Source organism: Hibiscus syriacus, unplaced genomic scaffold (assembly GCF_006381635.1).
Source record: "Hibiscus syriacus cultivar Baekdansim isolate YM2019G1 unplaced genomic scaffold, ASM638163v2 tig00116962_pilon, whole genome shotgun sequence".
In the NCBI taxonomy this organism is placed as follows: domain Eukaryota; kingdom Viridiplantae; phylum Streptophyta; class Magnoliopsida; order Malvales; family Malvaceae; genus Hibiscus; species Hibiscus syriacus.
The window spans coordinates 3638398-3895561 of NW_024063488.1; the positions used below are offsets into that span (position 1 = coordinate 3638398).

The window sequence follows — 257164 nt, forward strand, 5'->3', positions numbered from 1 at the left end:
AAAAGAGGGTAATGAAGTTTTATCTCTAACAGTTGTTTTCATGAACATCATCAATGGAGGTTTTCCCTTTTTTGGTGGAGAAATGTTGCTTTACCCCCTTTTTCAGAAGCTACCAACAAAATAATGGATTCATAGAGTTCAGATATTGATGGTCAATTGTCAGTAGAAGAAAATGCCAGTAAATAGTACTTAGATATCACCTAATAGGCAAAAGATAACCCTTTTATTGATTATTGCATAACAACAACATTAAATTTATTCATGGACATAAGTTAGCTCCTCAATGGCTATGATGACCAGGCAATTTTTCCTTTATCTTCTCCGTCATACTCTTCTTCTGGTGTTGATCATGGTGGTGGTGGTGCTCAGGGGGCGACATTGCGTCGCTGGTGGTTGTTGTGACGCTGGTTTTGGCAACGTAGGTCACGGTTTGTGATTCCTTCCCGGCCTCCGCCGCCTTATGTTTACCACCCGTTAGCTTCTCCTTTATTTTCTCCTTTAACCCTTTCTTCTTCCTTCTACCACACATCACATCATCCTCTGACTACAACCAGAGAAGAAGGAAAAAAACACATTATTTACACATATATATACATAATTAAACAGAGATAAAAACCTAATGAGGTGGGTTTGTTTACCGAGCTAGAGCTGGAGGTGTTGGAACGCAGAATCTCTTCTCTGGTAGTGTTGGAAACCTCGTAATGTACCCGCTGTGCCTCTGGGAACGGCTGCTTATAGTAAAGTTGCTGCTGAGGCTGAGCATCATAAGCAGCGGAAATATCATATCCCATCTGAGTCTGCTGCTGCTCAGTGTGGGTGGTCGCGACACCAGAGACGTGGACGGGGTTACCATGTTCGTCAGTCAATTGAACAGGATTGCCATGCTCATCTGTGAGTTGAATGGGGTTGCCATGCACATCTCTTAAATCTGCCATTTCTTTTGAAGGAAGCCTCAGTTGAGTAGTTGAATGGAGTTGAATGAGGTACGCTATGTATAAAGACACTGACCGTTGGATTTTGCATGTAACTTTGGGTGGTTTTACAGATGGCGAGGCGTCTGCAGTTGCAGATGCTACATTCAGCTCTCGCCACGTTAAAAAATTCAGCCGCCACTTGTGGCTTAGGTGTGGGTCACTAATGGATTAGTAGAGGTTATAAAAATATAATATAATGTTCACGAACAAATTATTTTATAATATTTATTTATTAACTCGTTTATTAAAAAATTTATTATTTTTAAATATCGATAAAGATATAAATTAAATTGAATATAAGGTGAATTTTGAAGTTTGAATTGTGAAATCTAAGTAATTTAATGATTAGTAGCGTAATTTTACTATTTTCCTTTTAATTTCCATATAAAAGGGTAAAAGAGAATGGGTTGTCAAACATAATACTAAAAATTTAAACGAACATGAACTAAACGATGAACATGTAACAACCCGAATATTTACAAAATAGTATTTAATTGAAATTGGAGGTTAATTGTGAAAATTGGCGAAAATTTGGGGACTAAATTGAAAGATTTTAAAATTTGGAGTTTGTTTTAGAGTTAAAGAAAATTTAGGGACTAAGCCCTGAATTTATCCAAAAAAGTTAGGTAAGTTTGGGGTTATATGTTATATACGTGTGGTTTCTGTTTCAAAAAACAGAAACCACACTCCTAAATTCCCTTCCCCTACGCCGGTTTCCGACTTAGATCCCGACGTCATCCGAATTCTGATCGTCGTTTTGAAACCACTGTTGTGCTCATCATCGAGCGAGAAACAAACCCTTCAAATTAATTGAATCGAAACGCTGCCAAACGTCGGGAATTTCCAGTCAAAGTCTCGACGTTTTATTTAGCTCGATCGCCAGGAAAATCTCAAATTCATCACCGATCGTTGCTCCGTTTACGACACCTCTTGCACCATCGTGTTCCTTGTGTCGTTGCGAGTCCGCCGGTGTCAACCTTGTTCGCCGTCGACGACGACACATGAGGAAGTGGAGCAGTCAAAGATTCGGCCGAGTTAAAATTCGAGCTCTCCGCCGTTCAAAAATTTGAACCGATCATTGTAAGTATCTAGAAATCGCTCAAAATAATTTTTGAAAATTTTTTCGTAATTTTTAGACCCCCGGAGGTGGTCTCACGCGCCGTCGCAGGGAGAGTGAGCAACTGGAAAACCGGTTTGACCGGTTCGAACCGGTCTGACCAGTCTGAACCAGTTTGACCGGTCTGACCCGACCCGACCCGACCGTTGACCCGACAGTTGACCGTTGACCTCTTTTGACCAAAACTTAAAATGGCTTTGACCGACCATTAAACGACCGTTAATCTTTTCCGAGTATACCTATTCTGATAGTTTTCGACGTCCCAAATCCGTTTCCGAAGTCCGTTTCGTCAAATTCGAACCTGAAGGCCTCCAAATCGACGGTCAAAGTGGTTGACTTTGACCAAGAATTTAAATTTTCGAAAAGTCATACTTTATGTTTTTCGACGTCCTGATTCCGATTCCGCAATCCGTTTGACCAAATTCAGACTCAAAATCCTCCAAATTTATAGTCAAACCCTGAAAATACTTATATACTTAAGAATTTTAGCTTTGAACAATAAAGTAAGATTTAGGGCTGATAAATTATTATTGTTTGAAGGTACAAGAGATTCTCTGGATCGTTCGACAGCTCGAAACAGCTCTTCTAGATCAGTTAAACCACGTGTACCAGTATTCACCCGTAAGACCCGTAAATTTTATGATTTTAGAGATTTATTTATGTTATCCATAAGTAATATAGGGTTATTATAAAATAGGTTCGAAAACTGTAGCAGAGCGTGGTGAAACCAGCAATCAATAGATCTACTATTTGAACCTATTATCGAGGTGTGTTCCCTAATTATTACTGAACTATTTTATTGGTTTTAATATGAGGTACACTGAGTTCTTTGGTTACTGTTTTATTGATGCACCAATTTAATGTGATGATTTATGGAATTTGTGACACGGTGCAATTGAACTTTTGGATTGAATTACAATAGTATAACTCTGATCAAGCTAATAAATAGAATGGGCCTAATGTGACTCTTGGGGCCCCAAGATACATTAGGTTGGCTTCCCTTGCTGTGTGCTTAGGGTAAGCTATATGGACTTGGACTTACGGGCCTAATGATACAAGCTCTAAAGCTTATCCTTAGGTTGGCTTTCTTTTTGCTGTGTGCTTAAAGTAAGCTATATGGAAAATAGTTTTGGGAACTACTGATGGTGTACAAGAAAAGGGTTTAAACTATGATTTTCAAAAGTTAAACTCTTTTATGAATTTATGAGATTTACTGGACTATGATTTGTTTGATGTACCTATTGTGATTTTAAGGTAATATTGGGACACACTGAGCCTAGCTCACCTTTCGAAAATGTTTTCCCCTTTCAGATACTGTTGGTTAGATATCTCGGTTCGAGCACTTGGAGGATCAACATATCTCTTGAAGTATATCTGATTGTAATGTTTTATCTTGCTAGTTGAATTTATTTTGGTGACATGGACCTTATTTTAAAGTATCGTATTTTAGGATGATGACACTTTTACTATTACTATTCAGTTTATTGTGATTTTGATTTTGAAGACCTGTTTTAAATTAATTTATTACTTATTGGTATTATATTTACAAGTTGGGTTTTGATAGTATAATATCATGTCATTTATAATGTGATTTTACAATGATTGAATAACGGTTTTAGAAAATGTCTTTAAGAATCATGTATGTGATCCACTAGACTTAGTCAAAACGCATAGGCCGGGTCTAGGGGGTTACATTTATTGGTATCAGATTTTTGGTTTTTAACCCTCGGACCGTGTATGAGTCCATATTGAAAATACGGTTTTGAAATATTTTACAAAACAAGTTACAAAGGCCATCTCACAAAATTATTAAGATTTTTAAATTGTGTTCGAGACTCCAAGTGCTTATCTAACCCTAAGTTTTATCTTCTGTAGTAAACTTGAGATCCATCAAAATGAGTGCTAGACGTGGTCGTCGAACTAGCCGTGGACGAGGTCGAGTGGCTAGATTTACAGATCCGATTGATGAGATACGGGTAGATCCCATTGATGAGATACGGGTAGATCCCCTACCTCCGATAGGTGATCCTGCTCCTACGACCTCAACGAATCTGCCTCATACCGCTGGTATTGGCATGACTACACCGATCATAGGAGCGATCGATATTGAGTCAGAGTCTACCGGAGTTGCTTTGGATAAGAATTTTGGTAGACAATTTCTGCAGTTGATACAGGGAGCAGTCAGAGCTACTGGTGTTGTATCAGAGGTTCCTATTTCGCAGACTTTGATTGCCAATGGAGTTAGAACTTTTGGGGGACAGATTGGTGGAGCTCCTACTGAAGCTGAGGATTGGCTCCAGGATATAGAGAGACGCATGGATCAGTTGGGTTTAGACTCAACTAAGAGATATCAGGGTGTTGTGGCGATGTTAGATGGCAATGCCTACACTTGGTGGGAGTCAGTGACCAGTAGTGTTCCTACCGATCGTTTGACCTGGAATTTCTTTAAGGATCGCTTTCGGAGTCGTTTTCTGGGAGAGCGCTACTTAGCTCAGAGATGTCAGCAGTTTCAAGACCTGGTTCAGGGAGACATGGCTGTTTCTGAGTATGAGATCGAGTTCTTGAAGTTGCTGAAGTATGGATTCAGTATGGTACCTACTGAGAGAGATCGATGTCGTAAATTTGCCCTTGGACTCAGATACAAACTGCGTAGGCAAGTTGTAACCCATCAGGATGAGATATTTGATGTGCTGGTGGGCAGAGCCAAAGATGCTGAAGAAGTGGAGGTTTTAGCTTCTGGTAGAGAGCGTGTTGAACAGGAACGATCTAAGAAATTTTCAGGCCCGATGGAGTCATTAGCACAGTCCGGGAAAAGGACTCGTACTTCAGTCCCTCAGAGAAGCAATACACGTTTCAGGCCTGTAGCATCCTCACCGTTAGTTGGCAGTCGATGCGGTTCCTCGTCGTATTATCATGGGTTCCTCTGTGAGTTTTGTGGTAAACAACACAAATGAGAGTGTCGTAAGAAGATGTGTCTTTGCTATCAGTGTGGATCTAGTGGTCATTTTCGGAGGGATTGTCCTCAGCTAGCTTCGTTTGAGTAGACCGCTACTCAGACTCCTGTACGTTCTCAGACTACAGTACAGACTCCAATTAGAGATCGTAGCCAAGTAAAGGCTCGTGGTTCAGCGTCCAGGACTAACAGTAGAGCCCGACCTCAGCAAAATAGAGGGCCAATAGTTTCTGAGGTTAGACAGCCAGCTTTGGTTTATGCCACTAGACGTCGGGATGACAGAGATGAGCCTGAGGTTATTGCAGGTACATTTACTATTTATTATATCCCATACTTTGCATTACTGGATAATGGCTCCACTCACTCCTATGTATCAAGCTCGGTATCTCGAAACCTTCAGATTCTGATCGAGAACACTGAAAATACTGTTACAGTTACGAGTCCAGTAGGACAAGCGGTATTAGTGAATAAAGTATTTCGGCGTTGTCCTCTCGAGGTTCAGGGAAAAATTTTTCTCGCTGATCTTATGGAACTTCCTTTAGAGGAGTTCGATCTAATTCTTGGGATGGATTGGTTGAATAAACACAAGGTAAATCTGGATTGTGAATACAGGCGGGCTACTCTAAAGACTTCAGATGGTCGGACTGTTATGTTAATTGGTGAACGGCGTGGCTATCTCTCCAATATAGTTTCAGCGATGGAAATTGGTCGTATGATCCGGAAGGGGTATGAGACTTTCATTGCTTGTATTTTGAACAATAAAGGTTCATTGTCCACGATCGAAGAGATCCGTACAGTTAGCGAGTTTCCTGATGTCTTTCCAGAGGAGTTACCTGGTTTACCTCCTGATAGAGAGGTAGAGTTCGAGATAGAGACTTATCCGGGATCTGCACCTATTTCTATGGCACCTTATCGCATGGCTCCAAAAGAACTTAAGGAGTTCAAGGTCCAATTGCAAGAATTATTCGATCGAGGATTTATTCGGCATAGTACTTCACCATGGGGAGCTCCAGTTCTGTTCGTGAAAAAGAAGAATGGGTCGCTAAGATTATGTATTGACTATCGGAAGTTGAATCAGATGACGGTCAAGAATAAATATCCACTACCCAGGATTGATGATTTATTTGATCAGTTGCGAGGAGCTACTGTATTCTCTAAGATTGATCTTTGTTCAGGGTATTATCAATTGAAAGTTAAAGGATCTGATGTTGCAAAGACGGCCATTCGCACTAGATATGGTCATTATGAATTCTTAGTGATGCCTTTTGGTTTGATGAATGCTCCTGCAGCTTTCATGGATTTGATGAATCGGGTGTTCCGACCATATTTGGATCAATTTGTGGTGGTCTTTATTGATGATATTTTGATCTATTCTCGTACTGAGGCAGAGCATGACGAGCATTTGAAGATTGTTATGCGGACTTTGAGAGAGCATCGTCTATATGCCAAACTAAGCAAGTGTGAATTTTGGCTTCAAGAAGTGTCGTTTCTAGGGCATATTATTTTTGCGCGAGGTATTCAGGTCGATCCAAGCAAGATCGAGGCTATTGTGAATTGGAAACGACCCAAGAATATCTTTGAAATTTGCAGTTTCTTGGGCTTGGCTGGTTATTATCGATGTTTTGTTGAGGGCTTCTCGATCATTGCTTCTCCTTTGACAAAGTTGTTAAGGAAGAATGTGCCGTTTGACTGGGGTGAGGCACAAAAGGAGAGCTTTGAGAAATTAAAGGCGGTATTGACTCAAGCACCAGTATTGATTCAACCAGAGTCTGGGAAGGATTTTACAGTGTATAGTGATGCGTCACACTCAGGTCTCGGTTGTGTTCTAATGCAGGAAGGTAAGGTAGTGGCTTATGCATCCCGTCAGCTGCGACCGCATGAGTGTAATTATCCTACTCATGATTTGGAGTTAGCAGCAGTGATTTTTGCCTTGAAGATTTGGAGACACTATCTTTATGGAGAGAAGTGTTACATTTTCACGGATCATAAGAGTTTAAAGTATCTTCTGACCCAGAAGGAGCTTAATTTGAGACAGCGATGCTGGCTAGAGCTTCTAAAAGATTATGATTGCGTGATTGATTATCACCCTGGTAAAGCTAATATTGTAGCGGATGCTTTGAGTCGAAAGACGGTAACAGAGTTGAGATCTTTAATGGCCAGGATGAATTTATATGACGATGGCACTCTGTTAGCAGAATTACAAGTTAAGCCGACCTTGGTTGATGAGATCAAAGCTAAGCATCCCCTTGATAGCTCATTGCTTTCCATCTTTGAGCAAGTAGAGCAAGGGACAAGCTCAGATTACGCCCTTGATTAGGATAAAGTTTTATGCTTCAAAGGTCGGTATTGTGTGCCTGATGATGCTGAGTTGAGGCAGACTATCCTTACGGAGGCTCATAGTAGTCCATATGCTATGCACCCCGGTGGAGATAAGATGTATCGGAATTTGAGAGAGAGGTATCATTGGGTCGGCATGAAGAAAGACATCTCGAATTTTGTGGCGAGGTGTTTGACTTGTCAGCAAGTTAAGGCGGAACATCAATATCCATCAGGTTTGTTACAACCTATCAAGATTCCTGAATGGAAATGAGAGCGTATTACTATGGATTTTGTTACTGGTTTACCTATGACTCCTTCGAAAAAGGACTCAATTTGGGTGATTGTTGACAGACTTACAAAGTCAGCTCACTTCATTCCTATACGGGTAAATTATACGTTGGACAAGTTGGCGAGGTTGTATATTTCAGAGATTGTTAGATTGCATGGTGTTCCGTTATCTATCATTTCAGATCGAGATCCGAGATTTACTTCGAGATTTTGGAAGGCGCTTCATACGGCTTTGGGTATGAGATTGGATTATAGTACCTCCTTCCACCCACAAACTGATGGTCAATCTGAGAGAGTAATTCAGATTCTGGAGGATATGTTACGGGGTTGTGTAATTGATTTTCATGGTAGCTGGGAGAACTTTTTGCCTTTGGCTGAATTCGCTTATAATAACAGTTACCAGACCAGCATTCATATGGCACCCTATGAAGCACTCTATAGGCGTAGGTGTTGCACCCCTATTTGTTGGACTGAGTTGCGTGATAGGAAGACTTTGGGACCTGAGTTAGTACGGGAGACGGAAGACACAGTCAGATTGATCCATGACCGTCTGAAAGAGGCATTTGATAGGCAGAAATCTTATGCATATCAAAGGAGGAAAGATATACAGTTTGACGTTGAAGATCAGGTTTTTCTCAAGGTATCTCCATGGAAGAAAGTATTGAGATTTGGACGTAAGGGTAAACTGAGTCCGCGATTTATTGGGTCATATCGTATTCTGAAGAAAGTTGGACCTGTTGCTTATCAGCTTGAGTTGCCTTCCCATCTTAGTCGTATTCATGATGTTTTTCATGTGTCTATGTTAAGGCGATACCGTCCAGATCCAGATCACATCATTCAAGTTGATGAGGTAGAGCTGAGACTTGATTTGTCATATGAGGAGTAGCCCATCCAGATCTTAGAAAGTGATGAGCGAGTTCTTCGGAATAGGCGTATTCCAATGGTCAAAGTTCAATGGAGTAACTGAGGCCCCTCAGAAGCTACTTGGGAGACATTGGAGTCAATGGAGGCTCAGTTTCCTCAACTATTCTTATAAGGTAAATTTCGAGGACGAAATTTCTTGTAGAGGGGGAGAATTGTAACAACCCGAATATTTATAAAATAGTATTTAATTGAAATTGGAGGTTAATTGTGAAAATTGGCGAAAATTTGGGGACTAAATTGAAAGATTTTAAAACTTGGAACTTGTTTTAAAGTTAAAAAATTCAAGGACTAAGCCCTGAATTTACCCAAAAAAGCTAGGTAAGTTTGGGGTTATATGTTATATACGTGTGGTTTCTGTTTCAAAAACAAAAAACCACACTCCCAAATTCCCTTCCCACTACGCCGGTTTCCGACTTAGATCCCGACGCCGTCCGAATTTTGATTGTCGTTTTGAAACCACCGTTGTGTTCATCATCGATCGAGAAACAAACCCTTCAAATTAATTGAAGCGAAACGCTGCCAAACGTCGGGAATTTCCAGTCAAAGTCTCGACGCTTTATTTAGCTCGATCGCCGGGAAAATCTCAAATTCATCACCGATCGTTGCTCTGTTTATGACACCTCCTGCACCATCGTGTTCCTTGTGTCGTTGCGAGTCCGCCGATGTCAACCTTGTTCGCCGTCGACGGCGGCGCGTGAGGAGGTGGAGCAGTCAAAGATTCGGCCGAGTTGAAATTCGAGCTCTCCGCCGTTCAAAAATTTGAACCGATCGTTGTAAGTATCTCGAAATCGCTCAAAATAATTTATGGAAATTTTTCCGTAATTTTTAGACCCCCGGAGGAGGTCTCACGCGCCACACGCGCCGCCGTAGGGAGAGTGAGCAGCTGGAAAACTGGTTCGACCGGTTTTGAACCGGTTTCGACCGGTTCGAACCGGTCTGACTGATCTGAATCGGTCTGACTCGGTCTGAACCGGTTTGACCGGTCTGACCCGACCCGACCCGACCGTTGACCGTGACTGTTGACCTCCTTTGACCAAGACTTAAAATGGATTTGACCGACCATTAAGCGACCGTTAATCTTTTCCGAGTATACCTATTCTGATAGTTTTCGACGTCCCGAATCCGTTTCGTCAAATTCGAACCCGAATGCCTCCAAATCGACGGTCAAAGTGGTTGACTTTGACCAAGAATTTTAATTTCGAAAAGTCATACTTTATGTTTTTCGACGTCCTGATTCCGATTCCGCAATCCGTTTGACCAAATTCAGACTCGAAATCCTCCAAATTTATAGTCAAACCCTGAAAATACTTATATACTTAAGAATTTTAGCTTTGAACAATAAAGTAAGATTTGGGGCTGATAAATTATTATTGTTTGAAGGTACAAGAGATTCTCCGGATCGTTCGACACCTCGAAACAACTCTTCTAGATCAGTTAAACCACGTGTACCAGTATTCACCCATAAGACCCGTAAATTTTATGATTTTAGAGATTTATTTATGTTACCCATAAGTAATATAGGGTTATTATAAAATAGGTTCGAAAACTGTAGCAGAGCGTGGTGAAACCAACAATCAGTAGATCTACTATTTGAACCTATTATCGAGGTGTGTTCCCTAATTATTACTGAACTGTTTTATTGGTTTTAATATGAGGTACACTGAGTTCTTTGGTTACTGTTTTATTGATGCACCAATTTAATGTGATGATTTATGGAATTTGTGACACGGTGCAATTGAACTTTTGGATTGAATTACAATAGTATAGCTCTGATCAAGCTAATAAATAGAATGGGCCTAATGTGACTCTTGGGGCCCCAAGATACATTAGGTTGGCTTCCCTTGCTGTGTGCTTAGGGTAAGCTATATGGACTTGGACTTACAGGCCTAAGGATACAAGCTCTAAAGCTTATCCTTAGGTTGGCTTTCTTTTTGCTGTGTGCTTAAAGTAAGCTATATGGAAAATAGTTTTGGGAACTACTGATGGTGTACAAGAAAAGGGTTTAAACTATGATTTTCAAAAGTTAAACTCTTTTATGAATTTATGAGATTTACTGGACTATGATTTGTTTGATGTACATATTGTGATTTTAAGGTAATATTGGGACACACTGAGCCTAGCTCACCTTTCGAAAATGTTTTTCCCCTTTCAGATACTGTTGGTTAGATATCTCGGTTCGAGCACTTGGAGGATCAACATATCTCTTGAAGTATATCTGATTGTAATGTTTTATCTTGCTAGTTGACTTTATTTTGGTGACATTGACCTTATTTTAAAGTATCGTATTTTAGGATGATGACACTTTTACTATTACTGTTCGATTTATTGTAATTTTGATTTTGAAGACTTGTTTTAAATTAATTTATTACTTATTGGTATTATATTTACAAGTTGGGTTTTGATAGTATAATATCATGTCATTTATAATGTGATTTTACAATGATTGAATAACGGTTTCAGAAAATGTCTTTAAGAATCATGTATGTGATCCACTAGACTTAGTCGAAACGCATAGGCCGGGTCTAGGGGGTTACAGAACATGTTTAAAAATAAACAAAAAAATACAAGCACATTTTCATTTGTTTAAGCTCGATTAATTTACACGCTTAAATAAGGATAAAAATAAAAAATTAATTTACTATATGCGATGGAATAAACATGATTATAATTTCATATTCATTTTATTTCATTTCACTGTGGAGAGAAATAATAACACGAATGAAATGAAATAAAATGAATATGAAATTATAATCATGTTTATTCCATCGCATATAGTAAGTTAATTTTTTATTTGTGAAATATAAATTTCAATCATGTTTATTCCATTAAAATATATATTTTGAAACATATGAAATCTACGGAGACTCCGCTCGATATATATAATAAATATATTTTAAAATATATATTCCAAAAACAATAATTTTGATAGCACTTGTGTTGTATATATTGGTTGGCTTTTAAAATTTTCACACTTGTGTTGGATTTAAAGATATTTACGATGTATTTGTTTTTTTTATTTATATTTATATATTTATATAAGGATTCTATTTTTAAATTTTTTAAATTTGTATTAAAATTATATTTTAGTTTATTAATTAAAGGGCTGTGGCGACTCAGTGCACTAACTACAACTGCTTTTGGATTCTTGTTTGCCTCCTCATACAACCATAACAATTCATTTGTTGGGGTTTATTTCAAATGTTCATACTCCAACCTATTATGTATGTAGAAACGGCACATTCATAAGTCAGGTCCTTGTTACTATTTACGAACCTTTAGTTTCGTGGACCTCAGATATCCGAAATTTCAAGCATATGGATCGCATCCTACGAATAATCAGTAGTAATTATGTGTCAATCGTTTAATATCCACTCGAACATACCTTGCGCATAATCACCAGCGACTACGTGCTGATACACGTGGGTCTTTGAATCTAAGCCATCATTTCTTAGGACGTCCAATTAGTGCTAATACCACGAGAATTCCCGATTGACACTTGTTCAATACATTATAAATAGCCATGCAATATAGAGTAGAGGGACAGACATACTTCTTCACCAGAAAACCATATCAACATTACTAGAACTACCTGAATCACCACCTTCTATGATTGTTGATCACTTTACTAGTCAACAGTCATTAACTTCTAATGTAGCTCGACTAAAACGATGTGTGATCACTCTAATCAACTCATTCGGTTGCTGGCGATCTAGAAGTTAACTGGCATTGGTTTTATATGTTGTTCTTTTGGCAAGGAAATGACCAGTGAACTATCAAGATAGCTCTTCAAAGTTGCCAATGGATTGTGCGGGCAAGGATGATTATCAATTCTTCGCGTTATTGCGAGGAGTCATTGAGAAATGAAAATACCATACATACTCGTTAGCACATCTAAGGATATCAGGATCTCCCTGTATTTATTTTAGGATAAGTGATTCGTGGGAACCTTAATGCCATCTTAGGATTTTTTATTTTTCATAGCTTGAAATTGTTGGGGGAAACAGTGTCGGCTTGTATATTTGTTCTTTTCACAATTGCTTTACTTTATCCTTTGTTCCATATAATTATCGTACAGGGATAACTGATATGTGAAATCCAAGATGAACCAATGTGATGGAGGGGCCGCTCTCTTAAAATTTTATATTCTCATATAAATTAGGAATTTTTTGTATTTTATATTAATAATATATATTCATATCCTAAAATATTATAAATTCATCCCTTAATATAAAATTGTGTCTTGATGAGATCCTTAGTGTCATGAGCGTCTAGGGTCCAAACCATACTGTCTAGCCAAGTTGTTTGTTCTTTTCACAAGTCATCTACTTTATCCTGCAGTTTTGTGCTCTAACGAGGTATCGCTCGAGATACATGCTCGGGCTCCATGTACAAACGACCTTATTTTTTATAAATCTGGAGTGTATATATGAACGTTTATATCCCTAGCATATATAATGTTCGAACCTGAGACCCTCAAAGATAAGGGCCCAGAGATAACAAACGAGCCTTTTTATTTGTTGCTAAGGGGAATCATTGTTGTTTGTACTGTACTAATATTCATGATCTGTATTTGGATTAGTCTAGCCTTGCTCTTCCCGTTCTTGGCCATACACTAAAGATTCTCCCTCATTACCAACATTACGTCGACGTTTGGAAGTAGCATGTTGGACTGCTAACAACTCGTGTGTATTTCCTTGTAAGAGCTCATGTTATTCTGTATTCCGAACTGAAAATCAATAGAACATCCAATATTCAGAAATCTGACTGAACGAGTTTATGCTCAGGAAAACTTACTGAGATGCTACTGAACCGTTGGTTACAAGTCAGCTAATCAATTTATTAACAAGGCAGTGATGAATACACGGATTCCTAATATCAGTTCTCATCTAAAATTCGATGTCGCTATGTTAATTTCAAGAACTCGACAAATTGTACAAAAACTCTACTTCAAACACACTTCATATATCGACAACGAAGTGGCCATCCATCAGGAGTATCAAAGACGATTATGAAGAAGAGTCACCACCGATTGCTTGGTTGTTTTCATAGCGCAGACTGTTTTCTCTTTTGTAAGCAGCTTTTGCTCCCTGAGAAATTGAAAATGGAAGAATTCTATAAATCGAAAAAGACAACCGAAATTATACTATTGACTATAAGCCAACTGAATTAGGAGTCTTTCTAACACTCCAGCGTTCGTTAAATTGTGGAACGGAAAAGCCATACTTGAAATATTGCTCCAAGTTTTTTCAATCCTTTCGCCCGCAATACCAGGACCTCCTTGGATACACTGGGGTCTTTAAGTACCTGGATAACAAACTGATGTGAATTCTTTAATGAACATGAAGCGAGTTTAAATAAAATTAGTATGTCTATGCAATAAAGCTCAGGAAGTTTGGCATCTAATAGGAGATTATGGCTTGATAGTTGATTACAAGAAGAGATCATTTGCAATAAGTTGAACCTTTTTTCTTTCAAAGATCGAACTTCATATATATATGTGTATATATATATATATATATATATATACTGCAGATAAAAGGGTACCTGATGTTCTCCAGAAGACCATAAGAGCTGCAAAGCAACACAAACAATGTGTGCATGGCAGCTCCTCTAAAAGGATACAGAGGTTGGTCGGTCCATAAATAATTTAATGCTGTGCATATTATCAACTCCTTGTAAAACCATACAAATTAGCTAAATCTACTGATAGTTGCAATCTTGCTCATAATCCTAGGCTCATTGAGATGAAATTATAAAAATTCATCCCATAAAATTCATTGCTGACAATTTATCTTTCCTTACCTACACTATAACGCCCGTACCTTCACAAAGCAAATGTAAAAGGCGCCACAAATGCAATGCTTTTTTATACAAATCATACTTACAAAGTTAAGGAAATGTTCTTTTCTCACCGCTAAGCAGACGTGAGACAAAGTTGACTCGATGTCCACGACATTGATCTTCCAAAGGGATTGAAGCATGGCTTCCTTTTTATCTTCAAAGGCTTTCACTAAGTTCTCTTCTTTGTTTTCTCCTTGGGTCGCTTTCTTCAGATCATCTTGTATTTGAAGTAAACTAACAGCACCTACAAGGTGATGCATGCACTTGCTGGATTCATTTGAAAATTTCGAAGTTCAAATAAAATGGAAACATCTTGAACGTTAATAAACAATATCCAGATCTTTTATATAGGAATATTGTACCCGAAGCTGCCATTACTTGTGATTTTATACGGTGCCCTTTACCACGCACCCACTCTGCTAAAAAGGGGACCTTCATATAACGTTTGTCTTTTCCAAGTTTGCTCGCAGCTTTCCGCATGTAAATGTATCCAATAGTATGTAGCATAGCCTCACCAAAAGCTGAAAGTGATGCAAAATTGAACTAATAGCAATAATAATATCTCGTAAACAAACTGAAGATAGTAGTTATTTACCACCAATCAAATACAAGATTATATTTTGGCTTAGAGTAAATTGTGGTTAGGATTAAAACTTTATTTGTATCCCTAGTATAAAAAAGCTATAAAATATTAACTACAATAACACAAATTATTTTCTTTGAATAAAAATATAGAAACAAGAGGTTAATATAACCTTGTGTTTTTTAGTGTTCCATCTTTCTTATCATTTGTTCAAACCTAATTCTATTGATTTGCTTCAGTTTTCCCCTAAACCACATAAATTTTGGTAACAGAGTCTAATTAGATACAAGTGCATATATCCGGATTCGCTTTTAAGATCAAGATCAAGATACAAAATTGGCTTTGAGGTGACGTATGGTTGAAGAATTGTGTGCAATTTAATCTGGGCTGCAACATGAACAAGTGGAAACATTAATGGAGATTCCAAAAGGTGCCTACAACTAGCTTGCCATACAAAAGATAGTCCCGCTGATAAATTAGATTTTGGTGAGGAAGAGAAAAAGCTGGGACAACAAATCGTGCAGTACAAGGTAGATTGGAGGAGCAGTTGGTGCATGCCATTATACCAAAGGAGGGTGGATTAATTTTGAAGTTGCTTAGTTTCATGGCAGCATGTGGAAGAGTAAGTGTAGAAAATAGGTATTTTTGTAAAGAGAATTATGATATTATTCTCGTAATTTTCTCATTGTAATCGTACAGCAAGAAGCCTACTTATAGCTTGAGTATATAGAGACCTATTGGGAATAAAAATTATCTATTAGTCCTTATCTTTACCTTAGATGAGATAAGACGAAACTATTTACACTTTAGATGAGATAAGACTTGGAATACAATTTAAATACTAACTACTACTACTACTAACATATAGAAATTAAGTAAGATTATTACTATTTACACAACTCCAATCTACACACCTCCTCAAGTTGGTGAGTATACATTGTAGAGTCTCATCATAGATGTGAACTCATCAAAGGTGACTCTAGGAAGGGCCTTGGTGAGAACATCGACTAGTTGCTTCTATGTAGGAACAAAGTTGATTTTTACAGAACAATTGTTAATCTTTTCAGAGATGAAATGCTTGTCTATCTTGATGTGTTTGATTCTTTCATGGTGGACAGGGTTTTTAGCAATACTGATAGGTGATTGGCTGTCACTTTGCAATTCAAATTGCTCACTGCAATTTACCTCCAGTTCTGTTAGCAGCCTTGTATCCACATCCCCTCAAATATTTCAAGGGCTAGCGCTTTACATTTTGCCTCTGAACTGTTTCTGTACACAACCGACTGCTTTTTGCTTCATGCGATTAGACTCCCCCATACAAACGAACAATACCTACTTATAGACCTTATATCGGTCAACTCTCCAGCCCAACTAGCATCAGAAAAAACTTCAAACTTTCTATTTTTGTTTTTCCAAAAGATTAAACCATATTCGGGAGTCATTTTGAGGTATCTTAAAATTCTATTTATCGCTTCAAGGTGTTCTTCTCTTGGATCATTAATGTGTTGACTGACAACACTTACTGAAAAGCTATATCTGATCTGGTACGAGACAAGTAGATTAATTTCCCAACCATTCTTTGGTATCGTTCCTTGTTCATTGGAACTCCCATGTCATTTTTCCTAAATTTTATGTTAGAGTCCATTGGAGTCTCGGCTGGTTTGCATCATGTCATACTAATTTCAGAAAGTAGATATAGTATGTATTTTCTCTGATTGATTACAACTCTAGTCGGTGATCTTGCAACTACCTGTCCCAAGAAGTATTTAAGACAACCAAAGTCCTTAGTCTCAAATTTAGTTTCTAACAGTCCCAAGAAGTATCTAAGACAACAGAAGTCCTTAGTCTCAAATTTAGTTGCTAACAGTCCCTTTAATATGCTAATTTCTCCTGTATCATCTCTTTTGATGATTATATCATCCATATAAAATATGAGAAAATTATTCTTCTTTTCTAGAGGCATTTTTACAAACAATGTGATCAGATTAACAATGTTTGTATTCATGTTTGATAACAACCTCTGTGAATCTGTCGAACCAAGCCCTTGGTAACTGCTTCAAGGCATACAAGGATTTGCTTAACTTACATACCTTGTAATTAGTTGAGACTTGTTATACCTCCGGAGGTCACCTTCGGAGACTACCAGCTCTCACTCAGTCGAGGCCTCCAGATATACTCTTTTGCTTACTAGAGCCTCCAAGGAATTTATACCCTCCGGGCACAGGAATATCATTGCCTTTGAGCCAGCTACAATGCATGAACAAGACCTCTGACAGGCCCACGTGATCTACCAGAGCAAAATTCAAGATCTCACAAACATATATATTTAGCCTACCGACCTACGAGTAGTCATAATAACCCTATGCTTGACACCATCAACTATTACCACTATAAATACCTGTCAACCACGACTGAGATGAGGACTGGTCCTCTCTTTTCCTGCTCCCTCACTTACACTAACTTATCTTCCTCTACTTCATTTCCCTCTCTTCACCTAGATCAACCCTAATTAATAACGAAGTCTTTAGTAAGTTGATTCGTGCTTTGGAGAGATCCATCTGTTGTTTTTATACTGGAGTGAATGTTTATCTTTCTGAAGTCTTAAAACAATTTGATGTCACTTGTCATATGATCAGATGCCCTAGAGTCTACAATCTAAGTGATGAAGGTTTTTACAGCAATATTTACAAACAAAAAAAAAAACACTACCTTGGTGAACTGTAAATTGCAATTTTGATCATTTGATGTTTTCAGCTGACCAAACATCGTCTATTATGATTCTTCAACTTGTTCTCTGCTGAAGAGTTGTTTTCTATTTGGCTTCCAGTCTGCTGGTTTGCCATGTAATTTCCAACATTGCTCCTTCAAATGTCTAGGTTTTTTGCAATAATCACACCACGGTTTCCCTTGTTTTTGTTTATTGCATGGATTTGAGGAGTGTGTGTACAAGGCAAAACTATCAGTGGTTGCTGGAGTCGTCATCATCAATCTCCTTCTGCGAAACTTAGAAAAAGATTCTCTAATGGATGACAGGATCTTTGTGCTTAGAATTGTCCCCCTCACCTTGTCAAGTTTCTTGTTTAGACCAAACAAGAACAGAAATACTCTCTTATGGGCCGTGAGTTTCTTGTGTAAGGCTGCTTCATCAATACACTTTCAATCATTATTTTCAAACAAGTTCCTGCCAATACCTAATCATGGTGTCAAAGTACTAAGTTACACTCATGTCATCCAGCTGGAGATCATTGATTTTGCTCTCAATGGCGAATAGTTCGGCTATGTTGTCTATGCTAGAATATATTTCCTTGATTGTTGTCCATATTTCATATATTGTATCGTAAAGAAGGAAATTCTCTCCTATCTTCGGGATCATGGACTCGATCAACCATGACATAACCATGTTTTCCTCATTCCCAATAGAGACATATTGGGAATAAAACTTGTCTATTAGTCCTCTATCTTTACCCTAGATAAGATAAGATGAAACTATTTACACTTTAGGTGAGATATGACTTAGAGAACAATTTAACTACTGACTACTACTAACATACAGAAATTAACAATTTTTTTTAGTAACATTTACTAATCATACACATATTATTGGGTTAGAATTATAAGATATTTTTAGGGTTTAAATCTTAAGATAGGATTATTAGTTACCTCCAGGGTTTAAATCTAAGGCTGGGATTAATTTAGGATTGGCAGATTGCACAGCAAATAACCTTTTCCAATAGTATTAATTTAGGAGAACAAACAAAAATGCTTACCAGCTTTTGAAAGTCGCCTTGCTTCTGAATTTGCCCATTTAATGAACTCTAAAGTTTGACCTTCAACAAATGGCTCAAGGCGAATTTTCAGTAATGTGATGAGCTTTTCTTCCCTTTCTTTTTGAATTGTCTGCATCGTAAACGGAAAATGCCAATAAGACTAACTGAAAGACAAACATTTAAGAGGAGAAATAAAACTTCTGAAAATAATTACTTTCATCTTTTCCTGAAGTTTCTGCATACGAGCTTCCTTATCAAGTGAATCATCTCCGATTTCAATTTCAACAGATGCCAAAGAAGCTAGTGCTAGTTCACCAACATATTCTTCAAAAAAATCACTTCCGAAAACCATCCCAAACACAGCTGAAGGGTCTAACATGGAGCCCCTGTCACAGAAAAAAAAAGCAAACTCTGCTTGCTTGTAAATTAGAGAGTATCACTTTCTAGCATTTTTTTTTTGTCGAAAAACAAAACTTTGAGAATCTTACTTAAAAGAGAACTTACGGTTGTACACCTCCCTTTCCATGTTTGTCGTATGCTTCACGCTTTTCAGGATCACTTAGAACTTGATAAGCCTCACCAAGTGCCTTCACATATATCAAACAATAAGTAATAAAAAAATACATTATAGGTGGGAAACATGTTTTCATTACTATGGTTTTCAATTAGACCAGTTAAGCTAACTTGAGAAACACGAAAATACAAATTCAATACACATACTTCTTTAAAGTAGTTAAACGACAGCCGCAGAACCAAGGATACCATTTCTAATGGTGTCTGCTGACTTTGTTTTAGGAGATTTTTCAATTAAGTACAAAACTGAATTTTAAAAGCATAATTAAAAGGTGGAAAATCTTCAAAAGTGTTAAATCCGATAGCTTACCTGAAAATTTTCAGCAGCTTTTGGGTCTCCAGGATTTTTATCGGGGTGAACAAACCTTGCCTGAAAAAACAGCACATAAGAAACAGATGATGATAATGATAACAACAATAATAATAGCATATTTCATTAACTTCTCTTATTCTTGTTACAGTTTCAACCACACATCCACTGCAAAACTCATTCAAACAGGAAAGGCGGAAACTACTTTCCAAGAACAAATCCAACCCTAGTTCTTGTTAGGAAAAGGTAAAGTCTTTTCCCCTTAAATTACAGCAGCAATCTCATATGTGATTCTGAGATCATACATATTTCAAAAAATCTCAACATGGTGGGGATTAAATTAGAAGCTTACTTTGAGGTAATAAGCCTTCTTGATTTCAGCTGCGGATGCATCAACATCGACACCCAATACATCATAATAGGCTGTCTCTTTTACCATTGGTATTCTCTTGACACTGCTTTTGGCATTAGAATTAGGCAGCCGAATCCAACTAATTAGCTTCATGATAAAAGAAATAATAACAAAAACAAGATAAAAACTAATGACAAATTTCTCAAAAGTAAAAAAATATACAGTTATATGCAAGATGGGCATGTATCCACAAAAAATGACAATAAATGCCTCTATTTAGCGATTAAAAACCAAGAAAGGAATATACTGATTTGAAAAATTGATCTTTAACTGTGACCCTATCTGACATAAGAATCAATTCAGATCTTTAAATTGGAATGGTATGAGTTTTAGAACAAGCAAATATCAGGGGGAAATAAGCATATGATCAAATTAAACAAGAAAGAACAAAAACAAAAAAGGAAGAATCTTGAACTTACATGCTACGGAAAGTTAGGATGAACTGGGTAAAGAATGGCGTGAAGAAGCCGAAAGGTTAAATCCATAAACAGATGGGAAATCAGTCAGTAACCGACCCAAAATAAGGAAATTAAAACCCCAAGCGTAAGAGATATGAGAGATTCAGCTACGCGATGGGTCCATCAATGGCGCTTTGTTTATTACACGTGTATGAACGCTTTAGCCAATGAAATATAAGCACCCGGGTCCCATGTTGTCGGACGGAACCATATTACCTTTTGTTTTGATTTTGTTTAAATTTGACCATCGCCTGTTGTTGAGCTTCAATTCATCGAATCCAAATATCCAACCCTTCATTTTCCACTATTAATACCTTCGCCTTTTCAAATGCTTCCAAAGATTCAAAGAGCAACCGTTGAGTTTTCATGGGTGTTAGTCTTTAAACTACAACTTCAATAAAAATGAGTTTGTATCAGATTCAACCAAACATAATTTGTTAAAATTGTTTAATATTTTTAGAATTCGAATCTCGAAAATCGTCATATTCATCTCTTTATTGTTGATATTAACGAGAAACCCAGCTACCATCTTCACTGTTGCTTCTCTTACCAAACTTTCTAAGCTACCGCTGCTACCCTTACCTCTTCTTCTTAACTATCATCATCATGCCTCCAAATTTTTGTAACAAGGAGCTATAGGAAAAAAAAAATGAAAAGAGATTAGTATTACTAGTTCTGGTTTAGAAAAATAAGTAAAAGAGATATAATTAAAGTTTATTTTGTTTTATTAAAAGAGAAAATCGCCCAAAAATGCTTTATAATATATGATTTTAACCAATTTTTTTCGGATTTGTCAAAATAACCAACAAAATCGCAATGCGATCGCTAATTCGCAACGCGATCTCCATTGTCGCAAATTCGCATTGCATTTTCGCAATGCGATAGTTGGAAATCGCGTTGCGATGGTCTACAGTGTCGTTGCGATTTTACCAATTCGCAATGCGAATAAGTAAATCGCAACGCGAATTGGGAAAATCGCAATGCGATACTGACTATCGCAATGCGATACTTACTATCGCAATGCGATAATACAAAATCGCAACGAGATACTGACTTTCGCAACGCGATTTACATAGCGCCATTCGTATTAACGCGTATTTTTTTTTTCAAATTCCAAACACAAATTTTTTTCTTAATAAATCGGAAACTGAACCGTCCACAGTAATCGCAACTCATAACCTCAAACCCAAAATCACAACACTCAGTCCCATCTCCATCTCTCACTCTCTACGGCGAAATCCGTCCCCATCTCCGAAGATTTCCGTCCCCATCGCCGGCGAAATCCCTCACAACCATTCACAGTCAAAAATCCCTCACAATCATTCAGAAATGGAAAATCAACCTCTGATGGTTAGTTTTTTTTTATTTTTATTTTAAAATTTTTGCATTATTTTAGGTTTTTCATATTGAGATTGATGATAAGTTTACTGGTAATTTCAATAATAGATTAACCATTTCACTTATATTTCTTATTAAATTCATTCGATTGCTGCCAATACTGCTAAACTGTTTAGCATGTGAAGTTAGTATTTGTCTTTGTTTTGTCTTTTGGTTGAAGTAATGCAGAAGAAGAATAGTTTCGAGAATGAAAATCGCAACGCGGAAATAACTATCGCAACGCGGAATAAAAATCGCAACGCGAAACCAAAATCGCATTGCGATTTTCATTTCGCGTTGCGATTTTTATTTCGAGTTGCGATTTTCATTTCGCGTTGCGATTCTCTCGTTGCGATAGTCATTTCCGCGTTGCGATTCTTATTATCTCGTTGTAATTTTCATTTCAACCAAAAGACAAAACAGTGTTGCAAATTTTAGTTTCAAGACTAAACTACTATTTATGTTTATTGTTTTTGGTATATCTTGACAGTGTAGTTTTTGGTATATCTAACTTGGTATGTTTATTGTTTTTGTAGAAATTTTTTTCGGCTTCATTGACATTAAGGAATAAAGTTAGCCTAGCCACTACAATTGCTTCAAAGCTTTCACCTGTACAAAGAAAATTGTTTGAAGAAACCTGCTTCGGGCCATGGCTTAGAGTACAGCATCCGGGTGGAGATGCTAATTTGACCCATTTGTGGCTTCAGACCATGACTAGAGATCTACCCGACAGTATACAACATGGTGAGGAAGAGATATGGTTTCATTTTCCACCGGCGTATACTTGTTTTGGGCGGAAGGAGTTCTGCTTAATCACTGGTCTACGATTCGGACACGATGATGTAGGCCGGTACACTCGTCATATCACCCGCCCATCATGGTTATCCAGGGTTTTTCCTGATGAGTCAATAGAGAAGCCGAACTTACACGTCGACGACATGAAGAAATTGTTTAATAAGAAAGATGGTTTTACTCGGATGAATGACGTCGATGTTGTCCGAGTATGCCTTCTACTATTTTTGTATGCCGACTTTTTAGGCAGAGAGGCCAGACAACCTATTCCTCAGGAGCTAATATTATTGGTAGAGGACCTAAATGCATGGAATCTGTTTCCGTGGGGTTCGTATATATGGAAAGCTACCTGGACTAAGTTGTCGTCTGCCTTTGATGACCGCAAAAGTTTGCGGGGCGATGGGTCGAAATACACTTTGTCAGGCTTTGTTTGGGCCTTTAAGGTAAGAATTTCTATATAATGTTTTCAAAATTATAATTAATTATTTAACAATTACTAATGTTTGTTATTATATTATTTGTAGATTTGGATATTCGAGGCCTTTCCCGCCATGAAGACATATACAATAAAAACTTCAAATGATATTCCCAGGGCTATTTCCTGGAAGAGGAAACGTCTGTTGGATTGGGAAGACTTAATACCATATGCGAAAATAAATAATGTAAGTTAACACAAATACTATCATATATAAACAAGTTATTAATAGTAGACGTTTAAATTTGTTTGAGTTTTTATATTTTTAGGAGGCCAACATTCCATTAATTATACTGACACCCACGGAGGTTGAGCTTGCCACTGATTGGTGGCAAGCTAGTCAGCGTTTTCTTGATGGCACGAATGATGAGCAGCCTCCACTTCCTCCACTTCGAGAGCCATCACCTCACCCAGAGCCATCACATGATCGACCCGACTATACACCTCTACAACGAGAGCCATCACCTATCCCATCACATCTTCGAGCCTCTTCTCCACCATCACCTCATGATAGGCGACCGGTAAAGATGCCACGACTTCTATCTCCCTGTTCTCCACCTCCACAGGATGAGTCAAGGGAGTTACGTGATGAGGTCAATGCCTTGCGTGGGGAGATCGGTACTCTACTCGATAACGATGGTGCATGGCGTGTGGAGGTGTCTACTTTACATGGTGAGGTTGCCGCTCTACGTGAGATGGTAGTATCGTTGCAGAATGAGGTTCATACTCTACGCAATGAGGTAAGTTTAAGATTTTCCATATTTAACTTGATGATAAATTTACTCGTAATTTCACTTAAATTAACCATTTCACTTAGATTGCTTAGTAAATTTATTCGGTTGCTGCCAAAACTGCTAAACTGTTTATTAACACTGTGAAGTTAGTATTTGTCTTTTTGTTTTGTCTTTTGGTTGAAGTAAATTTATTCGGTTGCTGCCAATTCTGCTAAACTGTGTATTCTTTAACACTGTGAAGTTAGTATTTGTCTTTGTTTTGTCTTTTGGTTGAAAGTTTGAAATATATTTGTCTTTGTTTTCACTGTTTAAATATCATGTCTGTTTATTTACTGATATTTGTATTTAATTATTTAGCGGACCGATAAGGTGGATGCTTTACGTCGGGTTTTTCTTGCACGACAGAGTTCACGCATCAGACGGCGTGCACGTGCTATTAAGTCTCCGTATACCCCAATAGTGCGAAGACACCGCAAGAAGAAGCCTGACTCGCCTGTCATCCCTCAAGAGTCCACTCCTATCGTTGAAGAGGCCACTATCATTCCTCGAGAGTCCCCTCCCACCGTTCAAGAGGCCACTGTCATCGTTGAAGAGGTCTCTCCCACCATTCAAGAGCCCGATTCACATGGCGTCATATGTAGGATTCTTGAGAAACCCTCTGACGTGCCGGACATGATGGATTCAAGTTGGCTCTCGTATGAGTTACCGGTCAGTACCATACCGGTATCTGAAGTGGAGAGGAAACAACTACCGGACACAATTCTGGATAACACCCTTTGGGCTAAGACCGCAGTTGATTTTTATCTACATGAGCGAAGCCAGGGGTGTTTCACTGACATATGCAAGCTCAATGATGATATCTATTTGTTGCTTGATCGGTCTTGGTGGGGCGTATTATTAGGGGTCGAAGACAATGGCTATTTCGATAGAGGGGTAAGTCTTATATTTTTTCTTATATTTTAATTTGATTATTTTTTTGTAAATTTATGTAAGTTACTAATATATGTCTTTTTTTGTAAAACAGCATATCGATGCGTGGGTGTCACGTCTTCTAATAATTAGGAAACTTAAGGAAAATAAAAAGAAATACACGATATACAATTATGCCGACGTCTTTTAATGCCGTTCACTTGAAGAATCAACGAGATGAATCATTTGTGTTGGGCAATGGACAAGCTAAACTTTATCCTGCATGGTGGGAGGTCGATAAGGTTAGTGTTTATTTTAGATTGAGTTTAAAGGTATTCATAAATAAGTGTGCAAATGAATGAATTATTACTTATGATTGTAGGTGTTTATCCCTGTTTTGGAACGTAACCATTGGCTTCTCGTCGAGCTTCAGATCCCATCCCTTAAGGCAATAGTATATGACAGCATGATAAATTACATATTATTGGCTGATTTAAGAGATATTATTAAGGGATGGAGCTCTTATTTGGCTAAATTCTTGGATGCGATAAATTATTGGACTCGTTCTGGAAACAAGAAGCCAAAGAAGCTCAATATTACAGTTAGCAGAGATGAGACCGCACCACAACAAACGAAAAGACCCAGAGGGGATTGTGGTCCTCTCGTATGCTTGGCGTTGGACCGTTTGATCACAGGAAGTATAAAGTATCTACCTCCCACCGTTATAGATAGAGCTGCAGTAGGCTTGTGGTTTCGACATTATATGGCTAGATCGATATATACGAGATGCTGCCTACCTGCATCCGCGTTATAAAAATATCCATAAACAATTGGTATGTTTATAGGCTTGTGGTTTGAAAATGTTTGGTTAAGTACCTAGAATTCAATAATTTGCTGTTTGTAGGTTTTAGATGTGTAGAAAGTGTTGTTTGAGCAAATGTTTGGTTTATGCAGGTTAATCTCAGAAGTGAGCTGCGTGAAAATGATGTATGGCTGCAAAAGTTGATTCAATAGTAGAAGTGTTATTTTCTCTAATAATTATTGCTTATTTTTTGATTGTTTAATTGATTTGTAAAAGGTGATTTGTAAAAGTTGATTTGTTTAATTGATGTTAACATAATTCTTATTTGTGCTTGTTTAATTGATTGAAATGTAATGGTTGATTTTGTTGATTTCAATCTGCATTATGTTGAAGGCAAAAAGTACTATCGCAATGCGAAATGAAAATCGTAACGAGAGAATCGCAACGCGAAATGAAAATGGCAACGAGAGAATCACAACGCGAAATTAAATTCGCGTTGCGATTTTCATTTCGCATTGCGATTCCCTCGTTGCGATTTTCATTTCGCATTGCGAAATTAGTGTTGCGATTTTCATTTCGCATTGCGATTCTCTCGTTGCGATTTTTATTTCGCATTACGATAGTAATTTTCGCGTTGCGATAGACATTAAGATGATTGCCTATTAAGTGATAACAACTGAACAGATCATAACAATTTTCAAACTCAAGTTACTAATACATGCCTAACTGAAAATGTTAAAAGTTCACACATAAAATCTACATAATACAACGTTTGCATTTAAAAATCACCTAAGTTAACAGTCCCAAAAGGTGAAGCCAGTTGTGATTGGGATTTTAAAGATGATTGCGATTTTGATTGCCTTTTTCTTGACACCATATGAGCTTTGGATTTTGATGATGATCCATATTTTGGTAGAGGAAAAGATGATTGTGATGGCACTGGTGATCCACATGTCAACCTTGTATGACCACTTTCCTTGCACCGACTACATGTCGATCTCTTCTTCTCTTCACCCTTAGACGGTATACGATCGTGACTTTTTGGTCGGCCAGGTAGCCTTCTGTCCATGGCTGGTGGCAAAACTGTTTGTAAGTCATCTGGTATGTCCCACTCAGAAGGATGTGGAATAGGGTAGACAATCTCGGCATAAGTCTGTCGATATACTTCTGTAGTGTAGCAATCCATAGCGTATGTGCTTGAATCATCTTGGTTTAGATGAAGAGCAACTTTTATAACATGGCCACACGGATAACCAGATGTTTGCTATTTCATACAACTACACGTCCTTGCATTTAGATCGACAAGCCCATTTAAGTTATTATCCAGTACTTCAAACAAAGTGTTTGAACATGGTTCAACTCTCCATGACGTTGACTTCAAAACACGTTTCGTTATCTTTTTTTCAGTCCATGGTGTAACACGATGTTCCAATGTTCCTGTAAATTTAAATAAATAATACTTAGTAAAATATATGATAAGTTACGAATTCAAAGAAATAATACCTGCATGGTTTCTTTTCTTGTAGTACCACTGTTGAATAGATGCTCGAAAAAACTCCATTAACATAGTAATGGGTAATTTCCGGGAATGACGACTTAGAGCGTTGATTGATTTTGCACTATTAGACGTCATGAAACCATATCTTGCTCCAAGTTGATGTACTCTTGACCATCTTTCAAACCCGACATCTTCTAGTGTTTGAGCACACTGAGGCAAAACACGTCTTAAACAATTTATATGCTTATTGAAATCCACTTCCCGATAAGCCTTTACAGCCTTCCAGTATGTCCATTTGTGCTTTTTTATATCAGCAGACCTTGATTTTAGATTTCTATACAAATGAACACCACAAAGTCCATGAAAAGCATCTGGGAAACACCTTCTAACAGCGTTGTCAATTGAGTTTGCCCTATCGGATATGATTGTCAGATTGCTAATAGGACCTATGCAATCCCTAAGATGCCCCATAAACCATGTCCATGAATCAGAGGTTTCAGATTTGCCAACCCCGTAAGCTATTGGCAATATCCCATTGTTAGCATCCATGGCTACTGCTAATAAGTTTACTCCAAGGTATCGACCTTTCAAATATGCTCCGTCAACTATAATAACTGGGCGCATGCAAGTAATAAACTAACGAATCTACAAAATAATATACACAAGAAATATAATCATTTAAATGTGAAATGCATGTAACTAACAGAAATGAGTCAACAGAATTATATTGATTTACTAACCGCAACACCAATGGCGATAAACAGCAACTCAAAGCGTCCATCTCTATCTGTTTTGATATGAGTTACCGACCCAGGATTTTTCAGCTTTAAATTGTGACAATAAGCCGGCAGTTGGGCAAACGATGCTTCTGGCGACCCCCTCAACAATTCCAAGGCATAACATTTGGCTCTCCAAGCTTAAGAATATGATATACTAATCTTGAACCGAGCATTCATGTCAGTCATAATTTCATGTCCCCGATATACCCTACCATTCAAAAACATTAACTCAGCCAGAAAACCACCCAACACCTTTTTGTTTGCCTGTCTATGGTGAGGAAAAACTTGGGTCCTTGAACATGTATGTTTATCAATAAAAGTCCTAACTTGAAACATTGCGCAATCTTTTATCCTCTTTGCAATCATACGCCACGTACAGTTTTTGTCAATCGTACACCTTGTTTCGAAACGATCTTTGCTTGATTTGTTAACTTTTAGTTGATAGTCATCTTCCACACATTTCGTATACAAAGCTATCTTCAAGTCTTCCTTTGTATCAAAACAATCATCTTTCTTGATACGAAAAACTTTTGTGTAACAATCAACTGCTTTCTTTGCCAACTCTTCTTCCGGTAGCTGAAGTAATTCTGGCATATTCCAGTTATACTCCCGTGGCATTTTCTTTTCTTCGGGGACTTTTTCTTCTTCTTTTTCTTCTTCAGGATTATATGAATTACAGAATGGATGTTCAACATGTTCATTCACAGTCATAACTTCCTCCTCATTATCATCAACAACATCTTCCTCGGCAACGGGTGTTTCATCATCAAAATTCGGGTATTGACCAATATCAAAATCATTACACGCAGGGTCTGTTTCTTCTTCTGAAACATCATCAAAATCCGTGTATTGACCAATATCAAAGTCCGGGTATTGACCAAGATCAAATTTTGAATACTGACTAGTACTCACAATTTTTTCTCTTGGCTCATCATCGTCTAATTGGTCAATACAAAAACTGGAATTTGGTGCTGAAAGTTGATTTGGATTTGGATTAGAGAAAGGTTGTGGGTTTTGAGACCCACTTAGTTGATTACTACCCGCTACTGACCCAACAATACTACTTCTAGGTTCAACAACATACAATGTAACATCATCACTTGAAACATTAATGTAAGCAATGAATCATTCAACATCTTCATTGTCGGTTAACAAATAAACTTTACCATTTCTCTGATAAGATAGCCTAAATCCACTTAGGGGCTCTAAATTCAATTTCTTTGAAACACGTAATATTAGGGTTTCATAAGTTAACTTCTTTAATGACAGTTTTAGTTGAAGATTCATGGGTAAAGGCATATATTGTAAAACACCATGAACATTCTCCCATGACCCTCCAAAACACAAATCTATCCAAACATGATCAACATTAGATGATTTCATGGTTGTAACTAAACAAACGAGATGCGAAACTAAGACCTGTTGCCGGATGGGGAAGGATGTCGTTGGATATAGGAACGGATGTCGCCGGAGAGAGTGATAGATGGAGATTGAATGAGTTGCGATTTAGGGATTTAGGTTATGAGTTGTTGCTGCTGCGTAGATATATACACAAAAAATTTGGCTTGCGAAACTAAAACCTGTTGCGAACTTTGAAACTCGCATTGCGATTCTGTATTATCTCGTTGCGAAAGTCAGAATCGCGTTGCGAAAGGCAATCATTTGACCATCGCAATGCGAAATGCAAATCGCAATGATAGAATCGCAATGCGAAATGAAAAAGGCAACGAGGATTAACATGCATAAACTTTTAACAATTATTGAATTCTAGGTACTTAACCAAACATTTCAAACCAAAAGGAGTATATATGTTAACAAAATTTGCATTATGTGTATTTTATGTGTGCACTTTTAACATTTTCAGTTAGGAATGTATTAGTAACTTGAGTTTGAACATTGCTATGATCTGTTCAGTTGTTATCACTTATTAGACATTCATTTGACTATCGCAACGCGAAAATGGCTATCGCAATGCGAAAATGGCTATCGCAACGAGAAAATCGCAATGCGAAATGAAAATCGCATTGCGATTTTCTCGTTGCGATTTTCATTTCGCATTGCGATTTTCATTTCGCATTGCGATTTTCATTTCGCATTGCGATTTTCTCGTTGCGATAGCCATTTCGCGTTGCGATAGTCTGTTTTGCCTTAACATAATACAGATTGAAAATCAACAAATCAACTATTACATTTCAACAAAATTATGTACACATCAATTAAACAAATCAACATTTACAAATCATCTTTTACAAATCAATTAAACAATCAAAAATAATAATAATTCTTATTTCTTCATCAATTATTGAATCAATGAATCAACAACTTTGTGACCCCGTACATCCATTTCACGCAGCTCACTTAAGGATTAACCTGCAGAAACCAAAAATTTGCTCAAACAAGACTTCCTACACATCTAAAACCTACAACAGCAAATTATTGAATTCCAGGTACTTAACCAAACATTTTCAAACCAAAGGAGTATATATGTTAACAAAACTTGCATTTGACTTACCAATTAACAATGGACACTTTCATAACGCGGATGCAGGTAGGCAGCGTCTCGAATATATTGCTCTAGCCATATAATGCCGAAACCACAAGCCTACTGCAGCTCTATCTCTATCGGTGAGAGGTAAAAACTCTGTGCTTCCCGTCGTCAAACGCGCCAAGCAAAGGCATACGAGAGGACCACAATCCCCTCTGGCTCCCGGCGATTGCTGTGGCGCGGTCTCGTCTCTGAAAACTGTGACATTGAACTTCTTTGGCTTCTTGTGTCCAGAATGACTCCAATACTTAATCCCATCCAAGAATTTAGCCAAATGAGAGCTCCATCCCTTGAAAATATCTCTCAAATCAGACAGTGATATGTAATTGATCATGCTGTCATACACTATTATCTTCAGGGATGGGAGCTGAAGTTGGACGAGAAGCCAGTGACGACGTTCCAAAACAGGGATAAACACCTGCAATCATAAGTAATAATTCATTTATTTGCGCACTTATTTATGAACACCTTTAAAAAATTTAAAAAATAAACACTAACCTTATCGACCTCCCACCATGCAGGATAAAGTTTAGCTTGTCAATTGCCCAACAAAAATGATTCATCTCGTTGATTCTTCAAGTGAACTGCGTGAAAAGCCGTCGGCATTATTGTATATAGCGAATTTTTTTATTTTTCCTAAGCTTCCTTATTATTAGTAGACGTGACACCCACGCATCGATATGCTGTTTTACAAAAAATACATATATTAGTGAATTACATTAATTTTTAAACAAATTAATCAAAATCATATATAAGACAAATATAAGACTTACCTCCCCATCCAAATAGCCACTGTCTTCAACCCCTAATAGCACACCCCACCAAGACCAATCAAGCAACAAAAACATTTCATCGTTGAGTTTGCTGATGTCAGTGTAACGCCCTTGGCTCCGCTCATGTAGATAAAAATCAACTGCGGTCTTAGCCCAAAGGGTATTATCCACAATTGTTTCCGGTAGTTGTCTCATCTCCACTTCAGATACCGGAAGGGTACTAGCCGGTGGGGGTTTCTCAATACTTCGATATATTACCCCATGTGAATCGGGCTCTGGAATGGTGGGAGGGACCTCTTCAACGATGACAGTGGCCTCTTGAACGGTGGGGGGGAATCTTGAGGGAGAATAGGGGCCTCTTGAACGATTAGAGGGGACTCTTGAGGGATGACCGGTGAGTCGGGCTTCTTCTTGCGGAGTCTTCGCACCATTGGGGTGAATGGAGACGTAATAGCACGTCCACGCCGTCTGATGCGTGAACTCTGTCGTGCAAGGAAAACCCGACGTAAAGCATCCACCTTATCGGGCCGCTAAAAAAAATTAATACATAAATCAGTAATAAACAGACGTGATATTAAACAAAGACAAATATGTTTCAAACTAGCATTGTATTCACCCAAGTCATTATTCTATCATAGTTCACAAAATGCTCAGATAACATTCCAGAAGTAAGCACTTATATAAACATTTAAAAGGACAACATATAAAACATTCCAGAAGAAGAATAATTTACTTTCGCAACACGAAACTTAAAATCGCAACGCGAAAATGACTATCGCAACGCGGAAATGGCTATCGCAATGCAAAATGAAAATCGCAACGACAAAATCGCAACGCGAAATGAAATCGCAACGACAAAATCGCAACGCGAAACACAAATCGCATTGCGATTTTCATTTCGCGTTGCGATTTTGTCGTTGCGATTTCATTTCGCATTGCGATAGCCATTTCCGCGTTGCGATAGTCATTTTCGTGTTGCGAAAGTAAACTATTCTTCTTCTGCAAATTGAAACTTGAATGGATTGCATTACTTCAACCAAAAGACAAAAACAAAACCAAAAACAAATACTAACAAAAACAGTTTAGCAGTATTGGCAGCAACCGAATGAATTACGAGTATGAAAAATCTTAAACTTACCTCGTTACGTAGAGTATGAACCTCATTCTGCAACGATGCTACCATCTCACGTAGAGCGGCTACCTCACCGCGTAATGTAGACACCTCAACAAGCCATACACCATCGTCTTTGCGTAAAGTACCGACCTCCTCACGCAAGGCATTGACCTCATCACGTAACTCCCCTAACTCATCCCGTTGAGGTGGAGGTGGAGAACAGGGAGATAAACGTCGTGGCATCTTTGCCGGTCGCCTATCTTGCGGTGATGGTGGAGAAGAGGCTCGATGATGTGACAAAATAGGTGATGGCTGTCGTTGTGGAGGTGTATAGCCGGGTCGATCAGATGATGGCTCTGGGTGAGGTGATAGCTCTGGGCGAGGTGATGACTCCCGAAGTGGAGGCTGCTCATCAACCGTTCCATCAAAAAAACGCTTACTAGCTTGCCACTAAGGAGTGTTGGCCTCCTAACAATATAAAAGCTCAAACAAAGTTAACGTGTACTAGTAATAACTTGTTTATAAACATATGGTAGTATTTATGTTAACTTACATTATTTATTTTCATATACGTAGTAAATCTTCCCATTGCAAGGTCCGTTTCCTCTTCCAGGAAATAGCCCTGGGAATATCATTTGAAGTTTTTATTGCATATGTCTTCATGGCGGGAAAGGCCTCAAATATCCAAATCTACAAACAATATAATAACAAACATTAGTAATTGTTAAATAATTACTTATAATTTTGGAAACATCATATAAAATTCTTACCTTAAAGGCCCAAATAAAGCCTGTCAAAGTGTATTTGGAACCATCACCATGCAAACTTTTTCGATCATCCAAGGCAGACGATAACTTATTCCATGTAGCTTTCCATAAATACGAGCCCCACGGAAACAGGTTCCACGTATTTAGGTCTTCTACCAATTTGATTAGATCATTTGGAATAGGTTGTCTGGCCTCTCTGCCTAAAAAGTCGGCATGCAAAAGAATTAGAAGGCATACTCGGACAACGTCGACGTCATCCATCTGAGTAAAACCGTCTTTATTATTCAACAATCTTGTCAGGTCTTCTACGTGTAGACTCGGCCTCTCCAGCTCAGGAAAAACCTGGGATAACCATGATGGGCGGGTAATGTGTCTAGTGTACCGAACTACATCATCGTGTCCGAAGCGTAGACCGGTGATTAAGCAAAACTCCTCCCGCCCAAAACACGTATACGCGGTGGAAAATCAAACCATATCTCTTCATCACGACGTTGTATAGTCTCTGGTAGATCGCTAGTCATGGTTTGAAGAAACAGGTGTGTCAACATCGCTTCTCCACCGGGATGTTGTACTTTCAGCCATGGCCCGAAGCATGTATCCTCAAACATTTTTCTTTGTGCAGGTGAAAGCTTCGACGCAATTGTTTTGGCCAGGCTGACTTTATTTCTCAAGGTCAATTGAGCCGAATAAAAGTTCTACAAAACAATAAACATACTAAATTAGATATACCAAAAACTACACTGTGAAGATATACCAAAAACAATAATAAACATAAAGAGTAGTAGTTTTTCTTCAAACTTAAATTTGCAACACTGTGAATTTCGTATTTGTCTTTTGGTTGAAGTAATGCAATTCATTCAAGTTTCAATTTGCAGAAGAAGAATAGTTTCTGAAAATGAAAACCGCAACACGAAAATGACTATCGCAACGCGAATTTGACTATCGCAACGAGAGAATCACAACGCGAAACTAAAATCGCGTTGCGATTTGCATTTCACGTTGCGATTCTCGGTTGATTTAATAAGCAATCTAAGTGAAATGGTTAATCTATTATTGAAATTACCAGTAAACTTATCATCAATTTCAATATGAAAAACCTAATAATAATGCAAAAATTTCAAAAAGAAAATAATTAAAAAAACTAACCCTCGTTGGTTGATTTGGTTGATTTTCCATTTCTGATTGTGCGGGTGGCTCTGAGATATGGAGATAGACGGATTTCACCGGAGATGGGGACGGATTTCGTCGGAGATGGGTGAGAGAGTGAGAGATGGAGATGGGACTGAGTTGTGATTTTAGGTTTTAGGTTATGAGTTACGATTACGGGATATACTGTGGACGGTTCAGTGTTCCAATATATTATATTCGTGTTTGGAATTTAAAAATAAAATACTTGGCCAGGATACTAATGGCGCTTTGAAAATCGCATTGCGATTATGTATTATCGCGTTGCGAAAGTCAGAATCGCGTTGCGAAAGTCAGTATCGCGTTGCGAAAGTAAGTATCTCGTTGCGATTTTGTATTATCGCATTGCGATAGTCAGTATCGCATTGCGATTTTCCCAATTCGCGTTGCGATTTACTTATTCGCATTGCGAATTGGGAAAATCGCAACGACACTGTAGACTATCGCAACGCGATTTTCAACTATCGCATTGCGAAAATGCAACGCGAATTTGCGATAATGGAGATCGCGTTGCGAATTAGCGATCGCATTGCGATTTTGTTGGTTATTTTGGCAAATCCGGAAAAAGTTGGTTAAAATCGTATATTATATGGGATTTTTGGTCACTGAGGTTATTTTCTCTTATTAAAATCATATCAAATGTGATGTTAATATAAGGACGAGACTAAGAATAGCTTCATAAAAGGCGTTTTTCCCGAAAAATCATCTGTGATCGATATATTTATCGATTTAACACTGGTTAGATTATATTTCTTGATCTAACACCTATAGCAGTAAAGCGCGTCCTTGTCCCGCGTTATATGTTGATTTGGCGTCACGTGGGGTATAGCGTACCCATGTACCGCGCTATACGCTGACATGGCTTACGTGGGTATAGCGCGCCTCCTGATCCGCATTATAGTTGTTTATCTGACACGTGGGGTATAGCGCGGTACAGGGGGCACACTATACCTTTAATTACCACCAATCCTCCCTATAAATACTCCCATCCTCTGTTACTTTCATCACACCATATTATCCTTTGTTACTTTCATCACACCATATTCTTTTGAGTGTTGCTGACGGTTATTATGAGTGGTTCAACAGTAACGAGAAATCGTTTATGCTTTACCATCATAATAAACAATAGCCGAAAGTCGCGCCATTCTTTGAGTTTAAAAGTGCGATAATATTATATCTGCAAAAAAAATTAAAACAAACCTGATTAAATAAATTATATGAACGAAAATATAACACTAAATTTTTTACACATCAACGTAAATAATTTAAATAATATAATTTTATATTATTACATGCACCGCAAAACTATTTTGACGTATGATCATGCTTTTAATTTTACAAACACAAAATTAATTGAAAATAATTAATATAATATTTTTTCAAATAATCATAATAAACAATAAGTATAATAAAAAAAGATAACAAAATTTATAACAAAAAATCGCACGAACTTCTAAATCAAATAGAAAATTACCAGATTAATTACTCGTTGACGGAATTGTTGTATTAATTTATAAGTTAAGAGGAGAGATGTGAGAAACTTAACCGGGAGTGAAGGGTATTTATAACCATATAAGGTACGGTACCTGCACCGCGCTATATGTAATTATTCAGATAAAAGGTATAGCGCTGAGCAGGGGCGGCGCTAAATATAATTCTGTCAGATACCCAGGTATAGCGTTGAGTAGGGGTGGCGCTATACTCCTACATGGCGTATAGCACGGATCAGGGGGTGCGCTATACCCATGTGTACGACATGTCAGCGTATAGCGCGGTACAGGGGGTGTGCTATATCCCACGTGGCGCCAAATCAGCATATAGCGCGGGGCAAGGAGCGCGCTTTACTACTACGGGTGTTAGATCAGAAAATATAATCTGACCGATGTTAGATCGATAAATATACCGATCACCGATGATTTTTTGAGAAAAACGCCGATATAAAATATGATGAAATTTATAAATAATTATTAAATTATAATAAAATTATTTTTAGTCATTTAATTTTTAAAAATTATAAAATAAGTATTAAATTTTAGATTTTGTTAAAAATATAAGCAACGATTCTTAAGTATCATTAAGGGGAGCGATGTGTCATTTTAAATTGATAAAAAAATATCTTATTGGGTCTCTCAATTGTGACTAACATTTTATTTTGATATATTTTTAATATTTTTAAAAAATAATTTAAAAAAATAAAGGAATTATTCTTTTAAAAATATATTGATTTTCATAATTTATTTCCAAAATTATAAATATATTACTAAAATTATATTCAAACTTACTAAATAAAAATTGAATCACATTACTTAAAAAAATTGATTTTACTTTATGATAATTGAAACTGTTGGATTTCGAAAATTATAAATTTTACAAATTTAATTATAACTAAATAAAAAATATTATAAAATAATTTGATGAATAAAAAATTATGAATATATTCTAAAAAATATTTTTATAATTTTAAAAGTGAATTGTGAGTTCTATATATTTTAGAATTATTATTTAGAGATGTTGAAAAAATATAAAAATAAAATTTAGTTACAATTGAAGAGTTAAATGATATTTCTTTATTAATTTAATATCACTTCACCCCTTTAATGTTAATTAAAATGTAATATTTATTTGGGTAAACTACACAAGGACACCAAATTATTGTTAAAAATTATTTTGACCACCAACATTTCAATCTGATCAATCAGGCCATCCAACTATTTAAATACTTCAATCAAACCACCGGCCGTTAATTTTTAACGGATGTGGCGGCATGTTCGTTAATAAAATTGACATAATTATATATATGGTCCTTAATATTTACACATTCTATCAATTTAGTTATTATTTTAATTCAATTAAATAAATTTAACTATTCAATTAGGACGTGACACGTGCCAATACATGATTGGAATGTTTTATTTATAAATTTTAAATTATTTAATTAAATATTTTTTCTATCCTATCAGGTAGTGACACGTGTCACCACCCAATTGAAGTGAAAATAAAGAGACAAATTTACACTCTAAGATATTTGAACCACCATCAAGGGGAACATTTGAGCAACTAGGCGCCCTAACCACTAGGTCAAAGGTCCCTAATGGTTTAAAGTTACAACAATTTGCATTTGTCTTTTAAATGTTTGTTAATGATAAAAAAATAGAAATGATAAAGAATAAAATAATTAGAACCTACACAAATTATAAAATAAAATATCACATAAATAATTAAACAAATCTAATATGTAAATTGTAATTAATGAAATATTTACAATAAAAATAATTTTAAAATATAAAAATGAATTATAAATATATTAAATTATAAAAGTAAATATAAAAATACAATTTTTAAATCTTAAAAATATAAAGGAAGTAAATATTAAATTAAACTTTTATAATTTAATATTTTTATAATTTAATATTTTTATATTTTTAAATTATATTTTAAATTTAATATTAAATATAAAGATTTTAAAATTATTTTTATTGTAAATTTTTTATTAATTACAATTTTGTAAATATTGGATTTTTTAATTATTTATGTGATCTTTTATTTTATAATTTATTGTAAACTTTAAAAGACAAATAATTTGTTTAATTTTTTATCATTAACAAACTTTTAAAACACATATAAAATGTTGTAAACTTTAAGATTTTGGGACATTTAGCCCAGTGGTTTCGGCGTCTGGTTGCTCATATTCTTCCCTTGATGTTGGTTCTAATCCTATAGAGTGCAAATTTGTCCTTTTATTTTTTACTTCAATTATGTGGTGACAAGTGTCATCACCTGATTGGATAGAAAAATCATTTAATTAAAAAATAGTGACTAAATTGATAGAATGTGTAAATATTAAGGATCAAATATATAATTATATCAATTTTATTAACAGACACGTCACCACATCCGTTAAAAATTAACGACCGGTGGTTTGATCGAAGTATTTAAATAGTTAGATGGTCTGATTAATCAGATTGAAACGTTGGTGGTCAAAATGATTTTTGACTATAGTTGGTGGTCTCCCGTGTAGTTACCCTGTTTATTTTATAAAAAGTTTTAAAATTTAATGTCTATTATATAACTTTTGAAAACTTAATATTTAAAAATATTATTTTAACATAATTTAGTTATCAATTAAAAATTTAATTCTATAAAATTAATGATGTATATCAATCTACTACCTCTATTTTAAAATTTTGCTCCGTAAAAATAAAGCATTTCATAGCACAAATGCAATTCTTACTCATGCTTGTATAATGCAATTAAAAAGAAGAAAAAAGAATCTTATGATTTTTAAAAAATAAGATTTTATTTCTATTGAGTAAATATTAAAAGGTAAAATGTGGCATAATATTAAAATTGGTCTCTAACGTTTATTAAAATAGTCATTTTAGCCTTTATTCTTTTGAGTATATTGACCTCAATATTTTATTTTAGGACAACAAGGCCCTTAATGTTTGATCAAATTGTCACTTTGACTCTTATTATTTTGTTGAAGTGTTTTGACCCTCAATGTTTCATTTTAGGTTAAAAATACCTCTATTTCAAAGTGTTTATTGTTTGTTAACTAACGATTTTTATCAATTGAGGAGCCTTTTTGCCCAATAAATAAAACATTGATTGTCCAAATACTTAAAAAAAGAGTCAAAATGATTATTTAATCAAACGGTAGAGATATTTTTAACATTTACCTTAAATTTTTTTTATGAAAAATACTTCATTTTATTTATTGATATATCCTTACTTATCCTTATAGATATCAAGCTTTAACTAATTATTTACGCTCCTAAAACCATTTTTTTGTTTACAATTTTTCTCTCACGACATAATAATTATATTATTTTCTTCTATCATTATTTATGATAATTAATATTAATATTTTCATTTTACTAATAAACCTTATAGGCTATAGCAACTGCAATAGTCTAACAGTCTCCAAACAAGGTTAAATTGTCTCATTTAAAGACTTAAGTTTAATACCCAAATAAGTGATCAAATTATATTCTTTTTCTTGAACAGGAATGTATAGTATTTTTAATCATCCAGGTGCCTAACGTTATAACAGGCCCATCCATCGACAAGTGTAACATGTGATACGCCATAGGTCCCAAAATCTGGATGCCATACGCTTTAAAAATATCTAAATTTTACTTTTAAGGTGCTCGAATGATGATACTTTTTAAATAAAATGTCACGATTATAGAATTGTTTTGTGACAATTTCTTAGTTTCATATGTTTGGATTTTTTTTATTTATAAGAAATAATTGTAAAATTGTAAATTTTGATATTTTACAATTTCTTCTTAAATATTTTAGGGACATCATTTTAAAATGTAGCACAAGACCTCCAAATCAATTGGGACGGGCTTGCATTACAAACGTTACCACTTTAAGTGTTTAGGATGTCAACTGCGTTAATTTCCTTTGTTAAGTGTCACGTGTCACAATATGATAATTTTAATTTTTTATTAAATTAAAAAAAATAAAATTATATATATTTTAAAAAGAAAATGCATAAATTTTAAAATAACCTCAAAACTTTATAAACCTTCATTTCAACCCCTAAACCCACACCAACCGCCACCCTTTTCCTTCGACGAAGATCCACTTGACCTCACCTCCTCCGTGACCAAAAGCCTTATGAAATCGTGATTGATCGACGACCAATTGACGTTTTATACCTCGTGAACTGTAGGATGAAAATCGCAATTCCGACGGTCAATCGACGATAAATACAATGACATATAACTAGATGATGACAGAGACTACGTCGATGACGGTGATTGTGGTCGGAAGGACGATGGTGGCTAGTTAGTGTTAGGATTTAGGAATTTTGAGGAAATATTTTATAATTTAAAAGAAATTATGATCTTTTATAAATAATATATTTTTTAAAAATAAATTTTAAAGTTACCAAATTATGACATGTGTTATTTAACGGGAAAAACCAACTATCATTATATCGAGGGCACAAAAAATAGTCACGTTTGTAATGTTAGGTGAAGATATTAAATTTTTTTACCCATTTTTATTATTATAATTATAATTATTATTATTATTATTATTATTATTATTATTATTATTATTATTAATTATTTATTAATATTACAAAGCCCAAATCCAGGCCCAATTACAACCCATACTGGTCCAAGCCCAGTTAAACCGAAACCCTAAAACTGATTAGGGTTTCATCATCTTCAGCCGCCATCCTCAATGTCAGCCGTTGGATCTGGTTTGATCCAACGGTCCACAGTTTGCCAGAAGAAACCCTAGGGTATCAATACCCTAGGGACACGTCCCAGCAGCCGCCGTAGCTTCCAGAAGACCACGCGGCGCTGCTTCAGCCTCGCCGCCACTCCAGCCGCACACATGTCGTCCCAACGGTGAGTCACCACTGGGAGTCCGGTGACTCACCAGACTCCATTCTTTTACCCGGTCCGATGGCCACACCGGTGATGGCTATAAAGCCATCACCCCATCTGCGAACAAAAAAAAAAAAGAAGACAGACCGAAAGAGACAGAAACAGAGAGCAAAGATACAAAAACGAAGAACAACAACCCACAACTAGCAGTAAACCAAAATAGAAACGAAAAGAAAGGAAAGAAGCTTACCGAGGAAGCCACCGGACCTCTTCAAGCGTCACCAAAACCTTCGAAAACCGAAGGTACTTCTTTAGATTTGCTCCGATCGGGAGTTATTTAGGAGAAAAGAGCACCGGAACCGTCCTTAGGACGGTCCGATCTACATAGTGATGTAAAAATAAAATTTTCCGGCCACCGGATGCGGTGGCCGGTGGTGAGGGTCACGGCGGCAGACGGCTGCCGTCCGGTGACCGGCTTCCCTCCGATGAGGGAAGCTAGAGAGAAGGGAGAGCGTTTATTTCTCTCAGTTAGAGAGAGAAATAAAAAAAAAAAGAAATGAGATATGGCCCGAAGGGCCAGCCGGATTCGGCTTTAAATAGCCCTTCCCGAACGACGTCGTTTCGGGGAGGGCTATTCGTGTAATTAAATAATAGTTAAATCCTTTCCGCAGTCAGCCTAATTTGTAAACTTTACATTTTAGTCACTAAATCGAATTTATAATCCTTTTAATTCAGATCTTTAATTTTAATTTATTTTTAGTCCTTTATATTAAAATAATATATTTAGGGTAAATAACAGATTTAGTCCGTTAATTTTAATAATTAATATTTTAATCTGAATAGTATGTTTTAATTTATTTTAATATAATATCCGAATTTTATATAATTTTAATTTAGTCACTAATTTTAAATGTTTTCATTTATTTTACTGCTTTTAAATATATCGTTCTAATTGTATTTTTACTTGTTTATATTTAATATTTTTATTATTATGTAGTCATAAATATATATAATAAATAATAATTTATTTTTTTCAATAAATTATTTTAATATTTATTTTCAATATCGAAGAAAAGGGCAGTCTTAATACAACTGGATGTCCTATTCTGGTATTTTAAAATTAAATATTATAAAAAATTTATTTAATTTATTCAAATTAATATTTATTATATCAAAGAAAAGAGCTGTCTTAAGGCACCTAGAGTCATTTTCCGATATTTTTAAATAAATAAATATTTTTTATATAATTTTGAAATAATAAGATTATAAATTAAATATATTTTGAATTTTTAAATTTTAATAATAGAGACAATTTATAATTAAAAAGTACCAATTTTGGGCGTTGTAGGGGTGCTAATCCTTCCCTAAACATAACCGACCACGAATCCCTTTTTATTATTAAAAAGAACGAATTTTGGTTATAAACGCATATTTAAAAAATAATTTTTAGGTATTCGACCTACCTGACCCAAAAGGCCGATGGCGACTCCCAAATTATTTTCAAAACCATTTATTCACATTATTTTTCACGCCAAGTAAAAAATTTGTGCCCGGACGAAAACCGGTTACGACAGCTTGGCGACTCCACTGGGAACCGGTCAAACTTTAAAACAAATATTTAATTGTCTTTATCAATTAGAAAATTAAAAATTCATATATTTTATTTTAATTCTTTCTTTTCAAAATTTTTATATATATACTTATTATTTTATTTATATGTTATTTAATGCTTTATTTTCAAATATTAAATTTTATTATTTGTTTATTTAGAGGTTTGAACATTTCTCCTCACACACAACACTTGCATTGCATAACATAAAGCTCTATAATTGAGTTTGTCCCTTTTAAGTGGGAGTGAAAGCGACGTCTTCGTGAGAATTATTCTCCGTGTCAGACCTAGCAAGTAGCTTTCGGGGTTCATATGCTCTATGTCTTCGTGAGAATTTATTCTCCGTGTCAGGCATAGAGAAGTGTATCCCCTCGAATTGAACTCGATCCACTTTAGTCTGTGATGGACTAGGATAGAGAGTTAGCAGCCCAAGAGGGCACTAACAAGGACAATTCGGGTACCTTTATTCTTAGATCTAAAACCTTGCATATAAATAAACCCTAGAAACTCTTCCGATCTGAAGCCATGCCGAAATTTTATCCAAAATAGGTGTACACAGGAGAAATGAATTCTAACTTTCATGTTAATTTGTTTATTCTCTTACTAATAAATTACATGTAAATTTAAATTTAAATGAAAAAGCATGTGTAAATAAAAATATTTAGTATATGTTATTATTAAATTTCTTTATTATGTAAACTAATTCATTTCTTTTTGTGTGTTCTTTATTTTTTCTGTTTACATAGCATCATACAGGATAAAAGGCATTGATCCTTGTGTTAATTGTCTCATTGGAAAGCCTTCATCTATGGATAAAAAGTGTTCAAATCAAATAATTCTAAACTCAGAAGTAAGACAGTGGGCTGAGGACTTACAAAGACAAGGAGGAGACAGTCTGCAGGATGATATGTATCTGACTTGGCCAGTTATGCTCCAGTTTCGCTAAAAAAATGATAGCAAGATTTGCAAAACATTTGGGAAAGTTGGGACTCAAACAAAAAATTGCAGTTTTATCAGACTTACGGAGACATCCCATATTTGCTCTATGTCGAAGTTGATGATGAATTACTCAGAGCCCTAATTCAATTCTGGAATCCAGGGTACAATTGCTTCACTCTCAATAAGGAGGACTTGGTCCCTACTATTGAAGAGTACACAACTTTGCTACATATAGAAGGGGCTTTGGAGAATCGAATTTATTCAAAGTCAATTAAAACTCAACCCTTTCGAGTTAAATTAGCAAAGATTGCCGGGGTACGAGAAGAATGGGTGGCATCCCGTACAAAACAAAAAGGCGAAAGTGAAGGCATTGCTTGACCAACATTAAAGAACTTATTCAGAGTCATCCAGACGCTAAAGTACGATTCGATTTATTTGCTCTGGGTATGTATGGTATGGTTATCTTACCAAAAGTATTGGGATATGTTGAAGCTGCAGTGGTAGATTTGTTTGAACAGCTACCGAAAAAGATTAATCCTGCTTCTGCAATTCTAGCAGAGACTTTCAGATCGTTAAATGCTTGTAGAAAGCTAGGAGGTGGACGATTCTCAGGGTGTACCCAGTTGTTATATGTTTGGATCCGTATCCATTTCTGGAAGACAGAAAAGGTTTCATACCGATGTTTTAATACGGATTACTCACCATTAAAAGAATTTCTGGAGCAAGAATGGCCGAAAGAAATTAAGAAAGATATGTGGATTAATACCTTTCGAAATCTGCAAAGCAATGATATTGTTTGGCGAGCCCCGTGGCAAATCCAAAGGGAATTCTTTTACAAATGTGGTGATTACAATTGGATAATGCTGCTCGGATTACGGGGAGAAATTGGATATGCACCGCTTCTGGTCATAAGACAGTATGAAGGTCGTCAATTTGTACCTGTCACTGCTGGATTACATTCATCTGAGTTCGCATTCCACAGCAAAAATTATAAAAGAAATATCATGGAAGCCGTTACAGCTTAGAAAACAACTTTTTGTATCCGAGCTAAAGCATCAAAAGAAATGCTAACTCCTGATTATGAGGAATGAAGATCTGTCAGGAAAAATGAAAATATTCCTATACCATATCAAAATGAGGATGTCTCTATGGAAGATCGCATTAAGGTGGTTCCATCAGAGATTGAAATCCTGAGAGCTGAGTTTGAAGCAGAAAGAGAAGGTTGGTCAAGAGAATTAGAGCAAATGAGACGAGATAAGATATGTTGGGTGTTGATATTGACTTTCATTCATCACAATGTGCAATGTTGAGAGAAAACAAAGAAAAAGTTGATGGTGAATTTAGAGCATTAAAGAAAAATTACCAAGAGTTATATAAATCCCGGAAAGCATCAGGACCAAGCCAATCAACAGTACAAATGACCAGAGAATTGAACATCGAGAAAAGTCGAGTTGAAGATCTGAAAGGAAAGAATAGCCGTCTACTCAAAAGCCTTGAGAAAGGAAAGCAAAAAATGGAAGATTTTGAGGTTGACAGAAGAGAGCGAATTATAAAACACAAGGCTGAACACGCGAGATCATGAATGAAATACAAAGAGAAAGGGATCGAGCCAAATTTAGAAGAGATGAAGAATGACATCTTTGATAAATTTGAAGGTGAGAAAAATATCATGTTCAAGGGATTTGAATCTGAAATGAACCAGCTGATTGCTGAACTTGAAGTCAGGGGCAAAAGATTGAAGAGTTCAATATTGAAAAAGAAAAATGGGAGCTGGAAAGAAAGAATTTCAACACCAACTTGAGGTAGAGCAAGAAGTGGCTAGTAATTGGATGCAAAGATGCAGAAACAAGAATGTTCAAATCCAGAAGCTTAATCAAAGAACGCAAGAAGCACGAACAAAACTTGAAGAAGATCTGGATCAGTCTAGAAACAAAAACTCAGAGTTTAACGCTTACATTTTGCAACTTGAAATCATTATTTCAAGAAAGGTTCGTCTAGGACCTAATGATCTCAAAGAAAGTAATGAGGAAAGTGCTTCACTGCGAAGACGCATTAGAGATCTTGAAAAAATTCTGCACAATTGTCAAGTCAGAATCACTGAATTAGAGCAAACTCTTGAAGGAACTAATGAACAATGGCAAAAGTCAACTGATTTCTATGTTGAAAGAAGTGAAGAAAGAAGTAATATGGTGTTCGAGGCCATGGTACAAATGAGCGAAGTTGCTAGATATGTTGGGGAACTAGCTATTGAAGCTAAAATAATTGAGCATCACGTTGATCCAGTTTTAAGTTCGGAAAGAAGGTGTCATGGTTAATGAAAGAAATTATAGAGCTTAATAGGAAAGCTACGCCTTATCTGTAGTTATGAACTATTATAAAGAAACTTTTGTATGCCGATGAAAGTTGTTCTATGACAGTTAACTTTTTGGGATCAATATCTTTTTGCATACATGTATTTGCATACATTCATTATTCATTTCATGATTTCTTTATGAATATTTTTTTATTAAGATAAAATTCATTAATTAAAATTTGAAAAAAATAATATCAGAAGATTTTTCAATCGCAGTTATTCTGGCCAAAAGAGAAATACAACATCACTACGGTACTAGACAAGCTACTAAGAGAATTATAGAGGATAAAATACAACGTATTGAGGAACAGCATAATAAAGAACAAGCAGAAATGAGAATGAAGCTGGAAAAAATTGAAGCCAGTATTGCAAATTCACAAGACAACATGATGCAGAAAATAGAAGATATGTTTAAAAGGCAGGCTATCATTGGAAAAATGCATGAAAATCCTGTATCTTTCGACCAAGAACCTATGTATCCTCTAGGTTTTCCACCAGAACCAATTATCACTATGGTACTACACCTATACAAATTAATGCTCGCACTTCAGCATTTCAAGAAGCTAAACCACATGAAAATCACAAGTGGATCCTGTATCTTCAAGCAAAAATCCACTTATATCAGATGTGAAAATAGGGGATTTTAATACTGAGCATTTAATCCCAGATTTGAATGAGCTGAATGAAAAAGAAAAGTAAATGAAGAATTGACCAGACAGATCAAGAGCTTAGAAGAACGAATGAAATCCGTGGAAATAACTGAATCATTCTATGGGTTTGACGCTAGTGAGTTAAGTTTGGTTCCAGACTTAATTCTTCCCATCAAGTTCAAAGTTCCCGAATTTGATAGATATGATGGTACTACATGCCCTTCATCCCACATTACTATGTTTTGTCGCAGAATGGCAGGATATGTGAAAGATGAGAAATTGTTAATTCACTGCTTTCAAGATAGTTTGACACGACCAGCTTTAAAATGGTATACTCAATTGACCAAAGCCAACATTAGATCCTGGAAAGATCTGGCTAAAGCATTCTTAGAGCAGTACCGCCACGTAACAGACATGGTCCCTGATAGATGGACTCTCCAAAATTTGGAGAAAAAGAATAACGAAACATTCAGACAGTATGCTCAGAGATGGCGTGACACAGCAGCCCAACTTCAACCACCTTTGTCAGAAAAAGAGGCCACAGTAATATTTGTCCACATTGAAAGCTCCTTATTTAAATCATCTAATGGGGAATGCAACCAGAATTTTGCAGATTTGGTCATTTCTGGAGAACTCATTGAAAATGTCTTGAAAAGTGCAAAATTGAATCAAATGAGGGGTCTAGTTCCAAAAGACCTATGTACCGGAAAAAAGAATGAAGTCAACAATGCAAACTCTTACAACAAGGATTCATCGAAAAGTGTTACAATAACCCAGCCAAGGGTTAAGAAAGAGGAAACAAACACTAATCGAGCAGAGTCCAGAGGATCTCGAAAGGAAATGAAAGGTTGTCTTTTACACCTTTACCAGTACCATATGCTGAGATCTATGATTCGCTGTTAAAAGCAGATGTCATACGGCCCTATCCTTTGGTTCCCATGCAACCACCATTCCCTCCTTGGTATGATATAAAGGCACACTGTGTTTGCCATGAAGGAATTACGGGTCATTCTATTGAAAACTGTTTGTCATTCAAAAGGTGGTTCAAATTTGATCAACACTGGAAAGTTGGAATTCAATTCACCATCTACATCAAATCATCCATTGCCAAATCATGGAGATAAAAACGTGAATGCAATTCAGGAAGAGAACAGAAAGAAAGCAAAACTGACATTTCTGAAATTAAATCTCCTTTTGTTTGGGTATTTCAACAACTCTCTTTAGCCGGTATAATTCCACAACAATTCAGTCCAAAGCATAATGAAGGCAAGGATTATTGTGAATATCATCAAGAGAAGGGGCATGAAATTCAACTATGTTTTGAGTTTAGGGATTTGGTGCAAAAATTGATGAACAACAGAGAAATAGAATTCTTTGAAGAAGAACCAGGGAAAAAAGAAGATGATGTTTGCTCATCAGGATTCTAAACCTAGTCAAAGAACAAATGATCCTGTGATCATTAATGTGAAATCATCTACAGTAATTTATGTACCAATAAAGCTGAAAGTAGTTATCACCACTCCTCTACCATTTCCATACAAAGATACCCACAGGGTACCTTGGAATTATACTACCAATGTTTCAATGATAGGAGGGTCTGTTTCTCTAGAAAAAACGAAAGAGAAAATACAGAGTTTGGGTTCGATGTCTGAAGCAGTGAGTGAAGTCGGTTTCTTTACAAGAAGTGGGAGATGTTACTCTCCCGAAACATCCAATGCCTCGGAACAAGTGAAAACAAAAGGAAAAACCATGGTAATACCCCAGAAGGTATTGATGATGAATCCCTCCAGCATTCAATGAGCCTGTGACAGAAAAACAAGCTCAAGAATTTTGAAATTCCTGAAACATAGTGAGTATAGTGTGGTTGAACAACTACACAAACAACAAGCGAGAATTTCTATTCTTGATCTATTGATGAATTCAGAAGCACATATAAATGCTTTGATGAAATGCTCAATCAAACATTTATCCCTGAAGATATATCCCTCAATAAACTCGACAGAATTGTGGGGCATATAGCCGCTGACAATTACATAACGTTCACGGATGATGAAATACCTGAAGCGGAATGGGGTCAGTAAAAGCTTTAAATATCACGACACATTGTCATGGTCATGTTTTGCCAGGAGTATTGATTGACAATGGATCTGCTCTCAACTTGATGCCTCTAGTCACACTTCAAAGAATGCCTGTGGATAAATCACACATGAAGAGTTATCAGAATGTAGTACGAGCCTTTGATGGTACTAAAAAAAGAGTGCTTGGGAAAATGGAAATACCGTTGTTAATCGGTCCAGTCGTGTACAATATTGACTTTGTGGTGATGGACATCCACCCTACATATAATTGTTTATTATGGAGGCCATGGATTCATTCAGCAGGAGCCGTTCCTTCTTCATTACATCAGAAATTGAAATTTGTTGTTGATGGACAACTATGCGTAGGCTGAAGAAGATTGCTTCTATAACAAGTGATGTTCCATATATTGAAACCAATGATGATGCACTTGAATGCTCTTTCCGAGCTCTTGAATTTGTCAATGTAACTTTTATTGCGGAAGGAAGCAAATTCCATATCCCAGATTATCTGATTGTACCAAGATGATGGTACGACAAACTTTAGGCATCGGAGCTAAAGCTGGGAAAGGTTTAGGAAAGAATCTTCAAGGGATTTCAGTTCCTGTAAGTATAAAGATGAAGAAAGATCGTTTTGGGCTTGGATTTAAGCCCAATTTTCAGCAAAAGAACAAAGAGATGAAAAGAAGATGTGAAGACAGAAAGGCAAGGTTGAAAGGAAAGAAATCCTTTGGGAAAACATGTTTTTCCCACAGTTGAAGACCACATTCAGATCAGGGGGAACAATTAATGTAGAACAACAGCTTGTTGAGGCCTTTAAAGAAGAAAAGTTGATGAAAGATCAAGCATATTTGAAGAAGTTATGAATGGATTATTTATCAACATGATCATGAATGACAACAAGACTGGCAAATACTTGGATAGGATTCGCCCATGTTTTCCTGGAGAAACACTCAACAATTGGACCACTGAAGATCTTCCTATAGTTTTTAATATTAACGCAGAGTAATATTAAGAACTAATCTTTATGTTTAGCTCAAAAGTAGAAACTTTTGTTATCTTGTAAAGGAAATTAGGTTAAATATAAGAATTTTCTTTAAAATTTTCAGATGGCAATCATTCTTTACATTTTCTTACATTTTTACATTTATTTATTTCATAAATTTACTATATTCTTTCGGAAATGTGTCCGATTTAAATTTGCAGGTGTCACCATGTTAATAGCATGTTTATTCCTAAATTAATCAAGAGATAAATTTAGATAGCCCATATGTCTGGAAGAAATCAATGGGTATGAGGATGAACTGGAATGTGATGTTCCTACTGAATTATAAGATTGGTAGAAAAAGAAGACAAACAAATTCTACCCCACAAAGAAGAGATTGAAACTGTGAATCTGGGTACAGATGAAGAAAGTAAAGAGGTGAAAATTGGTACTACTCTGACAATCCAGATAAAAAAGAATTGATAAATCTCCTTCAAGAGTTCAAGGATATCTTCACCTGGTCTTATCAAGATATGCCTGGTTTGAGCACAGATATAGTGATGCACAAGCTTCCAATCAATCCAGATATAAACCGGTCCAACAAAAGCTCAGGTGAATGAGGCCAGAAATGTTGTTACAGATCAAAGAGGAAGTGATGAAATAGATCAATGCAGGTTTCCTACAGGCAGCCAAATACCAGAATGGGTAGCCAACATTGTTCCCGTACCAAAGAAAAATGGGAAAGTTCGAATGTGTGTGGATTACAGAGATCTCAACAAAGCTAGTCCAAAGATAGCTTTTCATTACCCCACATAGACACATTGGTAGACAATACGCATGACACGCATGGTTTTCATTCATAGATGGCTTTTCAGATATAATCAGATAAAAATGAATCTTGAAGACATGGAAAAAACAACATTTGTAACCATGTGGGGCACATCTGTTAAAAGTGATGCCATTTGGATTGAAAAATGCAGGGGCAACATATCAAAGAGCCATGGTAACTTGTTTCATGACATGATGCACAAAGAGATTGAAGTATTGTGAACATGATTGCCAAATCCCAAACTGAAGAAGAACATATTCAAAATCTGAGAAAGCTTTTCCAGAGATTGAGGAAATATCAATTAAAGCTTAACCCCGCAAAATGCACTTTTGGAGTAACTTTCCGGGAACTTTTGGGATTTGTGGTCAGCAAAAAAGGAATCGAGATTGATCCAGATAAAGTAAAAGCAATTCAAGATCTTCCACCACCCAATACAAAAAAAGAAGTTCGAGGCTTTTTGGGAAGATTAATTATATATCTCGGTTCATTTCTCAATTACTGACAAATGTGATCCAGTGTTCAAATTACTTCGAAAGAACAATCCTGAAGTCTGGAATGAAGAATGTCAAGAAACTTTGGATATTATTAAGAAATATTTATCCAATGCCCCATTTTAGTATCACCAATGCCTGATAGACCGTTAATTCTCTACTTGACGGTCTTCGAAATTCGATGGGATGTGTACTAGGACAGCATGATGAATCTGGAAGAAAAGAAAAAGCTATTTATTATCTGAGCAAGAAATTTACCGATTGTGAAATTCGATATCCACCAATACAAAAATATGTTGTGCTTTGGTATGGGCTACTCGAAGACTCAGACAATATATGTTATATCATACTACTTGGTTGATATCCAAACTTGATCCTTTGAAATTCTTAATGGAATCACCAGCTTTGACAGGCAGAATGGCTAGATGAGAGATGTTATTATTTGAGTTTGATATTGTATATGTCAACCAAAAGCGATAAAAGGAAGTGTCATAGCTGATTTTCTGGCCAGTCGTGTATCAAATGATTATCAACCTTTGAGTTTCAATTTTCCCGATGAGATTGTTGTGCATATCCATGAATGAAGAAGTCAGAACAAATGATACATCTGCATTTTGGAAGCTTTACTTTGACGGAGCATCCAACGCCTTGGGACGAGGAATCGGGGCATTGTTAATTTCTCCAGAAAATATTTATTATCCCTTTACAAGTAGACTGGAGTTCTTTTGCACCAATAACATGGCGGAATACGAAGCTTGTGTCATGGGATTGAAAGCAGCTATAGAAAAAAAATCAAATGTCTCAAGATATATGGAGATTCATCTTTAGTGGTGTATCAATTGCGAGGAGAATGGGAAACAAAAGATCACAAATTGTTGGAATACCGAAATTTTACCTCGAATTAGTGAAATAATTTGAAAAAGTCACATTCAATTATCTCCCCGAGAAGAAAATCAATGGCAGATGCTTTGGCTACATTAGCTGCTATGTTTCAGGCAACTAAGAAAGTTGATATGATGCCAAACAAAATGCAAGTATATGAAATTCCTGCACATTGTTATAGTATAGAAGAAGAGGCAGATGGTAAACCATGGTATCATGATATCCTGCAATATATCAAAAATCAAAGTTATCCACAAAATGCATCTAAAATTGATAAAAAAACCTTGAGAAGAATGGCTGCTGGATATTTTCTTGATGGCGAGATTATGTATAGAAGAAGCAATGATCAAATGCTATTGAGATGTTTAAATACCAGCGAAGCTAGAAGCACCATTAAAGAAGTACACAGTGGAATATGTGGAACACATGCAAATGGTCTTTCCATGGCCAGAAAAATAATGAGATATGGATACTATTGAGCTACCATGCACACAGATTGCATTGATTATGCAAGGAAATGTCATAAATGCCAGATATATGCAGATAAGATTCATGTACCCCCATCTCCTTTACATGTAATGACAACACCCTGGCCATTTCTATGTGGGGAATATGTCATTGGTGCATTCACACCAAAAGCATCGAATGTACATTGCTTCATCCTTGTGGCATTCGATTATTTACCAAATGGGTTGAAGCTGCTTCATATGCCAATATTAAGGTCCACAGTCTGCAAATTCATAAAGAAGGAAAATTTGTCGGTATGGCCTACCAGAAAGGATCATTACAGATAATGCTCTGAACCTGAACAATAAAATGATGACCGAACTTTGTGCACAGTTTACGATCAAACATGCAAACTCAGTGGCATATCGTCCAAAGATGAATGGGGCAGTTGAAGCAGCAAATAAGAACATCAAGAGAATCATTACAAAGACCACTGAAACTTATAAAGATTGGCACGAGAAGTTACCTTTTGCTCTATACGCATACCGAACTACTGTTCGAACATCTACTGGGGCAACGTCTTTTTCTTTAATCTATGGGATGGAAGCAGTCTTACCAATTGAAGTTGAGATTCCATCACTTCGAATTTTGAGAGAAACAAAATTGGATGAATCTGAATGTACCCAAGCTAGATTTGATCAATTGAACCTTATTGAGGAGAAAAGATACAGATGTATCAGAAACGGATGATGAAGTCTCATGACAAAAAAGTACATCCAAGAGAATTCCAAGAGGGTGATCTAATACTAAAAAAGATCTTGCATATACATAAAGATTTCCGCGGGAAATGGATTCCTAATTGGGAAGGGCCATACGTTGTAAAAAAGGCCTTTTCCGGAGGAGCGTTGATCTTGGCAGAAATGGATGGAAAAATTCTGAGAAATCCAATAAACTTGGATTCTGTCAAGAAATATTATGCTTAAAGAGAAAAAGAAAAGAAAGAAAAAAAAAAGAAAAAGAAAAGAAAAGAAAAAAAAAGAAAAAAAGAAAAAAGAAAAAAGGGGGTCAAGGTGAAAACCCGCAAAGGGCATCTTGTAACCAAAGGAAGGATTTGAGTTGAAAACCTGAAAGGCGGCTCAAATGCAGGTTGATATTAGGCATCTGGCAATTGAACTCTCTTAATATTTTGACAGTTGGGAGAAACTTCACATCTACAAGCATTTTGACAACGTTTGAGATCTTCCAGACAAAAGCTTACATCATTACTCTAAATTGTGTCAATTTGATTAATTTAGAAATACTTATGCTAATTTGTTGAGACATTTGAATTTTTATCAATATTATGCTTGTCATAACTTTAAATACAATTCTATCTATTTCAAGTTCAATTTATTTGAGATTCAATTTATTTTCGAAAATTCAATTTATTCTTCTATGAATTAACATAATTTTGAAATAAGTTAAAGATTTCTGAATATCACTTCATGTTAATACTTCTAAAAGCATGGAATACAAAGTAAGCAAATCATCACCATCTTAAATCCATGAACAATAATGTTGTTATGCTGGATACAGCCGACAACCAGGTCGAGACCGTTAAAAACTACTCATCTCTCCAACCGACATCATTCAGTTCTTGCACATCTGTTTTCAAAAGTATGCCAAGACAATAAAAGGCAACTTCTGCATCATGGATCCCAGAGAAAAAAGACAAGACATTGATACCACCATGGAACATGTCTCTATACAGATCCTCATGAATGGTTTTTAGGGAAACCTAGAAGCATTTCCACCTCATCAGGTTCAAGTGGAGCAACTTTATTCCTTCCAACCCATATCAGATTCCATTTTCAGCACTCATCAAGAACATACTTCTGGACACTCGAATGTGGCTCATTGTCATAAGCTTCAAGAGCCTTACAGATCCTTTCTGTCAATTTGGCACTTCCTGTACATGTTTATAAACAGTTCAACTTTGTTCTTGGATCCCAGGAAGGCCATCATTTCTTTGTCAATGGAAAAACATCAGCACATGGAGGAAGCAGAATAAAGAAAAAAATCTGTTCTTAATTTGCAGAATTATGAATATAGCCCTTTTCAGTGTAACAACATGAAAATGCTTCGAATCTACAAATTCTGGCTCTACATCGAATAAGTACTGTGATATCCCAGTCCAAACATTAACTGGAACAAGTGCCATGTGCTCATAGCATCTTCTGGAAGTGTTCTTTGAGTTATCTGATCTGGTTTGGTATGAACCACAGAACCAGTTATTGAATTTGGAAGATGAATATGCTCATAGCATCTTCTGGAAGTGTTCTTTGAGTATCTGATCTGGTTTGGTATGAACCACAGAACCAGTTATTGAATTTGGAAGATGAATATGCTCAGCATTCTGGAAGTGTTCTTTGAGTTATCTGATCTGGTTGGTATGAACCACAGAACCAATCATTGGAATAAAACCAATCATTGAATTTGAAAGATGAATGTGCTCAAAGCATCTTCTGGAAGTGTTCTTTGAGTTATTTGATCTGGTTTGGTAAAACCAATCATTGATTTTGAAAGATGAATGTGCTCATAGCATCTTCTAGAAGTGTTCTTTGAGTTATCTGATTTGGTTTGGTATGAACCACAGAACCAGTTATTGAATTTGGAAGAGGAATGTGCTAATAGCATCTTCTGGAAGTGTTCTTTGAGTTATCTGATTTGGTTTGATATAAAACCCAGAACCAATCATTGGAATTAAAAGGTGAATTGCATGATCGTCTTCATTAAGAAGTTTCTTTTCAAGCTTCTTTTGCTTATTCCTTTCCCAAAAATCATAGCCCAAGTTTCCCCTTTTCTTGTAATTGGGATCATCGCATAATGGCTTCCCATCTTTTACCGGAAGAAATGTGTCAGTAACTTTAGCTATTTGAGCAGCACATATAAAATTTGTCAATTCTACAATTGATGAATCTACCACATCTCTCTATGGCTATTGAAGCTTCAGCCTCTGAGAATCTCATTTTTGTCAAGTATAACAGTTTATTCTCCTCATCAGAATCAGAATTCAAGATTTCTCGGTATTAAAAGAACTATCGATATCTGTGAAATCATCTTGAAAGGTCATTTCATAATCAGATGAGTTGTTATCAGAATTAACAAGTTGCATGAATACAAGCTTTTCAAGAGCCTATACTATTGAGTTTTATTCTCAAGAGGTTTTGTGACATTATATCTACATTTGTCAAATATGATAGATTCTCTGATTTGAAGAAGAAAGATCTATTGGGTTTCTACAACTGAAGAAATACTCAGTTCACCAATCTGAAATCAAATAACTTAACATTCATGCATCATATTTAGGTGTTTGCAAAAATAGGTGCATTTTCATTCATTTTTATCAATGTTGAATTTTTAACAGGAATTTCAAAGATTTTAGCAAAGATTTAAATCCATCATTCAATGGATCAGCTTTTCAATTCAAGTTCATAATGAGAAGAACTCATCTGAAGAAGGAAGAAGAAGTTCATAATGAGAAGAATTTGTTTAACCTTTTTCTCAAATCCATCACTTGATGGATCAGCTTTTCCAGTTCGAGTTCTTAATGAGAAGAACTCATCTGAAGAAGGAAGAAGAAGTTCATAATGAGAAGAATTTGTTTAACCTTTTACTCAAATCCATCACTTGATGGATCAGCTTTTCCAGTTCGAGTTCATAATGAGAAGAACTCATCTGAAGAAGGAAGAAGAAGTTAATAATGAGAAGAATTTGTTTAACCTTTTGCTCAAATCCATCACTTGATGGATCAGCTTTTCCAGTTCGAGTTCATAATAAGAAGAACTCATCTGAAGAAGGAAGAAGAAGTTCATAATGAGAAGAATTTGTTCAACCTTTTGCTCAAATCCATCACTTGATGGATCAGCTTTTCCAGTTCGAGTTCATAATAAGAAGAACTCATCTGAAAAAGGAAGAAGAAGTTCATAATGAGAAGAATTTGTTTAACATTTTGCTCAAATCCATCACTTGATGGATCAGCTTTTCCAGTTCGAGTTCATAATAAGAAGAACTCATCTGAAGAAGGAAGAAGAAGTTCATAATGAGAAGAATTTGTTCAACCTTTTGCTCAAATCCATCACTTGATGGATCAGCTTTTCCAGTTCAAGTTCATAATAAGAAGAACTCATCTGAAGAAGGAAGAAGAAGTTCATAATGAGAAGAATTTGTTCAACCTTTTGCTCAAATCCATCACTTGATGGATTAGCTTTTCCAGTTCGAGTTCATAATAAGAAGAACTCATCTGAAGAAGGAAGAAGAAGTTCATAATGAGAAGAATTTGTTCAACCTTTTGCTCAAATCCATCACTTGATGGATCAGCTTTTCTAGTTCGAGTTCATAATAAGAAGAACTCATCTGAAGAAAGAAGAAGAAGTTCATAATGAGAAGAATTTGTTCAACCTTTTGCTCAAATCCATCACTTGATGGATCAGCTTTTCCAGTTCGAGTTCATAATAAGAAGAAATCATCTGAAGAAGGAAGAAGAAGTTCATAATGAGAAGAATTTGTTCAACCTTTTGCTCAAATCCATCACTTGATGGATCAGCTTTTCCAGTTCGAGTTCATAATAAGAAGAACTCATCTGAAGAAGGAAGAAGAAGTTCATAATGAGAAGAATTTGTTCAACCTTTTGCTCAAATCCATCACTTGATGGATCAGCTTTTCCAGTTCAAGTTCATAATAAGAAGAACTCATCTGAAAAAGGAAGAAGAAGTTCATAATGAGAAGAATTTGTTTAACCTTTTGCTCAAATCCATCACTTGATGGATCAGCTTTTCCAGTTCGAGTTCATAATAAGAAGAACTCATCTGAAGAAGGAAGAAGAAGTTCATAATGAGAAGAATTTGTTCAACATTTTGCTCAAATCCATCACTTGATGGATCAGCTTTTCCAGTTCGAGTTCATAATAAGAAGAACTCATCTGAAGAAGGAAGAAGAAGTTCATAATGAGAAGAATTTGTTCAACATTTTTCTCAAATCCATCACTTGATGGATCAGCTTTTCCAATTCGAGTTCATAATGAGAAGAACTCATCTGAAGAAGGAAGAAGAAGTTCATAATGAGAAGAATTTGTTCAACCTTTTGCTCAAATCCATCACTTGATGGATCAGCTTTTCCAGTTCAAGTTCATAATGAGAAGAACTCATCTGAAGAAGGAAGAAGAAGTTCGTAATGAGAAGAACTTGTTTAACCTTTTGTTCAAATTCATCACTTAATGGATCAACCTTTACGGAGAAAGTTCATAATGAGAAGAACTCATCTGAAGAATAATAAGTTCATAATAAGAAGAGCTTATTCAACCTTTTGAATGACTCTATCACAGAAGGAAATAGGTCAACATCATCCCCAGCGGAAATTTCATAATGAAAAGAACTCATCTGAAAGAAAGAGAAGAATTTATTCAACATCTCTATACTAATCAAGTGAAGTCAAATGAAAAAAACTTATTATCTTTTCGTCTTTGCACTATTCTTATTAAGAATAAGCAAAGAGGGGAAGCTGAAGATATTCATTTTTTTTCATTTAAATGTTATTTATATTATTATTATTATTATTATTATTATTATTATTATTATTAATATTATAATTATAATTATTATTATTATTATTAATATATATTATTTATTAATATTACAAAACCCAAATGGTGGCCCAGATCAATGAGCCCATAATAAACCCTAACAGATTAGGGTTTTCCTATTCCCCCAGCCGTCATCTTCAATTTCAGCCGTTGGATCTGGTTTGATCCAACGGTCCACAGTTTGCCAGAGGAAACCCTAGGGTATCAATACCCTAGTGACACGTCCCAGCGCCGCCGTAGATTCCAGAAGACCACGCGGCGTTGCTTCAGCCTCGCCGCCACTCCATCCGCACGCATGTCGTCCCAACGGTGAGTCACCACTGGGAGTCCGGTGACTCACCAGACTCCATTCTTTTACCCGGTCCGATGGCCACACCGGTGATGGCTATAAAGCCATCACCCCATCTGCGAAGACAAGGAGAACAACAGAGCCAAAGAGACAAAACCCGAAAGCAAAGATACCAAAAAAGAGACCAACTCACAATAACCAGCAACTAAAAACAAAAAAAAAGGGATGAGAAAAGCTTACCGAGGAAGCTACGACCACCGGACCTCTTCAAATGTCACCAAAACCTTCGAAAACCGAAGGTATTTTTCTTAGATTTGCTCTGATCGGGAGCTGTTTAGAAGAAAAAACCATCGGAACCGTCATTAGGACGGTCTGATCTATATTTTAGTATAAAAAAAATTTTCCGGCCACCGGCGGACGGCTGCCGGCTGGCTAGCTTATCTCTGTTTTAGAGAGAAGCGAGAGAAAATTTTCTCTCTCAGAGAAGAGAGAGAGAGGAAAAAAACGAGAAATGAAGCTGGCCCTTCGGGCCAGCCGGGTTTGGCTTTAAATAGCCCTTCCCGAACGACGTCGTTTCGGAGAGGGCTAATTGTGTAATTTTTTAATTGTTAAATCCCGTCCGCCATCCCTCAAATTTGTAAACTTTACATTTTAGTCACTAAATCAATTTATAATCCTTTTAATTCGGTTCTTTAATTTTAATTTTATTTATTTTAGTCCTTTATATTAAAATAATATATTTAGGGTAAATAACAGATTTAATCCCTTAATTTTAATAATTAATATTTTAATCCCGAGTTTATATTTTTAATTTATTTTAATCTGATATTCGAATTTTAGATAAGTTTTATTTTAGTCACTAAATTAATAAATAAGAAAATAGCATGTTTAATCCCTATAATTTTGATTAATTATGAATTAGATATTTAATTTTAATTTTACTATAATTTAGTCACCAATTTTAAATATTTTCATATAGTTCTAATTATATTTTTATTGTTTTAATTTTATTTGTTTATATATTTAAATATTTTTATTATTATTATGTAGTCATAAATATATATATAATAAATAATAATTTATTTTTTCAATAAATTATTTTAATATTTATTTTTCAATATCGAAGAAAAGGGCAGTCTTAATACAACTGGATGTCCTATTCTGGTATTTTAAAATTAAATATTATAAAAAATATTATTTAATTTTATTCAAATTAATATTTATTAATATCAAAGAAAAGAGCTGTCTTAAGGCACCTAGAAGTCCTTTTTCGATATTTTTAAATAAATAAATATTTTTTTATATAATTTTGAAATAATAGGATTATAAATTAAATATATTTTGAATTTTTAAATTTTTAATAATAGAGACAATTTATAATTAAAAAATACCAATTTTGGGCGTTGTTGGGGTGCTAATCCTTCCCTAAACGTAACCGACCACGAATCCTTTTTTATTATTAAAAAGAACGAATTTTTGGCTATAAACGCAAATTAGTTCATTTTTTAATTGATGTTTTCTTAAAACTCTTTTAAAAAATAATTTTTAGGTATTCGACCTACCTGACCCAAAAGGCCGATGGCGACTCCCAAATTATTTTCAAAACCATTTATTCACATAAATTTTTCAGCCAAATAAATATTTCGTGCCCGGGCGAAAACCGGTTACGACAGTACGTTTTTATCTATCTTTATTTCACGATTTTTATGTCTTTGTTGCACATTTTTCGTTTTATTTCTTGGTCGTTTGGTCGTTCTTTTTAGTTTATATTTTCTCAATGTTGGATTTAACGATATCACGACTAATCAAGATGGCGCTTATTTGTAATCTTGTTGCTCTTCCTTACTATGAATCCTCATATTAAATTTGGATATGCGATTTTACGTTCGTGAATTGTTTCTCACGATGCTCGGCTCTGATTTACGGTTCTTGGTGATCTTTCGATAGCTTAATCCTCTTTTGTAGTTCGTTGCCGATGCAGTTAAATTTGTTTGTATCTATTTTTTGTTCGAGTCTTTTGCTTGGGTTTTTAATTATTTTCAAATTTGGTTCTTATATGATTTTAAGTGACTAGTTTCAATTATAGAAAAATGTCCAAATTATGTATTTCCTTTACAATGATAGTTATTTACCCTTATTATAATTTTAGATATTTTTTATTTTTTTAATAAAATTAGCGACTTCTATTCAAATAAAAAAAACAAAAACAAATTGTCAATATAAAATATAAAAAATATAAAAAAAAGTATATAAAAATTTGAAATATTCAAAGAAGCAGCCTTTCTCTCTTGATCTATCAGTACTATTAACTTTTCAGATTACATGATAAACTTTGCAGTCCGATCAAATGAAATTTAATTCATAACTTTTAACAATATAAAATACCATTACTTTATGAGCTTTAATGTTTTCTTTAGGATCTTATTAAGAGGAGCTTAGCATTAAATCTTTAACGCGTTGAAGTTTAAATAAGAGTGAGTTTTACCATCATGTACATAAACACAAACATTGAAATCTATCTTGTCGAATGGAGTAAATTGGGTTGGGAGGGTCGCCCTCACCTCTGTAATATCCGATTTGGATTAATCGGTTAATAGATCGGATATTAGTGATTAATTCAAAAAAAAAACTACCTTGTAACATATATACAATGCATGAATTAATTTAAATATATAGAGCTGCAGCGTCCCCTAACTCGATTTTTATTTTGTAAAATTAACTTTTTAGACTATAACTATCGGGAATAAATATGTATTTCGAAGATCTTTGAAGGATCGTATCTTTATATTCATCGGGAATAAATATTGAATATAAATAAAGATAAATGAGCCATTATAAACAATTTAGCTGTACACATAAAATTGATGAAGTTCATTGATCGTAGTGGTTGGTGGCAAAGAACTCTTCAGCAGAAGAACCTAGCATGTTAGTTGGATCGGTCGAAGTAGAATCAGCACAGATTCATAAAAACAAGAGAAATTAATCACTGCGACTCATAATTAATTCGTCACATGAAAGGGAAGGTGATGTTTTTTTATTGACACATGATTTGTTCCCAGTTCATTATCCAGCTTAATCTGCTCATATGAAAAATCAAAATGGCATGCTTCTTAAATTATTTATGTTGAATTAAACGAAACTCGAATCACGGACTTTAAAAATATATATATGTTACGATGATTTTAGACGATTCAATATTTTTTTTAATTTAGACGGAAAAGTATGACTAGTGATTAGATGGCAGTTGATCAATGTTTAAATCATCTTTTTTTATGAGGAGGGAGAAGAGAAGATATTCCTACCCATCTCTCTGTCTTGAGAAGTTTGTAGTGATATTTAGTGTTGGTATGAGGCGTAGAATCATGGTACCTACTTGTATATTGGCAGACTCAATAGATACTATTGAGTAATAATAAATTTAGTTCTAATAGATCATGTGAGTTTATCAAAGATTATATCAAAGGATAGCGACTTCCTTAGAGGTGCAAGGCTTATGGGATCATTTAAATGTATGAGAAAAGATTTTACGGAAAAAATCCAAAAAAGTGTAACGAATTTGTAAACTATATATAAGAATCTCATTGACCGACTATTTTAAATAGGGTACTGTAGAGCAAGAACAATCATTTCAATTTAATTTGTTCTATTCGTAAATGATGGGATTTGAACCATTGACCTTATTTAAAATATTTAGTATCTCATCTAAGTAGATAATTAGGTTATTGGTCAAACAATATAGTTTTAACACTGTTATGTTCGTGTTTTCAGCTTGTTTTTTTAAAATATTTACAAGAGTAAATATTTTAAACTCTTTTTAAAGCAAACAATTCCTTTATTATATATATGTTCAATCAACGCTAGAAGAAGAATAAAAACAATATTTAACTGAATCAAGCCAGCAGTCATTCTTCACGACCGCTTCCAAGGGCAACGATTTACCACAGCCGCCGCCACAACGATGGCCGCAACTCCTCCTGCCACCACAATCGGCACATTCGCCCCTTTATCTTCGCAACCAATATCTCTAACCTTTCCGCTCATAGCAGTTTCGATTGTCTTCTCGTCCACCGTATCTTTAAATTCCAACATCATCTTCTCCAACCCCATCACCTTCTTCTCGCATTGTAGTTTTACTCGGTTCCTTCTTCTCAATTCATTTCTGGTTTCCGCCACCTCGTCTTCGAGGTATTGAATCTTCTTCCTGAACTCATTGATCCTCTGCTTCATTTCCTCTTGGACTCGAGTTTTCTTGCCCCACTCGTCCTTTGCCCTCACTTCTAGAATCCCTATCTTCGTTTCCAGTTCCCTCCCTTTCTTCTCCGCCTTAACTTTCTCTTTTCTGAACTCTGCGATTTCGGAGCGTAATCTTTCGATCATTAACACTTTCTCTTCCAATCCTCTCTTTAACTCGACCACCTCCTGCTTCGCTTCGCCTACTTCACGCGTCGACGTTATGAGATCGTGTTGAAGCCTCGTGACTTCGATCCCGAGATCGGCCGATCTCGAGGCGATCGAATCCAGTTAACTCGATTCTTCTTCATCCCATTCGTCCGTTTCTTCTTCCATGGCGTGCAAATGACCCACTTCTTGATCCAGTTTATTCACCTTCTCCTTCATTCCTTTGTTTTCGTCGCTCAATCGCAGCTTCTCGCTCTTTAGTGCTTCGATTTTCGTAAGCAGCTCCGATACGTCGCCTTTGTCAGTGTTGTGAAACTTCTCCGCCGCCTCCATGTCGCTGTTGAAGGTACTCGGATTTTCATTATCTTAAATCTCTGTTTGCCTGCCAAGAAAATCACAAACAAGAAAAAGTTAGAGCAGCAAGAGAGAGAAAAACCTAAAGAATTTTTTTTCATGATTGATTAATTCAAATCAAATAATAAGAGAACGATCTTCAAACTAATTTTCTTCATTAAACCTTTCTCACGAAGAATGAAATAAGAAAACTACAAGAAGCTGCACCTTGCTGTTCTCGGTTAGGGTTTCTGCATGTTTCCCTTCCTACATGTATTTCTAAAGTTTAGAAAGCATGTAAATTTTATAAAATAAAACATGAAACCAAGTTCATTTATATAAATATAAAATTCATATTAATACGTAGTAATTATTTTAAACATAACCAACTAAATAAATAATGATACAAAATCTATATATTGAAAATTATATTTTATTAGTTGGAGAAAGGATCTAATATTACATTCCTTTTTAAGTAGTAAAATGATGCATGCAGTAAATTGCTCCTATAGGGTAGCATATTGAAAAGTTCAAATTCCTTTTTTAAGTAGTAAAATTCTTACCTTCCCTTACTCCATTACATATGAGAACAAGGAACAGTCATTTTGACGTGATTGATTTTTTGAAATTATTAGTTGGGTCATATTTTTTAAAGGAAGGGTCGGGTTAGGTTTAGGATTAAAAATCTTTGACCCGACTCGAGATAATAATATAATAATATTTTATATATTTAGATATAATTATAATAATACATCTCTATTTATATATTTTTAAATTTGATATCTATTTTATCAAATAAAAATAAATTTTTTCTACATATGCTTATGTCGAATCGGATGTAATTTTTACTCAAAAACTAAGGGGTTGTTTGTTTACTTCATAATGATTAAGCGCTGAATGATTCAAATGCTGAATGATTCAGAGACTCTGTATGAATTAGCTCTGAATGTGACATGTTGTTTGATAATGGCTCTGAATCATTCAGAATGTACTTCTGTGTTGAATCATTCTGCATTGTTTTGCTGAATCAGTCAGCACTGAATCATTCAGATGTGCGAAACAAACGCGCTGAATGCTGAGAGCGCTGAATGGTTCCATTAAGAGGTAAACAAACAGCCCCCTAAGTCTAATAAAACCAATTATAATCAACATACAAATACAAATACAAATACAAATACAAAACCAATTATAATCAACATAATAAGATGAAATGAATTTATACACGACAAAGACAATCAATGTATAACAGTAATCATGTCTTAAACTTATTGAGTAGTTTGAATGCTTAAAGGAAGTATTGTTATTTCTTATCTTAAGTTTGAACAGTTACGTTTGTAAAATATGTGTATATCATTAGTAGTTAAGAAAAATTATAAATAGATATTATCTTATAATCACCAAAACTATTAAAAAAACAGTAATCATGTCTTACATGAATCATTAGAGTTGTTCATAGACGATTAATCGTATCATTTAGCCTAAACGATTGGCTAACCATTATAATAGTTATATTTTTTAATCGTAACCTAACCGCTAACATCGTTATTAACGGTTCGATTACAAGTTAATATATAACAATTATTTTACAAAAATAACACAACGAGGACGTTTTAAAGTTTCATAATTCATACTACAAAAAAAGTGTAACACTTAACACATACCTACATCGGTGCAAGAATGTACATCTCCTAATATAATTATATATTTAATTTATTAACGGTTAACCGTTTATCAAAATTCATAACCTTAATCTTAACCTTTACCATTATTTTTAGCTGCTCGATTAACCGAAACTGTTGAACATTAATGATTTGATTAATTAACATGTTAAATATAACGATTATATCAATTAACAATTACGATTTTTTTAACACCCTTATAAATCAGAATCTAAATTAAAATAAAAACCTACACAAAACGAAGATGAGAATTGACATCCGCATGATAAAAAAAACATTAAGCTCGTAGGGCCTGAATAAACTAAAATTACTTTTAAGCCTAAAATAACTAATCTTTACGTGGGCAGATCCGTCAACTGTCTTTTGCGGTCCAAAGAAGAATATTTTTAATCGATTAGCAGCCTCAAGTGCAGTGTCTGTAGACTGAATATTTCATATCAATTTTATTGCGTTTGAATATAATAAGGAAGACGAATCTATTAAAATACTATAAACTATTTTAATTATTGAGAAGCAGTGGCCTGTAAGAACTTGGGCAATAAGTAATTATAACACAGCTTTTTCTTGATATAAATACCCAGAGAATCACACTGCATTTTCATCAGAGTTTCTCTTAAAATCCACTGTATAAATCAAATGAGACAGGAAATGGAGGGAAGAGAGGTCATTGGACGGGCTGCAACAGACGTTTCAGGACATCTTTCCCCATATTCATTCACTCTCAGGTTTTTTATTCTCTTGGATGAACGAGTTCTGTGTTGTATATTCATAATAAGTTTTCGTTTATCTAAAATTTTATAAGTTGATCTTCTAACATAAAATATTATTTCTATCATGTTTATTCTCCCTCTCATCTTACATCCGAGTCTAGATTTTTCTCAATGCTAATCGATGTTTCTATCCCATTTTCTATAGGAAAACAGGTCCAGAAGATGTGGTGTTGAAGGTATTGTATTGTGGAGTGGATCACACTGATCTGCATCAGATGAGGAGTGAGATTATGCTCATCAACTATCCTATGGTTCCAGGGTAAGTACACATACATTGGTCTCTCTAAACATAGATGATTCTAGAGGTGTAATTAAACAAAGAGGGTGAATTGTACGCGAACTATTCATATAACGTTCTATTATTAAGCTAAATAAATGAGTATGAACAGAATTTTTATGTTCATTTAATAAACGAAAAAACACGAATAAAAGTGTATTTGGATCACTTATATTCACGAACAAACTCGCTTAGCGACTCATTTATAATATCTTATATCGTTTACCTGGTTCTTCTTTTACATTTATATTATTACATTTTAAATATTGATAAAGACAATGACTAAATTAAACACAAAGTGGTTTTTAGAGTTCAAATTTTAAAGCCTAAAGAGTTTAAGGATTGGTAGTTTTCTTTGACTTCATTGGTGAAAAGAGAGTGTATAATCAATATGTTCGAAAACCCTAAATGAACATATTGGTAAAAGCTAAACTAATGTATAAATGAATATATTTGCAAACGTTAAATTAAACACAAACACATTTAAAAATAAACAAATGAATATGAGCACAATCTTATTAATTCAAATTTGATTCATTTACGTCTCTAGATAACCCTATGATGTTCACAATTTGATATCAAACTTGTTTTTTTCATCACATGCATGAAGTAGTGGGTGAGGTCTTGGAAGTGGGCTTACAAGAACAAATTCAAGCTTGGAGATAAAGTGGGAGTTGGGCGTATAATCAGCTCTTGTGGGGCATGCTTGCTTTGCAACTCCAACAGTGAACAGTATTGCAGCGAAAGGGTCTTGACCACTGGTGTCGTCCACAAAGATGGAACTCCCACCCACGGTGACTTTGCTTCTGCCATGGTTGTTCATCACAAGTAAGTCCTTGTTTCCTTCTTCAAAATTCTCTTCAAAATCGAATTCCTGGTGATTAACAGTAGAGTGGTTGCAGGTTTGTGGTAAAGATACCTGAGAAACTAGCACTAGAACAGGCAGCACCGCTCTTATGTGCTGGGGTGACGGCTTATAGTCCATTGAAGGAGTTTAACAACTCCGATAAGGCGATCAAAGCTGGGATTTTTGGGGCTCGACGGAGTTGGACATTTGGCGGTGCTGATAGCCAAGGCTATGGGGAATCATGTGACCGTGATAAGTTCTTCAGGAAAGAATAAAGTGGAGGCTTTAGAGCATCTGCATGCAGATTATTTCCTGGTGAGCTCTAATGCGGCGGAGATGGAGGGAGCTGCGGCGAGTCTTGACTACATTCTCGACACCGTTCCGGCTGTCCACGCTTTAGACCCTTACGTTTCACTTCTCAACGTTGGTGGGAAGTTAATTTTGGTCAGGGTTGTCACAAAGCCCCTCCACTTCAACACCGAAGACTTGGTTCTAAGTAGGGGTGTAAACGAGCCGAGTCGAGCTCGAATATTATCGAACTCAACTAGAACTCAAAAACTTTTTATGTAAGAACGACTCGAACTCGAAAAAACTCAAACTGAAAAATAAATTCAAAAGATCAACTAAAACTCGAATCTCAAACGGACTTAATCGCTCAATAAGCCTCGTGCGGCCTTAGCTCCTTTTCGCCCCTCGCGATAGCTAAGTCAGCCTCACTCGAACTCGTGCTAGAGAAAAGATTGGCAAGGAAACAAAGAAGAAAGAACTTAGAGAGAAAGCTTGTTGAATGCTTGAATGCTTACAACTCTTGGATGATTTACAAATGAGGATTCTACACCTATTTATAGCATCCCACCTCCTCAATGGACGGTGGAGATTGATTTGATCCTACGGTAGGGAGAGATTCTCTAGAATTCTCCATTATTTCCTACCTAACATGGAAGACTCTAGAATGCTTCTAGAATATGTACAAGTCTTGAGTGTTCTAGAATAATCTACACTATTCTATCAACCTCTAAGACCAAATGTGGCCCAACATAGCCAAAATAGCCCAAAGTGTGGGGAAAAGGCCCAATTTCGTGACATTCTCCCCCACCTATTCTGGCGTCGTCCTCGTCGCCTCGTACACTTTGAGATGTTCTTCGAACTGCCACAAGTCTTCAGCTAGTTCCCATGTTGCCTCGGACTCTGGTAGTCCTTTCCACTTGATTAAATACTCGGTATGCGGTGGGACTCCTCTCTTGCGGACCGTCCTGCTTGTGAGCACCGTTTCCACCTCTTTGTCATAAGACTTGGTTACTACGGGAGGTGCTCGATGCGAATACCCTCGGCTTGGGTCTTCCTTGTCGGCATGATATGGCTTGAGCATACTTACATGGAAGACCGGATGAATCTTAAGTGTACTTGGCAAGTCTAAGCGATAAGACACTTTTCCCACCTTGGCAAGTACTTGGAATGGTCCCTCGTATCTCCGTATTAGTCCTTTGTGAACGCTTCGGAGGGCTTTGAATTGTTGTGGCAAAAGCTTCACAAACACTAGGTCTCTAACGGAGAACTCTCGATGTCGCCTCTTCTCGTCCGCCCATTTCTTCATCTTCTTTCGTGCTTTCTCCAGACATGCGCGGGCGATGTCGGCGTTCTCCTCCCATAACTTAGCCATCTTGGCGGCCCCGGGACTCTTACCCTCGTCAAGTGGCATTGTCAATGTGTGCGGCGTGAGCGGTTGTTGTCCGGTCGCAAGCTCGAACGGACTCCGGCCTGTGGCTTCACTTCGCTGCAAGTTATAAGAGAATTGGGCGACGTCTAGCAATTTAGCCCAATCTCGCTAGTTAGCACTCACAAAGTGCCGCAAATAACACTCCAATAAGGAGTTCACCCGTTCGGTCTGCCCATCAGTTTGAGGTTGAAAGCTTGTGGAGAAATTTAACTCGGTGCCAAGGAGCTTGAACAATTCTGTCCAAAGACGTCCGGTAAATCGAGGGTCTCGATCACTGATGATGCTCCTTGGTAGGCCCCAATGCTTCACGACATTCTTGAAGAATGCTCGCGCGGCCTCCTCCGCAGTGCAATCCTTGGGGCATGGTATGAAAGTCCCATACTTAGAAAATCGGTCCACGACGACCATGATCGAACCGTATCCCTCGGACTTGGGTAATGCACTAATGAAATCCAAGGTGATCGTATCCTAAGGTCTTTGGGGAACTGGTAAAGGTTCCAGTAATCCCGCCGGCTGTCGGTTCTCCACTTTGTCTTGTTGGCACACAAGACAAGTCTTCACGTAAAGCTCCACGCTATCCTTCATATGGGGCCAAAAGTATGCCGTCTCTAGCAATGCCATTGTGCGCTTTTGACCCGGATGACCAGCCCACTTGGTGTCGTGACACTCTTTGATAAGATCTCGCCTTAAGTTGTCCCACTTTGGAACATAGATTCGTCGCCCCTTGGTGTAGAGTAGACCGTCCTCTACCCAAAACCGTTGGGTTTTGCCATCGCTAGCCAGCTTTACTAATTCTCTTGCCATTGGATCTTGCTCAAGGCCCTCCTTGATGCGCTCCAACACGGTTCCCTTGGCTAGAGAGATCGCGGCGAGCTCCGCCTTTCGACTTAAGGCATCGGCTACAACGTTGGCTTTGCCCGGCTTATATTCCAACGTGCAGTCAAACTCGGCTAGGAAGTCTTGCCACCTAGCTTGTTTTGGTGATAGCTTCTTCTGGGTCTGAAAGTAACTCGTCGCCACGTTGTCGGTTTTGATGGTGAAGTGCGCGCCGAGTAAGTAATGTCTCCATACCCGCAAGCAATGGATGATGGCTGTCATCTCCTTCTCTTGCACTGTGTACCGCCTCTCGGTGTCATTCAGCTTGCGGCTCTCAAATGCTATCGGATGCCCCTCTTGCATTAATACTCCCCCGATAGCGAAGTCGGATGCATCGGTATGCACCTCGAACGGTATGGTAAAGTCGGGTAAGGCCAAGACAGGTTCTTGGCTAACTGTTGCCTTCAGGTTCTCAAAGGCCTTTTGACATTGTTCGGACCACTCCCATGCCTTCCCCTTCTTGAGTAGGTCCGTTAATGGTGATGCTCGCACCGAGTAGCCCTGTATAAACCGGCGATAATAATTTACTAGACCAAGGAAGGACCTCATCTCACTTACCTTGGTCGGTGGCTCCCACTCGGTTATGGCCTTGATTTTGTTCCTGTCCATTAATAGCTTCCCGTGGCCGATTACATGTCCAAGGAAGTGTACCTCCTCGGTGGCAAACGTGCACTTTTTCTTCTTGACGTACAGCTCGTTTTCTCGAAGTATCTTGAACACAATCATCAAGTGGTCTACATGTTCTCCGATGGAGTTACTGTATACCACGATATCGTCCAAGTACACCACCATGAACTGGTCCAAGTACGGTTGGAAGAGCTTGTTCATGAGCGTGCAAAACGTCGCCGGTGCATTGGTTAGACCAAAGGGCATGACCAACCACTCGTACGATCCGTATCGGGTGATGCATGCAGTCTTTGGCTCGTCGCCTTCTGCTATTCGAACTTGGTAGTAGCCTTTTTTCAAGTCCATCTTCGTGTACACCTTGGCTCCTCCAAGTCTGTCAAATAAATCGGCAATCAAAGGGATCGGTAGCGATTTTTAATGGTTACCTTGTTAAGTGCTCGGTAATCGACGCACATGCGCAATAACCCATCATGCTTCTTTTGGAAGAGTACCGGTGCGCCATACGGTGCCTTCGAAGGTCGAATCATTCCCATATCGACTAGCTCCTTGAGTTGCCTTCGAAGTTCCTCAAGTTCGGGTGGGGCCATTCGGTAGGGTGCCAGGGCAGGCGGCTTGGCACCGGGTTCTAACTCGATTTTGTGATCCACCTCACGCCTTGGTGGAAGTTTATTTGGTAACTCGGGCGGCATCACGTCCTTGTTTTCCTCTAAGACTTCACGGATGATTAATGGTAGGTCATCCGTTTCCTCGATCTCGTCATCTTCCTTTAGCATGGCCAAGTAAGTAATGTCTCCTTTCTTGATGCCTTTACCAAGTTGTATGGCCGAGAGTTGTGTGGTATCTCGACCTTGCTCTTTTGGTACCTCGATCGTGGGGATCATGCAAGGAGACCATTTCTCCAAGATGCAAACAAAACTAAAGGAAGGCATAGGGATAGCGGTTACCTGTCGGAGAAAGTCTAACCCCAAAACGACCTTAAACTCTTCCATGGGAATGACAGAAAAGTTCACTTGGCCCTTCCAAGTGCCTAAGCGTAGCTCGACCCCTCGTGCCACGCCATGGAGTGGTACAGCTTGTGTGTTTACCGTCTTGAGCCATCCTGTGCTCCCAGTGTACTTTAGGCCCAAACGGTTGGCTTCGTCTTTAGACACGAAATTGTGGGTAGCTCCCGTGTCCACCATGGCTCTTATCGGCTTCTCGTTGATCACCGCTTCCACATACATGAGCCCATTACTCGATGTTGGTGTCAATGGCTTGGCCTTCAAGGCGTTTAGAACTTGGAGTGACCCCATCTTGGCTTGAGACTCTGTGTCTTGACGATCGACGATGGCAGACAATGAACCAAGTTTGGGACAGCTACTCATCGGATGCGGTCCTTTACACAAGAAGCATCCTCCTTTGGGAACGTAGGCCTTTTTCTTCTCTTCATAGTCCCTTCGGCCCGAACGTCGATCACGATCTCCCTCTTTATTTTGTGGCCTTCGATGATCTCGGTCTCGATTGCCTTGGTAATTCTCCCGCCGTTCTCCCCCACATTTGGCTGGATACTTATCTTTATTTTTCGTTGCATTGGTATGGGAGTAGGGTTGGAAGTCGACGAGTGACTCGGCGATGGCAATGGCCTCATCAACCGTTTTAATGTCCCGACGGTGTATCTCTTGCTTGGCCCATCCTTGTAGTCCGTCAATGAAGTAGAACAAGAGATCTTCTTCGGACATATTGGGAATTTGAAGCATAAGGGTTGTGAATTCTTTCACATAGTCCCGCATAATACCCCGTTGCTTCAACTCTCGCAATTTCTTGCGAGCCTCGTATACCACATTCTCGGGATAGAAGTGCTTCTTGAGTTCTTTCTTGAACTCATCCCACGTATCTACCCGACAAGCTCCTCGCTCAATGTCGGCATGTTTCCTACGCCACCATAACATAGCAGTATCGGAAAGATATAAGGCAGCGGTCTTTACCTTGGCGGCCTCGTCGTTAAGGCCGATTCCCTCAAAGTATTGCTCCATCCGCCATAGATAGTTTTCGACTTCCTTGGCGTCCCTTGCCCCGTTGAACCCTTGCGGCTTGGGGTACTCAACCCTCGGGGTGGAGACATAGTTAGCACCCCCGCTAACGGCGGCTCTCTTGCAGAGCGTCAAGTCCTCCCGCATCCCCTCGATGCTTTCACGGACGGCTTGGATCATATCCTCTAGCTGTATGAACCGAGCTTCCACCTCGTTATTGGTCTCTTCGGCATTTCCTTTGAGTGTGTCAACTTGCTCCAAGACATGGTCCTCCAACGTCTTGAAGTCGTGCTGGACCCTTTCCAACTTCTCGCCAAACTCTGCCACCATCGGTTCTATGAAAGTGCTCTCGCGGGCCTTACTTTGGTCCCTCTTCTTATTCTTGTTGGTGGGTGCAGCTTCTCTTCCACGTTCCTCAGCAACAGTCGACTCGTTCGAATTTCCGGCCATTCCTACAATACACGTGCACGATATTGACGCCTTTACCGGCTCTGATACCAACTGTCACGGACTTAATCGCTCAATAAGCATCGTGCGGTCTTAGCTCCTTTTCGCCCCTCGCGATAGCTAAGTCAGTCTCACTCGAACTCGTGCTAGAGAAAGGATTGGCAAGGAAACAAAGAAGAAAGAACTTAGAGAGAAAGCTTGTTGAATGCTTGAATGCTTACAACTCTTGGATGATTTACAAATGAGGATTCTACACCTATTTATAACATCCCACCTCCTCAATGGACGGTGGAGATTGATTTGAATCTACGGTAGGAAGAGATTCTCTAGAATTCTCTATTATTTCCTACCTAACATAGAAGACTCTAGAATGCTTCTAGAATATGTACAAGTCTTGAGTGTTCTAGAATATTCTACACTATTCTATCAACCTCTAAGACTAAATGTGGCCCAACATAGCCAAAATAGCCCAAAATATGGGGAAAAGGCCCAATTTCGTGACAGAAGACTTGGTTCTAAGTAGGGGTGTAAACGAGCCGAGTCGAGCTCGAATATTATCGAACTTAACTAGAACTCAAAAACTTTTTATGTAAGAACGACTCGAACTCGAAAAAACTCAAACTGAAAAATAAATTCAAAAGATCAACTAAAACTCGAATTTCAAGCTCAATTAAAACTCAACTCAAAAAAATTTCAAGAGCTCGATTAAAACTCGAAATTCAAACTCAATTCAAACTCAATTGAAGCTCAATTCAAACTTAATTGAAGCTCGAGAATTTAAACTCGATTCAAGCTCGATGATTGTTTTAAACCTGCGTATCCCTTGCCTTTTATAATAGACTCAAATATTCTCTCTCTATTCACTACCGATGTGGGATTGTTTTCAATTCACAACTCTACAACTTTCTCCTTCTTCCCCTGTTTTTTTCACGTCAAAAAGCCTTCTCTTTCACATATTTTCCCACCACCCAAACACTCCTAGAGTCAAGAAAACATAGTAGCGTACAACAGGTTGAGAATGGTGGTTCTAATCTTTCAATCCAGACGGTGAAAATTTGGGGGGTGGAGAAAACATATACAGTTCAACAGCTTCTGACTTTACCGCCGTTCAACAGCAGCGTCAATGCCCTGTCTTGGGTTGGTCTCGACCGACAAAGAAATCACGGTCTTCTTGCAGTTGGAATGGAAACTGGACTCCTTGAAATTTGGAGCCTTCATGTCGAAAGAGGCGATGACAGCATTTCAACGCCAAGTGTGAACGCTGCTCCGATCATCCAGCTCGATCCTTTCATGTGCCATGTTTCTGCAGTTAACCGTTTGGCGTGGAAGAACCATGAGAAGAATGAAAATTGCAGAAGCCTCCAGCTTGCTTCTTGCGGAGCTGATAATTGTGTGAGGGTGTATTCAGGCCTGTCGGCATCACCGTGTGGGCTGTTACCTTCGGTACTATCAAACGTACAATTTCACGGATTATTATTTTGATGGTTTCCATGGGTCACGGTGTCATGAGGCCGACCCTCGGTGGGCTTACTTCGAATGTAATCATGGTTGGAGTAACCTTCTTTCTGGCATCCGAAGCTCTTGAACTGGTGGAAAATGCCGGTGCAGTGAGTGATCTTTCGGGAAAGGCGAGACTGTTTTTGGTTCTTCCCGTCGCAATCTTAGATGCCTTCTTCATTCTTTGGATATTTACTTCCCTCTCTGAAACTTTAAATAAACTTCAGGTATGTTTTCTTCTTCAACTTTTTCAAATAATTGTAGTATTCATACATGCATTCGATTATTGAGTTTATCTCATCTTTTGAAATTCTATAATGAAAGTTTAGCAATGGTATATTGGTGCAACAGGCTAGAAGGATGATGGTAAAACTGGAAATATACAGGAAGTTCACAAATGCACTGGTAGTAGCCGTTATCGTATCAGTGGGTTGGACGTGTTACGAGGTAGTCGAATCCATTATTTTCGATGCTATCTTTCAGCTGCTTTCGAATAAAGCATTATGCAATCTTGCATCTTTAGAATAGGAAGTATGAGACAGAGTAATGTGAAAAACTGAAATAGTAATAATATTTAGTGTCAAACTAGAAAAAATAAAATAATAATATTTTGTATTTTTATCAATTTTAATATATATATATATATATATATATATATTATATCTTATACTCGTATCACTAATAACATTTAGTAACTTCTCAAATGGTTACATGATAATATAAGCTCATTGTCACCTTCATTTCAAAAAAAAAAATCTTTCAATCCAGACAACTTTATTTTAATTGCTTATTTCTTATTAATCATAACTTTTATCTTTCAATCGGTATATTTATTTTGCATGTTGATATGTTTATGTATAAGTATGCGATTGATTTATTTAGGAGTCACATAACATCATTTTGCATAATTTATATGTTACCTTCATGTGCATAATTTAACCTCTATCATATAATCGGATTTAGGGTTTATGGTTTATATTTTAAGGTTTATGATTTAGGGTTTAAGGTTTAGATATTAATTAATCGACTTGGTATTGATTTATGAGGTAAGTATGATTTAGGGTTTATGATTTAGAGTTTAGGGTTTAGGGTTTAGGGTTTAGGGTTTAGGGTTTAGGGTTTAGGGTTTAGGGTTTAGGGTTTAGGGCTCATTGCAAAGACATTAATTAAATTTTGAGGGTAGTTGAATTATAAAATTTTTAATATATTTTTAAAATTTTATAATTATCAATAGTATATTTTTATTATTTTTTTAATAATGTAATTTTAAAAAATCTAAAATTATAATATAACATTTTTTCGAGCTGCTCACGAGCTTTTCGAGTCGAATATCGAGTAGCTCGTTTCGGCTCATTAAGAACTCGAGTCGAGCTCGAGCTCGAGTCAAGTTCATTCGATCCGAGTATTTATCAAGCCTTGACCGAGTCGATCTCGAATAGCTCGCGATCTGTCTCGTCTCATTTACAGCCCTAGTTCTAGGTAATTGTCGTACCCTCACTAAAGCTCATTCGCATAAATTATTTTCACATTTCACAGCCACACTAGAATCGTAGAATACTTCCGAATTTCTGACATCAAAGGAATTTCAAAAGACATGAAGTAAACGTCTTTGGAAAAAAGATCTTGAAGATCTAAAGTTTGAGAAACTTCAGTTAATTGATATGACATCTAACATGTCTATATGACTTATCAAAATTAAATTCATCTTCACCTAATCATATTAACTTAGTCTATTAGTCTATCGATAGTCATTATGATCATATAATTGACACACGACACTAACAAAATCCTATAAAATCTCTCTACTAGGATAGAGAGATAGAATGAGACCTCTATGAAACTTCCTTATCTTTATTCTCCTGTGAGTTTTCTTCTCATGAAGATAAAACCTTTCGATGTCAATCAACGATTGATATTCATCGGTTATGACTTTCCGTCTAAATAAAAAGAGATAAACAATTGATAGTCGTCACAATCTATTTGATCTCATCAACATTAATCAAAACAAAATTAATCGACATTTATTGTTTAATAGTATATATCATATAAAAAGTATTGCTGGTTTGCAAGTAAATTTGATTGAGATGACTGCAGGGAAGAAGAAATTGACGGGAAATTTCATAGGAAGCATTGCAGAAACACAAGAAATACTGGAGTTTTGGGCAGAGAAGGGTCTGAGTTCGATGCTAGAGGTGGTGAAGATGGATTATATAAACACAGCTTTTCAGAGATTGGAGAAGAATGATGTGAGGTACAGATTTGTACTTGATGTTGCTGGCAGCAACCTTGAATGAATGAATGATTCATAGCTCATTTTCCAAGAAAATACCATAACAAGTTTTCACTCAAATAATTCTAATCCAATAGGATTGAGTTTGTATTTTGCTTACCCTATCTTCTCCAGCAATACAGAGCATGTTAGACTCCACAATCATAGATATATGTGAAAAAAAATCATAGATTTAATTGTTTTTTCAAAAATTTAAAATTATAAATTCATTAAGTGGATTCAATGGTAAAAACGAAAAGTTATGTTCTTTAGAAGTCCCGAGTTCGAGCAACTACGCCTGTATGTATATATGGTGTCAATAACTTAATAAAGTTATGAACTCATCAAGTGGCTTAAGTGGTAAAAAGAAAAATTATGCTCCCTAGAAATCATGGGTTCGAGCAACTACGTATGTATGTGTATATGCTGTCAATAGCTTAAAAAAATTCTGAAAAGATACAATCTTACAATCATCACATACTGTTAAAAACAATTTAAAAATTCATAAATCTAAAATAAAACACTGTCTGTACAAACAAACATAAAGTTGCAAAAGTGAGTGTTGGTGGACTTAAAATGAAGAAGTTTGATTGGCAAATGGCTTTACAAGATCCTCAGAGGCCAAATAGTAACTTTTGATAAGCTGAAGAGGCCAGAGGTTATTGTCTGGTTTGGATGCATATGAAGAAGAGGATTAATGCAGTCCACAAAGGTAACCCATGAATGCTCAGTTTTTGTCTTTGTTTTGCCCCCACTCCCATCTCCTTTCACTACTTCCTAGGGCTGACCAAGTAATTTAAAAAAAAACAAAAAAATAGAGAAAAAATTTTAAGAAATAAATTTAATCGGATCCCTCAATTGAAAAAAATTATATTTTTAGAAAAATAAAAAAAAAATCTAATTTTGCTCATGTTCACGTGTAACATGAAAATTCATGACCAACTATATAGCCATGGAGAAAATTAAACAACTGTCATCTTGTTATGTTAGTTGCTTTAATAAATTTTAAAATTCGAAATTTAAAATAAAATTATTGAGTATCCTCAAATTATACAATGGTCGAGAAGCTGAATGAAATATTAGATCTATTAAGAATGTGAAGGAGAAACAATAACATATTAAAGCTGGCAAGAAATAATCGAAGATTTATCTAATAAATGTGTTTGAATGGAAAATAAATTTATTTTACCTAAAAGGAAATACATACAATTACATATCATATACACATCTTTAACACAAACATAGATCGACCTATCATTTTCTCTTGTGATTGAAATCAGTCATATTATTTTCTTTTATTTTAATCTACAAGAAAAATATAAACTAAAATCATCAATATTTTTTTACGACACTAGAAAAATCTTTCGCAATTGTAATCGATTTTAGTCCTTAATTTTTCTTTACTTATTACAAAGGATGGATTTATTAAATTTGTCAATATATAAAAATTATTATTCATATAATTTTTGAGTTCAAATAATTACGTTTGTAAAGTGTGTAAATATTATTAATTATTAAAAAAATATTATTTTATAATCATATCGTATTATTAAAAGAATAAAAGGGAAGAACAGTTGCCGTTTTGTGCTATAAATAAGAAAGCGAGGCAACTGCCGAGTGTCAGTCAGTGTATCATCTCGTGATGTAATCTTGTGTTACGCTTTCTTGTGTTGAAGTCATAAGTTACCCATTGGAATTGCTTTGCTCCCTATTTTCTATCCATTTATTTCTCCACCCATCACGGGTATCACTCCTTCTTTCCTTCACTTTCTTCTTCATTTAGATAGATTTCTCCACACATTGTATTTGAATCACCTTTTTTTTCTCCAATTTTCCTGGTTTGGGTTCAGCGGATTCATCGCCACAAATCATTTTAATCAAACTTTTTTGAATTTTTGTTTACTGCTGAAAACAATAAATTCATCCGTAATTTGTTGCTGCAATAAATTTTCTTTATTCCTTGGGCTTTCACTGGTTCATAAAGGGCAGGAATGGCAGGTAGGAAAGTGGAGAAGATGGCTTCAATAGACGCACAGCTGAGGCTATTAGCACCTGCGAAAGTCTCTGAGGATGACAAGTTGGTCGAATATGATGCTTTGCTTTTGGATCGTTTTCTCGACATTCTTCAAGATTTACATGGAGAGGATATCAGAGAAACGGTATTAATTCACCACTACTTTCAATTTCATGATTAGCAACTAAGAGTGAGCTTCCCATTGAGTCAAATTAAAATTTTTTGAGTTAAATCTAATTGAACATTTTTATTTTATAAATCAAATTTTATTTGAATTTTTTTAGTCAAATCTAATTATTTAAATTTAATTATAAATATTTATAATATAATATTCCTAATTAATTCTAATTTAAACGGATTTTTATAACTATATATATATTTAATGCAAAGTTGAGAAATTTTACTCAAAATAAAATATCAATGCACAAATTATTAAAATAATTTCAATTCTAATTAGTTAAATCGAATTAAAAAATTATTTTTTTTCGAGTCTTGCGTTTAGTTTTCCTCACCCCTGTTAGCAAAAACTGATATATTGGGGTTAATGTTATTAGCTCTCTCTAGAGTATGAAGGGAAATGTGACCCTAAAATATTGGAGGAGCTTCGGAAAGTATATAGGAGATAGTTAGTAGTCTTATTTTATAAATTAAATTTTATCCGAGTTTCTTTTTTAATCTGGATCAAGTTTATAAAGTTTGAGTTGAGATAAACTGAGTTGTTCAAGTTTATGTTTAAGTTTGAGTTCAGTTTAAACTGTTTTTTTATAGTTATATACATATATAATGTAGAGTTGAGAATTTTACTCAAACTTGAAAACTAATCTAATTACTAAAAAATGAGTTATAAACTTAAACTCAAGTTGAGTTTATAAAATTATGAGTTGAATTAAATCAAGTCGAGTAGAAAAATTTGATATTTTTTAATCGAGTTGTGTTCACCCCTATTAGCAGCTGATGTATCGCGGCTAATGTTGTTAGGTTCAAGAATGTTATGAGCTGTCTGCTGAGTATGAAGGGAAGCGTGACCCTAAAATATTGGAGGAGCTTGGGGAAGTGATAACAAGCTTGGATCCAGGGGATTCAATTGTGGTTACCAAATCATTCTCCCATATGCTTAACTTGGGCAATTTGGCTGAGGAGGTTCAAATTGCTTATAGGAGGAGGATCAAGTTGAAGAAAGGAGACTTTGCTGATGAAAGTTCTGCAACCACTGAATCAGACATTGAAGAGACCTTCAAGAGACTTGTGGGGCAGTTGAACAAGTCCCCTGAAGAAGTTTTTGATGCTTTGAAGAATCAAACTGTAGATTTAGTCTTGACCGCCCATCCTACTCAGTCTGTTAGGAGATCTTTACTTCAAAAACATGGAAGGTGTGTCTTCTTGTTTTCGACTTACCTATGTCTCACCATTTTAACAAGGATATGAGTCTTGCCCTGATTTTATTACATTGAGTGGTTAGAAATGGAGTGTTAAGAGTTCCTATCATTGATTCCTTGGATTAATGATGGCATTTGTTAGAAGATTTTTTCTGGTTTATGTTGTAATTCACTGAGAATTCTGTTTTCAATCTTGCAGGATACGTAATTGTTTAACTCAGTTGTATGCTAAAGACATTACTCCGGATGATAAGCAGGAGCTTGATGAGGCGCTACAAAGGGAGGTAAGGACTTGCAAAAACTATGATGAGCTTGTTTGCATGACACATGATAATTTAATTTACTTTTAGTCGTGGACCGTACAACTTTGTGTGCTTCAGCATTGACATGTGATGTTCACCCTTACTCGGTCTTCATACATGCATATATAATCTGCGTGTAGATATATACGTATATGTTTGAGTCTTGGATTTTGTACTTGTCATTAGAAGTGCAGGGAACTGAGGCTTATATTCCAGAATGCTAAATCAAGATATGACAACTCTCTCTTTTTTTGTTCATATAGATTCAAGCTGCTTTTCATACGGATGAGATCCGTAGGAATCCTCCCACCCCACAAGATGAGATGAGAGCTGGAATGAGCTACTTCCATGAGACAATCTGGAAAGGTGTACCGAAATTCTTGCGTCGTGTTGACACGGCTTTGAAGAACATAGGGATAAATGAACGTGTTCCCTACAATGCCCCTCTTATTCAATTCTCTTCATGGATGGGAGGGGATCGTGATGGTATGTTTCTTTTCCATATATATTTAACTGAACAGTGTCTTCATTTTTGCAAATAGTTTGTCGCTTAAATGAGGGAACATTGCAAGTTGCAACTATAAATCTTATTTATCTTACAGTAGGCATGTGAAAGAAGAATATATTGTATTCTATTATTAATCGAGTTGAAATGCAGAAATGCTTACCTTATTACATATACCGAGACTGATAAGCGGAGATATATTTGTTGTGGACTGCAGGAAATCCCAGAGTAACTCCGGAAGTTACAAGAGATGTATGCTTGTTGGCTAGAATGATGGTGGCTAACTTGTACTTCTCCCAAATAGAGGATCTTATGTTTGAGGTGTAAAAATGATAACTTCACAGCCCCTAACACTTATTCCTCTAGTTAGAGTGTAGATCGTGGTGTATTGTTAAGATTTTGATTCATCTTCTTTCCTTTTGCTCTGGTTTGTTTTTAGTTATCAATGTGGCGCTGCAGCGATGAACTTCGTGTTCGTGCAGATGAACTTCATAGGGCCTCGAAAAAAGATGTAAAACATTACATAGGTATGTAACATTGATCTTAACCCATGCTTTAACTTCTACACTTGATTTTGACTTATCAGTAATGGGTGTTCATATTCTTGTAAATTGCTTCCAGAATAATACGTGCATTAGCTCCATAAGATTGAAATATTGTTTGGGTATAATTTGTAGATCGATGTGTTCATTGTTAAAAAAAAATTTGAGTGCAGAATTCTGGAAACAGATTCCTCCAAATGAGCCGTATCGTGTTATTCTTGGTGATGTGAGAGATAAGCTGTACAATACACGGGAACGTGCTCGTCACCTGTTGGTTAATGGGTTTTCTGACATTCCTGAAGAAGCAGCGTTCACCAATGTGGAGCAGGTCTGTACTTTAAACTTAATCTGATGAACTTGCTGAGTTACAGCTGATTTAGTCAATTTCCTAGTGTTGCATATTTCTTACCATTTTTTTTATATTTCTGTAGTTTCTGGAGCCTCTTGAACTCTGCTATAGCTCACTCTGTGCTTGTGGTGATCGGCCAATTGCCGATGGAAGCCTTCTTGATTTCTTACGGCAAGTTTCTACCTTTGGGCTTTCACTTGTGAGACTTGATATCCGACAGGAATCCGACAGGCATACTGATGTCCTTGATGCTATCACAAAGCATCTAGATATTGGATCTTATCGAGAATGGCCTGAAGAACGCCGACAGGAATGGCTCTTATCTGAACTCAGAGGCAAGCGTCCTCTATTCGGCCCTGATCTTGCCAAATCAGAAGAAGTCGCTGATGTGCTGGACACTTTTCACGTCATTTCTGAACTGCCTTCAGACAGCTTTGGTGCCTATATTATCTCGATGGCAACAGCCCCATCTGATGTGCTTGCTGTTGAGCTTTTGCAACGTGAATGCCATGTAAAGCAACCATTAAGGGTGGTTCCGTTGTTTGAAAAACTCGCTGATCTTGAAGCTGCTCCTGCTGCTGTGGCTCGCCTCTTCTCAATAGATTGGTACAGAAATCGGATCAATGGGAAACAGGAAGTGATGATAGGCTACTCAGATTCTGGAAAAGATGCTGGCCGTCTCTCTGCAGCTTGGCAGCTATACAAGGCACAAGAGGAACTTGTAAAGGTTGCAAAGCAGTATGGTGTTAAGCTTACGATGTTCCATGGCCGAGGAGGGACTGTTGGGAGAGGAGGGGGACCGACTCATCTTGCTATATTATCTCAACCACCAGATACAATTCACGGTTCACTTCGAGTAACAGTTCAAGGTGAAGTTATTGAGCAATCCTTCGGAGAGGAGCACTTGTGCTTCAGGACACTTCAGCGTTTTACTGCTGCTACACTTGAGCATGGAATGCATCCCCCCGTATCACCAAATCCAGAATGGCGTGCACTCATGGATGAAATGGCACTAGTTGCGACAAAGGAATACCGTTCTGTAGTCTTCCAGGAACCTCATTTTGTTGAATACTTCCGCCTAGTAAGTATTTCACCGCTATAATCCCTTACTCGGTACTTCAATCGAATTCTTCATAATATTTTCTACAAGTCTTAATAGTTAAAAGTGACAATCTTAATTAACCTGTTGCAGGCAACACCGGAATTGGAGTATGGTCGGATGAATATCGGAAGTCGTCCATCGAAAAGGAAGCCAAGTGGAGGCATCGAATCACTCAGAGCAATCCCATGGATCTTTGCATGGACTCAAACAAGATTTCATTTGCCGGTGTGGCTTGGCTTTGGGGCAGCTTTTAAGCATGTGATCGAGAAGGACACGAAGAATCTCCAGATGCTCCGAGACATGTACAACCAGTGGCCTTTCTTTAGGGTCACAATGGACTTAATTGAAATGGTGTTTGCCAAGGGAGACCCTGGTATTGCTGCCTTGTATGACAAGCTACTAGTATCAAAAGAACACTTGCCCTTTGGAGAGAAATTGAGAGCCAACTATGAAGAAACCAAGCTTCTTGTTCTCCAGGTAATAAAAACAGGCAGACGAATGCAGTGATTCTAGTATATAGCTATTTATATGAAGCCTAGCAACAATTTCGCCTTGTTTTGTAGGTTGCTGGACATAGAGATCTTCTCGAAGGCGACCCGTACCTGAAGCAGAGACTCCGACTTCGTGATGCTTACATCACGACTCTTAATGTCTGCCAAGCATACACTTTGAAAAGGATCCGAGACCCGGATTATCATGTGAAGGTAAGGCCGCACTTATCCAAGGAATACATGGAATCGAGGAAGTCGGCAGCCGAGCTAGTGAAACTCAACCCGACAAGCGAGTATGCTCCTGGTCTGGAAGACACCCTTATATTGACCATGAAGGGTATTGCTGCTGGCATGCAAAACACTGGTTAAAACTAAACATAGCCCCAAACTTGCGGATTGTTGTCTTTTTTCTAGATTCCCATTGCATGTAATGGTTGACCCCTTTCTAAGGTTGTATTTGCTTCAAGTAAACCCTTTTTTGTTATTATTATGATAAATTATACCATATATTACTGAATTTTAAGTGATGCATCGTTTATAGCAATAAACTTTTAATTTCATCGATCACATTATTACACTTTGATTTTAATTTCAATTATATCACTTGATTGTTAAAATCCAAATTGTACAATGGCATGGACAAAATAAATTGTTTTGGTGCAGGTATATATGTCTAAAACCACTCTGAGACGCAGAGCTTTAAGGGCATATCAATTTTATTATTAAACTATTAAATAATTTTAATTTTGATATCATATTTTTTAGGTTTTTGTTGACAGTAATATTAACCAATCATCGCGATAAAATCAATATCAAAATGTTGCCATTTCGCTTCTCTCTTTTCTTTTTGGGTTTTCCACGAAACGCGTTTAAAGCATTGCAATTAAACAAAACAAAATCTATCACTTGTAGAGGTTTAGAGACTTTCTTAGATAATAATAAATCTAAATAATAATAAACATTATTTCAAGAATACGAATAAATCTGAAATTTGAGGTGCATTATATAATTTTAAGATAACACAAATACTAGCATAAAGACATCTTCGTAGACTATGTTGTTCAGATTCTTCAGTAATAAGCATAGGATCAAGTGCCCCCAATATATATATATCGCATGTCTGAGCTTTAGTTGTACATATATATTATAGCAGATCGATAAAGCAATGTGATGCAGCTTTAAACTTAACAAAGCTTCCTAAAAGAAAACAGTAAAAAAAAAAGGGCAAAAAAGGTTGAGCCAAATCAGATGAATAATGTACAGATTTTTTTAGAATGAAACGTTAATAATTTAGGCTTCTTTCCAGCCATCCAGATGGAGGGACAAAATAATTATATTCCCACACTTTATCCAACCTTTTCTTCTCATAGGGAGACATGGGCACGCTAGTGGTAGTGAGATCATTTCACGGTTCGTAAAACGGACATAGAAGATATCGTAGTTTCACCGGAAAATAAAAATGCAAAGATATAGAAAACAACTCAGCAATTTCAGAAATGTAAGCTAAGAAGCTATTTTCTCTCGAGTCTCGAGGCTTTTATCCGATCTCGATAGAGTTCTATGAAACAATTATGTGGTTTGATTTATGTCACATGTAAAACTGTTGATCCTAGTATGAATCAAGATATGACAATGAATACTTTGGACAATTATCATCAAATGCTGTTTGTGGCAAAGATTAAGCAAATTCCATTCTATTTTTACCTTTTCTTTCTATAGAATATAGTTCCTCACTGAGTCCTCTAGGATCTGATGGGTAGGGCTGATCATCTCCTTCAATTTGTCTCCGTTCTTATAAATCTTAAAAGTCGGGACCATTCTTATACCCTCTGCTTTCGCCACTGCTAAGCTTTCCTCTGCATCAACCTTCAATCACAAAACGATGATCGTATGTTAATGCTTAAACATCGTTGCATTCACGCCATTTTGTGTTTGTTACATCAATATGGAAGCAATGGACGCGAACAAAATAAGTTCGTCAAAGTTAAGAACCCCGAACGCCTACCTTGTAAAAATGAATAGATGGATACCGAACACAAAGCAAATTCACGAATGGGGATATTTCTTCACATTGTTCATTGGCTGCCACTTTAAAGTGGACCACTGATATGCCTGAAATTTTAAACTTGTAAATCAGACAAGAAAATCAAGACCCAAGTTGAGAGAAAAAGAGATCCACATATAAGCATCAATCTTACCTGGAGACGATATGGCAGTTTTAAATATCTCTAGGCTAGAAATTTCCTCTACTTCACCGCTGATTTTCGTTTTATGAATATCAACTCCACGAGATTTCTTCAAAGCAACTTGTGCATTATGCAGAGACTCAGCAACTTCAATGTCTCCGGGAAGTTCCTTTCTCAAGAGCTCATAATCTCTCACAGCATCCGCCCATCGTCCAAGCTAAAAACCCATAACAACATATCCTCATATATCAGTTCCCAATCGACAAAAAATGATACTTGAATACACATGCACCAAAAAGAAACCATACAAAATGTCATTTCACCTTTCCATTTGAAGCAGCCCTTCGAAGTAGTGCCTTTTTGTAGTTTGGTTGGATTTTTAGAGCCTGGTTGCAGTCCTCCACGGATTTCTCCCAAAGTCTAAGTTTAGACCAGCATACTGCTCGATTGCAGTATAGAACAGAGTTAGAGCTATCACATCTGAGTCCTTCCCCATAAGCAGAGCAGGCTTCAGCGTATCTTCCAGCGTTGAATAATTCATTGCCGTGAGTCCGTGCTCTCGCTACCATTTTCACATTATTTAAAACCATTGCAATTTCAACATTGCTGTAATCGATACGTCTAGCCTTCTCTGCAGCTGAAACTGCATTCTCGAATCTGCAAGAAATCTATAATCCATTTTCACTCGGTCCTAACAACAATACCAAACAGTAAATGGTAATTTCATCTCGCAAAGGTCACCTTCCCAATGCCATCTCAACTTGAGCCTGAACAAAGAGGGCATAAGCTTCGGCCACCATACCAAAGTACTTAATCTGCGAGGAGGGAGTATATTGCTCCGATTTTGGGATGTTTGATAGGCAGTAATCTGACTCCTCGATTTTTTGGAGCTTCAAAAGGGCTTCTGCTTTACAAGCAATGAGCTGCAAATTCATTTCAACATTCTCAGATATTCTGCAGTTGAATTCTATAAACAGCTAGGTAGTACAAATATATAATCGACTATCGAGGGAAGGAGCTGTACCTGGGGAGACGAGTCTGCACCAACAGCTATTGCTGCATCAATTTCTCTTACCGCAGTCTTCCAATCACCAATCTTCCGCGCATCCGCACATCGATTAATATGATTTTCCAACAGCTGCAACTTCTGCAGCTCAGCTGGATCCGAATGTTGCCCCGGGAAACAAAGGTGGTGTCTGGCATTATCCGGTAAACCTAACCTGGAGTAAGAAATTTGAGGATTGTTAATATTCTGTCCAAAACCCTTTCTTCCCAAACAATCAATTGCCAGTTTGAACTTCAATCCAAGGGCATCCATTTTTTATGTAAAAGGAATCATAAACAATCAATTATGTATATGAAAGGCACACTTTGACAAGCTAACAACAAAGAGACAGAGCAATTCCAGAGAAGAAATGGAATACAAAATCACACAACCCATGAGAGCATGATGAAGAAGAACCAATGATACAAAGAGAGAGAGAGAGAGAGAAGCACTCAGAAACCGAAGAGATCCGATCCTCAGCAACACTGATGAGAATAAAGCACCCACGAATCACATTAATCAAGAAGATGAACAAAAAAACAACAATGGTAAATTAAATAATAAGAAAATTTACTCACTCACCTAAGATAAAGGGAAGACAACCTCTGATGAGCTCTGCCATAACCAGGGTCTAATCGAACAGCCTCCTCACACTCCCTGACGGCCTCCCCCAACCTTCCCGCCGCCGCTAACGCCGCCGCCCTGTTACTTCGGTAGACAGCGTTTTCCGGTGAAATGGATATAGATTTATCATACAATGCCAATGCCTCGGAAAAATTCCCTCTTTTATACATCTCATTACCAGCTCTCTTCATTTCCTCGGGATCAGCAGTAGCCGCCCCCGATTTAGCGCCACCGCCGCCGCCGCGAATTATGCTGCCGTGTCCATAGTTTCCTTTGCCACCACCAAGCGTATCGGTCTTGTTAGAGGTACGTAACCCCATGGTTTTAACGATTTTCCCAGACGGACAAATGTTACCACTGGGTAAAATCGTGCTTGGATTGGAAGAAACAGACGAGGATGAAGATGAGGTTGCTCCAGTAAAGCTTGAACCAGAGTATATTAAAGGGAGTCCAGCAGATACGGATCTCCTACGACCCGGCCTAATATTCCGGTTAGTCGGGGCAGATCCAGGTATACCCGGACTTTTCTCCAACAACTCCCCGGAGAAATGAGTAGCGGTGCTGTTACTGTTCTTGCTTGAAACGGAATCAGCTGATGAGTTGGAGCTATTTCCACCGGACGAAGTAGTGGGGGCGGCACCTCCGCCATTGTTGTGACGGAGCAATGGAGAAACGGGTGAACCCATCAGATCGAGTTCTTTGAAATCGGGCTTGTTCATTTCCCTATCAAAACTGGGTCGTTCGGAATGAGAAGGCATTTGCAGAAGAGATGATAATGGTTAAGGAATCTGGGTTTTGATTTATATACTAAGAGAGGGAGTAATAAAGAGAGTATGTATGTGGATATCTTCTCCCTCTCTTGATTGTCTGGTGTTTTAATTCAACATTAATGGGGTACGGCGGGGCTATCTTAGATTAGGTATACTAAACCATAACACGAAGGAAGAGATTATGAAGATGAGAGATACGTGGAAAGAGAACATTAAAGGAAGAACGGAGGGGATCTCGTGATGTCAAAACAAAAATGAAAATGAAGAACCAATATTGAATATCAGTTGAGTCTTGAGTCCGAGTCTGACCGAGTGAAGTTATTGGGCTAAAACATTTCATTTGCGGAGGTAAAAAAGAGGGCTTGATTTGGAGAAAAGGTTAAATTACACTTGTGGTCCATTAATTATGTTTAATTTTTTAAAAAGTTACAGATACATAATTAATCAACCCCTAGTTTTCTTGTCCACATCAAAAAATAATTTTAAAACGAAATCATTTCTTATTACAATAAAATGTATAGTTTATAATTTTAAAATTTGGATTCAAATCTATAATCCGCATGACTAATATGAATTCGGATAATAGATTTTCAAATTATATATATATACTACAAATGCTGATACTTTCCTTCCGAAGGCTGTTCTTGTGCTCTTTTTCATTCATTTATTTGTAGTATTTTACATGCCTTGATACTTGGATAAGAACAATATGCTTTTCTTTAAAAATAAAAGAGATTGATGCTGGGATCTTAGGGACATGTTGAAGAAAGGTATTTCACCATATTCATTTGACGTTTTGGGGGAAAAAGCACTAGAAATCTCAGCCTCACATGCCATTCTGATTCGGGGATAACCCGTTCCTCTCCTAAAAATTTCAGATTATCATAAAATCATGCGTATGTTCATCTAAACCAGTTGCAGTTGTAGTGGACACTTGTGTGTTTCTGTAAAGCACTGTACAGAAATGGAGCAAGTGGATTGGGTTGTTGAAGTTGACGAAGAAGTTCAAAGGCTGGTGGATTCTGAGACAGAGATGGAACATTGGACGAAGCGATCAATATATCGAATACCGACGAGCTTCACTGACCTAAACAAGAAAGCATACATTCCTCAGGTGGTCTCCTTCGGACCTTACCATCACGGAGAAGATCACCTGAAGCCGATGGAAGAACACAAACAACGAGCACTCCTCCATTTCCTGAGGAGATCGAACAAGTCTTTAGAATCATTCGTCGAAGTGTTAGCTAAAGATTTGCGGAGATTGAAAGATTGTTATGATCAGCTTGATGATCCAATGTGGCACGATGATGACAAGTTCCTGCAGCTGATGATTCTTGATGGATGTTTCATGCTGGAAATTTTATGTTCTGCTAACCGTACAATGGAAGATTATGCTCTAAACGATCCGATCTTCAGCAATCATGGAAAGATACATATTCTTCCGTTTATCAAACGAGATATGCTGATGCTCGAAAATCAATTGCCAATGCAAGTTCTTTACAGCTTAGTTGCTGTTGAAAGCAATGGAACCAAGGTAATCATTGGTCTTTAGACACTCAGGGACGGATTGATGGGACGATTGACACAGTCGCATTTTGAAAATTTTAGATTAACATAAAATCTCATCTCGGTTCATGTAGACACTTATTAGATCACTGTTAGCTTTTGTTTTTGTTGTTTTTATAAGTTCTAAGTTGATGCAGGATAAAGAGTACATCAACAATCTTGTACTCAAGTTTTGGTCTCCCAATACGCCCCTCTCGTGCTTTGGGACTTGCTTGCACGTGTTGGAAGTTTACCGAAAGAGCCTATTTCCGGACATACCGGATGGTCGTCAACGGCAAAGGAAACATCGCCGCAAACCACGTGTCTCGGACCACAAAGATGGCGACGACATCATTAGGTCTGCGATGGAGCTGAATGAAGCAGGAATCCGATTCAAGAAAAGTAAGACCGTCAACCTCATGGACATTACGTTCCGCGGAGGGGTCCTTAAGCTTCCGGTCATCATCGTAGACGATGCCATGGAATTCATGTTTTTAAATCTAATAGCATTCGAACGTTTGCATGTCGGAGTAGGAAATGAGGTGACATCCTATATCTTCTTCATGGACAGCATCATCGACAACGAGAAGGATGTTGCTCTTCTATACTCGACGGGGATCATTCAGAATGCACTTGGAAGTGACAAAGCAGTGGCTAACATGTTCAACTCGTTGTCAAAAGACATTACGCTCGACCCGGATAACAACAGCTTCGATGAGGTCCGGAAGATGGTGAACAGGTATTGCAAGAAAGCTTGGAATGAATGGCGAGCCAATCTCATTCACACATACTTCAGAAACCCATGGGCTATACTTTCTGTGATTGGTGTCATCTTTCTTTTTGCCCTCACTATACTGCAGACCATATATTCTATACTTCAATTCTACAATAAATAATGTAACCTGTAAGTCTCTATGATCTCACAACTGCCCCATTGATTTTCAGCTTTTTACATGGTTTTTGAAGATAAACTTTTCTTTTAAATTCGTTTCAGCATCATGCAGAGAAGTTGTGTATCTCTTATACTTTATGATTTGTTCATCCATTGCAGTGTGTCTATATATATATATGCTGTTGATAAATGGAAAATGTGTGAAGTATACCTTTTATCTTGTTTGCTCTTTTTTTTTTTATTCTCGTGTTTCTAGTTGATGAGAATAACTGAATTGTGACGGTTATAGGCAGTTCATCCATTCTGATCACACCGATAGAAGTAGGGACGGAAACAGGATTCTAATTCAAGGGGCCTAAGGTATAATTAATAATAAAAAATAGAAGGGACAAAATCAAAATAAACCAAATTTTGAAGGTCTAAATAGATATTTATCTCTATTTATATTTTTAATGATAAAAATTGAGGGGCAATGACCCCCAACCCAACACGTAGCTCCGTCATTGGGTAGAAAAATTATCATCGACTGATATCGAGATCTTTTATCTTCAACGGGAGGTAATAAAAGGAAGATGAATGAAAGCAAAAGCATTCCTCCATTCACTTGATCTAATCAAAAGCTTTTATAGTAATGTTTGAGGTTGATTATAAGTATAGGATCATTACGATTACCTGAAACTTGATAGACCATATAGATATGGTTAGCTAATAATAAATTTAACTTTGATAGATCACGTTAAAAGTCATCTTAAATTATCGTGATTTCTTAAAAAGGATATTCGAGATTTTTCTTCCAAAGAAACTCTCCCAAGATCCGTGAAACTGAAGATTAAACACCAGAAAGAAAATACAAAATTTAATGATAAGCAAGCTTGTTCCAAATTTTCACCCATAACCATGAAATGAAATGAAATTAATGTTAAAAAGAGAAAAACAGTAAATTTATTATCAGAAAGTTGCTGCATTGTTAACAATCTTTTTCTTTTACATGAATGTCAAGCTTCCAACAAGGTAAATGTATTTACATGAAACCAATTATATCAGAGGTATCAGTGATTGCAGACTCCATGCATTTCAATCTCAGGTTCCTCCATTGCAATAATGGATGCCATTACTGTGGGGTTCTTTCTGTTTCATGCTTGTGCTTAGATTATTCAATCCCCATATCCGAATCGTACGATCATCACTAGCCGATGCCAACATGTGAGGGTTTGCCGGGTTCCAACTCACACAATTAACGGCTCCGGAATGACCTGGTAATGACTCTATAAGCTCCCCTGTGCCCCTGTGCCATAGATAGACCTAAACATATATAGTAAAACCAAAAACAAATTAAATTAAATTTCAGAAAATTTCAAAAGAAAATCAAATTTCTCATCAGCTTAAAACAGTTAGAAAAGGTGTACGCATAATGACTACACTTGCTTATTATTTTATTAAGCATGAGGATATGATCTTCCAAGAATCTTCCATATACATATAAAACCCTAGGGGGGAAAAATTAACATACCCTGGCAGGACACTTGTATCCATTACTATGCAGACAAAAAATGTCTAAGCCAACACATGCATGGCTCATATAGTATTGAGCCCATTAGCAACAAATAAAAACCATATAGCATTTTCTGTGAGATAAAGACATCATACAGAAGTAAACTACTAAGGCAAACCAGCAATGTATCCGTGTATTGGTTTTTGTTGACATAGTTGTGTTGGAGGTAATTTGTAATTATATAAATTTGATATATTAAACTCAATTTAGCAAACCATATTATGAGGATACTGCTTTCCATATTAATCGTACGCTAACTTCCTGTTAGAGGTTATATTAGAACAAACAGAAGTCCGTACCAGTGAATCCTCACTACCGCTGGCAATAAAAGCTTCGTCAAGTCCACCAAAACAAGACCTAATGATGAAGCGATTGCGTTTATGGCCTCTATATTTAGAAACAAGCTTCAGACCACCCTCTATATTCCATAGATGGATTTCTTGGTTTAAAAGATTTACCAGCAAGAATCTATTGTCTCTTGACAATGAGAATGAAGTTATTGGTTGATCCTCTTCGATAAATCTCTCAACTTTTTCTTCCCGGTCAAGTAATAATATTGCTGTTTCCCTACATATACTAATAATCTTCTTTCCATCACCTATTATTTCCAAATCAGAAAATTTTAGCGATCGTTGCCCTTTCCAGCACTCTAGCTCTTTCCCATCCAATTCCCACATGCAGATACTCTTATCATTTAGACCAGAAAATATCCATTTGCCATCTGGAGACCATCCACATGAAACCATACCAAGACCCGTTTTTTCATAAACATGAAGGCATTCCCCAGAAGATACATCCCAGCGCCTTATGACCTCCTCTGAGCCACATGTCAGAAGCTGGTGGTCGTCAGGACTCCATGAAACAGAAGAGAGAGGTTTCTGGTGACCAGATAGTTTATGTTTTAAAGATACTCCATTTTTAAGAACCTACAATGAGTCAAACTATTAGAACAAGAATTGACCAATTGCTAGGCATAGTTGACCCAGTCATTAAGTAGGGATCATCGCACTGACACAAGAAGGAAAACCATAGTTGATTAAAATTAACAAATCCACCCATTCCTCCACTAAAGCAACAGTAAGAATCACACACACTCTAAGTTTAATCTCCAAGAAAAAATGTTTCCTTTTCATTTCATTTTTCCTTATTTCATTATGTTGGTAGGAATTCTGTTGAATAGGGAATAGAATACGTTACAAATTATACATAAGGTATTCAGAAAGATGCTAGAGATTGAACATTCAAAATAAGCATCCAACAAGCTATGACATGTTCCAAGTGAATAGAAATACCTCCCAAATGATTGCTGACTGATCATTTGATGCTGAAGCTAAGTATCTCCCATTATGCGAAAATTTCAAAAACCATACTTCATCAGTGTGAGCCTGTAATATCTGTTGCAAGAAAAATGACAAAAATGATTTAAAATAAACAAATAAATAATAATTATCTGCAATTATGATATAAGAAAAATGCAAGCCACAAGTAGATAAAATCTCAGAGATGGAACAAACACATTGATGAAATTAATACTCTTTTAACAGAAATAGAATAAAGCTAGTGAACTTGAAATTTTATAGCTGATAAGTGCACTTTCCATTAGTCTAAGAAGAAAATTTTTATGCTTCGAAACGCCATCATTTTCTCCCAAAAGATCTTTACTGAAGAAATGAAACTGAATCATAAATGTTCTCTAATGAACACAAGATTTATAATTTGCTTAGATAACATTCCCAGTTGTTGATTGTTTGAATCAATCATAGAGTGTACAGCCACATGTTATGTATCATACAATAGCTGAGTTAACAAAACTAGGTTTAGTGAACTATACAACAAATCATGAGTAGCTTCAATCTCTTACCTAATCTTAATATCTTTGGAACAAGCACATGGCTACAAATGAAAGAAGATATTGACTTGGACATTTAACAGTTTAGAAATGACCTTTCATCAGCATACTTGTTAAGAAATTACATTGAATTCAACCTTTGCCAACCATTTCTCAAGCATTATGATTAGGAAACATCCTCGCAAGTCTTCCCCAAACACGCATGAAATATTAATGAGCTTTCTATCCAATCAATTTGTACTTCAAATCACTTATTCTAGTCGAGTATCTCTATAACTTCATAAAAGTTAGATCTTTTTCCTTCACATCATCTTTATTAAAGGTGAGAACCTCTGAAAACACAACTACTCTTTGGTTACTAGATATTGATCTTACATTGCCACTTTCAGATTCTAACAATCCCTTCAGCAAAGGTTCGACTTTCGAGATCAGTGTAAATAGATACACAGGGTAAAGAATACCTCAAAACTGCATTTAACAAAGAAAATGTACTCCAAAAGGTATTCAAGATAATTTCAGTGAAAATGTAAACAGTGCAATTTAAAACCTAACTTATAACCAACCACCTAATATCAGTTCTCTACTTCTCTCATTCCTGAACCCAAAAAAAAGAAGAGATTAAAACCTAATATCCATACTGAAAAAGCACAACTTAAAATAGATTTCTGATTTATACAAAAAGAAAAGGAACACATATTGTACAATTTGTTATGTAGTTCACATAAAATTTGCATCAATAAAAAATGTAGAAGGATCGGAATTTTGTCATATTTTAACAAAAGAAAAATAACAGAAAGGAAAAAGAAAATCTGATTAGCAGAACAAAGTCAAACCTGCAATGCTTGCGAAGGAATTTGATCTCTCCCACACTGATGATCAGCATATAGTGACATTTCCTTATCCAAAGAGTTGTGAAACATGCAAGCATCTCGTTGCAAGACAAGGGCCTGTTCAACTAAATGCTCCAACCTTCCTTCGGGGATCATAACTGTAGGTGGAAGCAGCTTCTGTAATTCTTCCAATAGTTTACTCCGGGATCTTGTCCTCAATGTATCTTGTTTGGGAGATCGAACAGAAGAGCAGTAAGATGGTGACACAAGATATGAAGAAAGCTCACGTACTCTACTATTATTGGCACCAAGAGGTGTAATCTCAATCCTCAATGTTTGCAGAGCGTCCATTACTTTTTATCATCCAAAAGCTCCAAAAACTTCTGTTCCAATATCAGAAAAGAGGCCGACTTTATGGTCTTTCATCAGTTAGACCAATATTATGCAATGTGACAAGACTTTCATCCCAATTTCCCTCAAGAATTTGTCGCATAAATACATTGACCACAGAAGAATGTAATGGTATCCCTGATTCTTCCTCTAGATGAGCGCCGCTCTTTATATAACCGAGAGAGTATAACGATTTCGCTATTATTCGGACAAATTCTACCTTCTTTATAACTCCTTTTGAGCCAACAATTTCTTCGCCCCCATCAGACTGCAGAGGCCGAGCCATTAGGTCACCTGAAGACCCAGCTACAGTCCCTTTAATAGTTGAACCGTTTGAAAGACGTCTCAGTTCTTCACAGGATAGTTTCATACGTTTTGAGGCTGGTTCATCATCCTCTACACCTCCCATGAAATGTGCACCTCAGCCCATATATTATTGGAAAGGTAAAGCAATGGCAATATGGATAAGTTAATGTCTCTAATGAATCACAAGGAGTAAGCCCCTGCATACAATAGTCAACAAGGGGATATAGGCTCTTCAAATCGATCATAAGAAAGAGAGAGAAGTACAAAGAAAAATCCAAGGATTACCAATAATACGAAAAGGCTACATCTTATGAAAGTAATCAGTTTAGCTATCCCTCATAACAGGCGCACATACAAACCTTTTTTTTATAGAAGTTGGAGGCCTCATTCAAGACCTCCCTCATAGTGGACCCTTTCTCGAAAGAAAGAGTACCTCACTTTGTTAATATAACAAAAACACATAAGACTTAACAATTACACCAAAAACAAAAACTACGAAATCGAAAAAAACAACATAATTAAAAACTGATCTCTTGTCATATCTAGATATCATTTCTTCTCAATTTTTTTTTTTTAAAAAACTGATCTCTTGATAATTAAAATACCATCAGTATGCTACAACAGCTATGAGTCAATTGATTATGACAATGAGAATATGGAATTTCTATGGCAAAGAGAGAGATTCGGATTCATAGAAGAACAGGGTATAAGGGAGAAGGCAGTGAGGCACCAAAAAATAAAAGATTCAGGTCAGAGCCTTAATGGGATCCATAGGACACTTCGGTTTATCTTATTAACTTCAAAAGAACCTTGATCTTTAGAGACCAACGATCATATGACCTTAAAGTTGACTCAGCTAATAATGATAGGTTCAATATAATCTTCATCGATAGAGAAAAATAACCATAAGTTTAAGTTTCTAGCTAGGAAAGAAATTTATATTGACCAAGACATCAGCCGTCTAACATCCGTGTGTCCATTTTTCAACTATTCTGCAAACATGATTAATGGTCAAAATACCCAAATAACTAACTCAACCCATAGGACATACATAATTGCACCTGGTCACATCATTTGTGATACCTCCTACGCTATACAAAATGGTCTGTTTTCTGGCTTGGGGTCAAAACCAAGTATAGCAACAGCTATCCTAATGGCTGAGTTGTCTGTCTTGAATAAAAATATTTTAACAATGTATGGTGATAGATATCATATGGCAAACAATGGAAACCCTGATGACTAATTAGTCAACCTACGGTATCCAAGGTAAATTGGAGGATCCCTAACTTGAAATTTCAGCTAAAATAAACTCGGGAACTTGCACTTCTAAAGAAAAACTCAGGAACAGCTATCTTGATGACTTAGTTGCACATCTCTTTGCAACTTTAGTTCACAAAATGTACAAGTAATAATTGTTAGCAAATATTGACAAAGCTGGGAAACTTCAACCATTACTTGGACAACTAAAGAAGTGGAAATTATCATTACATCCATATTCGGAAGCATTTTATTTCTTCTTACAAATTTGTATCAACGTACACAATTTAAATGTCATTGTTGACATGTCTCCACTCTCCAAGTACGACTACTTTATCCAAAATGAACATGACTAGTGAAACATGAACAAAAGCATAAAGGACTGACAAAGCATAGGTTTGTTTTGCTAGGAGGGACGGAACTCAAGTAATCAAAATTCTTAATATCAATGTGCAAGCCTGACAAGATTGCAGATTCCAAGAACCAAATTGCTAGCTTAATGGTCTACAACTAAAATGCTGAGTCGGCTATAAGATGTAACTAAACAATGAAAACTGCATGTATAGTTGATTGAGAGAATCAGGTTGTCACATTATCAATATATGATGGAAGTTCATACTTACACAACTAACATAAAAAATACGATGATCAATCTGAAAGAAGATAAAAAAAAGGTAGTAACATGTAGAATGGAAAAATAAAATGGTTTTAGGTCCAAAATTGAATAAAATCAAGTACTTAGATGAAATGACGTCAAACCCACATCAGAAATACAATCAATAATGTAGAATCTCTACAATACCGAGCAGATAAAAGTAATAACATAGAATATACTTAAAAAACAAAAGCTATTAACCAATTAGCTCTAAACTAAAACTAACCCAAAACCAGCAAAATTTTAGCTTGCAAGATAAATCAGGGTAAACCCAGAGGTAAAAAGGAAAAATCTGAAATACCCACAAAGGGATTATGAGTAGACAAGCCGATTCAGATCAGAAAGAATCGAATTGAGAAATCAGCAATCCAAGAACTGGAAAAAAGACATTGTGAATGAAACGATTACCCTGTTCTTATTTGTCGGCAAACACTTGATTTTAAGCAAGAAACATACGAAATAATCCAACTTTTTATTAAAAATGATTCAAATCAGATGATAAAGTTTAAAGGGCTATCCGTACCCAAGGGAAAGAAACGTAAGCGTTTGGTACCTTTGCGTAGAGGTAGAAAACAAAAGGTTTTAAGAGCTTCCTTTCTTTCGTTGTTTTTTCCTTTGCGTGTAGGAAACCACCCTCAAAAGGGGCTATAAAGAGTGTTTGAGAATTGCTCTATTAGCTTCACCCAATCGGGCTTTCTGAACAGTTTCCATCTTCTCACAATCTCAAGGATAAAGCTTTCTTAAGGCCAAGCCGATGTTTATGATGGGTTGGGCTCATAGCAAACTCTAGTAGCCTTCATTTTATGATTTGTCAATTCATCTTGTACTTGAATTTGACATTTTCTCTTAAATTATTATCTTAAAAAAATTTATTTTTTAAGTTGATATCTAAACTAGTCGCATTAACTTAAGTCGACATTCAATTTTTTAATATTTTTAGCTTTTCTGGAAAAACTAAATAATTAATTTAACATTTTTTTAAAAATAATTAAAACATTATATCATTTCATCATTCACGTATAGATCTTCACATTCGTATAATTAATTATAACGTCAATATTAAAACTATCAAAGATAACTTTTTCATTAGTAAAAAAAGAACATTAATGCACTTCGAATGTTCAAAGACATTATTAATATAATTAAAATCAAAGGATTATTGATCATTTTAGTTGAGTACTAAAACAAAAACAACACTTTAAATTGAAAATACGGCTCCAAAAGCAACGCTCAAGAGGACACATTTCAACACCCAAAAAGATATTATCTAAAATATTTCCAGAATTATCGAAATAGTTTAAAAGATAAAAATTCATTATTAGTCATTAAATTTTTGAAATCGTCTCTTTTAATCATTATAATACAAAAAGTTTTAATTTTATTAATTTTTAAAATGTTTTTTATAATTGAACTAGTAAGTCATTAATAACGTGATGATATAACTATTATATCCATCTTTTTTTTTTGCAAAAATCTTAAATTCATTTGATTATTGTCGGTTATACTTCACAACGATATAAATATAAAAATACTAAATAAATAAATAACTGTAAAAATACTAAGATTAACGTTTTTAGTAAAGTCGCTCAAAATGAACAAAAAAAAGTTACAACCAAAGCTTTGACCTTCTACTATTTCAAACCCAATGGGACTAATTTTGAAATATGTTGTTGTCTTCTTTTTCATGAACTTTTTTGTATTAATTCTCATAAAGTTTAAAGAAATTCAAGAAATCTAAATCGATACAATGATAGAGGAAGATGGGATAAATTCGTTAGTTTCTCTTTCCTTCTCTCTACCATGTACTTTACGTGAACCATCAACCAAAGAGAAACTCGGATTATAAACATGGCACAGAATCAGGCGAATGTCATCTGTCATCCCCGGTCATCGCTGATAATCAGGCGACTATTTGAGCCTAACATTCATTTTTCCCCTAAAACTTCCCAAATCTAACCTTATTTTCATGAAATCATCACTAACTTTTTAAGATCTACCCTTGACCTTCTCTGATCTCCGCTTTACACTGTTCGATTAGACCAGAACTTCGATCAGTATTAGTCTCTAAAGTTGGCACCTTTCCTTAACACAAAAATGAAATGGAACATTCTCTAAAAACACAGCACCAATAATATAGCAGCTTAACGATGGAGAAAAGAAAATAACCACCTGCACTTTCACCGTTCTATCCACATTTTGAATCTAATCATATATACAGATTCAGTCAACCATGCCTCAGCATTTCAGGGTGATTTCTCACACTGAATCAGAAACCGTAACAGCTCTACAGTTTTCACCTATACCCTTTAATACCATTTACAAATTAACAAAGCAGTTGAAGAGAGTGTTCCTAGCACAGGGTATCAAGCTTGATATCAACGAGTTTTTTCGGCAATATAACTTCATCTGTGTCAGTCGCAATGTACCCTTCATTGCCTCTTTGCTAATGTTTTCCTTAATCCTCTGATAATCTTTCCAAACCACATTAAGTTCAAAACAGATAGGACTAAAGGCACGATTAATATTAACAGTAGCCCGTAGGTGTGCACCTGCCTAACCTGTTTCAAGAAAAAAAATTGTAGATGATAAATTGACATTTAAATGACAATCCATGTACGTCTTAAAATCAAAGCTTACAAAGTTCGGGGTATTCTATCGAAGGTTTACTGATGTTCTGACATGAACATAGGTTTTCTCTGTATTTAGGACATGAAATAATAGCAAAACAAACTTATGACCTCTAAATGCAGACATAATGAGTTAACTTAAAGTATTAGTTTATAAATTCTTATATTTCTGTGACTTCACTAAAGCATCTGCATCCAGTACATACAAGGACTTGGGTATGGGGATACAACCCTTCAGGCCCTTCCAAATACATGGAAAAATTTAGAAAGAAATTGATTATACCCACTTCGAAGACATATTCATATCCGACACTCGCATCTTAGTCCGAGTAACATTGAGTAGTTCAATGGTCACAATCCAAAATAGTTTTAAAATGTTTCGGAAAAAAATCAAGTATATATTAAAGGATAAACACATATAACTGACGAGGTAAAGTTTTGTAGGAACCTTTTTACCTGGTCATAGTGCAAGTAAACGTGATAAAATAGGTACATAAACAAGAGTATCCTAGCAACCTGCCACAAAAGAGGTAATGCATTAACTGTAAAAGTTTTTTAAAAAAACAATGATCAGAGCAGTCCTTTAAATTCTGGGGGAAAAAGGGGACCCTTTGGAGACAAATTTGTCAGATGGCATCCATGCAGGCATTAGCAGTATATGAATAAGACTAAAAGCAATAAAATGATTTCACTTACCAGCCATGTTACAAATATTACGACTCCGTTAATTAAGTAAGCTCTGGATCTCTTCATTCCAACCGTGTCAAGATACCTATATGAACCCAGAATATTGTTATTGTAGAGTGAAAATAATATGCATTTTATGAAGGACAGATAAGAGGGATGAACTAGTACGTAATTTTTTTTTACCATCTCAAGTTGATCCCAGGAGTCGTAGTTTCAGAAATGAGTACCATGAAGGTATAAATCTGACCCTCTCCTGTCAACATAGAATATGCTACACCAGCTACAGAGAGAAAATGATGAATGACCTGAAATAACAACATTTTAAGTTCATTTACATCATATTGAACATCAGTCGTAATCAATTGGGAAGAAGACACGTAGAGCAAGATTATAATAAAAAGAATTAAATACTTACATACTCCATTCCACCTAAAGAAGGGTAAAACCAAATGATCATCCCAATATCAGCAAGAAAGTAACCAACAGATACCTGTCAAAAGGTGGCATCTAGATTAATTTAGTTAGAAGCCAATACAGGTGATAGAACATAACCTAAACTAAAGAAATGTCGTTACAAATTGAAAAGTTTTAGCAAGATTGCCCCCTTTCGTAAATATAACAGTTCTACAATTAATTTCCAACCGTATCAAAACTGCCTTGACATCCAGACTGCATATATTCATCTGTATTAGGAAATAATCTAAACATATTGCAAATTTATCTAGTCCAAAGTTTCCAGGCCAAAGTTTGACCTTCAGTTTGAGAAGCGCGCATAAGTTCAATGTCTAGTTTATTAAAAAATTGTGAAATGGCATTAACATCACTGCATATTTTTGCACCATGATTATGTTACTTGTTTCACACAAACAAGGATTTTGGGTAAAGGACATACTTAGATTTTGTGGGGGGTTAGGAAACCAAATGGCAAAGAGCCCACATTAAAACAAAAGAATTGTACTATTTCTGTCCGCAATAAACGGGGGTTCTATTTCCCAAGAAGAAATCAATAGCAATCTATAGTTATCCTATCAAAGGCAATGCCACCCAAATCATTCGTATTCCATATAATAATATTCTATTCAAGAAGAAAACTTCGCACTTAATTGCTTCTTCTAAACGAAATACATTCCACGTTCTGAAAAACCCTTTTGGAGGGATTATGTACAAAAGTGAATGAAAAATAATTATCCTGAAGATGTTATAAAAGGCAAGGTAGATTGACTTCCTAGTAATATCCAACTAAGTTTTCAGAAGACAGAGAAAAAGGTACCCTCACCCCTAAAGAGAATGTAGACAGTGCAGAACTGCGAAACATAATCAAGCCGGCATATCGGTGATCAGAAAAGAGATTTGACCAAAACACGAAGTATAGGACATGACTGATATGAAAATGGCATGTACCGTTGATATGGATCTGAACAAAACATCCAGACATAAATTCTGTATTGAAATATAGATAACAAAATAATAATAACATATTCAAGCTAAGTAGAAATATCAGTCACCGATTGTTCCACTCAGTGCGTTGGACTTTTGATAGCATAAGATAGCTCTTAAAGTAAACACTGCTAAACAACTGCGTAAGATCATAGACCTGAAAAAGAGTAATGGTCAGAAATTATTAGAAAAAGAAGGGAAAGCTAGTTTTAGAGATATCCAAGAAGAAAAAATTGGCTTAAACAGAGAAATTATAGAAGCAACAGTAAAAACTGAGAAGAAACAAAAGCTCGACACAAAGGAATCATCATTTAGATTTTTTTTTCTTTTGAAGAAAAAAAACACTACATGAAGCTGCAAATTTAGCTGAACTGAGTTATTTTCAAACTGAATAATGAATCATAAAATTGAGCAGGAAACATACCATCTTGCAAGCACAAATGCCACAAATAACTGATGTGTATGGGATGAAGGGATCTGACAGTAAATATTCCTTTAGCAGCAGCTCAGCCTGATTCTGGTATGCTTGTATCACCATAGTTGCTACTTTAGAAACCAGTATCACATTACATTCCTCAACCAATCAGTCTACGAAGATAAATTTTCCATTGCTTCCTTGGTTTTGTATTCTTCTCGCTCTTCACAATGAATACTATGTAAAATAATTTGAAGGAAAGAACAGGCATGAGAAAAAAGATTAAAAGGAAATGAAAAGTTCTATGTCCTGACTATAGCTGCTGCAATTTTGAAATATAGTGTAACACTTGGGTTCCCTTCTGCGCAAGGAAAACAGTATGAACCACTGTTCATCATACACGAGAAGCAATGAGAAAATCATATTACTAAGACTTCTGTTTTTTTTTGGTACAGATCATCTAAAAGGCGAAGAGATAGGGGTAAGTATTAATTGCTATGACACAAAAATGTACTTGAACGGGAGGTAGAAGTTTTGGGTCTAATTCATGATAGCCATATCCACAAAGATGTACTACTCATAAAACCAGATTAGCATATAACGTTAGGGCTCAATTTCAGTAAAAGCATATACAATGCATTTCAATCTTGAACATATGTCGAAAACTAAGCAACAATTAAGTCCTTAAAATCCAAAACACTAGCCTAAAGCAGTGTCATTCAACAGATTTGGGGTTCCAAACCCAGAATCTTCAACTCCTTTCCCTATTCCTAGGTTGTGATTTCCTTTGTACCAAAAGATAAAAAAATGCCAACACATCAAAGTAAGATAACACAATACAATTAAGTCACTTCAGTAGAAATAAATGTTCCGTCGACATCAAAGGGGGTCCGGTTTGATATTAACCTGATAAATGAATTGCCAATAAACAGCATATCTTAAGGCAAGAAGTTTAAGCTAAATGATATACAAGATAACATAAAAAAAAATTAGGATTCCTTTCCCCTTTGAGAGGGGAAAAAATTCCACCTCTGATTCTACCGTATGTCTGGGGCAAATATTAATAATAACAATATGATGCAAATGATTAAGAAATGTTAATTACTCCACTAGGCATCTTTAAACTGATCTCCATTTTTAGTTTTTTATCCTTAACCTAATGCATTCATTTAAGCTATTAAAAGAAACAATGAAACTAAAACTTAAAATACCACTGATTTATTGGAAAAAGGAGAGGAAAAATCTAGTCTGCATAAACATAAATTCAGAAAAATCAAGAACAAATTACTAACTCAAATTAACATCATAACACAATAAGCAAACATCAAAAAGGAAAATTCCGAACCAAAATTCCAAAACGATTACAAAATAAAAGTAAAACACACACAAAATATCCGAATAGAAAAAAATATATATGTGAAGGAAAATAGAGTTACCGGAACCGGAGAAAATGAAATGATCGGAACAAAATCGCGGAGGAAATCAGGGATTTGGTTCTTTGAAAAGAGAAGCTGCTGGATTCCTGCTTAATTTTTGTTTTCTTCTTCTTCTTCTGGCTATTCAACTACGCGTAGTTTGTGGAGATGAAGAGAGAACAATAATGAAAGGAAAGAACCACTCAAAAGTCGAAAAATGAATTTTTAATAAGAATAATGACTAATGCTCCATATGCCCCCTAACGTTTGTTTTTTTCCAATTTGGTACTTAAATTTTTTTCTGATCAATATCCATTTTATCTCAAAAAATAAGGATCATTTAAAAAAATTGAGTCAATCGCAGTGTATCATGTCAGTTTCTACCTATTTTTTATTATTGATAATATTATTTTACTTATTTTTTAATATTAAATAAAATATTTTAAAAAAACTATTTTTTTATGATTCATACTTAGAGTTTATTAATGTCTCTTTTAATAATATCATCCCTAAAGTTTAAATTTAAATCTTTCTTTAAAAATGTAACGTAATAATTGATGTTCGTAGACTTAAGTTAAATTGTACACATGATTAATGCTTTGAATAATAATAAATTTATTAAGCCAATTTTTTATGATTCAACCGTAAATGTTTATCAAATCATTATATTTTAATTGAATTACAAGAAATATTAATATCAAATAAAATTATTATAAAAAATCTTGTACCATCCAACAATATGATACAATTTTATTCAAGGAAGATTATTGAATTCATACAGTATTATATATTTAGAATTATGAGATTTGATATACACTCGTATAATTATCTTATAATTCGTCATCGATTATACTAATTTTTTTATATATTCTATGCGTGACTTTTCCCTTTCAAATTTTTTTCCACCTAAATCAAAATTAAATTTCCCGATAATTTGTATATATATATATATATATATATTTATTTATATTTATATAAAAGAAAAAGAGAATCAAAGGTAAAACGACAAACTTCAAATGAATTTTGAAGTGCCCACAAGTGCTCTTCCATATGCCACCGGAAGTGATGCAAACTTCTTTACTTTCCCTACATAAGCTCTTTTGTTGAAATTGTTGTAATCGTTTTCCTCAATGGCGTCCAATATCTGTCGATACAACAGCAGCGACGCCCACACCGGCCATCTGCTTGCCGAATTCAGCTCCGAAACACCCTTTTCTGCCTCGTCGAAGAACATCCTTGCTCGTTTTATCTGATCTTTCATAAAGTTCCTCCACCTGTCCGTTACTTGTCCGCGGAATACGTCGTCGTCCGATAGCCCGAAACGTGCCAGTTCTTCTTGCGGTAGATATACTCTTCCTCTCCTAGCACTAGGGAAATGCATACAAACTATGAGAAAACACTCTTGAGTTCATCAGAAAGCGAAAACTACGAAATTTCGGTTTCATTGGACTTACTCTTCACCAACATCTCTGAGTATATTTGTAAGCTGATTAGCAATTCCGAGGGCCAATGCAGCGTTGTAGACACTCTCTACCGATGCCTTTGATTCGGGTGCGATTCCCATTACCGGAACACTCATTAGTCCGACCGTCCCAGCAACATAGTAGCAGTAAAGGTAGAGCTCATCGAAGTTCATATATCGGGACTTTTTTAAATCTAATCTCATTCCTTCTATCATGTCCTTGAAGGGCTGAAACAAGGAAAAATCCATGGTTGATTCTCAAAGATCATGCAAAGCATCAAGGTCTTTAACTGTGTATAAGCTGCAGCAAACCTGTATATCTACAGGGTATTTTGAGATGGTATCGGATAAAGCGGCGTCGAGCATATCGTACGGTCGACCTTCGAAAAGATTGTCTAATCGTTTCTCCCATCGATCAAGAGCCCTGGGTGTAATGTGTGAGGCATTAGGCCCATCCACAAGCTCATCGGTCCTCCTACACCAAACTGAATACCAGAAGGCAACAATTTAATATACAAGTCCAACTATAAAACACCCAGCAACGACACTCAAACTCAAACGTTATCATCGGATATGAATTTGTCCCCGGCATGTGTTTTTCATGTACTTCGAGGGTCATATCATTATACAAATGTTCGAAAAGTATCGAGCATGGATACTTCAAGAATAATGAAGAGACAAAGCAAAATAGAACAATGAAACTTTCATCAATGATGTTGACTGCAATTCATTCTCTTTTTAATGCAAAGGAGCCTACAAGCAGAGAATAGGAGCTGTTTCGAAGCTAGGACTTGGACCCTAGGCTTGCTCGAAGCCGCCTGCACCGGATTAAACTGTCGATCCGATGACAATTACTACTTAAGCACCATACTCTATCATCCTAAATATTACAACTAAAGCTTGAAAGACATAGAAGCAACGCAGATGGTATGAATCAGTGAGTTAGCCAACAGATAAAATGACCTAAAATCAATGAGTTCAATGAACAACATTGCAAGACTTACTCAACTTAACCGACCGCCATACATACCGTAAATCGCCCAGACGGCTCTCCGTCGTTCCGGTGTCATAAGTAATGTCCCTGGAAAGAAACAACAGACAGTTCATGAGGCCTCAGAGGTAAGCAAAAGGTTGCAAACGCTATAATTCGATGCGGTTTCCTTGTTCATGGCCTCGACCCGATATTCGATCTACACTTCAAAGGAAGTGTAGCTACATGGTCTTGTGATCCTAAAAAGTTGCAGTTTAAGAACTCTCTAAAGTAATTTGATCAAACAAAGAGGAACCCTCGAACAAAAAGAGATGAAAGATGTGGAGCTTTAAGTACTAATCATCACAATAACACCCCAACTTTTGTGCTTCGTATTAGTTTTCTCACCCTTTTCTCGGGAACCAAACAGGAGTAAAACTAAATTTTATATACATTAAGAAAAGCAAAAAAAGCATGGAATCGCCAAATAAACAAAAACAAGAGTCAAATCGACCCCATGTGTATGAACTTGTAAAAAAACATATAATAATAATATTGTAATCGTCAACTTAACAACAACAAAAAACAAGAAAATCAGAAGCTCGAAAACCAGAAGCAGAAGCAAAAGTACCCAAATAGAAAGTCTTGGCATACTCAGCACAAACTTCACCACAACGATCATAAGCTTCATTCAACAGATCCCAATCAGTAAACCCATCAGTCTTTTCACTTGTTTTCTCCAAATCAAGGGCTTTCTTCCCCCTTTGTTCTTTAACCAAAGCTGCCTGTTTTAAAACCACATCATAAACTCTCTGTTCTGAAGATCTGACTGGGTTAGCCACTGCACCCGAGATAGCTGAAACCCCTCTGAAAGACCTCTTCTTTGGCTTCTTCCCACCTCTGGGTATCAAGCTAAGCAAGGCAGTGGCATTCCCTTTGGGACACACCATCCAAAGAATAACACCAGCCATGGAGTTCAAAAAGTGAATATGAAAAAGAACAAAAAACTATGCTTTTCCTTTGATTTTGAACCAGTTAATGAAGATCAAGATAAGTGAATATGAAAGCAGCGAATGGCGATGAAGATGAAGATGAAACGGGCACCAATTTTCTTTATCTTAATGCTTCCAAAGACACAGGATCTCCCACGTCGTCTTCTTACAAAAGGACGTCTCCTATTCTTATTCTCTTTCTTTTATCTCTCTCACCTGTTTCTGTGGACACCATTTCTTCATTCATTTTCCCATTTCAAGCCACATCTTAGAAGTCACAATTGGGTGTTTTTTCATTTTAAAATCTGTATAGAAATGGAAGGAGCAGATGTATTTCGAAAACTTTAAATTAATATATATTTTTTATATTTTTAATTAATAATTTATTTTCTTTTTTAAAATTTATATAAAATTATGCTCCATCTCTAGCTTAACTCGTATATTTATTTTATTTTTGTTTTATAATTCATATTCATAGGTATATAACTATTTTTCATATCAATTTTAAAGTTCGAATATGAATATAAACTGTGATGTAAGGGTTGTTTATTTATTTCAGAATGATTAAACGTTGAATGATTCAAATACTGAATGATTCATAGGCTCTGTATGAATTAACTCTGAATGTGACATGATGTTTGATAATGGCTCTGAATCATTCAAAATATATTTTTGTGCTTAATTATTCAGCACTGAATCATTTAGAGATACGAAACAAACGCATTTATTGCTGAACGGTTCAGCATTTAACGTTGATCAATTAGATTTGATCAGGGAAGCTTAATCCGAGTAAGAATTTAATAATGTACACCAATTGGTTGGGGGCTGCCATTGCCATAAATGCACCATTGATAATATTGTTTAGTTTCAAATAGTGCATTGCATAATTTAGAGTTGACTCATTTTGTAATAATTCCACTATAGCTTCTAAAAGTGTAGATTGCAAAATGGCCACTAACATTTGTAATTATTATCGGTATAATTTGAATTTAGTCCTTAAGGTTTTATTTTTGTAAATTTGATACTTTTTTTCTTTTTACATGTCTTGAAATAGGGTCTCAATTACACTTTCCACGTTTCAAAATAGGACGAGTCAACATTCACACCCACATTTATGCTCAAACCTGAACCACAAATCAATAAACACAATTATAAATTCAGGGTTGCCACTTTCCACCCAACGTGACACTTTCTTTGTCCTTTTTTTTTCTATTTATTGTTTTATCTCTTTAAATAAAATATATAAATATTTATAGTTTTCAAAAACAGGATGGAAAATGCAACTCATAAAAACCTTAAATTTTGATTCAAACCTTAAATATATGCCATTTTGATATTATATTAATTTTCCATAAATTTTAGGTTTTTCACGTAAATATGTGTATTTCATTTTTTATACGATCACATGAGACGAAGTTAGAATCAAATTTTGAAAAGATCATTTTATCTAAATTCAAAAAACAGAGACTTATTAAGTATTTAATCTTAAATATTGGTTGGAGAAAATCAAATCTTATTTTAATTAAACTGATAGGGACCCAAATTATTATTAGATCAAAAATAATTGGAGGGACAAGTACAACCGCGCCTCCCACTCTCCAAGGATAGACGAGAGTGGGGACCGTTGTCCACATTTTACATATTTTCTTTGTATTTTTTATTAAAAATTTATTTTCACCTTCTCTTTAAATTCACTTCCAACATAAAATCATGTTTATGTCCCTGCCACTCTCCATGTACCTCGTCTATATACTATCATTTATTTTTTTATTATTTTTACATAACACGTAATAAGGAGGAAAAAGATTTCATTTCAATGTAAACGGAGTAAGGATCAGAATGTTATAAGTTGATAATATAAGCGACTATAATGTGATATTTCATGCTTAGATGACAAAAAGGAGAAATTTCTATATAGTTTAGCAGTTAATTGTTTAATTTACCCAAATATATTTGTATGTGTACACACGCACTCAAGACTCACCTATACCATATTAAGAGAAGTGCATGCACACAAAGTTTGAACTTTGAATAAAAGGTCAATGAATTTGAAAATATATTTATGATAATTAATTAAAATATATTGGCATTTAATTAATATTACAATTAAACTATTTACATCATAAATTTAAATTATAACATTGATTAATATTATAAAATAATCCATATTTCATTTATATCTTAAAAATGATTAAATATATTCATATATTTAACTATACAATTAGATTATAATACTTTTTGTTTTGTTGAGAGAGAATTTTCCTCCGAGGTGTCTTTTAACCATGAGAAATTCTCTCTCGATTCTTAAGAGATTTTTGAGATTTTATCACTTGAATTTTAAGAGAATTTAATTGAGAAAAGTACTATGTATAGATTATGTTGTATTCATCGTGACTTATCTTGTGTGTGCGATTTACTCCAATTAATTTAAATAGAGAACTACGAATCAAGTCTCGAGAGATATTTTGCGATCCCCTTCGCAAGCACCACTTTGTTTCCATTTCATCATTTGGTCCTCCAAAAATTTTCAATTTAATCCTTCAAGTTTTCAAATTATGTAAATCAATTGAGATGAACTACATACAATAGCTACGCAAACGAAATAAATCACAATAACTACAATACGATCTACAAATCGTACTTTTACAATCAAAATACAATAAAAAATTTATCGACAAATTTTATTTATTTTTTAAAAAAAATTATTGACAATTTTATATATATATATAATTATGATCTTGTAATATTGCCATGATACAGAAAATGGAGGAGGAATGAATCCGGGGGCTAACTCTAAGTGTTGTCTTTGTCTCCACCAACTTAGTGGTTGCGACTGTGAAATTGCATGCACTGCATCTGCATGTGTCCAAATGTACCACATTCAACGTACCAAAATGATCATATCTATTACCAATCTTATTGGCTTTAATACATATACATGTATGACTTTTAACAAAATACAAAATATAATATATTCAATTGTAACAAAAAATTATACAATAATTTTTTTTATAAATTTGTAACATTTAACGTCAATTTGAGACCGTTTTAAATCTAAATTAAATGTTATTTTGTTCAACCTAAAAAAAAATTGTAATATTTTTTATTGTAACCGAAAAGTTATATTGCTGAAAATGTTATCTTATTCATAACATTCTCAGTTACAACCGAAAATATCACGCTCTTAATAAGATTTTTAGTTATAATCTATTTATGTTCGTAAACTTACTTAAAACTTGTCAGGTAGTGTTTGGCCAAACCCTACGAATACCTTTTGATTTAAAAGATTATGTGGGAGGACGCAACGATTATCATATCCCATCTTTATTTCTTTGTCTAATGAAGGAAATTCCTAGAGATGGCTTCACAACCTAAAATTCTTTGAATCCTCTCAACTAAATCCATAAATAGAATTTTAAAATAAAAAATTATTTATAATCATTTTAATATTCTTTTTATGTTACCTATAATTAAAAGTTTTATTTTATATAATTTACATAATTTTCATTACTAATCCTCTATTTATTTTGAAACTTAGGTTTAAAGTTTACGAAGTTGCATATTTGATGTTCATAACCATTATCTTCTTCTTGTTTAATTCCCCGTTTGTTATAGCATATGTATAAGAATTCATAGTTAAAATAGTAACTCGACACTTATACATATATAGATACCATAAGGGTAAATTATACAAATTATCACTCAACTTTTTTTTTAATACTAAAGTTTAAAACTTTTTAATTTAATAACTGAATTTTATACATTGAATTTTTTTAATCACATTATTATTAATTTACTAACAGATTGACGATATGACATTTTAAATTAAAACTTTTTCCATTTGTTTGATTTTCAACTTTTTTATTTTTATCTGTTTTTTTTACTTTAATTTCTTTTCTTGTGAACTCATCATGGCATTCCATGCTTAGTTATATGCTCTCGAGACTATCAAACTCTCTTCTCGTTTTCCATCATGGCTTTCTTTACCTTGACGTGTGGAAACTCCTTTTTTCATGTGTCTCGTCTCTCACTTTTTGTCACGAACTAGTTCAATCACCCCTCACTAGCTCGAGTGTAAATCTTTACCAATTTAACTATAAAAGCAAATTGACTGAACAGTAAGTAAACTTAACTTATCCGGTTTATCACCTCTACCAAACATGTACGAAACGATCATTGTATCTCCACAACGAATTATTCTGATACCACTTGTCACGCACTCGGAACTTCAACGCCTAAAACGTGCAGCCTTAGTCGCTTTCTTTGTGATCAACCCCTATGCTACAGAGGATGAAAATGTGAATCTGGAGGCAGCAATCTAACAGCTTCTTAGTGTTGAAAAGCATATGCGATTGGCTGGTGATGTGATCACTACCAAGAAAGCCTTCACTGAGATTTTGCAGCTTTACGTTGAAGCTAAATACCTAAAATCTCTCAATGGACAGATCATTAATTTGTGCAGAACCTTGCATTTGTGATCTTCTCTGATCCTTCCCGAAAGCTTCTGAACATTTTTCTTTTATCTTTGAAACCCAATGACTTGGAATCATTCTAAATTGCAATGCTCGCTTCAAATTTGTCCTTCTGGTTTCTCCGACTCTTCCATACAATAATATGATGCAGTTCATTTTGTTGTTTAAATAGAGATTATGGCACTTCAGTGATCATCAAAGACCCTATCTTCTCAAACCTGATTTAATCATTTCATGGCGCCAAGAAAGATAAAGTTGTCGGTGATGCGTAAGAGAGGATATGAAAGTGAAGGTGCAATTCAAACCAGTGAAAGCATCAAAGCAAAGATGGGAAAGAGAAAAGAAAACGGTGAATGCTTGAGAGAGGAGCAAAGGGAAACAAAAGAAAATTTTGGAGAGGTGGAAAGACAATACGATAGACTGAGAGAAGAAACTGAAATAATCATGAGACAAGCATGCAACACTCAAATGAAGATAGCTTTCTTGAAAGCTCGAGAAGGTGGAGACTTGATTGAAGCCGATGAGCTCACTAAGTTTCTTCGGTTCGTTTCTCCAAGCCCACTTCTCTCTATAAACTACTATATAAATATTCCGATGTAAACGTGGTTAATTAAAAACAGTAACCTTGTTTTCTACGGTAGAGAAATTGTCGGCAAGGAAAGAGAAAGTGCAAGGTTGAACGACGTCAAAAATGAAAATGCAGGTGGATTTTCTAATCAAAGTGTTTTGGCGTATATGTAAATGAAGAATTCGAAGGTTGAAGTTTGCTATGAGAGTGATGAAGTCAATTAGCGTGGTTTGGTGTTTTCATATCTCTGGGTTGCTTTGTTGCTGCACTTCTCTATCTGTATCAAGAAGCTTATCTTTGAGCATTGTGAACTTGTAAAAGTGTTGTTGATTACAATGAATTAATGTTCAACATCTCTTAACGGTAATGCAACTGAACAAGACCTGAAGTTGATCAGGAACCCTTGTAAAATATTGAGATATTAAATGAGATTGCTTAAGTGTATTTTTTTTGGGATGATGGTTGTGGATATGATTTTGTGCAATGGAATGCTAAAGGAGTCGTTCAACTAAAAGAGGAATCAAGGGATTTCTGCAAGTGAAAGGTCAGCAAATGTACATAGAATGATTCATACTTTCAATCCTAATTCAGTAACTTGAACAAGTACTTTTGCATATATAAGCCAAAATGGCAGTACATGAGAAAGCACCACACCGAGTTCAAACTCTTAAACAAACCAAACGTCTAGCACAACTAAAACAACACCTAGCTTAGGCTCATTTTGATGGTTCGGCAGGTGTTTTCGACCCATAAAGAGACACTATATTTTTTTCAGTGACGACGTGATATTATCTTAAGGTGACAGACTAACATTACCGTTAAATTATTAATGATGGGTATCAAATTGAAACTTAAAGTAAACATTAGTTATGATTTAAAAAAAATAAAGTTTAGGTACTAAAATAGAACAAAAGTAATAGCTCATGTATGAACATGTAGTTTATCCTATGTTTTTAATTACTTTAGATAAATATAAACTCATATATATATTCAAAATATTTTTAATAATTTAATAATAAACGCTTCAAATTTAAAAATAATAAAAATTTCTTAATCACTAAAATTGTTTTCGGGCTGAAAATGAATTTTAAATGCGAAAAGCAAAAAGAAGATTGGATTACAGGATTAGGCGGTTAAAAGGCAGGGCAAGTAACCGTCTTCTAAATTACGCTGTTTACACAGTAAATCTGGGAAAAAGAAGAGAATGTTCAACGGTGGTTGGGGGGGGGGGGGGTAAGGGCGGTAAAATCCCTACAAAATCTAAATCCATCTCTGACATCAACTACTCAATCCCAATTCTCAAAGGTCTGTTTCTCCTCCCTTCATTCTTTTTCTGGGTTTTAAGATTTTAATTTGCTGTTTATTTACTTCTAATTGTCTTTCGTTGTTCGAGTTACAATTTTATCCTTTTTTTTACAAACCCTTTGCAACGATTTGGGTTTTCTTTTCCTCTTTCTTTTCTTGTTTCAATTTGTAATATGTTAATTTCTTACTATGCCCTTTGGAGAATTTGTCTTGTTTTATGTCCCTGCGATCTTTTGAAGTTCTGTTTATATGTTTTTCAAGTTTTAATTGTTTTTCACAAAGATTGCTTTTTGCACTGTAGTATTTTAAGGACACTATGGTTATGATCCGTTTACACCTACTGTAAATTTGTAGTTTTACACTTTTTTTTAGGATCGATGCATGGAGGATTGAAAATAGACGGGATAATATGAGGAGATATTCACTAAATCCTAAAATGTTTTATCTGTGTCCAACACTAATGCCATATTTGGATATGAATATGGGGGTATGATCCCTCAAAGTATGTAAAACTTGCAGAAAATCGACTACCTGTGTTCGGTACATATTAGTAGTTGACGCTCAACCTGAGTCTGAGCAACATAGGATTATAATACAACTATCTATACTTGAATCTTAGGTGCAAAAGCTGCTTAAGATGGCTTTAATGGTGGGACTATAATGTTTTTGCTAGCTTATGTGACTTATAAATAGGAAATACATATTTGTTTTTGCTAGAGATGGAAGAGCCTGTGTTCAATCCATTGAATTGTTTGGTTGGTCCCTAACAATGAAGAGAAAGTTTTATGTTGAGTCATGAACTGTTAACTAATAGTGCTGAGCCTAGAATTTGTATGTTATACTAAGTTTGCTTCATCATGTCATTTGATACTTTTTGGCCTTCGGTAACAGGGACATATGAAAAAAAGGAATGAATAGAGGAGATTGTGGAAAAACATGGAGGCTGACTTGGTTAAGGCGAATGATAGGAAACGATCATTGCAAGAAAAACCATGAATTTCCAACAATCTGATTCTTTTCCAATAGCCAATATTGAATAAACCATAGTTTTGTAGAAGTAAATGAGCCACAAAATCATCTCTGGGAACTTTAGAGGCAGGCAAGGATTATGCCCAGATATTTTCAGAAACAAGGCCAGTAATTAAAAGAAAGTCAAGTTTAGGAAAAGGACGGAGCACTTGATTTGGACTGTAGTGATCAATTCTGATTCTTTTCCAATAGCCAATATTGAAATAAACCATAGTTTTGTAGAAGTAAATGAGCCACAAAATTCATCTCTGGGAACTTTAGAGGCAGGCAAGGATTATGCCCAGATATTTTCAGAAACAAGGCCAGTAATTAAAAAGAAAGTCAAGTTTAGGAAAAGGACGGAGCAGCTTGATTCCTTGGACTGTAGTGATCAAAGTCAAATTGATAAGCATCCTGAGGAAGTTGGCCTTACTAACACTGATCAAACGGATACTGTTTCAGGTCCAACTCAATCGGATGAAGGAAATAGTGAAGAAAAGATTAATTCATTTGATGCAAATGAAACAAATGATGTATCTCTTGATATTGGTATACCTCCTGTTTGTCATTCAAGGAAAAAACTTATTGTTCTTGATTTGAATGGGATACTGGCTGATATAGTCTATGCTCCTCCGAATGATTACACTCCAGATGCATACATTGCAGGACGGGCAAGTAAGAACCTGGTGTTGAAAACTTCATATGTTTATGTTTATTCATTTTATGTTCAAAGTATTTTGGGAACTAATCTGGAATTTCCTTTTTTTCTTTTTACAGTTTTTAAGAGACCCTACTGTGATGATCTTTTAAAGCTTTGTTGTGAGAGGTTTGAAGTTGGTATCTGGTCTTCAAGACATAGGTACTTTTCATTTTTATCGGAACCAAACAATGGATTGCCTTTTCTTAATGCTGGATAGTTGCCATGGAGAATTAATATATTATCCTTATTAGCTGGAATTTTACTTTTACAGGAAAAACGTGGAAAAATTTATTGATTATCTGATGGGAGATATTAAACGTAAATTGCTGTTTTGTTGGGTAATTGTGGCCTGTTTCATTTTACTTTCTGTTAAACTTTTCATTGCTGCAGAAGTCTTTACATTTTTGTATACTCTGGATTCTAAGTCATCTTTAATATCATTGCCTTGTCGTTATCCATAGCTAAGAAAATGTTTAAGCCAACATCAAGCAAGATTGATGGGTGAAACCAACAAGTGTAAAAATTATATCTTTGAAAAGAGAAAAAACCTGCTTGGTGCCCCTGCCTTGGTAAATGCTCTTGGTGATTCCCATTCAATCACCATTAAGAGTAAAAATTGAATCTTTGAGCCGTTTAGCCTTTGCTTTGAATTCTTAGAAAAAGAACAGAAAGAAAAGACCTGCTTGGTGTCATTGCCTAGAAAATGCTCTAGCTGACTGGTGATTAATCACTATCAAGAGAAAAGATTGAACCTTTGAGCCATTTAGCCTTTGCTTTGGTTCCCAAAAGAAAGAAAAAAGTGTCCTGCTTTCTTTTCTCAATGAGTAACAAAATTTGATTTCCTTAGTTTGAGGATTAGTTGCTTTGCTGACAATATTATTGAAGAGCTAAGAAGTGATATAGCATGGGACGATATTGGCATTGCTGTTACTTGAACAAATCATGAATTAATATGTCGTTTTGCTATTATGTTCGAATGTCCTCATACTTCTTTAAGATTTTATGATACAAATATACTGGTCTAATTTCATCAATGCTTTTGCAACAAATACAATTTTATATGCAATTAAACTGGGAACAATTCCAACTCTGATCCATTTGCTTTATGCACAATGATTAATCAGGATCATCTTACTGCACCGCGACACAATTCAATACTCCCGGGCATAAAAATAAGCCCTTGGTTTTTAAAGATTTGAGGAAGCTTTGGCGAAAACATGATCCTGATCTTCCATGGAGAAGGGATATAATGAATCAAACACATTGTTGATAGATGATTCTCCCTACAAAGCACTGCTAAATCCTGTAAGTTAACAGACTACTGCATTTTTTTGGTTAGGTGACTATTATTTGTCTGTCTTTCTAACATAGGTCCTGATATTGTTTTTGATTTCTGCTCATCTTTGTAGCCACATACTGCAATATTTCCACATTCATTCAGTTCAACATGAATGATAATATATTAGGTAAATGACTTCTGAAATTATTTAATTTGTTAGGTCCCATGGTTCGAAGAATGTTGAATAAGAAAGAAACCTGAGTTATTTGCCTACTATTATTTTTGCAAAGTAGTGTTCACACGAATCTTACTTGATTATTTTAGGGGAAGAAGGTGATCTTAAAGTTTACTTGGAAAGGTTAGCTTTGGCTGATAATGTACGTAACTTTGTCGAGCAAAATCCATTTGGTCAGATAGCTATCACTGAAAGAAGCCAAGATTGGGGTTTCTACAGCCAGGTTATTGATTCGTGTCTTTGGTCTGAACTACAAAATGATGTGGGTCTTCCTATTTGTGGTTCGAAGTCTGTTACCTGAAATGGAAGTTTAGCATACACACAACTTACATGCAGGAAAATTTGATAGAAAACATAAAACATAAGGTCTAGGGCGGATTCATTTCTGAGAACTGTAACTTTTTTGCTTTGTTTTTGGTCTCATGCTTCCAATATTTGGTATTGTTGTTGAATCATTTAGAGGTGGTTACTATTCTACCTTTTTCTTTTATCATAAAGTGTGCCAATATTTAGAGCAAGCTAATTGTTTGAATTCAGAACCATGATTTTATTCGCTATAGTGGAGCAATCCAACTTGTAATGGGGGAGTTGCTGTTTCGATTGTTCTTTTTCAGGATAATAAATTTATTGTATACACAGAGATTGGGTTAAGTGAGATTAAAGGATGGTGATCTTCTTTATTATGCTTTTCGTTATGCTGCATAGAGTAGCTTTATTCTTGGTGTTCATGCTTTATAAACCTTGAGATAGATAGGGTTATCATAATATTTAGAGGGATTAACTATTGAACAAATAACCAAATCAAGAAAGGGGAAATTAGGGAATTATAGAAAAAGAGAGGATGAATGAGTGCGTAATTTATCATTGCACTTTCTCTGATATAATCAGGGTTTTCCCCTGAGCTCTAGAACTGAGGCCAGACACCCTAGTAACAGACCACCTGAGACGACTTTTGGCTCATATACTAGTTTATGTATGTTTTCTAGGACATTAGAATTAAGTGTCGAACATGATTATACATCCGATGTATAGGTATGTTTTTTTTTCGACTGTGGCATGTCGCGAGTTAAAGAAAGATTGTATAGCAAATGATAACCGTTCTCCAACTTTGGTTCCAACTTAACAATTTAGAAAGCATGTGATGTGAAACCAAGCTACCTTCCTTGATAAAAAATGCTAATACAATATGGTATGAAGCTTCAACAATTGTGACTGTCAGAAAACTGATGAATTTCCATCATGGAAACCGTTGCATCCATACCTTGTGAAAGCCGTCAAAGATGGAGACCACTCTATGGTAGTTTTCACAATAACCACATCCCAAACATAGTTTGCAATTGAATCTACTCCTAAGAGCTTTCTATAGATTCTTTCAAAATTGTCTCCACTCGGTCTTTTCTTGTCATTCTTCTCGGAGGCAATCTTTTCAAGGTCCTCGTTCTGTGACATGAAATCTGGTACCGTGCCGAAGGACTTTTCCTATTCCACTTAGAACGCAGCGGAGGTCTCTAGGTAGAGGAGTTTCTTCTTTCCATTGTCAGAATCCATATCCCACTTCATGTATCAATGGCAGAAGCAAATGTCTCAGGCGCGGAAAATGGTTTCCCACAATGACATTTCCCGGGCTGGGTTTCCCAAGCCGCTTCATTCGAAAGCTTAGCTGGAAGAACAACTGGTGACACTTCCAGTTCCTTTTCCCCGGAATGCAGAGGTGCTGCAAGATATGGATTGCCCTCAAAGCCTTCCCTAGCTCTAGCAGCATATCCAACACCATGCAAAGAACCACCTTCATTTTCATATTAGCAAACTGAAGCTGCAAATTCAACAAAGACCGCTCCATCTTCCATTCAACGCTTGCTAACTCAGACTTGGTCTTCTTCCCGATGGAAACACTCATCACTTAAGGGATAAAAACTGGATTGATCTTCAAAACAATCTATCTGCATGGTGATTGTTCTTTTGTGCATAGACTGGGAACTATTGGAGCCTATTAGGTTGCTTTTTGAGAACACAAAAGAGGTTGAGAAAGAAGGATGGAAAACTTCTTGAGACAACTGCTTTGTTAATGGTAGCTCGAGAAGAAATTACATCACCGTCTCTTTTTGAAGATTTTACTTCGAGCGGGAGCATGTCCCTTCACGAATCGGTTTCATTGGAGATAGAATCACTAGAAGGATCACAAATAAAACTAGATTCTACTAGCGAGGAGATACAGGAGCTGGGGAATAAGTTTGTGTTAACTTTTTATAGTTCTGTTTGTCAAATCGTTAATAAGGTATAATTATATTATTTTTACAGATCAGATTGAGTATTTTTCAATCTTAAATATGAACTTGACCTTTACTGGAACATATATTCTAAAAACCCCACCTGATGCAAACTTAAATTTTTTTTATCAAAGAAATTTTGACCCAATAAGATCAGATCAGAATCTGTCAGGTTCGAACTTTGTGTTCATCCTTACGTCAATCGTAAGAATTTTGGGTAAGCCGCCTAAATGATCATTCGACTTTTAAGATGTTAGCACCTGAAAATTAGGTGATCAAAACGTACCACAGTTGATGGTTTTAATACTTAATTGATCAAAATGATAAATTCAGCTTCACCGATTACAATCGGAGAGCGTCAAGCTGTCGTGGAGATAAAGAGAACTTCAACTAGAGGTACGAAAAGAGTGAGCATATAATTTATGCTTGGAAACCTACCCGGCTTATCTGACGAAAAGTTGTCTGATGGTGCCGTTACTTTGCAGTTGTTAATGGAAGAGGTGGTTTCCCTTCCCGAAGAGGAACGTTTCGAAATGACAGCTTCAGGGGACGAAACTACAGTGGCAACCGAAGCTATGGAAGGAATGAATATGGAATGAATTTTCCGGTCGACCTAGGGGCGGTTCAGCAGGGCGTGATGGGAGAGGGAGAGGTAACCATTCAAGTCGACCGAACCAGAATTCGGCTTCAACTTGAAAATCCCACAAGAGTAAGCTCATTTTTTATGCGGAAAAATTGATCGAAAATTCAAAGAAGTCGGAGTTAGGAAGGGATTCAAGTTTGACAGAAGGGTTGGATTGAATGTTTATATGAGAGGACCTTGGAGACTTTCAGAAAAATTTGTGTAGGGAGTTTGTGTTACCATTACAAACATCAAGGCACATTAAATTTCTCTTCTGATTTTATTACATCGTTTGACAATCGGGAATCATTTGAGCTCCTATTGATTGAAGTAGGTATATATATTTTTGGTATAGCCATCGGTGTTCAAATTATTGACCAACTGATTTAGATAAGATATTAAAAAAGTTTATTTTTTTATTTACGACGTTAAACTTTTAACTTTATTTAAGAGATTTAACGTATCAAAATTTGAATTTTTAACTTTGTTTAAATGATTAAACGATAAAATGTCTTTTAATATTTTTTTTCAATTTTAAAAATTAGATTCATTGATCAATTTGTTCTCTTTTAAGTTTGAAAGGGAGCAAAGAACAATTATTCATATTATTAAATAATTTTTTGAATAACGTATTATTAAATAATGAAATAATAAATTAGATATATTCTGACAAAGACGCGTGCGTAATCCTGTTCGCTAACCCCAAAGAAGATCGAAATTCAATTGAAAAAAAGGGGAAAGAAAATTGCTGTGCAACTTGGGCCCACTCCCCGATCTTGTCTTTGATTTTCTTTGGATTAATTATGTATAATTTTTGTTGTTTTTTTTTAATTAATTTGAAGTAGGCTAATAGAGTATACGCTATCTAAATAGCTATTTGAATACGAGAATTCAAAAAAAAGAAATTTACAATTAAAATCACATAATAAATTCAATTCTCGTTCATTAATTAATTTAAAAGAAAAAATATATTAAATTACATAAAAATTAGACATAATGTTATAAATAAAATAAATTATATTAAAAAGAAATTTTTTTACCTTTATCACTTTTTTACCTTTCTCTATCATGAATTATTAGTTATTTTCTTCTTCTTCTATCCCCGTGCATCATTATTTATTATTTATCTTAGAATTTTGACCGTTTAATTGTGGAGAGGAATAGTATATTAATATATATAAATTAACTGACCATATTTTTATATGTAATGGGGTAAGGAGGAAGTAGGATAGTAGGGTGTCCCCAACGCCAGGTTGAGAGCAGCTTTCGTGGGAGACCTCCGACAGTCAGAATTATGAATTACCCATTGTGGGACTTGATCCCACGACCACAAGGTTAAGAGCATTGCGCTCTACCAACTGAGTTGGACGGACAATTCAATAATATATTAATATATATATATTATCAATTATTTTTTACTAATAAGATTAAGGATGATAATTTTATTCCAATTCGGTAAATTTTGAAGGATTAATTTTTTATTTCAAATTTTACGTACAGATTTTATTTTATGAATAGTAAATTCACATTAAATTTGAATTTAACATAAAAATTTTAAATTAAGATAAATTTTAATTATTATTGATGAAGACTTTGCCAAAATTAAAATATTAATATTAAATTTGAATTTAACATAAAAATTTTAAATTAAGATAAATTTTAATTATTATTGATGAAGACTTTGCCAAAATTAAAATATTAATATACTTAAATCATTGATATAAAATCTAATATTATAAAATAATTATAATATTTTTCTGAACAATGATAATTAGATTTTATTAATAAAAATAAAAGAAGAATCAAAATTACAACACACCCAAATATAGAGAAAAAACAATAACAATAGTCACTAAAAACTCGTATAAAAATAAAAATATTAAACTCAAAGATAAAAAATAAATAAACATTTCCTTAAAAATGAATATCAACATAAAAAAAACCACATAACATTAATAAAACTTATGTCGTCGTATAAGACACTTTATGAAATGATCAAGGAATGTTAAGCGAACTAAACTATTTGACAGGTTGTTTTTTTACACAATTATAATTATATCGATAAATAATAATTTAACAAATAGGAGATCTAACTATACTTAATCACTAATAAATTATTTGTGTAAGCATCAAAACGATAATAAATATACGTGAAAAACTTATCAAAATTCATATCATTTCACAAAAATAAAAAAAATAAGTGCTACAAGAATAAAAATATATATATCATAAGTACAAAATTTTTTATTTAAAACTAAAAAATATAAGGAACGTATTATGAAAAAGATAAAGAGAACTAATAATTATAGCCCACTTAACAAAAAATCAAAGAATAGAGGAAAACAACATAAAAATATTAGGAAAAATATAGATTAAAGAAAAAGAAAACCCTTGTTATTATATTTTTTAAATATATTATAAAATAATTATCTTATTAATCTTATGACACATTTCAGACAAAAACTTCAGAAAGAAGGAACGTACGATCCGAAATCTGCAACACGAACCCCAAGGTTGTCTGTCCACGTGTACTTTTCTCCTTCCTCCATATCACCTAAGTATACAAATAGGGTCTTATCCGCTTATACTCCTCCTATTTTTACCATATTCAATTATCTCCCTATTCTTTTTTCTTTTTGCATTGTACACCTGTAAGATTGTCTTTAAAAAAATTTAAATAATGATACAAGAATTCAAAAAAATTTAGAAAGATATTTAAGTATGGTTTGTATATAAAACGAATGAAAAAATAAAAGGTTTTAGATTTCATTTTGAAAATCCTTAGATTAAGGAGAGTGTGCAAGTAGGGATGAATCGAATAAGGGATAAATAACAGTGTTTGTTCTATAAAAATTTTAAATTATCGTATAATTTAAGTATTTTTTTATATATTTTATTTATAATTTATTTTTTACCGCCTAAAATTTTATAAGTTCATTCCTTAATATAAAATTTTGTCCCCATCAATTTACGGAAGGACTCGAATGGAGAGAAAACAAGGTTAATGGGAGTAAATAAACAATAAGACAAGATTGAAAGGCAAGGTCAGATATTTATCTTTTTTTTCATTTGCTTTATCGAGAGACACGTGGCAATAACAATGACTATCATCATTAACATTTCGAAACGTGTCGACACTTCGTTTTAAGTCATCTCGGAATCTGAGGTGTTTTTTGTCCTTTTGTTTTCAGTCTTGTTGGGTCTCTTCATGTACGCCACGTGTGTTATTTGAATGACTAACTTTTCAAGGGCTTTATTGTCATTTTTACAATTTATTTTCCTCTTTTTCCTCCATCGTTTTCCCTGCACTTTCCTCCATTTTTCTTTTCTTCTCTGTTTGATTGAATGGAAAAAAAAGGAACTTTTGAGTTTGGGGTCAACATGGTATCTTTGAAGCTTCATGTTCTACAAAATTTGATTCGATTTCAGTAATCAATCCTTTTTTTCCTTTTTTAAAAACAATTTTGGTTTTCCCCCTTCAATGGCAAAAGCTGAGGAAATTGGAAAGAAACAAACCATGCAAGTGATGAATCTCCCAAGGGATTTACTTCAAAGATTCATGTCATCAAGCAACCATTTTCTCAACAAGATGGAGGAAATGGTGAAGAAGAGATTGAGTTAAGCTTAGGACTTTCATTGAATGGTCGTTTTGGGGTTGACCAGGAGCCAAGAAGTCACTAGATCATCTTCCATACCCGATTTCATCAACTCAACCGATGAATCTTCTTCTCTCCACCATCTTTGTTCCCCATGGCGGCTTGTGGTTCCCTTGTGAGGACATGTTTGCCTGTGGAGACCGAGGAAGAGTGGAGAAGAAGGAAGGAGTTGCAGAGTTTGAGGAGACTTGAAGCCAAGAGGAAGAGGTGTGAGAAGCAGAAGAATTTGAAGGCTTTGAAACATAGGAAAATGGAGGGTTTTGGTGAAGAAGATAAGAGAGAAGAGGGTTCAATTGGATCCCAAGGAAGTGGTTCATCTGGCATATCTGAACTTGAAAGCCAACCACCTCAAGGTTATCAATTCATTTTCTCCCATTTTTGTTGGTTCTTTTTTTCATGCTTTATTTTACATCTTGATTGATGTTACTTCCACTGGTGTTTGATCTAATTAACATGTTTGAATTCATATTGGTCTAGATTTTGATTGTCTGAAAGGTTGTTCTTTTAGATGCTAGCTTTCCTTAAGCTGAGTGATCATATTGCATTGCTGTTAAATTACAGCTGTGCTTTACTTGAACTAAGGATACCCTAGTTTCGAGTTCGATCCGACGATAAACAACCGAGAACGATTTCGGGACATTAGTTTGAGTTTCTCTGTGTTCCTGAGATACAAAAGAAATCCCAGAGAGAAATAATGCAATAAGTGGCAGTGACCTGTTTTAGTGTCCTTTTCACTGATGCATAGTTTAGCTAGTAAGATGATAAATAGCTTTAGTCTTGTGTCTGTAGTTTGTCGATATGCTGCTGTCTTTCCGGTGTTGGACATGCCTAGTTTTTCGTCCTTCTAGGTGCAAGATCGACTGTCTTGAGAATACTGGCATATCTCTTGTTTATAGTCTTTGAACATTCAACCTTCGTATCGCCCGAAGTATTTCTCAATTTCATCTGCTAATGCCCATTGGATACCAACATTTTCTAGTTGAGTGGATGAAATACAGTCGTCTCATCTGAGAAACGGATCTTGGCAATTTTGTTATAATGGAGCTCTTATGAAAATTGAAAAAATACCCAGGAAACGGGTTGTTTATGCTTTGCATTAACCTTTGGTAAGCTGTTGATGACCTACAATGTCTTTTTAAGCTTGCCTACGAAACCATCTTGTGTAAATGCCATAGTTTATAATTTTCGTTTGTATCTTGATATTCTTGCATTTGGCTTCAAACTCATAAATACACGGCCATCAAATTACAGGAACTTATAAATGCTCTGGATCAAGAAGCCCTACCAGCGCACAATCTGCATCGCAGACCGAGCAGAAACCGAACATCATCCCTGGAAAGATCTCGATTCAGAAATCCATGAACTTAGATAGAATTGCAGCAAAGAATCAACATAATCAACCAGCTGTAGGTAAAAAGAGTGTCGAGGCAACCGAAAGGAACATTATGGAAGATATGCCTGGTGTATCAACAACAGGAGATGGCCCCAATGGGAAAAGAATAGAAGGGTTTCTTTACAGATATAGAAAGGGTGAGGAAGTGAGAATAGTATGTGTTTGTCATGGCAGCTTCCTTTCCCCGGCTGAGTTCGTCAAGCATGCCGGCGGCAAAGATGTTGAACATCCATTAAAGCATATAGTTGTTAGCCCCTCTTTGCTCTTCTAAATACTGAAAAAAAGGTTCAATGGATGAATTTTCTGGCTTATTAACATTTCAGAATCTCTTTTTTATTTTCTTCTGGAAATCTGGACTAGGGTTATTGAAAATCTTATTAAATGGAAGCTTCTTTTTGAGAAATTATGCTGGGTATCATTTTGTCTTGGTAATTCAATCTTTCATTGGAAATATCACAATCACCTAAATCATTATAGGAATTGGGCGTTTTTTCTTATAAAAAAAAATTACCGTAGACATGTATATTTACCGATCTAATACCGGTCAGATTATATTTTTCAATTTAACACCCTTTACAGTAAGGTGCGCTCCATGCATCGCGTTATATGTTAATTTGGCGTCACGTGGGGTAAGGCAATCCCTGCAACGCCTCTTATTCTGACATGAATTATACGTTGGTATAGCACGGCTCCTGGGACGCGTCTTACGTCACGTAGGTATAGCGCGGGTTAGGGGCCGCGTCTGACCTTTATAATTATATATAGCGTGGGGCATGTATCGCGCCCTGTATAATTGTTACAATTTTTTTCGGCTATAAATACCCTTCTCCCCGGTTAAGTTCATCACATCTCTCCTCTCAACTTATAAATTAATACAACAATTCCGTCAACGAGTCAATAATTCTGACAATTTTCTCATATTTTATTCAGAAGTTCATGCGATTTTTCGTTAAAAGGTAATTTTGTGATAATTTTTTATTATATTTATTGTTTATTATGATTATTTGAAAAAATATTATACTAATTGTTGTCAATTAATTTATGTATTTGTAAAATTAGAAAACGGGAATATACGTCGAAATAGTTTTGCGGTACAGGTAATAATATAAAATTATATTATTTAAATTATTTATATTTATATGTAAAAATTTTATTATGTTATATTTTTGTTTATATATTATTTATTTAATTAGCATTGTTTTAGTTGTTGTTTTTTTGCAGATATAATATTGTCGTATTTTTAAACTCAAAGAATGACGCGACTTTCAGCTATTGTTTATTATGATGGTGAAATTCGAGAAGATGAAACGAGCGTTGTTTTCGTATCAAATGAGCGTGTTAAAATATTATTGAAGAGAAACATAACTCTTGAGGAGCTGATAACGAAGATTTCGAGGAAGATTCATGTTGGAAGTAGTAGAATAATGTCGTCGTTGCAGTACAGATTTCCAACATCATTGTTGCCATTAACTTATACAGCGTTCGAACTTTTGAACAATGATGATGTTGAAATGATGGTTAAAGCTCAAAGTAATTATTCAGACGCCGATATTGAGATGTATGCAAATTTTATTTAAGTGTGTGCCGTTCGGGGTCAATCATTAAACTCTAACTATGGGCTGACTGAACAAGTTGATCAAGTTGACAGCCCGACGATAGTAATGTGTAATGATTTTAATGCCATAATGAGGAGACATTCATCCGCAACTCCTTACGATATGTACCGAGGTGGGTCGACGAACAATCCGTATGGCAACATCGCGTCCAGTTCAAGGGGAAGACATTCATCTGCAAATCTGTTTAACCTTAATATGGAGATGCCATCGATGCAACCATCTGTGCAGTTTCCATTTGACACGATGACTTCAAGCTTCAGGGGGAGGCATTCGATTGCGAGCTTTTTCGATCTGAATGTTGATATGCCTTTCAGTTCAAGGGGAAGTCGTGCAAGTAGTAGGTTCTTCGACCTAAATGTGGAGAGCATTGAGGAACCATAATCTCCACCAGAAGAATCACTTCGTGAGCCTGGTGCGGATGGTGCTGAGACTAGACTATTCATTCACCCAGAATCACCGCAATTCAACTCCGATGATGACGATGATGTGGATGAAGTTCCAGCAAATGTGACACAAACTGACCCTCCAGAATTTGCGGATATGCCTCATCTTGGTGACTATGGATATTACTCATCAATAAATAATGATGAGTTATATTTAGGCATGGAGTTTTCAAGCAAAGAAGAAGCGATGATGGCTATAAAAAATTACAATATCTGTAATTTAGTTCAATCGAGAGTCGACCGCTCCACGACAGAAAAATATGTATGCTACTGTGACCGACGCGAAAACAGATGGAATTGGATGGTTCGCGTATCGAAAAGGAAGAGGAAAAACAACATATGGGAACTAACAATATACAACGGTCCTCACACATGTTGTGTTGGAGGGGTCAACCAATATCATCCGAACTTGGACTCTGAAGTAATATGTCAAGTCATCATGCCCATGGTAAAAACAAGCTCTCATATAGCTGTTGTTGTGTTGATTTCAGCTATACAATCGTAGTATGTGTACACTGTCTCCTATAAAAAAGCTTGGTTGGCAAAACAAAATGTCATTGTCAAACTTCATGGCGAATGTGATGCATCTTACAACGAACTTCAGGCTGGTTTAGGCTGGTGCGGAGGTTGAATCCTGGGACAATTGTGGACTTCAAAACCTCCTATGCATACCATAATGATCGAGTTCTCCGTGATCGATGCCAATTCTACCGAGTTTTTTAGACTTACCCACAGTGCGTTAATGCTGTCAAATACTGCAAGCCTATGGTCCAGATCGACGGGACTTTCTTGTATGGAAAATACAAGAAAATTTTATTATTGACAGTTGTCCAAGATGGCAATCGCAACATTATTCCAGTTACTTTTGCTCTTGTCGAAAGAGAAGATACAGATTCTTGTGCTTTTTTCCTCTGAAATTTACGTGCACGTGTTATCACGAGGGAAAACATTTGTGTCATTTCAGATCGCGGAGCTGGGATCAAAGCAGCAATAGAGTCTTTGGGTCCAATGTGGCAACCACCATTTGTCCAACATAAGTATTGTCTCCGACACATTGCTGCGAACTACCATGGACGGTACAAGAAGAATGATGAGCGTCACTTAATTGTGTGCATGGGTAAGTGAAACTGATGTAGTTTGTTTTTTTTCGATCGTTTTAATTTTGCAAAGAAAGCAAGTTAGTAAGTTATACATTTTTTGATCAGGTTACGAACTACTTCCTCGAACGTTTGAATAAATGCTTCAAGATTTGCGGGTGAAGAACGAGGAAGGACGATTACATCAGCCTCATCGATAAGAATGGACGAACACATATGATGGTGGATATCGATATGGACACATGACGACCAACTTGGCAGAGGCAATCAATTCAACTTTAAAGGATGCACGTCACTTACCAGTAACGACTTGGTAAAGAATATATTTTCGTTTGGTGGTGCTTTTTGCGAAGCTCGGGGGACAAGCTCAAACCTGGATGCAAGGCGGTCATGTCTATCACCCTAGATTAGTTGCAGATCTACAGAAAAAAATTTCTACATCAAATGGAATGTCTGTAATAAGCTTCTCTAGAAGGCATAAAATGTTTCGTGTCACAGAGTTGCCGCGATCTCTTCGAGGGGTTGCAGTTGTGTCGTTAAGAGTACATCTAAGGGACATAACATGCGACAACGGGTTTTTTCAAGCTCTTAAGTATCCATGCTCTCATGTGATAGCAGCTTGCTCGCATACACGTCAAGACTATAACCATTTTGTGGATCCCGTATACCTACTATCTGAAGTTTTTAAGGTATACGAATTTGAGTTTCCCCATAGGTAATGACAAAGACCCTGATGAGGTTCAAGATTGGCTTCCGATTGTACCAAATCGGAGCTTATTGAGGGAGCGTGGTCGTCTAAAATCCAATCGAATTCATTACGATATGGATATTCGAGAAAGATCTAGATAAGACAGAAGATGTGGGTATTGTAGAAACCCAAGACACACTAGAAAAACATGTCCACTTCTGTTGCCATCACAATTGATGAGGAAATGATATATTTGTTTATCAAATAATAATTATTGTACTTTAATTTGCATTTACTTCAACTTAATGTCATTCGATAATCGCTGATGAAGATTAAAAAAACGATACAATAATACGAGATTGTACGTTTGCGTTATACGTGATTATAATAAAAGAGATAATAAGTGATAAATTTAAGAAAGTTATCGAACAATTTATTATTTCAAAATAATTTTAAATACAACAAACTTACAATAAGTATTAAATGGTGAAAGATAACCAAATTACAATAACTGATATTAAATGATAATAGACAAAATTAACTGAAATACATTAAAAAAGTCAAACAAATTTAACAAAATAAAGTAAGTATTAAATGAGAAATAATAAAAAATTACAATTAAAAAGTCAAATAAACTAAATACAAATATAATACAAAAACAAAATCTATCGATGCTTGCGACGCGAATGTGTTCCGCAGGGCGGCTGTCGTTCTCAAGGAGGATTTCTTCGATCATTGGTTGTTAATCCCAAATATCCAGCATATGAACCCCAAGTCAGATCTACAAACATAGACCTATAATAGTCTCCAGGAGGGGTAATCTGTGACGGTGGCGGTGGCTGTAACATCCTCCATGCCGGGTTAGTGATTAATTTGCAAAGTTTCAACATTTGGTGATTAAAGTAGAATAATTATATAGTTTAAAAATAATGGTTAAATATGAAATGAATGTAAGGACAAAATGGTCATTTGTAAGGAAAAATTATAAAAAAAATGTTTGGGGTTATATTATAACCCACGTGGGGCTTGTGGAGGAAACAAATGTTTCCAGAATCCCTCTCATTCTTCTTCATTCTTTCTTATCTTCACTCTTCTCTTCTTCCAAACGTGAACCCAAGTTTAAGGTAAGAATTTGAACCTTGGTAGTTTCTTTGATGTTTAGCTTGGAAATTGAAGTTTGGATGTTATATAAGCTAAAGGAAAGCTTATATGACATTAAGACAACAAGATAAATGTTTTAGAGATAGATTTGGAAAATGAGTTTTTAGATGAAATTTTGATATGGATGAGTTTTGAGGTTTTGAATAAGATTTTTGACTTGTCAATAAGCTAACTAAGAAGTATGAGGTGTAGATTCAAATTAGAACATGTTGGAATTTGGGTTAGATTCTTAAATTCTACATGGAGAATTAGATTTCTAAGTTTTAGAAATATTTAATGGATAATAATTAGCAAGTAAGGTAGCAAGTTAGGAAATAAGAAAGAGGATATATGAAGTATTAAGCTGAAAGAGGGTTTTCGGGCATAAAGAGGATTCTGGGCAGAGTGCATCGATGCATATTCATAGTGCATCGATGCATAAAGTTTAAAACCCAGAAATTATTTGAAGGTGTATCGATGCATTGGTAATGCATCGATGCACTCTTTTAAAATAGAAACATCAAATGCAATTAGTGCATCGATGCATAAGTCATGCATCGATGCATCCCAGTAATAATACAACATCGAATGCATTTTATGCACCGATGCATCAGTAGTGCATCGATGCATACCTTCATTAAAGGATGAAATTGGCTTTCTATGAGTTTAAGGAATGATAGTTTAGAATATATTAATTAGTGCATAAGTCATGCATCGATGCATCCCAGTAATAATACAACATCGAATGCATTTTATGCACCGATGCATCAGTAGTGCATCGATGCATACCTTCATTAAAGGATGAAATTGGCTTTTCTATGAGTTTAAGGAATGATAGTTTAGAATATATTAATTAGTATACTGATAAGTATCATTGAATTATTTTGTAGATACTAAGCCTACACGAGTTCGGGAACAATCTACAAGTAGGATCTATCGAGAAAAAGGCAAATAAATATAGGTGAGTGCATATGCATAGCATAATTATAGAAATATACTCAATTCTAGACTTGTAATAAGTCTAGATTTTATATCTTGGTACATGAGCATATTCTGTATTATGAGACATGACATGAGTTCATATAAAATGCATTATATGACATGAATATGTGGGAAAAGTTATGAGCTATGTGAAAAGGTAAGAATTTACATGTCTACGCGATATAGACTACGTGAAATGTAAAAGCCCATGTTATGTAGATGAGAACTATAGGTATAGTTGGCATGCCAAGGGTAGAGGGTCTACGCGGTCCTTCGGGACAATATTCTACGCGGTCTTTCGGGATATATATATATTCTTTGGAACATGTGTGAAGTCTGGTGAGACACATATGTGATCCCTAGCATATGTATATGATTCTTAAGGAATTCTATGTGGTTCTTATGGACATTATTATATGGCACTACGGTGCAATTCTACGCGGCACTTCGGTGCATTTATACGAGCTGTGGTGACAGCATAGTGGCAACCTCACATTACTCAGATACCTTAGGTTCTCAGTATGATATCATGGGCCAATAAACTTATTCATACAAATTCATGAATGCTAAAGTAATATGCTACAGGTATGGATATGATGATGTAGACTAACTGATTAAGTACATGTTTGCATCTCATTTTTCATTATGACATGGTCATTACATTGCTTTGTTATTATTATTACATTGCCTCACTAAGTCGATGACTTAGCGTGTGAGTGTTTCACACGTAGGATCCGAGAAAGTAGACGAGACATGTTAAGCATCTTGACAGCATTACTCCTGCAACCACCAGATCAGAAGCAACTTAATCAGTAGGTCATTTTGTTATGTAAATGGCAGTTGGCATGTAATTAAAGGGTTAAGTTGTGTATGCTCTGAATATTTGGTAAACTTATATTACAATATGATATTATCGTATTTTCTTAATAGTTCAAATTTTGCTATTATTTGTTAAAAGTTGTGTTTTAAAGTCAATGTAGTATCTCTGACTATTCGGGTCGGGTACGGGTTGGGGGTGTTACATTTAATGGTATCAGCTATGGTTTAGCCGATTCTAGGCATGAACCAGAGTCTATAGAGTCTTTAAATGGAATACATGCCAACAAATAGTGAGAACTCTGATCTGGTATAGTATGAGTATGCTGTTTTACTAATAAACATGTGTTTATTCTTATTAGATGTCCGGACATAATAGCTCCCGAAGTGAAGCGGGAGAAGATAGGCATGCTGAAAGCAGTTCACCTGCCCTGGCCAGCAAGGTGAAGAACAGGCATCTCAAGGAGTGCCTGTGCAAGATCAAGATATGTTCTTCAGAACGTTAGACGCTATTTTGACGCGTCTTCAACCTTCTGCTCCACTAACTCAAAGATAAATGTAGCAAAAGAGTTGAGAGGTTTAGGAGCTCCCGAATTTAAGGGAGAGTTGAGGAAGGTCCAGTGTCAGCGGATCTTTGGTTGAATGATTTGAAAATCATGTTAGATGGTCTCCACTGTTTCGAAGTGGAGAAATTAGATGGAGTTGTATCTTTACTGAGGGGTCAGGCGAGGATATGGTGGACGAACGTCACCATGAGAATGTCAACCGACCAGTTGACTTGGTCTTTGTTTTTAGAAGAATTAAAATAAATATTGGAGATCAGTTTATCCGACAAATGAAGCATGAGTTTATGAATTTGAAGCAGATGAGCCGCTCTGTATATGAGTACGAATGAGTTTAATAAGCTGAGCAGGTTTGCAGCTGAGCTTGTGCCTACTGAAAAAGATGCTTGCGAATGGTCGTGGAGGGCTTGCGCCCTAGACTTAAAGAATGTTGATAGTATTAAAACTTGTCCTCATTCCAGGAGGTGATCAATCGTGCAAAAGCTCTTGAAAGGGCTCAGAATGAAAGATTTGGGGACTCAAGAGTTCAGACATCAAAGAGGACGACTACTTCCTCTAGCTCAGTACCAACAAAAGGGGAAGAGACCAACAAAAAGGGGAAGAGACTCGGGATTTCGATCACAAGCTAGATCAGAATCAGTTGTATCGTCTGCTAGGGGGAGTAAGTCAGGCAAGACCTAGACAGACGCAGTCAGTGGAATCTGGTGCTGGGAGATCTACTCCGAGTCAAGGGAGACAGTGTCAGCACTGTGGGAAAAACCATATGGGGCTTGTCGTATGGCTGCTGGGACTTGTTTCGATGCGGAGATGCCGGAATTTATCCGGGATTGTCCATTGATTGTTGGTGAGCCTACACCATCTGGAAGAGTTGGTTCTTCCTCACAAAGAGGAGAGAAGAGGCAGAGGAAGGAACCCGTCTGAATTCTCTGCTCAACCTGAAGTTCGATCTACTGCTCGGGTATACAATCTAAAGACAAGTGAAGACCGTGATGACCTTGATATTATAGCAGGTACTTTTCAGTTGTATAATAAATTAGTATTGGTGCTGATTGATCCGGGTTCTAATTATTCTTATATTACAAGTAAGTTAGTAAAGGAGTTGAGGATTCCTATAGAAGCTACGAGTAATGTGATGATAGTAACTAATCCGTTAGGCATAGTACTCAGGTGGACAAAGTCTGTAAGGGGTGCCCATAAAGGTTTAGGGAATTGAATTCCGGTTAATCTGATGGAATTACCCTTTGACGAGTTTGAAGTAATTCTGGGAATGGATTGGTTGTTTCATTATTATGGGAATGTCGACTGTAGATTGAAAAATGTAACCCTAAAGAGTCCAAAAGGAATAGAAGTTAATGTGATCAGTGAAATGTGTAATCCTTTAGCAAATGTAATATCAGTGATGTCTGCCAAGAAATTATTGCTACAAGGATGTCAGGGTTTTCTTGCAATGTGATTGATTCAAGAGCTCAAGAGAAAAGGTTAGAGGAGATTCCAATAGTTCGAGAGTTCCCTGATGTTTTTCTGCTGAACTGCCAGGATTACCTCCGGATAGAGAGGTAGAATTTCAAATTGAATTAATGCAGGAAACCGCTCCAATTGCAATGGCACCTTATCGGATGGCTCCGAAGGAATTGCAAGAGTAAAGAATCAATTGCGAGAATTATTAGAAAATGATTTATTGACCAAGTGTGTCACTTTGGGGAGCTCCGGTGTTATTTGTTAAGAAGAAGGATGGATCAATAGTCTTGATTTATCGACAGCTTAATAAGGTGACCATCAAGAACAAGTATCCCCTTCGCGCATTGATGACTTGTTTGATCAACTAAAAGGAGATTCGGTATTTTCGAAGATCGATCTACGTTCGGGTTATCATCAATTGAAGATCCAGGGAGAAGATATTCCGAAGACGGCTTTCAGAACGAGATAGGTCATTATGAATTCATCGTAATGCCATTCGGAGTAACGAATGCACCTGTTGCTTTCATGGATCTCATGAACAGGATTTTTCAGCCTATCTGGACCAGTTGTTGTTGTCTTTATTGTGACATACTGGTTTATCGAAGTCCATTGAAGAGCACAGCACACATCTGAGGCTAGTGTTGCATTCTCAGGGATAAAAATCTCTATGCGAAATGTCCAAATGTAAATTTTGGTTAAAGGAAGTAATTTTCTTGGGGCATGTGATCTCGGCAGTTGGATTAGAGTAGACCCTCAGAAGGTTAAAGCTATAATGGATTGGGAAGTTCCTAAGAATGTGTATGAAGTTCGGAGTTTCTTGGACTTGCCGGTTACTATCGAAGATTCGTTAAGAATTTTTCGATGATTGTGCTGCCTCTAACAAAGCTAATGAGAAAGAACGTACCATTTGTTTGGACTTCTGAATGTCAAGAAAGCTTCGAAGCTTTAAAGAGAATTCTGACGGAAACTCGATATTGGTTCAACCGGAATCTGGCAAGAATTTGTAGTATACAGTGACGCATCCCATAACGGGTTGGGGTGTGTATTAATGCAAGAAGGAAAGGTGGTAGCGTATGCATCGAGACAGTTGAAACACATGAAAGGAATTACCCCACTCATGATTTAGAAATGGCTGCTGTAGTATTCGCTCTCAGGATTGGCGTCATATCTTTATGGGGAGCGTTGTTACTTATATAGGATCATAAGAGCCTGAAGTATTGATGACTCAAAAGAATTGAATTTGAGGCAAGTAGATGGTAGAGTTCTTAAAGGATTATGATGTGATAATTGACTATCATCACAGAAAGGCTAATGTGGTAGCAGATGCTCTGAGTAAGAAGACGTTTGCAGCTTTACGAGCTATGGATGCAAGATTATCTTTAACGGGAGACGGTGGTCTTTGTGCAGAATTAACCCTTAAACCAGCATGGTTGGAACGAATAGGATAATTGCAAGGTAAAGATGAAATGTGTTTGAAAAGAATTGAACAAGTAAAGAACAAAGAGATTAAAGACTTTGAGATTAAGTCAGATGGAAATCTATATTGTAAAGGAAGAATTGTAATACCCGACAATGACGACTTGAAGAAAGAAATATTAACAGAGGCTCATTGCAGTCCGTAACGATGCACCCGGGTGGAACCAAGATGTATATGGATTTGAAGAATCGATTTTGGTGGTCAGGGATGAAACGAAGCATCCCGAATTTGTGTCTAAGTGTTTGATATGTCAACAAGTCAAAGCCGAGCATCAAGTTCCATCAGGATTATTGCAACCGCTTTCATTCCTCAATGGAAATGGGGAAAATGTTACGATGGATTTTGTTTCGGGGTTACCCTTGACCCGAACAAAAAGAGAATCAATATGGGTAATTGTTGATCGATTAACTAAGTCAGCGCATTTTCTTCCGGTTAGAACGGATTTCTCTATGGAAAAGTATGCAGAGCTGTATGTTAGAGAAGTTATTAGATTGCATGGAGTACCTGTTTCCATAGTCTCTGATCGAGACCCTCGATTCACTTCTAGATTCTAGAAATCTTTGCATGGAGCGTTGGGGACTCGTTTAAACTTTAGTACGGCTTTTCATCCTCAGACTGATGAGCAATCAGAGAGAACTATTCAGATATTGGAAGATATGTTGAGAGCATGCGTAATGGAATTTAAAGGATCATGGGAAAAGTATTTACCGCTGGCAGAGTTCGCTTACAACAATAGTTATCAGTTAGTATAAAGATGTCCCATATGAAGCATTATATGGAAGAAAATGTCGTACTCCATTAAATTGGTATGAACTCAAAGACCGAAGTGTTCTTGGTCCGGATTTAATTCAAGATGTAGAACAGAAAGTTCGAGAAATTCAGCATAACCTCAAAGTGGCCTCTGATCGGCAAAAGTCCTATTCTGATCTTAAAAGGAAAGAAATTGAATTTCAAGTTGGAGATAAGTGTTTTTAAAAGTGTCCCATGGAAGAAGGTGTTGAGATTTGGTCGAAAAGGAAAATTGGGTCCTCGGTTTATTGGACCATATGAGATTGTAAAGAGAGTAGGACCTGTAGCATATCAGCTAGCTTTACCACCTGAGATGGAAAAGATACATGATGTCTTTCACGTTTCAATGCTTCGAAGATATAGATTTGATCCCTCTCATATCGTGACACCAGAAGAGATTGAGGTTGACCTGACTTGACTATGAAGAACCGATTCAAATTTTAGCTCATGGGTAAGCAATTGAGGAATAAGACTATTCCATTGGTTAAAGTTTATGGAAGAATCACAAAGTGAGGAAGCAACATGGGAGCGTGAGGAGGATATGAGGAATCAGTATCCCCATCTCTTTTCTTATTGAAAATTCGAGGACGAATTTTCTTAAGGGAGGGAGATTTGTAACATCCTCCATGTCGGGTTAGTGATTAATTTACAAAGTTTCAACATTTGGTGATTAAAGTAGAATAATATAGTTTAAAAATAATGGTTAGTAAATATGAAATGAATGTAAAGACAAAATGGTCATTTGTAAGGAAAAAATTATAAAAAAATGTTATGGGGTATATTATAACCCACGTGGGGCTTGTGGAGGAAACAAATGTTTCCAGAATCCTCTCATTCTTCTTCCTTCTTTCTTATCTTCACTCTTCTCTTCTTCCAAACGTGAAGACCCAAGTTTAAGGTAAGAATTTGAACCTTGGTAGTTTCTTTGATGTTTAGCTGGAAATGAAGTTTGGATGTTATATAAGCTAAAGGAAAGCTTATATGACATTAAGACAACAAGATAAATGTTTTAGAGATAGATTTGGAAAATGAGTTTTTAGATGAAATTTGATATGGATGAGTTTTTTAAGTTTGAATAAGATTTTTGACTTGTCAATAAGCTAACTAAGAAGTATGAGGTGTTAGAATTCAAATTAGAACATGTTGGAATTTGGGTTAGATTCTTAAATTCTACATGGAGAATTAGATTTATAAGTTTTAGAAATATTTAATGGATAATAATTAGCTTAAGTAAGAGTATGCAAGTTAGGAAATAAGAAAGAGGATGATATATGAAGTATTAAGCTGAAAAGAGTGGATTTTCGGGCATAAAAGAGGATTCTGGGCAGAGTGCATCGATGCATATTCATAGTGCATCGATGCATAAAGTTTAAAACCCAGAAATTATTTGAAGTTGTATCGATGCATTGGTAATGCATCGATGCACTCTTTTAAAATAGAAACATCGAATGCAATTAGTGCATCGATGCATAAGTCATGCATCGATGCATCCCAGTAATAATACAACATCGAATGCATTTTATGCACCGATGCATCAGTAGTGCATCGATGCATACCTTCATTAAAGGATGAAATTGGCTTTTCTATGAGTCTAAGGAATGATAGTTTAGAATATATTAATTAGTATACTAATAAGTATCATTGAATTATTATGTAGATACTGAGCCTACACGAGTTCGGGAACAATCTACAAGTAGGATCGATCAAGGAAAAGGCAAAGAAATATAAGTGAGTGCATATGCATAGCATAATTATAGAAATATACTCAATTCTAGACTTGTGATAAGTCTAGATTTTATATCTTGGTACATGAGCATATTCGTATTATGAGACATGACATGAGTTCATATAAAATGCATTATATGACATGAATATGTGGGAAAAGTTATGAGCTATGTGAAAAGGTAAGAATTTACATGTCTACGCGATATAGACTACGTGAAATGTAAAAGCCCATGTTATGTAGATGAGAACTATAGGTATAGTTGGCATGCCAAGGGTAGAGGGTCTACGCGGTCCTTCGGGACAATATTCTACGCGGTCTTTCGGGATATATATATATTCTTTGGAACATGTGTGAAGTCTGGTGAGACACATATGTGATCCTTAGCATATGTATATGATTCTTAAGGAATTCTATGTGGTCCTTATGAACATTATATGGCACTACGGTGCAATTCTACGCGGCACTTCGGGCATTTATACGAGCTGTGGTGACAGCATAGTGCACAACCTCACATTACTCAGATACATTAGGTTCTCAGTATGATATCATGGGCCAATAAACTTATTCATACAAAATCATGAATGCTAAAGTAATATGCTTACAGGTATGGATATTGATGATGTAGACTACATTGATTAAGTACATGTTTGCATCTCATTTCATATCATTATGACATGGTCATTACATTGCTTTGTTATTATTATTACATTGCCTCACTAAGTCGATGACTTAGCGTGTGAGTGTTTCACACGTAGGATCCAAGAAAGTAGACGAGACATGTTAAGCAGCTTGACAGCATTACTCCTGCAACCACCAGATCAGAAGCAACTTAATCAGTAGGTCATTTTGTTATGTAAATGGCAGTTGGCATGTAATTAAGGGTTAAGTTGTTATGCTCTGAATATTTGGTAAACTTATATTACAATATGTATATTATCGTATTTCTTAATATAAGTTCAAATATTTTGCTATTATTGTTAAAAGTTGTGTTTTAAAGTCAATGTAGTATCTCTGACTCATATCCGGATCGGGTACGGGTTGGGGGTGTTACAGCGGCGAGGTCATAAAAGCAGGTGAAGACGGCGACATCTGGTAATGGAAAGGCGGTGGCGGCATCATATATGGTTGCAGTATGTAAGTCGCTGGATACGGTGGCTGCTGTGAAGGTCCTGCTGGTGCAGCTGAGAATGAACCGGAAGCACCTGCTCTCCGTCTACGAGTCGGGGGACGATGGTATTGTGTCGGTGCATGTCTCTATCGACGTCGCGGAAAGATCTGCCCTCGTGAATCCTCGGAAAGCAGAAACGGTTTCCTGTTACTGTTGAACCACTCGTAATAACCGTCAGCAACCATCAAGAGGTCAAGTAAAATTGGCTCTCTATGGGGAAACGTTGATGCCTCACCAGCCAATCTGTATCTGTCTTGCCGCGTCTATCTGTGCTATGCAACTCATCCATATTGCGAGGTGCTTCCGGAATTGGTTGAAAAAAACCAAATTGCTGGAGCACGCGATCAGTGGAGTGCCACTCGACGGTCGCATAACAGATCAAGGGGACCGTCGCCATCCAAACATCTGATGGGCTCCTCAACTCAGATGGAATCACCCCTCACATCATCAGTAGAATATGTCACACATTCAAACTAAAACAAATATATATATAATTTTTATCAAAATAATAATCTAATTATATAACTATAATCTAAAATCGATTTTTAAACATTAAAATTTATACATGTGTGCCAACCTTCTGATCGATTAACACCCTAATTTTTTCTAAATCATCAAGTAGCTCCTGATGATTTTTCCTATCAGTAGACCACCTATTCAAGAAAAATAATTTCTTATTCACTGTATAAATTTATTAATATACAAAATCAGTTTTATAATTACCTTAGGAGTAGCGGAAATACGAATGTGTTCTTGACAACGGGACATAAAAAGGACAATCGATACCATGTCCAAAACTGCAGCAGCAGGAGACATCCGCCGATAGTATTACGCCTGTAGTCAATAGCTCGACACATCTCCCTGTACAAGCAAGCCAAAACTACTGAGCCCCAACTGAGTGATCCGGTCAGATGAAAGTCGCCAAGATGTTGCAACCACATACAGTGAACTTGGTTGCGCGATTTGTTTGGCATCAGCAACCATCCTATCAGCTATAGTATGCATGCCCATGCATACTGTTTAACTCCATCGTCAGACGCATCCTCGCTCAACTCCCGAAAATTGGCATCTAACCAATTTAACGGTATCCGTCCACCGTTAAAATTTTCTGAGACACGTCTTATACTAATCCGACACAAAGTAGTCCAAGAATCGGAAGCTATCCCTGATATCACACCTTCATCCACTGGAAGCCCCAGATGCATATAAACATCCTCAAGCGTGATCGTGCACTCTCTGCACGTAAGATGGAATGTGTGGGTCTCCGAACTCCATCGCTTTACTAAGGCAGAAATAAGGTATGGTTCTATCTTACAATGACCCTGATATCTACCTAGGTGACCGAATCCAGCCTCTATTAAATACGACATTACACGAGTAGATATAACTAACTTAAGGTTCATAATAAAAGGATCTAATATACGGTCTGTCTCCTAAAATATAAATAATTACACAAATTAATTTTTAAACTAATAATCATGCATTAAATAAATTAATTAATTAATTAATTAAAACGTTACAATGTTACCGTATCAGCAAAGTGTCGAAATATACGATTTCCATCCAACCAAAGTAAACCGCCTTACATTTTATATCTGCAAAAAAATTAATTAAATAAAATATTAAACAATTAAAATAATTAAATAAATTACTAAAAAATACTAAATATAATAAAATATACCTTAATAAGAGAATATAAGAGTATTTGAGAGAAGTTGATAGGATTTGGTGTGATAAAAGTGATTGAGAATGGGGTATTTATAGGTAGGGATAGGTGTGAACGGGCGGGGGTAGGATGGTAATTAAGGGTATAGCGTGTCGCAGGGGCCGCGCCTTTCTGACGCATGTCAGAATCACAGGTAAGGCGCGGCCCTTCGGCACGCTATACCCTTAATTACCATCCTACCCCCGCCATACTCACGTGTAATCTATGTCAGCATAAGACGCGTCGCAAGGGGGCGTCTTACCCACGTGGCACCAAATCAACGTATAGCGCGCTGCAGAAGGCTCGCATTACTACAAAGAGTGTTAGATCGAAAAATATAATCTGACCGGTGTTAGATCGATAAATATACCGATCAACGGTATTTTTTTTTTTTTTTGGAAAAACGCCCAGGATTGAGGAAATAAAAGAGAAATGCAGGTTTCAAATAAATGAACTTTCAATCGTTTTTTATCTAACGAATTATCGGTCTATTTCTATCTATTTCAAGTCATTTCTACTCATTTAACATTCAACGACCCTTAAAAAGGTGATTGTGATAGAAATATATGATCATTGAAATCTCAAGTGCAAGAGGCATTGATTTAGCTTTAGATCTCCTATATGTAATGGAGCAACATCACCAGTCATAATCTGTGTAATATATATGAAATACTCTATTCTATTATTAGACATCAAATGAAACTTACAAGTTTAGAATTTGGATGAAGAGAAAAAATCTGTATCCATCAGCAGTCATCAGTGAACCCCTTTTATCCAAGAAATAGCATCGAAAAATAGGGGTAAAACTGTTACAATTTACAAGTGGGCAATAGCTACAGTTTAGAACTCTACCAAAGGATCGATCGGGATGATAATGATCAAGCCGTGGGGCTTACCTCCTACGAGCACTATGTCAATCAACGCAAGCTTTTTTATCATGAACCTAACACGATGGTGGCTGAAGTTGCTTCAGCCGTCGTACTACTTGCTTCATCGTAGGTCTAGTTGAGAGAGAATCAACTGTACACACGACTGCCAAGTGCAGAACTTCTACCATTCATTTTGGGAACCTGCATCCCATAAACCTGCGGTAAAGAACTCCTTGGCTTGGCCTTGTCGCAAGAGCATGCAGGACCATTGAACGATGTTGAAACCGTTTCCGTAATGAGAGAACGAGGGATCTAAAGCTTCTTATCAGAGAGTAACTCAAGGAGCACCACCCCATAACTATATACATCGGCCTTATCAGAAACACGGCAAGTCATCGCTATTCGGGAGCAACATACCCGAATGTTCCAGCAACACAGTGGTAGCATGCGTTTCTGAAGTTCCCAAAAGTCTGGCCAAACCAAAGTCAGATAAATAAGCATTGTAATCATCGTCCAACAAGATATTGCTCGGCTTGACATCACGATGGAGGATTCGTGGAACACATTGATCGTGTAGGTAGGCAAGAGCACGGGCTATATCCAAAGCAATCTTGTGGAGTACCCTCCAATCCACAGCTCTGGTGGACCTCTCCTGAATAAACTTTTCCAAGTTACGCCTGGCAAATAATTGTATACAAGGAATGTCTCCGTTTCACTGGCATGGTAACCAATTAAGTGACAAGATTCGGGTGGCGCAACCTCCCAAGGATTTTAATTTCAGCATCAAACTGTTGAAAGCCTTGCAACCGCCCTATTGCAAGCCGCTTTATTGCCACTAAAACTCCAGGAGAGATCTCAGCTTTATAAGTTGACCCAAAGCCTCCATTCCCAATACAGTTGCTAGCATTGAAATTCCCAGTGGCCTGCACGACAATGTCAAATGTCAAAGGGACCTCAATCTCGGTGAAAATAGTCACTTCTTTTTGGTGGTGCTGATTTTGGATCTTGAATTCCATTTCCTCGTAAATACGAACAAAATAACAAGAGCCAGAAGAACAGAAACAATGACGGAAGCAGATGTTATTGACGCTATCTCAATGGAACGGAAACCATTATTTCTATTCTTTCGAGTTACAGGTTCCGGTGGAGATGCATCATAATTTTGTGAATCCCACTCTGCTTGGTCTGAAGATGGAATTAAGGAGTATGAACGGCAAGGCTGGAGAAGAGGGTTTCCGAGAAGACTGCTGCATTTCATCAAATTATTGCTCAATGGCAGTGGCCCGGACAAGTTATTGAAGGACACGTTGAAAGAAGAGAGCATAGCCGCATTTGCTAAACCAGAGGGAATTCGCCCTGAGAGTTTGTTGTTGTTGAGCAGAAGAACAGTCAGGTTTCTCAAGTTAGCCAGACTTTCAGGAATTTCACCAGAAAGAGAATTGACGACAGCTCCAGCTTTTCTAAGATTGCAACTGCCCGAGTGTGGAAGGAATAGATCCAGTCAGATTGTTACCGGCCAAAGAAAGAAACCTGAGATCCTTCATCTGACTGAAACTGCTTGGAATCAGGCCTTGTAACAGGTTCCAGCTCAAATTAAGAGAAACAAGTGAAACCAAGTCTCCAATGCTCGGGGGAACCGACTCAGTTATTTGATTCGTAGACACATCCAGAAACTTGAGAGATTTGCAAAGTTTACCGATTTCATCAGGAATCCGACCAGACACTCTGTTGTAGCTAACATTTACAAACAGTGCATCCAATCCATTGCAGTTCTCAAACAAATTTCCAGGAAATGGTCCACTGAGAATGTTTTCACCGGCATAAAATGCATAAGAAATGTGTTTGTTCAATCTCTGTGGCGCAATCGGCATTGACAAGACACTCCCAGAGAAGTTGTTAGCTCTGAAGTTGTAAAACACAGCAGGACCACCCTCTCTGCCAAGAAATCCGCTAGATGTTCCGGCATGAACTTTACTAGCCAGAAATGATAAATACGCGGAAGATGGGTTGAAGGGTTCAGAGGAATATGAATCTGAGGTAAGAACATCAGGGCATCCCTGGTTGTAGAATCTTGGGATATAACCCGACAAGGAATTTTCACTGACATCGAAGACACTCATACAAGGAACTGCAAGTTTCTCAACAAGCTCTCCAGTAAGGCGCTTATTTGAGCTTAAGTCAAGGTACCTCATCTTCTTGCAGAGAGTAAGACCAATTGAAATTTTCCCGGAAAAAAAATTCTGTGCCAAATTTACCATCTCCAAGCTATCACAAGAACCCCAATCACTCGGTAAGTTGCCCTCCAGCGTTGCTCTGGGAGCCCATAATATCCTCAGCTTTGAAAGCTTTGTAATTTCATCTGGAATCCCACCTTGATAAAAATTAAAATCATCGTTTACATAGTTTGCATCCCCTTTAATCATGGCAAGGTTATCATACGGACTCAACATATTTGAAAGCACAAGCACAGTCAAAGCAGAACAATTCCCGAGCTCAACAGGTATCGGACCACTCAAACTATTCCTTGAAACATCCAACACTTCCAGATTCTGAAGCTGACCAATTTCGCCTGGAATACCTTCCTCAAACATATTGGTATATAACAACAACGACCTCAACCGACTACACTTCCCCAAACTAGCAGGAATCGATCCAACAAAGTAGTTCCCCGACAAATCCAAATGCTCAAGCCTACAATCTTCACCAATATCAGCCGGCAATGACCCCCCCAACCATGTAAACGACAAATAAACACCTCTAAACCTTCCGAGAAATGCAGGAGCGGTTCCATTCACAAGAGTACCAGCCAAGTTCAACATTTCCACTCGCTTCAAACTCGAAAGCCAACCAGGTATCTCTCCACTAATATTATTAAATCCCAAATTAAGAACTCTCAAATTCTTTAACCCAGAAATGCTAACAGGTAATTTGCCAGATAACAAACTGTTCTCCAAATCAAGCACTTCCAATTTCTCCAAGCCCCAAATTCCAGAAGGAATTTCACCGTGAAATCTATGGAAAGGAAGTGATAAAACCCTAAGTTCACTCAATTTTCCAATGGAAGGCGACAGGTTTCCAAAAAAACTCCATTTACTTTCCCCACAGTTCCTTCTAATGCCAAAACCATAAAGTGGAAATGAACTGTAATCAGAACAAGAAAATGAAGAAGAACCAGCTGAATTGTTGAGATTGTTACCTTTTGGCCCATTCCCAAAACCAGTTATGTTAAGAGACAAAACCTTGGAGTTTTTGTCACATGTAACACCAGACCATGAACAGTGATGGGAATTCTCAGACCAAGTGGATAAAAGCCCCGAAGGATCTGAGACAGACTCCTTAAACTCGAGAAGAACATCGTTGTCTGAAGAATCATCACTGAAAACGACACAGCTTAGTACACAGAAGACTAAGAAAAATGGCTGCCACTCGAGAGCTAAAGCTGAAAAGCAACCCATCTTTCTATATGAACTTTTCAAAGGATACTCCAAAGAGAAAACCTTAAAAGGAGCTTCTTTTTTAGGGGTTTTCAACAAGAGTTTGATGATATAAATCTGGGTATTTTTACTTCTGGTTTGGGTTCTTTAAAACCCTAACCCTATTTTTTCGGGTTGTTTGGGGGGAGAGAGAATTCCGCAATGAATGACTCCTGCTTTCGTCTTTCTCTGTTTTTTAGAAGTTTCTTTTGTTTATATCATGGGAAAACTATAGAAAGGGTACAAAACTTTTGTTATTTACGTAAATATTCCTACTTTTAACTACATTTTCAAATCAGTACTAATCTATTGCATCAATCTATAAGGTTTCTAATTTCCGTGCCCACACCTTGGATCTGGACTTCAAATTAGAATATTGAAAAATGATTAAGGACACAATATAGTTTTATCTTTTTGTTAATAAATAAAGTTAATTTGCAATAAAGAATCAATAAAGTTTACTTCAGTACAAAGTTATAATTATAATTATTGGAATCAATAAAAAGAAAAGAGGACTGTAAAGGGAATATACCAGTAACTTAAGGTCACATATGTAAATTAGACATCTTCAAAAACCTAAAATTTGTGTTTAAACAACATATCTTCTTTCTCAACATTTTGAACTCATTTCACCAAAAAGAAAAACACTATATTTAATGGAGAAAAAGTTTTTCAACAATGGGTTTCATCAACTCTATAAACCGTAAGCTTTGCCCATTTAAGCTTATCTTTAATCTGTGAATGCACTTTTAAAAAATCTTCATGAATTTCAGAAGGTAGAACAAACTCCCAACCACAAAAAAGAGAACAACAATGAAAGGTTTGGGTCTTGATTATTTTTTCACATTTCTCATCTCAAAAGCCATCAAAAGCAAGAACTTGAGCCTAGGCTTGCTTTTACATTCACAGTTCATCAAAAAGGCTCTGACTCTTAGACCCTTTATAACCAACCATCTTATAGCCATGTACTCAAAATTCAAAGAAACAAAAAGTGCCCAAAGGGCTTTTGATGAACTTCTGGTGAAAAACAGCCATTCTTGGAACATTCTTATTTCTGGGTTTATCCAACGTGGCCACTTTGATAGGGCTTGCAAGTTGCTCGATCAAATGCCAAGGAGAAACCTTGTTAGTTATAATTCACTGATTTCTGGGTTTTCCCAGCACGGGTTTTACAAGGAATCGGTACTCGTTTTCCAAAAAACACTGAAGGAATGTATGGTTATTGATAGTTGTACGGCTGTTGGTATTGTTGGTGCTTGCGCTAGATTAGGTGCTCTAAGATTTTTATGTCAAGTTCATAGCTTTACGGTTGTTTTTGGTTTGGATATGAATTTGATTGTTTACAATGCTTTGATTGATGCTTATGGGAAATGTGGGGAAGTGGATACTGCGTATAGGATTTTCAATCAAATGAGTGAAAGGGATGTGGTTTCATGGGCTTCTATGGTGGTTGCTTATGCTAAAGCCTCAAGATTGGAGGATGCTTTTCGTGTATTTAAGGAAACACCGATTAAGAATACACTATCGTGGACTGGTTTAATCACTGGTTTTGCTCAAAATAGTTGTGGAAAGGAGGCGTTGGATCTTTTTCGGCAGATGTTGGATGAAGGGGTGCAGCCTAATGCTTACACATTTGTTGCTGTTTTAAGTGCTTGTGCAGATTTAGCACTTATTGAGAAAGGTAAACAGATCCATGCGCACATAGTTAGAGTTGGCAGCAGAGGTGATTTTTTGAACCTGTTTGTATTTAATGCTTTAATTGACATGTACTGCAAGTACGGAGACATGAACTCAGCTAAATTACTGTTTGAGAGGATACATGAGAAGGATATTGTTTCATGGAACTCATTAATAACCGGGTTTGCTCAAAACGGGCATGGAGAGGACTCACTTATTGTGTTCAGAATGATGATAGAGGCAAATGTAAGGCCAAATCACGTAACATTTCTCAGGGCATTATCTGCTTGTTGTCATGCAGGTCTAATCTCTGAAGGAATGAAGATTTTGGACTTGATGGAAAAGGATTTCGGTGTGACCCCTAGGTCTGATCATTATGCAATCTTGATTGATTTGCTTGGAAAGAAAAACAAGCTTAAGGAGGCCATGAATATGATTAAGAGAACTCTTAATGGAACGAATTGTGTTGGCATATGGGGTTCGCTTTTAGGTGCTTGTCGGATCCATGATAACTTAGGTCTTGCTAGGCAGGCAGCGGAGGCTCTGTTTGAACTGGAACCAAAAAATGCTGCCAGATATATAATGTTATCAAATGTCTATGCGGCAGCTAGAAGATGGGATGATTCCCGAGCAGTGAAAAGGCTCATGGAGGAGAGAGGTCTAAGAAAAGAAGCTGCTTATAGTTGGATTGAGGTGAGGAATGTACGACATGAGTTTGTGGTGAAAGATGAGGGCCATTCTCAGATTGAAAAGATATATGAATTGATCATCATGCTAGTAGATCATATGAAGGATGTTGGATACGAACCTCTGAGAGATGATACTTTGTTTCCTGATGAAGATGAAATTATTTGCTGCTAACTGCCTTCGAGCTACCCATTGCATCCTTGACACCTTTCTTCTTTATGCAAATCCCAAAATTTGGTTTGGGGGATGCCTCGTATAGAGATTCTGCAACTGATCGTGAAGCCCTTGCTAAGAATCAGCTCGAGATTTATTTGTCATTTTACTATCTTCTGCTATCAGAAGCCTGTATAATCTGGTAATGTTGAGTTCTAGCCATTCTATTTGCACTTTGGTTCAAGGCACAGAAAGCAGTATGAAATCGTCTGCTTTTAGCATCGGATTCACACATTATTTTTTTTCTTGATATGACATTCATTGAATGGCTGTGATGTCATTCACGAGTAATTTCGTGTCATAATATGACCCATAAATAGGGGTTTGAGCTCATTATTAACAACAGATTAGCTACAATTTGAGTAGACTGTTGTTCAGTTATTGCAGCATCAACCTTTTTCAATGTGGTTGGTCTCTACATAGAACAAAAGGAAGAAAAAATAGGCAGTGGGGAGTGGTAAGTTCGCCATCTGTGGAACCAACATGGAGTTTACTGATTTGTTGTTGACAATTAAAAATCTTGTCTTAATAAATTTGACCTGAAATTGTCTGAATAAACTTTAAAAACTTATACAGAAAGCACATTGTTCAAATTGATAACCAGAATTCAAAGAATATGACTTCCATTACAAGTGAGATGGGTCATATATACTATGTTGCCGATGATGTCATCACTTCCATTGTTTGCAGGTAATTTCTTATCGAATTACACTCTTACATCATTTCTTCAAGCAAGTCCGGCATGCGGATCTGAGAATTTTAATCCCGTGGGTAACGGGCATCGCAATGCCATATGGTAAATATTTCTTCCAAATGCTTATTTGCATTTCAAGTCTATCACCACAAATCTTCCTTAGTTACGTGGTATATGCTCGTTTAAGCAGTTCCAATTCTTTGTGTAACAATTGTAAATGTCATCAATTCTCAATAACCTGTGACTCGGAAGTGTAGTATGAATAGGAAGCATTCGAAACTCTTAAAAACTTCACCTTGTTACCGTTTCTTTCATTTCGGTCTTCGGGTATCTTTACTCGGTTTATTTTTCATCAGATTTGTGCAACCAGGAGGAGAATGGCAGAACAGAAACCCATGTTCTACTAGAACCTGGACAAGAAGAGAAGTTTGTCTCCAAAGAAGAGTTGGAAGCTAAGTTAAAGGGGTGGCTCATAAATTGTCCCGGTAAGACCCTTCCACCGGACCTTGCAATATCTGTGACCATCAATGATGCTGTTTCTTAGGAAGGTCCGACTGTGAACTCGAAATAGATGGAGATTTTGGTTCGATTCAGTGTTATGAAGTTCGATCGGAATGAGATGAGCTATCACAAGTCTTGACAGTTGCAACTATGTAAATTACTACTTTCATTCTTTGCGGTGGAAGAATTTTATACCCGTCTTGAAGCATTTGCTTAAGCTTTTTTCATGAATTTGCCATGGTAGAATATAATGTTCATACAATCATTTTTAAGAGATGATATCTGATGAACTATGTTTGGTTGAGTGAAAAAAAAAATTAAACTTTCCACTTTATCGAACAAATTCGTGTTGCTATGGGCTATAATTTAGGGTGTAAATGAATATAATGTTCGACGAATTATTTATGATTTATTTGTATAATGTTCATTTATTAAATTAAATAAAGGAGTGAACAAAAAATTTATGTTCATTTAATAGACGAATATGGATAAATTTTTTATGTTCGTTTATTTATTTTTGAAAGTGTTCGTATTTGGTTTGTTTAACGTTTACCAACATATTCATTAGTTTATTTTAATCCTTTTATTTCCGAGTCAAAGGAAAATGATGAAATTTCAGTTTAGTCTCTATTTTCTCCAATATTTAAAATATAAAAAAGAAAAAGAGAACCGAATAAATAAGCTTATAAATGAGTCACTTAATGAGCTTTCAAGGTAGCTTGTTCGTAAAAATTAACAAGTCAAAACATAACTTAATTCGTGTTCGTTCATTTATTAAATAAACATAAAATTTTATTTCTATTTATTTATTTAACTTAATAAACGAACGTTTTCCAAATGGTTCACAGAAAAAAAAACCTTTGGTGATTAATTTATCAAAGAAAAAAATTAAGGGTATAATTGAAAAAAGGCAAACTTTAAAGGTCTTTTCAACATCATACCAATTTCTTACGCGTGGACAAAACTAGTCAAAGCCACAAACGTGGAAATGTTGCAATCTCCCACAAATAGATGCAAAAAGCTGCTAAGTAAAACTGCAATTCCCTTCTTTGAAAGCCTACCCAAATCTCCCAGTTTTCAGGTTAGTCTCTTCCCTTGTACTTTCCGTACATTCAAATGACTTTATTCTCTTTCGTCTTGTCCTGCTACAGAAAGAGCTTTCTTTCTTCTTTTGATGGCTTCATCATGTATCTCCAGCTTCTTTGTGTTTGAATTTGTGTTTTGTTGTGATTTGGGTCTCTAAAATCTGGGTTTCTTGTATGATTGCTTGTTTTGATCTTTTTCATGTTGATTACTTTCTTTTAAGTTTCCATTTTTTTATCAATTTCTAGATTGAATTAGCTGGAACTTCTGAATAGCATTGGATTTTTCAAGCAGATAGTAGTTTAGAACTGCTTTTACGAAGTAATTTTGGGGTTTCATCTCATTGTTTCTGAATCAGTGTCAGTTTAGGGTTTCTTTGTTTTTGAACTTCCATGGGGGATTATGAATCAGTGGCTCCACAATTAGAAGGGGAGGAAAATTTGATTGCTGCTGCAGAGCATATAGTGAGAGCATTGGGATCGAATAAGAATCTCACGAAAGATGTGAAGAAGATATTAGCAGATCTCGGTAGTCAGTTATCGAATATGGCTATGATTGAGGATGAAGTTGTTGAGGGTGTGGAATCTGGGATTGAAGAACGGTTGAGTGTTGTCGAGGAAAAGATTATGAGTTGGGAGACTGACGAGCCCATGATTTTTGATTCGGGTCCCAATGAAGCTTCTGAGTATCTGAATGCCACCAAAGAAGCTCAGAAATTGATCGAAGAATTGGAGAGTCGGTGCTTGACCGGAGAAGACGAGAAAGAGTTGTTGCGTAGGGCTCATGATGTTCTTCAGTTGGCGATGCAGAGGCTTGAGGAAGAGTTTAAGTACTTGCTTGTTCAGCATAGGCAACCATTTGAGCCGAGCACATGTCGTTTAGGTCGAGTGAGGATGATAGTGTCGATGTGGGTCACTGGTTTCATTCGGGGATGACTCTTTTGAGGAGTCAGCACGCAGATATAGCATCGGCCGAACATCAGAGGACTGTATCATTGACTTGGTTCATCCTGATGTGATTCACGATCTTAAATGCATTGCCAATTCGATGTTCATGTCAAACTACGATCATGAGTGTCGACAGGCATATGTCATTGTTCGAAAGGATGCATTGGATGAGTGTCTTTTGGATCTTGAAATCGAGAAATTGAGCATTGAAGATGTGCTGAAGATGGAGTGGGGTACCTTGAATTCGAAAATCAAGAGATGGGTTCGAGCTATGAAGGTATTTGTCCGGCCAAATCTTGCCAGCGAGAAATGGCTCTGTGACCAGATCTTTTTGGAGCTCGGATCGGCTGGTTCAGTTTGTTTTGTTGAGGCTGCAAAGGCTCCAATGCTGCAGCTTCTGAACTTTGCTGAGGCCATCTCTATCAGCTCTCATCAACCGGAAAAGCTAGTTCGATTTTTAGACGTGTATGAGGTGCTTGCAGATTCTTCTTCCGGACATTGATGCATTGTTTTGGGTGAAGCTGGTTCGTGCATTAGAATCGAGTACTATGAGGTTTTGAAGAGATTGGCTGACTCCGTAAGGGCAACGTTTCTCGAATTCAAGAATGCTGTCGCATCGAACACATCGGCAAACCCTTTTGCAGGAGGGGGAAATCACCCCCTGACCAGATATGTTATGAATTACATAAGGCTTCTTGTAGACTATAAAGATGCCCTAAATTTACTCTTCAAGAATGAGGACGGAGAAGTGGCAAGGTCACCCTCCCCGGACTCAAGTCATGCTACGGAGGACGAATGTACGAGTAATGACTCTTCCGGTGGTCTTTCTCCAATGGCATTACATTTGCAATCACTCACTTCAATCCTAGAAGCCAACCTCTACGAGAAATCCAAATTATATAGGGATGCTTCACTGCAGCACTTCTTTTTGATGAACAACATCCATTACATGGTTCAAAAGGTTAAAAATTCGGAAGTCCAGTCTATATTGGGAGACAAGTGGATCCGAAAGCACAACTGGAAATTCCAGCAACACGCGATGGACTATGAGAGAGCAACCTGGAGTACTATTCTCCGTACTGAAAGACGAGAGCAATTCCAGCAACAGCTCGATCTCGAGGACTTCTCAAGGAGAGATGAGGAGCTTTTATGTTGCTTCGAAGACGTGTATAAAACACAGACGGCATGGGTTATCCCGGACCTTCATCTCCGAGAAGATTTACGGATTTCAACATCCCTGAAAGTGATCCAGGCATATCGGACATTTGTCGGAAGACAAATGCAGCACATTGGTGAGAAGCACATCAGGTACAATGCTGAAGATCTGCAGGATTACTTGTTGGATCTCTTTGAGGGATCTCAAAAATCATTGCATAATCCTCATAGGAGGTGAAAACCAATGTTACTCAGACTCGGGTGTCGGTGTCAGACAAGGATATGATCAGAAAACATGTTACTCGGATTAGGGTGTGATTATCAGATGCGGAGGTCTTTGGAGGTCATATTTCCATACTCGTGTGTCGGACAATGATACTTTAAGAAAAAACGAAGAATCGGAGCATCGTAGGTGAAATCTACGATATCAAGTAGTTATATGTATACACGTTTGTAATCTTTTATGTATGATTCATGGACATTTGTATTGTACTTTTAGCTCTCTCTTTTTTATGAATAAACAGGGAGCTCAAACTAGTCTTTGTATCTCCGATTTTATAGGGGTAAGGGGTTTTTTTTTCTTTGAAAATTCAAATTATGTCGGATTAGGTCGGATCGGAATATAATAGTAATTAATACAAATTATCTATTATATATTTAAGAATAATTACGTTGATATTCTTCTATATATATTTTCAATTAGAACCCTATCTTAGCTAATAGAAGTGAAAATTATATCTATCTATATATATTTATGTTAGTGGGGTGCATGTTTTACCTTAAAATTAAGTCCGGTGATTTTTTTACCTTAAGATTCAGTCAGATTTAAAGTTGAATGGAACCTCTTTAAATTTAGGTCAACTTGAATGACAATGAAAAAAATATAATACTCACATATCAAATTTAAATCGATTAAAAATTTAATCTAACTCGACGCATATCTATCCCAACGTATGAAAGAGAGTTGACTATCCCAACTTGTTAATTTAACATTTGGTCACGTAGCAATGGTACTCATGACAGAAATGACTTGAACTAGACAGCACTGAATTTGGACTAGGATTCATTTCCGTGTGCTTTTATGACAGATATTCATAACTCTTTTCTGTTTGAATAATTGAACCATTTTTTTATTCTCAAGATAATATCTTAATTATTGATTCTGGTGGTTCATGCATGTGTTATGAAATTATTATTATTTTTATCAAAGATATATTCAATAAGACGTACAATATCAAATTATAAGGCTCTTTAATTTCTTTTTAATGCGACATTAATATATTATATTATTCTTATAGACAACTCAAGTTCATTTTTGAAGTAAGAGATGTGACCAGAACTGGATTAAAACAGGTGGGTGAAGGTAGTCCTCATTGGAAATTTTAAATTATTATATATTTTAAATATTCTGTTTACATTTTCAATTGAAAATATGTTTTCGGTTTCTAAAATTTATAAATTTGCCATTAGCATAAGATACATAGTAATATAAAATTTTAATAAATTGTTTTATGTAGAATAGTCAAGATGTCGTAAGAGGCATTTCCCATGGTAGGTTCATTGGGTCACATACATCTGAAAAGCCCAACTATTTTTTAATGGAGTTAAATTTAAATAAATTTAATTTATGTATATTTATAGATTAAACTATTCAAATAAATTTAAATAAATTTAATTTATGTATATTTATAGATTAAACTATTCAAATTCGAATTATTTAAGGAAGACATTGGAGTTTAAACCATACTAAATATTTTCTCATTTTATTTTATTTATAACGAAAGAAACTCTACGTCTAAAGGGGAAGTCATTAGCTTTTTTAGGTGTCAAAATTGATAATAAATTTTTATGGGAGTCAAAGTGTAATTTTGTCATTATATTAATTTATAACTCTATAATTTTAAAATTAAATCATAATTTTATCATTTTAAGAGGATATTTTATCATTTTAATATAGGGACTTATTAAAAGTTTATTCATTTAAATATTATTAATATTCTCGTTCGAAACATTTAATATAACCTAAAAGTACAGGTATTGTCGCCCTAAGAATAGAAATGATTCCATAGCACTTTTTTTTTTGTTACACGTTGATGATTAAAATTTTTTTTTTCAATTTAGGACCAAACAATATTTTGAAGTAGATGTGTGGGGTGGGGCCTTTGTACTTATAAATATCTAATTTAGTATGAGATAGTTATGTTGTACGGTGGATTAATTTAAGGTTAATTTAAAATGATTTTTAATTTAAAATGTTAGTCAGTTTAATTTAAAAAATTATATAAATTTCTAATATTTTCGATTACAATTGAAAAACTACATTACTACAGATTTTAGGTTTACAACTAAAAAGTTAAAAAAAATCTCTTAAAAATATTCATAATACTCAAATAATATAAAATTAAGCGATATGATTTTCCGTCAAAATCAATCAAAATAAACTATCCATTATCGGTTGATTTGTTGTTGTATGGCTTTTGAAAAAACTATTGGTTGAATTTAGGTATCGTTCAAATTATTTATCGAGATGATATAAATACTACATTAACTAGAGAGTTGCTGATAACATAATACGTCTTCCCTGTTTTTATACTGTTGAACAAAAATGAAGACACATAGAGGTGTCTTCAGTTTTACGGGAGTTGCCTTGAACTTTGAATAGAATTATATTTAGGTTTTTAGATAAATGTTTTAAAAGATTAGGCAAATAGGTGTACTCTAAAATTATTAATTTATATATGTAATTTTGAACAATAATTAATAAAGTTGTTCATTATTGTTAATGGTTTTGGATTGAAAAAAAGTTTAAACCCAATAGGAAGATGATAATTTAACTTGAATTTAACCTTATTTATTAGGGTTAACTATATATATATATATATAAAGAAATTTAGTTTGGGTAAGTTGGATTTTTATAAAAAAGTTAGTCGAATTTAGATTTATGGTGAAATTTGTTCAATCGGATCTAAAATAATAGTATAATTACATATGTAAGGATAATTGTTATAATATATATTGTTATGCTTTTTTAATTATATTCTTATTTGATTAAATAAAAATAAAGCATAAATCAAAGATTTCAATATTTGGGGTCCATATATAATAAAGGGTAAAATACTTCAAATATCACTCACCTATAAGCTCATGCTCGTTTATGTTACCAACGTTTTAATTTTGTCAATTTTAACACTAACGTCTAAGTTTAACTGCAATTATGTCACTCTGTCGTTAATGGCTTAACGACACACTGACATAGCATCAATCCCTAAAAATCATAAGATTCATTTTTTAGAATGAATTTAAAGATATTCACTGGAGAAAAAACAATTAGTTAATCTCGACCTTTGATTTACACTCATTCAACGATCCTAAAAAGGTATAAAACTAAAAGTTTTACGCTAGGTATAAGTGGATCCTAATCTATATATATATCAAGACCAATATGTATTTTAGAAAAAGATTAAAATTACATATAAATTATTTTAAAATTTGAAAAAAAAAACAAACCATAGCATTTACACTGTGTAAGTGGATCATAACATATATATATATATATATCAAGATCAATATGTATTTTAGAAAAAGAATAAAATTATATAAAATTATTTTAAAATTTGAAAAAATAAATCATAACATTTTAAATTATTTAACTTATTAATGAAGTATATATAAACTATTACACTAGTTATAACATTAGTATTTAGTACCATTAATATTTTAGCGGTCTGATCAATTTAGTTTAAAATTTATATATAATTTTTATTGGATTTCACACTAAAACATATTATTTAATATTTAAGAATGATTAGACTATTTGAAAAACGTTATTGATGTATATATTCTAGAAGTTTGATTTCATGGTAACGGCCATTTAAAACATGGTTTTGCATGGTAACAAGTTTTTCATGGCAACGTGAATTTCGGTCACAAAAATTTTATTTTTTTTAAAATATATTTAGTGGTGGATATTTGTCTACTATGTACGTATATATTTCATTTAAAAAAATGATTTTTTTCTGAAAAAAATATAAATCTTATATCTTCCTTATTTTTTATTGACACACAATTATATCAATTTTGGTGGTCGTTATTTTTGATGTTTTTTTTATATTATATTTTTATTTTTATTTTTTTATAACTTTATTTCTTTGATATGTTTTTTTTTGCCGTTAAGCATGTTTTTTTCTTTTGTACATTTTCGGTCATTTGACTGTTGTTTTCGTTTATAATTTTTCAGGGTTGAATTTAACATCGTCGTGACAGATCAAGATGACGCTTATATGTTATTATGAAAAATCTTCCATGCTTTAGACATTCAGATTAGATTTGGGTATGCGAGTTGTGTTCTTTGATAGCTTTCTCACGCCGCTCAACTCTGATTTACGGTTTTATTAATAGTCTTTCAGTAGTTTTATCTCTTTTTGTAATTTGTTTATTGATTCAGTTATATCTATTCATATCTATCTTTTGTCCGAATTTCTTTGTTATGCTTTAAACTTTTTTCTTTTAATAATTTTGTATTTTTAAAATTTTATTATTTTTCATCTATAATTTTTTTAATATAATTTTATAAAACTACTCTCTCCTATGACATGATTTTTATACTTTTAACAAACGATATTAATAAAATAGTTTTATTTAATTAAATTTAATATTTTGTTTAATTAAAAAATATCATATCAATTAAGTTAAAAGCGATGCGATATATTTTGATCGGTTAGAAATAGGGGTGTAAATGAATCGAGTTTAACAAATAAGGTTGTGTTCGTATTTGTTTATTTATTTTTAAAGTTGTTTATGTTCATTTCATGTTCGTTTATTTTTTTAGTATCACATTCGTGTTCGTTTATTTAACTTTGAAAGAGTTCGTGTTCGTTTATTTAACGTTCACGAACGTGTTCATAAATATATTCGTTTAAATGTTCGCAAACATATCCGTTTAGCGTTGGTAAATATATTCATTTAGTATTCACAAATATGTTTATTTACAATAAAAAGGAAAAGAGAGTGAGGAAAATGTTTTTTAATATTAGGGAAAATGGTAAAATTTCACAACTAGTGCTTAAACTTCTTAGGATTTATAGTTTAAACTCTAAATTTCATCATATATATTCAATTTAGTATGTACTTTCACTAATATTTAAAATATAAAATAATAAACGAGCTTATTCGTGAACATAAATAAAGGAGTCAAATTCTAGTCGAGTTTATCAACTCTCGATCCCATCCATATATGAATTAGGATCACCTACACAATGTAAAACTCTTTTAGTTACACATAAATTTAGGATCGTTGGATGAGTGAAAATAGATTATTGAGATTAACTCATTGTTTCTTTTAGTGAATATCTTGTCATTTCTTATTGTTTATCTCAATAATATATTATCACTCATCAAATAATCTTAAATCTGTGTAAAACTAAAAGAGTTTCTACATTGTGTGATATGATCATATATATATATATATATATATGAGAAATCAAATGATGAGATTAACAATAAGAAATATGAAGATATTCACTAGGGGGAAAAACAAGGAGTTAATATCAACATTTGATTTCCCCTCATCCAACCATCCTAAAAATGTGTAAAATTAAAAGTTTTACACTAGGTGTAATTTATATATATATATATATATATATGATTCATTTACACAATATAAAAACTTTTGTAGTTTTACACATATTTAATATCATTAGATGAGTGAGAGAAAATCCACTTACATAATATTTTTTTTAGTTTTACACATATTTAAGACCGTTAAATAAGTGATCAAGATTAATTCTTTTATTTTTTTAATGAATATCTTTTCATTTTATATTTTAAAATTCTTAAAAAAATAAATTTATAATTAACTTTTAATATTTTCATATATTATATGTGCATGCAAATAAAAGATAGTTACATACATATAAATATATTTATAATTAGAAATCGAAATATCAATAAATCTTAAATTCCTTACCTGAAAAAATAGGACCATGGCCCTGCCCCTACACTACATGTTTACTTCAAAATATGTCATAAATTAATTCCTTGTCGGGGAAAATGTGTAGGATTGTTGGTATGATGAATTGTTATTAGAGCTGCAATATTGACCTATTTTAATAAAAAAAATATATTTAAAAGTGATATTTTTTAGATAGTTTATATATATATAAATCTCGATAAAAGTACAATAGATAGTTGAATTGCTCCCATGTTATTGTGAAAAAATTATTGACTAAAATAGAGTTTCAATAGAATTATTTTTTGATCTAATACGAATACTACAATATTCGTCAAAAGTAGCTTAAAACATAATGCACCTTCGAAAAGTCACAAAGATGTGTCTTTAACTTTGTTTAACGATATAAAAACGTAAAAGACGTGTTGTGTTGTAGGCGTCTTCTCCGAAAGACGTACTATATTCCCAACAACTCTTTTTATTACTATAACATTTATCTCATCTTTAAAAATAATTCTAACGATATCTCAATTAAGCTAATATTTTTTTTTTGTAAGAAACCTACGGCAGCAAATCAGCCAGCATGAGAGCCATCTGAATTTCTTATTTATTGGGAAATGTGTAAGGAGGCAAAGTTTGTTCATTGCATTAAATTTAAGCAGTCAAATTATTGCCCAAAAAGCAATAGGAAACAAAAAGAATTCCATTTTAGGCATCTCTAATTACTCAACCCCCCTCAAAAGCATCACTGGTGAACTTCTTCTGTTTTCGGTTTTATGCTTAGGGTTATTATTTGATTTTGTTTTACAGTTGAAATAAGGCTTGGCATTGATATTTGTTTTTTGGGTGATTTTGGGAAGAAGGGAAAAAAGGGTATTGGTAATGGCTGCTCTTGGACTTGGCTCACTTCCACCAGCAACATTAACAGCAACCACAGTCACAAAGAAGTGTGAAAGATTCAATGGCGGCGTTAAGGTGGTTGGCGACGGTGGTGGTGACAATGGGTTCCCTCCATTTCTTCCTAAAGAGGTTGAGAAAATCAAAGACCCTTTTGCCAGAAATTTAGCTAGGAGAATAAAGAGGCTCCCAGTTCAGGTTTTTTTTTTCTCTCACTTTTTTGTCTGTCACAATTATGAGTTTGCTGGTGGATGTGATGGGGGATTTTTGGATTTATTTGTGATTGATGATGAGTAGATTTTTTTTTCTTTCAAATTTTAGATATACAAAATCAATGTTGCTTCATTGATTTGAGTATTGGGATAGAAGAATTGTTCCTGATTAGGAATTTTCCTTTGAATGCTAGTTTATATTTGATGATTACAAGGTTTATGTAGGGATCAATTGTGTTTTTCACATGTAGTCTGGTGTAGAACTCGGGTCTGAGTGTCGGATATATGTCCGACACCCGGATACAGTCAAAACTTTTCTAAGTTTTTCAATGTGTGAATCTTCGAAGGTCATATCCCTATCTCCATGTGTCAGACATGAGTAATTGAAATGAAACATTGAAACTAATGTCATGATTGTTCTTACAATTGCAGATTGGGTGTTCTGAAAGTTATATAATGAGTAGTTGTGTACAACCGCTCATACAAACCGATCCGAATCCGGTTGTTCTTCTCCATTGCTTTGACAGGTTAGTAGCATTTCAATTTCATTTTCCAGTAATTATAAGCTACCCTGCTCCGCGCTCAGCTTGTTTCCGTATGCTGTTGTCCCTTAGTTCTTGTTTAGAATGGAGGCGTGCTTATCCGTTGCTAGAAGAATCTGGTTTGGAGGCATGGGCACTCGATGTCCTCGGATGGGGTTTCTCCGACTTAGGTTCATCTTCCCATCTTAGCACTATCTCGTGCAGATTTGTCTGTATGCCTATTTTCTTACCGTCTGCTTTGATTACGATTCATGTTTATATTTTCCCCCTTACTAGGAAATCTTCCACCGTGTAATGTAGCATCGAAGCGTTACCATCTTTATCAGGTATATACTTCGAATTCTCGCATTCTCAATTTTTTTTAACTTCTTTGGTCATCCGGTTGTCTCGTGCTGTGTATCCGTAAACATTGCATGCATGATTGTTTATTAATCGGTCTTCGGGCTCGAGATGTGTGGATGAGAACATGCATTTTACATAGCTTGAGGAAGATCAGTCCTTGAATTTATATTGTTTCTGATTACTCTAGCTTTGGAAGTCCTACATCAAAAGGCCAATGGTTTTAGTTGGACCCAGTCTCGGTGCTGCTGTCGCAATAGACTTTGCAGTAAGTTATCCTGAAGCTGTAAGTCTCTCCCCTATGTTTTATGGTTGGTTGATTATAAATATTTTTTCTGAAAATTTTACTTGCTGCTTGAAGTTCCCGGGTCCAACACATAATCGGACACGGGGTGTGGGGATATGACCTTCCGAGGATTTCAAAATACATGTAAAAAACTTGGCAATATTGAGCGAAATCATGCTGGACATATATTAATATCCGAGAGTAGTTAAACTCGAGTCCAAATAACATAGCTGCTGGAAAATTTTAAATGGTTTCTATTAAATGGAAATTCTAAGAAAAATCCATCCGAAAGAACTTGGTATCAGGTGCAAATAAGCAGTTCTTGTCCATTCATCTGATCTTTTCTGCTATTCGCTACCTTTGGCTCCATACTGGAGTATGAACTTGAAATCCATCTTTATCTGAAATCTTAGAGTGACAGTCGGAAATGGATCGACCCTGGAGTCATATGCTTTAGAATATTTTAGTCGAGTATTCTCAATTTTGCTTGTACTTTTACTCTTGCCTTAATGGATCGACCCTGTAGTCATATGCTTCAGAATCCCTTTCTCAAGTATTCTTGGTTTTTGCTTTTACTTTTACTCTTGCTATTCAACCTCGGCCTTTCTGTTTTTAGTCTAAAGATAATATTTTTCCATGTCTCAGGTTGAAAAGTTGGTTTTAATCAATCCAAGTGTTTATGCAGAAGGCACGGGAAACCTTGCAAAGTTGCCGAAAGTAGTAGCTTATGCTGGGGTAACGTTTCGTATCCGTTACATAATCCGATGTTTCAGTTTAGCTTGTTCGTTTATTCTGTCAACGAACTTAATGTTAATGTTGTCGTAATTCTTACGGATTAGGTTTCTTTACTAAAAACCTTCCCTTTGCGCCTTTATGCTAATCTGTTAGCTTTCGATGGCATTCCATTATCCAAGACCGTAGACTGGACAAATGTAAGTTTTAAGCTTGGATTTCCTTAGCAAACAAATTTCTATGTATAAAAGCTAAACTCGATGTTCGGTTTCGGATTACAACCTAGGTTGGCCGGTTACATTGCCACATGCCTTGGTGGAAAGATGCAACTGTTAATTTTATGGTTAGTGGAGGCTACAATGTAGTGTCCCAAATAAAGCAGGTACGTGATGAAAGCTTTCCTTGCATGTGTGCTTAGAGCGTAAACATCGGTCTTCGAATGACAAGCGGTTCGATACAACTCGGCATAAATTGGGTTGTCTGAAGTTAAGAGAATACATATTAGAGAGTTTGATATTTGTTGTATTGTTCTGTCTGAATTCTGTTTCTGTAGGTGAAGCAGAAAACACTGATCATCTGTGGTGAGAACGATAAGATAGTCAGCAACCAACTTGCCATGGTGAGTTTTCGGCATTTCCAGCGATTTTGAATGTACTCGTTTTTTTTGTATATTTTAAGGATCATACCTCGTACCAATCTATATCTAAATATGTTCTGGATGATCTTTTGTTTTCCCTATACATCTGATATATTCTTACCATGTTTGAAGAGGCTGCTTTCGAACTTCCGAACGCACGTATGCAACGAGTGTCAGACAGCGGTCACCTTACTCATGTCGATAAGCCTCGCCGTGTTGCCAATTTGATTGTGGATTTCGTTCGAGCCAATAACAGTGAGAGCCATTGCACAAATTTACAGAAGGCGGATGCTTTACCATCACCATTAGGGGTGCGTTTGGTTCACGGAATGTAAGATTACCGGTGGAATAAAATATTACCAGAGAATAGGATTACTGGGAATGTTGTATTTTGTGTTTGGTTGGTTTAGCGGGAATGTAAGATTACCGTGTTTGGTTAAAATAATAAAAGATTATTGAAATGTATATTAATCAAATTGTTCTTATTATATATTTGTTTTTTTAACAAGTTAGAAAATATTTATATATTTTCTTTAAAAAATTTAAATTCATAAAATTTATATAATTTTTTTTACAAAATTAAAAATACAAAAAGATTAATGAAAGGATAAAATTTTATTTTAATTTCTGAAATTCATATAAAATTTTAATTATAGATTTTTTTTTGTAAATAAAATAATTTAAAGATAAATTTGTAATTTAACATTCGTAGAATTTTTATTATTTAATTACATAATAAGAATATTTTTGAAAATAAATTTTTTTAAGGGTATTTTAGTCCAAAACGTCGGTAATCCAACAATACCTAAGGAAAGGGAAGTAATGACATTCCCGGTAATATACCTCAAAAAATTCACTATTGATAATGTAAAATTACCTGGAATGACATTCCCGACCAACTAAACGGGAGAACGTAGATTTCATTCTCGAATCTCACAATTCCCTAAACAAACACACGGGTTGCTTCAGTACCAAGTAATGACACAGTTGCGGATTACTCTTTCTATTCTTAGTTAGCCATTTTCGTAATGTAGATATATAATATAAATTATATTTTAAAAAAAGAGTTATTCAATCACATATCCTCAAACTATGATTGTTATTCTAAATTAATCCCAATCTTTTTAATATTACAATTTCATCTCAAAATTACAATTCTCATTCTAAATTATCATAATAAAATAATATTATGGTCCATGATCGACTATTCATCGATAATCAGTTAGTTTAACGAATTAAAGTGTTAAAACAAACAAATTTTAAAGCTTAAATCTTGATATTATAAATATAACAAATTGAATTAAAATATCAATAAACATCTACGATGACTAAATTGATTTAATCAATTAATTGAATATCAATAATTATATAAAATTTAATTTAATTGATATGGCGAGCCAAATCAAATACTAATTAAGTCGAAAGATAATTAATATCTCTTAAATTCGGGAATGAAGTGCATTTCGGCCCCAACTTTTCTCATTTGGCCCTTCCACGTTTTTGAATTAAATTTGAGGTTCAACCTTTAAAAGAACTAAATTGTTTTTTTAATGAAAATGTTAGTAAATATTAAATGAACAGTTTTAAAATAATATGTCAATAAATTATTTAAAATTATAAAAATAATTAAAATTAAGGGGAAAAAACTTAAAAATTACATGGAATGTATATAGATTATTATAAGTATGTGAGAGAAAAATTCAACTCAAAAAAAATCAATTTTTTGGTTCGACTAGACACAAAACTCGAAGTTTAAAAAATTAAATAAGGTTTGGGTTGTAAAATAAATTCCGAACAGCTCGAAATTTTAAGTAAATAGTAGATTGATTTTCATGTTCGACTCGAGTTCCTCAGCTCTTTGTGATTTATGTGTATCGCACATGAAAAATTATAATATATATGTATATCCTATATAAATAAAAAATCATTTAAATTAAAATCAAATAGTATCATATTACAATAAATTTAAACAGAAACTCAAACAACTTGACACGAATTTCATAAACTCAAATTGACTCAAAAAAATTCAAATAAAGTTTACAATAAGACTCGTCAATTCGACTGTCTCAAATTTTTTTGACTTGATTCAACCGAATACTTGCACGTAATTATAAAATGTCATTTCAATAACATTAAAAATATAAAATTTTAGGATAAACTATATTAATAGTCACTAATATTTGAGTAAATTTTCATTTTCCTCACCGAAGTTTCAAAAGTTACAAATTAGTTACTAATTTTATCGATTTGTAATAAAATTATCACTCGGCGTTAACAGTCGTTAGTGGGGGTGACGAAAAGTTGATGTGGCGCGTTAACCGGCTGATCTGGCACAATTTTTTCCACGCGAGAAAGACATACCAAACCTCTAGTACAGCACTACAAATTCACTAATGAGTCTTAGAAAACCTAGTGGCAGAAGATAACCTTAAGCTCACACGGGGAAGCACAGTTGTGCATGAGCCAAGGGCTATCTATCATGGGCTATCATGAGCCAAGATATTAGCCCTACAGGTTTGAGGGCTACTGTAATGGTCCTACAACAAAGGTTGTCAGTCCCGAAGGCAGCACAAGCACTCTTACAATCCACGACCAAACCATGACCAGTCGTTGACCCATATTGTAACTTGTCGTTGACCCTGCACCCAACGACGGGTAAAGGCCTTTGCCTTCGTATGGGGTCACTTTCATGGGGATGTTAAAAGTTAAAACCGTACATGAGGCTGACTTCGTAGGAAGAGAGGTCTTTGTGGCCACCGTGGTGGAGACTGAACTGTGCTAGTGTGAAGGGGGTGGCTCCCCGAGGCCGTTGCACTCAATGCGTTTGCCGCAACCTCCCGTTTGACAGGAGAAATGTCCGTTGAAGTAGGTGCAACCGGACCAGTGGGCCGTGGTTGCGGGGAAGGAACGGTGGGTGAGGGTGTGAAGGGCGAAACAGCCTCTTTCAAGGACAGGGTGGCCGAAGTTGGGTTGGATAGCTGGATAAATGGTAAAAGGGCAGTTGTTAACTACGGTTTAAATGACACCGAGGTGAGTAGCTAAACCAAAGCTGCATAAAACAGAAATGACAGCAAGAACCATTGAAGAAGAACCCAGAGAAGAAGCCATTCTTTAAACGACAGAAGGAATTAAAAGTCATGGAATGATTGTTCCTTATTAATGGCCATTTCCCAGTTCTCTTCTCGATCTTCCCGTATTAGAAACATGGAATCGAAGACATCGATGGGGTTTTGCTACATATATAATGATCAGAACATGTAATAGGTCAGGAGGTAAGAGATTTGATTTTTTTTTCTTTATTCTCCTTTTCTATTTTAGATGAATTAGATCAACATTTTTTCAGGCAAAACATCCTTGTAAATATGATTCAGTTTGTTGTAATTTTTGCGAACGATTTCCATGTTTCTGAAGTGTTTACAGCATATCTGAGGCACCTTTTGCTGTGGATTTGTAGACGATCACTGTGTAGGGGAGAGGAAGTAGGTCAACTATCTTGCATGAAAAAAAAAACAGTGTCAGAACAGCCTATTAACGTGTCACATCAGCTTTCCGTTGTCTTTGTAACATTTCAACCCGTATCCGATCCGGATACGAGTCTGAGATGTCACATTAACTTTTTAAAACAATATTCTTATAAAATATCAAAACATTTGAACTCATATTAAGAAAATATCATAATATACTATTAAATTATGCTTCATTATAAAAATTTAAGGTAAAAACGTATTTATGAACAGTACTATACGGTATAAACATTATCGTGAACAATACTACAGTGTACCGATGCATTGCTACAGTGCATCGATGCACAAAAATTTCAAATACAAATTGTGTATCGATGCACTGCTACAATACTGTTACAGTAACTTTCGTAAAATGTACATAAAACTAGTAAAAATTTAATCGTTCATTACTATGCATTTACATTTACGTAAATACGTTTTAAACATTACAAAACTCGATCAGAGCATAAATACTTAATTTATCGACTTTGTTTACATGCCAACCTATTTTCACCTAATAAGACATACTATTTAATCTTCTTCTGATCTGACCTTCAAGTGGAGTTATGTTATTTTGCTGAGTTTATAATGGATCTCTCTGCTTTTTGGTACCTACATGTAAAACACTTACACGCTAAGTCATAGACTTATTGAGGCATAACATATAATAATAATGCATTTCATATACATATGAAATATCATCTATGGATCAAAACTCATGCTTAAAATCAACAACAATTAAGAAATTAGAAAACTCACATTTGCTTTGAGTGTTTCACATTGGAGAATAATGAAGAGTGAAGAGATTTCTGGAGAAATCTCTCACCTTATCCCCATATATCATTAACTTATTAATTTCTAAGTCATATGACCATTTGTCATTTAATTCATTTAATAATTACTAATAACTTTTAGGATTTATTTCCAAATAAATCATTAAACTATTAAACTATTCTACTTTAATCACCATATTCTAAAATTTTACAATTTAGTCACTAACCCGTAGTTTGGGATGTTACAAATCTCCCCCTTAAGAAAATTCGTCCTCGAATTTTAATTGCACAAGGAGATAAGATGTTGTCTACACGTCTCCTATGCATTTTCACATATCACCTCTTCAATAAATCTTTCATGCTATCATAAACTTCATTTCCTTACTTTAATTCTTCTATTACCTTTTTCCCTTATACATTCATCTACTGTCACTTATCATATACATAGTAGCCAGTAACCACAATCTATTTTCGCCTTTTCTCTCATTCCATTATGCATTTTACTTTGACCTTTCTAAAATCCATAAAATGTCACTCATTATATAGACAGTAACCTCCATTATTATTACTCCATATCATAAATCCATCTTTAATTACCTTATAACAATATCTAAACTTTTGTTCCATTATCGTTTAACTAAGAACACCACCTTAAATCTTTTTTTTTCAAATATGATTAAACATACACTTTACAGAATCAAACAATCTTTGTACATTACCTTGCACACTTTTCTTACTTTTATATCGGACTTATCATCTACACCTCCATATAACCTTGATCATATCTGATCCCTTAAACTCAATCCATTTCATTTTTTTATCCATTTATCCTTTTTATAATCAGCATTGCCTTATACATAACTAAAGCATATATCGTTCTTCATACTCCTATGCTATTTTATATCACATATATTTATCCTTAACTACCACTCCTTATCACATTTTCATGACTTTGATAGTCAACTTTACTTATACAAAAACTCATTCTTTATCATCTCTTGTACTTATGTTTCCCTCCATCATACGAATCCTTATCGCCTTTACTACCTTATATTTTCATACTCAGAATACACCACCATATTCAAATCCACATCATACTTGGTTAACTTACTATGACATCATATTCTAATTCTTTAACTCCAATACACTTACTATCATATAACTTTGTTAATCAGTACCATCTATTCCAATCTAAAGCGTAAACCTTTATCGAGCCATTCATATACATTTTTTTCCAGATCCTTTTTACATATTACAATCATATCTCCTTACAATTACAACTAATCCATAGCAGCTGTTCAATCTAGGCACAAGCCCTTAATCAACCAATAATATACATCATTTCTCATTGAAATTATTCCCCCAATAATTTACTTAACTTATCAAATTCACGTTCGTTCTCATACACCATATAATTTCCATTATTCAGATTCAATCATTCCATTTACCTTTGTCTTATACACTGATCACTGATGTACATATTCGTAAACTCTTCCAAAATAATATTATCCATCACTTGATCTTTTAATATTCTCCAATCAGTATGAACTGATTAGTTTTATTCTTTTCAATTTGCAATTGACATTTATATACTAATTATATAGCTTGTTCATTTCCAATCTTACTTCAAATCCATTGAATAGTAATTCGTAAACTTAGTAGAAAATTCAATTCTCTGAATTCTAATGGGACACTTTCAATATATTTTATTTATCCAAACACTGTACCTTAGTAAATTTGTCACTTTCCACATCACTATAAATAACGTCACTTTCCACATCACTATAAATAACATCTAATTGAATTCTCAATTCTTTCACCAATTTACTACTAATATATAAATATACAAGCTTATATCAATCATTATCATAACATATTTATTTCATAATAGAAAGATACATGATATTATCTCTGGATCATCAAAATCTTCATTGGTATTAATATTATACATTCGAGCAGTGGAGTGTATTTCTTGTTGAGTAGAGGATTCAGGTTGGCTTCTGCCTCTTCCTCTACCTCTCATTCTTTGAGAAATCGAAGCAGATCGCTCCAACTGTACTAGTTCTCCTTTCCCCAATGGACAATCTCTCACAAAATGTCCCCTTTCACCACATCGGAAACAAGCTCCGGATTCTACTCTACATATTCCACCATGATATTTTCCACAAGTCTGACATTGTCTCTGTTGTGCTCTGCCCTCACCAGAACCTATTGATTGGGTCTGTCTAGCTCTCATCTGATTTGATTCTCTAACGGAGGATACTATCGATCCAGACCTTGCCTGAGACTGAAAACCAAAATCTCTACCTCTCTTGGGCGGTGCAGAACTCGATGAAGCCCCGGTTCTTTTAGATGGTTGGGTTCTTTTATCCCCAAACCCTTCTTTATGAGCTCTCTTTAGAGCTTTAGCGCGATTTACTATTTATTGAAACGAGGACAAGTTCAGCACTATCAACATTTCTTTCAACCTCGGACGTAAACCCCCTACAAACCATTCACACACATCATTTTCTGTTGGAATCAACTCAGCCGCAAAACGACTTAACTTATTGAACTCGCACTCGTACTCATACACAGTGCGATTCATCTGCTTCAGATTAAAAAATTCTTGCTTTATTTGCCTGATAAACTGGTCTCCTATATACTTGTTCTTAAACTCTTCTAAGAATAAGGACCATATCACTTGATCACTTGTCATTCTCAGAGTGACATTCGTTCACCAGATTCTCGCTTGCCCACGAAGCAAGGAGACCACTCCATCTAATTTCTCCACATCAAAACAATGGAGTCCATCTAACATAATCTTTACATCATTAAGCCAAAGGTCTGCAACAACAGGACCTTCTTCGACTTCACCTCTAAACTCTGGAGCTCCTAAACCCTTCAACTCCTTTGCAACATTCATTATCGGAGTTGAAGTAGCAGGAGGTTGGAAACGTGCCAGGACAGTGTCTAGCGTCCTGAAGAAAATATCTTGATCACGTACAGACACTCCAGAAGGTGTCTGTTCTTCACCTTGCCTAGCCAGGGCAGGTGAATTACTGCTTTCAGCGGGTCCATCATCTCCCGCTTCACTTCGATAGCTATTATGTCCGGACATCTAATAAGAGTAAACATATCATTCTATTAGCAAAACAACATACTCCATACTATACCAGATAAATCGAAGTCTAGAGTGTTTTATAATGTATACATGTCAACAAAACAGTGAAAACTTTTGATCTGGTGTAGTATGGAGTATGTTGTTTTGCTGAGCTTATAATGGATCTCTCTGCTTTTTGGTACCTATGTGTAAAACACTTACACGCTAAGTCATAGACTTAGTGAGGCATAACATATAAATAATAATAATAATAATAATGCATTTCATATTCATATGAAAATATCATCCAAGGATCAAAACTCATGCTTAAAATCAACAAACAATTAAGAAATTAGAAATCTCTCAACCTTATCCCCATATATATCATTATCTTATTCACCTCTAAGTCAAATGACCATTTTACCCTTTAATTCCTCTAATAATTACTAACAACTTTTAGGATTTATTTCTAAATAAATCATTGAACTATTAAACTATTATACTTTAATCACCATATTCTGAAATTTTATAATTTAGTCACTAACTCGTAGTTTGGGATGTTACAGTCTTCCCTAATTACTGTTAACGTTGACCATTTTGTTAGGAATCGATAATTTTAGTGATCAATTTTTAACTTTTGAAATTTAAGTGAGAAAAGAAAAACTTACTTAAAGATTAGTGACTACTCATGTAGTTCAATTTTTTTAACGTGAGACTCGATTTAAAAAAAAAAGGCCAAATTTGTGTTTTTTTTAAGAATGACGATAAAATTTAATTCAAGAAAAGGAATAGAGTGCAAAATGGCAAAAGATATAAACATTAAGGACTAAATTTATAATTATGCCTGAAGCTTTTTATATACCCGTACCTAGTCCCCTGGCTCTTCATACAACTCCGCCGCTAACCCTATTTGAAACATTCTGTGTTGCATGTTTCAATTTTCTCCAAATTAAACAAATTCCCCACCGAAAATGGAGATCGGAAGCGAACTCAGTGAAGGAAACTCAAGGAGGATCCAAGTCAGATTTGTAACCAAGTTAAAAGCTCTTTATAAAGTTCCCAATACAGCCATTGCCATCCCTTCGCACCTCCATCGCTTGGGCCTTTCCTCCATTGTTAACAAGCTTCTTCAAGCTGGTAATCTTTCTTTTCTTTTTTATGTATATAACCATTGGGATCACTGATCGGTTTTTGTTGTCTTTTCATTTTGGAATGTTGGTTCTTTTTTTTCCTTAAGAAATAAATATGGGGTGCTTTCTGTATTCAGGCTAGTTATTTTTGTTGTAATTTGATTTGGGTTTTTCTTGGATTTTCGTATTTTGATGTAGTAACCTCATTATTCAAGCTAATACGAGTGTGCATATTTATGGGTAATTTAATATTTCTTTAGGAATTTTTTATTCATAGTATCGTTGAAGTTGATGTATTTAGATGTTTAAAATTCGATTGGTTATTGGTTTAATCTTGATTCGAAGAATGTTCAGTTTGGTGTCCTTTTTTGTAGTTTCTTTAATTAATTATGGATATTACTTTATTCTAGTCAGTGACTTTAGAGCTGTTTGTATAATTCATTTAACAGTTTTCTGGTTAAATTATCGTTTCTTGCTGTAACTAAGTTGGAAACTGTGTGGCTATGAGCAGTGAATTCTGAGTGGAAAACAGAGCCTTTTGATTTCCTGATCGATGGAGAGCTCGTCCGTATGCCACTTGAAGAGTTTCTTCTTGCCAAGGGCATTTCCGCTGTACTTCTCTATCTTCAATCCTTTTGATGTATGCAATTTGCTTTGTGAGTTTTAAATAGGTAGAAAAGAATCTGTGAAAACAACTAATGAGAAATGTGCAATTTCTATATTTTAGTCCTCGTCAAACATGTTAGTTCTCTCTACTGATGGTTTCTGTGACCTATCACGTTATTTTCTTTAGAAAAAAATGGTCAGTTTTATACTTAGTGATGTAAATGGACGATTATTTCCGTCTTTCTTATCAGGAAATTCTCGTAATGAGGGTATTCATGCTAAAGAATTGCTGATGTATAAAGTTGAGAAGATTTATTTTAGCCTTTTCAAACCCTTATTTTCATGCATGATCCATTGCAGGAAAAAACTTTGGAAATTGAATACATAAGAGCTGCTGCCCCTCAAAAAGAGGAAGAGCCTTGTCTGCATGATGATTGGGTCAGTGCAGTGGATGGATCTTGTCCTAGGTAAGCCATCCAAGATGTAACCATTACACAGGTGCTTCATTTTGCATTTGCTGTAGCATTACTGTTGATGAGGGTGTTGATCTTATTTATTAAGCAAGATTACATTACTTTGAATGCGTCGGCTTTACACTTATTTCATATGACTGCTTAATAAACATCGTTATGCAGGTTCATCTTAACTGGTTGCTATGATGGCTTGGGAAGGTAAATTGACTTTTTCTTGTCTGATTCTAACTTTTAAGTTTATTTGTTCTTTTCTTTTTGTTGCATTATAGACTCCTTATTCCAAGGAGTTCAATTGGCAGAAATCGCATTGTCTTTATTTTTCTATGGAATTTCCTTCAGGGTATGGAAACAAGCAGGATTGTGTACACATATACTAGAAGGACACAGTGGTGTAGTTTCTTCTGTTAGTATCATCAAATCAGAAGGTTAGGGCTAGTAGTGTTCATCTTTAACATTTTAGCCCTCGATATTGATTAAGCATTTTTCTTGTAATAAATGTATCATACATGCTATTGCTTTCATCTCATATTAATGGATGACTCCAAGCCTAGTCTATGTATCATCCTTTCTGTTTTGGTTGTTAGGAAATACAGTTTTCTTTGGTGTCTCTTTATGTCTAATCCTAAATCTTTCTCTATATGCAGGGATAGGTAGTTCTACGGTAGCCACTGCTTCAAAAGACCAAACTGTGAGGCTGTGGAAGGTAATTACGGAAAATGAATTCGTTTCGAAGTGGAAAATTAATTGCTAATTGATACAATTTTCCCTGTAAAAGTTTAATGTGGAGGACTCTAGTGACCAACCTGCAAGGCTAAGAGCATTCAAGATATTGCGTGGGCATAATGCATCTGTACACAGCGTTGCAGCGAAGACTTCGGGAGACATGGTATAGGCTAGTGTTTTTTTGTCTTTATTATACTGTGATAATGTTGATTTCTAACATCAAGGTTGTTGCCTTTGTCTCTTCACTTGATATAGATTTGCTCAGGTTCTTGGGATTGCACCATCAATTTATGGCGTACAAATGACTCTGGTATAGATGGGGATACGGTGTCAATCAAGAAAAGGAAAGTGAATAATGAAGTTGAAGAATCTCAATCAGAGGTATGCCATCCTTTTTGTTTAGTCCCTCTCCATTTTGATTTTCTAGTAGCTGATTTATTTACCATCATGCATAAGAACTTTTTTTTTTATAGGAATAGAAGGCCTCATTAAAAACCTCCCTCATAGTTGTCTCTTTAAAGGAGACAAGTAGCGGAAGGAGGAAAAGAGTGCCTTAGTAGATTAATAACCAACAATTACATAAGATTACCAAACATTACAAAAGATTGCCTAAACAAAGAAACATAACCAAAATAAAATGCCAAAAGCACAGCTCCTAAAAACAACCTCCACACTCACTAACCAATTCCTGACTTAGCTTTGTCAAAACTCTTTGCTAGCAAAACTAGGACATGCACTTTTCTGTGGTAATTGATAAGTTTAACACCTTATCATTTATTAATCTCCAGTCTGGTCCTTGCATGCTCTTGAAATGGTAGAATTTGGATGTCTTTTGATCATTATCGTTAGTTTTGATGTCTCTCCAAAATTTTTACGACTAAAATTTCATTCTAAAGAATGTTACTTATTTATTTATATGTGTTGTCTTTTCTGATATAAATTTTGAATTTCCACTTTTTTCTTCTACATCCTTCGTGTTTTATGCAGGGAGAGGCAGTGTCTACACTTGTGGGTCATACACAATGCGTCTCCTGTGTGGTTTGGCCTCAACACGAGACAATTTATTCTGCATCATGGGATCACTCGGTTAGAAAATGGGATGTTGATACGGGCAAAGATTTGTTTGATATAGTACAAATTTCTCTCTCCCTCTCTACTTCTAATTATGGTTATATTTGTATGGATTTGCATTCTAGTTATATGATGAGTATATTTGATTCATCTTGCATTATTTTAGTGCTTAAATGTCCTATTTTAAAGTATTTTATTTCATCTGAAAAATAAAAACAAAAAGAAAGATGGGAATACTATTTCTTTGGTTGTTTTTCGTTTTCCTCACTTCCCCAACAAAGTTCCTTGTTTGCTTTCATATTCTTTTTCATCAATTGCATACCTGTTACCCCATTTAACTGTTTTTATAGTCCTTCCTTCTATGCTGCCTGCCTATCCCGAGAGGTTGGCTTCATTTAACATCTATTTTGCTTCGACTCTTCTTTTTCCTTTTTTTCTTTTTTTTGAATACCTCTGTAAGACACATAATTCAGATATGAGTCTCATATAACCCCCCAAGGATGCTCAAAATACATGAGAAAACTATGATTTTTTTTAATATACGTGTAGCTGACACTTGCATCCTAGTTTGAGCTACAGAGTTGTATGTCACACATGCAGTTTTTTAATGAAATTTTGCAAACTGTAAAGTTTTTAAACTTGTGGTTGAAATTTTAGCAATCATTGCTTTTAGTATTTGGATTGACATTGAATTTATCCTCTCGGTACATGCTAGATGCAATTATGTTGATTCATTTGTTTGCTTATTTTCTTTTCTTTGGAAAGTTTAAGGCAGAAAACAATTTCCCCCCAAAGTTTGAATGTACCACCCTCTCTCATGCACAGGTCTGTGACAAAGTCCTTAACTGCATTGATATAGGATCTGAAGGGTCGGCTCTTGTTGCTGCTGGTGGTTCCGATCCAGTTCTTAGAATATGGGATCCTCGGAAGCCAGGTCCATTTTTCTTAATTTTGTCTATAATATCATGCTTTTCTTCTTCCTCCCTTTCTCACCCAATTGTTGCACATACAAACACGACCATTGAAATTTCCATCTCACTTTAAAAGAATTTACTTTTGAAGGAACATCTGCACCCGTGTTTCAGTTCTCTTCACATAGTTCTTGGATTTCGGCTTGCAAGTGGCACAGTTGGTCATCTTTTCATTTACTTTCATCATCCTATGATGGGAAAGTAATGTTGTGGGATCTAAGAACAGCGGTATCATATCGTATTCTCTTTATTCTCACGATTTTAGCTATATATTACATGCCAAACCGGATGCCACCATTTGTTTATCTGGACATCTTTGTTGACGAATACCCTTTTCATTTGACAGTTTCCTCTTGCTATCATTGATTCACACAAAAACAAGGTGTGATCCTAATCTTTGTCGCATAATTCTTTTGATGTACACTACAAGCAAACATATATAAAATCCCTCATTAATGTTGTGGCCTGGCTGCAATTTTAGGTATTATGTGCAGATTGGTGGAAGGGTGATTGTGTGGTGAGCGGTGGGGCTGGTGCACAGCTCCGTATCTCCTCGGACATCTCTATCCATTGAGGTATAATTTTGCTGTATTTCTTTACATGTTCCTCAACCATTTTGCATCATCTGCTAGAATGTGAGTGAGACTTGCCTTTTTGCCTTTGTTCAATTAATGAACTTATAAATGTTAAAAAACCGTACTGGAGGTTGTACTTGTTGGATCTCCGGCTCCCCGGTCCAACAGGTGGAATTGGACGGTTTGATGTTTCCTTTATTTTTTTAATGTTTAAATACTTTTAACACTTATTAAATGTAAAAATTATGAGATGGTTAATAATTAACACAAAAATGTGTTTAGTTTAATGTCAATATCTTTAATATTAAACCAGAGGATTAAAAGTTTAAATCTCATTAAATTACAAATAGAACCTTGAAAAATAGAAAGAAAACCGGGTTTTTAGCTCCAATCCGGTTTTTTAGCTGTTGAAAAAATGCCCATCAAAACTGTCCTATTGTCCTTGTTCTATTCTAGTCAGCATTGAAATTTTAAAATTGAAAAAAGTACAGGAACAACAATAATCGAATTAGAGTATAGGAACTAAATTTGTGACTTACACACAGTACAAGGGCTAATAGAAGAATTTATGCCTTATTTTATTCCTTGAAACATTTTCCTTATGTGACGTCTACGCTTGTATCATTGATCATGATAACGTGATGTTAACTTTGCCTTTTTCTTGCTAAAGAACCTGGCAAGCTCGAGTTCGGAGCGGAGATTGGAGCTGGGTGAAATTGGGTAATAAGTGTAAGGTTTAGCTATTAAAGGGTGATTGCCATTGTGTCAAATGGCAACCAATTTTGTTCTGCAAACTTTAAGATATGTAAACAAAGACGTAAGGACTCAAATGTTCTCTTTTTATGCTTGGAGTCTTTAGTTTTACCCACTTTCATCCATGGTAATTAATCATAATTATTCAACTTCTCATTTCTCACCTCTCAAAGTTTCGAATTTTGAGAATTTCTCTTCACTGATTACTGATGTTTTTACTTGCAAACAAAGAAATGTATTTTAAATATTATTGCATTTACAATTTGCTATCGAGATGATGATGATGATGATGATATGTTTAAGGAATAAATTGATAGGATTATTATTGAGGGATACATTTATTGAATTATTTTGAATGAGGATTAAATTGATGAAATATTTAAGTTTTGGGACTAAAATTTGATGAAAATTTAATGGCCGGTGATTAAATTAGAATGATGAATACATAATGTTAGTGATTATGGATTTTGTAAAAAAGTATAGTTTGGTGACTAAAATGGAAACTCGATAATGGTTAAGTTGTTTACCGTTGTATAAAATATAAACAAATCGGAGAGGGTATGGTAAAAGTCATGGGGAAAATGAGCTACCCATAAGGAAAGAGAAAATGACACGTAACAATAATTTTTTGAAATAACAAAATAATAACTCATATCGTTAATTTTTTTTTAAAATTTTTAATGGTAGGTGATCAAAATAAAAATAAAATGTAATATTGAATATGATTTTATAAAAAAAATTAGGTGATCAAAATAGAAACATAAGAATAAATGAGATACCAAATAGATAGTTTATCCAACATAATAATAGTGTTTTTAAACTAACTTTTCAAATCATTATAAACCATTTACATTTTAAACCACTAAATTTAAAGTAACTCTTACGTAATTAAAAATATTTTATTTCATCATATTGCAAGTAATAAAATCAGGGAATGAACCGGGATTAAATATTGAGAAGGGTTAGATTGTTTAACTTAAAAAAGAGGGACCCATTGAGCATTTAAACCTATAAATTATTGGGCAAGACTTAATTAAACTAATAGGGACCAAAACTACCATTGGACCCAAAACAATAGGTCCCTCAATAAAAGCATTTCTTTTTTATAATGAAATCCACATCAATTCAAAAAGGTCACCATCATCAGTAGGTCAATGCAAACAAAATGAGATCAATAATTCACCGAAACAATGCATCACTTTGAAGTTAACAAGGAATAAGTATAGATTCCATTCACTAACAACAACATGAAAAGACAATGGCTGTTTCCTCCATCTCCCTAACATAAATTTCCAATGGAAAACTGATTTCATGCATCAAAAAAAGAGCATGGAAAACCCACATGTCATGGTGATTCCATACCCAGCACAGGGCCATGTAATTCCACTAATGGAGCTTTCATCATGTTTGCTCAAACATGGCTTCCAAATCACATTTGTTAACATGGAGTTTAATCATCAAAATGCCATGGATATATTGGCATTGAAAGATGTAGGTGATGGGATTCACCTCGTTTCGGTTCCGGACGGGCTTGGTTCGGCGGAAGAAAGGAAACATCCGGGGAAGATATCTCAAGCAATACCGCAGACCATGCCAGGGAAAGTAGAGGAGCTTATTGAAGACATTAATGGATCGGGTAGGAGGATAAACTGTGTGATTGCAGATCAGAGCTTAGGTTGGGCTCTGGAAATTGCAGAAAAACATGGCATCAAACGAGCGGCTTTTTGTCCGGCTGCTGCTGCACTCTTGGTGTTGGGATTTAGCATCCCAAAGTTGATTGATGATGGAGTTATTGATCAAGATGGTGAGTTTCCTTCATCTCTATATGTTCAATTGTCAACCATTGTTAATGGCAGATATTTTCTTTGCAGGAACCCCGGTTAAAAGTGAGATGATCAAGTTATCACCGGATATGCCCCCAGTGAACACAAAGAACTTTGTGTGGGTTTGCATTGGCAACATCAATGCACAAAGAAACATCTTCAAACTCATGATCAGAAACAACGAATCCATCAAGTTAACAGATTGGTTGCTCTGCAACTCAAGCTACGAACTTGAGCCCGCAGCATTCGCAATGGCTCCCAATATCAAGCCCATAGGCCCATTGTTGGCACCACAAAACTCAAAACCAGATGATTCAGATTCAAGTTACCTGAAATGGTTGAACCAACAGGCACTGCAATCAGTCATCTACGTTGCATTCGGAAGTTTCACAATCTTCGACACCGCCCAATTCCAAGAGCTCGCTCTTGGGCTCGAACTCACAGGGAGACCATTCATTTGGGTGGTTCGATCAGACATAACAAAAGGAAAAAACAATGCATACCCGGAGGGGTTTCAAGAGAGAATCGCCGGTAGAGGCCAAATAGTGGATTGGGCAAATCAGCAAAAGATTCTTTCACATCCTTCCATTGCATGCTTCATAAGCCATTGCGGTTGGAACTCCACGATTGAAGGTTTAAGCAATGGCGTCCCTTTCTTGTGCTGGCCTTATTTTGCAGATCAGTTCTTCAACCAGAGCTATATTTGCGAATATTGGGGCGTTGGGTTGGGTTTGGAAAGAGAAGGGAGAGGGGTCATTAGAAGGGAAGAGATCAGGAATAAGGTCGAACAGGTGGTGGGCATCGATAAGTACAAAGCAACATCCATGGCACTCAAGGAAATTATCATGAACAGCATCAGGGAAAGCGGTGGATCTAACAAAAACATGAAGGATTTTGTTGAATGGTTGAATGCAACTTCACTTGCATTGCTGGTAACCAATGGTATTTATTAATACATTGTAAAATCATTGTTTCCACCAAGCTAATAGTAATACATGCTTGAATGAGACTCAACGAACAGTCAAAACACAATACTACACATATTGAATGAGATAGACTCACTTATTGTTTCAATCATACTCATCAGACACACGGTCGGAAGTTTACCTGGGCAGCATCCATCCTACAGGGATGGAAATAGTGTCATCTAAATACTAGTATCACCACGACAGAATGGTTGCCCCCACTCCGATGACTCAATAACCGGTGTTGGGGAAGATATGCATTACAATAATAGAAATACGGCTGGATGATGTTGGTCAGCTTCGTTAAATTCCACTCGGCCATGTCTGATTCTTCACAGGTTTCAGGATTGCTTCGACTTCAGCTAGAGTTTCGTGATCTTTCCCGAACAGTGCAAGTTCTGTTGCAGCAGCAACATTCTCTTCAACCTAATTATTGACAAGCCAGACATTACTAACAGTTAAAGGTATGAAGATTGAGTAAGAAAATTCCATTATCCGCCATAAAATAGATTTCAGAAAGTTGTAATATTCAAGTCAAACGATGGATAAGAACCTGTTCAACAGAGTTCATGCCAACCAGCACCGACGAAATATCTTTATTTGATAAGCTGTATTGCATAGCTAACTTCGAAATATTTTTCCCTTTCTCTTTGCAATAGAGAGCAGCAGCTTGGCAGGCAGACTGGAGAAAGGTTACGAAGACATATGAAAGATTTATATTCAAGAACACGGACTACGAAAATGAGATATTAAATAGATGATATGAGTTCACGGTGAAATATGATTTCAAAGTATTTAATATTAGATGTGTTGTGGTGACAATGAACTGCACAATGCCACAGCCACAAACCCAGATATATAACCTCTCTAGTACACAGTCCAGAATTCCAGATAATTTGCAACAATAATGCCTTAAAGAGTTTACAAAACCATGTTCTGACATAAACTTTTTCAGGTTAAAGCCTATCATTTACACATCAATTACATCCAAGAGGTGGTCTTATCTTATCTGAGGAAGATAAAAGTCTCACCTTGAGTTCGGGTGATGCTGGATGCCACTCGGGTGGACCAAACTCAGTAAGAAGCCCCATGGCAAGTGGAGATGCACTGATTACCCCAACACCTTTGGTCTTCAAATAAGGCAATAAATCCTCCAGTGTTGAATCATTGATGCTATAATGGCAGTATGACAACATCACATCAACTGTTCCCGGTGGAACCCTATCGAGTACATAAGTAAAAATGTCCAATGGCAAACCCGTGATACCGATGAAACGAATTTTCCCTGCTTCCTTCAGCTTTTGAAGCGCCGGAATTGTCTCGTTCACAATCTGTTACCACATACGAACTGAACCAAATTAACCCAAGCTTTCAGATAAGGCTTGCAAGACAAACACCTTCCTAGACAAAATTGTGGATCCATGAATACTACTAACAAACATGGTAGCGAAACATCGAACTAGATAATTAAGAACCTGGTCGAGAGAGCCGAATTCGATGTCATGGCATTGAAATATATCAACATAATCAAGTTGCAATCTTTCCAAGCTTTCATTGATGCTTTTCGTTACTCTCTCCGCACTGAAATCAAAACCTTCACGATATCTCCCACATTTCGTGGAAACAATATATTCATTTCTAGGAACTCCAAGAGCTTTAAGTCCCTTGCCAAGCATCTTCTCTGACAATGTCGCACCATAATACCTTCAAATTAACCACAAAATATATATAATTCATCAAATTAAACAAACAAAAAAATGAAGTTTTCAAAATGTTCCAATTCGTTAAAGTGAAGAAATTTGGCATTACGGGGAGGTGTCGAAGAAGTTGATTCCGAGGCGGAAGGCTTCGCTGACGGAGGCGACGGCGTCGCTTTCGGAAACGGGACCGAAGACGCTGCCGAGCGGGGAAGCGCCGAAGCCCACGGTGCTGAGCTTCAGGCCCGTGTTTCCGATAGCTCTGAGTTCTAGTTTGGGAACAGTCATTGATAGAGTTTTCAGATAGGATTTCTTCTTCTTTTTGATTCTGAGGTTTGGTATTCATCGATTTTGTGTAACCGGTTACAATTTCAACCGGTGTTCCTTTTCTTTGTCAACGGATCAGATTAACTCCTCTCTTTTATTAGCCTATCCAACGGTCCACCTTGAAGTCTATAGAAAGTTTGAATTTTCATTTATATTTTAATATGTTTCTCTTTTCTTCACTAATGTTTTTAAAGTAAATATTAATCACTATCGTTATTATTTCCCCTTATTTTAAGTTAGCATATGGAACTACCATAATATATGCGACTTTCTCCTAGACTCGTGAGGTTTTAGGTGTGCTGCATTGGAACCAAATGGATGATACAATGTCTCTTTAAAAAAAATATCAAGGGACTTTTGGAGCCTATGAATCTATATTGCGCTCTTGATTGATAAGTGGCGTTGCAACCTAATATTAAATTGGTTTCCCTTTCAAAAGTACTTGTAGCTTGGGATTATATTTTGGTTTGTGGACTAATACGAGACTTATTTATTTGGACAGTTTGATATAAAATTAGCTAATGATTCGAAAAAAATAATTTTTGTCAAGAATGACAAGGTTTTATGACGGGTTAGTTTAAGGCATATTTATAATAAATTGATCACTCGACTTTTAACATTCATTATTAAAATAACAAAATATTGATATGACTAATCTAAACATCGTTTGATCATCTGAGACAATTTTAATCTCCTCTTCAAATAGGACCTACACTCTCTAGGAAATCCTTAAGTGACTCAGCCATTAAAACTTGTTTGTATTCCAGACTTATTCCTCAGAATAGCTTTCACTTAATCGTAACATGGAATCACTACATAACCCCAGAAAATAAAAGGGAACGATCCGACCTAAAGGGTGAAAGATACATTAAGTGAGGATTCGCCTTGAAAATTGAAATGCTTTGCAGGTGAGTGACTCTTAAAAAGGCATATGTTATGCTTTACAGATTCCTTTTTATATTTTTTCGAATTCAGAAATAAAGGCATGCTGTCCAAGGGATGATAATGGTGATAAATTCTCTTCGCATTGACATGGCATAAAGATGATGAAACAAGTGAGTTCAAGTTAATTTTTCATCTAGAAATTAACAGTTAATAATTGTTTTATAATTTGATGAAGCAATAAATAGGTTCAAGTTATTTTTCGTCTAAATTTTAACAATAAATGATTATTTTATATTTTTTAATGATTCGATAAATTAGTTTATAATATTTTATATTTGAGTAACTCGATTAAAAAGTATAATGTAGTTTACCCTAAAATCATTATTTGATTATCCTCAAATTTCTTTTTGAACTTGATACAAGAAGAAAACAAAGGGTAATCAATTTGACAATTTTATATTAAAAAGCACCATTAAATAAATATTTGGATAAATGCCCCCCTCAGACCATTATTTATAAAAATGCCCCCAAACTGCCGCGTAGCACAGTCTCGCACTTTGCAGAGTGTAATTCCAGTCCTTGCGCTCCCCAAGGTGTGTGTTCCTTCTTACATGGTTGGACTTTTCAGGTAGGTCCATTAAATAGTTTGAGATAATACCTCGCCAAGATGCGAGGCCCACGAAATGGTAAGCGAGAAATTACCAATTTCTCGAGATATAGTTCACGCAACTCGCTCCCTGCAGAACGCGAGGACCGTCAATTCCCAGCCCACACCTCAGTTTCTATATGAATGTTCAAGTCTTATTTTTTGGTGTAAACTGCAAAATTTTTGTAATTTATAAGCGTAGATATGAGATACCGCAACTTGTCTTTAATTTGAGCCTAATATCACCACATTTGAGACATTCTAAGTTGGATAAAAATCATCCTGAAAATGGATCGAAAGCATGATTTTGATCATCAAGTGTAAGGCAAAATGGTTTCATAGGCATGTTCGATTATTATTTCCGGGTTGTAAATAGCAGATTTTTCGTAATTTATAAGCATAAAGACCTAGTATTGTAACTTATCTTTAAGTTGAGCATAATATTGCCACATTCGAGACATTCTAAGCGGGGTAAAAAACACCCTGGAAATGGTTAGGAAGAATGCTTTTCGTCATAAAGTTTTAAGGCAACATGACTTCATAGGCGTGTTCGAGTATTATTTTCGGGTTGTAAATAACATATTTTTCGTAATTTGTAAGCTTAGAGGCCTAGTATTGCAACTTTTCTTTAAGTTTAGCCAAATATGGTTATATTCGAGATATTCAAAACATGTTAAAAGTCAAGTTGAAATTGGTTCGGAAGCATGCTTTTGTCATCAATTACAATGTAAAATTAGAGCATAATGACAAAAAATCTAATAATAACCAATAATAATCAAAATGATGCATTTTAATTATAATCAAATGTCATAGAAAATATTCAACAAAAGATAAAATTTAAAATAGTAAATAATATCATAAACATTTAATATACAATGATAATGATCAATCGTCAAGATTCGGATGAGAAGAGGAAGATGGACCCGAAGGAGGAAACAACCCCAATAAACAACCCTCCAAAGCGTCAATATGATCTCCCATGGAATCAAAGCGTGTAACACCCCAACCTGTACCCGACCCGGATACGAGTCCGAGGTGTCATATTGACTTTTCAAAACGTTTACTTGTATAAAATAGTGAGTAATTTAAAACTTTTATACATGTAACTTATTCAAAAGATTTCCAGAACTATTCAGAGCTTAAATGTTTTTGCAAAACCAATCAGAGTATATACAATTCAAAACATTAATTACATGCCAATTATTTTCAATATACAAAATACATCTAATTCAATACATCTTTTCTGATCTGATCTTCGGTAAGAAGTAACTGACCGATCTTGCTCCTCTTCACTTTTCTTCTAGCTTTCCGGAACCTACGTGTGAAACACTCACACGCTAAGTCGATGACTTAGTGAGGCATAAAGAAAACACATCTAATGGAATTCATACCCACTAATCATGCATGACTGTTTTATGCTATCAAATTATACAACTCATTTACATATACATCAACATATATTCATGTATATTATGTAATAGATACCATAACCCTTATCACACATATATCATATCATGCAATTCATATCACACATCATATACATATATCACATACATTGTTCTCATATCACCAACCTGTTTATCCTTACTAATTCCCGTGTCATTACTTCAATTCCGTCATATGAGCATATAATGAATATAAACATATTATATATATATTTTAATATGCCACAATACGTTACTAATTTCTATAATCATATAATACATAAACGCATAGCATCTCATATCACCATGACATATATGCACTTCTACCATGTCAAGAGAAATACACATATCATTATATCAAATTATGTTCTCTTTTCAAAGCCCATGTACACATGTGAGAACTATAGATATGTGAGTCTATAGAGGTTGTGCACTATGCTGTCACCACAACTCGTATAATTGCACCGAAGTGCCGCGTAGAATTGCACCGGAGTGCCGCGTAGAATTGCACCGTAGTGCCATATAATAATGTCCATAAGGACCACATATCATTCCTTAAGAATCATATATATATACTAAGGATCAAGTATGTGTCTCACCAGACTTCACACATGTTCCAAATAATACATATATGTCCCGAAGGACCACATATCATTCCTTAAGAATCATATACATATGCCAAGGATCAAGTATGTGTCTCACCAGACTTCACACATGTTCCAAAGAATACATATATGTCCCGAAGGACCGCGTAGACCCTCGACTCTTGGCATGCCAACTATACCCCTAGCCCTCAAGACACATAACATGGGCATTTTCTTTTATACTTATCATTTCACATAACACATAGTTCAATTACTCATAGAACATTTTCATATGAGTCACATTTACATGTCACATAGCTTATATACTTTCTCACGTAGTTACATAGATCCATATCATATAACATATGTCTCAAAGTGCATATAATCACATATATCATATCATATAGCTTAGATCATTTCTCAAATATTCATATAAACATACATATCATATTTTGTTCACATATGATCATATATGCTTCATATAACACATATAAACACCTAGAACACTTTCTCATAGCTTATATCAATTTTCAGAGTCCTTTCATATTACCTGATGACATATATCATATAGATATATAATAACTGATATCATATTATCTACCTTATGCTCCATTTCTTTGTATTCCCTTAGATTATAAATTATGTCGTATTTCTAAACATATATCATTTAATATTATTTTTATTTAGGTACTAATTTAATCTCTTTCCTTAATTCAATTTCATATATTCATTATAATCTTTTCATATAGCTCCATTATACTAATTCTCATAATAAATCATACCACTATGTACTTGTCCAACTCATGTTTCCATTATGCATATACTGTTACCCATGTTTACCTAGTTCATATCACTTCTCATAAACTCACTTTCATCATATATTCCTATTATTACATATTTTATCTCATAACCATGTATTCACATAGTCCTATATTTTCATTATCATATTACTTATATTTGTTCTCCTATGACTTTTTATAAACATCTATTTCTATTTCCCTACATCTATTTCTATTTCCCTACATCTCTCGACTTATCTTCTATATTCCTATAATTTCATAACTTATTTTATATTCTCTTAATAACACTTAATCGTGTTTTTACATAAACCACATGGCACATACAAAACATATCAATTCAGATAATCAAACATACATACACTCATATTTAACTCATGCCTTTAATCATGAATTCATATGTAACACTTCAGGAAATAGACTCATCGCAAGTGTTATTCCCATCACACACCATATACTATTGAATATGCACTCACCTGGTCTCATTAGTCAATCTTGATCTCTAATCTTTCCCCTGATCGATCTTACTTGCCAAATGTTCCAGAATTGCCTTATGCTCAGAATCTACATAAATGTACATTTTAAGGCAATTATTAGATACTTACACCTTGTAATTGGATACTAGCAACTTAAACGAACTTATTAAACCCATATTCACAATTTTCCTTTAGGGGGAATCGGTTCCCTCCTGTGGGGGAATCGGTTCCCCTATGAGATTCTGGAATTTCTGGTTCGTTTGAGGGGGTATCGATTCCCCATTGAATGGGTACCGATTCCCCCATTGAATGGGTACCGATTCCCTTGAATGGGTACCGATTCCCCTTGCCCATAAATCATATTTTCAACACGAAATTTACTTCATTTCATCTTAAACACTTCATATTTCAACCTCTTCTATATACTAAACTCAAACACACATACTTAAGCCCATTTGTACTCATTTAATCCATCTTAATTCTCAAAATCCTCTCCTCTTAATGAAATTCAAGAATTATATTCAAATTTCAACATGTTCTAAATTCCTTTCTATCACTCCAAATCTCTTAATTCAACTATTGACAAGTCAAATTCAACTTAAAATTCAACTTATCAACTTTATTTCAAGATTTCATTCAAAAACTCAAAATCTTTAATCTCTCCTAATTCCACCATCCTTTGTTTTTAAGATGATTTAAGCTTTCCTTAAGCTTAATTATCATCCAATAATCATAACCAAACCTTTAGTTGAACAAATAATCAACTAATGAAGAAACTTACGTTTGCTTATGGCTTCACGGTGGAAAAGAAGAGAATGAAGAAGATAAGTCTGGAACTCTCTCATATTTCCCACGTTTATAATACTCAAAAAGGGAAGATACACTACAGCAAAACTGTACATTTGCGGCGTTTTTTATACCTATAGCGGCGTTTTTAAGCGCCGCAAAAAACACATGCGGCGCTATAACAAACGCCGCAAAAAGCACCGCTGCAAATAGCGTCGCTAAAGTTCGCGGCGTTTAGTAACAAAAAACGCCGCAATAGGTAACGATATATAGCGGCGTTTGTCCAACAAACGCCGCAATAGGTGTTGATATTTGGTGGCTTTTTCCAACAAACGCCGCAATAGGTGTTGAGATTTAGCGGCGTTTTTCCAACAAACGCCGCAATATGTGTTGAGATTTAGCGGCGTTTTTTACACAAACGCCGCAATAGGTGTTGATATTTAGCGGCGTTTTGTCCACAAAAGCCGCAATAGGTCTTGATATTTAGCGGCGTTTTTCCCACAAACACCGGAAAAGATCTGGTATATAGCGGCGTTTTAAGATACAAACGCCGCTAATTACCTCTCTATAGCTAAAAGAAATTGATTTTGCAAATTAAAACTAATTTGTCAAATGTTGTTTTCTACTCTTTTATTACCCAAATTTAACCTGTAGCATTTTCCAATAAACTTGACATCGATAACAACAAACTTAAAATCCATAACAAGAAAAATGAAATCCATAATAATAAATCAAAGTTTACATTAACGTAAAATATAATGTAGTTCAACATTATTAACTATAATAAACAATAATATCTAAGATATTTTGTTTCTAATCTTACACATTCTTCAAAACTCTTCGTCACAATGAGGCGCTTAAATTCAAAGAGATAAATCCAGTTTATATGGGAAAACAATGATGCAGAGCTAGTATCGTCCTGTCATTTCTTGCACAGATATTTTGCTTCATGAGGTCTTACTCCAATTGGCATGCCACTTGAAAAGGCCCCATCCATGGCAATGCAAACCCGATCTCTAGTTTCATATCCAAATAAATCATCAGTTTATATGAAAATCCATTATATCTTACGTTAAAAAAGTTAACAACACATTTCTGCATGGTCAGTCCCAGCAGTCAACAACACGAAGTATTTGCAGGCATGTGGAGAGATGCAAGAAATGAGAACTTGAATAAATGTATTTGTTCAATCCAAGCAACAAATCATACAAGTAGCATAGTTTCAAACATTTAGGAACCATGAAAACTAGTCATTCCAATTAACCTAGATATTTGAAACAACATAAACAGCCGAACATGTAATTTACACAATGAATTGAAATTTATGTAAATGGTTAACCTACCAGGGGAAATAAAATTGCAAGAAAGGGCGATCTGTATGGCAGTATTCTGCTTGTCTCCGGTCAGCATCCAAAAATTTAATCCTGCTTTCCTGAGTGTTTCAATTGTTTCAGGTACACCATCCTAAAACAATTAAAAATAAAATAAAGGGACAAATGTTAACATCCAAAATACATTCCATGGATATAATGTATATTTGACTTAAATATAAATGAAAAAGGTTTTATATGCAAGTTGGATTTAATAGCTCAACTTCACCTGTAGACAGTCTTCTATTGCAGTGACTCCAAGAACCTCAAACTCATGTTCTAATCTTTGGCAAACCTCAGCAATCCTCCACTGCAGAATGTGTTGATAAGAGGAACTGAGTCACTCATCACCAAACTTGACCAAAAGGGTGCAATAAGGTAAAACATAAACAAATGGAGAACACAAAAAGATCATTAGATAGTACTTCACCTCCCTGTCAACTAATGTGCTACTAGCCTCTTTGAACATCAAATACCACTCTTGATACTCATCTTCTTTCAATTCACGCCAAGCTAAGCATAAAGTACGTAGCCCCAATTGAGCATATTGTTCTACCACTTCAATAAATGTTCTTGTTTGTTGCCCTGAAAAGGTAATGATTATATCATATAGAAAACCAACCGATTCAGTCACTAATATCTATTGTCCTTTTAAAAATTACCTTTTCTAACATGCAATAACAAGAACTTATATCGATGAATCTCAATACATTACAAGCCCCAAAAAAACTTTCCAATCATTAAAAAAATATAAATAAATTAGCAAGCCAGCATGATGAGGGGTAAGGCAAGTTTATGATTCTCGATGCATGATCCATAAATTATATACAAAAGCGGGGGGAAATCAACTAGGAAAACAGTCAAAGTCCCATAAATGTATAAAGTAATAGCCCAACAACATCAAGACCCATAATGGAGATAACCTGTGATAAAGACAAAAACAACAGAAGCCACCATAAGAAACCTTTTTAGCTTCTAAAATTTAGTAAGTACTTCTCTGATTAGAATGAGGTCCCAAAAAGGATATTAAAGAAATTCCAAACCTAAAAAATATAAGTTCATGAAAATGAAATGACAAGAATGAGACTTGAAGTTGAAACAAATATATAGCTTAACATGGACTTAACTACAAGATCCAAACCTCCAACACCCCATCCTCGAATCGATGCACATGGTCATTGTTCAAGGCATGATAGCAACAGTTATTTATGCCAGTAAGCCAAAGATATTCCTCAAAGAAAAAAGGCGATCCGTGCACATAGGTGCAACAATCATCAAAAAATTAAATCATGCAGACAAACAAGAATCTAACTGCCAATGAAATCAACCATCAAACAAATAGATTGAAGTTAAAAATAATAACATGATGAGCAAAAGATTGAAAAAAAACATTACCATCATAAGCATAAGGGAGAATTGCATCATCTGCACCTTTTGATAAAAGTAAAATTTTTCCGTTCTGGCAATCTTTAACAACCACTGACATTCTTTTCCTATCAGAAGTGAACTCCAAAATTTCCAATAGTTCATACTTAATTATTGAACCATTGAACCTGATCTCTGTACGGTATTTAATACAGGAAACCATAAATAATCATCCTAGCGATCAACTTCTTTACATAAAAAAGGGATGGATTTTTACCTAGAATATTTGCATTCTTATTGGTATAAACCATATGCAATTGAGCAGCAGCATTAACAAGAGCATCTTCATCCTGAGATTGTGCCTTGTACAAGATGGCTCCGGTTTTTCTACAGATGATAAAAACATGTCAGGATGATATGTATTAGCAAATGTATGCAACAGAATTTTTGAAATTAAGAACAAAGTTATGACATTATTATGATCTATCTCTAAATTGCAGCTAAAAGATTCTACCAAGATAGAAGATAGAATCACCTCTTTATAGGAATAACAGTATTACATATAGCCATAACTGTGACAAATTGAATAACGTCAAGAGAGCTACCAGCAACAGCATTAAGCAGCTTATCATCTGTGCACCCGTGGCAAAATCAGTCATAATCATAGTTTACATGAAAATGTCTTCAATATTTGGAAACCAAAAGAAACTCTAACTGATTAAAAGATCCTCCGAATGAATTTCAAACTATTTCTAGCAAAATAAGAATCATAAAATATTAAGAATACTGAGCTCATTTATCTAAAAGCATGCAATTTGCTTCAAGTCATTATGTTATTTCCAATAATAAAAACTAAAACCATAAAAATTAACTTATTAAAGACTGTTTGAAATGATAAATCAGAATTTACAAGAGCTATGAACTTGAAGCAAAATAAGGATGTTAAAGATGAAATTTGTATTCTCATCTTAAACATAGAATTTATGGCCCACGGGCAAAATAACTTATTAAACTCCATTCCCAATTTTGGACCCCCCTCAATTATAAAATATCAGCTTTCATTAGCAAGATATAAAAAGTCAAAATGTCCCTGATTATTTCAAGCAAGACAATTTCATTCAACATAAATGAAAACCTAAAAAATGGATTCAATGAGAATATGAACCTAAAAATGGATTCAATGAGAAAAGATTAGGTAATGAGCAAGAAGGTGAAAAATAGATAACGAACCTTTCAGCGCATCACCACTCTCATTTCCATAGAAAACGCCATTAATGCAACATCTTCTAAAGATCATTCTATTTTCAGTTAGTGTTCCAGTTTTGTCAGTCATTATGTACTCAACTTGTCCAAGGTCCTCACTTATTGCTGTGCTGCCACATAAAAACAAACCAATTTTATCAAATATATAGATTCACTAAAATCTATGGCATAATCCAACCATGTAGCTAAATAATTGCATATAATTCTTTTCAAAAACAACTCCTATATAACAAAGTTTTAGTTGTAAAAATAAACTTAATAATATAGTAAGGAAAAAAAGAGAGAGGTAAGAGTTGTGAAAAGTAAAAACAAAAGGGAGAAAGATAAACAAAAGGAGAGTTAAGTGTGCCAAGTCATACAAGACTCAAACATTTGAACAGATAATGTTCAGTTTGAGTGACATCAACTTAGCTACCAGCTTTGTATACTAAGAAGGGCACTCCAACTAATTGATTTCTTGGAAAAAATACTTACTTCGTTGCATGTGAAGGAATACCAGTCTCATAATCTATCATCTCAGAATCCCAATCAATAAACTTTGCATATAAACTTTTCACAAGATCCAGAGAGACCTGCAAAAAAAGGCTTGATGGTTAACAAGATAAAATATCTGAGAAAGAACTCAAATATGGAAATAAAATCAAAAATTGAAGCAAATAAACAAGATTAGAAGCAAAAATTAAAAGGATATTTAAGATGAAGCTTATATTCTCATCTATTCGAAACCTTACTTCAAGTAAAGAAACCAATCATCTCCCAACCACCGAACCTAAGAGTATTAGAAAATAACCCATTAATCCAAGAGATTTTAACTTGGACCATCAGTACAAGGACATGTGTCTACAATAAATTTAAACTAGAACTAGTTTCTGACACCCACTTGGATTTCTATTAACAATCAAATGATTGAACAAAACATTCTACACTTGTCCTACTAGTCCTAGTACAATCAAATGAAACTAAAACATTTCTACATTGGTAAAGTTGTAATGCATTCCTAATCATATTATAATCATGCCATAATTATTATTATTATTTTAAACTCAAAACTCACATCACTGTTGTTGATATTATAATCGTAGACTATCAAAACCAGAAGTAAATAAACTCAAGAAATACGAAATAAACGGTTTCTGAAGGAATTTAAAAGCCGAATTTTACCATAGAGATGCAGAAATTTGGAAGCCATTGTTGCGCCTTGTGCCTGCAGAGAGAAATGGAAGAGAGAGATGTCTAAAAGATGTATGAATGGAATGAAAGAGATGGAGATATCTGGGTTGAATGTAAGGGGAAGATGGATCGAACAATGGAGGTTGAAGGATCAAAGGATGAGAGTGGATGCGAAGAGATAAAAGGGAGGGGAGATATATTTCGATGCCCAGACTGAATCTATGAAATTAGGGTTTTGTTTCGATATGTTAAAGTAGTTTTCAGTAGCAATGTTTTTTTTACGTAAACGCCACTAGGTTATATGATAATTGCGGCATTTGGTATTAAAACGCCACTAAAGTACGAGTCTATAGCGGCGTTTGTTATTAAAACGCCACAAAAGTACGTGTCTATAGCGGCGTTTGTGTAAAAACGCCACTAAAGTACGAATCTATTGCGGCGTTTGATATTAAAACGCCACAAAAGTACGTGTCTATAGCGGCGTTTGTGTAAAAATGCCACTAAAGTATGAGTCTATAGCATCGTTTGGTATTAAAACGCCACAAAAGTACGTGTCTATAGCAGCGTTTGTATAAAAACGCCACTAAAATACTAGTTTATAGCGGCATTTGTATAAAAACGCCACTACATTACGATTCTTTAGCGGCGTTTTTATACAAACGCCACTAAAGTATAGTATTTTGCGGCGTTTGTTAAAAAACGCCGCTATATGTAAACAATTACCGGCGTTTGCAGTAAAAACGCCGGTACATCCGCCGCTAAAAACTATTTTTGCTGTAGTGATAAAAATCTTTCCCATGAAAAGACCATTTTTCCCCTTTAGTTCATCCATCTTTGCTATTTAATCCAATATTAAAATTCTTTACTTAAATCCCAATACTTTTAAATTTCATTTCTAAATTGAACACAAAACTTTCAAAATTTGCAATTTAGTCACTGACCATGATTTGGGATGTTACAAAGCGGGTATCAAGATGACGAATAATATCTTCAAAGTGAGTGGTCATGTAGTCATAAATAGACTCTAATGTGATAGGAGGATGAAAAGGAACAACATCAGCGAAGGGATCAACATCGGGAGCAATGTCAATACGAGATTTGACCCAATTTCCGTTTTGAAACCTAAAGCAATTTTTCTTAACCGTAGTGTGATCAATCTCACTAGACAGTGGCGCTAGAGGATCAAAAGAAATATTAACGGAATAAGTACGAAATTTATGACTAAGGACACATGTGTATGGTAATGAGACAATAACACCGGGTTCTTTGAGGACAGTGCGTTCCAATTCAAAAAATATAATTTTTACAATATTTGGACAATTGTTGGTGCGGAAATGATATATCCAGCAATAGTCCAAGTGGCGCATACGAATGGTGCGACGACCTGAAGGATGGAGGAACCAAGTGATAAAGAGGTGCAAAAATATGTTCCTCAAATCGAAAATATGAGGGATTGTCACCTACAATATTTTTGAAAGGAATATCAACATCCTCACGAAAATGACCATCAAAAGGAAGGTTTAAATCTATATCAATAGATTTTTGAAGTAAGCTCAAGATCAACACCCATAACAAAAGAGTGAATAACAAACATTTTTATTAGAAGGGATTTTCCTACATAAACTAGCATTGCAATAGAATGCTCGAAAAAATTGAGGGTGAATAGAAGGCTCAATCGAGATGAATGGAATCCAATTCCAATCAATAAGTGTACACTAAAAACTGAATTCATATTCAGTCTAAGTAAGAAAATTCATATCAAAATTTCGTTCGGGTCGAATTGGACGAGTGATATAGTGTGCATGGCAACGGGAAAGAGATTCATAATTAGGAAAGCATAATCTTTCAAAATTTTGAAAATTTAAAATTTGTGAATTGGAAATTTGACCAGTCCTATAACGTTTGGTATGAAGTTTTGGGGGCATTGGACTTGGTGACCGAGAGTAAAAAATGTTTGTAAGAAATTTGAGGTTTAGAAACCATAAAAAATTATTTATATAGGGGTTTGGAACCACTATTGTAACATCTCAAAAATCGGGTTAGTGACTAAAATGTAAGTTTTTAAAATTTGATGATCAATTTTAGAAAAATTAATAAGTTCAAGGATTTAACTGGAGAATCTTGATGTTGGATTTAATGATAAAGTTTGAAAATAATAAGGGTATTATGGTCTTTTCTAAGGGAAGATTTTTATTTTATATTTTTTAGGGATGTAAACACGTGGATAATGGGAGAAAGAAAAAGAAGAAGTATGGAACATTGTTATCTTCTTCCTCGTTGCTGAGAGCTCCAGTTTTAAAGATATCGATCGAAGACAAGTCCAAGACGATTCAAATCTATAAGATTGTACAAAAGTCATAAGTGTTCGAATTGGCTAGTGAGACCCATATAAGTGCATAATATTATTGTAACACCCCTAACTCATATTCGACCTGAATACAAGTCCGAGATGTCACATTGACTTTTCAAACTTTGATTCTTAAAGAAAAATCCCGGGAATTTAAAACTTTCATTAAAACAAAATACATTAATTTACATAAAAGAGACCACTTAATACAAAATCAATAAGAGCATTCGTAATTAACCACTTATTACATACCAACACTTTATACACAACAAAATACCTACTTTGTCAATTACTTCTGATCTGATTTCTTAGTAATGTTGTTGTCCGTGCCACTGCTATTCTGAATCTTCTTATTTCTTGGTACCTACGTGTAAATCGCTTACACGCTAAGTCATAGACTTAGTGAGGCAATAAACGAATATGCAACAATATCTTCATGAATATGCATTCTTACTATTTCCTTCATGACATTTCAATATGCATGTATCTATTACACAATAACATATATAATCATATCATGCATGTACAAAACTTACCTTCTTGTACCACTTTCACTTTACTTTGTATTTCAATTGCCCATGTATATTATTGAGAATAGAGGTATGTGAGTGCATTGAGGTTGTGCACTAATGTTGTCACCACAGCTCGTATCAATTCCCTCATGGGGCACCGAACCTTAGTTCAGTATTCATCCCGAAGGACTGTCATATATGTCCCGTAGGACCACTACATCCCGAAGGACTACGTTCCGAAGGACTACGCCCTGAAGGACTATTATACCCTCGACTCTTGGCATGCCAATTACACCTATAGCTCTCATAACGTATACTATGGGCATTATTCTTATATTTCATATGTTTATGTACTCATGTTATTTCTCTTGTGATCATGTAGCTCATGTCATATCTATTGTGATCATGTAGCTCATGTCATGTTCTCATATCACATATCACATGTGTATTTGAATATATTCATATATATACATCATTTATCCAATCACATGAACATATATATATGCCTTATGCATGTATTACAATAATTATCATGTATGCATGCTCACAACTATTGTACTATGAAAATCAATATAGGAATTAGACTTATCACAAGTCTTATTCCATTATACTATACATATAGTATGCACTCACCTTAGCTTTGCTTTTATTCGATTCTAATCCTTTGATCGTTCCGGAATAATCTTACTTTTCGTATCTACATAATCACACATGGATCTATATCAGTATTATAGCTAATATACTCTAATGGTTCACTCTTTAGATTAAGATAAATGTCAATTTCCTCTTTTAATGAAGGTATGCATCGATGCACTACTTGTGCATCGGTGCATAAAATGCATTCGATGTTTTATTATTAATGGGATGCATCGATGCATGCCTTATGCATCGATGCACTAATCGCATTCGATCTTTTTATTTTAAAAGAGTGCATCGATGCACTACCTGTGCATCGATACACCTTCAAACACTTTCTGGGTTTTAACCTTGATGCATCGATGCACTATGAATATGCATCGATGCGCCCAGAATCCTCTTTTTGAACCCGAAAATTCATTCATTTTGGATTAAATCCTTCATGTTTAATCCCCTTTTCCATTCTTAACTCTAGTACACATCCTTAAACCAATTTATACTCGTTTATTTCATCTTAAACCTTCAAATCCTATCCTTCATATATAATTCAAGAATTACATTAATAAATCAACATGTTTGAATTCCACTTTTAACACTTCGTATATCTTAACTAGATTGATGACAAGTCAAATTTAACTTTCAACTCTAGTTATGAACTCTATTCCAAGATTTCATTTAAGAACTTCAAATCTTAAATCTCTCATAACTCAATCATCCTTTGATGTTAAGATAACTTAAGCTTTCCTTAAGCTTAGTTATCATCTAATAATCAAAACCCAATATTAAATTTAACGATAAACTCAATAATCAGAAATCTTACCTTTGATTTGGTTCACACGCACAAGGAAGAAAGAAGAAGAAGAGAACTCTGGAAGTCTTGGGTGTTTTCTCCCCTTCCACCCACGTGTATCCTTATATACATAATTATCTCTTCTTTAATTATTTTTCCTTGCAATTACTCTATTGTCCTTTCATTCCTCATTCCTTTCAATTCCATCCTACACAATAATTTACATGTAAATCTTTATACTATTCATTTATTTTATTTTAACCACCAAATTCTGAGACTTTATAATTTAGTCACTAACCCGGCATTGAGGATGTTACAATTAGGTATATGATATTATATGGAAATAAGACTTGTGATGAGTTTATTTTCCATATTAGAGTGTATATGTCATATGTTATTATATGAGTTACATGTTATACTATGTATGTTAAATGAGTTATGTGAATACATGTTGGTGTGATAATCTATGTTAAATGATATAATTGAATTATGTGATGATGTGAACCTGGAATATAAACTATGTGGTATAGATATAAATGATTATATGAACATGAAGTCTATGCCATATGATATGACCTATGTGGTTATATGAGAAAGGATATGAACTATATGAGTACATGCATATATGATTGAGCTATGTGACTATGTGAACATGTGAAATATGTCTATGAGAAGACATAAGAACATATGAAAATATTCTACGTGTAAGTGAACTATGTGCTTATATGAATACGTGAAATGGCATAAACAATAATGCCCATGTTATGTGATATGAAAGTTAGGGGTATAGTTGGCATGCCAAAAGTCGAGAGTTATATGTGGTCCTTCAGGATATATATGTTATATGTGGTCTTTCGGGATATCTCTATGTGGTCATTCAGGACAATTCTATATGCCCCTAGTGGGACCTTATATGAGATGTGGTGGCAACATATGTGCACAACCTCTAAGTACTCACATATCTTTAGTTCTCAGAAGTATATGTGGGCTAATAAAGAAATAACAACAAATACACTATTTGTGATGTATATGTTTTGTGATATGAAATGTCTTACAGGAATTATATGATGTTGTGTGTATTGTTTGGTTAAATGAGTCATATGATAATATGTTAGGTACAATAATATATGACTAAAAGATATGAATAAATATAATATTGATAATGAAATGAGGTTTGATGATAATGACAAGATATGTATACATTTGGCTATATGAAATGTTATATGGTTTTGTGTGAGATTATTATATGAATATTGTAACACCCCCAACCCGTATCCGACCCGGATACGAGTCCGAAGTGTCACATTGACTTTTCAAACCTTGACTCTTAAGAAAAATCCCGGGAAATTTAAAACTTTATTTAAAACAAAATACAGACTTTATCAGAGTGCTCGTACTTAATGACTTATTACATGCCAACACTTTATACATAACCAAAAACATACTTTATCCAATATTTCTGATCTGATCTTTTGGTAAGGAAAACTGAACTGTCTTGCTCCGCATCCCTCCTTACTTTTCTCGAAACCTACGTGTGAAACAATCACACGCTAAGTCGAAGACTTAGTGAGGCATAACCACTTATAATGCACTTTAAAACATATATTGATACATGCATGTTCTGTTCTATCATGTTATAGAAATTCCAGGCATTTTTCATATCGTATAGAATCATATCAGATTAATCGCAGTAAATACATACATACACATAATTCATCATTCACATGTTATCACATAATCACATACTTTTTCAATCAAACACTATACACACAACATCATATCCTTTCTATAGCATTTATCATACCACTAACTTATATTTGTTCATATCTCTGGATTAGCCCATGTACATATGTGAGAACTATCGATACGTGAGTCTATAGAGGTTGTGCACTATGCTGTCACCACAGCTCGTATAAATGCACCGAAGTGCCCGTAGAATTGCACCGAAGTGCCCGTAGAATTGCACCGAAGTGCCCGTAGAATTATGTCCATAAGGACCACGTAGAATTCCTTAAGAATCATATACATATACTATGGATCAAGTATGTGTCTTTCAAGACTTCACACAGGTTCCAAAGGATATACATATGTCCTAAAGAACCGAATAAACCCTCGACTCTTGGCATGCCAACTATACCCCTAGCTCTCATGACACATAACATGGGCGTTATCATTTATTTCATTTCAAATATACACATACACTTGTAATTCACTTTCACATATCACGTATCACATATCTTCTTTTCATATGATCACATAGTCACGTAGTTCATTTACCCGTAGATCATTTCCATATAGTTCACATGTCACATATGTCATGTTTTCATATAATTTCTATCATTTCTCACCCAATCACCTTTATTCATATAAACATACTTATCATATCTTGTTCACATAAGATCATATACTTCATATAATATATCGAAACACCTAGAACACTTTCCCGTAGCTTATAGTCATAAGTTTTGTCTCGTAGCATATACTTGTTTTCACATATATATTTCCTATCAATTCTTATACCATAACATAATTCCTTTAACCTACATAACATATCATGTAACATTATAATAGAAATACTTATAATTCATATCACTTAGAGCACATATCTATACTTATAGTCACATTACTTATATCTTAATCTTATGCCTTCTCTTAGACCTATATATATTCACATGATCAGGAAATCCACCATTTCATCACATAATTATGTATTCCTATAACTCATTTCATTTCATTTCATATCTATATATGTATATATATATATCCTCAAGATTTATCCTAATATCATATAGCACTCTTATAATTCATATTCATATTCATCTATGTCAGACTTATAAACACCTCTCACTTTTATTATTCTTTATGTATAATCTAATATGTTTACTTAATTCAATTTCATATAACTCGTATAATATTCTCATATAACTTCACAAATTTCTATCATTCAACCTATGTGTTATAGCTTTACTTAAACATATGAATCTTTCCCTCTAGCTTATCTTATATGTTCATCTTATCATTTATGTTCAAATCTCCTAGTTAGTGTACTATTCTCACTTCATCCTATAGATCAATATTATCCCGCTTATTTCACTTATCATATAATCATATAATTATATTTTACCATGATCACATAGTTTACATCTCATCTAATTCATAACCTTTCTTATGTAATTACTTATACTTTATCATCTAACACATAAAAGAACAAATCGATCCATATAATCAAGCATACATACATGCATATTCACCTCATGTCTTTAATCATGCATTCATGTGTAACACTTCAGGAAAATAGACTCATCGCAAGTCTTATTCCCATCGCACATCATATACTATCGAATATGCACTCACCTGGCCTCACTAGTAAATTCCCATCTCTTATCGTTCCCTTGATTGATCTTACTTGCCAAACGTTCCGGAATTGCTTTATGCGTAGAATCTACATAAACGTACATTTCGAGATCATCATTAGATACCTACACCTTACAATTGGATACTAGCAACTTAAACTAACTAATTAAACCCATATTCCCAATTTTCCTTTAGGGGGAATCGGTTCCCCCCCATGGGGGAATCGGTTCCCCTATGACATACTGGAAATTCATATTCGCTTGAAGGGGTATCGGTTCCCCTTGAATGGGTACCGATTCCCCTTGCCCAGAAATCATATTTCAGCCCGAAAATCCTTCATTTTCAGCTCAACACATCATACTTCACTCCCTTTAATATTCCTAACTTTCATACACATATTTAAACTCATTTCTACTCCATAATCCCTTCTTTAAACTCAAAATTCTATCTTCCATATAAGATTCAAAAATCATACCAAAATTCCAATATGTTCTAATTCCAATTCTAACACTTCCTACCTCTTAATTTAATCCTTGACAAGTCAAATTCAACTTCACAATCTATTAACTCCTTCCATATCAAAAATTCACTTAAAAACTTATTTTTCTTAATTTCTCATAACTTGTTAATCTTTGAGGTTTAAGCCCCCTAAAGCTTTCCTTAATCTTTCTTAATATCCCAAGAGTCAAAACAAACTTTAAAACGAAAGAATTAACCAACTAAAATTAAACTTACCTTTATGAAGTAACCCACGGGAAGAAGAAGGAAGAAGAATGTAGATACTTCCTTACCCATCAGCTTATCTCTTTAAATAAGAGATAATTATCTTTTACATAAAAAGACCATAATACCCTTTCAATTCTTCCATAATTACCAAATAACCTTCAATATATATATTCAAATAATCATTAATTCTTTCATTCTTCTACTTTAGTCACCAAATTCTGAAACTTTACAATTTGGTCACTAACCCGATATTGAGGATGTTACAAATCTCCCCTCCTTTTTTAAAAAAAAATTCGTCCTCGAATTTTTCACTGAACAACTTAGTAAGAACATATCTTCCAATGTTTTTATGTTGCTTCCTTTACTTAATCTTTCTTTCTCTTAGTTCTTCAACTACCTTTTTCCTTTATACATACTTATCATGTTACTTATCATATAACCAATAGCATCAGTTCTTATCACTCAAAATCCTTAATCAATCAAATTCTTTATCAATCTTTAATTACCTTATAACCATACCAAACTTGTATTTCGTCATCATTTGACCAAAACACAACTTTAAATCTTCTTCAACGTGATTAAATCTATACTTCAAGGAGTCAAACAATATTTTCACATCACCTTGCACACTTGTCTTATTTCTATAACAAAATTGTCCTCTGTACTTCCATAGTCATCGTATCTGATCCTTTAAATCAATCTCTTTCATTTCTTTATTCCTTATTCCTTATACATAAATCCTATATTTCCTTTCATGTTCCCATACTCTTGTCTTATCACTTATACTCATCTTTATGTACCAATCTTCATTGCATCCTCATTACTTTAATAACCCATTTCTTATACATAACTTTATTCTTTATCATTCTTATACTTGTATTTTCTTCCTGAAGATTCCATGCAAATACTTATCTCAGTTTCTACATCATAGCTATATGCTCAGAATATACAATCATATTCAAATTCACATCATAATCAACTAACTCAACTTTACCTTTTCCTTCAATCTTATTATTCTATCACTTTTACTCTGACAGCTAGTCAATATATGTTCAATCTAGGGTACAAACCCTAATCCACCAAACACATACATCCTGTCAAATCGAAATTATCTTAAAATTCACTTACTCAGCTTATCAATTTCACCTCTATTCTCTTATATCCCAAAATTTCTTTTATTCATACTCAACATTCTGACTTCCTGTGTCCTATAATCTGATCATCGATATACATATTCTCAAACTCTTCTTATCAATCCTCAGCTTTATTTAAATATACCAATTCTTTTTCCTTTTCCTTTACTATACCACCTTACTAGGATCCAAATATACAACTGTATCCAGATCCATTGCAGATCTGGTTATTATATCCTGAAAATATCTTATAATCTTATAATTCCAGTACATTTTTACCACGTACTTTAGTTAGCCAATGCTAACTTTTCCCATCTTAACTGCAAACCCTTATCATAAACATACTCTTGTTTATGCGCAATATTATCACTTCGTTCCAAACTCATAAGCTCTGACATATACATCTTATACGCTTGTCAATGATGTACTTATCCTTAAGTTATTCTATACGTACTCATCACGTTATTAGATCTTTTTAACATTCTTATGGTGTTAAATGTAACACCCGTTCACCATATTCTATCTTAATCACATAATAACTCTATATCATTTTTCCGATTTCAAACGATGAAAACTTTCTATCATCATTCAGATATGATTTCAGCTTTCTGAAATCAACTTTTGATCTTACTAGGCTTTTCCTGAGGTGTCCGCTCTTCATCCTGCCTGGCCAGGGCAAGGAATATCACCTATCACTTACTTCGAAATTATCACGATCGGATTTCTACTGTATTAAACCATTCTTATTTTATTAGCAAAACCATATTTTACACTATCAGATCAGAAATTTTTCAATCTATGTTGGCATGTACACCTTTTATGACCTTTTGGACTTCGGTTTATGCCGAGAATCGGCTAAACCATGGCTCTGATACCATTAAATGTAACACCCCCAACCCGTATCCGACCCGGATACGAGTCCGAAGTGTCACATTGACTTTTCAAACCTTGACTCTTAAGAAAAATCCCGGGAATTTAAAACTTTATTTAAAACAAAATACAGACTTTATCAGAGTGCTCGTACTTAATGACTTATTACATGCCAACACTTTATACATAACCAAAAACATACTTTATCCAATATTTCTGATCTGATCTTTTGGTAAGGAAAACTGACCTGTCTTGCTCCGCATCCCTCCTTACTTTTCTCGAAACCTACGTGTGAAACATCACACGCTAAGTCGAAGACTTAGTGAGGCATAACCACTTATAATGCACTTTAAAACATATATTGATACATGCATGTTCTGTTCTATCATGTTATAGAAATTCCAGGCATTTTTCATATCGTATAGAATCATATCAGATTAATCGCAGTAAATACATACATACACATAATTCATCATTCACATGTTATCACATAATCACATACTTTTTCAATCAAACACTATACACACAACATCATATCCTTTCTATAGCATTTATCATACCACTAACTTATATTTGTTCATATCTCTGGATTAGCCCATGTACATATGTGAGAACTATCGATACGTGAGTCTATAGAGGTTGTGCACTATGCTGTCACCACAGCTCGTATAAATGCACCGAAGTGCCCGTAGAATTGCACCGAAGTGCCCGTAGAATTGCACCGAAGTGCCCGTAGAATTATGTCCATAAGGACCACGTAGAATTCCTTAAGAATCATATACATATACTATGGATCAAGTATGTGTCTTTCAAGACTTCACACAGGTTCCAAAGGATATACATATGTCCTAAAGAACCGAATAAACCCTCGACTCTTGGCATGCCAACTATACCCCTAGCTCTCATGACACATAACATGGGCGTTATCATTTATTTCATTTCAAATATACACATACACTTGTAATTCACTTTCACATATCACGTATCACATATCTTCTTTTCATATGATCACATAGTCACGTAGTTCATTACCCGTAGATCATTTCCATATAGTTCACATGTCACATATGTCATGTTTTCATATAATTTCTATCATTTCTCACCCAATCACCTTTATTCATATAAACATACTTATCATATCTTGTTCACATAAGATCATATACTTCATATAATATATCGAAACACCTAGAACACTTTCCCGTAGCTTATAGTCATAAGTTTTGTCTCGTAGCATATACTTGTTTTCACATATATATTTCCTATCAATTCTTATACCATAACATAATTCCTTTAACCTACATAACATATCATGTAACATTATAATAGAAATACTTATAATTCATATCACTTAGAGCACATATCTATACTTATAGTCACATTACTTATATCTTAATCTTATGCCTTCTCTTAGACCTATATATATCACATGATCAGGAAATCCACCATTTCATCACATAATTATGTATTCCTATAACTCATTTCATTTCATTTCATATCTATATATGTGTATATATATATCCTCAAGATTTATCCTAATATAAATCATATAGCACTCTTATAATTCATATTCATATTCATCTATGTCAGACTTATAAACACCTCTCACTTTTATTATTTCTTTATGTATAATCTAATATGTTTACTTAATTCAATTTCATATAACTCGTATAATATTCTCATATAACTTCACAAATTTCTATCATTCAACCTATGTGTTATAGCTTTACTTAAACATATGAATCTTTCCCCTCTAGCTTATCTTATATGTTCATCTTATCATTTATGTTCAAATCTCCTAGTTAGTGTACTATTCTCACTTCATCCTATAGATCAATATTATCCCGCTTATTTCACTTATCATATAATCATATAATTATATTTTACCATGATCACATAGTTTACATCTCATCTAATTCATAACCTTTCTTATGTAATTACTTATACTTTATCATCTAACACATAAAAGAACAAATCGATCCATATAATCAAGCATACATACATGCATATTCACCTCATGTCTTTAATCATGCATTCATGTGTAACACTTCAGGAAAATAGACTCATCGCAAGTCTTATTCCCATCGCACATCATATACTATCGAATATGCACTCACCTGGCCTCACTAGTAAATTCCCATCTCTTATCGTTCCCTTGATTGATCTTACTTGCCAAACGTTCCGGAATTGCTTTATGCGTAGAATCTACATAAACGTACATTTCGAGATCATCATTAGATACCTACACCTTGCAATTGGATACTAGCAACTTAAACTAACTAATTAAACCCATATTCCCAATTTTCCTTTAGGGGGAATCGGTTCCCCCCCATGGGGGAATCGGTTCCCCTATGACATACTGGAAATTCATATTCGCTTGAAGGGGTATCGGTTCCCCTTGAATGGGTACCGATTCCCCCTTGCCCAGAAATCATATTTCAGCCCGAAAATCCTTCATTTTCAGCTCAACACATCATACTTCACTCCCTTAATATTCCTAACTTTCATACACATATTTAAACTCATTTCTACTCCATAATCCCTTCTTTAAACTCAAAATTCTATCTTCCATATAAGATTCAAAAATCATACCAAAATTCCAATATGTTCTAATTCCAATTCTAACACTTCCTACCTCTTAATTTAATCCTTGACAAGTCAAATTCAACTTCACAATCTATTAACTCCTTCCATATCAAAAATTCACTTAAAAACTTATTTTTCTTAATTTCTCATAACTTGTTAATCTTTGAGGTTTAAGCCCCCTAAAGCTTTCCTTAATCTTTCTTAATATCCCAAGAGTCAAAACAAACTTTAAAACGAAAGAATTAACCAACTAAAATTAAACTTACCTTTATGAAGTAACCCACGGGAAGAAGAAGGAAGAAGAATGTAGATACTTCCTTACCCATCAGCTTATCTCTTTAAATAAGAGATAATTATCTTTTACATAAAAAGACCATAATACCCTTTCAATTCTTCCATAATTACCAAATAACCTTCAATATATATATATTCAAATAATCATTAATTCTTTCATTCTTCTACTTTAGTCACCAAATTCTGAAACTTTACAATTTGGTCACTAACCCGATATTGAGGATGTTACAAATATTCACGCATAGTTAAGTAGTTAGAGTTCCATTATAAGTTTAAATGTCTCACTAAGTTATCGGCTTAGCGTGTTAGTTTTTCACACGTAGGTTCCGAAAAGATGAAAAGGGATCGAAGACAGACAAGATATGTCAGCTTCTCATTTCCAAGAATCAGATCAGAAAATAATTGAATCATATGTATTTTATAATATTGATTTTAGTTGGCATATAAATAAAGATTTAGTAGAATACACTCTGATCAGTTTGTAAAACTATATGATTGTATTTAATATAAGTTATTCAGTTTTCAATGTAAACTTGAATTGTCAGATATTTTGTAAAAGAAAACGGTTTGAAAAGTCAATGTGACATTTCAAACTCGTATCCGAGTCGGGTACAAGTTGGGGGTGTTACAACTATGGTAGTTTTGAAAACCACCTAATGTTTAATTTTGTAATTATTTTTTAATAAGACATAGAAATTATAACTCTTTTTAAAAATATTTTTTTTAAAAATGGTCTCGTACCCTGTAGCACTCGAGGTCCAATGTAAGGTTTCGAAACCCTCGTCTCAGTGGTTTCTAAACCAGTTGGGCATAATGTAAAGTTAAATTATGGTTTTGAAACCACCTCTAGTTTCAAAACCATCCCTTGTATTTTGTGAAAAAATAACAAATTAATGGACCTCGCGTCTTGTAGAATGCGAGGTCCGACTGTAAAGAGTACGTGTATTTTCAATGAACCTCTCACCTTGCAGAGCACGAGTTACGTTTGTAAAAAGTAAAATGCGCGTCTTTTCAGTGGATCTTGGGCCCTGCAGGACACAAGGAGCCTTTAAGTGAACGGTTTCTAAACCCTTTTGGAGGGATTCAAATATAGTTAGAGAGAAAATAAATCCCACTTAAGGTTTCGAAACTCTTGAGAAAGGTTTCGAAACCCCTAAAAAAACATGGTATCAACATTTTTTTAAATAATAAAAAATTATTTAGGCACAATTTATTAAAAATAAATAAATCCTCGAGTAATGAAAAATATTTTTTTTTAAATAATGATATTTTGGACCTCACGTCCTAGAAGACGCGAATTACCTCTGACCAATTTAATTACCTTGTCTTTTCAAAGGACATCACGTTTTGGGGAGCACGAGGTCCATTAAACTCGCATCTTTTCGGGTGCGAGGAATGCTATAAAAGGGCCCTACCCCATCTCTCTAATCACCTATCTCTATCTCTCTCTAATCAAAATTTGGATTTTAGTTAAGATATTCAATTTTTTTTACTATAATGGCAGGGATATTGCCACTAAATAATAGGCATATATTCAACTATTGGCGGAATGAACATGTAAAATAATATTTTTTCTATGTATTTTATTTATTTATTACTTATTTATTTATTCAACTATTGAATTTAATTTGAAGCGGTAAAAACAAATATTGGACTGTCATATAAACCATTTGAGTGTATCTTATGATTAATTTCATATTATATTGTATATGGATTTAAACATTATTTTAAATATGAAAATAAATTTCTGAATAAGATATGTAACCGCCTATATTTACGCATAACGTCTGGGCCGGATATAGGAGTTACATATATTATATGAATTAATGGGCATATATAGTTTCAAAGAGAAAATTATTGAGATTATTATCATAATTAATTGATGGAGTAAATTAATAAATCTTCAAGATTCAAATAATCATCAAATATTTCGAAGATAACTCTTAAATTCTTTAAATCCATTATCATAAACATTTTACTATATTAATAATTCTTTTATATCTTTTGATGGCTTAAGTACCAAATAACATTTCACAATATAAAGAGTTAATCGTATCGTATATCCTCTAACTATTACTCTATTTTAATTAGTTTTAAAAATTTTGAAGAATATTAGTCATATTCTAATCATTTTACAAACCTTTGAATGTTTCAGATTTATCCTTAAACTATGATCCTCATTCTAAATTAATCTCCAAATATTTGATCGTTTCAATAATGTCCCCTAACTCATTCAAAAGTTTAAGGATTAAATTAGAATATTAAAAAATTTAAGGACCAATATAGAATCAATGTCATCATTTGAGGATGAAATTGGAATGCTTAAATGTTTAGGGAACCATTTAGAGTGAGAGTTATAGTTTGAGGATGAAATTAAAATGTTCAAAACTTTAAAGATTAATTTAGAATGGGAGTCATGATTTGAGGATATATTTTGCAATTAACTCAAATATAAAATCAAATGTATTCAGGAGAAACATAGCGTCAAACAAGGGTATTTTAGTAACTTGTAAATATCCTCGAATCCATGATAATAATATTGCCGTAAATAAAATTCCCAAATTTTCACACCTTTTCCCCCGCCATTTATTTTTTCCCTCTTTCTTTCCAAATCTTAGGGCTCAAATCCTCCCCTGTTTGTCCAATGAAATCCTAATTCCTTTCAATTTTATCCTCAGATTCCTTCTAATATTACTAAGAAGCCACTCTCTTCATGCTCTCTCTTTGCAGCAAATACATCACTTGCGGAATAAAGGATCCATGAGCAATGCAAGCATCTCGTCCTGGGTTCCGGAGCATCCCGGGGAAAGGCTGATGGACACTGCCAACTGCGGCATTGGCTTGACCAACACCATCCATTCTGAGGTGGCGCAGTGCTTGCCGCTTCCTTCCTTGCCCGTTTTCTGTGGTGCTTCGGATCTGGAGCTCCGACTGTTTGACGACCCAGCTGCTGGAGCTGCCAGGTCTTTGAATCGACAGGAAATTATTGCTCAAGCTAGTCGAATTGCTGACTTGCTTCACGAAACGGACGTCTCGTATCTGTAAGCATTTTAAATTCCAGTGAATTTGAAATTTAAGTTCAAATTTTAGTGTTTTCCGAAGGTAGTGAAGTTTGAAAGAAAAGACTTAGAATTCTTAGTTTTTGTTGATAGTATATATAAGCTCTAGCTTTTCCCTTCTCTCTCCCTCTCCCTCTCCCTCTCCCTCTCCCTCTCCCTCTCCCTCTCCCTCTCCCTCTTTGAATGATTTGGTTCATTTATATTTATTGCTTAATGTTTCACTTAGTTGCCATTTTATTTAATTGCTGTTTGGTGTTCCTATTTCTATTCTTTCTTTCAAAAATTGTTAAAGGTAAATTAATTATTTGAAAATGAACAATTTATGTAGAAAGCATATATAGTTCTATCATATTTTATGAAAAAGAATAAAAGTAAAATTATTCGTTTTTATGTTAAATAATTGTAATTTTTTATTTCACATATTTTTTCTTCTATTTCAGAAACAAAGGCCAAATATAGGAAATTAGTAAACAACGGATATTATGTGATTAAACATGCATTTGAGTCTCCAATCTTAGGTGTACACAACTGATTACATTTTTTTGTTTATATCTTTGTTTTGTTTGCAGGAATCTTAGGGATGGGGCAAGTTCAGTTACACATGACGACTTGGAGCCCTTGAAACTTCATGCACAAGTTCTCCAATACAATCCTGCAGCATTTGAGTTTGTTATCCCTGGTAAACAAAGTATTCTCATTTTTTTGTTTTCATCCTATCTAGTGAAAGTACAATATGAGTTGAGCCAAGGCACGATAGTTCTTTCTGATATATGTAAATGAGGAAGTTCCGTTATGAGACTAGAATGTGATTTGTAGGGAGCTGATTTAATTGTTTCATTAGCCTATTGAAGCCTTTCTAAAACTGTACTTAGTTATCTACAAGGAAATTGTTGTAATGAATCCACTTACCTTTATTGAATGAGGAAACACTGATGTGGTGACGTCTCAAAATCGAATAGCATTCTAATCCGCACCAGAGTTTCTATTACATGAAAATCTCAACAACAATAGTGTAGTCTATACACTATAGCCTAGATGGTCTGCATTGTGGATGAAATAGTCTACATATATATATGAAAAGTGGTACAGGTTCTTTTGGTTATATGATTTTATTTCATGTAAGAAATAGTGCATATTAGCTACAATTTGTTATATGGAAATATATTACAATATTGATTTTGTATGTTCACAATATTCTGTGTTGTATTCTTTCCCTCTTGGACGTGGTGAGCCGGTGACCTCATATACATAGACTTCAAATATCTGGGCTTATTGTTCATTGCATTTCTTCAAGTCTCTCAGGTCTTGTCGAGGAGAAACTCTCTGGTGGTGCTCTATTTGATAGGAAGCCATCTCAGTCAAGCGTTCCTCTTATTGGGCAATTCCAGAGAGAAATTAGCAGCACTCACAATCAGCAGACTGATGTTGTTGCCAATGTATGGATGAGTTTCAATTTAACTATTAAAGGCTGGGTATTTAAACATACTTAATTTTATAGATGTAATTGCAGGATGCACCAAAATCATCTTCCAAGAAGTCAAAAACCAAGAAAAAGGCTGATGACATTGGGTCATCAGTTCTACCAGATTCTACAGAGCTTCAAGGTTTCCTTTTGTTTGTTCCTCCACTCCCTCCTCTCATTTGTATTAACACATTTATTTTTCCACAACGTTTTCCTATAGATGCCATGATTGGGAACTTCTGTGAGATGATGGAGGACTTCTGCAGCAGAGCTCAAATTCTTAGTGATGATAGGGATGAGATGGAGTGGTTATCATTGCCGGTTAATGATGTTAGAATGCTTGTTAATGAAATCATGTCAATGCGTGTAAAGAGACTTCTACATTTGGTTCCTGTAAATATTCTTGTGAAACTGTTACGGATTCTAGATCATCAGATACATCGAGCAGAAGGTTTGTCTGTTGATGATTGCGAGCATGTAAGTGATAATTTTTAGTTTTTTAGTGTGCATGGTTGTGCAACTATTGTTTTGTTTTCACCTTTGATTATGTTTGGAAAGAGGAAGGGTTGGGCAGTCTTAAGCAATATCATTTTGTCTTCTGGTATGGATGTCTTAGTATCATCTTGTTTCATCAGGTTTTACACTGGAACTTAGTGGTTGTTGATCAATCAGAATTGAAACTGTGGTTCCATTTCCCCTTCTTTTTTTATTGATTATTTTTCACATCTTTCTGTTTTTTTTTTTGATAGGAATTGCAGGCCTCGTTAAAAACCTCCTTCATGATTAAAGGAGCTTATAGAGAAGCTCTTTAATCAGCGGAAGGAGGAAAAGAGTGCCTTAAGATTTTATTAACCATAGAAAGAACACGATACAACCAGGGAGCCACCCCCAATATGAACAAAACACCAAAAACAGCCACCAACAATCCTACCAGAACCAGCCTAATCCAACAAAGCAACAACAACAGCCTAAAAAAGACTGGACAAACAGAAAACCTAAACGAGGCCCGATAGACACTCAATCAAACAAAACAACCAGAAAAAAGGCATGGGTGACAGCTGACTAAAACCATAAAAGACAACTTCTAACTCAAAGGCCACGGAGCTTTCACATGATAAGAAAACAAAAAAAAAACACGCATATAGCCGCCTTTCCACCACATCACCACGTCTTGTTGGCTAAAGACCATCCGAACTTCCAGCTCCAGACAAAAAGCATGGTGTAGATCACCTGAACCTTCTACTTCTTCCCCCGCCATCGTCTTCCGACAATAGATACACTACTGCGCCATTAGACTCACAACCCAAATCTTTCCCAAAAGGCAAGGAATTGAACGTATCCTTCTGTTGAGACTGCCCCAATGCTGGAAAATCAGATTCATAAGTGAATCTGTCATCAAAAACAGACACCTCTTCCTCCCAATGCACCTTACTTTGATGGCTCTTGCTTCGGGAACCCCTATACTTTCTGTTTTTTTAAGGATTCCTTCTGTTTTGCTGTGGTATTTATATTAGTTTGGGTGTAACAATGCGACTGAAATTTGAAAGAAAAAACTGAAAATGTTCTTAGTGTTAATATATAACATAACATGCGTTAAACAAATCTGTGTGTGATATTCCTATTGAGTATTAATTTCTAAATTTCTGATGTTTTTCCTTTTTCCTGGTTTTTTGGGTTTATATGAGGAGCATATTATGTTTCATAAGCCTAATTCATTTTTGTTCAAATGTTTTAGCAAGATTCAGATGTATTCTCGTTAGTCTTCTGTGCCTGGAATCCATTCATGCTTCTTGGCAGTAATGGCACATAATGACATGCCAAAACAATTATATTATGAAGAGGTATGTGCCTCATTTGATTAGCTCTTAACCATGACGTTTCTGTGAAGTTTCATTATGTTCTCATGCTTTCAATTGTTCCTTTCAAAGTCTAAACCTTCTTAAATTGTTCCAATAATGTCTTACTGTTTGAAAGATCTGGTAAGATAAATGGAAATGTCAGCTTTCAAGAAGACGGCTTTCATATAAGCATTTATGTACTTTTTAATTGAGTTAATTATGGGCGGGACTTTTTTTTTTGATAAGAATTTCAGGCTTCGTTAAAAACCCCCTTCTTGATTAATGGAGCTTATTGGAACTCCTTAATCAGCGGAAGGAGGAAAAGAGTGCCTTAGGATTTTATTGAACCATAAAATTACATAAGATACAACCATTATACACCCCACCAACCAAATAAGCTCGAAACAGCCATAAAACATCCAAACTATAAACACAGAATCAGCCAATTCCTTCTTTAGCTAAGGCATCAGCCTCTAAATTGGCTGTCCTATTAAACCATCTGACAACACCTTCTAAAACATTAAGCCTGTGAACAATATCTTTAATCAAAAAAGCATAAACATCAGATGGTGAACAATATCTTTAGCTAAGATATTCAAAAATGCATAACACTACAAACGGTTTGGAATTTAAATAAAACAATTTAGAGGTAGGGATCATAATGAAACTTTTTGAAGGTTATGGATGGTGCATTTTGCTCACAATATCTGATTTGTTAAATTATAGTCTCTCTGATGTTCTTTGCATTCAGTCTTTATGTTGGTTGTCCATTTCTGCCATTGTAACACGAGTTATGAATATCTCTATGAGTCTATGTTCTCAACAGATTATTGAAAGGATTCTTGAGTTCTCTAGGCGCCAGATAACAGATGTTATGTCAGCTTATGATCCATCGTATCGTGCCTTGCATAAACCAAGTGAAAATGGAGCAGTTGAAGGTTGGCCATCTGATTTATGCAAAAAGTGCAGGATTGTTTTTTGTGACACTTCTTGCCATTGTCATTTGCATTGATAAATGTGATAGCATCTCTCCATGTTGTCTTCATTTTTTGAATTTAACTGTATTTTTGTATAATCTATGCTCTAGGTTTCTTTTTCAGTCAAATGGTAGCATATATATTATGTTAATTTTCTAGTACTGAAGTTAATTTCACTTTTTTATTTTTCTAGATGATGACGATGAAGAGCCTGATGCTGAAATAGGTTCTGCTAGCAAGAAAAGACGCAGTACCAAGAGTTCTAAAGCAAAAAAATCAGCTTTGAACAAGTGTGCTTATTTATATGCTGTTCCTTAATATCAATATAATAGAAAATAATTTAGCATAACTGAAGATAGGTGTCTTACTGTTTAACTTCTTACTTGACAGGGTCTCTGGTGCTGTGCATGCTATACTACAGAAGCTCTGCACTATTCTTGGTTTACTAAAAGACTTGTTGTTGATTGAGAAGTTATCTGATAGTTGTGTTCTACAACTGCTAAAGACAAGCTTTACTACTTTTTTGGTGGACAACATACAGCTCTTGCAACTCAAAGCAATTGGTTTGATAACTGGGGTATGAATCCAAACATTCAGTTTGTTGTTAAAAGGATACACATGATTAAATGCTTGCATCAAGGTAAATTATGGTAACCAGATATTGTTCTTTAACCTAAGTGTTACTTTTGATACAGATATTCTACTCTTATGTTCAACATAGAACATATATAGTAGATGAAATGACTCAGCTTCTATGGAAGTTGCCTGTTTCAAAGCGAGCATTAAGAGCATATCACCTACCTGATGAAGAACAGAGGCAGATCCAGATGGTTACAGCTTTGCTAATTCAGTTGGTTCATAGCAGTGCTAACCTTCCTGAAGCTTTAAGGCAAACGTCAATTGGGAGTCCCCTCTTGGAAGTTTCAGTTGATGCTAGTTACTTAACCAAATGCCATGAATCTGTCCAGGAAACATGTTGTCATTTCTGGACCCGTGTCCTTCAACGTCTTGCTTCTGTAAAGACTCAAGATGCCTCTGAGCTGAAAGTGATGATTGAGAATCTAGTCACTGATTTACTGACAGCACTGAACCTACCTGAATATCCTGCTGCTGCTCCTATTTTGGAGGTGAGAAAAGATTTGACTATATTTATTTTGTTATTATAATTGGATAAAAATGGTAGCGTTTGGAAACTATCGTTTGCAGGTTCTTTGTGTTTTACTGCTACAAAATGCTGGCCTGAAATCTAAGGACACCTCTGCTCGTGTAATGGCAATTGATCTTCTTGGCACAATAGCGACAAGGTTGAAGCATGATGCTCTCATTATTAGGAAGGAAAAGTTTTGGATATCAGAAGAATTGCTAAGTGGGGATAGTATCGATCATAATTTCGCCAAAGGTGTATGTTCCATTTGTTTGGATCGAAAGGTGGAGAAAGTGTTGTATAGGTGTCAAGGTTGTCAAAGATTTTTCCATGCTGATTGTATGGGTGTAAGTGAACAAGAAGTTCCTAATCATAGTTGGTATTGCCAATTTTGCATGTGTAAGAAGCAACTTCTTGTATTGCAATCATACTGTGAGTCACAGTACAAGGATGATGGGAAATCGAAACTTGGTCACTCAGATAAATCTTCTGATCCAATTATGAAAGCTGAAATTGTTCAGCAGATGCTTTTGAATCATCTTCAGGATGCCGCTTCTGCTGATGATGTCCATCTTTTTGTCCGATGGTATGTACTTTTTTCCTGATTATTGTGCATGTGAAAATGAAAACTCAAAGATGCTCTTCCTAATTGGTTTTTTTGTTTAAACTTGTGCTTTTTGACGCAGGTGCTATCTTTGCTTATGGTATAAAGATGGCCCTAAATCTCAACAAAATTTCAAGTATTACATTGCTAGATTGAGATCAAAAGCAATAGTGCGTGACTCGGGGATAGTTTCTTCACTGTTTTTAAGAGATTCAGTCAAGAAGATTGCTTTAGCATTGGGACAAAATAATTCTTTCTCTAGAGGATTTGACAAGATTCTTTACTTGCTTCTGGTTAGTAAGATATTTTGCAAGTCCTTGATTCAGTAAGTACAGCAGGCTTGATTCTTGTTTCATGTTTTCTTTTCAGGTTAGCTTAAGAGAGAACTCTCCTGTAATTAGGGCCAAGGCTTTACGAGCAGTAAGTGAAAAAAATTCTTAAAACTTGTTATTTGGAACTAGGATATTCATTTCTTTTATATTGATGAAACAAGTTTCCATTATGTATTCATGGCAGGCTAGTATTATTGTAGAAGTTGATCCAGAAGTATTAGGTGACAAACGTGTTCAACTGGCTGTTGAGGGAAGGTTTTGCGACTCTGCAATATCTGTCAGGGAAGCCGCATTGGAACTAGTTGGAAGACACATTGCTTCACATCCAGATGTTAGTTTAAAGGTACTTCTTGAACTCCACTTGTTCATCTTTTGAAAGCTGGCCATACTTTATTGACAGCACTTGTTTTTGTTTCATTCCCCTTCACCCTCTTTTTCTCTACTCCAAAAATGTGGGGTTAATTAGTACTTCGAGAAAGTGGCAGAGAGGATTAAAGATACTGGAGTCAGCGTACGGAAACGAGCAATCAAAATTATTCGAGATATGTGCATCACAAATCCTAACTTCTCAGGGTTTACAAGTGCTTGCATAGAGATTATTTCTCGTGTTAGTGATGATGAAACAAGTATACAGGTAATTCAGAATCCATGAAGCAGTGTATTTCATGTCAAAGACTGAGGCACTAATGTCAATATCTTTTTTTTTTCTCACTTCAACTAAGGCATCTGAAAAATGTAGTGCAGATGGTCTTTTTCCTCATACTAAAAAACCTTTGTCAGGTGTTTTTGTTGATGAAAGGCACTACATTGGTACCTAAAACCTGGTGCTGCAAACTATTAGCCGTGTTTCTCCTTTGTTCTAGATTCATGAACAAGCATTGAACTTTTCTTGAAATATATATTTTTCTTATCAAAACTGCTGCTTTCTCAGTAATCTTAGTAGTTTTTCCCCCTCATCTTCAGGAGCTTGTTTGTAAGACATTTTATGAGTTCTGGTTTGAAGAACCTTCAGGGGTGCAGACTCAGTATCCTAGAGATGGTAGTTCCATTCCTTTGGAGGTGGCTAAGAAGACTGAGCAGATTGTTGAAATGCTAAGGCGCTTGCCCAATCATCAGTTTCTTGTAACTGTCATTAAGCGTAACTTGGCCCTTGATTTTCTCCCTCAATCAGCGAAAGCTGCCGGAATCAACCCTGTCTCGCTTGCTGCAGTACGCAGACGATGTGAAGTGATGTGCAAGTGCTTATTGGAAAGAATATTGCAGACTGAAGAAACGAGTAATGTGGAAGCAGAAGTTCCTACACTTCCCTATGTGTTGGCCTTGCATGCATTTTGTGTTGTGGACCCAACACTATGCATGCCAGCTTCAGATCCTTCTCAGTTTGTGATCACATTACAGCCTTACCTTAAGAATCAGGTTATTTTACATTTTACTTAATGACTTTTTAATGACAACGACATAACCGGCTGGCAGGGGCATGACATTGATGTAATCAGGTGTCTTTTGGATCTATTTGCTTTCTTGGCTGCATTCTTATTTAAGCGATTATAATCTTTGTATTTGTAGTCTAGCTATACTATTTTGAAGCATCGACCTTTCTGTGCTACCTGCCTTTTAGGTAGCTTTATTTTTTTCTGGAAGCCAACAATGTTAGTTTTGGGATTATGACTGGTCTGGAACTGAATCTGTCTAAGAGCAGATTATTTGGATGTTAAGAGGATCCTTCGGGTGTTCGAAATTATGACTGGTCTGGAACTGAATCTGTCTAAGAGCAGATTATTTGGGATTAATATTAATGAGGAAGAGCTTCTTCAGTGGGCTAATGCTATTGGATGTCCTGTAGGACATTTTCCTGCGGAATATTTGGGGCTGCCTCTTGGTGCTAAGAGAAACTCTATGATGTTGTGGGATCCGGTAGTTCAAAAGTTTCATTCAAAGCTAGCCGGATGGAAGGCGAAGACTCTATCAATGGCAGGGAGGTTGGTATTACTGAAGGCAGTTTTGGGTTCCCTTCCTATCTATTTCATGTCCCTTTTCAAGATGCCTTCTTCGGTGAGTGTTAAGCTGAATTCCATCATGGCCAGATTCTTATGGGGAGGAGGAGTGGAGGCTAGGAAAATCCATTGGGTCAATTGGACAAAAGTTTGCTCCGATAAAAGTGTTGGAGGTCTTGGTGCTATGAATATAAGTCTTATGAATAGAGCTCTCTTAGGGAGATGGTCTTGGAGGTTTGCTAACGATAAAGACTCAGTGTGGAAGAAGGTTATTTGCTGTAAATATAATTTGGATCCCAGTTTACTGCTGTTTAACGAGAAACTTCCTACACATGCTTCTTGGATTTGGAAATCGGTGGTCCTCAACCATTTCAAAAATGATCAGTTTGGAGCAAAGTTTCGTAGCAACTTTAAAGTCGGAGTGGGTGATGGAGGGAGCATTAGATTTTGGTTGGATAGTTGGGCACATGATTCCCCTCTTAAAGTGATTTTTCCGAGGTTGTATGTGCTGTCTATAAATAAGAATGGGAAGCTTTATGAGTTTGGGGAATTTCGATCTTCAGTTTGGTCTTGGCATGTTAATTTGAGAAGGAATTTGAGTGAATGGGAATTGGTTCAGTACTCTGATTTAATGACTCTAATCCACAATATCCCTCTTTCTCAGGAGTTATCGGATGGGTTGGTCTGGTTTGGCAATGGGGAAGGTGTCTATTCTGTTAGTTCGAGTGTTAAGTCATGCAGGCCTGTTGGTATAACAGATCCCTTTTGGAAGAAGTATGTTTGGAGGGGAACGGTGCCTCCTAGAGTGGAGGTCTTCTTGTGGCAGGTTGTGCACCAAAGACTGCCAGTTAAAGTTGAGCTACAGAGGATAGGAGTTTCAACTATTGTGGATGTTGCTTGCCCTTTTTGCGGAGAGGCGGATGAAACCTCAGCACATTTATTCTTTTCTTGCTTGGTGGTGTGGTCCTTATGGAATAAATTTTTGATTTTCTGGGGAGTTTCTTCAATTTTTCAAGACAATGCTCACAGCTTTATGGTCGCTTGGGATGAATTGGTACCTAATTCGAAAATTTGGTCCTTCATTCCGGGGGTGGTTTTATGGACAATGTGGAAGGGTAGGAATGCAATTGTGTTCGAGGGGGGGAAGGTAGATCAGATTGATTTATTCTTTTTGGCAAGGTGTAGACTGGCTGCTTGGTTCTTAGCTTACTACAAGGTTGTATCTATCCCTAAGGACTCTCTTATTTGTGACCCTTCACTTGGGGATTGCTGCTCCTTATTAAGCTCTCCTATTATCAAAACTGTGTCATGGTCTAAACCTCCAGAAGGATTTATTAAGCTGAATGTGGATGCGGCTGTGACTGCAGATTGGAGGAAGAGTGGTGTTGGGGGCATTCTTAGAGTTCATGATGGTTCGGTGGTGGGCTCTTTTCAAGAGGCTGCTGGTCCAGGTCCTCCTGTTTTGTTAGAACTCAAGGCAATTATGAAAGGGTTATCTTTCTTTGACTCGTTTCAGCAGCGGTTTAAGGAAAGGTTAATTGTTGAATCAGACAGTAAATTAGCAGTGGATTGGGTCAAGAACATCGACCGTTGTCCCTATGTTTACTTAGACATTGTGACAGCTATTGTTGGCAAGGTTAGTGGACTGAATAGTAGTATTAGATGGGTTGCTAGGTCAGCCAATGTTGAGGCTGATAGTTTAGCTAAGGCTGGTATTGGATAGATCTCTGTTTTTTTAGTTGGGTTTCTATTAGGTTTTGGGTTGCTTATTTGTATGATAGATTGTATGGTTGTTTTAAGTCTTTGTAACTTGTGGTTATCAATGAATTATTGAGGCACTCTTTTCCTCCTTCCGCTGATTAAGGAGCACCGTGTGATCCTTTAATTATGAAGGGGGTTTTTAAAGAGGCCTACCTTTCCTAAAAAAAAAAAACAATGTTAGTTTTGAAATAACGGACAAGTCTTAGTTTGTTTGATTTCCTTGAGTATAATATTCTTGTCTCTGGACTGCACTGATGCTTGCTTCTTTCTGCTAATGTTTGGGCTTGTCAATCTATGGTTATTGTTATTGGATCCAATTTTTGTTGTTCAGGTTGTATGTTAATTCCTTCATTCTTCTCTATTGTCATTGATTATTTTATAAATTTCGTCTCCATAAATTTTCTTTTCTTCATTGCTGTAATTCAATGGTTTATAGGCTGCAGAGGCAATGCCTGAATTGCTTTCACTTCTTGTGCTCAGGTTGATAACAGAGTTGGTGCACAACTACTGGAGAGTATAATCTTTATAATTGACGCTGTTGTCCCTTTGATGCGGAAGTTGCCTCCTAGTGTTGGTGATGAACTAAAACAAGACTTGAAGCAAATGATCGTCCGGCATTCTTTTTTGACTGTTGTCCATGCTTGCATCAAGTATCTTCAGCTTCTCTTTCTTACTGTATTTTGTTTTTCTGTAGTTCCAGTTGTTTGCGGAAATTTGATCCTTTTTAAATTTTTTCTTCCAAGTTTTTATGTACTTGGAATGCGATTCTTAGATATATTGCGAGTAAACAGGCAGGGTTTTCTACTTAGACGGCATTCTATTTCTGATTTGAATTCCCTGATTAATTTTTCTCTCATTGCAGGTGTCTTTGTTCTGTGAGTAAAAAGGCAGGCAATGGTGGTGATGTTGTTGAGTACCTCATTCAGTTATTTTTCAAACTATTGGATTCCCAAGCAACTGATAACAAACAGGTTCATTGCTAGAAATTTGTGCATAATATTGTTTTTCCATCTGCGATTTTTTGGCTAGTCAGATTCATATATTTTGTTTTTTCCAGGTGCAACATGAGCAATATTAGTGATAATTCCTGATTTGAAATTCTGTATGATGTACCAGAAAAATAGTATATATTCTTAGCACAATTAAATTAGAGGTAAAAAAAATTATTAGGCAGCTAACAGAATACAGAAATGCAAAACAAAAACTACGGAGAGAGATTGAAATTTTGAAATTTCTTGCTCTTTTCCTTTATCCAAACCTGTGAATCTATTTGAAAATAACTGTGTTGGCAAGTTATCTGATTTTAGGACTGTTAGAAACTCAGGTTGGCACCTTGTATCAGTCTTTTTGTTTCTATGAATCTTAAGGGCAGCTGGCTTAAAAAAATGACAGTGGATTCGGAAAAATTTAAGGGATAACAAGTATGAAAATAAGAATTTTTAATTATAGAAATAGGTTTGCTGACTTTTTCAGTTGTCTTTACTTTCTATGAAAAAAATTATATGTCAATAATAAAGCTCAAGTCAGCTCCTTTATATTTATTTGTCATTATTTTTTGCAGCAAGCGGGGCGCTCTCTCTTCTGTCTCGGATTGCTTATCCGCTATGGAAACCCTTTGTTTAAAAATATCGATGTTGGTAGCAGTATTAATTTGTTTAAAAGATATCTTCAAATGGACGATTTTAGTATAAAGGTTAGATCTTTGCAGGTAAGACCCATTTTTTTCCTACATAGTAGTCTTGGAGTTTGTTTCATTCCATGTTAATATATTTTAATATTGTAACATATGCTTGTGTTTCAATGACTTATTATCTTAGGCATTAGGTTTCGCTCTAATTTCTAGGCCTGAATATATGTTGGAAAAGGACATTGGAAAGATTGTAGATGCTGCATTAGCAGCGAGTTCTAATGTTCGTCTTAAGGTAAAATTGTCACCACTGAACCTCTTTATTACAATTCTTTCTATTTATAAGATGCATGCTAAGCATCTCTGCCCACCAGATGCAAGTGTTGCAAAATTTGTTGGAATATCTTCTTGATGCGGAAAGTCAAATGGGAACAGATAAGGTCAGTAATAATCAAGTTCATCATTCCGTAGAAGATGGCCACAGTGTCCCTGTAGCTGCGGGTGCTGGTGATACTAACATTTGTGGGGGTATAGTCCAGCTTTACTGGGATAATATTCTAGGGAGATGCCTGGACTTTAACGAAGAAGTTCGCCAATCTGCCCTAAAGGTGAGAAGCTTTTACCTTTGCTATATCCTGTGAGGGGAAACAATTTTGAAAAAGGGGTAAAAATGGAAAGAAAAACCGGTATCGGGAAAGTTTGTATGATTGCAATATTATTATCAAACTGTTGTTGGATGCTGCACATATGATTGTCTATCTCAATCTATAAAATGGTTGAATTTTTTAAGTTTTGACTTTACATTTTCTGTTTGTACTGATCATTTTGTGATATAAATTGCAGATAGTGGAAATAGTGCTCCGACAAGGTCTTGTTCATCCTATAACTTGTGTCCCATACCTTATAGCACTTGAAACGGATCCTCTGGAGGTCAACCAAAAGTTGGCTCATCATTTGCTGATGAATATGAATGAGAAGTACTTCGTTTGTGATATTAAAAATATTCTTTGTCCTTTCTGTTTGCCAGCACGACTAATGAAAGCTTCATTTTTCAGATATCCCGCCTTTTTTGAAAGCCGTCTAGGGATGGGCTTCAGCTGTCATTTATCTTCATGCGTTCCATCAGTGACAATGCACGTGAAAATCAAAACGACAAATCCCAATCAAAGCATCCTGGAAATTTGAAAGGGAAATCCGATGCTGCTGGGTCTTTAACACAAGCAAGGCTGGGAGTTTCCAGAATTTACAAGCTCATTCGTGGAAACCGGGTTGCTAGGAACAAATTTATGTCCTCTATTGTGCGCAAATTCGATAATCCTAGCTGGAATGATTCTGTTATACCTTTCTTGATGTGAGTTGCTCGATGCCAGATCTAAAATTTTCTTCCTCGATTAATTATAATGAGAAGTTGATTTCCCTTTTACAGGTACTGTACAGAAACTCTTGCTTTGTTACCATTTTCATCTCCTGATGAACCACTTTATTTGATCTACACTATAAATCGAGTGATACAAGTCAGAGCTGGGGCACTTGAGGCAAATTTGAAAGCCTTGAGTTCGAATTTGTTGCATTTAGATGCTCAGATGATGACCAATAATGACGGGATGGTTCAGCCGGATCCTAGTCAAGCTGTTTATAATCATATGGCTCCGCTAGATTTGAATGGAACATTTCAGGAAGAGCCAGTGGTTCAGCCCGCTTTCTTTCACATGACTTCCATTGATTTGAATGGTACATTCCAACAAAACTTCACTCATCAGTCTTTTTCAAATTTTCCTCCTGCAATGCAGACAACGATGCATAAGATGACCCCTCCCGAAACTCGTGCTCTCTCCAAAGATGAACTGCAAAAAATCCAGGTCCTTTTGAATCTTGCAATGCACCGACTGGTCTTGAATTTTACGGAAAAACACGTATTGCGTAGATGTGTATGTGCTTGAGGAGAAAAAAGATAATGTTCTTTACATGCCTGGCGTTTTGTTCTAATCTGTTGGATGTTCTCGGGTTAGTTACCTTTGACACTTTTACCGTGTTGTTCTTTTCAGGCCGATATCCTTGCCGCCACTGCAGTACAGCTTCTTATGAAGCTGAAACGACACCTAAAAATTGTTTACAGCCAGAATGATCAAAGATGCCAGGTTGAAATATTTCTTATGCCACATTGTTACCTGTAAATGCAAATATGGTACGGATTTTAACAATGAATCTTATTTTGTATAAACTAGATGTTTTCTCCAAATGAACCTATAAAACCGGGGGAGGTGCTCACGAGGCAGAACATTCCCTTCGACATCAGTGAAACACGCACGACTTTGCCTTCCACGAATCAAGATTTGGTCCAGACATATCAGGTAATTTGAAGAAATTCGTGGTTTTAGGAGTCTTGCATTGGACACTAGTTCTTAGTGAGCTATTGTACAGGAATATAAAAATGCGCTGAGGGAAGATGCTATCGACTACTCGACTTTCACAGCGAACATCAAAAGGAAGCGCCCCCCAGCTCCAAGGAGAGGAGGAAAAGCCACACGTACAACCGGGGGGATGAAGATGATTTTGATGATGATAGTATACAGGTGGCAGTAGTGTTCGAAGGATGAGTAATAGTGGACGGAAAAGTTACATCGTAAGAAGCAGCAGCCGGCAGCGATGATAGATGTAAATATAGATGACAGGTATGCTAACATGTACATTACATTGAAGGAAAAGAATTGAAATAGTAGGTTAGGTTAAATGCGAGAAAAGGGAAGCCGAGATCGGAAACGAAATTGCTCGCCCTCGTGATTGCCCTTCTAGTTTTAGATGTTTCCATTTTGTAGTTTTTGATTCAATTCACTTCCATATTTTAGATGGAATGTTTGTCAATGCTGCCTTGGCAACTAGATTTGTTTTTATTATTATTATTGTTATTAATGTTTATGCACTATTAATAATTAAGATAATGGCGATAAATTATTAATAATAAATTTAAAATGAATAAAATTTTAGAGTTTTAGCCTATCTAGTTCATTATTGGTGTTACGAGGTTATTATCTTTTTCCAAAAAGATGAATGATAATTGTTCGTAAATTCTGGGATTTTTTTTCTTTCTTTTCGGTACGGAATTCATGTGTAATATTTTTCTCCTTTTAATCTCATGATGCTTTTTTCACACATTACATACCATTGTCATGGTTATGGTTATTAGGACTGTAAACGGGGTAAGTCAAGTAGTGTAGAGCTCGACTTGATTCAACGCAACGTTGGTTAAAAATTTGAGTAAGTTTATTCGATTAGAGAGTTAATTGTATTTTGATTGAGTACTTACTTTTATAACACAATTGGTTTTCCCAATATATTTTATAAGGGGTTTTCTGACCCCTTTCCACTTGAAAAACATTTAACTTCAAAATTAAGATGCAAAAAGTGCAGAGCATTTAGCAGCTTATTTGAATCATCTGAACCACAGTGATATTAATGGCAGACTTCTGAATGAAAATTGTGTTCAACTGCAGGAGGTGGCACCAAACATTCTCAGCACAAACATAAATGGCATTTAGAGCTAACAAACCACATATTCATCTTAACATTTATTGACATTTACGGCCAATGGTACTCGGACTTCGTTGCACGAGTATGTATCCGACAAATATATTCGATTCCTTGAAAAATCATATCTCGACATCCATATCCAAATGTGTAAAGACACAGATACTTAAAAACAAAATAAGAAGTCGGAATGACATGGTTTCCGGCCATCATTATCAAAGAATTTATTGTGCTTCTCAGCTGAAACACCAAAACAGCCATGCTTATTAAAGAACCAAGAAGACCGCAAAATGAAAAGAAATGGTACCCTTGGGTGTTTTCCCAGAAGCTTTGCTTGTACAGAAGTCCCAAAATGTATTTTGAGATTCCCAAGAAGATGTGATCCATTGATAAAGAAAAGCAAAATAATCTAATACCGGTTCCAGTATGTCCGGCGCCTGAACCAGTTGTAGTCGGGCAAACCTTGGATAGGTCCCATGGCAGCAATCGCAATATCCTGCAAAATAAACACAAACGGCATTAAAAACATTACATCATTCAATTTCAATGTCTCATCCCATCAAATTTTTTTTTTTTTTTTTGATAGGACATCAAATTTATTAGTATTGATCCCATTTCAGTCGAAGCTAAAAGGGTAGTTAAGAGATAGACTTGGTTGTAGTTCCTACCCTGTCATAAATAAATCGGTTTGCCACTCTTTTAACAGTGCTTGGATCAACAGCATCAATCCTAGCAAATAATTCAGCAAATGGGATTCTCCGACCGTATGTAAGTAGCTGCAAGAATTGGAGGTCAAAGCCAAATAAGTAATCAAAAACAGAAATATACGAGGTTCATGAAAAAAATTAAGATCATACAATTGCATGAGTGATAGAATTTTTGTTTCTAGTCAATTTAGATTTCTCCTTGAATCATTTACAACTTCATTTGGTTAAAAACTGCATATGTGCTGATTCACATGATATGGTTGCTAGAATTCCATGGACCATCGGATTTAAAACCTTTTTTAATACCGGAAAAAACTGTACCTGACGTCCAATATCTTCAGCTACAGGACTAGTTCCATCTATGTGAAGCATCAAGGATGATTTTAACTGCAACAAGAAACAGCAATAGTAGTTGATCACACAAAGATATTACACAGTCAATGTGTCTTTTAAACAAAACTTATGCAAAATTTGCCTGTTTGGCATGGTGCATAAAAATGCGTCAGCTAGGGCAGGAATGGTAGAAATATTTTAGCAACAAAAAAGGATATTCTTGTTCAGTCGACAGAGTAGAGCTTCTATAGAATTGCACAATAAAATGAAAGGTATTTAAAAAGTAAAATATAATGAAAGGATAGGTTGAATGTCCTTACTGTTAGCGGTTATGTTTGGTATTTTACTTCGGGTGATGTTGTAAGTTATAGTTGTATGTAATTCGGGTTTATTAATATATTGAGGTACTCTTTTCCTCCTTCCGCTAGTTGCCTCTTCTCAAGAGGCAACTATGAGGGAAGTTTTTAATGAGACCTCCTATTCCTATCAAAAAAAAAATATTTCAAGCAAAACCTAAAATATAATGCCAATGAGGCCTCGACTTAACGGAAAATGTAGGCCCTATACACTTTGAGATCCCAGGTTTAAGTCCCACCACACACGGGATCTCTCCAGATTTATTCTGGTTTTACTCCAAATATATTCCGGCTATTAGTCTGGCAGTTCATTATAATGACTGTAGTTACCAAGATTCTGTTGACTGTCATTATAAATTCTATGACCTCTTGAAACCACTTTCATTGGTGCATTTGACTCAAGCTTATTTTATTAACTTAGAATGCCACAAAATCATCTATTGCCAACTGGATTGTTCTATTGGCACACTGTAGAAGCACTTAATGACACAATATGCCAAAATTTCAAATTTAGCATCTATCAAACATGACATCATAGAAGCATTTGTAGCTACCTGATTACGAGCACGAATGACATCAGCTTCTGAAACACGATAAGCTAGCTTGGTTATCTCGTGCATAATAGCAAACGCCAAATCATCTAAACAATCAGGCTGAAATCCACGTATAAAACATAGAATTTAAATGAAAAAATACAAATACAAATACAACAGCATATAGCCAACAGTTACACATGCCAAAATTTTTTGTCAAGTCCTATCCGATTACGGGTTTGAGTGTGACCAACATTTTGGAATATCATATCCTCCTACCCATATCTCAGACTCGGGAGTGAGCCAGTTACAAGTCTCTGACCATTTTTGTAGATCACATCCTCCTATCCATATCCCAAAATGTGTAGGACACTGGTTTTGAATATAAGTATCTCAACAAAAATGGGTGTCGTATAAGAGTATTTCTAGAAAAATGAAGAATCCGACAAACCTAGGTTAAGCCAAGGCAAAAGTAGGGAGGAAAAGGCAGCAACCAGATAAGATGTTAAGGCCTCAAGAAGATGAATTAAAAATATCAAGATGATATCCAAGAATATTACAATCTTTTATCTGAAAACACAGTCAACAGCATCGATGCCTGATGCCAAAAAGACACCAAATAATATGACCATAACAAAACACTACAAAAACATATGGCAACCTCACCTTGGCAACCGCATATACACCAAAAAGACCGGTATCTTTATAGTTGGTGTTGAAGGCCATCATGCTTTCCGCAATTTCATTAATACTGACTCTTTGTACCAGGTCAGAGCTGTTTAAAGGATTTCAAAACTAATCAAAACACTGAGAAAACGTACGGGTTTCATTGTGAAACCGAAACATGGCATATTTAAATTGCATTTCGAGATTCAACAGAAGAATAAAACTCACCCCATGTGCTTTCCACCCCCGACATTTTTGCTCCATGAACCCAACATTGCCTGCATAACCATTAGTGCAATTGAATCTGGATCCGTCCAAGATGCTCCCTCAAAAGCAACCGCAAATTGTGCCACAGGAACATCATCATTGATCATTCTAACCTGATTTTTTAATTAACAAAAATAAATTTAAACATTAGAGGGCATATTACAGCATAAAACAGTTCAAAATTTACTAAAGGATGATACCCGCACCTCGGAACCAGTAAAAGTGGCCGGTTCATTCATAACTAACTGTGAACCAGTGATTGGATCGGATGATAACTTGGTAAACAACTTCTTAACTTGCTCAACAATTTCCTCATGCTTAACAGCCCCAGATGCAGCAATGACCTGTTATGGTTACCAAATAACACAATTTGAAGAGCCTGCCAACAACTCTTGCACAAAGTACTTGCATGATATGCTTGGAGATCAATGGAATATGAAGATATTCATTTGCTTTTGACTTTAAAGCACTTGATCTTGACATACATGAAGATACACAAGAAAAGCTAATTAGAGCACAGCATACCATTCTTGGAGCAGTGTAGTGTGTCTGAATATAGTTCTGCAGATGGTCTTTGGTGATTGTCCTAATATTGTCGGCAGGTCCCAGAATAGTCCTACCCAGTGGAGTATATTGGAATGCAGTTGAATGCAAATGGTCAAAAATAACCTCCTCTGTTTGACCCTCAACCTACAAAAATTCACCAGATTTGAGCTTTTCTTATGGATAATCAACAGAGAACCAAAAGCAAGTGCAGTTGACAAAACCAAGGCAACATTAACTACAAAAAATTAATGATAATAAACTTCCTTATAATGCTAGACAAAAGATTATTTGACACCCCACTGCTCACATAGGAGTGCAAAACATGAGCTTGCAAGCAACTCGGTTTCAGATTGAAAAGAATTCAAATCCGGCTTAATCATTGTCTAATTGAGCTTGAGCAGCACAACATATCAAGTGAAGTCATGTATCCTAATGCTTGACATGAGCAGCTTGCAGGCTTAATCGAGCTTTTTTAATTTATAATATAAAATATTTTAGCAAAACTAACTGAGCAGGAGTTCAAACATGAGAATCAAGCTCAATTTTTTTTAATGTAAACACAAACAGTTCCCAAATTGTGTTGGTCTTTAAAATGGAACATGATCGAGCTCAAACTGAACTTTGAGCCTAAAATTTCAAGTTGAGCTTCTCGCAACTTCAACTAGGATTGGGTTGTACACATACCCACAGAAAAGAGGGGGGGACAAGATGAAATATGTTATAAAATCATTGTTCTGTACAAAAAGCACAACTCTATCACAACCTAACAATCAATGCAAAGAGGTCTCTAAACCCATGTAACTCCTATATAGCACATGTAGCCAATAAACCCCAGTTATAGCTAAACATGTCAAACAAAGCAAGAAACTTTTACACAGAATCTAGGACCACCTTGTACCTTCACATATTAGTAAAAACAGAAATAAATTATTATCAACAAATAGAATAAATTTAACTGTAAAAATTCAGAAGCCATCAGTTAATGGAATCAATATCAACTTTTTGCTCCTCCATTACTTTAATTTCAAATTCTTTTCCAAGCTAATCCAACACACCAACCAAACACATATTTAACTCTTCTGTTCCCTAAAAATAGATAGTTAACATTAATACCCATATCAAAATCCTGACCCCTCCCCCCAACTAAAAAAAGACCTCCACATACCTGGCTACCTCCCATATTCCCAGAAAATCAGATTGAATACATGATAAAAGCCATCACACGTCAGCCAAAACCAATCATTAGAAACCCAAATTTTGTTAATTGTGGTCTCAAAATCACTTCCTTCTCCTATCTTCCTCAAAATTATACTCTACATTCCTAAAGATAATATAAATATATAAACATATTTAGATCCACCCATTAATCTAAAAACGTTTTCAGCTACTTATCACATACCAAGGAAAAACAAACATAAAAAAATTATTCCCTTCTATAATCCCTAAACACAGAAACACCAAATACATTTTACATATAGGAATCATATATTATTTTAAAAAATGCAAATCCCAAAATATTCAAGCTTCTTAATTACCTCTTCCATTTCTCTTAGAATCACATCCCTTTCCCTACTAATTCTATGTTCCTGGAACTTCGAATTCTGCAAGATATCAGCCAATATATCCAACGCTTTAAAGACATTTGTATCCATAACTTTAGCGTAATAAGTTGTCTGTTCCCTGGAAGTATAAGCATTCAAATGGCCACCATATTCTCAATCTCTTCTTCCAGTTCCCTCGCAGACCTCTTCTCTGTCCCTTTAAATATCATGTGTTCCAAGAAATGCGCTGTCCCATTCGTCTCCTCGGTCTCAAATCGCGACCCTGCATCGATCCAGACCCCAACAGTTGCCGTGCGGGATGATAGGGTAGATTCAGTTGCCACACGAAGACCATTGGGCAAAGTTGTGATCTTGGTTTCGGGGGAGATAAGATGTGGGTGTGAGATGTCATGGTTGGGTGAGGGGAACCATATTTGAGGAAACGAGGATCTGGGTTTTCAAGCTTTTGGAGCTTTGATTTAACTTCGACGGCTAAGCGGTCGTAGATCATGGAGGTTGGTGGAGGAGGGGAGATCTCTTTAGATTCGGCGGGTGCGAGCGAAGAGGCGGCCGAAGAAGATGATCGAGCAGCGGTGAAAGAGAATGATGGTTTGTGGGACCGCCGAGCTAGGGAAAGAAGCTGCTTGATCGCCATTTTTTGACGATTTCTTTTCTTCTACCGTGTAATTTTTTAGGGTTTGTAAGAAATTAGGGAAGATGCAGTCGAAGATATTAGTGCAACTCTTGCTTAAACTATGTCGTTTTAAAGCTGAAAGAAGAAAGGGCGAATATATCTTTATGCAATTTTAATTAATATTTAATCATCGTTACAATTTAACAATTTATAATTTTGTTTGTATTATTATTTGATATATTAACAATTTAACATACTCTTGGAATTTATATTATTGTTTCTATTAGTATCTGATATATTATTGTTGGAATTTATATTTATGCAATTTTAATTAATATTTAATTATGCGTTACAATAAATTTTTTAATAGTTAATATTTTTTATTTTTATAATACGAATAAAAATATATTGCATATTATAAAATAATTCATATACTTTTTATATTTTAAGAAATAGAGAAAACATTTATCAACGGGTGTTGGTTCAAGTAATAAGTAGTTTGATATCACTTAAACAGATTTCGAATTTAAATTATTATGTACGTAGAAAATTTCAACCTCGGAAATTGAGAGGAAAAAAAAATAAAGATAATACCTTTATAGTGTGGAAATTGAACTTGGGTCTAAAAATTTAAATACATTTGAACCCAGAAATAGCATATAATAAATTTAAAAGGTAAAATTAATCTTACATATTATTAAATAATTATAAAATTTACAGGTGGATCTACCCACCACCTGTCACGAGCAACCACTGCTTCAACTGCAAGAGGAGCTTCCTCAATCCACACCATTTGAGCTAGGAAAGAACAATTCACCTTAGCTATGGCATGGGCTGTAGAGTTTAGGAGCGACGAACAAAAGATAAAGATAAGTTATCAAAATCCTTCGCCATTTCATGGGCATTCGAAACAATAGCTCTAATTTTGATCTGTCATCTGTTGCAGTCTTGCAGATGTTTTTCTAATAACCATTTGAGCATCTCCTTCAACAATGGCACTGCGAAACCCAAGATCACGAGTTAGACAGACTGCCTGCTCACAAGCCCAAGCTTCGGCTGCCTCGGGGTTGGGTATATTCTGATTAGGAATCGAACTCGCCGCCATGGTAAGACCTTCGTTGTTTCTAATGATAATTCCAGAAATCGATGACTTAGAAGATAAATCAAAACTTGCATCAAAATTTGTTTTTACCAAATTAGTCGGAGGAGGAGACCAACGATCATGGTTTAACATTTGTTCAACTACTGGTAAGAAGTTGCTTGCATCGAGTTCAACCATGAATTTTTTAATAAATTTTGTTAACTCCCCAGGACTTTGGATAAAATTATCATGCATCCTCTTGTTTCTATATGACCATAAAGCCCAAGTGCCACCACGAAGAGCTTACATTGAGTCTTTAAAAAAGCATTGAATAGATTAGATAACCATAACATCCACTGATGCTCTACAGGTATTGGAGGAATAATTAGGTTGAGCTCGGTTAATACTTGGTGGAAATGATCACAATCCTGAACAAGATGAGCAACAGTTTCTTGGTCGATGTTGCACAAGATACAGATGGGGGAAACATTCACTCTACGGTTGAAAAGATTAGCAACAGTAGGGATGTAGTTCTTGAAAAATCCCCAGCAGGAGATCTTGATCTTTGGTGGTAGAGGGAGTGCCCAGACAATATCATAGAGTTGGGAAGTGTCTTTTTGCAAGAAAGAGGGATCGCCTAACGGAAAGCAAGCCTCACCAAGGAGGAGTCCGCAACCAACCTTAACAGAATATCGACCTGAAGAATCATGACACCATATTAGAATGTCTTGCTGAGCTATTCTAGGGAGAGGGATACTGAGAATGGTAGCAGCTTGGTCAGCAGTGAACAAGGCATTAACAATATCTACAATCCAGGTATCAGTCACAGGATCAATTAAATCTGCAATTGTTTTGTGACTAATATCAATAGTGTTAACTTGTATTCGACCATTACCAGGCCCAGGTAACCAAGCATCATTCCATATGCTGATGGAAGATCCACAGCCTACTCTCCAACCGACCCCTGCTGCAAGAGACCCCTGGTGCACCAAATACTACACCCAGTATATGACGGGTAAGATCCTAAATCAGCGTCCATAAATGACTTGTTAGGAAAATAACTACCTTTCAACATAAGCGCTAATAAGCAATTAGGATTTAAGAGAATATGCCAACCTTGCTTTACTAAAATTGCGATATTAAACTTAGCTAGGTCACGAAAGCCCATACCTCCCATATTTTTTGGCAAACAAAGATCGTTCCAACGAGTCCAGTGAATTCCTCTTCGAGTGCCATTTTTACGCCACCAAAACTGATTTAAAATATTTTCAAGTTCATGGCATAAAGATAAAGGAAACAGAAAGCATTGCATGGCATATACAAGATTCGATTGAAGAACCTTTTATAAGAACTAATCTAACAACTTAAAACTAATAAAAATAGAACTAATGACAATGAATGATAAGTATCATTAATACTAAGATAATAGGATATGATGATACATCTGCAATTAACTTATCACAACTCAAATACCACGTATCTATGAAGATTGCAAACATTTATCAATATAAGAGAATCTTTTTCAAAATAGATATAACTTCAGTGTTTCTTCTGCATATGAAACCTTGAAGTCGCAAACTTGGTCTCCCGTGATACTATTTGGAGATTGGTTTGGAAACTGAAAATACCACAACGGATCCGTGTCTTTCTGGCCTACGCTTCATGGGAGACTCATGACTGACCAGGAACGTGCCAAGCGAAGACTCACCAATGATACTACCTGCTCGTTTTGTGGGGATTCTGAAACTATTTTACATGCACTTCGTGATTGTCCTGAAATTAAGCAATTATAGTCGAATGTTATTCCCTTAACTTGGCGTGGTACCTTTACTCCTTACATGTGCGTGAATGGCTTCTTCAAAATATTAAAGTTCAATCTGCTAGCAGCCAGCCAATGCTCGTGGAACAAGTTTGTTGCCTCTTTGATATGGGAAATATGGAAACGACAGTGAAATTTTATTTTCTTGCATGATTGTGTGTCTACAGATTCAGCTCTCCATATTGCTCTAACTTGGGCGAGGAACTTTCAAACCTGTTTCCGTCCCCATGGTGAAGCTTCGCAAAGCATCGAAAGAGCAGTGCAATGGGAGAAACCTTTGGCAGGGTGGATATGTGTTAACACATATGGTGCTGCTGCAAATGGTTGTTTGCGAAGTGCCGCAGGGGGATCCATGCGTGACTGTGAGGGTAACTGGCTATGGGGCATGTTCACTGGTTTAAGCATTGCATGGGGCCAGGGATATGAAAAAATATTCTTCAATCCGATTGCCTTACTGCTGTGAATATGGTGAATTCAAATGACGATAGTGTTGATCACTGTTCCTTGGTTCGAGCAATTCGAAGTTTAAGAAAACGAGCATGGGCAACACGTATTCAATGGAAGAGAAGATGTAACGTAAGAGTAAATAAAATAGACTAAAATACACATAATTTTATAAGAAGAAATACTTGTTAAACAAAAAAAACAAATAAATTAAAATATGTAAAACAAAACTTAGAGAAATAAATAAGAAAAGAAAAAAAAGAAATATATGGAGATATGAAAGAGTCAGTTCTCAAGTCATAACAAATGATAATTAATTATGTTTGAGTTGAAAAAGTCAAGTAATTTGATATATATTTTTACATGTCCTGATTGAATGTGTCATATTTATAAGTGACATTGAATAAGTAAACTCTTTTATATGATTTCAGTGAAATAAAATATTTGTTATTTTATTTATTTTCATTACGACTAACCATGTAATTTTTACTAATGCAATCATCAGATGATTATTTTTATTAAATTAACTATAAATTAATATTTCATATCTATAAATAAGTTGTAATGCAATAAATAAACAAAATAGATAACTTTATAAATAAAATATCTTTTATTACAAACTGGATGATTGAAAATTAAGAACATGATAACAAAGAGAGCAGTTATTTAGAGGGCTTTTAAGGCGAAAGGGCAGCCCTCATAGTTGAGCAAGTCTTGGCCAGACTATGGTAATTCCACAGGCTTTATGTTCCAAATGTCCCGGGCATATTCATGGATGGTTCTGTCGCTGCTGAAGTTGTACGAAAGCCGCGGTATCCATAATCGACATTCTTGTCCATCTCTGCCAAACACGATTACAGAACGTTAGAAAAGCGTACGTTATAAAAAATTATGTGTCCGAATCGAGTACTTTCGCAAGATAATAGGCGAAAGGGATGTTGTAAAACAATGGAAGAGCTTGCTCTTAACTAACACGTGCATGGATTTGTAATGTGAGCATTGAGCAAAGGAAAAGGGTTACTTTCTGGTTTTTATAAGCTTCATCCACCTTTGCTTGGCATTCTATATAACTAGGGAAGTCTTCACCAAAAGGAAATAGTCTGCACAACCGAAACCTTCGTTTCCTTCTAACGATCCCTACATTTCAGCGTAGCTTGAGGAACCGAACACACCGCACCTCACAAACTTCTTAACTTCTTCGAATCGAGGATCTGGGATGAACTGCGGTAAGATGTCAACTATGTCAATGATGAGAAAAGAAAACTAAGGCAGAAAAAGGAAAACTGGTTATCTTGCCCTTGCGAAAGCATACCCCCTCGGCTCTTTCTTTCCGAAGTCCATCATCTCGTTAGCTCTAGCCCCGAAGAGGAAAAAGTTGCCTTCCCCAACCTTCTCGTATTTCGACATTGGCACCAACCAAGGTCCCAATCAGAATGCAACCGTTCATCGCAAACTTCATATTGCTGGTTCCACTTGCCTCCATCCCAGCAGTACTGCATAAAGGGAAAAAAACATAAAACAACAGATAGAAATTCAGATGCCTCACTGATTTAAATCTCTCCTATAAACCCATAGACCGAGCTCATTTTTATGTCGAACCACAACAGCTTGAGCTCGATTAATCTTCATGCTTGAACTCGATTAAGCTACAAAGAAGATTATACCTTTTACAAGTAGGAGTTTTAAAGCAAGCTAGGAAACTTCCTTGCTTCCTATGTTACTCGGACTTAGACCTGCAGGACACGAGTACATGTCCAGCGCAGCTATACTCAATATTTTAAAGTAGTTTCATGAAGTTAAGGGTCATACCCTCATTCCTATGTCCGAATATGCATCCGATACGGATACTTCGACAAAAATAGAGTCAAAGTAACATGGCCTGTTTACATTATGTGAAGAATTATCCATACAATGAATAAATTCGAGATACCTGATATTCTGTGATAGCTCACTTGCAGGGATAAGTAATTCAGCCACACTCACATTGTAATCAGGAACAAAAATAACCTGAAATTAGAACACAATAAGGCATTAGATCTGATTAGAGATATCAAAGAAATCAAGTAAACTATTAATACAACGATTTCACATAATGAATTTTTTTTATGGTGATCTCGGGAAAGAACAACTGTATTAGGTTCCTTTATGATATTGTGCAGTCAAGACAGACCTTCAGTAAATCACCAATATCAGGATCATTATTAATTGTAGCATCAACATCAGCAATGAATTTCACAATTCTCTTGGCTTGAACATAAGTGGCAAATGCTTTTCCCCCGAATATGCAAACACGCGGAACAAACTTTTTCTTTCTTTCTGAAGCACTCATTTCTTTCATCATCTTCTACCGGTAAACAATACCCAAAATGTTCAGCAGCTGACACTTGTATTCATGTATGCGCTTCACCTAAAATTCTGAACAACAATGGTCTAAAAGTATTCATAGCATTTATCACCTACATGTACTTTTTGCTTACATGATAACTGTTTTGACTTCTTCGATGATATGTACAGTTCTTTGATTACTTTTTAGGAAAGCAAGGCTGACGAGAAAGTACCTGGGCATCGAACATTGAATCAGGGCTTACTATATAGCCAGTCTTTTCTTTAATGAGGGATGCAACCTTTAACTTGTTGCTCCTTTTTTCAGCCCTCCACTGGGCTTGAAGATCCTCATTATCTGCAAACTATGAGCATATGCCACAACACTGATTAAGGTCTAGAAAAAAACGAAGGATTCAAACGTTTTCTCATATGTATACAAAGACAGATATGCATTTTTATATACAAAGACAAATGTGCTTCATAGATATCAGAATCCTAAAGGCTAGCTATTTCATGAAATAATATCGGTGCCTGAATTTCACAAGCAATGCCTAATCTGTGAAATAACAACAAATATTAGATATAGGCATGTACATAATTGGCAAGAAGAATGGGACTAGATTCTACAAAAGACAATCAGGGAGTTTTTTTCTTGTGAAAAGCATTTCAGAATGCATGACCGATGTCACGAAATATCATCACTGATCATTCACAGGGTGTAGTAATTTCACTTCTACGAAACATTCCAAATGATTGTACAAGAAGTTTTACAAGAAAAAGAAAAGCCTCAGATATGGCAGAATACCTTTCTAAGTTCAGACAACTTTTCAGTATTTACAATCCAATCTTTTGAGCCTGTCCAGCTCGTTATAATTTTACTCAAGTCTGGATTGCAGAAACGGATCCATCTTCTTGGTGTGACCCCATTTGTTTTGTTTTGAAATTTCTCAGGCCACAACTGCCAAAATTTGAGCACAGAGATCAATAATTGGATCATGAAGTTGAATACTTTTTGTAATTAAAGGAAGAGATTTTATAAAATTGCTTTTACCTGAAAAAATCATTAAAAACATCATCTTTTACTATCTCACTATATATGTATCGCAGCAACTCCGTTGACTGCATGACCACCTACGACACAAAGGTTAGCCATACGAACCAACTTAGGGGGCTCTGGTACTGGTTCCAGGATCTTCTTTTTCTTCTCTTGAATGCCTTTCTTCACAGATTTACATTTTCTATCAGCAGGCTTGAGTTCTTCATCATCTTTTTTTTCCTCTTCAGATTCTCCATGTTCATCAGTGGAAACAGCAACAGGACTTGTCTTGGGTTTAACTAGCAAATCAGAGAACTCAGCTGGCAGCTCAACATTTTCTAAAATCCTCATCAGTTTCAGCTTCTTATGCTGTAAGTTAGAATTGTTGCGGAAGACGGCTATCGGATAGAGAAAAATCACAACTGATAATTTGAGAAAATAAAAAAAAGATAAAATAGATATAAAATTTACGTGGAAAACCCCTAAATAATATAGGGTAAAAACCACGGGCAACGGTAGAAGAATTTCACTATGAGAAAATAGGAATTACAACTTCTCTCGATCTACCAAGGAGAAAACAATGATAATTCTCTCTTGATTAAAAAGAAGAAGGAGAAAACAACTCTCAAGAAACTCTCTAAATTCTCTAGTATTGGAAGAAAGCTAGAATGATTTGGGATATTTTTGAAGCTAAATAAGCTAGGGTATTTATAGTAGAAGTTTAAGGACTAATTTATAAATGCTCTAAATTACAATTGCTAAATTATGATTATACCATTGTCTAAAATTCAACATTTTCTGCCACCTAAAGCAATTTTCACTTTCGGTGGATTTTTTTCTTTCTTTATTATCACTTTTCGGTGACTGAGAAGACTTTTCAACAATCTCGCACTTGAAGATTTAATTGGAACATCATATCTTCACATTCTTTATACCTTGTACCTTCATGTTGCTTACGTCTCTGACAGGCCACAAGAGGATCGACACCAGGTAAATTTATCAGAGTTGATCGCCTTCGTCATGAAATCTGTTATGTTGTCTTTGGTATGGATCTTCTGCATATCTACTGTCACTTCTTCCACCTTTTCACAAATGAAATGATATTGAACTCGTATGTGCTTTGTCATTGAATGAAATGCTGGATTCCTAGCTAGATGCAAGGCGCTTTGACTGTCACAAAACAGAGAGACATACTCTTGATTGTGCCCAAGCTCCTCCAATAACATCTTCAACCAAATTGCTTATTTACTGGTTTGTGTAGCTGCTACATATTCTGCCTCTGTTGTGGATGTAGCCACAACTAACTGTAATTTTGAAACCCAACTTACTGCTCCACCAATAATTTTGAACACATATCTTGTAGTAGATTTGTTTTTATCCAAATCCCATGCATAGTCAGAATCTACATACCCATTGATTAGTAAATTTGATCCTCTGTAACATAATGCAACATTTGAGGTCCCTCTGATATATCTCAGGATCCTCTTTACTGTATTCCAATGCTCTTTGCCTGGATTCGCCATGTATTGACTAACCATTTACACTGCTTGTGCAATGTCTAGTCTTGTGTATATCATAGCGAACATTAAACTTCCCACTGCCGATGTATACGGTACTCGAGACATTTGCATCCTCTATTTTTCACTGCTAGGACTCATACTGGAGGATAATTTGAAGTTAATAGGAAGAGGGGTAGAAATTGGCTTACAATCTTGCATGCTGAATCGTGACAAGATCTTCTTCAAGTAATTCTTTTGTGAAAGCCAAATCTTCTTATTACTTTTGTCTCGGTGAATTTGCATTCATAGAATCTTGTTTGCTGATCCCAAGTCCTTCCTTTCAAATTCCCTAGCCAATTGTGCCTTCAATTCTTCAATATGATCTTTGTTGGGTCCTGCAACCAACATGTCATCTACATACAACAACAATATAACAAAATCATTATCACCAGACCTCTTGAAATAAGCACAAGGGTCTGCATTAAGTCTGTTGTATCCAAGGCACATAATGAAGGAATCAAATCTCTTATACCAACACCTCGGCACATACTTTTAGATCGTACAGAGATTTGTTTAACCTGCAAACCAAGTTCTTTTATTTTTCTTCAAAACCTTCAGGCTGGAGCATATAAATCTCTTCTTCAAGATTTCCATGAAGAAAAGTTGTTTTAACATCTAGCTGCTCTAGATGTAAATTCAATATAACACACATTGCCAAGACTACTCGAACTGTTGTTAGTCGAACCACAGGAGCAAAAATTTCATTAAAATCAATACATTCTTTTTGAGCATATCCTTTGACCACCAGTCTTGCACGATACCTCTCAACTTGATCGTCACCATTTCGCTTGATTTTGAAGACCCATTTGTTACCAATTGGCTTCCTTCCTTGTGGTAGTGGCACAAGGTCCCATGTATTATTTTTATGAAGGGCTTCAATTTCTTCTTGCATCGCCATCATCCATAGTGAAGCATCTGAGCTGTTTATTGCCTCCTGGTATGTTGATGGCTCACCGTCCTCTGTTAAAAGACAGTATGCAATATTACCTTCTATATCATAATCTGAGTGTCAATTGGGACGTCTTCTCACACGATCTGATTGACGAGTTGTTGGAGCTTCAGAACTCTCTGGTTCTTGTTCATCATGTGCTGGTTCTGCTTCAGAAGAATCTCCTTGTTCAACCTCCTTGTCCACATGTATCTATGTAGTCTCTGACTTTTCAGCATTATCATCGTCTTCTTTTCTTTGTATTTTATCCTTCTACAAAGATAACATCCCTGCTAATGATCACTTTGCGGGCAGTGGGATCTCACAAGCGATACCCCTTTACTCCATCAGCATACCCCAAGAATTTACATTTCTTGGATTTTGGATCCAACTTTGAAATTTATTGGGAGTTGTACATCACATACACAATACTTCCAAATACATGGAGGTTTGAATAATCAGCTGGTTTACCAGTCCACATCTCCATTGGTGTCTTCAGCTCTATTGCAGTTGATGGAGCTCGATTCACCAAATAACATGTAGTATTGACTGCTTCTACCCAGAATGATTTTTCTAGGTCTGCATCCCTCAACATTGCTCTTGTTCTTTCTAACAAGGTTTTGTTCATCCGCTCTGCCACTCCATTTTGTTGAGGAGTGTTCGTCACTGTGAACTGTCTTTTGATGCATTCTTTTCTGCAAAAGTCATCAAATTCTTCACTTGTGTATTCCCCTCCATTATATGTTCTGAAACACTTGATCTTATTTCCAGAATCAAGTTCCATCCGCGCTTTAAAGTTTTTGAGAGTTGAAAACACATATGACTTCTTCTTAATAGGGTACACCTAACATCTCCTGGAGTAGTCATCAATGAATGAGACAAAGTATTTTGCTCCGCCTAGGGATGTAACTGGTGCTTGCCATACGTCAGAGTGAACCAATTCTAGAACACCTTTGCCTCTAGAATTTGATGTGTTGAATTTCAACCGGTGCTGCTTACTTGTTATGCAATGCTCACACTCACACAAAGGAAGTGATAACTTTGTTAAGCCTAGAAGTAGCTTTTGCTCCACAAGGACTTTCATTCTTTGTTCTGACATGTGTCCAAGTTTCTGATGCCATAGCATTGCAGAATCTGAACTACATGAGGTAACAGAGGCTTTTGCTTCTAGCAAAGTCTCCCCTTTCAGCATGTACAAGTTTGTTGCTATCTTTTCGTCTTTCAACACCACAAGCGCTCCACGGGACACCTTAATGATTCATTTTCGTGTTTCAATCTTGCTTGCATTATTATCCAACAATCCGTAGGATAATAAATTTTTCTTCAGGCATTTCACGTGCCGCACATCTCGAACAACTTTAATTGTTCCACCATACATCTTCAATTTGATGGTTCACACGCCAACGATCTTTAAGGCATGATCATTGCAACTATACACAGATCCTCCTGAGACAGGTTCATAATGGTAGAACCATTCTCTTCTTGAGGCCATGTGATATGTTGCTCCCGAATCAATGAGCCATATATATGTATCTCTTTCTACCTTCCACGGTGGTTGACGCTTCACAGCATAGATCATCTCCATCATCTGAAGTGTTTGCGGTATTGCCTTGTGGATTGGAGTTTTTATTTAGACTCCAACAATCCTTCTTTAAGTGACCATTCTTTCCATAGTTGTAGCACTTTAAATTCTTCTTGCTTCTTGACTTTGATCTATCATGTTTGTGACTGCTGCTTTGGCCACGTTCTGTTGATCTCTCTCTCATCGTTGTCAACGCTTCTGCTTGTTGAAAATTTACTTGTTTGTCTTCCTTGTTCTAGCGCTGATTTTCTTCTTAGAGAACAGAAGCTGCAACGTCATCGAACACTAGACTGGTGGCATTATTGTTTGTCAAGTTGATGATGAGTTGATCATACGAATCAGGTAGACTTTGAAGTAGAAGTTCAACACGTACTTGTTCTCCTATTGCACATCTTAAGGATGTAAGCTTAGAAAATAGCGTGTTCAGTGTATTTAAGTGCTCCGTCACTGAAGTAGATTCTGGCATACGGAGAGTGTACAATTTTCTCTTAAGGAAAATTTTATTGTGCAACGATGTGGCCTCGTACAGTTTGGTGAGATGATTCTGTTGAAAACATTTTGATGTTTCGATATAACAAATTAAATTAAAAGAATTTTAATTTTGAAAATGATTTTTCTAAGCATATTTGATATATTAAATCGAATATCAAAATATTACTCAAAGTATTTCAAAGTTCATTTTAAATCCTTACTAAAGTGTAAAATTAAGTTTTAATCTTAAAATAATTTCAAAACAATTTTACAAGGTATTTCGAACCGTTTCAAAGCCAAAAATTATAGTTTGTCCAGAGAGAACCGATTCCCCCCCAAGGGGGTACCGATTCCCCCTGAATGGTTTTGCTCCGAGAAATAACAGTATGGTCGGAGGAAACCGATTCCCCCCAGGGGTATCGATTCCCCTCACTGTTCAACGGTCGAATATTTGAATTTTATACTTAGGGAACCGATTCCCTATGAGGAGGAACCGATTCCCCCCACGCTCCAAGCAGAAATATTAATTGTTTTCACACTTAAACGGCTCCAATAACTTCATTAATGATCCCCAACGTTCAGAAGTGATTCAAGGTGTATTTAAGCAAGCTTAGAAGTCATTGATCAATAACAAGAAACATCAAGCAACTAAAATCAAGAGAGAATCAAAGAGAAAGCATCAAACCTCAAGTTTGAACATTTGAAGTTTATTTTTCATTCAATATTCATTTTGCTTTCAAGAACACTTATTGTGCTCAATTGTATTTATTCTTGAGTGTTCTTTCTTTGTTCTAGAATTGTGCAAACATATTTGCCTTGTGAGGTTTTTCTTGTAAGTTTGCAAATTTGTAATCTTCTCTTTGAGAAAGTGTGCTATCAAGAATTGGGTATATTCTGAGGGAATTATAAGGTTATCTCTTAGGCCTCAAAAGAAAGAACAAATTAGTGAATTTGTTGGAAAATCCTTAGTGTGGATAGCTAAGGTAGTGGACGTAGACTTTGGTTGATAAAGTCGAACCACTGTAAATCGTTGTGCAATTACTTTCAATTTTCTGCAAAAGCTTCCACCAAAATTTTTATTGCCAATTCACCCCCTCTTGATCGATTACATCGATCGATTAACTCAACAATTGGCATCAGAGCCTAACTCATTTGAAGGTTTTATCGCCTCTTGAGCCGATTTGGGAAGAGTTACATCGATAATCAAAGTCATCAATAGCCTCTACTTCAAACTTCGACTTCGGTCTCGATTCGATGCCCTTCAATAAGCCTCCTTTCTTCAATGGGACTAACTATGCCTATTGGAAAATAGGATGATGCACTCTATTCAAGCAAGTGACATGGGAGCATGGAATGTCGTAGAAGAAGGATACATCAAGCCTCTCACTCATCCAAGATTGTGGAGTGAATGAGAGACAAGAATGTTCCAGCTCAACTCCAAAGTCATCCATATTATATTTTGTGCTCTTGGACCAGATGAATACGGAAGAGTTTCATCTTGTACAACCGCCAAAGAAATATGGGACAAACTTCAAGTCACTCATGAAGGTATCGATGAGGTAAAGAAATCTAAAATTAGTATTCTAACGCATAGCTATGAAAATTTCAGGATGAAACCAAATGAAGATATCAAAGCTATGACAGATAGATTTTCAACGATTGTCAATGGTCTCAAATCATATTGAGAGATCATTTCAAATGAAAAGCTTGTGAGGAAGTTAGTCTACTCCCTTCCAAAATCGTGGTAATCAAAGAAGATGACAATCGTCGAGTCTAAGGACCTAACGTCCTTAACTCTTGAAGAACTAATCGGTTCCCTTCTCACTCATGAAATGATCCTTGAAGATGAAGTGGACATCGATAAGATTGACGAGACAGCAAAGGAGAAGGGGAAGAAGAAAAACATTGAAGTTGCTCTCAAATCCACAAAAGATGAGAGTGATTCGAATGACGATGATGATGACGAGAAAATGGCATTGTTTGCCAAACGGTTCAGAAAAATGATGAGACCTTACCGAGGAAGAAAATTCAAACGAAATGAAGGCCTACAAAATGAACCAAAAGAGAAAGACCCGATCATTTGCTATGAATGCAAAAAGCACGGGCATGTCAAATATGATTGCCCATAATTGAAGAGAAAGGGGCAATCAAAGAATAAGCAACATGGAGCGATGAAGAAGGTTCCGATGAAGAGGAACAAGAAGTAGCAAACTTGTGCTTGATGGCATTCGGGGAAGATTCTAAGGTAACCTCTAACTCATCTGATTTTGATGATTATCTTATGGAGCTATTAGAGGAATATAATGGGTTGGCTTCGGATTGAGAAATTATTTTTAAAACATAAAAATATTTCAAAATTGAAAAATGAAATAAACTCATATCCAAAACCAACAACGATCTTGAAAGTAAAATCAAAGATTTGCAAATCAAACTAGAAGAGTTTGAAAAGAAAAATTCGGATTTACAAAATTTACTTTCAAAGGTCAATGATGATCATCAAAAGAAAATTGATGATCTTAAAGCTTTTTTTGATAAAGTTGGAACAAAACATTTTGAAAAAGGAGAAAATTCAAAATCCAACTTTGTTAGAAAAAGTTTTAAAAACTACAATCATAGAGGTCCCCGAAGAATCTCTAATAGAAAAATTGTTAGAAGTATGTGGGTTCCTAAAGAACTTATTACTATTAAAGATAAAGATATCCTACACAAATTGATACCTAAGGGGACTAGGATTTTGGAAAACTAATGAATATGGACCCAAAAGAATTTGGGTACCAAAAATAAAAAATTAATCTATGTTTGTAGGAAAATGAGTATTGCTACAAGGCACGGGAAACAAATTCAAATTCATGGTACCTTGATAGTGGATGCTCGAGACATGATCGATGACAAAAGCCGGTTCATTGAGCTTAACGCCAAAAATAGAGGAGAAGTGACTTTTGGTGATGATTCAAAATGTCACATTGAAGGTATGGGTACTATAGGTAATACATCTTCCATACAAATTAAGAATGTTTTATATGTGAATGGATTAAAGCATAATCTTTTGAGTATTAGTCAATTTTGTGATAAAGGATTCAATGTCATGTTTGAAACTAATGGTTGTAAAGTTATTGACATTGCATCTAATCGGATTATGCTTGTTGGTCATAGAATAGGAAACATTTACATGGTGCATTTAGATTCTATTAATGTGACTAATTTATGCCTAGTTGCTAAGGATGAGCATGATAGTTGGTTATGGCATAGGAGACTAGGACATGCTAGTATGAGTGTTTTGCAACGGTTAGTTCAAGGAGAATTGGTTCGAGGGATGCCTAAACTAAAATTTGATAATGATAAAATATGTGATGCTTGTGCTAAAGGAAAACAAAAGCGAGTTTCTTTTAAATCCATTAATGATGTGTCAACTAGTAGAGTATTACAATTGATCCACTTAGATCTTTTTGGGCCATCTAGAACTACTAGCTTGGGTAGAAAACAATATGCATTTGTCTTGGTAGATGACTATTCTAGATATACTTGGGCTCTATTCTTAAGTACTAAAGATGAAGCATTAGAAAATTTCATCACATTCTCAAAAGTAATCCAAAACGAAAAAGGTTACTCTATCACTAGTGTTAGAAGTGATCATGGCACTGAATTTGAAAATCTTGGATTTAATGAGTTTTGTAATTCTAATGGTATTAGCCATAATTTTTCAGCACCTAAACCCCTCAACAAATGAGTGTTGAGAGGAAAAATCAACTGAGAAGAAATGGCTAGAACCATGCTTTGTGAAAATAATTTGCCAAAAATTTTTTGGGCGGAAGCCACAAATACCGCTTGTTATGTTGTAAATCGAGTAATGATTAGGTCAATTTTAAAGAAAACTCCATATGAAATTTTCAAAAATAAAAAGCCTAACATTAGTTATTTTCATCTTTTTGGATGTAAATGTTTTGTTTTAAACAACGGTAAAGAAAACCTTGGAAAATTTGATGCTAAAAGTGATGAAGGAATTTTTCTGGGTTATTCCTTAAATTCTAAAGCTTATCGAGTATTTAATAAAAGAACTTTAGTTGTAGAAGATTTTATACATGTTGTTTTCGATGATAACCTCCTTCCGAGGAAGGATTCTTGTGTTAATGATGATGTAGGTATTGTACAAGCAAATGACGTTAGACATGACGTTGGAGAATCATCATCAAAGGAAGAAACGAAAAAATGAGGAAACTCATGATCCTCTTGAGAATCCAACCATTGAAGAAACGGAAGTATCTTATCCAAGAGAGTATAACTATGTCAATGATGGTGAGATTATAGGTGATCCATCCAAATGGGTAACTACTCGATCTTCTCTTAGAAATATTTGTAATTATGTTGCATTTATCTCATGCATAGAGCCTAAGAATATTAAAGAAGCATTAAATGAACATTGGATTATGGCTATGCAAGAGAGTTAAATCAATTTGAGAGAAGTAAGTATGAACATTAGTTGAAAGGCCTAGTAATAAGTCTAATGTAGGTACTAGATGGGTATTTAGGAATAAACTTGATGAGAGTGGTAATATAGTGAGAAACAAGGCTAGACTTGTTGCTCAAGGGTATACTCAAGAAGAGGGCATAGACTATGATGAAACATAAACTCATGTAGCTAGGATGGAAGCAATTAGAATGTTATTAGCATTTGCATGTTTTAATGAATTTAAATTATATCAAATGGATGTTAAAAGTGCATTTTTAAATGGTTTTATAAAATAAGAAGTGTATGTGAAACAACCTCCAGGTTTTGAAGATTCAAAATTTTCGGATCATGTTCTTAAATTGACAAAAACACTTTATGGTTTAAAACAAGCTCCTAGAGCTTGGTATGAAAGATTTTCAAACTTTTTAATTGAAAAAGGTTTTCAAAAGGGAAGGTTGACACTACATTGTTTTTAAAGCATAAAGGTAAAGATTTATTAGTAGTTCAAATTTATGTTGATGATATAATATTTGGTTCTACTAATGATGTTCTTTGCCAAGAATTTTCTAAGCTAATGCAAAGCGAATTCGAAATGAGCATGATGGGGGAGCTCTCATTTTTCTTGGGACTCCAAATCAAGCAAAGAAAAGATGGCATCTTCATCAATCAAGCTAAGTACGTCAAAGATATGCTCAAGAAATTTGTACTGGAAAATGGCAAGCCTCATGGCACTCCAATGAGCTCTTCAACAAAGCTTGACTAGAGAATCTTTAGATACCTTAAGGACACTCTTAGTTTAGGACTTTGGTGTCCTAGAGACTCTAGCTTTAGCTTGCATGCCTTTTCTGATGCATATTATGGAGGATGCAAATTAGATAGGAAAAGCACCTCCGGTACTTGCCAATTCCTTGGAAATATGTTGATTTCTTGGTTTTCAAAGAAATAAAATTGTGTTGCATTATCTACCACTGAAGCGAAATACATTTCAGCTGGTAGTTATTGTACACAAGTTTTATGGATGAAACAATAACTTTTTTATTATGGAATTGAAGTAGGTACCATTCCTATCAAGTGTGACAATACTAGTGCTATTTGTCTCACTAAAATCCCATCCAACACTCTAGAACTAAGCACATTGAAATAAGACATCACTTCATTAGAGACCATGTCACTAAGGAAGATGTAGTTCTAGAATTTGTTGATACTTTGCATCAATTAGCAGATATCTTTACAAAACCTTTAGACAAGGAACGTTTTTGGACACTTATGAGATAATTAGGTTTAACTGACATATCTTTACTAAGTGTTTAAAATAATTTTAGCACTTTAAAGAATAAATGAAAAATGCTTATAATAGTAATTTCTGATTACATTCATTGCTATTAGTTAGGGGGATTTTATGATTCTTGATGAAAAATTAACTTTATGTTCAAATGTAGTTTAAGGATTAATTTGATTGATTGAACACAATTAATTTTTGATATATGAGTTGCCAACACCACTATAGAAGATTTTGATAGGGGGCAAATGGAATCGATACCCCCTTGAAGGGGAACCGATTCCCCCTTTGAAGGGGAACCGATTCCTCTTGTAGGGGAATCGATACCCCCTGGGGTTCTGTTTTTTTAAAACGGGCAGAACACCCAAAATTTTCAAACTCTATTCTCTTCTCTTCTTCGTTCTCCTCCTCTCTCTCCCCAAATCATCACTTTGATTCAAAAACAAAGTTTCTTATCGGAATTACTTCAAATATCATCTCCTAAACCTGTTGGAATCATCAAATTAGTGCAAAAATCATCACATTCTCACAAAATCCGAAAATCTTCAAGGTATTTTTCTAAAACTTCTATTTTATCAAATTTTGAACATAAAACTAGTTTTAATTAGTTCTAGATTGAAATAGTGACCGGGCATTGATTGTTTAGTGATTAGAAACTAGATTTTACAACTAATTTCATCAAAAACATAAGAATTTTCCAAAATTCTTTGAAATTTTTGAAATAAAAAAAATTATTTTTCAAATTATTATGTTTTGATTGAATTATGTTGTTGTTATGAAAACTATACATATATTGATTTTCAAAACCTTATTTTTCAATAAGTTTTTCAAAAAACTTTGCCCATTAGGATTGGTTTAGAGAACCTTAAAATATTGAGGACTCAATTGAGTTTTGGGATTGATTACATTGCATACATGTTTTATAATTGCAGGTTATTCATTCTATTTCGATTTTCTTAAACCATGTCAAATCCTAAACTAGGTCTTCACCTAGTCGTTCAAACCAACAACCAAATCCACCTCCAAATCCTCCTCCTATTCCTGAAATTCCTATTCCTAATCCCATTGATCCTAATATGACTATCCAAAACTCGTGCTTCAATCATCCTGGTCCTAGAAATCATCGTTTTTGGTATTATCAATATTTTGACTCTTACAAAATTAGAGAAGAACGTATCCCTTCTCTTCAAGTTATGATAGATATCAATTTTAGATATCTTCCTCTTTTACAAGAGTGGAAATTTGATAAACTTTGTGACCTTGAACCTATAGTTTACCATCAACTTGTTCGCATCTTCTATTCTATGACGTTTATATTAAAAACCGAGCTCAACCAAAACCATAGGAGTTCGTTCCTATCTCCTAGGATAATTCTTCCATCTTGACTCGGCTTACATAGCCAATAAATTAGGATTAGATAATGATGGTATATCAAATGAAAAACAATTTTTAAGTTCTCGTTATAAAAGAAGGGATAATGCGAGTGTCTTAGATCTTCATGATCGTTTTCTTCATCTAATGATTTCTTGGTGGTTTCGACCATCCGGAGGTTGTTACTCAACTCTTAGAGCCTTGGATCTTTGGTGGTTACATTGTTATCAAAATATAAATAAATCTACCTCAGATTATTTTTGTTGAAATTGTTGAGACCGTAAATCTTGTTCCTAATAAGAAACTCTGTTCATCTCTAGTTTACGGTTGCATTCTGAGTAATTTATTTTCTAAAGTCGGGCTTAGAGTTGGTCTAGATGCCGTCTTTCCTCTCAAAAAATAAATTAATCTTCTTTCCTTAATGAGAGCGGGATGGATAAAGAATAAAGAAACCAGTGAATGGGTTCGATCTTCTGAGAATACTCCGGGAGCTAGTTCTTCACAAGTTCCACCAAAAGCTGACGACGATCCCAAGCTTGAACAATTAATGCAAGATATTGATGAAGTCGACGATGAGCCAGAGCAGCATGAGGAACAAGCTCAGCAAGAAGATCAAGTGCCTCCATATTTTCAATCATTTATGGAGACATTTGATTTCCGTTATGCATCCTTGGATTCTCGCTTTATTTCCATAGAATCTCACTTCTCGACTATGGAAGCTCAACAATTGGAAATTCTCTGGGAGATGCGTGCAAACAATGAAGCAATCAACGCTCGTATTAATGCACTCACTTATGAAATGGTAGCTATGCGAGCTCATTTCCCTCCTCCCGATCCTCCTACGGATGCTTGAACTTTTATCTTTGCTTTGCTTGTTTGGATTGAACTTGGATATTTGCATTATTGTTAAAACATTTTGAATGCTTTTGGATTGTTTATTTTTGGTTGTTCGAACTTATGTTTAATACATTTGATTTGGATTTCGTGTTTATTTTGCATCTTTAGACATATATGACCAATTATCCATTACATGTTTATGAATATTGATTATGAAACTAATGGCTAACCTCTCTTTTGATTGTGATCTTAGCAGCTTAAGCTTTATATTAATAAATCAATTGGCTTATGTTTTTCAAAATTCTGTTTAAAACATTTTTATAGGGTTTTGTTGATTTAACAAAAAGGGGGAGAAAGTGTTAAGTAAGGGGGAGTAGTATTTTTCTATTTTTCAAAATCAAAATTCATTTTGAAATTAGAAAATCTTAAAATGTTTTGTTATATCAAAAAGGGGGAGATTGTTGAAAACATTTTGATGTTTCGATATAACAAATTAAATTAAAAGAATTTAGTTTTGAAAATAATTTTCTAAGCATATTCGATATATTAAATCGAATATCAAAATATTACTCAAAGTATTTCAAAGTTCATATTAAATCCTTATTAAAGTGTAAAATTAAGTTTTAATCTTAAAATAATTTCAAAACAATTTTACAAAGTATTTCGAACCGTTTCAAAGCCAAAAATTACAGTTGTCCTGAGGGAACCGATTCCCCCTGAATGGTTTGCTCCGAGAAATAACAGTGTGCTCGGAGGGAACCGATTCACCCCAAGGGTATCGATTCCCCCACTGTTCAACGGTCGAATATTTGAATTTTATACTTAGGGAACCGATTCCCTATGAGGAGGAACCGATTCCCCCATGCTCCAAGCAGAAATATTAATTGTTTTCACACTTAAACGGCTCCAATAACTTCATTAATGATCCCCAACGTTTAGAAGTGATTCAAGGTGTATTTAAGCAAGCTTAGAAGCCATTGATCAATAACAATAAACATCAAGCAACTAGAATCAAGAGAGAATCAAAGAGAAAACATCAAACCTCAAGTTTGAGCATTTCAAGTCTATTTTTCATTCAATATTCATTTTGCTTTCAATAACACTTATTGTGCTCAATTGTATTTATTTTTTAGTGTTCTTTCTTTGTTCTAGAATTGTGCACTTGTGAGGTTTTTCTTGTAAGTTTGCAAATTTGTAACATTCTCTTTGAGAAAAGAGTGTTCTCAAGAATTGGGGGGCAAAACTTTCGAGATAATGTTCTGAAAGAAATTAATTGACGAGCTAATGCACTCCCAAGATTAATTGCTCAAATAGGGTGAAATCCACAGTGTTGGCCGTAGGTCGCCATGCACTCCGGGCGACCTTGTAGGTCGCCATGCACTCCGGGCGACCTACCCTTGCTCAAACAGAGAGAATGAACGTGAGAATGAATGTGTTGCATGGCACATGCACGTCCCAACACATAGGTCGCCATGCCCTCCGGGTGACCTTGTAGGTCGCCATGCACTCCGGGCGACCTTGTAGGTCGCCATGCACTCTGGGCGACCTACCCTCGCTCGGCTTCCCTCGGATTCCCTCGCATAGCTCGCTCGGTTGCCCTCGGATGCCCTCGCATAGCTCGTTCGGATGGCCTCGGTCGGATGGCCTCGGATGCCCAGCGTGTTGGGACGTGCATGGCACATGCAATCTCTTGTAGCTCGCCAGGAAGACATGGCGACCTAGTAGGTCGTCCGGAAGGAATGGCGACCTACGACCAACACTGTGGATTTCACCTTATTTGAGCAATTAATCTTGGGAGTGCTTTATCTCGTGAATTAATTTTTCCAGAACATTATCTCGAAAGTTTTGCCAGAATTGGGGTATATTCTTGAGGGAATTATAAGGTTATCTCTTTGGCCTCAAAAGAAAGAACAAATTAGTGAATTTGTTGTCATTTGTGAAATCTACTGGCCTTTCACTGATAGCTGCTAGACAACCGTCTTTCCTCAAGATGATCTTCATCTACAATTTTCACAATGAGAAATTTCTCCCATTAAATGATATTCACCAACCAACCTGGGCAGCTATTTTTTCTAGGTTGTGTCCAAGCTTGCTCAAAGGCATAAGCTCCAGTAAGCCCCAAATTACCAATTGCATTCAACAGAGCTCGACCCTATAGACGAAACCAAAAAGAAGGTTGAAATAGTAACATCTTTAAAGTGATTTACAGAACTCAAGAACTAAACGTCTAAGAAGTGCAGACCTGTAGAAATTCCATTGACAAATAGTAGGCCTGCTTTGCATTCGATCTTTCATAATGGTCATATGTTGCATTCCAGTTTATAATGAGAGCGTCGTGAATACTTTGTGCAGTTGCAAAGAAAGCCTTTGGAAGCTCGAACTTCTCAGGGGAAAACAATGGGGTGAACACTACATGGTGTTTGATACTAGAGGCAATGGATGAAGCGTCTGGAGGAAAATGATAAAATGGCCGAGAGATTCTACATCGAACGAAAAAGAATAAAACTTCAAATGAAGCGTCTGGAGGAAAAAGTCATGTCATCACATAGTTAAAGTAGATAACGATAGGGTGACTAAAAAATCAATGGTTAAAGTTGAGTGATTAAATTGAAAACTTTTAAAGCTTAGTGAGTAAAATACTCAAACAAGTGGCGGAACTGGCCGAGGTTTGTCGGAGAATGGAAGAAGGGTTGTTTCCTTGATCATGTAACTATATCAACCATTTTTTTGAGTTGGTTTTTTGGTCCGAAGTAGGGCCTCGAAGGGTTTTTTGTTTTTACCTTTTAATTTAACACGGACTTCAGGGCTTCAGGCACTATGATTATGGTGCAAGCTTTAACTTTGTGAAGTATAGAGAGTTTTTTTTTTTAGCTTTGACTCTTTGTTTAATATGTCGATTGTTGTTTGATTTGAGTACAGAAGCTTTGAGGCAAATGTAAATACTCAAACAACTATATAATATATTTGTATTCAACTGAGAGTTTCTCACTTTGTCTGAGCTTTGTTTTTGTTTTTCTGCTCAAGTTGGAAATAGGCAACATGCATATTTTTTTGAAGGTTCGAATTCCTTGATCCAACACATCAAGAGTTTTGGTATGATGATTTGGATTCTTCCCCATTATATATACGTAATGTTTTGGATTTTGAAGGGAAGTATGCATGTGTTGGTAGGAGATTTGATCCAACGCCCATCGTACCAGATCTCTTAGCAGCAGAATCATCTACGTCACTAAAATAGCATCCTTTTTATAAACTCAAGCAAAGTCGATCTTCTAACAGAAACATTACCCTAATATCACAACAAGCATCATCTTGCTTCACTGCTAAACAAGGATTATAGTAGTAGTAATACACAGACAGGTACGTTTAATTTGCATGTATTCTAATTAGGTGAAATATAAAGACAAAAGGCCTTAACAAAAGGTTGGTCCTTTTCTGCCAATTGTAATGCATCGGTTGTAGGCATATAAAGTTGTGTCTAATAACGCCTACCCCCAGATTCTCAGCTTCCAAACAAAGGTTTTTAGCAACTGCAGCGTCGTTTCCAGCTATTTGTGCACTCACACATCAAATTACACAGTCCTCTTTCTTCTTCTCTAGATGGGATTTTTTGGATTCCGATGATGCTTTTTCTTTCGATTTTTGTTGGTTCTTTCGACAAAAGGCTGCTTGTTTCCTCTGGATAAGAAATCAGCTCCATTACCCGTAAGAATCTTATGATTTAAAGAGATCCCTTTTTTTTTTACTTGACCGGTAAGAATTAAAAAATATTTTGATTAATCCTCGTCATAATTCCGATAGCTTTAACGGTGGAGTAATAAAAAAATTCAATGTCTAAAAATGAGTGATTAAATTGAATTTTTTTAAAGTATAGTGAGTATAGTAGGAGAGATAAGAAGGTTCAGTTATTAAATTGTAGTTTATTCTAAATATAAAGACAATCATACCCCTATTACTATTTATCTATATATATTTCTTTCATTTTTAATTACAAAATGATAAAAATCAGTTACGTTAAAATCATATTAAAAACTATATAAAGTTATATAATTATATTATATTTTATTTTAATTAAAATTAAATATTTTAAAATTATATTTAATTTAAATTGTATTTATTTTGAGATAAATTTATTAATTTCTTATATTTAAAATTTAAATTCTTTCTTTTTTTGGTAAATAAAGGAGACTTGTTGCAGCTCAATTTCTGAGAGACTTCATCTTCAAGAAGCAAGCTTGATACGGTCGGTGGTGGACTGAAAGGTCAGTGGACCTCAAAGTCTGCTGGAGTCTCGTATTTGGCCATGAAGTCGGCCACTCTGTTTCCGTTGCGCGGGGTGTGTTTATAACGCACCACCCATTCCTTCTTCTCCGGTTCTCGGATATGGAGTAGGATATTCGGTGAGCCTTATCTGTCGGTCTTCCTCTGCAGCATTCGGATGGTGTATATGCTGTCTAATTCAATCTCTAGCCGTGTGATCTCTAGGTCCTTAAGCACACAACATTCCTATGTAAATTCCCCACAGCTCCGCTTCTAGGAACAAGCATGTTCCTATGAACTTGTAGAATCCTCGTATCTATTTTCCTTTGTGGTCATATATTAAACCTCCACGTGCTATGCTGTTATCCCCGACGTTTAGAGTAAATTCAAATTTTTTATTTTTAATTTAAATTCTTTTATCAACGATGACACTTGGTTCATACAATCTATTAAATTGGTAAATAGTTTTATTTCTATTATTTAGCATGAATTTTATTAATATGAAGTGGTTCAAAAATGTATTAATCATTTTATTTTGTTAAATATTAATATTATTGATTAGACTTATATCATTATTTTGATTATTTAAAATATATTCAGAACAAGTTAATCAAAATTAGTTATATATAAACATATTTTTTAAGCTAGTAAACTCAAGATTTTATTGCACTTATTCAGTTATCACAAAATATGGTAATATGATAACAAAGAGAGCGGTTATTAACAGCGCTTTTAAGGCAAAAGGGCCGGCTCTCGTAGTTGAAAAACTCTCGGCCAAACTATGGCAATTCCACAGGCTTAATGTTCCAAATCTCCCGGGCATATTCATGAATGGTTCTGTCGCTGCTGAAGTTGTACGAACCCGCGGTATTCATGATCGACATTCGTGTCCATCTCTGCCACAAACACGATTACAAAACATTCGAAACATGTTACATTACTCGGATTTAGGTGTCCGACACGAGTACTTTCGCAAGAGAATAGGCAAAAGGGATGTTGTAAAACAATGTCAGAGATTGCTCTTAACTAACACATGCATGAGTTTGTAATGTGAGCAAAGGAGAAGGTTACTCACTTTTTGGTCTTTATAAGCTTCATCCACCTTTGCTTGGCATTCTATATATCTAGGGAAGTCTTTGCCAACAAGGAAATAGTCTGCACGACCAAAACCTTCGTTTCCTTCTAACGATCCCAACATTTCAGCGTAGCTGGAGGAACCGAACACGCCGCTCCTCACAAACTTCTTAACTTCTTCAAATCGAGGATCCGGGACGAACTGCGGTAAGATGTCAACTATGTCAATGATGAGAAAAGAAACAAATGGAGAAAAAGGAAAACCGGTTATCTGGCCATACAAAAGCATACCTTCCCCTCGGCTCTTTCTTTCCGGAGCCCCACAATCTCGTTAGCTCTAGCACCAAAGAGGAAAAAGTTGTCTTCCCCAACCTGTTCTCGTATTTCGACATTGGCACCATCCAAGGTCCCAATCAGAATGCAACCGTTCATTGCAAACTTCATATTGCTGGTTCCACTTGCTTCCATCCCAGCAGTACTGCATATAGGGAAAACAACATAAAAGCCCCAGTGTCAACTCTCTGATCAAATTGCGATATAAGCCTCCCATACAGGCATATACCGATCGAGCTCAATGCAAACCTAAGAAAACGTGGGATTCATTTTCATGTCAAAACCATAACAGCTTCAGCTCGATTAAGCTTTTGCGTTGAAGTTGAGCCAATTTAATATAAAATCGAAATACCTGATATGTTGTGATAGCTCACTTGCAGGGATAAGCAATTCAGCCACACTCACATTGTAATCAGGAACAAAAATAACCTAAAATTATAACATAATAGGACATCAGGTCTGATTAGAGATATCAAAGAAATCAAATAAACTATTAATACAACAATCACAGAATGTAATTTTTATGATCTCGGGAAAGAACACCGTATTAGGTTCATTGATAATGTTTTGCAGCCAAGACATACCTTCAGTAAATCACCAATATCAGGATCATTATTAACTGTAGCCCCAACATCAGTAATGAATTTCACAATTCTCTTGGCTTGAACATAAGTGGCAAATGCTTTCCCCCCGAATATGCAAACACGTGGAACGAACTTTTTCCTTCTTTCTGAAGCACTCATTTCTTTCATCATCTTGTACCGGTAAACAATACCCAAAATATTCAGCAGCTGACGCTTGTATTCATGGATGCGCTTCACCTGAAATTCAATGTAGTAGATAACACTATATGTTAACAGGTTTGGATCTAACTGTCATGCATACAGTTCTTTGATTGACGAGAAATTACCTGGATGTCGAACATTGAATCAGAGCTTACTATATAGCCCGTCTTTTCTTTAATGAGGGACGTAACCTTCAACTTGTTGCTCCTTTTTGCAGCCCTCCACTGGGTCTGAAGATCTTCATTATCCGCAAACTATGAACATATGCCACAACACTCATTGGTAATAATTGAAGGTTTCCAACGTTTTCTCATATGTAAAGTCATTTAAATTAACCATAAAAAATGCGCATTTTTGCATTTTTATAGACACACGGACATGCTTCATATATATTAATATATTCAGAATCCTAGAGCTAGCTATTTCATGAAATAATAACAGTGCTTGAATTTCACAAGCAATGCCTAATCTGTGAAATAACAACAAAGATTAGATATAGGTGTGTACAAAATCGGCACGAGAATTGGGACTCTACAAAAGAAAATCAGGCAGTTGAAAAAAAAGGTATTTTAGAAAGTATGTCCGATGATGCTAGTTTATTTCCCATAAAAGATGCCAAGTCATATCATCACTGGTCATTCAAAGAGTGTAAATAAACTTCACTTCTATGAAAAATAAAAAATGATTGTACAAGAAGTTTTATAAGAAAAAAAGCCTCAGATATGGATACCTTTCTAAGTTCAGACAACTTTTCAGTATTTAAAACCCAATCTTCTGAGCCTGTCCAGCTTGTTATGATTTTACTCAAGTCTGGATTACAGAAACGGATCCATCTTCTAGGTGTGACCCCATTTGTTTTATTTTGAAATTTCTCAGGCCACAACTGCCAAAATTTGAGCACAGTGATCAGTAATAGAATCATTTCCTTGTAACAAACCGATATGTTTTATAAATTGCACTTACCTGAAAAAAATCATTAAAAACTTCGTCTTTCACTATCTCACTATGAATCGCGGCAACTCCATTGACTGCATGACCACCTACGACACATAGGTTAGCCATACGAACCAGCTTAGGGGGCTCTGGTACTGGTTCCGGGATCTTCTTTTTCTTCTTTTGAATGCCTTTCTTTACAGATTTACTTTTTCTACCAGCAGGCTTGAGTTCTTCTTCTTCTTTTTCCTCTTCAGATTCACCAAGTACATCAGTGGAAACAGCAACAGGACTTGCCTTGGGTTTAACCAGTAAATCAGAGAACGCAGCTGGCAGCTCAACATTTTCTAAAATCCTCATCTGCTTCAGCTTCTTCTGCAGTAAGTTAGAATCTGCTGTACCATATTCTGAAACTATGGTACGAATTAGCTGCAAATGGTATAAATAGGAAGCAGATCGAATTAGAATAGGAATAGGAATTCCAAAAAAAATGAAGGTTTTGTCTAATGTATATTTTCCATCTGACCTCCTCATCGATCATTTCTATAATCTCCACGTGTCTAGGCAACAGTTTCTGCATAAGAGCTAAACTCCATTTCTCCAAAGCCTCAGGCAGAACAGTATGGTTTGTGTATGCCACGGTTCTGAAAAAGGGCATTACAGTGAATATTGAGTATGGCTTGATCTCTTAGTAACATCTTGCAGAAAACATGTTGGAAAAGGAAAAATAAAGGATCTGTGCTGCATAAAATTAAACAAACATGACTTAAGAGTACCTTTGGGTGATATTCCAGGCCTCCTTCCAGCTTAGACCTTTCACATCGATCAAAATTCTCATCAACTCTGGAATGCAAAGAGTGGGATGAGTATCATTCATTTGCACGGCAACCTTGTCAGGAAATTCCTCCCATCTGACCTTCGTTCCGGATCTTCTCTCAAAACGTGCAATGATATCTTGTAGGGAGGCTGAGCACATGGTATATTGTTGTTTTAAACGAAGGGTTTTTCCTTCAAGTGACTCATCCCCAGGGTAGAGTACATAGCAAATCTGACATTCAAATACATATTATAAGTCACCATATCACTTGGATCAACATTGTCAGAAGCAAATACAGATAAATTATAAGAAACAATAACAGACCTTTTCAGCATTATATAGGGCCTCAGCTGCTTGGGTATGTTTTCCAGAGTTAAACACAGATAGATCAAAGTCTCCTGATGGAGCTTTCGTTGACCAGAGTCTTAGGCTGATCGTGGTTTTAGTTTCATACCCTGGTATGGGGACATCATAAGCAACAGCTATTATATCCTCTCCTCCAATCCAGTGTTTCTTTCCATCTGAATCTGTAAGGACCTTGCCATAAAACTTGATAGGATATCTGACATCATTTCTCACAATTTCCCAAGGATTGCTCATCTAAAATAGAAACCATAATCAAGACAAAGTTAAAGAAAACAGCAATATTTATTATGCAGATGTCATATAGACATATGTGTACTTTTATTTCTACAAACAAAGAGCAAGTATACCTCAAGCCAATCTTCAGCAGCTTCTCCCTGCCCATCTTCTGTAATACGCTGTTTAAATAAGCCATACTTATATCTAAGCCCATAACCCCATGCTGGGTAATTTAAGGTCGCCAAAGAATCCAGAAAGCAGGAGGCAAGTCGACCGAGGCCTCCATTCCCTAGGGCAGCGTCAGGTTCCTATAGATCAATCAAAAAATTTAGCTATCATGACACCCTCCCAGATTTTCTTTTTTGACAAAGACACCAAATAAACCAGAAAGGGAATCATATATGGCATTATGGTAGCTAGTAAAGGATTCAAATGATGGCCAGTTCCTCTGATAAAACAGAAAATTTATCAATAACTAAGTCAATTAAAGTTCTAGAGCAGTCTGGATATTCCTTTGTCCTCTCCAGTCATTCACTACTGTCAGAATGTATTATGAAGTAAGGTACACAAAAGAAAAAAAAATGATATACACCGACTAACCTGGGCAGCTATTTTTTCTAGGTTGTGTCCAAGCTTACTCAAAGCCTCTGCATAAGCTCCAGTAAGCCCCAAATTACCAACTGCATTCAACAGAGCTCGACCCTATAGAAGAAACAAGAAAGGCTGAAAGTGCAACATCTTCAAAGTGTGTTACAGAACTCAGGAACTGAACGTCTAAAAATCACACACCTGTAGAAATTCCATCGACAAATAATATGCCTGCTTTGCATTCAACCTTTCATAATAATCATATGTGGCATTCCAGTTTATTATGAGAGCGTCACGAATACTTTGTGCGGTTGCAAAGAAAGCCTTTGGAAGCTCGAACTTCTCAGGGGAAAACAATGGGGTGAACTCGGCATGGTATTGGATACTAGAGGCAATAGATGAAGCATCTGGAGGAGTTAAAAGGTGACGACTGCCAGGAGATTCTACATCCAATGAAAATGAATATAAGTTAAAATACAGAGCAAAAGTGGAAAGCGGAGGACATTGTAATGTATATAATTAACACGCAAAATCCACAAGTTCCCAATTAACCAAACAAATAAACAAGAAAACTGAAAAATAATAGTAAAAACAGAGCATTTGCATTCGTATACAGATATTACGGAAGGAGATCGAACCTTCTTGCTGAGTTAGCGGATCTTTCACCTTCTGTTTGTGATCACTCGACACATTCTTCACCGATAACGACCTCTTCAGCGGCCTAAGCTGCCACTTCCTCATCAGCATCAGCTGATCCGCTTTGATTCTTCTTCTCTCTCCACCACCGCCACCTCCGCCATTCCTTCCGCGGCCAAAGTCGAGGAATCTAGCCACCGCATTGCAACCGGAAACCGCCTCCGTTCCATTCGGCATTGCAGAGTATCGCCACGTAGCCATCACCCTTTCCAAATTTATGTAAACTTGATAGATCACAGTACTGAAAATGACCGATTCACGGGAATTATATACTACATATGCTTTGAGTTCCAATCACCTGCTATTCAACCGTTTCCACCTGGACACATTTCATTGGCCCACGTGGAAAATAATTTTACCGCTAATGTAACTGCGTATGGTGTTCCGAAATTCGATCGGGTAAAACCATGCCCTTTTTTACCGCTTCGCCACCGAACAGCTGTCTCTTTTCGGTGACGTGGCCTGACCTGATTGGTCAAGTTTAAGATTTATTTTTTGGGTATCGGAAGGAGAATATCTAAGTTTGAATTGGATATTTTTTTTAACATTTTCTTCCAGGAGAAAAGGACAAAAGCGAATGAGAAGGGAGATATGGGAGCCATGTACGCTCTGCTCCATCCACTTGTAAGCATTTGATTGGATTCTGTTGATCATGTCCAGATAGTTATATAGTGAGTATGAGTGTATTATATTTATGTAGACACGCGGATCAACGGTGGCGATTTAAAGTGTATAACAACAAAAGGCCTTTTCTTCCATCGAACAACCTTTTCTTCTTGATGTTTTTCGATATGGATTGGTTAGCTTATGATTCGATTAATTAGGGCAATATTCGAATCAAATTCATCAAAATTAAATTAATTAATTTTTTAAATTGTCAATTGAAGTAATTATTTAAAAAAAAATTAATCAAATCAAATAAAATTCAACTAATTCGAATGAGGTTTGATTCTTAACAAATCTAGACTTTATATATATATATATATATATATATATATGCAATTCATACAATATATTAAATATTTAAAATTTTCAATTATTTTGATTAATTAACCAATTTTAAATTGATTTAACCGATAACCGGAATTTTGAAAAGAAATTTAACTGTTAACCAAACTAAATTTCAATTAGAACATTTAATTCGTTCAAAACCTAACGATAAACAATCTATTTATGGTCAAGCGTTTATACTGTTTTCTTGATTTGCTGAAGAGAAATCGTTTGCAGAACTGTGATTACTGTGTCTTGTGTTCAAAGTTTAAACAGCAACGAAGGCTGACGGAATGGCAGTCGTTCCATACAATGGCTAAAAGATGTGCAGAAATAAAGGAACCATAATTTCAT

At 35.5% G+C, this 257164-nt stretch overlaps 17 protein-coding genes and 9 pseudogenes across 25 annotated transcripts; 12 read left to right on the forward strand and 14 right to left on the reverse strand.

Annotated features, from left to right (window-relative positions):
- Nucleotides 1–275: 275 nt before the first annotated feature.
- On the reverse strand, nucleotides 276–935 carry LOC120190413 (embryogenic cell protein 40-like). Its single transcript, XM_039193497.1, has 2 exons — nucleotides 646–935; nucleotides 276–545 (listed from the first exon to the last, which is right to left on the reverse strand). The coding sequence occupies exons 1-2, from the start codon at nucleotides 933–935 to the stop codon at nucleotides 281–283; spliced, it is 555 nt and encodes a 184-aa protein (XP_039049428.1). The 3' UTR covers nucleotides 276–280.
- Nucleotides 936–13391: 12456 nt separating this feature from the next.
- On the reverse strand, nucleotides 13392–20561 carry LOC120190064 (chaperone protein dnaJ 10-like). 2 transcript variants are annotated; one of them, XM_039193189.1, is made up of 11 exons: nucleotides 20490–20561; nucleotides 20002–20103; nucleotides 19650–19709; nucleotides 19271–19353; nucleotides 18981–19152; nucleotides 18767–18896; nucleotides 14779–14937; nucleotides 14488–14660; nucleotides 13799–13879; nucleotides 13580–13662; nucleotides 13392–13537 (listed from the first exon to the last, which is right to left on the reverse strand). In XM_039193189.1, exons 1-10 carry the CDS (start codon nucleotides 20544–20546, stop codon nucleotides 13582–13584), a joined length of 1098 nt encoding a protein of 365 aa, XP_039049120.1. In that variant the 5' UTR covers nucleotides 20547–20561; the 3' UTR covers nucleotides 13392–13537; nucleotides 13580–13581. The 2 variants fall into 2 exon arrangements, with proteins under 2 accessions (XP_039049120.1, XP_039049121.1); XM_039193190.1 differs by having other exon boundaries at nucleotides 20002–20104; nucleotides 20481–20558.
- A 41136-nt stretch (nucleotides 20562–61697) lies between these two features.
- Nucleotides 61698–62519, reverse strand: LOC120190227 (peroxisomal and mitochondrial division factor 2-like). Its single transcript, XM_039193333.1, has 2 exons — nucleotides 62315–62519; nucleotides 61698–62221 (listed from the first exon to the last, which is right to left on the reverse strand). The coding sequence occupies exons 1-2, from the start codon at nucleotides 62517–62519 to the stop codon at nucleotides 61698–61700; spliced, it is 729 nt and encodes a 242-aa protein (XP_039049264.1).
- Nucleotides 62520–66323: 3804 nt separating this feature from the next.
- LOC120190228 (probable cinnamyl alcohol dehydrogenase) lies at nucleotides 66324–75596 on the forward strand. The gene is made up of 2 exons (XM_039193335.1): nucleotides 66324–66588; nucleotides 75360–75596. The coding sequence occupies exons 1-2, from the start codon at nucleotides 66324–66326 to the stop codon at nucleotides 75557–75559; spliced, it is 465 nt and encodes a 154-aa protein (XP_039049266.1). The 3' UTR covers nucleotides 75560–75596.
- Nucleotides 75597–77494: 1898 nt separating this feature from the next.
- On the forward strand, nucleotides 77495–82705 carry LOC120190405 (phosphoenolpyruvate carboxylase 2-like). Its single transcript, XM_039193484.1, has 10 exons — nucleotides 77495–77693; nucleotides 78527–78918; nucleotides 79124–79208; nucleotides 79490–79712; nucleotides 79949–80052; nucleotides 80171–80258; nucleotides 80447–80601; nucleotides 80705–81703; nucleotides 81815–82201; nucleotides 82288–82705. The coding sequence occupies exons 1-10, from the start codon at nucleotides 77526–77528 to the stop codon at nucleotides 82582–82584; spliced, it is 2898 nt and encodes a 965-aa protein (XP_039049415.1). The 5' UTR covers nucleotides 77495–77525; the 3' UTR covers nucleotides 82585–82705.
- Nucleotides 82706–83726: 1021 nt separating this feature from the next.
- Nucleotides 83727–87118, reverse strand: LOC120190406 (inactive TPR repeat-containing thioredoxin TTL3-like). Of its 3 annotated transcripts, XM_039193486.1 has the most exons (8): nucleotides 86029–87118; nucleotides 85426–85621; nucleotides 85143–85324; nucleotides 84725–85058; nucleotides 84414–84618; nucleotides 84221–84327; nucleotides 83920–84081; nucleotides 83738–83877 (listed from the first exon to the last, which is right to left on the reverse strand). In XM_039193486.1, exons 1-7 carry the CDS (start codon nucleotides 86826–86828, stop codon nucleotides 83929–83931), a joined length of 1977 nt encoding a protein of 658 aa, XP_039049417.1. In that variant the 5' UTR covers nucleotides 86829–87118; the 3' UTR covers nucleotides 83738–83877; nucleotides 83920–83928. The 3 variants fall into 3 exon arrangements, with proteins under 3 accessions (XP_039049416.1, XP_039049417.1, XP_039049418.1); XM_039193485.1 differs by having other exon boundaries at nucleotides 83727–84081; XM_039193487.1 differs by lacking the exons at nucleotides 83738–83877; nucleotides 84221–84327 and having other exon boundaries at nucleotides 84017–84081.
- Nucleotides 87119–87715: 597 nt separating this feature from the next.
- Nucleotides 87716–89281, forward strand: LOC120190229 (UPF0481 protein At3g47200-like). Its single transcript, XM_039193336.1, has 2 exons — nucleotides 87716–88374; nucleotides 88544–89281. Exons 1-2 carry the CDS (start codon nucleotides 87805–87807, stop codon nucleotides 89279–89281), a joined length of 1308 nt encoding a protein of 435 aa, XP_039049267.1. The 5' UTR covers nucleotides 87716–87804.
- A 915-nt stretch (nucleotides 89282–90196) lies between these two features.
- On the reverse strand, nucleotides 90197–96626 carry LOC120190407 (annotated as a pseudogene).
- A 1638-nt stretch (nucleotides 96627–98264) lies between these two features.
- Nucleotides 98265–102864, reverse strand: LOC120190732 (annotated as a pseudogene).
- A 786-nt stretch (nucleotides 102865–103650) lies between these two features.
- LOC120190730 (phytoene synthase 2, chloroplastic-like) lies at nucleotides 103651–106222 on the reverse strand. Of its 2 annotated transcripts, XM_039193770.1 has the most exons (5): nucleotides 105761–106100; nucleotides 105190–105240; nucleotides 104472–104644; nucleotides 104152–104387; nucleotides 103651–104064 (listed from the first exon to the last, which is right to left on the reverse strand). In XM_039193770.1, the coding sequence occupies exons 1-5, from the start codon at nucleotides 106098–106100 to the stop codon at nucleotides 103710–103712; spliced, it is 1155 nt and encodes a 384-aa protein (XP_039049701.1). In that variant the 3' UTR covers nucleotides 103651–103709. The 2 variants fall into 2 exon arrangements, with proteins under 2 accessions (XP_039049701.1, XP_039049702.1); XM_039193771.1 differs by lacking the exon at nucleotides 105190–105240 and having other exon boundaries at nucleotides 105761–106222.
- Nucleotides 106223–112446: 6224 nt separating this feature from the next.
- Nucleotides 112447–116029, forward strand: LOC120190733 (annotated as a pseudogene).
- A 5878-nt stretch (nucleotides 116030–121907) lies between these two features.
- Nucleotides 121908–124038, forward strand: LOC120190731 (annotated as a pseudogene).
- Nucleotides 124039–140017: 15979 nt separating this feature from the next.
- On the reverse strand, nucleotides 140018–143810 carry LOC120190501 (annotated as a pseudogene).
- Nucleotides 143811–144287: 477 nt separating this feature from the next.
- Nucleotides 144288–146975, forward strand: LOC120190188 (pentatricopeptide repeat-containing protein At2g13600-like). The gene is made up of 2 exons (XM_039193302.1): nucleotides 144288–144411; nucleotides 144704–146975. Exon 2 carries the CDS (start codon nucleotides 144743–144745, stop codon nucleotides 146171–146173), a length of 1431 nt encoding a protein of 476 aa, XP_039049233.1. The 5' UTR covers nucleotides 144288–144411; nucleotides 144704–144742; the 3' UTR covers nucleotides 146174–146975.
- Nucleotides 146976–148538: 1563 nt separating this feature from the next.
- Nucleotides 148539–151093, forward strand: LOC120190628 (annotated as a pseudogene).
- Nucleotides 151094–157280: 6187 nt separating this feature from the next.
- LOC120190282 lies at nucleotides 157281–160524 on the forward strand. 2 transcript variants are annotated; one of them, XM_039193381.1, is made up of 10 exons: nucleotides 157281–157634; nucleotides 158081–158175; nucleotides 158263–158360; nucleotides 158467–158516; nucleotides 158720–158815; nucleotides 159461–159550; nucleotides 159655–159747; nucleotides 159834–159929; nucleotides 160101–160166; nucleotides 160317–160518. In XM_039193381.1, exons 1-10 carry the CDS (start codon nucleotides 157422–157424, stop codon nucleotides 160410–160412), a joined length of 993 nt encoding a protein of 330 aa, XP_039049312.1. In that variant the 5' UTR covers nucleotides 157281–157421; the 3' UTR covers nucleotides 160413–160518. The 2 variants fall into 2 exon arrangements, with proteins under 2 accessions (XP_039049312.1, XP_039049313.1); XM_039193382.1 differs by lacking the exon at nucleotides 158720–158815 and having other exon boundaries at nucleotides 160317–160524.
- Nucleotides 160525–162549: 2025 nt separating this feature from the next.
- LOC120190284 lies at nucleotides 162550–163292 on the reverse strand (annotated as a pseudogene).
- Nucleotides 163293–168446: 5154 nt separating this feature from the next.
- Nucleotides 168447–173991, forward strand: LOC120190281 (ribosome biogenesis protein WDR12 homolog). Of its 2 annotated transcripts, XM_039193380.1 has the most exons (14): nucleotides 168447–168679; nucleotides 169184–169284; nucleotides 169639–169745; nucleotides 169914–169949; nucleotides 170091–170176; nucleotides 170396–170454; nucleotides 170527–170637; nucleotides 170730–170855; nucleotides 171462–171605; nucleotides 172371–172479; nucleotides 172608–172744; nucleotides 172863–172898; nucleotides 172998–173091; nucleotides 173762–173991. In XM_039193380.1, exons 1-13 carry the CDS (start codon nucleotides 168514–168516, stop codon nucleotides 173088–173090), a joined length of 1311 nt encoding a protein of 436 aa, XP_039049311.1. In that variant the 5' UTR covers nucleotides 168447–168513; the 3' UTR covers nucleotide 173091; nucleotides 173762–173991. The 2 variants fall into 2 exon arrangements, 1 of the variants encoding a protein (XP_039049311.1); XR_005522603.1 differs by lacking the exons at nucleotides 172998–173091; nucleotides 173762–173991 and having other exon boundaries at nucleotides 172631–172744; nucleotides 172863–172902.
- Nucleotides 173992–175128: 1137 nt separating this feature from the next.
- On the forward strand, nucleotides 175129–176676 carry LOC120190280 (UDP-glycosyltransferase 83A1-like). The gene is made up of 2 exons (XM_039193379.1): nucleotides 175129–175648; nucleotides 175716–176676. Exons 1-2 carry the CDS (start codon nucleotides 175156–175158, stop codon nucleotides 176618–176620), a joined length of 1398 nt encoding a protein of 465 aa, XP_039049310.1. The 5' UTR covers nucleotides 175129–175155; the 3' UTR covers nucleotides 176621–176676.
- Nucleotides 176654–178643, reverse strand: LOC120190283 (L-galactose dehydrogenase-like). Its single transcript, XM_039193383.1, has 6 exons — nucleotides 178442–178643; nucleotides 178108–178336; nucleotides 177664–177963; nucleotides 177186–177314; nucleotides 176869–177058; nucleotides 176654–176799 (listed from the first exon to the last, which is right to left on the reverse strand). The coding sequence occupies exons 1-5, from the start codon at nucleotides 178615–178617 to the stop codon at nucleotides 176936–176938; spliced, it is 957 nt and encodes a 318-aa protein (XP_039049314.1). The 5' UTR covers nucleotides 178618–178643; the 3' UTR covers nucleotides 176654–176799; nucleotides 176869–176935.
- Nucleotides 178644–185357: 6714 nt separating this feature from the next.
- LOC120190230 (phospholipid-transporting ATPase 2-like) lies at nucleotides 185358–188836 on the reverse strand. Its single transcript, XM_039193337.1, has 9 exons — nucleotides 188727–188836; nucleotides 188220–188362; nucleotides 187525–187621; nucleotides 187267–187376; nucleotides 187020–187184; nucleotides 186055–186209; nucleotides 185854–185934; nucleotides 185598–185718; nucleotides 185358–185500 (listed from the first exon to the last, which is right to left on the reverse strand). The coding sequence occupies exons 1-9, from the start codon at nucleotides 188765–188767 to the stop codon at nucleotides 185358–185360; spliced, it is 1056 nt and encodes a 351-aa protein (XP_039049268.1). The 5' UTR covers nucleotides 188768–188836.
- A 16394-nt stretch (nucleotides 188837–205230) lies between these two features.
- On the forward strand, nucleotides 205231–220310 carry LOC120190311 (annotated as a pseudogene).
- A 1043-nt stretch (nucleotides 220311–221353) lies between these two features.
- Nucleotides 221354–226667, reverse strand: LOC120190707 (annotated as a pseudogene).
- Nucleotides 226668–227330: 663 nt separating this feature from the next.
- On the forward strand, nucleotides 227331–230070 carry LOC120190372. 2 transcript variants are annotated; one of them, XR_005522613.1, is made up of 4 exons: nucleotides 227331–227679; nucleotides 228025–228470; nucleotides 228553–228669; nucleotides 229226–229612. XR_005522613.1 is itself a non-coding variant. In XM_039193455.1 (4 exons), the coding sequence occupies exons 3-4, from the start codon at nucleotides 228579–228581 to the stop codon at nucleotides 229934–229936; spliced, it is 387 nt and encodes a 128-aa protein (XP_039049386.1). In that variant the 5' UTR covers nucleotides 227331–227679; nucleotides 228025–228470; nucleotides 228553–228578; the 3' UTR covers nucleotides 229937–230070. The 2 variants fall into 2 exon arrangements, 1 of the variants encoding a protein (XP_039049386.1); XM_039193455.1 differs by lacking the exon at nucleotides 229226–229612 and adding an exon at nucleotides 229641–230070.
- A 1187-nt stretch (nucleotides 230071–231257) lies between these two features.
- LOC120190231 lies at nucleotides 231258–232313 on the reverse strand. Its single transcript, XM_039193338.1, has 3 exons — nucleotides 232088–232313; nucleotides 231727–231924; nucleotides 231258–231410 (listed from the first exon to the last, which is right to left on the reverse strand). Exons 1-3 carry the CDS (start codon nucleotides 232256–232258, stop codon nucleotides 231258–231260), a joined length of 522 nt encoding a protein of 173 aa, XP_039049269.1. The 5' UTR covers nucleotides 232259–232313.
- An 18444-nt stretch (nucleotides 232314–250757) lies between these two features.
- LOC120190008 (alpha-glucan phosphorylase 1-like) lies at nucleotides 250758–256054 on the reverse strand. Of its 2 annotated transcripts, none has more exons than XM_039193139.1 (15): nucleotides 255763–256054; nucleotides 255326–255531; nucleotides 255137–255238; nucleotides 254668–254844; nucleotides 254279–254554; nucleotides 253914–254185; nucleotides 253664–253781; nucleotides 253168–253566; nucleotides 252935–253087; nucleotides 252330–252458; nucleotides 252004–252240; nucleotides 251772–251848; nucleotides 251378–251564; nucleotides 251088–251288; nucleotides 250758–250908 (listed from the first exon to the last, which is right to left on the reverse strand). In XM_039193139.1, the coding sequence occupies exons 1-15, from the start codon at nucleotides 256019–256021 to the stop codon at nucleotides 250792–250794; spliced, it is 2910 nt and encodes a 969-aa protein (XP_039049070.1). In that variant the 5' UTR covers nucleotides 256022–256054; the 3' UTR covers nucleotides 250758–250791. The 2 variants fall into 2 exon arrangements, with proteins under 2 accessions (XP_039049070.1, XP_039049069.1); XM_039193138.1 differs by having other exon boundaries at nucleotides 255326–255567.
- Nucleotides 256055–257164: the final 1110 nt, after the last annotated feature.

Excerpts from the sequence above, each read along its gene's own strand:
- LOC120190280 (XM_039193379.1), top strand. The coding sequence starts at position 175,156 with ATGCATCAAAAAAAGAGCATGGAAAACCCACATGTCATGGTGATTCCA. Across the intron at positions 175,649-175,715 it reads TGGAGTTATTGATCAAGATG|GAACCCCGGTTAAAAGTGAG; the intron begins GTGAGTTTCCTT and ends TTTTCTTTGCAG.
- LOC120190372 (XM_039193455.1), top strand. The coding sequence starts at position 228,579 with ATGCTGATGGAAGATCCACAGCCTACTCTCCAACCGACCCCTGCTGCA. Across the intron at positions 228,670-229,640 it reads CTACACCCAGTATATGACGG|ATTCAGCTCTCCATATTGCT; the intron begins GTAAGATCCTAA and ends GTGTGTCTACAG.
- LOC120190231 (XM_039193338.1), bottom strand. The coding sequence starts at position 232,258 with ATGATGAAAGAAATGAGTGCTTCAGAAAGAAAGAAAAAGTTTGTTCCG. Across the intron at positions 231,925-232,087 it reads ATATTGGTGATTTACTGAAG|GTTATTTTTGTTCCTGATTA; the intron begins GTCTGTCTTGAC and ends TTCTAATTTCAG. Across the intron at positions 231,411-231,726 it reads ATTCGGACATAGGAATGAGG|TACTGCTGGGATGGAGGCAA; the intron begins GTATGACCCTTA and ends CCCTTTATGCAG.
- LOC120190188 (XM_039193302.1), top strand. The coding sequence starts at position 144,743 with ATGCCAAGGAGAAACCTTGTTAGTTATAATTCACTGATTTCTGGGTTT.
- LOC120190228 (XM_039193335.1), top strand. The coding sequence starts at position 66,324 with ATGGGGAATCATGTGACCGTGATAAGTTCTTCAGGAAAGAATAAAGTG. Across the intron at positions 66,589-75,359 it reads CACCGAAGACTTGGTTCTAA|GGAAGAAGAAATTGACGGGA; the intron begins GTAGGGGTGTAA and ends AGATGACTGCAG.
- LOC120190229 (XM_039193336.1), top strand. The coding sequence starts at position 87,805 with ATGGAGCAAGTGGATTGGGTTGTTGAAGTTGACGAAGAAGTTCAAAGG. Across the intron at positions 88,375-88,543 it reads TTGAAAGCAATGGAACCAAG|GATAAAGAGTACATCAACAA; the intron begins GTAATCATTGGT and ends AAGTTGATGCAG.
- LOC120190281 (XM_039193380.1), top strand. The coding sequence starts at position 168,514 with ATGGAGATCGGAAGCGAACTCAGTGAAGGAAACTCAAGGAGGATCCAA. Across the intron at positions 170,177-170,395 it reads TAGTATCATCAAATCAGAAG|GGATAGGTAGTTCTACGGTA; the intron begins GTTAGGGCTAGT and ends CTCTATATGCAG. Across the intron at positions 170,455-170,526 it reads AAACTGTGAGGCTGTGGAAG|TTTAATGTGGAGGACTCTAG; the intron begins GTAATTACGGAA and ends TCCCTGTAAAAG.
- LOC120190405 (XM_039193484.1), top strand. The coding sequence starts at position 77,526 with ATGGCAGGTAGGAAAGTGGAGAAGATGGCTTCAATAGACGCACAGCTG. Across the intron at positions 79,209-79,489 it reads ATGAGGCGCTACAAAGGGAG|ATTCAAGCTGCTTTTCATAC; the intron begins GTAAGGACTTGC and ends TTGTTCATATAG. Across the intron at positions 80,053-80,170 it reads TAGAGGATCTTATGTTTGAG|TTATCAATGTGGCGCTGCAG; the intron begins GTGTAAAAATGA and ends GTTTGTTTTTAG.
- LOC120190406 (XM_039193485.1), bottom strand. The coding sequence starts at position 86,828 with ATGCCTTCTCATTCCGAACGACCCAGTTTTGATAGGGAAATGAACAAG. Across the intron at positions 84,619-84,724 it reads GGGCTGCTTCAAATGGAAAG|CTTGGACGATGGGCGGATGC; the intron begins GTGAAATGACAT and ends ATGGGTTTTTAG. Across the intron at positions 84,328-84,413 it reads AACTGCCATATCGTCTCCAG|GCATATCAGTGGTCCACTTT; the intron begins GTAAGATTGATG and ends TTAAAATTTCAG.
- LOC120190064 (XM_039193189.1), bottom strand. The coding sequence starts at position 20,546 with ATGGATTTAACCTTTCGGCTTCTTCACGCCATTCTTTACCCAGTTCAT. Across the intron at positions 19,153-19,270 it reads GGAAAGGGAGGTGTACAACC|GGGCTCCATGTTAGACCCTT; the intron begins GTAAGTTCTCTT and ends TTTCTGTGACAG. Across the intron at positions 13,880-14,487 it reads TGTCTCACGTCTGCTTAGCG|GTACTTAAAGACCCCAGTGT; the intron begins GTGAGAAAAGAA and ends TTTGTTATCCAG.
- LOC120190283 (XM_039193383.1), bottom strand. The coding sequence starts at position 178,617 with ATGACTGTTCCCAAACTAGAACTCAGAGCTATCGGAAACACGGGCCTG. Across the intron at positions 177,964-178,107 it reads AATTCGGCTCTCTCGACCAG|ATTGTGAACGAGACAATTCC; the intron begins GTTCTTAATTAT and ends ATGTGGTAACAG. Across the intron at positions 177,315-177,663 it reads CAGCATCACCCGAACTCAAG|TCTGCCTGCCAAGCTGCTGC; the intron begins GTGAGACTTTTA and ends ACCTTTCTCCAG.
- LOC120190008 (XM_039193138.1), bottom strand. The coding sequence starts at position 256,021 with ATGGCTACGTGGCGATACTCTGCAATGCCGAATGGAACGGAGGCGGTT. Across the intron at positions 251,849-252,003 it reads ATATTGGTGATTTACTGAAG|GTTATTTTTGTTCCTGATTA; the intron begins GTATGTCTTGGC and ends TTATAATTTTAG. Across the intron at positions 251,565-251,771 it reads GAGCTATCACAACATATCAG|TACTGCTGGGATGGAAGCAA; the intron begins GTATTTCGATTT and ends CCCTATATGCAG.
- LOC120190282 (XM_039193381.1), top strand. The coding sequence starts at position 157,422 with ATGGCTGCTCTTGGACTTGGCTCACTTCCACCAGCAACATTAACAGCA. Across the intron at positions 158,517-158,719 it reads AGCGTTACCATCTTTATCAG|CTTTGGAAGTCCTACATCAA; the intron begins GTATATACTTCG and ends TGATTACTCTAG. Across the intron at positions 159,748-159,833 it reads AGACCGTAGACTGGACAAAT|GTTGGCCGGTTACATTGCCA; the intron begins GTAAGTTTTAAG and ends ATTACAACCTAG.
- LOC120190230 (XM_039193337.1), bottom strand. The coding sequence starts at position 188,767 with ATGATAGATTATGAGACTGGTATTCCTTCACATGCAACGAA. Across the intron at positions 185,935-186,054 it reads GCACATTAGTTGACAGGGAG|TGGAGGATTGCTGAGGTTTG; the intron begins GTGAAGTACTAT and ends CACATTCTGCAG. Across the intron at positions 185,501-185,597 it reads TTGCAATTTTATTTCCCCTG|TTTTCATGGTTCCTAAATGT; the intron begins GTAGGTTAACCA and ends TGGAATGACTAG.
- LOC120190227 (XM_039193333.1), bottom strand. The coding sequence starts at position 62,519 with ATGGAGGCGGCGGAGAAGTTTCACAACACTGACAAAGGCGACGTATCG. Across the intron at positions 62,222-62,314 it reads ATGGGATGAAGAAGAATCGA|GCGAAGCGAAGCAGGAGGTG; the intron begins GTTAACTGGATT and ends CGCGTGAAGTAG.
- LOC120190413 (XM_039193497.1), bottom strand. The coding sequence starts at position 935 with ATGGCAGATTTAAGAGATGTGCATGGCAACCCCATTCAACTCACAGAT. Across the intron at positions 546-645 it reads CGTTCCAACACCTCCAGCTC|GTCAGAGGATGATGTGATGT; the intron begins TAGCTCGGTAAA and ends TCTCTGGTTGTA.
- LOC120190730 (XM_039193770.1), bottom strand. The coding sequence starts at position 106,100 with ATGGCTGGTGTTATTCTTTGGATGGTGTGTCCCAAAGGGAATGCCACT. Across the intron at positions 105,241-105,760 it reads TGCCAAGACTTTCTATTTGG|GGACATTACTTATGACACCG; the intron begins GTACTTTTGCTT and ends GTTTCTTTCCAG. Across the intron at positions 104,645-105,189 it reads AGCCGTCTGGGCGATTTACG|TTTGGTGTAGGAGGACCGAT; the intron begins GTATGTATGGCG and ends TCTGGTATTCAG.